Source organism: Vipera ursinii, assembly GCF_947247035.1.
Source record: "Vipera ursinii genome assembly, chromosome: 5".
In the NCBI taxonomy this organism is placed as follows: Eukaryota; Metazoa; Chordata; class Lepidosauria; order Squamata; family Viperidae; genus Vipera; species Vipera ursinii.
In genome coordinates this window covers 41,881,585-42,149,362 of record NC_139518.1, presented here as the reverse complement: position 1 = coordinate 42,149,362, position 267,778 = coordinate 41,881,585, and the positions used below count along the sequence as shown (strand labels likewise).

Here is a 267,778-nt window from a genome sequence, read left to right as displayed (position 1 = left end):
GGGCAGAAAAAGTTGGAGACAGATGGTTGTAGCAGAACAATTGAGGTATCTCAATACTGTTTAAAGGCAGCCTCTGTAGAATATATTGTAATAATCTAAATGGGAGGAAATTAATGTATGAATGACTATGTATAGGGTCTCCCTGTTTTAAAAAGTTGGTACCCAACATAGATTTATGTAAAAGCCCTTTTGGCCAAAGTAGCAATCTGCTTTTTGAGCAGAAGCTGTGAGTCCAAGAGGATATCCAAGTTGCAGACCTCAGACTTAAGAATGTAAAATCTCCAAATTCCAGATGGCTCAAAACCCACAGCTACATCTTCTGATCAGCAGCTACTTAAAAGAACAAGCCTGCCAAATTTTCTCACCTTCTTCCTATACTATATCAGCTCAGACATTTTGATGTAAACACTTGAACAACCTATAATATATTTTTTTTAAAAAATCCACGCTTTGGTGCTGTAATATAGAGAATGTGTGACAGTGGTTAAGAAATGTTGCTTAACCTGACAGAAAATGTACTGTTGCATTATGTGTGCATCCAACAGGGAAGTCTGATCCATCCTGACTTCCTTGCCACATATATTTGGCAGATATTCATGTTTGTCGAAGAACATCTGCTAGTTGCTCATTCACATTACAATTTTATATGAGCATATAAAATGATAAAGTTGCATTAGAATTTTTCCTTATATTTTCTTTTTCAAGTAAAAGGCATGATTAGGATAAACAAAAATTGTAATTCAGCAATACAGATATGCTGATTCCTATTCATGTTCCTTCAAACCAGTTCCTGCTTGAATGCTGTAGTTCAACTGTTATGTATAATCCCTCATTCAGCAGGAAGAGGGATGATAGTAGTTGAGATCCAATACAACTGGAATTCACAAAATTGAAGAAAACTGCTTATAAATTTCCTGGCTAAGTAAAAACAGTTTATAATTTTATAACCGAATGGAATCTACTTACCCTACTGTAGCTAAATATAATGGTTTTTACTTTATCTCCAGGGCTCAGTGAACTTCTTTCAAAGATGATAGGGGAACTAAATGATATTGTGTGAAACCCTTATGTATTATTTTTGACAAATTCTGGGGAAATGTACCAGGTGGCTGGAAGTGTGCAAATGTTGATTCTGTGTTCAAATGGGAAATTCCACCAAATTGCAAACCAAGCAGTTTGTTATCAATATCTGGAAAGATTTTAGAACAGGTCATTAAGCAAACCTTAAAAGTAAACTGGTGCTTATGAGAAATTTGTAAGAACAAATCTTCCTTAATTTAATCTTATTTGTTTATTGGATAAATTCTTTAATAATTGGAAGATATAGGCAGGGAGATATCTTAATTGGTAGTGATACTTGTGAAGATGATAGTAGATTGCTAACCATATACAGTCCAACATATGTAATTCCATTGCAGAAAAAGCAAATACAATTAGTGGCTGATCTACAAAAATATAATTTCCAAATCAAGAAAATTAATTGTGCCACTTTTTCAGACCCACCTCAGGTATAATGTTGTGATATGGAGCATGCTCAGAGAAGAGCAACAAAGATGATCAGGTAACTAGAGATTAGGTCCTATGAACATAAATGGGAAAAGCTAGATATATTTATCCTTGAGAAAAAAATGATTGAGAGGAGAAAATAATTAGCCTTTTCAAAGTGAACATTAGAAAAATAGAGCAGTTTGACAGTGGAACACCTGTCTGGAGAAGAGGCAGATTCACCATAATTGGATGGACTCACTGCTAAATAACCATTCTGGAATTCTACATCTGTAGTGAGGCAACAAGTTTAAGTAAAAAGACAAGAGCCACATATCAACTCAATTTAACTATTCTGTTTCTTAACAAATACAAAAGTTATTGCCTCTGCTAATTTTGTCCCCTTTTCCTCTTTCATTCAGTATCTGGACACTCCATTTTGATGTCTTCTGCAGAGGCTTCATCTTTCAGTTGCTGCCGAGCAAACTCCTCAAACATCAGGTCATCTTTGCCACTAAGGAAAAGATAAGGACTCTTTGAATATCACAGTTTCCTAATATTTGATATCAGGAAGATCACTCTTTTCTTTTGCCATGTTTAAATGTATAATTTGTCTACTCCAGGAAGTGGGAAATGGATTGCAGAATTGTGGGCACATCCATATTACCATCAGAAGAATGGACTGAGAAGTTCTTCAAAAGGGGGAGGGAGGGAGGGAGGGAGGGAGGGAGAGAGAGAGAGAGAGAGAGAGAGAGAGAGAGAGAGAGAGAGATTCTGCTTTTGCCTGGATTGACTTAGATGCCCAGAAAGACCAAAACCTTGTTTGTCTATTCAAAGAAACATAACAACTAAAGTTTTTCAAAATAAATTTACCCAAAGTTGTAGGCAATGGTTATCAAGCTATAAGTTCAATTTTATGTGTATGGTTTATGCAGTAGGTCAGGCGTGTTAAACTGCCGGCCCGCGGGCTGGATGCATCACACTGAAACTGCGCCCACCCCATTGCCGGCAATGGAGAAAAAGTTCTGATACATTGCGTGACGTCACGTGACATCGTGGGTTTGACATGCCTGCACTAGGTTCTTTGAGGTGCTCTTTGAAACTGTTGAGTACATAGATGTTTTGACATCCTATTCAGTGAAGCAATAGAGCTACCGATTGTCCTTGGCTTATGGCCACAACTGGGACCACAGGTTTTGTTGCTAAGCAAAGCACTTGTTAAATGATCCACACCCAATTTTATGACCTTTTTTGTTACATTTGTTAAGCAAACTGCAGCCATAGTTGCAATTGTTAAGTGAATCACCTGCTTCCCCCACTGAGTTTGCTTGTCAGTGCTGCCTGAGAAGGTTGCAAATGGCTATCATATGACCCGGGATGTTGCAACTGTGACAAATACATGCTGGTTGTTGAAGGCCACAATTTATCTTATGTCATGTTATATTATGTTATTTGGGAAGTTCCACTAAACTAAAATTTCACTCTGCTGTATCTGAAAAATTTAAGTTCCCACTATTCATCACAGATAATTCAGAAAGTTCTGTCCTTCGTGATATTGAATCAATCTTATTAGCTTCATTCCCAACTTCATGTAAATACTTAAGAGCAGAAAAGGAAGAGAAAACTAATGAAATAATTCTTACCTTTCCTTTTCTGTAATCATAATTATATATTGAAAAAAGAGAGAGAAAGGCTTATATAAATATGCTTCCACAAATATCTGAAGTTAAGAACAAAAAACTAAAGAATCCAAGTGCCAATGTGGGTGAAAAGGAGGTTACAATACAACAAAAGACAGACACTAGCAATTTACTCTGAGTCCCAGAGATACCTGGTGGTTTCATATTGCGTGACTGATATATTACCATGATGGTCTCACAGTAACAGCCCGAAGTCAACATTACCGGAACATGGAGTTCTTTTTAGTTAGTCATCACTGTTGATTTAAACAGGCTCTCTTTGGAGCAAATCAACTGCCAGGTAAAGATAGGCAGGAGGTAAAAAGCATTGTACATCGTTTTGTGTGTTTTTGACTCAGTAAATTGTCTTTAAAACATCCAGAAACTGACATTTTGCATGGACTTAGTACATTCAACCATCTGTCACAGTCAAAATGTTTCTGTCTTGGAGTTGGGGACCATTAACAAGTCTCAGATCACCAGGCAGTTGCTGTCACTCTTTGGCTTAGTTTAGAGATGTCCTAATAATAAGGTTAAAGCAAAAGGAAGTGTGGCTAAAAATGCAAATAGTGTTTGCCTTTTCAGTAATTTCTGTGGAAGATTCTGTGAAAGAGCATGCTTGCTTAAAAAATAATAATCTTGCAGCCGGTTAATTTTATAATAATGTTATTTTTAACTTCTATAACTTTAATTAGAGTATAACATAAACATTTGCTTGTCCTTTTCTGTTTAATCTAACTATGATCTCTCCTCCAGTTGCCAAAGAAATTGTTCACTTTCAGGCCCATCTAGCTATTTTTTCATTTTTTTTTCTTGTCAAAGGGAAAATCTTCTAAATTTTCACAGAACAAGAAGGCTATCACATCACCAAAGTATCACTAGCAATAAGAGGAAAATAAAACAAGGGAAGAAGAAACCATTTGTATGCTACCGACCTGCTGTACTGGGCTCTTCTCGCATGGGGTGCATCAGTCGGAAGGGCAACTCAATGCTCACATCACTTTGGGAACAGGAAAAAAGAGAGGTGATTCAGGATTCCACAGTTCCAAAGCAAAGTCTGATCATTTCTTAGACACCACTCCTAAATCTTTTCTCTTAATTTTTCACCAGTGTTTGAAAATGTAAACTGGATTACAGTACTATAGATTGGAAGTAAATAAATAAGCAAACTTATATTTTTACCCACTATCACAACTGCCTAAGATTTTAAGTTAGATTTGTGATAATTGTAGCCTAGAATATGTGAAATAGGCCCTTTTTGAATCTATTTTTAATTTTTTTAAAATCAAAGATAACATCCTGAAGCTGAAAAATGAAAAACATCAAAATTATTATGTAAAACTCCAGGTGTGTGACCCATAAAATTTAGCAATAAGTCTGAATGGCTTGCTTTTAAATATCCTGGTATGGAAATATCAGTTTTTAAATATCGTGATATGGAATTCCAAATAGCAAAATCCAGTATCAAAATCTGTCAGGAAGTGTGCCTCACATTTTGTAGATGCCTTTTAAATGGTATGCCTTGTCAGTTATCTAGTTAACTAGTTAGCTTAAAAAAATAAAAAATAGAAATAGCAAACTTAAGAATGAGTACGCACTACACATCAGGGAGGGGGAAGTAAACTCTGACATATTTCAAACAAAAAAACCTCCATCAGAGAACAGGTTTTAGAGACTTAGCAGTGGGAGGGAGAGGAAGTTTCATTCTACAGAAAATATGAAAATTGAATAGATGTTTCAGGAGAGAAGTTTACAAAGAGAAAATCTCAAAGATTTACCTAGAAGTGAAATCTCCCAGCAGGCTAAAATATAAACAACATTAACTGAACAATGAAATTTATAATATTCCATAGCACATATTCTTAAGAGCATCAAGAACTCCACAGTTCAACCCTGAACTACACATTTTCTCTTCTATCGGTACACATTCCTAAACTAATCAGGCATTAAAAGCTGTATATGCAGTCCCCAATAGTGAATTGCTTTTTGGATCAGTCCAATATTTCCACCATTCAGGTGTTCTTCAGTTATATTTAGATGCATATTCTGTCCTCTGTTTTGCAAGGCAAGACACATACAAAGTACATTTTCCACTTAATCTCCAAATTTTGTTTTAATGAGTAGTCTATAAAGAAATACTGAATGACCCCAATCATCTAGCTGCTAAATGTTGATGATTCTGTGTCTCTTTGGTCTTACTTCAATACCTGATCTACCATGTATTGGCCACCATATTTGAAATACCTAAACTCACAATTCAATCACACCTGGGTGCCACTCTACAAACTGCAGATTTGTGTAGTACCTCTTTCTAATAAATAATCATGCAAGTATACTAAAGCTATTTGATCTGGCTTCATAATACATTTTGCTTTAAATAATAATATCCAGACAAATTTAGAGCAATAAATGATATACATTGGTACCTTGGTACTCAATTGCTTCAAAACTCATCAAATTTGGTACTCAACACATTTTGATGCGAAAATGTTGTTACAGTACTCATTGTTTGTTTGGTCTTGACATATTATGATAGGAAAAGGGAGACAGCTGTGGAGAATGGACAGGAAGTTGGCCATGCTGGGAAGGTCACTGCAAAAGGAAGAGGGGGACGACCACAGAGGATGGACAGGAAGTCAACCATGTTGGGAAGGTCTCTGATGTAAGAAGAGAGACAGATATGAAGTGGTTCTTGGCTAAAAACAAAGGGTCATGTGATATGTCACATGGTTTGTTTGGCACTCATTATTTTAAGTACACGTTATGAGTTCCCAAACCAATTAACAAGTACCAAAATACCACTAATTTATTGAACTTGAAAAGGCTGTTTAAAATTGCTAATGCAATCTACTACATATTAACTCCCCCTTTTATCTTCATTTCATAACAATAACATCCAAAACACTTGTAATTATAGCATACAAACTCTGATTGCTCTTACCCTGAGGCAGTAAGCTTCACCTTGATCTTGTAAGCAACCAGGATCCCTAGAACTGTCCGGTCTATTCCATCTTTTATACTGTTGGGATTTTTTTAAAAAAAATATTGTGTCATTGCACATTTGCTAAAAAATACTATACTTCCTTAGTATAGCTGTCTCAATTAGGATAACATATTCTCATATTCCATGTTAATATTTCTACATTTTTAAGAACTCATTCTGGAAAGATCCAGGCTCAGTTCACTTAAGTATATTAGATCCATCTACAGTTGCATTTACTGCATTTACCACTGTGCTGCTTTTGGATTTGAAATAAAAATTTATTTATAATTCATATGTCTATAAAACTACTCACATTGTAAATATTAACAGGAAATTCTGACAGTTAAAATACTAAAATATTTGAAGGATGCAATAAGTGGGTGAAGGGAAAATGGCTGAATACAAAATTAAACAAAAGTGTTTTTCTATACTTCCTCTTCAGTTCCAGTTAGTGTTCCATTTTGGACTTACATAGTAGTAGAAGCCAGGTTAGTGTCTTCATCCTTTAGTTTCCCATCTAATGCTATGCCTTTCTTCACTCGATTGTTTGCCAACAAAGGAAGAACAGTTATTGTCTTTGTAAGCTTGCTGTTTGGTTGGACCTTTTCCCTGAAGAAGAAATAATGCAATTTTAGATCTATTCTGGAAGAATGAATTTTGGCCGTTCTTTCCCAGCCAATCTTGGCCAAGCCAGACATAGCTTCAAAGCTACTGTTGAGGGAGGACAAAGCAGACCTTTTAATTCTGAGGAACAAAATCTTAGTAGATCCAGAAAAAAAAACATCCAATGCTGTATTCACACATTTTGTAGTTCGTTCTGCTCTGGTTTGGTATAATGAATGGATTCAGCCACTGCTTTGTAGCTAATGTATAACTTAGCATTATATATGTAAGCATATATGTATGAATCAGTGCATTTTGGCTTATTCAGTATAATGGTCAAAACAAACCATGGGAAGAGATAATGTAGTTAGAGCCATCATATCTAGGCTGCAAAAATCCAGATAACCATGAAATGGCAGCAAAGAGTTAGAGCTTTCTGTATTCTTTGCTGCTATCCCTTGTTCATCTGAGGATTTACAGCCCAGTTATAGTAGCCCTAGATATGTGAAGTCAGTTAATATGAAGTTTTTAATCTCTACATTCCAGAGTGAAACAGTTAACAGAGTGCAACAGAAAACAATAATGATAACAACAAACCAAAGGAGCCTAAAGCACAATGCACTTACTCTGACTCTTCAAGAGCCACTGTCTTGGTATAGAAGTCACTGGAGTATAATATCACATTGGCAACTTGTTCCACTGAAGAGGAAATGAAAAAGCAAATTATCAAATAATAGAAAGAAAAATGGGATCTGGGATATTTTTAAGCATTGCCTGAATAAGGATAGTTATTCAGGATCAGAGCGCCAAAGAATTGAGGCCTTTGAACTATGGTGCTGGAGAAGACTCCTGCGAGTCCCTTGGACTGCAAGGTGATCAAACCGGTCAGTCCTAGAGGAGATCAACCCTGACTGCTCTTTAGAAGGCCAGATCCTGAAGTTGAAACTCAAATACTTTGGCCACCTGATGAGAAGGAAGGACTCACTGGAGAAGAGCCTAATGCTGGGAAAGATTGAGGGCAATAGAAGAAGGGGACGACAGAGAATGAGGTGGCTGGATGGAGTCACTGAAGCAGTAGGCGTGAGCCTAAATGGATTCCAGAAAACGGTAGAGGACAGGAAGGCCTGGAGGAACGTTGTCCATGGGGTCGCGATGGGTCAGACACAACTTCGCAACTAACAACAACAATTCAGGATCAATGATATTATGTACCCATTGCTTCTTTTTGTGATTCAAAAACACCTTTCTTACAGAATGTAGGTATGTAGGAAACACATCACAATAGTAATGGGGGACTTTAATTACCCTGACATCAACTAGGAGACAAACTCTGCACCAAGTGGAAGATCAAACAGATTCCTGACAAACCTAGCAGACACCTTTGTCTCCCAAAAAGTACAGAAGGGAACTAGGAGATTAGCCACATTGGACCTAATTCTCACTAACAGGGATGAAATCACTGAAGGTTTTGAAGCCACAGGAACCTTCTGGGGGAGTGATCATGTAATATTGGAATTCAACATTATGCAAGCACAAGCAATAGAACACAGACAAACCAGAGTCTTGGACTTCAAGAGAGCTAATTTCAATAAACTTAGAGACAGCTTGGGAAGGATTCCATGGGTGAGAATCCTCAAGGGGAAAACAACTCAAGAAGCTTGGGAAACTTTGAAAAGTGCGATAATAAAAGCCCAGTCTAGCACAATACCAACAAAGAAGAAACATAACAAAAGAAACCAGCATGGCTGCATAAAGAACTCTCTGATAAATTGAAAGACAAAAAGGACAAGTATAACAAGTGGAAAGAGGGGCACATAACTAAGGCAGAATATCAGCAAATAGCCTGAGCTTGCAAAGATGAAGTGAGGGAAGCTAAGGCTCAAAATGAACTAAAGCTTGTGACAAAAGTCAAAAAATAACAAAAAAAGCTTCTTTCAACATGTAAAAAACAAGAAAAAAGTTAAGGAAATGATTGGCCCATTAGTGGGAGAAAGTAGAAATAAGGTGACAAGCAACAGGGAGTAAGCAGAACAATTTAACTCGTATTTTGGATCCGTCTGTACACAAAGGGAAAAAACAGCCCAATCTTTCAAAAACAGTACCATAAAAAAATAGATTAGAAACACAAGTTAAGATAGGAAAGAAAATGTTAAGTGAGCACCTGTCCAGCCTAGACGAGTTCAAATCACCAGGACCAGATGGATTACACCCCAAGGTTCTCAAGGAACTGGCAGATGTGATCTCAGAACCACTAAACTATATCTTTCAAAGATCCTGGAGCACTGGGGAACTACCAGAGGACTGGAAAAGAGCTGATGTAGTTCCCATCTTCAAAAAAGGGGAAAAAATGGATCCAGTAAATTACAGACCTATCAGCCTGACCTCAATACCTGAGAAGATTCTGGAAAAGATAATCAAACAATGAATCAGCGAACACCTAGAGGCATAGATGGGATAGATAGGGAACTCATCACATCTGCAGATGACATCAAGCTGGCAGGAATAGCCAACATTCCAAAAGACAGGCTTAAGATACAGAAGGATCTTGACAGACTTGAACATTGGATGCTATTTAACAAAATGAAATTCAATGGTGAACAAAGTTAGGTCCTACATTTAGGCAAGAAAAACCAAATCCATAGGTATAGTATAGGAGGTACCTTGCTCAATAGTAGTAACTGTGAGAGGGATCTTGGAGTCCTAGTGGACAATCACTTAAATATGAGCCAGCAGTGTGCTGCAGCTGCTAAAAAAGCCAACACAGTGCTAGGCTGCATTAATAAAGGGATAGAATCAAGATCACATGAAGTGTTAATACCACTTTACAATGGCTTGGTAAGGTCACAGTTGGAATACTGCATCCAGTTTTGGTCACCACGATGTAAAGAAGATGTTGAGACTCTAGAAAGAGTACAGAGAAGATCAACAAAGATGATCAGGGGATTGGAGGGGACTGGAGGCTAAAACAAGGAACCGTTGCTAGAATTGGGTATGTCTAGTTTAATGAAGAGGAGGACAAGGGGTGACATGATAGCAGTGTTCCAATATCTCAGGGGTTGCCACAAAGAAGAGGGAGTCAAGCTATTCTCCAAAGCACCTGAAGGCAGGACTAGAAGCAATGGATGGAAACTAACCAAAGAGAGAAGCAACCTAGAACTAAGGAGAAACTTCCTGACAGTTAGAACAATTACCGGTAATCAGTGGAACAACCTGCCTCCAGAAGTTGTGAATGTTCCAACACTGGAAGTCTTTAAGAAGAGATTGGACAGCCATTTGTCTGAAATAGTATAGGGTTTCCTGCCTGAGCAGGGATTGGACTAGATGACCTCAAAGGTCCTTCCATTGTTATCATCATCATCATCATCATCATCATCATTATTATTATTATTATTATTATTATTATTATTATTATTATTATCATCATCATCATCATCATCATCATCATCATCATCATCATCATTTTGCTTTGCAGAATGGGCATAACATCTAGCATTTAGATGACACTGGCTGATCTTTAAAAAAAAATCAGGATAAGAAATCACCAGGAAAACCCAGGTCATCTTCACCAGGATGGAGGCAGAGAGAAACTATTTTCATATTATTACTAAATACTCTACAGAGTTGGGCTCAACTCAGGGGAATTTTTTATCTTTTTAAATGCAATGGAAATATCAGAATAGGAAACCAAAGTTATAAATGCTAACACTTTTATAATACACTAACAGAATCCTCACCCCTTCATGGATTACTGCCTTGTCGTGGCGAAGGGGCTTGCGTAATTCAATGAAGCTATGAGCTATGCCGTGCAGGGCCACCCAAGACGGACAGGTCATAGCTGAGAGTTCTGACAAAACGTGATCCACTGGAGAAGGAAATGGCAACCCACTCCAGTATCTTTGCCATGAAAACCCTATGGACAGTACCAAAAGGCAAAACGATATGATGCTGGAAGATGAGCCCCTCAGGTCGGAAGGCGTCCAATATGCTACTGGGGAAGAGCAGAGGGCTAGTACTAGTAGCGCCAGAAAGAATGAAGCGACTGGGCCAAAGCCGAAAGGACGCTCAGCTGTGGATGTGTCTGGTGGTGAAAGGAAAGTCCGATGCTGTAAAGATTTTTTCTCCATAGGAACCTGGAATGTAAGATCCATGAATCAAGGCAAGCTGGACGTGGTCAAACAAGAGATGACAAGACTGAACATCGACATCTTAGGTATCAGCGAACTAAAATGGACAGGAATGGGTGAATTTAATTCAGATGACCATCAGGTATACTACTGCGGACAAGAATCCCTCAGAAGAAATGGAGTAGCCTTCATAGTCAATAAAAGAGTAGGAAAAGCAATACTGGGATACAATCCTCAAAATGACAGAATGATCTCAGTTCGAATCCAAGGCAAACCATTCAATATCACAGTAGTCCAAGTCTATGCCCCAACCACCAGTGCTGAAGAGGATGAAATTGACCAGTTCTATGAAGCCCTACAGCACCTTATAGAACTAACACCAAAAAATGATGTCCTTATCATCATGGGGGATTGGAATGCTAAAGTAGGAAGCCAAAAGATAACTGGAATAACAGGCAAGTTTGGCCTTGGAGTACAAAATGAAGCAGGGCACAGGCTGATAGAATTTTGTCAAGAGAATACGATGGTCATAGCAAACACTCTTTTCCAACAACCCAAGAGACGGCTCTACACATGGACATCACCAGACGGTCAACACAGAAATCAGATTGACTATATGCTCTGCAGCCAAAGATGGAGAAGCTCTATACAGTCGGTAAAAACAAGACCAGGAGCTGACTGTGGCTCAGACCATGAGCTTCTCCTTGCAAAGTTTAGGCTTAAACTGAAGAAAGTAGGGAAAAGCACTAGGCCACTCAGGTATGAATTAAATCATATCCCTATTGAATATACAGTAGAGGTGACAAATAGATTTAAGGAATTAGATCTGATAGACAGAGTGCCTGAAGAACTATGGACAGAGGTTCGCGACATTGTACAACAGGTAGCAACCAAAACCATCCCAAAGAAAAAGAAATGCAAGAAAGCAAAATGGCTGTCTGAGGAAGCTTTGCAAATAGCTGAGGAAAGGAGGAAAGCGAAAGGCAAGGGAGAAAAACATAGATATGCCCAATTGAATGCAGAATTCCAGAGAATAGCTAGAAGAGATAAGAATGCCTTCTTAAATGAACAGTGCAAAGAAATAGAAGAAAACAATAGAATAGGGAGGACCAGAGATCTTTTCAAGAAAATTGGAGAGATGAAGGGAACATTCCATGCAAAAATGGGCATGATAAAGGACCAAAATGGCAGGGACCTAACAGAGGCAGAAGAGATTAAGAAGAGGTGGCAAAATTACACAGAAGAACTATACAAGAATGAGCTTAACGTCCCTGATAATCACAATGAGGTGGTCACTGACCTCGAGCCAGACATCCTAGAATGTGAAGTGAAGTGGGCCTTAGAAAAGCTGAGCAACAACAAAGCTAGTGGAGGTGACAGTATTCCAGCTGAGCTATTCAAAATCTTAAAAGACAGTGCAGTAAAAGTGCTACACTCAATTTGCCAGCAAATTTGGAAAACTCAGCAGTGGCCACAGGATTGGAAAAGATCAGTTTACATTCCAATTCCAAAGAAAGGCAGTGCCAAAGAATGTTCAAACTATCGCACCATTGCACTCATTTCTCATGCTAGTAAAGTCATGCTTAAAATCCTACAAGCTAGACTTCAGCAGTATGTGGATCGAGAACTACCAGAAGTACAGGCAGGATTTCGAAGAGGCAGAGGAACTAGAGATCAAATTGCCAACATACGCTGGATCATGGAGAAAGCTAGGGAGTTCCAGAAAAACATCTACTTCTGCTTCATTGACTATGCTAAAGCCTTTGATTGTGTGGATCATAACAAACTGTGGCAAGTTCTTAAAGAGATGGGAGTACCAGACCATCTTATTTGTCTCTTGAGAAACCTATATGCGGGTCAAGAAGCAACAGTGAGAACTGGACACGGAACCACTGATTGGTTCAAAATTGGGAAAGGAGTCCGGCAAGGCTGTATACTGTCGCCCTGCCTATTTAACTTATATGCAGAGCACATCATGAGAAAGGCAGGGCTAGATGAATCAATAGTTGGAATTAAGATTGCTGGAAGAAATATCAACAACCTAAGATACGCAGATGATACCACTCTAATGGCAGAAAGTGAAGAAGAACTAAAGAGCCTCTTGTTGCGGGTGAAAAAGGAGAGTGCAAAAGTTGGGTTGAAACTTAACATTAAGAAAACCAAGATCATGGCATCTGGCCCTCTCAATTCCTGGCGAATAGATGGGGAAGAAATGGAGGTAGTGACAGATTTTGTTTTCCTGGGCTCCAAGATCACTGCAGATGGGGACTGTAGCCAAGAAATTAAAAGACGCTTGCTCCTGGGAAGGAAAGCCATGGCAAATCTAGACAGCACACTAAAAAGCAGAGACATCACCCTGTCGACAAAAGTGCGTATAGTCAAGGCTATGGTCTTCCCAGTTGCAATGTATGGCAGTGAAAGTTGGACCATAAGAAAGGCTGAGCGCCAAAGAATTGAGGCCTTTGAACTCTGGTGCTGGAGAAGACTCCTGCGAGTCCCTTGGACTGCAAGGCGATCAAACCGGTCAGTCCTAGAGGAGATCAATCCTGACTGCTCTTTAGAAGGCCAGATCTTGAAGCTAAAACTCAAATACTTTGGCCACCTAATGAGAAAGAAGGACTCACTGGAGAAGAGCCTAATGCTGGGAAAGATCGAGGGCAATAGAAGAAGGGGACGACAGAGAATGAGGTGGCTGGATGGAGTCACTGAAGCAGTAGGCGTGAGCTTAAATGGACTCCAGAAGATGGTGGAAGACAGGAAGGCCTGGAGGAACGTTGTCCATAGGGTCGCGATGAGTCGGACACGACTTCGCAGCTAACAACAACAACAACAACAGAATCCTCAAGAGAATGAGGGAGGATCAAGTCTGAGATGCTTTCTCAAATTATATTTCTGCTGCAGACTTTGGTTGCAACTCTTCCTCCTGTTTCTCAGGATAACTCTTACTGTCCATTATAGAAATTATTTATATGGATAACATGTGGTTATTATAACTCTTTCAATCACGGTGCTTTATGAAGCCAATAATAAAGATGGGTACAGAATGTTAATTGCAATCTAACAGACCAGGAAAAAAAACAAGAGGGCCTACATCTGACCTGTTTGTCAAAATGAGTATTATACCTGACACGCTGATCTTCTTAACTGTTTTTTCTGTATCATTGATCACTGTCACTGTAACAGGGATTGGTTCACCATGATAAAACACCTGGAAGAATTGGATTAGTTTAGCAAAAACGTTCATTGCACAGTGTTGTCTACATCCAGTTTTGTGAAGTAGCATAGTCAGAAACAAAATGATTGTGTCTTGCCTATATCTCTTGAATTTACTAATTTATCATATTAGTAAGTCAAGAACACTTCACCTCTTTGCTGAGGCAAGCTTTCAAGTGCAATGGCTTCTTGGACAGGAAAAACTGCCAGGTGGTCTCTGCGTGAGGCTGGGGTCCTGCTACTTCTGGAGCATACTGGACTTTGCGTATAAGCAGGCGTACAGAATATCTAAGGTTAGAAATTGGGTTTAATTCAAAACATGAGTAATTAAACTCTAGACCATTGTTAGTAATTATGGAAGCCACAAAACCCCAAAAGATAAAGAAGACGGCATCTGAGTACCAGCACTGATTGACAGCTATTGTTGTAGGATCCCTAGTTACAGGACAGCACACTCTGAGTTGTGTGTGAAGTAACAGCAATGTTGCTGATCTTTCTGTTCAGCAGGCAATGGGGCATATTGACTTCCTTTTTGCTCATACATTTTGAAGGCTGTATCTTATACTGTACAATAAAGAAGTTAAGATGGAAAATGTATAGAAAAGAGTAAATTAAATAATAAGGGGGCTAGAACAAGGCATTTTAACCAGTATGTTTCCTTTTTTAGAAATGACATGTTTCATCTTTTTTATATTCATCTCCGGATTCTGATAGTTGAATATAAAATAAGATTTATCTTTTCTATGTTTCTCAACTTTTCCAGTTTCAGTCAAAAATTTTTTCAAAGAAACAAGATATTACCTCTTGAGAATCTTTTCTTCTGGATCCTCTGTAGAGAAAGCTTTGACCTCAAAGTCCACTCCGCAGGACTATAAGGAAAAGGAGGGAAAGCAGTTGAAATTCTTGTTGCTGAATGTATTAAAGAACATTGTATGAAAGAATGTATGAAAGAACTCACCTTTTGAAATTCAAAATCTGCCCATCCGAAATTTCAACATAAAACTCATTCTTAATGTTTTCTTGTTTATATGTATGTATATATGTATGTATATATGTATGTATGTTATTTTTCTAATTCTATTTTTTGTTTTAAAAAACCCAAAAAACTTTTGATGGCAGTCCACTACTTTCCATGCAAACCTTATCAGTCTGTGATACAGTTGGGAAAAACTATTTGAGGATTATTTTCTTATTTTATTCCACTATCATTGTTCAGGAGAACAAGGAAAGGCATAGTTCTCTCATACATACAAACATATTTGCTCACTCACAGCAATATTATTTATTTCTATGGTTTTGAACTATTTTAATAAATATTGGTGTTTGCAATGTCTTTTGAATAGCAGCACAAAGAACTGTGTATTTAAAAGCACCTCTTGCTCTTTGTATTTTATTCCATATGACCACATCTTACTTAGTTTGTTAATACAAAATAATGCGATGCGTGCCCTCTGTTCTCACCTTTTCAACTTCATGGGGAGCTGGCTGCAGACACACTGAGCAAGGCAGATAGTCTGGAAACTGTAAGGGAACAAAAAATAAAGCACGTAAAGCATTCTGATTGCAATGGCTTTCACTGCCACAGCAGTGCTAGATAAGATGGAGCAGGAGGAGGAGGAGGAGGAGGAGGAGGAGGAGGAGGAGGAGGAGGAGGAGGACAAGTCCCCTTCATATAACTTTCCAAAAATGGGATTTATCATCAGTCAGACATCACTGTGGTGATAGATCACTAATGAAGACAAGTTTTACTTTGCTTGAATGAGACCTGGGTGACACTATAAATCAAGAAACACCCTTCAATGTTCTGTTTTTTGAAAAGCTGCTTAAAAATCTAGGTGCTCTTAAACTCAGGTGTTATTCTTAAATATTTGGAAACTACTAATCTCATTCACGGAGCAATTCTAAGTGGTGTTCAATTGAAACATAAAATTATACTTTTATTTGCAATAGCTCAGTATTATTAGACATATAATTTATTAAATAATGGATAGCCTTCCCCAATACTTGCTGGGATATACTGTAATAGGAAGAATGGTTCAACTCATTTGGAAGGCATCAGGCTAGGGAAGGCTGCTATGGGAAGAAATTACTTTTTAAATTAGGGATGAATAGATATCTCTGAACCTAGGTTGCATATCTGCCAGCATCAGTCCTGTGCGCTCCCACAGGGAGGGCCTCCTTAGGGTGCCGCCGGTCAGTGAGTGCCGGCGGGTTATCCCTAGGGGGAGGGCGTTCTCTGTGGGCGCACCTGCCCTGTGGAGCGACCTGCCTGTGGAACTCCGGACCGCCCCCGACCTTAGTTCGTTTCACCGGGACCTAAAAACCTGGTTGTTTGATTTAGCTGGCCTGGACTGAGGGGTTTTAAAATTAAATTTTAAATTTGAGCTGTTATTTAATTCTATTTTAATTTTAACTGTATTTTAACTTTTGTACTGTTTTAACTGTTTTTAACTTTGCCCTGTAAATCGCCCTGAGTCCTTCGGGAATAGGGCGGTATAGAAATCTAATAAATAAATAATAAATAAATAAATATACACAGAAATCCTCTAAGCACCCATATAATAATTGCAAATTGGGAAATGAACCAAAAATGAATAATGATACAGAGTACTCACAGTTAACACAAAGGGGTATGCATTTTTCCCCAGTTTATTTATCAGGCTTTCCTGCAAAGTAGTGAGGGGTCCTGGTTTGTCTAGTGATGGATAAATCTGTACTCTGTGAAAGTAAAGATCCTTTCTAAAAGTCAGACCTATTATGTCAATATCTTCTTGCCCATATCGAAAGGCACATGTGAGTGTCACATATACTAGAAAAAGCATACAGAAAGTATTATGAATACCGAATGTTGAAATCATCTATAAACAACATTAGTTGTGTAGAAAAGTCTCTACTCATCAGTTTAAAATAACAATTTCCAAGCTAAGTCCTTTCAGTAAGAAAAACTAGACTGTGTTTGCCCATATCAACAAAAGCTGGTTAGAAAAAGTCAGTTTCATTTTCTGGCTGCAGTTTCTGGTTGCTTTTTCTTAAGCCAAACCTCAGGATGAGGAAAAGGCAAGGGAGAAGAAAGGATATAATTTGTAATTAGCAGCTCAGTGATAGAGCTTATACTTTGCTAGATAATATCTCCAGAAAAGCTTTGAAAGGCCCTTTTGCAACCACAGAGGGTAGCTGCTATTTTATGCCAAATAAAAGATGAATTGACCAGTTGGTCTTATCAACAAGAAAACAACATAATTGTATATAAGTGTGTCCATTGTGAAAATTATCTGTGTTTTCCCCAAAATAAGACCTATCCCTAAAATACGCCCTAGCTATGTGTGCCTAATCTAAACCCTACCCAAAACACAAGTCCTAGTTAAGAATCTGCCCACTCTGTCCCATCATCTGGTTGTATGAGGTGGGGCGAGGCGCAAGTGTAAAAATCAAATTAGGTTGGGGGTGGAGGATGGAGCTGCCCCACACACCCCGCTTACCTCAGGGTCCCTGTAGCTCCCCAAGTCCCGACACCTGTCTTGCCTCACAATGGTGGCACCACCAGTAGCAGCCCCATCCAGTAGGAAACTGCGTGGCTGCTGGCCCCCTACGTGTGGTTGCTGGTGGCCAGTCGTGGCAGGAGGCCATATGGCACATTGCACCGGTGCTGCTGCTCATGGCAGGAGGCCCCATGGCATGTTGCGTTGGTGCCACTGCTCATGGCAGGAGACCATGTGACACATTACGCAAGTGCTACTGCTTGCAGCAGGATACCACGTACACGTCATGCCGGTACCACTGGTCGGGCATTCCACAGCACAATGTACCACATGGTGTCCTGCTATGAGTGGCAGCACTGATGCACTATGCACATGGCCTCCTGCCACAAGGAGCCACGAGTGGCCTCAGAAGACATCGGGCAGCGGCACAACAGGTGTCAGGGCGTGGGGTAAGACATCCTTCCAAAATAAGACCTAGTGCCAGTTTTGGAGCTAAAAAAAATATAAGACCAGGTGTTATTTTCGGGGAAACATAGGTAGTTAGAAGCTGGAATGAGTTGCAGGCCATCTACCTCAGTGTGACAGTGAGTGGCAGAAAGGGTTTAGTGGCTGTATTTCATTTAATTAGGATCTATCTAGCTAGCATCTATCACTATTGTCATTTAAATCACTTTATTAAATATTGACCTATTTTATACCATGTTTCCCTGAAAGTAAGACCTACCCCCAAAATAAGCCGTAGCTTGGGCCTAATATAAGCCCTACCCCAAAAATAAGCCCTAGATTTGGGATGAAGCACACACCTATAAATCAAGCTAGGAGGATGGGGGGGTGGAGCTGCCCCAAATGCCCAGCACCCGTTACCATTGCAACCAGGCCTCACATGAATCGACACCTGCCTCGTTGGCCCACTTCTTCTGTGGCATCCCTGGCCTGCATTTTGCCATCAGAGGCCTTTAGGAAATGCCTCTGCAGCTGAGAATAGCACTCTGGATTCCACCCGGCCTGCATTTCGCCATCAGAGGCCTTCTGCAAAGGCCTCTGCAGATGATAACCAAGCTACAGATTCAATCCGATAACCAAGCTACAGATTCAATCTGTAGCTCGGTTCTTAGTTGCAGAGGCCTTTCCAGAAGGCCTCTGATGGTGAAATGCAGGCCAGGGGTGCTGCGCACATCGGTTGGTGAGCTATTACCCCCCGTAGATAGGGCTCGCATCTTGGGAGTCCTCCTAGATTCACAGCTTTCTTTAGAAGATCATATAGTAGCTGTGACTAGGGGGGCCTTCGCCCAGGTTCGCCTGGTGCGCCAGTTGCGGCCCTATCTAGACCGGGATGCCTTGGGTACGGTCACTAATGCGCTCGTGACCTCTTGTTTAGACTACTGCAACGCTCTCTACATGGGGCTGCCCTTGAGGACCACTTGGAGGCTCCAACTGGTGCAGAATGCAGCCACGAGAGTTGTGTTGGGAGTCTCCCGATACTCCCATGTTACACCTTTGCTCCGTGAGCTGCATTGGCTGCCAGTTGTCTTCCGGGTGAGATTCAAGGTGCTGGTAATGACCTTTAAAGCCCTACATGGCATGGGTCCGGAGTACCTTAGGGAGCACCTGCTGCCGGCATCAACTTCCCTCCGCCCAGTGCGCTCCCACAGAGAGGGCCTCCTCAGGGTGCCACCGGTCAGAGAATGTCGTCTGGTGGCCCCCAGGGGGAAGTCCTTCTCTGTGGGTGCGCCGGATTTGTGGAACCGTTTACCGGTTGAGCTCCGGATGGCGCCCGACCTTCGCTCCTTCCGACGGGATCTAAAGACCTACTTGCTTGAACAAGCCGGCCTGGCCTGATGGGTTTGGATTTTATTATTGTTTTAATGTTTTAAATGTATTTTAACTTATTGTTCTGTAGTATTGGGCACTTGTTTAATCCATTCTTAATTTTTGTATTCTGTATTTTACTATTTATTGCCCTGTTCACCGCCCTGGGTCCTTCGGGAGAAGGGCGGTATACAAATAAAATTAATAATAATAATAATAATAATAATAATAATAATAATAATAATAATAATAATAATAATAATAATAATAATAATAATTCAGAGCTCCATTCTCAGATGCAGAGGCATTTCCTTTGACCGCAGAAGAAGTGGGCTGGCTGGGCGGGGCTGTTGGTGTCGCCGCTGTGAGGTGAGACCGTGGAAAAGACAGCCCCGAAAATAAGACCTCTTTTGGAGGCCAAAAAAAAAAAAAGACCTGGTCTTATTTTGGGGAAACACGGTATATTAAGTTAAATCATGATAAATGAATAAAAAATTGCTGTATCAGCCATAGTTGTCTGGTTCGCTGATAATGCTGACAATAAATGTTATAAACTACAATATTGGAACAAAATGGATAACTCTGGCAGTCTTATTATCATTATCAGTAATATGAAACTTCCAGATCTGTGGGTAAATTCCGGATGAACATTAGATGACAGCATAGAGTTTACAAACATGTTCTAACTCTTCACTGCCAACTAGGGGCGGTCTGATGTTTGGTAAGAGGAAATCTAATTTATTTACTGTCTAACAAATGATTGATTAAAATAACATTTGAGGCTAGAATGGTCATACATATTTGTCATAGCATATTTCTTATGCACCTTCAGAAATACAAGTCATCATCAGCTTTGGCTGACAGTCAATTGACACAAATCCAAAGTCATTCTAATTTTAAATCATATTAATAATACTTTAAGCACTTTAAGAAGTGATTAAGTGTTCTGACCTTTTTTCTCCTTCACAATATCAGGATCCACCAATACAACACCATCTACATTGAAGAAGAGATAATAATAAACCACTCAAATTACTAAAAAGATCGAAGTAGAAACTTGCAACTTGGACTCACCCACAGGTTCCACATATTCCACATGATCAATGAAATCTCGCTTTCCTAAGTAGATTGTAACCTAAAGGATGGAATGATTGAACAAAACCACAGTTTAATAAATCAGTTTAAGGATGCTACACCATTGCTGTTGGTATAAAAGAAAAAGTAAAAATGGTCTTTCTTTATTTGATACATTTGTAGTGGGAGTTTGCTCTACAAACTCAGTATGGCTAATTGTGTGAATCAAAATAGTAACTTAACCAGTTGAAGAAGACTCCTTAATAAGTTGCCAGTTGATTTGAATAAAATTTTGGTTATCCAGATGTGAAACTGGAAGGGAAGGGAACTCTTATATTTAAAACAGCTATACATAAAAACATTTTGATAGTTGAGTTTGTCTAGCTCAGAATGGTTATATCTTGTAAATCATTTGTTTTACTTTTGCATCAGAAGTATTTTCCTTTAAAGTACAAAGAACGCACAATGGAGTTTGATTATGCATTTGACAAGACAAAAGAAGTAGCTTGAGTGGATTGACTGGAACACATTTTTATTTATTTTTATTTTTTTATTTTAATTCCATTTATATCCCGCCCTTCTCCGAAGACTCAGGGTGGCTTACAAGCTTAGCAGTAGCCTTCATTCTATGTATATGCCTGCTTATTAGGGCTTTCACACACACCCCAAGCGGCATTATTACAAAGTCAGCTTAATTGCCCCCAACAATCTGGGTCCTCATTTTACCTACCTCGGAATCAACCTTGAGCCTGGTGGGACTCGAACCTGCACTAATTGCAGGCAGCTGGTGTTACTTAAGGAGGCATTAGCCCACTGCTCCACCAAGGCTCATTTTACTTTTTACTTGGGGCCAAGCTGCATGGTAGATTAAATTAATATTTATTATATTAATGTATCAATACATTTCAGAATTGCTGTTGATAGTCACTGCAACTACAACATTATGGGAAAGTTTAATATTTCTCTTCCTGGACAAAACTGAGATGAGGATAGATAGCCTATGCCTGTATTCCTACTAACAAGCTTTAATTGACTCCAATTGTTATGATAATAGCTCCCTTCTACATCTACTCAGTGTTTTCAAACTTTATAATTTTAAGATGTGTAAATTTCAGTTCTAGGAATTTGCCAGCCAGCATGCTACTTACTTTCTACTGCAATTTAAAAGAGTGTTTCTCAGCTTCAGCAATTTTAAGGTGTGGATTTCAATTTCCACAATTTTCCCATACTGGGTGGGGGCGGTGGGAAAGTCTGGGAGTTCAAATCTATACAATCTATACAGTTCTGAGGCTGAGAAACACTGCTGTAAAATATTATTTGCTGTTATACGATTTCGTGTTGTCCTGTCAGTTTGGACTGCTGCATTTTATTTCATTACCTGACTGAAGAAGTTCACTGATTACTTTGCAAAAGAAAGATTGTCTCCTCACATCATTTCAAAAATATTTCTTCAAGAAAATTTTTTGCTGTTATAATGTTATATTAATGGTGTGGTGTTAAAATGCTGGGCTGTATTTAAGATGCTGATTATTCCATTTAAATCTTAATTATTCTTCATTATTATTTTTCTTTCTCTGACCTTATTTTTCCTTGGACTTTAAAAAATTAAATCATGGCACACCATTTTATTTTTTTCTTCAGTCACTTGGGGTACAGGAGTTACTTTTTTTAAAAAAAATATATGCCAGGAAAAATAGGGAGGTAAGGGAAATGAATGTAGCTCAGAGAACACTGCAGGAAAATTATTTAGTGGGAGGACACAGTAGCTATAGTGCACACTGAATCCTTTTCAGGATATTGACAAACAGTCTGGACAGGTTTTTTAAAAAAAAACTGGTTTGGACTTAAACTGCCTGAGCAGCTTAATAATGCAATGCAGATACAGTATGTCCTTATTATCACTACAGTTTGATCTTTAAAGAGGCAAGTAGATATCAAGACCTTTTCTGGTTTCAGTCTCATATTCTTACAGCTACATCATAATTTAATGCTTAATACTTACAGCTTTATCATGTGATATCTTCCTGTAGATAACATGCTTTTTAGTGGGTCTGACATGCTTCAAGATGTCAGAAACTGAATGATGCCTTGAAGCATCAGTGCAGTTCATCTTTCAACTTATGTCACCTGGTAAGGATCAAATGGTCCTACATCAAAAAAAATTTAGACCAGCACCAGTTAATGAATCGTCAAACTGTAAGATCTACAAACAATGAATTTGAATTTAAATATTTTAAATAATATTGTCTGAGGCATCATACAATAACCTACTAATCCCAGATTTAGGAAGTTGCCCATTGTATTACCCCTCTAAAGCAGGGGTCCCCAACCCCTGATCCGTGGACTGGCACCAGTCCACGGCATGCCAGAAACTCGGCTGCATAAACAAGCAAAGCTCCATCTGCACATGTGCGGGATGCAGGCAGCATGAGAAACCACACACACCCTCCAGTCCACGGAAAAGCCTCTCCCCACGGAACCGGTCCCTGGAGCCCAAAAGGTTGGGGACCGCTGCTCTAAAGGTCTGGACTTTAACTATTTTCTTTCAGAATTGTTCATTTCCGTGGATCTTGTCAGTCAAGGAATTCCAGCTGGAACTCTGATGAGACCCCTGCCCTTCAGAACATCTCACCCCCTAGGGTGATATTGGCTCCCACCCTCTTGACTTTCTGCAAGAGCTTGAAGACCAGGCTCTGCCAGGTGGTTTGGGGCCCCAGTGGGGGAATATCATACTGGAGGTGGTTGATCAATAGCAATTCCCACCTCCTTTCCACCGCCCCATATGTTTCATTCCCTCCTTCTCCATCTTTAGTAATAACTGTTGTTATGTATTGGGCTTGTGGTGTTACACCACGTGTGTTGCTGAAGGAGCTAAGGGCTCTCCAGGAACGCAGACAGGCCGTCTCCGGTCCTGCAATTGGTCAGCCCCAGGTGGCAACCTATTGGCTGCCACCTAGGGGCTAGGCTATATATTGTGGCTGGTTGCAGCCCAAGCCCCAGTACGGTTCCAGCAAGAATAAAAAAATGAGTTTTACTGTACTCAGCTTCGTGTCATCATTCCTGCTCACCAGAGCCCACGACTTAACAACTGGTATTTTATTTCAATTTTAATCTAATTTTACACACATACATATATAAAATTGTGTTTATATTGTAAGCTGCCCAAAGTTGCTTTGTGGCAAGATGGATAGCAAACAAATTTAATAAATAATAAATAAAAAAATTGCATTTGAAAAGCAACAGAATGAGGAAGAGCTGTCAGGAAGAACCTGGTACATAAACACTTCCTTTCTGTTCCTTCCATTTTTACTTTCAGAAAATTGTGTTCTTGATATCAATATAAATAAACTATGTCATATACTGTGAAGATTCCATAGTTATTTAATACTCTACTTATTTAATTTAATTTAATTTAATAACATTTATATACCGCCCTTCTCCCTGAGGACTCAGGGCGGTTCACAGGGCAGAATAAAATACCAAATACAAACATTAAAAAAAGATTAAACGGTTGCCCTAGTTAAAACAATAGGAGTACAATTTAATGGAGTACAATTTATGATCACAATTGAGCCCAAAATTTCCATAGCTGAGCAAGGCAGTTGTTATGTGAGTTTTGCCCCATTTTATGATGTTTTATGCCACAGTTGTTAAGTGAATCACTGCAGTGAATCATGAGTTCATTAAACAAATCAGGCTTCTTCCATTGACTTTGCTTGTCAGAAGCTGGCTGGGAAGGTTACAAAATGTTGATCACATGATCCTGGGATAGTGCAACTGTCATAAATACATAAATACAGTTGCCAAGCATCGAATTTTGATCATGTGACCATGGGGATGCTCGTGTGAAAAACACTCATAAATCACTTTTTTCAATGCCATAGTAACCAAATGAATGGTTGTAAATTGAGGACTACCTGTATATTGATTTGCAATTCTTTAATCTTTTTTTCCCCAATGCAAAGTTTTTACAAAGGTCATTATAATGTTTTAGCTTCCTCCGTAAGGAGAAGCCATTGGAGTCTTGCAACATGTTATAACTGTCATTTCTTTTACTAATACATAACAGGACATAGCTAATAAACAGTATCCCAGTTCAGTTCCTCCTAGAAAGATTCCCAATTTATTTTTTATTTATTTGTATCCCAGCTTTACTTTTTTGCAAATAACTCAAAGCATCAAGCATATCCAACACAACTTCTGCCTTCTATTTTCCCCACAACAACAACCCTGTGAGGTGAGTTGGGCTGAGAGAAAGACAGAACAAGAATTCACAGTCTCCCTCCTTCTACTCTGGTGCCTTAATCTTTAGATCAAACTATATGCTTGCCACAATTTTTCAAACAATTGTTAGGGGGGGAAAAATCAAAGAACCATGAAATTTCTCCTCAGTGTCTTTTCTGTTTAAAAGTTAGTGTCCGTTTGATTTGCCCTGTCAAACTCCAATTAATTCAGATGCAGTCCTATATGAGACAATATATATTTTCATTTCTAAATTACTTCACTTCAAACCAAATCATAATGATTTAAATTATATATTTGGGGATTTACTGCAGGCTAGGTAGTTGTGTAGCATCCCCTATTTCTGCTTATTTCCCTTACCTTACAAAAAGTTCTATATGAGAAATACAAAACTCAAAGCAACAATTTTCATCACACTGTATTTCAATAATAGCCAATTATATATGGATAAAGTAATAATACACTGTTACCATACTTTACTGTTTTAGGTTGTTTAAAAAAACAACTTATCTCACCTTTTTCCTATAGTGTAGAAGCTATTACCAAAATTTATTTTTCAATTATTAATATTATTTTTCCATGACTACGTACAATTCAGTTCATTGTTATGCTGATAAAAATGGATTCCTGCTGTTCACCTTAGTCTTGAGAATGCAGATCAAGGATTAACCATCAATGCATTTTCAAAATGCTTTCTGCAGTTAGAATGACATGTTAGCTCTCATTTTCCCAAGGTGGAAGCAATATTGTTGAATAAATGATAAGATTTCTTGTGCAATTCTGAAATATGTTCCATTCTATATGCTTAGCATTAAGATTGATGCACTGGATAAAGTAGGAATGAGAAAGGTATAGAGTAACCATATGCACATTCTCTTAGGAATTATGTTTCTCTTCATTCAACAAGTCATAGTGATACATAAGGTGCCTAGGGCTGCAGTCTTTAAGTGGCCAAATCTGCAAGAAAAAAGAAATGTACCTGTAAATGTTCCAAATTCCCCAGCAATTCCAGAAAAAAGAAAGTTTCAGAAGCTGTAAAATAAGAATCTATTCCAAATAACAATTTTTTATCACCCAAACAGGGGGAAAAGCTTGATCTTGCTGCTGCAGATGAAGTATTACTTCTTTTAGAACCTAGGCTGGCAATTTGTAGGTGCACTGAAAATCAGATTTGGTGCTTAGGCGGAGCCAAGTTTCCATCATTGAACCCAAGGCCAAAATATTTTATGTGGATTATCAGCTTGTGCTAGGTATTATAAGGGTCCTAAATTTCTCAGTGTCAACATTTCCAATTTCATAAAGTACAAAGGCAACGCAGAAGATTTAATGAGGTTATTGAAAGCAGCTTTATTTTAAACCTCTTCCTCATCTTGTCCTTATTAGGGCTGAGACTCATCCTAGTCTATTAAGGAGCTAAAGCACTGTTCATTATGCTTGTGTAACACAATATATCCTTTTGTGCACGTTCTTCAGACTTGCGTAGAAATCACTTCTCTAGTTGAAAAATCCTACATTTTTTCTACGAATAGGATTTTAAACATCCAGTTGTCCAATTATAACAAAGTCCATCCCGACAGACTGGTGTATCATTCCAGATCTAGTCCTGTGCATGTTACCTTTTCACAGGACACTGTGAACACATACTAATTTTCAAGCTGAGTCTAAAAATGACCCAGGTTTTATGGAATTAGAAAGGACAAGATTGTAATCCCTTTGAAAGAAAACCTGATTTAGTGAGGCTCTTGTTAGAGTATACCAGCTACAAACCTACCTGGACAGATACTTTCTGTGATCCTATTTTAGTAATCTCACATTTAGGTTATTGCAATGTATTCTACAAAGAATTATCTTCAATGTGATCTCTAAGCTGCAACTGGTGGTACAGAATGAACCAAGATTGTTAAGTGGAGCAATTAAATAGGACTGGATACTTATTATGAAAGAGCAGCACTGCTTGCCTTTGAGCTCCTAAGCCTTATTTAAAGTGACGATATGTAATATGTCCATCCCTATAAAGCCTTAAATGACTCAGGACCCAGCCTTTTGGCAAATATTTTTAAAGGACTTCAAATATCAATAACTTGGTGGGTTCTGCAGAGTATTTGGGTCCTTAGTTTCTTCTAAACAAGTAATGGCTGTTGGGCACAAAACATCCAGGTCCACATGTGAAGATTCAACTGCCTATGCACAGTGATATTTTCAACTAAGGGTTAATACCTGCTAGGAGTTAGATAAGTAAGGTAAGGTAAGGTTCCCCCGCACATGCGTGCTAGTCATTTCCGACTCTAGGGGCCGGTGCTCATCTCCGTTTCAAAGCCAAAGAGCCAGCGCTTGTCCGAGGACATCTCCGTGGTCATGTGGCCAGCATGACTAGACGCCAAAGGCGCACGGAACGCTGTTACCTTCCCACCGGAGTGGTCCCTATTTTTCTACTTGCATTTTTACGTGCTTTCGAACTGCTAGGTTGGCAGAAGCTGGGACGAGTAACAGGCGCTCACTCTGTTACGCGGCACTCGGGATTCGACCCGCCAAACTGCCGACCTTCAGATCGACAGGCTCAGCGTCCTAAACCACTGAGCCACCGCGTCCCTTTCTTTTTTAGTTAGATAAAGATAAGTTAGATAAGTTAGATAAGTTAGATAAGTCAATAGAATTCGAGGAGCGGGGTGGTGGACTTGGTTTGTTTGTGGCTATGTAGAGATTCTAGGGTGACCCCTCTTTTAACTGCACTCCCAGATTCTGCTACTTCTTCCCTTGCATCTGTTTACAATATAGCTATTTCGCTATATTTGTTGTTGCTCCCTTTTGCATCTCCCCCCATTTATATTTATTTTCTTTTATGTGCTGCTTCAGTGCCTTACCATTCTCCCTTGGAAGGTTAGTAATCATCTGAATGACTAACGATACCATTTACTCAAAATTCCACCATATTCATGGCTCTTTATATACAGAGAAACATGTTTAAAATTACAGAATACAAAACCACATACATATACCTACACAATGAATAATGAAACAATAAAATAATAAACCATCAATCCAAACTGCAGTAACACCATCATCCAACTGGGGACTCCAGTACCCCAAAGGCCCAGACAAACAGCCTAGTCTGGACAAGGTTAACCAGCAACTCGGAGAAACAAGGAGGGTCAGGGCCAATTATATGACAAAAGGAAGGTCAGTCTATCAGTCCTTAACAGAGACAACCAGCACCCAGAAATGCACATGGAAGCCCATTTGGAGTCAGTGCAGCTGGTATATTCAGTTACTATTTGGAGGCAAATATGTGTATGTTTTTACTTTTGTTCTCACCATTTACCTAAGAGAAGACAAACTGAGTTATAGAGTCAAAGTTCCATATCTATAGATAATAATAATAATAATAATAATAATAATAATAATAATAATAATAATAATAATAATAATAATAATAAGTTGGAAGGGACCTTGGAGGTCATCTAGTCCAACCCCCTGCTAAGGCAGGAAACCCTATACCATTTCAGACAAATGGCTGTCCAGTCTCTTCTTAAAAACTTCCAGTGTTGGAGCATTCACCGCTTCTGGAGGCAGGTTGTTCCACTGATTAGTTTTTCTAACTGTCAGGAAGTTTCTCCTTAGTTCTAGGTTGCTTCTCTCCTTGACTAGTTTCCATCCATTGCTTCTTGTCCTGCTTTCAGGTGCTTTGGAGAATAGCTTGACTCCCTCTTCTTTGTGGCAGCCCCTGAGATATTGGAACACTGCTATCATGTCACCCCTCGTCCTTCTCTTCATTCTTCAATGTTTCTTTTCCTTACGATTTAAGGTAAGTTGAATTTTTTTTAATGTTTAATTTGACAGTGAAGTTAAATTGTATTAATGAAGAAAAGTTTAAAAATGAAGAAAACATGCTTTCTTCATTAGTTTTGCACCACCTAGCCTGAGGACAAATCTTGGGGAAGAAGCTTGCACCCTTTTTTATAGCACTTTCATTGCTCTGGAAAATAATGCCGATGTCAATGCTTTAAAGATTGGATGTTCCCACTCTGACAACTGATGAAAATGTAGCCATTTCCTCTTTGCTTTTAACATGCTTTTTCTTCTATTTAGAAATCAGGTGCAGAAGGCGTGGTTGGGATGAATGCTTGAGCTCAGCTAGCCACAATAATAACGCTGCTTTGTGGGAAATCAAGGACGAACTGATAACGGTTTGGCGGGCTGAGGAGCTGGAGCGAAAGCCCACATTTCAGGCTAATTGGAGAGCGTGATTTATGACTGCTTATGGGGGTGGGAATTGCAATTTGTTACTTTGTATCCGGGGAAGGGATTTTAGTTTTAGATTCAACTATGTAGTGCCGATACTTTGTTTCCTGAATAAAATGTTCTTTAAGGAAGAATTCTTGCCTTGAAGTTCTTTTGATGGGTTTCATCTATCAAAACCATGACAGCCACATTGTGGATTTTCTATTTCATGGAGAGCACTTGTATTGTTTTGTATCATTCAGGGTATCTGACTAAACATACTTAATGTGTTACATAAGACCTACAGCATTCTTCTACAGAACCTAAGCATAATCTTGGATAAGCCTTCATCTCACTGATTCAGCATTAGAATCTGTCATGAGTATATATCCTTGAGGTGTCAGAAGATACCTTTGTCAGATGGACAGGTGAAAACATTTTTACATACAGGGCATTAAATTGTTTCAAACAGATGCAAAGGTTTGACTAGTACTAAAATCTTATCAGTTACCTTGTTTATGAATAGACTCAAGGCATAATTTCCTGAATTTCATTCTGTAGCGAGTTGCTGCAATTCTTATGACTAAAGCATGGTCCAGAGCAGTGATGGTGAACCTGGTACAAATGTGAAAGGTGACAAGCCACAATGTTTTAGGTGACACACCAGCATTCACCAAAACCCAGCAACTATTTTAGAAAGCACATCCTTTTCTTGCTTGATTTTGGGAGGCTGCAGAAACTGTATGAGAATAGGGTGTGGCCTTGCACAGCCTCTGGATCCTCTGAAGATTGCATGGGAATGAAGCGTTTTCATCTGGCTTTCAGAGGCTGCCGAAGAACATTCTCTGAAGCTGCTTCAAGAATGAAAGCCTTGTGTGAACCAGAGCAGCCTCGGGTAGGCACCAGGGGTGTCAACAGAAAAAGAACACTGCCTGAAGGTAAGCAATGTTATGAAACACCCAGCCAGGCAGGAAAAGGTCTCAAGCAAGGAATTAGCTTTGAATCAATGCGCAGAAACAAAAGATCCTGAACTGATCCCCCCAAGGTCCATAGAGCCTTTTCTATCTGATCCCAAGAGAGGGCAAGCAGTCTAGAAAGATTCCTGTATATTAGGCGAAATATAATATAGTCGGCTTAAACTCTATACATTTGGATCTGATTGCTTGTGCATGACAGATCCTGGGAAGCACTGTATCACAAAGGACTTTTTAACACAATCAGTTATGTTTACTATTGGATCTGCTGTGCTCAAATTCATTCATATTCAGTATGTGGAAATATCCAGTTTGCCTTTCATCAGGAAAGCATCATCAGATTTAGAAAGGCTCAGGGTTACCCAAGTTGAAGGTAATGTTAAGGCTGTAGTAAACCACCAGAGAAAATAAAATTAAATATTTAGTAACATGCACGTTTATAATCTCGCCCCACCGCCCCGTTAGCCCAAGGAGCTGGAGATACAGTTCTACAAAGGAATTAAGTCTGTCATTTGCACCTGTATAAACATCTGGTTTGGCACAGCAACGAAACAAGGCAGACCTAGCCTTAACTGAGTTAGAACTGCAGAAAAAACAATTGCTACCAGCCTGCCTTCCACTGAGGACTTGTGTACTGCACGAGCAACAAAGAGGGCTGTGAAAATATCACAGACCCACTCATATCCTGGATATAAACTATTTCAACTTTTCCCCTCAAGACGATGCTATAGGGCATTGCAAACCAGAACAACTAGACACAAGGAGTTTTTTCCCCCATGGCGTCATTCTGCTTAACAACTAATTCCTACAACACTGTCAAACTACTTAGTAAAACTGTATTATTATGATACTCATCTTTCCTACCTATCATCTTCTTATGACTATCTTTGTTGCTTGTATCTTACAATTTAGTTTTTAGTATCCTAGTATGATTTATGTTGTTTGCTTAGCTAGTATTCTGACTATCACTAAGTGTTACATCTTATGATTTACGATGAAGTGTTGTATTTTATGATTTATGATAACTTATTTCATGTTATTTATGATCATGAATATCACTATTACTTGTATCTAAACCGAGAGCTTATGCACCGGAGACAAATTCCTTGTTTGTAAAATCACACTTGGCCAATAAAAAATTCTAATTCTAATATGAAGTATTTAGTTGATGATCTGTCTTATTCACAAATACATTTTATGATGTGATGCTGGTATCAGAGGTGAACTGCAAGCAGTAGCAATGGCTTAATGATGGTAAAGAAACTATAGTAGAATGTGAATTTTGTTGCTGATATGAATGTCCTAGGATATTCCTAGCACACAAGAACATAAGCAATAGCCTGCTGAATCACAACCCAGGTTCAGCAGCCTGTTCTTGCAATGGTCAACAATCCCACTAGTCTCCCAGCAGATGGCCTTCAGAGGCAGTCACCCTGCCATCAAGGCTAACAGCTATTGATCCCCACAACTACTATGAATTGGTCCAACCCTTTGTTTGAAGCCAGTCAAGCTGTTAGTTAGCACCATTTCTTGTGGTAGCAATATCCAAAGTTCAAATAGATAGTCCTCGACTTACAATAGTTCATATAGTGACCAAAGTTACAACTGCACTAAAAGAAGTGACTTATGACCATTTTTCACATGATGGTTGCAGCATCCCCATGGTCACATGATCAAAATTCAGATGCTTGGCAACTGTTTCACGTTTATGACACTTGCAGCATCCTGGGGGTCATATCATCACCTTTTGTGACCTCCTGACAAGCAAAGTCAATGGGGACACCGGATTCATTTAACAACCGTATTACTAACTTAGCAATTGCAATGATTCACTTAACTGTGGCAAGAAAGGTTGCAAAATGGGGCAAAATTCACTTAACAAGTGTCTCACTTAGCAACATAAATTTGGGGTTCAATTGTGGTCGTAACTCAAGGACTACCTGTATGTATTATGTAAAAATCACACTTGTTGTCTGTTCTATTTTTTTCAGGATTCCATTGAGTGTCATCTGGTTCTAGTGTTTTTGGAAGGGAAAACAGCTTCTCTTTGTCCACTTTATCTATATTATGCACAATTTTGTATGCCTCAATCATATTGCCTCTCTTTTGCCTCCTTTCTAGACTAAAAAGGCCCAAATGGTGCAACCTTTCCTTATAGGGAAGCAGTTCGAGTCCCATGATCATCTTAGTTGCCCTTCTCTGAATGACCTTTAATTCCATTATATCCTTTTTGAGGTTGCGGCAACCAGAATATATTCCTGATATGGTCACACAACTGATTTACATTACAATGTTGGCATTCTATTTCCAAAACTGTTTCTGATTATCCCTACTGTGCTGTTGGCCTTTTTTCAAAGTCAATGCATTATTCCTTCTGCCCCAGCATCTCATTGTAGGTTTTGCAAATATATTTGCTGCTGAAACTTTATAGAGAGCTTTTAGTATTCTCTTCAAACTGCTTTTCATTCCTGTATCCAAAGCAGATAAAAAATGAAGAAAAAGCAACGCAAATTTAGAAGCAGGATATAGGTTTATTTATAATCAGTCAAGTACTAGTGGACAGATTAGTACAATAAATAAAGTTTGTCCCATGTACTTTCCATTTTCCTCTGCATAAGTTGTCAACATGAAGGGATCTAATGAAAACCCCAGACCCAAAAGAATCCTGTACACCTGCCCTCCAATACAAGCAATACAAAATAAGTTGTGGAAGGAAGAAAAATTAAAGTGCAAATTAAAAGGCAATATAATGCTGGTGGCTTGTATCACAGCCCACTGAATGTGGAAAAGTATTTGGCTGATAAATGTTCGATGCCACAAGTTCTCCTCAAACATATTGTGCATTTAACCACCGAAGGATACAGACTCCCAAGCCTCCTCCATGGCAGGGAGAGAGAGCTCCGACAAAGAAAGAATATTGCACATTTAAGTCAGAGGCAAATGATACGGATTTGCCAGCACCAGGACATTCAGCTTCAGGTGTTTTGTTTTCTTTCATGTCCTTTACCCTCAATATAAAACTGCAAGATAGCAGAGGTTGCTGTGGATTTGGTTTTTGTGCGGAAGTCATGCTATCATACATTCTTCGTTACAGCAGAACATCTTGTTGTATCCCACAATTAAAACCCCAAATGCACTGGGTTAAATTAAAATGCTTCTGTATCACTGCTACCTGGATAACCTTTGGAGCATACAATGTCTGTTTTTTTCAGTCGATTCTGCCTGGCACAAATCAAGCTGGTACAAGAAGCTGTGATTTGCTAAGTACTAGAAGTCCCATAGATGCAACTGCCAAATTCATGGCTTACTCAAATAAGATTATACTTCAGATCCCACCATTCCATGTCTTAGGATCCTTTACCTCGTCTCTTAGCTAGCTCAGAGAAGACGACACATGTATGAATACATGCATAAAGTTAGGACATACAGGAACTTTTGCTACAGCACTCAACAGTGAAATGCCATAGAATATTGTTTCAGGAGTGTTGCTATCTTGTATAAGAAACTTTTCAGTGTGAAAATGGTACATTTTAAAATGACCGGTTCCACACCCAAACCTTTATGAAAGTTAGATAGCAGCAACAACGTACTGTAATCAGGATCTGCTTTTCTTCCTGATGGATGCATCAATAATTCTTTGCTAAAGGCAAGCTGATGCACTTGGCAAATAAACTCTTGGGTGAGAGCCAGATATGGGACTTCTCTCCTCTCTAGGCAGACACAGATCACTGCCTTCCCATGCATTTTTTGGCAAGCTAGTATTTTGCACTTTTAGGTCAAAATTCAGACCACAGCACAGCCTTGTTTCCTTTGTCCACACTGACCACATGGGCTCCAGATGGTGACCATGCTACAGCGTTGATGGGGGTGCTGAAACAAAAAAAGATGACATAAATGTTATTAGATCCCTGAAAGGTACAAAATTTGAATTAAGGATGCAATGCTGCTCAGTCTCCGCTATTTTTGAAGATTACTGCTATTTACTACAGTAAGTAGAACGAGAAACATTTGGCTCAAAGATCTGTTGGCATGGACCTCTTCATATTCTCCAGTAATGTTCTGAGCACTTAACATTAGCCTTGTAGTCTGGGAATAATAGCTCCCAATACATGTAGGGAGCATCCGCTTCAGGAAGGCTCCCATGTAGGCTAGTTTCTGCTCCAAAATATAGAAGGCTCAGATTTTAACAGCATTATCTTGACTCACCTGTGATGCTTGGAAAGTGTCCTTTCTACTTTTCCAGTGAGCACACTCCATATATAAAGTGATCCATCTGCTGAGCCAGCCACAACATAATTTCCATCAGGGCTGAAAAATCACAAATTTGGAGCAGAGAAAAAATGTGTTACTGCTGTTTGTAGTACAATGCGTCATTAGTTGATGGAAATCTCCCAAAAGTCTAGAAGAGACTTTTGACCAAATGGAATGTATATATTTAACTATAATATACTGCACATGTGACACTAAATTAGTTTCCCTCCTACCTAAAACACTAAAAATAAGTGCAAAATGAATACCTACAACCACAACAATTAGAAGCTCTGAATTCCCTTTTCTTCTGATCAGTGGGAACAGAATGTAATTCTGTTCTTGAAGTTTCATATAAATGCAAAATAACTTCATCTAATCTAATATGCTAAGCAAGTACCTCAATATACTGTATACTGTATACAAATAATAATAAAAAGAACAGACCCAAGTTTTGCTAGTTCAGCTTCTTACCTGAATACAACTCTAGTCCAATCCGACCCACATTTAAATCCTGGAGCACTGGAAGAAAAAGCCCACCACAAATGTTAAATGTATCTTTCCAATTCATTTTATAGGCAGCTACAAAAAGACATCCTAGCCACACAAACCTGAAAATTAACAATCAAACCAATCATGCCTTTTTCTTTATTAAGCACAAACATCTACATTAGGATGTCATGGACAGTCATCAAAGATATTTTTCAAGAAAAGGCTGATTATTACCATTAAATGTCAACAGGACCAGCTTTGAATTCCTGGCTTTTGACAAAGATAAGAAATCTACAACTCGCTTGCAGAGCCATATTCACCTGAATGTCTGTTTGACAGCACTGATTCTGAGATCAATAATTTTCAACAGATCATCACGCGAACAAGTAAGAAGCTCTGTTCTCTCAGGGTTGAGATCTAGAGCCGTAATTCTTCCCAGCAATTCCACTTCCTGTACCACACTTTCAGTTCTAAAAACAAAATATAACACAACATTAAAATCTTAACAGTGGATAAAGGAAGTAATCAGTAGCATAATTTATGTGCTAATTAGGTTAAGTGATATACTGCTTTGAAGCTTAGAACAAAGAGTAAATCTAGCCCTTTTAAAACAGCAATAGGTAAATTTACTTTAGAACACTAGCATTCTTGTGGCAGTCACTGAAGAAAAGTATTTTCCCCCGTTGGCCCTAAGTGCATTATATTCTTCACCAGAGTACTGAATCCTACTCAGCTTCCTAAAAGCTGAATGTGAAGGTATTCGTCCTTAAACTACCTGTATTGTTGAGATTTCCTAAGTTTGGAAGCAGGACCATTCTCTGACCAGGTTCTTTGAGCCAGGTGAACCAAAAGTCAAATAGTGTGGCTTTCGTTGTTCTTTATGTATCTCTCCTCAGGTCTGACTAATACATGGCTTTTCAAAGTGTATGAGTTCACATTGGAAGACTATCACTCTTCATTAGAAACATGTAAAATCTTTTGCAGTCAAAAGGTTCTGAATCTGAACCTGGTTCTGATCTTACTGGAATCATTCTGATATCAAAATGGTCTCTCCCAATTTCAAAAGGAAGTTGCACTCACCTAATATCCCAAAAGCGAATTTTCTTATCAAAGTGTCCACTCATTACACACTGTTCTGTGCAGACAAGATCATTGCAGCTGGAGCCAGCGAATACCGTCTTTATACCTTTAAAAAGATGAAGTTACTAATCATGTAATTGAATCCACAATCTTTCTTCCATAAAAGCCTGCTAAAATTGTTTATTTACACTAATGTTGGCAAAAGAGATTTTACTGTATATTCCTTCTTACTAGATCTTATTGAATTTTACGGAAGATTTTGAAGAAATTGCAATCAGAGCAAAATTCTGGAGAAATTCTTATGGAGGAGTATACTTTTGTAGTTTGAGTTAAATAAGGGATGGAGAAGATGCTTTCACCGTATTATATTTCCACGAAAAGATTCCTTGGCTTTGTATGCTTACATTCAATTTCAAATCCCGAGAAAAGCATATTCTGTTAAGATATTGGTGCAGAATTGCTTCTTCAATTGCAGAATTCAGGAAAAACACCCATAAAAAACTTCTGTCTATATTTAGAAGATAATTTTGAAAGCTATTTCTCTAATTTATACATCAAAAACTACCCTATGTCTTTATTTGGCTTACTTTGAAAGAACTAAAATAACTATGAATATGAACATAAGCAAGCTACGTATTCATCCCCATCTATTTTTTGAAGCACAAGGTGGGGGGGAGGAGGAAAAGAAAGGACAGACATAAAGAGCAATTTGCTCATTTTTTAAGAATGACTGGCAACGTATTAGATTGGTCTATCCCTTCTGATATTCTGAAAGGCCCTTAAGATCATGTGACCGGGCCTGAGGCTCCCACGGAACTGGATACTTTAGATACCTCCATTGCTCAGGGGGTCCTTTGTATGCTTCCTTCACTTATGCTTGCATCTTGAATTTTTAAGATATTCATTCATTAACTATGGTTTTTATATTTGTATTTGCTGTTCTGGTTCTTGTACTTTTTGTTTTATCTATTGTTATGCATGACCTAGAATCAGTTTTGCAGCTATATCAATTAGATTAATAAATAAAAATATATTTGTTCTTTTAGGGCGGTATATAAATGCAATAAAATAAATAAATAAAAATAAATAAATACTTGGTAGCACTGGCTAGCTGGTAGCTAATGGGTCCTCTGGGTGTGGAGAAAATGGGTGCCATTCAGAGCAAAAAAAAATTAGATTTTTTTCCTGTCTTTATTATTTTTATAAGTAGCTCCAGGCAACTAACATATCTAATATATAAATTAAATTAAATTAAATAAATAAATAAATAAATAATACTTTCTTCTCTTATTTTTCCCACAACAACCAACCTATGAAGTGAACTGGGCTGAAAGAGAATGACTATTTGATTGAATAAATGTGTAAAATTTCAATTTTATATAGGGTTTAAAAGTTAAAAAGTCCTTAATCTACATCCTTCCAGATTGTAAGGAAGCCCAGAGAAATAGCAGTAGATGGACCCCCTTGAGCTAGTTGGAAGCTGCACAACGACTTTATCTGTTTATCAAACTTAAATGCCACCCATCTCACCAGAACAACTCTAGGCAGCTTACAGACATTGAATAAGATATAGAATAAACTATTAAAATACTATTTTAAATTTAAAAATTCAATTAAAATAAAATTAAGCAGGGTAGAGAGGGAGGGCACAAAGTGCACCTAGAGACGAGGTGGGGTGTTCTCTACTCCAATCTTTCTCATAACATGGGTGGACTTCAGAATTCCCCTGCTCTACTCCATTAGCCACCTCCCTGGGTCTTCCGATCTAGGCTAAGATTCAGGGTCCCTGGGGGCTTTTGCCATCCATTTATATTTTTCTTACAGGACAGGAAGTATAAACAATCACACCTAAAGATAGCTTGATGTCACAACTTCAGACAATTGGTCCACTGCTAGGGATATTTTTAAGTAACACACACACTCCTAACACATAACATCTGGGATAGTCTGATGATTTACTTTATAAACAACCCAGATAAATGTCCCTTTGCTAAAAATATCTGTACATGCTGTCCTCTTTATTTTAATTATTACAAGTAGCAATCTAGATAAAAGGTCACAGTGATTTATAATGAAGCAATCTACAAAGCTTGCTAAGCTGTTTCTTCCATGAACGTGCAAGGAATTTGCAATACAAAGCTTGCAAGTTATACACAAGTTATACACTTATATGTTCAGAAGGAAAAAGGGGCTCACACCACTAACTCCTCACCAATATTTTGCGATGCCACTATATCAAATAATTAAAAATATGAACACTATTATAAACACAATTTAGAAACTTCTACAAAACCTGAAGTCGCAAAATCTGGGGGGGGGGGGAAAGCATCAACGGGTGAGCCCACTTCCTCAACTGCTTAAAGGTTTAGCAGCTCTTGCAGTATGTTATATAGTATAAGGTTAGTCTTTGCTGACAGCAGTACTGTTTAATATAAATCTTTGTTAGGAGCATCTATTTCAAAAGGAAGAAGTCAATCTCAGCCCAATAGGAGGAAATATATTTTTTCTCAAAACCAGCAAACTTTTCTGGTTGTGAAAGCACTTAATACAGAACTGTGGATCGCAGAAATATTTGCACACAGAGACGTACAAAGAAACATACCTGCACACTTTATGCATGGATAGCATTTGGATCAATGTTATATTAGCAGAATGGTAAATAGAAATGAGCTGAGCTAGATTCTGCCTATCTGCGTTATGAGGAGGAAAATTACTAACCAAATGGGAGAATGCCAATTGCTGTAACAGCAAAATTACCCTAGATCTACAATGGCATAGAGAATCCGTGTTATGTGCAAGAAGAAGAAATCAACTTATCACTTAAAATATTTTAATAAGATCATATCAATACTAAGAGAAGAAATTTATTAAGAATTATTCTGGGTAAAAGTAATAGGCCATCAAACAATATAAGATCTTTTAAATGCTGGTATCTGGTTGTGTCTTTTTATAGCAGCAGATTAGCCATTTTTCTCCAATGACTGATATGGCTTCAAAGTCAAGAAAATTTAGAAATCAAAACCTATTTCACTTATTCGAAATTCATTTTCTTAACATCAGTCAGTGGTGACTACCCAGATGACTCTTGGGGCAACAGTAAAATGTTTAGTTCCACTGATCAATGGAATGAGTCTTTAGTAACATTCCTCATTTTCAGTGTCCTACCCCAAGGGAAGAAGCCAGCTTTGAATCCATATACATATCAGAAGATTAACAGAACAGCAATTTTGAATGCTTTGAGAGGTAATCAGTCAATGAGTGTTCTTCTTGTCCCTTTGATGCATACTGTGGGAAACTGTGAAACGGCTTCCTTACAGACTTTGCTGCGCAGGTCCCATAGCTTGAGTGTTCTGTCATGACTCCCAGATACAATGCGAGCTTTGTCCAGAAGGAATTTGGCTGATAAAACCTTTCCACTATGCCCCGTGAGCGTGTGCTAGAGAAATTGACATTAGGCAAGAAAACAAATTTTTACACTCACTATTCAATAGTTTAACAAAAATAGAATTTTAAACAATTACTTAGCCTTCATTCTACACTGAGAACTAAGAAATGGCCTTTCTACTGTATACAAGTATGAGCACTAGTTTTGGCATCTGAAATAGATATCCAAAAGGTTGCATATACAGGTAGTCCTTGACTTAGTAACAATTCATTGAGTAATTGTTGAAAGGCACAATGGCACTGAAAAAAGTGACTTATGACTGTTTTTCACACTTATATGACTGTTGCAGCATCCCCGTGGTTACATGATCAAAATTCAGATGCTTGGCAACTGATTCATATTTATGAGGGTTGCAGCGACCTGGCTCATGGGATCACCTTTTGTGACCGTCTGACAAGCAAAGTCAATGGGGAAGCTAGATTCATTAACAGTCGTGTTACTAATTTAGCAACTGCAATGATTAACTGAACAACAGTATCAAAAAAGTTCGCAAAATAGGGCAAAACTCACTTAAAAATGTCTCACTTAGCAAAATAAATTTGCAGCTCAAATGTGGTCGTAAGTCAAAACTGCCTGTATTTTTATTTTCATTAATGTTATACTTAACAATGGAGCACAGGTATGGTTGGCAAATGAAACCTACAATTATCTATGCTGGGAATATACAGCAAGATATGGCTCATTGTTATATCCTGTTTCCATTTGTTTCCTAGGAATATTTGGTTGACCATCTTCAGAAAAGCATTATCTGGTCTCTGACCAAATCAGTGAAGTTCTACAATTTTAAACAGCGAAGTCCTTTCCAAGTTCCTATAATTTAATACAGGTAGTCCCTGACTTACAAGCATTTATTCAGTGCCCATTCAAAATTAAAATGACACTGAACAAAGGGACTTACAATCTCTGCTCTAAGTTACACCCTTTACAGTCCCCCCTCCCCCCATCACATGAACAAAATTTGGGCATTTGACAACCCAACTGTCCCAGGATGCTGCAGCAGTCTCCCAACTATCTCACCCCATTGGGTCCCTGCAGTCCCAAACCCTTCTTCCCACCCCCAAAATGACATCCACTTCCGGAATGGTACTGCGTGGTCGCCACTGTGTAGGAAGGCTGTGTGGTAGAGAAGCTGCTTGCCGAAGGAGATCTATCAAAAAGCTAAGTGGCCAAGCTGTGATTGGCGATGGGAAGCAGGGTGTTGGAAACAGTGTGGTGGGAAAGCTGGCCCAAGGCCAGTGCAGATCCAGTGGGGCAGGAAAGAAAGCCTAAGGCCTGCAGGAATCCAAGGTAGGAAGCGGAGAATGGGCTGCCTGAGGGGATATGGGAGTCCCTGAAAGGCTTGGGAAGTTGGGGGAGGTGCTGCAGTGTAGGCTTGGGCCTGCACCAGATCAGAGGCAGAGAAAAGATTGGGGTCGTTAAGTGAGGTGATCATGTGCGTGCTTTTCTTAATAACTATCAGAATGTGATGAAATGGGCAGGCTCCATTATGGTCCTAAGTCAAGGACTATCTGTATTTACTATGAAATGAAGTTCAATATACAGAAGATCACTAGCAAATCTAGTAACAGTTCATAATCTATGGCAGAGCAGTTCATGCAGTTTGCTAATGTTTAATGCAGGGTTCTCAGGGATTGAAACTAAAGCTGTCTGCGTGTAAAACATGCTCCTACCTTCTTAGCTATGATAAAAAAAAGAGTGGATTAGAGAAGGAAAGTAATGAATATGGAATATACTCTTATGTTTACCAAACCAGTTTCAAAAGTTTGGCAACCTAGTGCTGTTACTATCCATTTTTATAGTGTTTAGTTAAAATATATGCCAAGTTATTAAATTATATAATTCTTTCAGAATCATATAAAAATACTTAATATCTGTTTCCAAATATCATGTTCAAATCACTTTGTGTTGGAAATATCAAACAAGTTATACAAATAAAAACAGGTAAAAGACGATTAAAGGACAACTCAAATTTTAATATATTGAGTGTTAACATCTACTATCACACTCAATTTATAACGTCTTTTTTATAGCTACAGTATAAACCTTGTCAGAATGTGCCATGTCTTGGAAGAAATACTCACCCGTAACCGATGATCATCCATTGTCCAGATCCTACTGGCATAGTCATTTGAAGCCGCTAATAAGCAGGAACCCTATGGAAATGATTTTTAAAATGTTTTCTACAATAACCATTTTTACAATCTACAATTTCTAAGTAATTTTGTTTCACATTATTTTATGCTCTTATCTCAATCTATGCCATTGTCTAATCTTATCACTTCATTTGGGGTTTATTTACAAGTTTTTAAAGCTTCATTACCTTTACATATTCTCCCCTTATTGTCTACCCTGATTCCATTTTCCCCCCTCCATTATCTTCCCATTTATTTCCCTCATCCATTCTTTCTCCCATTTCTAATTCTTCTTTCTGTTGCTAGTATCCTGTGCAGATGTTTTGCTTCATTAAGAGGTCTCAGTTTAAAAAGCTGAGATCACATACCCATTTACTTGCCTCCAACACTTAAAACTCCTTTATTGTTTTATGTTGGATAACAATTTCAGCCGTGTCTACTCAATACTCTACAAAGACACAAGCTGAATATATCACATTGTATCAGCAAATACTCTCCCACACATAGCATTTCTATAGCTAGATGGAAGAGTAACTGCTGGGAGTTAGATTGTTAGGGAAGCAATATTCTGGGCAAATCAGACCTTTTACTATTCATCACTGACCTCAGCAAAACATTGTTGCCCTGTCTTGTAGAAGTAGTACAGACTTAAGTTATAGGCTTCGGCATTATTAAAGATATAACCTGCTCAGGGTTTTTACCGTATATACTTGAGTATAAGCCGACTCGAGTATAAGCCGAGACCCCCAATTTCACCCCCAAAAACTGGAAAAAGTTATTGACTCGAGTATAAGCCGATCCGCCGTTCTGCAAGCCTCTGCCGCCAGCAGAGGCTCGATCCGCCATTTTGCAAGCCTGAATACACAGGAATACCCTGTGTAGCCGCGGCTCGTCGGCAGGTCTCCGTTCCTCCTGCCGACCTTTGGGGAGGTTTGGGCGCCTCCCCAAACCTCCCCAAACCTCGGCAGGTCTCCGTTCCTCCTGCCGACCTTTGGGGAGGTTTGGGCGCCTCCCCAAACCTCCCCAAACCTCGGCAGGTCTCCGTTCCTCCGCGCAGACCTGCCGACCTTTGGGGAGGTTTGGGCGCCTCCCCAAACGTCCCCAAACCTCGGCAGGTCTCCGTTCCTGTTTGGGGAGGTTTGGGCGCCTCCCCAAACGTCCCCAAACCTCGGCAGGTCTCCGTTCCTCCGCGCAGACCTGCCGACCTTTGGGGAGGTTTGGGCGCCTCCCCAAACGTCCCCAAACCTCGGCAGGTCTCCGTTCCTGTTTGGGGAGGTTTGGGCGCCTCCCCAAACCTCCCCAAACCTCGGCAGGTCTCCGTTCCTGTTTGGGGAGGTTTGGGCGCCTCCCCAAACCTCCCCAAGCCTCGGCAGGTCTCCGTTCCTCCGCACAGACCTGCCGACCTTTGGGGAGGTTTGGGCGCCTCCCCAAACGTCCCCAAACCTCGGCAGGTCTCCGTTCCTGTTTGGGGAGGTTTGGGCGCCTCCCCAAACGTCCCCAAACCTCGGCAGGTCTCCGTTCCTGTTTGGGGAGGTTTGGGCGCCTCCCCAAACGTCCCCAAACCTCGGCAGGTCTCCGTTCCTCCGCGCAGACCTGCCGACCTTTGGGGAGGTTTGGGCGCCTCCCCAAACGTCCCCAAACCTCGGCAGGTCTCCGTTCCTGTTTGGGGAGGTTTGGGCGCCTCCCCAAACGTCCCCAAACCTCGGCAGGTCTCCGTTCCTCCGCGCAGACCTGCCGACCTTTGGGGAGGTTTGGGCGCCTCCCCAAACGTCCCCAAACCTCGGCAGGTCTCCGTTCCTGTTTGGGGAGGTTTGGGCGCCTCCCCAAACCTCCCCAAACCTCGGCAGGTCTCCGTTCCTCCGTGCAGACCTGCCGACCTTTGGGGAGGTTTGGGCGCCTCCCCAAACGTCCCCAAACCTCGGCAGGTCTCCGTTCCTGTTTGGGGAGGTTTGGGCGCCTCCCCAAACCTCCCCAAACCTCGGCAGGTCTCCGTTCCTGTTTGGGGAGGTTTGGGCGCCTCCCCAAACGTCCCCAAACCTCGGCAGGTCTCCGTTCCTCCGCGCAGACCTGCCGACCTTTGGGGAGGTTTGGGCGCCTCCCCAAACGTCCCCAAACCTCGGCAGGTCTCCGTTCCTGTTTGGGGAGGTTTGGGCGCCTCCCCAAACGTCCCCAAACCTCGGCAGGTCTCCGTTCCTCCGCGCAGACCTGCCGAGGTTTGGGGACGTTTGGGGAGGCGCCCAAACCTCCCCAAACAGGAACGGAGACCTGCCGAGGTTTGGGGACGTTTGGGGAGGCGCCCAAACCTCCCCAAAGGTCGGCAGGTCTGCGCGGAGGAACGGAGACCTGCCGAGGTTTGGGGACGTTTGGGGAGGCGCCCAAACCTCCCCAAACAGGAACGGAGACCTGCCGAGGTTTGGGGACGTTTGGGGAGGCGCCCAAACCTCCCCAAAGGTCGGCAGGTCTGCGCGGAGGAACGGAGACCTGCCGAGGTTTGGGGACGTTTGGGGAGGCGCCCAAACCTCCCCAAACAGGAACGGAGACCTGCCGAGGTTTGGGGACGTTTGGGGAGGCGCCCAAACCTCCCCAAAGGTCGGCAGGTCTGCGCGGAGGAACGGAGACCTGCCGAGGTTTGGGGACGTTTGGGGAGGCGCCCAAACCTCCCCAAACAGGAACGGAGACCTGCCGAGGTTTGGGGACGTTTGGGGAGGCGCCCAAACCTCCCCAAAGGTCGGCAGGTCTGCGCGGAGGAACGGAGACCTGCCGAGGTTTGGGGACGTTTGGGGAGGCGCCCAAACCTCCCCAAACAGGAACGGAGACCTGCCGAGGTTTGGGGACGTTTGGGGAGGCGCCCAAACCTCCCCAAAGGTCGGCAGGTCTGCGCGGAGGAACGGAGACCTGCCGAGGTTTGGGGACGTTTGGGGAGGCGCCCAAACCTCCCCAAACGTCGGCAGGTCTGCGCGGAGGAACGGAGACCTGCCGAGGTTTGGGGAGGTTTGGGGAGGCGCCCAAACCTCCCCAAACAGGAACGGAGACCTGCCGAGGTTTGGGGACGTTTGGGGAGGCGCCCAAACCTCCCCAAAGGTCGGCAGGTCTGCGCGGAGGAACGGAGACCTGCCGAGGTTTGGGGAGGTTTGGGGAGGCGCCCAAACCTCCCCAAACAGGAACGGAGACCTGCCGAGGTTTGGGGAGGTTTGGGGAGGCGCCCAAACCTCCCCAAAGGTCGGCAGGTCTGCACGGAGGAACGGAGACCTGCCGAGGTTTGGGGAGGCGCCCAAACCTCCCCAAACAGGAACGGAGACCTGCCGAGGTTTGGGGACGTTTGGGGAGGCGCCCAAACCTCCCCAAAGGTCGGCAGGTCTGCGCGGAGGAACGGAGACCTGCCGAGGTTTGGGGAGGTTTGGGGAGGCGCACAAACCTCCCCAAACAGGAACGGAGACCTGCCGAGGTTTGGGGACGTTTGGGGAGGCGCCCAAACCTCCCCAAAGGTCGGCAGGTCTGCGCGGAGGAACGGAGACCTGCCGAGGTTTGGGGACGTTTGGGGAGGCGCCCAAACCTCCCCAAACAGGAACGGAGACCTGCCGAGGTTTGGGGACGTTTGGGGAGGCGCCCAAACCTCCCCAAAGGTCGGCAGGTCTGCGCGGAGGAACGGAGACCTGCCGAGGTTTGGGGAGGTTTGGGGAGGCGCCCAAAGCTCCCCAAACAGGAACGGAGACCTGCCGAGGTTTGGGGACGTTTGGGGAGGCGCCCAAACCTCCCCAAAGGTCGGCAGGTCTGCGCGGAGGAACGGAGACCTGCCGAGGTTTGGGGACGTTTGGGGAGGCGCCCAAACCTCCCCAAACAGGAACGGAGACCTGCCGAGGTTTGGGGACGTTTGGGGAGGCGCCCAAACCTCCCCAAAGGTCGGCAGGTCTGCGCGGAGGAACGGAGACCTGCCGAGGTTTGGGGACGTTTGGGGAGGCGCCCAAACCTCCCCAAACGTCGGCAGGTCTGCGCGGAGGAACGGAGACCTGCCGAGGTTTGGGGAGGTTTGGGGAGGCGCCCAAACCTCCCCAAACAGGAACGGAGACCTGCCGAGGTTTGGGGACGTTTGGGGAGGCGCCCAAACCTCCCCAAAGGTCGGCAGGTCTGCGCGGAGGAACGGAGACCTGCCGAGGTTTGGGGAGGTTTGGGGAGGCGCCCAAACCTCCCCAAACAGGAACGGAGACCTGCCGAGGTTTGAGGAGGTTTGGGGAGGCGCCCAAACCTCCCCAAACAGGAACGGAGACCTGGGGAGGTTTGGGGAGGCGCCCAAACCTTCCCAAACGTCGGCAGGTCTGCGCGGAGGAACGGAGACCTGCCGAGGTTTGGGGAGGCGCCCAAACCTCCCCAAAGGTCGGCAGGAGGAACGGAGACCTGCCGAGGTTTGGGGAGGTTTGGGGAGGCGCCCAAACCTCCCCAAAGGTCGGCAGGAGGAACGGAGACCTGCCGAGGTTTGGGGAGGTTTGGGGAGGCGCCCAAACCTCCCCAAAGGTCGGCAGGAGGAACGGAGACCTACCGAGGTTTGGGGAGGTTTGGGGAGGCGCCCAAACCTCCCCAAACAGGAACGGAGACCTGCCGAGGTTTGGGGACGTTTGGGGAGGCGCCCAAACCTCCCCAAAGGTCGGCAGGTCTGCGCGGAGGAACGGAGACCTGCCGAGGTTTGGGGACGTTTGGGGAGGCGCCCAAACCTCCCCAAACAGGAACGGAGACCTGCCGAGGTTTGGGGACGTTTGGGGAGGCGCCCAAACCTCCCCAAAGGTCGGCAGGTCTGCGCGGAGGAACGGAGACCTGCCGAGGTTTGGGGAGGTTTGGGGAGGCGCCCAAAGCTCCCCAAACAGGAACGGAGACCTGCCGAGGTTTGGGGACGTTTGGGGAGGCGCCCAAACCTCCCCAAAGGTCGGCAGGTCTGCGCGGAGGAACGGAGACCTGCCGAGGTTTGGGGACGTTTGGGGAGGCGCCCAAACCTCCCCAAACAGGAACGGAGACCTGCCGAGGTTTGGGGACGTTTGGGGAGGCGCCCAAACCTCCCCAAAGGTCGGCAGGTCTGCGCGGAGGAACGGAGACCTGCCGAGGTTTGGGGACGTTTGGGGAGGCGCCCAAACCTCCCCAAACGTCGGCAGGTCTGCGCGGAGGAACGGAGACCTGCCGAGGTTTGGGGAGGTTTGGGGAGGCGCCCAAACCTCCCCAAACAGGAACGGAGACCTGCCGAGGTTTGGGGACGTTTGGGGAGGCGCCCAAACCTCCCCAAAGGTCGGCAGGTCTGCGCGGAGGAACGGAGACCTGCCGAGGTTTGGGGAGGTTTGGGGAGGCGCCCAAACCTCCCCAAACAGGAACGGAGACCTGCCGAGGTTTGAGGAGGTTTGGGGAGGCGCCCAAACCTCCCCAAACAGGAACGGAGACCTGGGGAGGTTTGGGGAGGCGCCCAAACCTTCCCAAACGTCGGCAGGTCTGCGCGGAGGAACGGAGACCTGCCGAGGTTTGGGGAGGCGCCCAAACCTCCCCAAAGGTCGGCAGGAGGAACGGAGACCTGCCGAGGTTTGGGGAGGTTTGGGGAGGCGCCCAAACCTCCCCAAAGGTCGGCAGGAGGAACGGAGACCTGCCGAGGTTTGGGGAGGTTTGGGGAGGCGCCCAAACCTCCCCAAAGGTCGGCAGGAGGAACGGAGACCTACCGAGGTTTGGGGAGGTTTGGGGAGGCGCCCAAACCTCCCCAAACGTCGGCAGGTCTGCGCGGAGGAACGGAGACCTGCCGAGGTTTGGGGAGACGCCCAAACCTCCCCAAACGTCGGCAAGTCTCCGTTCCTCCGCGCCCTGCCTGCCTGCTTCTTTCCGCTGCGGAAAGAAGCAGGCAGGCAAGGCGCGGAGTTTGGGGAGGTGCGCGCGCACCTCCCCAAACCTCCCCAAACTTCGGCAGGTCTCGGACGGCGGTGGCTTGGGAGAGGTGCGGGCGATCCCGGAAGCACCAAAGCCTCGGCCGCGCACAAGTCCTCGGTAAGTTTTTTTTGTTGACTGGAGTATAAGCCGAAGTGGAATTTTTCAGCCCAAAAAGTGGGCTGAAAAATTCGGCTTATACTCAAGTATATACGGTATTTATTTTTACACACACACACACACACACACACACACACACACACACACACACAGAGGCAACAGGTCTAAAAAAGAATAATAAAATAGTACTAAAAAGATGACAATTTTATACCACTTCTCAGCAATTGCTTAATTTTCCAGATGATCTGTCTTTTAATGTGCATTGGTATTACTCAAGGAAGAGGATGGGCATATTGGAAACTATGGGTTTAGAAAATTTTGAAATCAGACATAAAATTAAAACCCAAGGCTTTTCTTTTAGGCAAGGCAAATAAGCAATTGGGGGGGGGGGGGAAGCATGAAATTTTGTTTCTATATGTGACATCAGTGGCAAGGTTACTATCTGTCCAAAAATGGAAAGAAGAAAATATGCCCACAATGGAAGAATTTTACTTATTTATTTGTATTGCACTTTTCTTATTTTTACAAATAACTCAAGGTGACAAACATATGCAACAACATTCCTCTTCCTATTTTCCCACAAATAACCACCCTGTCAGGTAAGTTGGATTCAGAAGATGTGGTTGGCCCAAGATCACCCAACTGGCTTTCATGGCTATGGAGGGATTAGAAGTCTGCTTTCAAGCCTGTTGCCTTAACCACTAAACCAAACTGGCTTTTGAAAGTAATGGAAGCCAGTTGAGATGGTGAAATCGACTGCTTTGCTTAGAGACAATAATTTGATGAAATTTCTTTTGACTTGGAGACCACTGTTAGCTTACAAATCAAGGGAGGAAAAATCAACTGTTGACTTTGGAATTTGAGGATTGGATTGAATTCGAGATATATTGTAGCTTTTTAAATATAGAATTATTCATATTTTAAAATTCATTTATCTTTTGGATTAAAATCAAGAGAAGAATATTTTATGAATATGGTTATTTAAAAAAATTGATTATTGGTGTTTTAAGGTATCTCTTTTGATATTTCCAGAAGAACAGTCAATATATACTGATACCAAGCAAACTGCACTATGCAGCAATTCAATCCTATTTCTTTATTTTTATATTGACTGTTCTTCTGGAAATGCCATAAATGATGTGCTAGTGAAGCAGGGCAGAATGTATTTGAAAAAAAGAAATACATCCATACTCACAGCGTTATCAAACTCTACACTAGTAATCCCTGCATTACTGCCAGATAGGGCGGCTTTAAATTCACACTTATCTGTAATACAAAAAAAAAAAAGAGTTAGGAGGCAAGAAAAAGCATGAATTCGCGTCAATGTCATTTAATCTAGCTAAGAAACATATCTCAAAGATATAAACCACAGAACTGATCATTTAGAATTAGTAATACGTCATTTCTATTTCTTGATTCATAAAACTGATTTATAGGTAAGGCAGGCTGTAAGTCTCAGTTCTGATTACTCTATCTTATGATGCTACTCTTCAGAATTTGGGCACAGAATATTCTTTTTTCCAACCTAGGTATTTCACTACATCCTTTTAATGGAAATGGTAGGGATTATCAAACCAAGATTGTGCTGCATCAGTAAGCCCATATATCTTCTATTGCAGGGGTGTCAAACGGCCGGCCTGCGGGCCAGATGCGTCATGGCGAAACCATGCGCACCCCATTGCCGGCAATAGAAAAAAAGTTGTGATATGTCGCAAGACGTCACATGACATTGCGAGTTTGACTTCCCTGTTCTATTGTCTGAACAGTTTTGGAAAAGCTATTTTATCCCTCCAATGCATTAGGGATTTATTTGGGGATTCCTACATTAATTTCTTAGTTCAGAATTGTAGCTACCTTTTAAAGATATCAACTATAGAATCAAAGTTGTAAGCAAAAAAGCATGTGTCCATGAATTAAAACCTCTTGTCTTTTTTATCTATATTTCTTTAAAGGACTTACCACCAAAAACTTCCCAAATTTTGACTCTCCGGTCCATGCCTCCTGTTGCTAACAAATGAGATCCGGGGCTGAACTGGACTGCATTAACCTCCCCATCATGTGCATCCTAAGAAGATGAAAAACAACAGACAACAATTATTGATGATTTCAGGACCCAGATCTGTCAGCTTCTAACAGCATATATTAAAAAAAACTGAATGAGACTCTAATAAAGTAACAAAAAAAGTCTATCAACTCTTGAGTTTTTAAGTATACATTTTCTGTTTAAAGCTATGTATAATAAACTTTATGACACCCAGTTTGGTTTAGTAGTAAGACATCTGGTTAGAAATCAGGGTACTGTGAGTTCAATCCTGCCTTCGGTATGAAGCCAGTGGGGTGATTTGGAGCCAATCACTTTCTCTCAGTTCTAGGCAGAAAACAATGACAAACCACTTCTAAAAATGTTGCCAAGAAGACTGCAAGGACCCGTCTAGGCAAGTTGGAAATGATTGAATGAAAGAAAAAAAAAAGAAACTAAATACATGTACAACCAAATCTTTTTTCTTTTCTTTTTTTTAAATCCAGAACAAAGGCCTAGGAACTATTTTTTGGCATCAACGAGTTCTACTCCTAAAATGCTGCATTCAGCTAAATACTGAAGAAATGATAAAAACTACATGTTGAAAAGCAGTCAAGGAAAGAATGGGGGATTAGTGAAACAGTAAATCTGACTATTAATATATCTGAATGAAAAGAAAAATAATTTTGCATTTATAAGGTTAAAAGGTAAAGTTTTCCCCTGTCCAGTCGTGTCTGACTCTAGGGGGCAGTGTTCATCTCCGTTTCTTAGCCAAGGGAGGCAGTGTTGTTCAAAGACTTTTCTATTGTCATCATGTGACCAGCACGATTATACACCGAACAGAATGCTGTTACTTCCCTCCAAAGGGGCACCTATTTACTACCTACTCGCATTTGCATGCTTTCAAACTGCTAGGTGGGCAGGAGCTGGGGAAGTAACGGGAGCTCACCCTGTCGCACAGCACTCGGGTCTTGAACGCAGGCTATCAGCTTTCCAGATGACAAGCTCAGCGTCTTTAGTGGCTGAGCCACTGCGTCCCTTTTATAAGGTAAAACAATTACTAAATTTGTAATTATGCCTTTATGTTTGTGTGTATTTTTGCTAGATTATGTTTAGTACTTGTACATTATGAAGTGATTTTACACTGTTTAGGATTAAATGCTTACATTATAGAAATGTATTTGTTGTGTGTTTATTCCATGTCATTTCTAAATCTATTCCATATATATGGTCATTTTATTTAAATAACTTTATGCATTTAATTAAAAAAATATACTACAGAGGTTAGTAGAAAAGTGATACTGAGTCAGAAAAATATATATGCAGGAAATAAAGAGGTCTCAGCTTGAAAACTAAAGATCATGCACGTTAAGAACACATTCCAGAACTGCCAGCTCCTTGACTGGTTTTGTTGGGGGAGAGTCAACTCTAGGTGCTTTCGACTGCAAAGCAACATGAACTGACGATACCCACATAATGTCAGCAGCTTCATAACATCTGTTAGCATTACTGGAGCATGGATGGAAGAAAGAAAACTGTTGGGAGCTCTAGAAGTTGTGGATGTGCAATTTAACTAGTGCAATCAGACCTTTCTGTAATCATCATTGACCTCAGTATTTCTTAGAATTTCTTTCTCAGGTTCTGGCTGGTTTAGAAGGACCCCATTTCTTGTTGCAAAAGCCACACTACAATTCTTTCCAAAGTCACAAAAGCCCCTTGGGCTTGCTATGTCAGGAACATATAGCATCTGATCAGAAAGACAAAGAAATGGTTGACTGAACACGAAGTAAAACTTGAAGCACTTTACATGTTTACACGGCAAAGTATCACACAAAAGTAAATAGGAAAACTACTCAGTAAAAAATATTAATTTTTTAAGATAATACATCCTAGACATACTTACAAAGACACACACTGCTATGTTGGGTAGTCGGACCTCTCTGCTTGCAGTAGGATGTACATCAGTATTATCTTGAGGGATAGGACATGAGGATAAAGAACGCCTCCTGAGAAAGGTTACATCAGTATGCAAATAAGTATACAGAGGAAATTAGCTATGTCTTCAGATTATAGGCAGGGGGATGACCTCAACTACACAATAGGTAAGATTGGAAAGAAAGGCAAGGAGTCTTAAAACAAATTCAAGTATTCAACAAAAACAGGGAATCAATACCCAGAATTGGTTGTGCATATTAGGGACTCCTCTATAGCCTTTGCATCTAGTTTCTCATGTGAATCCAATCAATATAGTGGGAAAATTTTTTATCACCGTTACAGCTGTTGCACTGAATCCCAAATTGGAAATGTTTGGGTTGAGGAACACCAATATTTATTTATTTGTTAAATATCTGCTACTATTTTAAATGTTTTTTCCTATACAAGGTCAATCCTATTTAGTTGCAAAGATACATAACCTATGATTAATGCCTAATTTAAAACTCATATTTCATTATTAACAGAGAGCTTCTACATAACACACACACACACACACAAATAACTAAAATGACTGGGCACAGGAATCATGTAGATTATGTCCAGCATTTCTTCCCTAAGTTGTTATACCTCAAGCATCCACGATATCTATGTATTATTTAACTAGAATGTGTTTTCAATGCTACAGAAACAACATGAGACAATTATTCAGCAACCCTCATCACATGCTAAATTAAGTGTGAATAATTTCAAGCAAATTTTCACCTGGCAGTATCAGAAGAGTGATGTCCCAAAAGGGGAGACTCAGACAGACTGGAGGGAAAGATCAGAGGTCAGCACACAGCAGAAGTGAGGAATTGAACACAAAAGAAAAGGAGAGATAGGAGCTAGAAGAAGGCTTGACATAAGAAAAATTGTTTGCATGCCTAGTATCACTGAAGTGCTGCTATATATTGAACTAATATGTAATGAAAAGGTAAATGCATAACAACCTACCCAAAGATATTAGTGATAGAATCCAGAAGGCCTCCAGTGGGCTGGGAGAGCCGCTTACTAAAGAGAAGGGGAGGACAGTTTTCAAGGAGATCAAAACACACAAGCCCATAACCCTCAATTTTCAAGCCCCACATTCAGCAAGGAAAGCAAATGATAACAGGACAGCAGAAAAAGCCACCAACTTGGTTCTAAGTCAAAAGCTTGCATAAACAACTACGAACTGAATACTATTGTTATATGAGCAGGAAGAAAAAGGTTCCCAAAAAGATATAATTCACTGGAAGTTTGAGAATAAAATTAAAGGTGTACTTATATGAAGGCAGAGCATATTCCCAAGCATTCTGGTGACTAATGTGATGGTTAGCCCATAATGGCCTTTAACAGGAAAAGTAAACATTTTTGCTGTTAAGCCAGTTTAAATGGAAAGACTTTTAAGTTCTGCATGTTTTGTTTGCAGATTCAATTACAATGCAAAGTTGGAAAAAAATTTGTCTAAGAATCTATTATTTGCAGATGTCACCAACATTAGATGAGCCAACTATCCAAAAAGGAAACTTTATATAAAGCCTAAAGCGTTAACTAGCATAGCTCTTAACATTTGCAACCTTTGTAATTTTGATCTTGTTAATATTTACACAGAGGATTTGTTTCCCTTTACTATTACTATGACATGGCTCTGCCATAAACAAACTGAGAATGTTGGTATAAACCCAGCTCTTGAAAGCTGAGGGGCCATTTCTAACTGAGAGCACATTTAAATTCAAGGCCGCAAAAGCTTTATTTACATTGCTCTTTCCAGTGTCAGGAATAAACACTATGATAAAAAGCAGATGTGGAGAGAAAAGGAGAGACTCCTTCCCTATATTTATTTGTGAGTCCTACCGTTTCAAAACATTCCTAGCTAATGATACTGAAAAATAGACATTTCCACAAAAAATCAGTAGAAATAAGATCACAAAACTATTAACTATTGGAGTGTTTCCTATAGGCATAATTGACTAGCTAATTTTCCCATTCGTATCCCATGGTAGCTAAAAACATCAGCTGTGCAATTTTCATTTTATTACAATAGGGCATATAGCTGATAAATTATTTTCATACTGGCATCTGTTATCAATGAATTTATCATTCATCTATCCAGGGAATAATTTTCTCAATACGTTTGCTTCTCGAATGAACTTCCTGAATAAATCAAGAATACCTATGGATTTTATCCAACCTGAAAATATTTCATGAAACTCTTTGAAAAACATGTTTTCAAACTTCTCTGCTCAAATACTACCTTGATGTCCGTGAGACAGCACGAACTGGAGATGTGTCCTCAGCTGGATCGGAGGTTTCATCAGCAAGGACTTCAATATCATCATCTCTGAAGAATGACAGATCATTCCTTGAATGTTCAAGAAGATCAGGCATTTCATATTAAACAGCCCTCTTCCCCTACTATTTCAAATGCAGAATTTCACTACCATTTTTAATAGCACAATAACTGAACAACAGAATTAGCTATGCCATGGCTATATTTTATTTGCCTTTTACGATTTTTAATCCTATTTAACAGTTTGTAAAATGAAATTATTTAATTTGTTTGAATGTGACTTGTTTGCACAGTTAAAATATAACTATTTCTAAACAATTTGACAAAGGAAAATAGGATTTTATTTTTACCCATGGAATTCCAGCAAAGGTTGCATTCATGCTATTGTATAGTACTTGTGATTTCAGCATTTTCCTCCCTTACTATTCCCTGGGATGGGATGCAATTTAACTCTCAGCTCTTCAACAGAGAAAATCAAAAAGCCAAAAAGGAAACAAAAAGACCAAAGCACCTCCTCACTAGCAATCAAGACCCAGATGAGCAGAGATTAATGCCGAGATTAGCATTAGACCAAGAAGCACACAATAATACCTCAACCAACTCAGACAAACAAGCAGTAAATGACAGCCAAAGGAACCATCAAGACCACTCCCACAAATACTGACAGGGAAGCCATTGGTATATGAAATGAGATCAAACCCCACTCCCTGCTAGCATTGATGATGTTACCTAGTTTGATAATGAACTGTCTGGAAGAAAACAACAAAGCTCAGAGACACCAAGGACTCCACAGTCTCAGCTGTAAGGCTGGTGAAGTTCATGGTCATTTTTAAGACTGCCAAAGTAACAAGGTGGGCTTGGATCCAAGCAGTGGTGGGATTCGAATACGTGAACAACCGGTTCTCTGTGCGGATGCCACTTTTGGAAGTCCATTCTGGGCCTGGACAACAAAAAATTAGCTACCGGTTACGCCGAACTGGTGCGAACTGGCTGAATCCCACCACTGGATCCAAGGTAATAACAACAAGCCCCCTCAAAGCATTATCTGGCTGCAGATACATAGAATGCTCATTCAGCAGCAAATATTTTTAAGTTATTACCAAATATTTGTATAGTTATTCTTTACATTGTAAATTCTTTACTTGTAAAATCAATCATAATAAATTCATGAAATTAAGTTAGGGTCAAGTGCAAAGAATCAGTATTTATTTATTTATTTATTTTATTTTAATTCCATTTATATCCCGCCCTTCTCCGAAGACTCACGGCGGCTTACAAGCTTAGCATCACGTTAAATATTGCTTAATCCTACACTAATGGCCAGCACTAAATTGGCTCTAGATAAGAATTAACAGAATTCAGGGGCGGGGAGTGGACTTGGATCGTTGAGGGAAAGTAATGATTCCACACTGATTCCTAGGCTCTGCCTTTTCTTCTTCTATAGATAGGCAGGAATAAACTTGCTGTACTTTGAAATTATTTTAGAACTGTATCAATACACTTAAAAAAATAAACTTAACAATAAAAATAAACTTAAAAATAAACTCCAATAATTAATTCTTAGCCCAAACAAATTCACTTAGTAAACAAAGCAATAAGCTCAAGTGAAGCAAAGCAAGATAAGTTCTAAATAGAGTAATTTCTAAACTAAACAGTCAGATGCCTACACAATTATTTAAAGGAAAATGTTCATGGCTGGTTAATTGGATATATTGCTAATCAGTTCTTAATTCCCAGATCCTTTCACTTGATGTAGCCATTGAATTTGTAAGGAGCATATTAAGCTCAGAAGGCCAAGATAAGACAGCAAAATAAAGAAAAACAATCTTAGTCAACAGAGAAACAATAAAACTGTTTCAAATTGTAAATCTAAAGTTAGTAAATATCAAATGTTACAAAAATTAAGTTATATAAAAATAATAATTCAAGTATTGCTGAAAAGATATGACTTTTTTTAAATCAGAATTTTAGTTTGGCAGAAAAAAATATAATCCTATTAGGGTTCTGTTAAAAAAGAAGATGAAAGCATTCATGAAGGTGAAGGTATAAAATCCAGGCTTGCCCATCCAAAGCTGCTGCTAATAAATAAATGTGCTCTTCTACTTCTGATTCTTAACAATTTTCTAAGAACACATACTATCACAGTTGGGAAAGGGGAAGATAATTCCTCTCACCCATCTAAAAAAATAATCACCATGTTTACCCCCATTATCCAGTTTTGTTGCTAGTAAAATTAGGATTCTGACCACACGATTTATATCAGAATGCCAATGAATAGTAAGACGACAAAAAAGCATGCAGCTTGGATAACTAATTTTGATATGTTCAGCCTGGAAATGGAAATAATGTAGTCATTAGGAAGTAGTTAGACTGACAAATGCTTACTGTTCAATTGGCAGTGGTTCTTTAGCAGCTTCTGCTAGTTCTTTCTGAAGCCGAGCCTGCCTTCTCCTAACAGAGAAGAAAATATTAGGAAATATCTGTCAACTATGTAACATTTATCAATATTTGAACAGTTGTATTCAAAGTATGAAGGAACTGATAATTAGGAGAAATTATTGCCTTAAGCTCCTTGGCAAAGAAATCTCAGTGGTTAGACTTTTTGCCTCAGAAAATGTTATCTGTATCTTCACACTAGTAAAATGTAAAGTTCATCAGAATATACTGGATCTCGTGTCTCTAGGCCCAAGTGAAAACTTAAATAGCCAGAAATGTTTATCTTAAGTAGGTTGTTTTAAGATGCCTTGAAATCATTCTGTAATTCTTAAATAAAATAGCTCTAATTCAGGCTCCCCAACCCCTGGTACGCGGCATGCCAACAACCGGTCTGCAAAAACAAGCAAAACCTCATCCATGGGATGCAGGCAGCACACGTAACCGGTCCCTGGTGCCCTGGGACCTCTGCTCTAATCAGTGCATCATATGTTAAAAGCTGTCCCTATACCAACATATTGTGAATCATCAGATATTATTTCCATCACAGAAACGTATGCTAATTCTTGATTGAGTTTACTAATTTAGATATAATAGCTACTCCATATTATGAAAAAACACACCAGGAAAAAATGAGGCTATTTCAATGGGCACAATCAAGAGTATTAGGAGCTAACATTTAACTATTTTATAGTCAAACCAAGTCTAAACCTTATGTCAAAATTTTAAGAACATAAGGATTTAAAGACTAGACCTCAGAAGCTGGCTTAGCTCAAAATCCAAGCCAAGTCAAAGCCTGGTTAATAACTGGATAAATTATCAAGAAATATCAGACTAGGAAATTAAAAAACATTCCCAGAAAGGCAACAGAAAACCATTTTTATACTGTATGGATGAGTGTTCAGCACAACTTGAAGAAACCTCTACCATTAGTTTAAAGGATTCAAAACCACATCCAAAAGCTCTATTAATTAAAAGAAAAAGAAATACAAGGCATATGCATGGGGAGAAAGAAAAAAGAAACGTTGAGGATGGGTTCTAATACAGATTTAGTTTGAATTCACATGGTTACATGGAAAAATACTACCATACCTTACATCTTTCTCATTTTCTGCATTGAGCCGATTAGCTTCTTGGGCTTTTTCTGCCATCCAGCGGGTTACCAGTTCTTGGTTATCTTCAGTGGTTTTTCTTAATTTTTCTTCAAGAGCAGTAAAGGTGATTTGGAGAGCATCATATTCATCCTTAAGAGTCTGATTAGCTCGTTCGAGATCTTGAAGCTTGTTGCATAAATCATGACACTCTGTCTCCAGCTCAGATATCTTCTGTAAATATTCTGCAATTCTTCAATAGAAGCAACTAATATAATGAAAATCTGAAGCTAGCTAGGACTAAGATAAAGTTCTATTAGCAATAAATGGATTTTACTCACTTGACATTATTTATTTGTATTTCTTTGTCCTTCTGTTGTATTTGATTGTTTAGGTCAATCACAGATTGAGCCAACTACAAAAAAAGGAGAAAAATGATCAATATCAATGAATAATATTAACATTGATTAACAATGTTAACTATGTTAAACAAAAACCACAATTCTTAACACAGACAATAGTTTCTGTGTCTCTTTCAGTGCATGCATTTTATTAAGAATGTATCTTATATCTCTCAATCATAAGCAAGATATGCTATATTCATTTGGCAGATTCTCAGACCCATATGGAACCAATTTAACAATCAATATATACAAAAATGAAAAAACAATCATGACTACATAATGTAGCTGAAGGGTACCATAAGTTGTACCTTAATTTCTAAACACAGAATCTTAAAAGAAGTAGGCATCATAATTCATTTGCCAGGTTTCTAGCAACAGATGAAGAAAGACATCACAAAAGCAAAGTATCTTAATTAAAAATGGAATACATGCTGCATTGTCTACAATAATAAATATTGATTTTTTTACTACAGTAAAAGCATCAGAAAAGCTGAAAGGCTGACTGCTTACTATAAAAAGTTATTTTGGACATATATTTTTATTGTTGTGAAACTTATGGAATAGAGAAATAAATAACAGCATGCACATTGTACTGCTGCAAGTAAGCACAATTTTTTCCTAACCTCGCCCCGTTTCTTGTGCAGCTCTGTCAATTCCTCTTGATGTTTAATCCTTAATTGAGCTACTTCTTGAAGATGAGCATCATTTCTTGCACCATCATGTCCTGGGCTGAATTTTCCAAAGGAACAGTAGGTAAGATGCTGAGTATGTCTATTTAATCATACAGATGTTCAACCTACAGATACTCTTCAGGTTAAAATGGCAATTGTGGGAAGCCACAACAAATGTTGGCAATTGCAATCACATGACAACAGGGACACTGCAATGGCTGGAATTCTCAGGGCTGGTTGTAAGTACCATTTGTTCAATGCCAGTGTAACTTTGAACTGTCGCAGAATGGTCGTTAAACAAGGACCTATACTACACAAGTATCTCCGTATATTGATATTTTAATTACATTAAAAAAATTCCCATTCCTCTTGATACTGTATGCAACTGATCTCTATGTAAAAGAATGAAGTCTCTTTTTAAGGACCATTCGGATGTTTGGCGGAAGGAGGGCTTATTTTATCATTCCAAATGTCCCCAAAATATGAAATTATTCAATACGCTATTAACATTTTATTAATAATTTGTATGAATGTATATATTCACATGACATTACATAATTTGATGTAATCTGCACCATTTGCATAACTTATCACCATGTAGTCCTTGACCTATGGCCACAATTTGGACCAGAATTTCCACTGTTAACAAGGTAGTTGTTAAGTGAGTCACTGTACTTTTTAAGTGAATCATGTGGTCATTAAATGAATCCGGCTTCCCCATTGACTTTGCTTGTTGGAAGCCTGCTAGGAAGGTTACAAATAGTAATCACATGACTTCAAAATGCTGCAATGATTGTAAATATATACTGGTTGCCAAGTACTTGAATTTTGATCACAACAATGGGACACGATAATGGGACAATGTGAAGACTGATCATAAGTCGCTTATTTTAGTGCCATTGTAGCTTCAAACAGTCACTAAATGAATAGTTGTAACACGAGTATTACTTGTATGAATTGTATGTATGTTATAAAATTAAGGTTACGTTAACATAATAAAGCATGTACAACATGTACAGCACCAAACAAAAAGTTCTGCAGTAGCTACTGATAGTAAAAAAATATGTGATGAATATTACACAGGAGAGCAAAATGCTCTGTTATATTATTGGTTTTAAAGCAGCCACAATAACTGTCACTAGAATTGATACAAGTACCTGATCTCATGCCGGCTTGGCAAATCATACTTTTCCACCTGAAGCTTGTCAGCCAGCACTGAATGGAAATCTGACTTCTCCAAGAGCTTGTTATCTAACAGGCCAAAATATTTAATTTTTTTAAAAAGGGAAAAGTACGTTATTAATTGTGCAGTCTATTAATAAGTTTGCTATGCTATTATACTCTTTGAACTGAGGCAAACATTTTCACATAAATTATACCTATTTCAGACAAGCTCTTGTATTGCAGTGAAAACATGCCTAACCAAGACTACATTCTCTCACAGCACACAATAATAGGATTATGAGTTCAGATTTATTCTGTAAATGAATGAGTCATTTAATAAGACATTGTTCTATTTTATAATCTGGTATTTTGAATAACAGAATCGGGAAGGGGGTTCTCTGATGTAGTGATGACCAGGACTTACGGGACAGTATCAACTGTGAATACGTGCAGATGACCCCTCTCTCTCTGGTCACTTGCAGGCCTATGAATGCAGGCTTTTCTGTTATTTGAAGCTTTTGGTCTTTTTTGTACAGAAGCCCATCTTTGTTCAGCTGAATAAACAGGTAAGCTTGAAGGCAACTTCTGGTTTCCTATATTTTTTATCAAGTAAAACCTCAAAACCTGCACATCAGTAGTCACAAAAGATTGTTTGAGGTTGCAAAACCTCTTTCTCACCAAATGGGTGCTGGCCTGACAGCAAATATCTTAAGCAATCAGGTAATTCTCCTTATGCTACTGAACTAATAAGAAGATTCCTTGCCACTGAGCAGAACATAAACAAGAAGTATTCAAAGTTCAGGGTTGGAATCTATATTTTATTACAATCCCAAATCCATAAAAATGGGCCACTTTGGTGTAGTGCTTAAAGCATTGGGCCAGAATCCAGGAGACCACATGTTCTAGTTATGTTTTAGCAAGAAGCTAGCTGAGTAACTCTCTCAGTCCTAGGAAGGAGGCAATGACAAATCACTTCTGAAAATCTTGCCAAACTCTTCAGTCAAATGAACACATACACAAACAAATATGAAATATAATATGCAAATAGCATTATGCCTTATTGGAGTGGATACTTTCTAATCTTTGTTTATATAATACATTAGTTCACAGGTTTGTTTGAGTGTCTATAACCAATTGTTTGAGTGTCTATAACAAGAGTGCCAAAAAAGCCCAAATAACTCTGTTTGCACAACACACACAATCACAAGCCAATGAACAAATTTTAGCCTAATGTATTATGTGAACCTGGCCTAAAAAACAATAGTATTTATAAATTTATGTTCAGTTCATTAAGATGAAATTAGTAACACACAACTCCTTTTTTTCATACAATATATCATTCCTGCTTTTTTCTTTGAGGTTTATTTTCTGGAATCTATTGAAGAATTAGGAAATGTTGCTAGTTTACTGAAACTTTATTGAAGTTTATTGAAACTTTACTGAAACTGGCCCAAAGACTCATCAATCAAACTAATTAAACTTCAGTAGCAACAACACAGCATCCCTTATCTAGTCGAGCAATCACAATATTTATAATTGAATTGATTGGCAATTCTGGCCTGCTAGTTAAAGTGAGGATTTTCAGATGATTCTTCCGAAAGCTCTTACATTGCAAGATTATCTCTTCAAAGGCCTGTCTTTGTAACCGGTCTCGACGCTTCAATTCATCCAGGATATGTCGCTTCCAGGTGGGGAAGCTCGATGTCTTAAGCCCAGCAGACATGTTGCCGGAGATCTGGGACGTTAAACCCTGCCCCAAAGCCAAGTCATCTGGCTGCGGGTTTTCCCTATGACAGAGTTGGTCTGGATCCAGGACTCTAAAGAATATGATAATGATAACAATGCAGTAGCAGACAAGTCAGGAAGCCCGATCGGGGTTGAGAAAGAAACAGGAATTCGAGAAGACCAGGAGAATGAAAAGGGACCAGAAAATTGAGAGGCGTCCAGTCATCCTGGCTGCCGGGCCCACCCAGGAACAGACCCAAGACCCACGGGTACAACTCACCGCTGAGCGTCAAGGAGAAAGAGGGTGGCAGTTGGATGCCGCCTTCACCTGGAAGGCCCCTCCGCGCACCCCTCGATCGGGCCGCAGCCCCCATCCATTTCCGCGACAGTCTTTCACAGAGTTCCCCTTGGTCCGAGAGAGATGGCGTCACTAGCGGGCTTCCTCTTCCTGCGTCGCAGGCTAATCACATTAGGCTCCAACCTCAGTGCCTGATTCACAAGACCGCCCTTTCCTGCAGAATGTGGATTACGCGTTTAGCGATCGCGCGTCGCTAAATCAGTGACAGGTCTATCCTTGCGAGTGCCCTTCTTGTTAAATGCGGGCTGCACGGCAATCGTAAAGGCAAAAGCGGGGTAGAAAATGGCTGCAGACGAGGCTAGTCAGGGCTCCCTGGACATACGCCATTTTAGGCAAGGATGCTGAGAAGAGGCGCTTTAGCTGCGCGCCGCTTTGGGCGGGGAATTATGGCATAGTTGCTCTCCGCTACACCGATCGCTCATTGGGACAGGATAGAGCTGGAAGGGACCTTGGAGGTCTTCTAGTCCAGCCCCCTGCTCGAGCAGGAGAACCTGTATTGTTTCAGACAAGTAACTGTCTAGTCCAGGGGTAGGGAACCTTGGCTCTTTTATGACTTGTGGACTTCAATACCCAGAATTCCTGAACCAGCCATGCTGACTCAGGAATTCTGGGAGTTGAAGTCCACAAGTCATAAAAGAGCTAAGGTTCCCTACCCCTGATCTAGTCTCTTCTTAAAAACCTCCTCTTTGGAATTCATACTCTAGGCCAGGGGTAGGCAACCTGGCTCTTTTATGACTCATGGACTTCAACTCCCAGAATTCCTGAGCCTGCTGGCTCAGGAATTCTGAGAGTTGAAGTCCATGAGTCATAAAAGAGCCGTGGTTGCCTACCCCTGCTCTAGGCTGAGCTTCAATTCAAGTGAGGCGGGGGTGACTTTCCCTTTCCCTTCCCCTCCCACGCTGTACTCAGTCCAACTTCTCTGCCAACAGACACCGTAGATCGATATGTCTCAACCTTGGCGACTTTAAAGATGCGCTGGCTGAAGAATTCTGGGAGTTGAAATACGCACAACTTAAAGCCGTCAAGGTTAAGAAATAGTGAAGTAAACTAGAGTGCTACAAATCTTAGTTCTGTGTTATAATTGGGCCAAGCTTGTTTTTCTCCTTCATCTCCGGTCGGCATTTATCCAGTGCGAACGATGATAACAGATCGCGCAACTTGGCTTTGGGGAAAGAGGTGCTGACCATCATTTCAGTTTATTTGGTTTTCCTCTTATGGCAGTGGAAGATAATTTGTTTACATTCAAAATGGGGTGATTTTAACAAAGCCTGCTCCAGGACTCAAGCAAAAAAAAGTGTTAGTTGTAATTTTATGTCGGCTTTACAGAATGAAGTAGAAATAGGTGGTAGAAAACAATATGCTCCAATTATCTTTATTGCCGTGATCTTTATTTTCCAGTAGCTATTTTAGAAAATTTCATTAAATATTTTATGTTTTGAAGACTTTTGACTTATGACCATTGCAGCATCCCCATGGTCATGTGATTTACATTTGTATGCTTTATGACGGTTGAGTGTCCTGGAGTGATGTGATCCCCTTTTGCGACCTTCTGACAGGCAAAGTCAATGGGGAAACCAGATTCACTTAACAACTGTGTTAAGTGAAGAATTGCAGTGGTTCACTTAACAGATGTGGCAAGAAATATCGTAAAATAGGGCAAAACTCAGTTAAAAATTTCTCAGCAACATAAATTTTGGGCTCAGTTGTGGTCGTACATTGAGGACTATCTGTATAGAATTTCACATGTGTGTACATAGGTGAATCTTGTTTGTGATAAATAACTTTCCTGTGCAGGCCAGTTCCTTACATCCATCCACCTAATCTCTGCACAGTTTCTTCAGTAGTCATTTACAGCATTCTCACAAACAGGCTAGGGATTACTAGGCAGGAAATTTTCATGTTGTATTCATGTGAAACTTTATTGGACTAAACTGTAATGTTCATATTAAGCAAACATACACTGTACATAACGTTTACACTCATCTTTATATTTTCCAGGTCTGGACCTCAGATGAACACCATTCTGAAGATTTAGAAATTTGGCTTTGTTACCTAGGTTTATCATTGGTTACAAGGTCATTTTCTAATTTTTCAAGATAAAACCGTCTTGGTCCTAGGTAATGAGTAAATGACTTATTTGTTTGCATGTTTATACCATTTATATCACTCCGTTTTCTAAAGCTCTTAGTAACTTGCATTATTAATACAATAAGATTAAAATAAATCATTGCAATTATAATTAAACAATTTGATGTGCAACCATTTGGGGGTAGCATAATCTTATTCATCTCCAAATGCCTTTCTGAAGAGACATGACTTTACAGCTCTTTAAAAAAGGAGAGGGTGATTCAGATATTCAGGAATAAGCTCTTCTAAAGTAGGGCCATCACTAAGAAGGCTTGAATCTGGAGTCCCTGAGGATGGTATTCCAGAGGTGATGAGAACCTCAGCAAATCTTTTCTCCTCAGCAAATCTGTTCTCCCATATCTAACTGGACTGGCAAATTCAACTTGGAAAAAGCTATCATAAACATATCCTACAGCATGTTTAGTAGAGCTTCACAAGTAATAAGTAACATCTTGACTTATACCTGGAAGCAACCTGGTGGTTTCAAGTAGTGCGTGTTGCAGTAATTCAGTTGTGAGGTTACAAGGTCATGAGTACCCGTACCAATCGGGTTTCAGGCCCGGGCACAGCACGGAGACGGCATTAGTCATGCTGGTGAATGATCTCTGGCGGGCTCGGGACGGGTTGTTCCTCTGTCCTAGTCCTATTAGATCTCTCAGCAGGTTTTGATACCATCGACCATGGTATCCTACTGTGGCGTCTCGGGGCTGGGAGTGGGAGGCACCGTTTTACGGTGGTTCTCCTATCTCCTGGGCCGGTGTTGACGGGAGTGGTTCTCCTATCTCCTCCCGGTGTTGACGGGAGGGCAGAGATCCGCCCCAAGGCCTCTCGTTTGTGGAGTTCCTCAGGGGTCGGTTCTCTCTCCCCTCCTGTTCAACATCTATATGAAGCCGCTGGGTAAGATCATTCGTGGTTTTGGGGTGGGTTAACATCAGTATGCTGATGATACCCAACTTTTTTTCTCCACCCCGAACCAACCCAGTGATGCCCTCGCCGTGATGTCCTGTTGGTCTGGATGGGGAGAAACAGGCTTCGTCTCAATCCTGCCAAGACTGAGTGGCTGTGCATACCGGCATCTCGGGTTAACCAGACTATTCCATCTTTAACGATGGGGGGTGAGGTGTTACTCCCCTGTTGATAGGGCTCGCAACTTGGGCATCCTCCTGGATTCATGGCTCAATTTTGAAGATCACATAGGAGCCGTGACCAGAGGGGCTTTTGCCCAGGTTCGCCTGGTGCACCAGTTGCGACCCTATCTGGACCGATATGCCCTACGCACAGTCACCCATGCGCTTGTGACCTCCCGTTTAGACTACTGCAACACTCTCTACATGGGGCTGCCCTTGAGGACCACTCGGAGGCTTCAACTGGTGCAGAATGCGGCCGCGCGAGTTGTGATGGGGGTTTCCCATCAGCCCTCCATGGCATGGGACCGGAGTACCTTAGGGAACATCTGCTGCCGGCATCAAGCTCCCTGCGCCCTGTGCGTTCCCACAGAGAGGGCCTCCTCAGGGTGCCACCGATCAGAGAATGTCGATTGGTGGCCCCCAGGGGGAGATCCTTCTCTGTGGGCGCTCCGGAGCTGTGGAATCAGCTACCGGTAGAGCTCCGGATGGCGCCCGATCTTCGCTCCTTTCGTCGCGATCTCAAGACGTTTCTGTTTGTACAAGCCGGCCTAGCCTGATGGGGATTGGTGGGGTTGTTTTATTTTTGGTGTCTTAATTTTATCTTGGGGTTTTTAGAATTGTATTCCAATTGTTTTAACTTGGGCAATCATTTAATCTCTTTTTAATGTTTGTATTTAGTATTTTATTCTGCCCTGTGAACCGCCCTGAGTCCTCAGGGAGAAGGGCGGTATATAAATATTATTAAATTAAATTAAATTAAATTAAATTTCCCGATACTCCCATGTAACACCTCTACTCCACTAGCTGCATTGGCTTCCTATAAAGCCCTAAATGGCTTGGGTCCGGGATATTTGAGGGAACACCTGCTGCCGGCATCAAGTTCCCTTCGTCCTGTGCGCTCCCACAGGGAGGGTCTTCTGAGGGTGCCGCCGGTAAAAGACTGCCGGTGGATAACACCCAGGGGGAGGGCCTTCTCAGTGGTTGCGCCTGCCCTTTGGAACCAGCTGCCCGTGGAGCTTAGGACTGCCCCCGACCTTCGTTCATTCCGCCGGGACCTGAAGACTTGGCTCTTTGAGCTCTCCGGCCCAGGCTTTTAATTGGGGTTTTATATTTTTAAGGGATCAAATTTAATTATTTTTAATTGTTTTTAACTTTTGCATTGTATTGACATTTTTAAATACCTTGTAAACCGCCCTGAGTCCTACGGGAAAAGGGCGGTATATAAATTCAATAAACAACTCAAAACTCAAACTCAAAGCCTCCTGAGTTATAAAAGGATGTAACTAGTGCACAAGATGTAGTATTCAATGGCCCAATTGTAATGGCTTCCATCGGTTTTCATGCAGCTTCAGGTATCAGCCCTGTTAGGTAGGTCAGGTCAGCAAACACATTCCACAAAAAATACTAAAGCATTCTCAGCCTCAGGTACTATCAAACAACAGAAAAGTCCAGGCAGTAGTCCATAATGGAGTGACCCAAGGTTCAACTCACCAGAATTGGAAAAAGTTAAAGAGCCATTTATAAAGGAGAGTAATAAAGTAATAAATATGTCTGCTTCTTCATACATTACAACTTAGCTAGTCATGTGAAACAGACTAATAATAATTTGTTTATTTAAAATTTATAAAACAACAAGTTTCATTGTGAGAGGAAAGGATGACTTTAAGCCCTCAGTCGTATATGGTGCTGAAAAATCAGGTGCACTGAGCATTAGACTATACAGTTATCATAAAAGGATCTACTGTATTGATTTCAGTATCTTTGAGTATTGAAAACCGAAGCAAAAGATCTGCTTGAAGTAGAACAATTGGTGTGGTAGCTTTTGTAGGAACTAATGGTGCTTCTAATTTTTAATAGGCAGGGAAAGAGCCAAGAAACATGACTCAGAGTTAAAAATAGCTCTCCTGAGAGCACAACAAAAGTTTTGTCACTGTCTTGCACGGTAGAGCCAGAGTAAGTGACAGTATAATGAGTATTTAGTGCAATAAACAGCTAATATATGAATACCACTGAGCATAGTGTATACTGCTTTACTGGAGTTTCGACTACCACTGGCTTTTAACTACTTTTAGTCTGAAATGTAAAAAAAAACAAAACCTCAAGCCTCCTTCCTGTAATTCTGCAACTAAAACAGTACAAATTGTCTCTGATGGTTAACGAGTTATGAGGAGATAAGCCCAACCTATAATATAAGTCATATAGTAGGATGAGAATGAAGAGAACCTAAATGACTATTAAATTTGACCAGAGCCATCTAGTTCCAAAATGTAGTGTAATGCTGAAACAAATGATTTGTTTCTCATTCCTTCCTGAGAGGCATGCAACCTTCTGGCTAAAGGCTGCACTTTTAAAAGTGGTTAGGGAAAGAAAGATAATTTTGATTAAATTAATAGTAATTCACTGTGATAGCATCTAGCTAACACCTTGAAAAATAAACATTATTGTACCTAATAAGTTCTTGGATTGGAAATCACCAGGAAATATCAATAAATACCAGTGGTAGGCTAAACTGGAAAATTAAAATACAGTGCCCAAAAAAACAGTGTAAAAAAATGAAATGGTTTCTAGGACTCTAGAACCTCTACTCAAGAGACATTTTACTTTTATATAATTATGTCCTGTCCAAACTTTCTCTTCTGTCCCATTAACAATCAAAATTGGGAAAGAACTTTTGAAGGATCCTGGTGATTACAGTTATGATGTGGGAGAAGTTGTATACTCCTGGCCTATACTTTTCTGGACTGTTTAAATGCAATCACAGCTATCAACTGCTTTCAATTTAATTTATCCAATTAGTAAGGCTACCCAGATCAAAATAATTGTTAGGTCTTAAAAGAGATTGGTTCAAGAAACATATACTGACAATTCTTAAAACTTAAAAGTCAAGACCTATTGAAATAAAAGATTCTACCATTATTCTGGTGAAGGAATTCACGGAGTAATTGTGGAACCTTACACCTTAATGTTGTTGAGGTTGAGAAATAACTGCTCTAAACCCATACAATTTAATAACACTGTGTATCTGAATTAGAATAGCAAATTTTTAATTCTGCAGTGTGTACTTTTAAATATTCTGTTTATCTTTGCTGGAAAAAGAAAGTTTAAATATATATATCAGGCCATGTTAAAAGTAGCTGGGAGCAATTCTGCTACTGTTACCACCAGCAGCTTTTGGCAGATTTTCAGGAAAAGGAATTGTTGGATATGAAGAAAATAACTTACAAATTACTCAATCTTAACTGAATTCTTAGATATTTGTTGTTAGTTGTGAAGTCATGTCCGACCCATCGCGACCCCATGGACAACGTTCCTCCAGGCCTTCCTGTCCTCTACCATCTTCTGGAGTCCATTTATGCTCACGCCTACTGCTTCAGTGACTCCATCCAGCCACCTCATTCTTCGTCGTTCCATTCTTCTCTTGCCCTCAACCTTTCCCAGCATTAGGCTCTTCTCCAGTGAGTCCTTCCTTTTCATTAGGTGGCCAAAGTATTTGAGTTTCAACTTCAGGATCTGGTCTTCTAAAGAGCAGTCAGGGTTGATCTCCTCTAGGACTGACTGATTTGATCGCCTTGCAGTCCAAGGGACTCGCAGGAGTCTTCTCCAGCACCATAGTTCAAAGGCCTCAATTCTTTGGCGCTCAGCTTTCTTATGGTCCAACTTTCACAGCCATACATTGCAACTGGGAAGACCATAGCCTTGACTATACGCACTTTTGTTGGCAGGGTGACGTCTCTGCTTTTTAGTGTGCTGTCTAGATTTGCCATGGCTTTCCTCCCAAGCAGCAAGCGTCTTTTAATTTCTTGGCTGCAGTCCCCGTCTGCGGTGATCTTGGAAAATAATATAAAAAGGAAAATAAAATCTGTCACTACTTCTACTTCTTCCCCATCTATTTGCCAGGAATTGAGAGGGTCGGATGCCATGATCTTGGTTTTCTTAACGTTTAATTTCAACCCAACTTTTGCACTCTCCTTCTTCACTCGCAACAAGAGGCTCTTTAGTTCCTCTTCACTTTCTGCCATTAGAGTGGTATCATCTGCATATCTTATATATATCTGCATATATCTTAAATATACTGTATGTTAAAAGATGGGGAGAGTGTTATGGCTGAAATAAAAGCATCTCCCTGTGAACTTGCAGAGACCAGGTTCAGATTCCCTGTTTGCATACACCCACCATACTGAAGGAACTATTCCGTTCATAGAACAAAGTCCCCTTGCTTGCTTGCTGAAAAGGAAGAAATTTTTAACAGAATGAAATTTACTAGAGGCAGTAGAGATGGCGCCCCCTGTCATTCTCTAATGCAGTTTTTTCAACTCTGGCTAATGCCTGGAGAATTCTGAGAATTGAAGTCCAGACATCTTAAAATTGCCAAGGCTGAGATTTAGTGGTCAAAGGCAAACCTAATAAGGAAGAGGCAACAATATACAATACCTGTGCAAAACTGCAGACGTTATTTAACTGCAGATGCTAGTCAATTAAGAACTTGTGCCTAATCCCATCAGCATTCCTCCCCTCATTAACCAGAGACAAGGCTATTTCCATCCAGCATTGCTGCTCCTTCTAAAAAAAACATATAACAAAGCAACAGCTCTTGTTACACAATCAAACTTGTCTGGCTTTCTCTATATGGACACAAGGTCTTGACTGAAAATTGGAGGCCTAGAATTTCCAGCTCTACAATTCAAATTCTTATAAAATATTTTATCTTTTTGTTGTTTGCTGTTCCCCTCTATACTTGCTTTATATATACAAGCTAAAATGTTTATTTTCTTTCTTTTTAAGTACATGAATGCTGCATTTGTTTCTGTTATCCAATCAGATCACAATAAATAATTTAATTAAAGATACCAAGTCTGTACTCTTAATTAAAATATTGAGGATGAGACTGATTTGGGTTGTTAGCCACAACAAAAAATAAAAGAACAAGGAAAATTAAAATTAAGCATAATTGTATGAGACTTTATCATAAAGTTGCAGATAATTTTGGATGAGTGAATATATCACAGCTGTTGCAATATGAATTGTAAATGTGCAAAAAAGGATAAATTAGCAAGAAATATTTTTTTTTGCAATTTAGCAAAGTACATCTGTTCACAGCAATTTATAGCACAGATTCATCTGTTGTCTTCTGTCCTGTGTTGTATATTGTCAAATATGCAATTATATGGCTGAAATCCTAACTATTTACAGGATAATTTATTCCTCTAAAGTCCATCTAGCACTCTTAAATCTTCAACATATTTTTAATATGTCTTCCTGCCATGGATAAGTTTAACACCAACAATCAGTTTGGTTTTCTCTGTGGCAGGATCCATTGCATAGAAACAATTACCACTGAAGTTACAGTCGATTTCTTCTGCATTAAACTTCAGGTACATCTTAAAATTTATTTATTTTCATAAAGCTCTTAATATTACTGTTTTAACATTCATGTTTGATATCAGTCCTATTTAATTTGTTTTTACAGTGTTTTTAATGTTTCCTATATGCTGCCTGGCAACATTAAGGGAGCAAGGTGGTATACTATAGTCTATATAATTTATAAATGGGTAAAATCTCACTCTTCTTCAAGTTCATAATGGTATTTCTAAATCATTCATCGCTAGAAGCAAAAGGAAAGTTGTAATTGTGGTTCCTCGGATGTTGCCAAGTGCAAGTCCTAATATCCCTCACTACTTGCTATACCAAGCATTCAGAAGTACTTCACAAAATGCCTCTCTTCAAAACAACTACCTTGCAATACTTGCAGAGATGCACACAAGGTCAAAAAAGTCATGGCAGTGCTTAAGGCAGAGTGAAAGAAGCTCCGCAACTTATGTGGTTTGATTGCGCCATTGTGGCTGCCATCTTGAGTTTCTGACTACAATCTGTGAACATCCCTGAAAATGTGTGTGGAGCTGCTTTGAAGGCTATCTCCAGTTGTTTTTTTCATGTGCACTCCCAAGAAAGTAACAAGCTAGCAACTGCATTGTATATGTTGCATAGGTCAGGGCTTTTCAACCTTTTCACCCATTGTACCACTTTTAGGATATGGCAACATCCGAGTACCACCAGTTGCCTAGCAAGGTGTCAAAAACTTGATGACCCCCCCCCCCAAAAAGGAAAAAAGTGATGAAGTACAGGTAGTCCTCGGTTTACAACAGTTTGCTTAGTGATTGTTCGAAGTTACAGTGGCACTGGAAAAAGTGCCGCCCAAGCCACAGCCGAGCAAGACACCTGCCTGCCCGCCTGGCGACACTGTTCCTCCTGTCCGAGGTTTTCATTGTTGTGAGCATTTCTGTTGAGGATTGGCAGCGGGGGTGGGGTAGGGGGTGTTTGGGTTTTATTCCCCCAGTCTGCTGGGTGGTTGTAGCAGGTTTTGGTCACTTCACGTGACCCTAGGGCACTGTGACCATCATAAATATGAATCAGTTGCCAAGCATCTGAATGTAAATCACAAGAGCCTGGAGATGCTGCAACATTCCAGCTGATTGGCGCTTCTTCTGGGCTCAGAAGCACCAGGATCAGCGCCAAGCTCCAGCTGGAGCCTGGTGCTTATCCTGGTGTTTACGCTGAGCCCTGACAGTCCAGAAGAAGCGCTGATCCTGGCGCTTCCGCTGAGCCCTGACAGCCCTGCAGCTCTAGCCGTCTCTCGCTCAGGCTTGTGCGGTGCTGCCACCGGTTCAGCTCATTCCCTTCCCCCGCTACTACTTTTCTAGGATGGTCGTGTAACACCTGCCAGGTGCCAGTGTACCACAGGTGGTACCTGTACCACTGGTTGAAAAGCCCTGGCCTAGGTGTACTCATGTAAACCAGTTGGCACAGACATAAAAGACACCGCTGATTTAAGTTCCAAAGAGAAATGCTTCATTTGCATTAATGCACCCTCAGAAGTATTAATCACTGAATCTCAGAAACATGTAGAGAGCCACAGAATTCATTCTTGCAAGAAAGGCTGTTTGCATCAAACATGAATAAGTTGGAATGGGGCTGTGCAGTATACATAATCAGAATTCTTATTGTATAATTTCTACTTTTCCACAATTACCTATGATGGGTGTTTGTCCCTGAATGCAGAGCTGTATGGGAAGCTATCATATTTCCACCTATATTCAAAATCCCTTCTATGTTTCTAAATCTGCACTACAGAGCTAGCTACAAGAACCCTTAGTGCAGACATGTCAAACACAAGGCCCGGGGGCCAGATCCGGCCCACGAAGTGGTTTCATGTGGCCCGCGAAGCCATCCTGGAAACAGTGAGGGAACGGCCCCCACTGCCCAGAGACCCTCCTTCTGCCAGAGACCCTCAGATCTGTCCCACTCCTGCCCAGGTCCCCATAGGCACCCTTGATGCAAACGATGTAGAGCTGGCCACGCCCACCCAGGCCATATGCACTCTAACCACGCCCACCCAGTAGGCCACGCCCACCCGGCCCCCTGAGGGCAACCGCAATGCTGATGTGGCCCTCAATGAAATTGAGTTTGACACCCCTGCCTTAGTGGGTAAGTCTGGATGGAACACTTATTTTAGGAAAGAGGTATAGTCAGTTCTACAGTTCATCCTTGTTTTCCAATTGTTTAGAATTCATAGTAAAACCATGACTGTAAAATCATATTGGACTTCAAAAAAGATGGTGAAACTCTCTTAATGTGATTTAAAATCAGGTACAGTATAGGTAGACTCACTGGAGAAGAGCCTAATGCTGGGAAAGATTGAGGGCAATAGAAGAAGGGGACGACAGAGAATGAGGTGGCTGGATGGAGTCACTGAAGCAGTAGGTGCAAGCCTAAATGGACTCCAGAAGATGGTAGAGGACAGGAAGGCCTGGAGGAACGTTGTCCATAGGGTCGCGATGGGTCGGACACGACTTTGCAGCTAACAACAACAACAGTATAGGTGGTACCTTGCTCAATAGTATTGTGAGAGGAATCTTGGAGTCATAGTAGACAGTCACTTAAATATGAGCCGCAGTGTGCTACAGCTGCCAAAAAAGCCAGCACAGTGCTAGGCTGCATTAACAGGGATGGAAGCAAGTTCACGTGAAGTGTTAATACCACTTTATAATGCCTTGGTAAGGCCATATTTGGAATACTACATCCAGTTTTGGTCACCATGAAATCAAAGATGTTGAGACTCTTGAAAAAGTACAGAGAAGAACAACAAAGATAATTAGGGGACTAGAGACTAAAACATAAAGAATGATTGCTGGAATTGGGTATGTCTAGTTTAATGAAGAGACAGACTAGGGGTAACATGATAGCTGTGTTCCAATATCTCAGGGGTTACCACAAAGAAGAGGGAGTCAAGCTATTCTCCAAAGCACCTGAAGGCAGGACAAGAAGCAATGGATGGAAACTAACCAAAGAGAGAAGCAACCTAGAACTAAGAAGAAATTTTCTGACAGAATAATTAACCAGTGGAACAACCTGCCTCCAGAAGTTGTGAATGCTCCAACACTGCAAGTTTTTAAGAAGAGACTGGACAACCTTTTGTCTGAAATGGTATAGGGTTTCTGCCTGTGCAGGGGGTTGAACTAGAAGACCTCCAAGGTCCCTTTCAGCTCTTATTATTATTGTTGTTATTATTATATCGATCCATGTTCTAGTTAAATCTTAGATTGTCATTCTATAGGGCTAATGGGAATGGCAAGGTAGGCTCTACAGTTAGAAATGTGGTAGTGGTAGAGAGAAGCAACCATGCTTTTAAAACATTGTATTCTGTATGTTACAAACTAGCTAAAATCATTAAGCATTCATGACAGCTGGATCTCCATGGAAATTTAACACACTAAAAGAACATGGCTATTTTTAGAACTGAGAAGTTGGGAAATCTATCTGGGAAACAAGCTGCTTTTCAGTCCTCACAGTAACTCAATGGGAAGTGGCTAGGATAAATTAATTAGGTGACCAAAGTAACATATCTGATTCTCAGAAAGAATTTGCTCTTAGTTGAAGATAATCTTTCTAAATCAAGAATTGCACTGGTTCTTATGTTCTCTGTCCTTGTATACAATTTCAGTATATGCTGATCCTTGATTCAGATAAATGAAATTATGTAAAACAAAACATGATGTTACTCTTAGTATGTAATTCACATAGGGAGTTGTAAAACTCAACTGACAATTGCAGCCCTGTGGAATCAGACCAAAGTTCTATTTAAAATCAATCACCTTTTTCTGTAATTGTCAGGTCATATTCTGATTGCTGCCAGCTCACTGGTGTCACACTCTGAGGGGCATAGGGCCATTTGATTGGAGTCCTTCAAGTAACCAGCAAACCCAACGGATTTCCAGAGGATCTGGTGGGTGGCTTAGCTGAAGCTTTAGTCATTGTTAGGAATAGATTTCATTTTCATTTCATTTATTATATTTGTATACCGCCCTTCTCCCGAAGAACTCAGGACGGTGAACAGGGCACATATAAAAATACAGAATACAAAAATTTAAAAAAGAATTAAATAAGAGCCCGAGCTAAAAACAGTAGAATAATATAAAAATCCACAATAAAAACCCCAGCACATCCCCCATCAGGCCAGATGGATGGATAGAGCCTTGGACTGCATCTCTCCCATGCAGACTTTGTCCCAATCCCAGGGCAGCTCTTGGTTACTGAGGCGCTTTGGGCAATGAAGCCCAAGAACAGATGCCTGGAGCACTACTAGAGGAAAACGTGGGGTATCAAATCCAGGTAAGAGCATTGGTACTCCATTATACTGGCATCTACACTTTTTTTTCCTTTTTACTCTTTTCCTTTCAAACCATGGCTCATTAAGTACAGTATTTAGAAATACTGAATCCCAAATCTTAACTATAATGAAAAAGGATGAAATAGCATCTAAAAGCAACAAATATTATTTGCACTGAAACACTGAAAAACATAAAACATAGTAAAACGTTGCTTGGATCGTTTCAACGTGCAATGGACATTTCATTGTTTAGGATGAAGTCCATTATTGCCTGAAATCCAAATTTTTGTTATTTCCAATATTTACTGGATGAAATTCCATAGAACTGAGAGTTTGTAAAATCAGGCATTGCCAGATCCAAGCTGCTTTGTTTCAGTAAAACGGTGGCATGAAGTGATCTTAAAAATTTCTGAGGGCCAGTACTGCTACTTTCTCTGTGAATGGGGCCTTTAAAAAAATATCTGCACAGCCTTTCCCCCATTTACTCTTTTTTAATTCTGTTCTGGGGCACTGTGTGAAATAGATTGACCCTATTACTACAGCCTGCTGCACTTGCTACTTTCCACCACAGTTACGTTTCACCAGGCACTTTGTTTACAGCTCCATTCAGCTTCAGCAGCATAAAATGTCTCCTTCAAATTTCTTGGGAGTCAGGGAAACATGACAGACAGCAGAAGGCAAACGGATCTTAGTTCATGTAAATCTATTGAATAGTAACAATCAGAGATGACAATGTCAACACATTATTTAATAACCTTAAACAATCTGCAGTGGCCAATCATAATAATTTGCTTCCTTTGGATAAGAATGGCTGCATTTCTAAATTAGCAATGAGCACAGAAAATCAAAGACATGATACACTGCACAATTTTATTGCAAAGCTTTTTACATAAAGTCTCAGATTGATAAAAAAATAAAAAGTAATAGGCATTGTGGGCAATAAGAAATAATTTTAGAATTAATGTTAATTATATTGTTGAAGTTTAAAATATATACAAAACAAATTAAGAGGAAGACAGTAATGTACACACATCCAACAATTAATTATTAAGTTATAATACTAAAATAAAAGGAAACATTAACATACTAATTTGATATAAATCACCTAAATAGATGACATATTCATTTAATAACAATATATCAAATTACACATAGAAATGTGTCTACTTTTGTAAAATATTATGAAATCTGTAACAAGGAAACATTGTGTTTTAATTAGTATAAAACAATCTTTAAAAATGTAATACATTTCTTGAATCCAATCTTTGATATCTGGATAATAGGACTTTTACTGTCTCTGTATAAATCTGGGCTATTCCTCACATTTGATATAACCTATGTTTCTCGGTTTCACGATTTTTAAATATAATTCAAACTAATATTGACATCTTTAACTTGAAACTATTTTAAACTTGGAAATATTTACTCATCCATCTACTAATACATATTATTACTCCCAAAGGAAACCAGAACTTGCCACAGCTAAATGCATTACATTGCCAATAGAGATACAGTCCATTCTTTCGATACATTATTGAGGAGGCTAAAATACTTGGAATAAACTCGTGAATTAATTTTAACTTCGAGTTTAAGACTTGCATGCATTGATATTCCATGACCAGAAATTCCAATATTTTTTCTGTAAGCCAGAAATATCAGTAATTTCTACTTCAAAGATATTTTTGAACTTCTGATATATTTCCAATTAATTTAAAATAATTCCATAAAAATAATATTTCAGCCTTCCTTCTTTGAAGAGGTTAAGGTATATGGTCCTGAGTAATTACAATATGCCGAAATTTACTAGATTGCCACTATTGTGCATGAGACAAAAATAATTCTACTATGTGTAGTTATTGAAATTCCTTAAAATAAACATTACCAAGCAATTAATTTAGAAACTATTCCAGTTTCTACCACACTTTCCAACAGAATGGAAAACTATTTTTAAAAGAAGAATAAATTATTCATGAGACTCACCATCAAAATCTAATTGTAATTAGGCCCAAATATGGCTAGCTGCTTATAAATCAGGATAAGAGAGATAGTTTTTATTATATTTTGAATCAAGTAATTGCCAATGTGATATTACAATGAAGTCAGTATAAATTGAATACTGTGTGTATACTATACAAAGCAAACCACAAGACCTTTTTTGTATATATAAGGGCTGAATAAAAACTGCTAGACTGCTTAGTTATAGTGATTATTTTAATTTGACCCACAATTGTACCCACAAAACTAACCCTTATTACTAACCTAATATATATTAATATATATTAATTTTAATATGCCTGGGATTCGCATTTTTAATCTTATCAAGGAATATATATGTGTATGTGTATATGTATGTATGTATGTATGTATGTATGTATGTATGTATATCAGTTCCTCAAGTGTACTGTTCTTTATTCACATTATAAATAAAAAATAGGAATTATGTGGAAAATAAGGCAATTATTACTGATAGATTTATGATCCAAAACAAATTTTATAGTTGCTGAAAATTCATATCTGTTCTCTTAAAGAACCAAGTTATCACTTTGTGCATGCTCAAAAATTATACACTTTTGGTTTTTATTCTCCCTCAGTAAACCACTAGGTAAAAATATTTAGGAAACTAAAATACATTTTGTTTTAATCTGTAATATAGTAATACCTTCCATGTGCAGTGTACTTTTCAAATGTATCCAATCCATATCATTTTCATTTCCCATAATTATTCACAACTTTCTTGCCCTTGAAGTAATTGGCAAAGTTTTAAGCTTTATAGCACTTGTTCATCTCAGTCTTTTAAAATCAATTTTGGTCTAAATTAATTTTACCTTATGTTTCATAATGTGTACTAAGAGAGAGCGAGACAGAAAGATTTATTCTTGTTTAAACATGGCATGCGTACCAAGTCGAAGAATATTAAGATGATTTCTGAGAAATGTTAATGCTGTTTCTTTTCAGGATTTGTCTGGGTTTTTCATCAGTGATGCTTCCTTTCACTGGAAAGACAAAAATAACATCCATCCTTATGACAGAATAACCAATGAAAAGCTACATTGCTCAGGAACCGGCAAGACACATTTAACTTCTGATCTCAGACAGGTCAAGACAGTCCCTCCAAATATAGTGTGTCAAAACAAATCTCTCATCTTGTATGTGACAATGTATGCATCTCACAGTGAACGAAACTATAGCATCAAATATATCTCCTTTGATGTCTAGTATGCAACATGGTTCTCTTTATTATTTTAGGGAAAATACCTTTAAGTATTCGAATGTTCTGTTGTGGCCCTTTCTCCTTTGGAACAATATTCCCCTGGATACTGGCCTCTCCCCTCTTTGTGTTTTATCTATAAAAACTATTCTAAGAAGCCCTGGGAGGCTGAATGACATTTTTGTTCTTCTACCAATTGATATGATTTGAAAGGAGGAGTGGGTGGATGAGGTGGGTTGCAGCTATGCGCAAGACCTTATATTGCATGGTTTGGTTTTGTTGATTGCATTTTGCTTTGCTTTACTCTGCATGAGTAAGTGGGAATCATAGAACACTTGTGATGTGCAGCCTATAGATCTTGTAAAATAAATAAATAAAGGGCACAAACACTTTCAAATGGTACACAATTAACAAAGACTGCTTAGTTGTCTCTTGATCTGCTTAAAAGTACACTCGCGGTCTACATTACAAAAGACAGTAGTAGCTCCATTTATCTCAGAGATATTTAAAAATTATGAAGTATTGTTATGATCACCTGGTTTAGCATATTAGTTTGCAAGTTTTAATGAAATGGGTCAAATGATGACCAGCAGAAAACTGAGTACTATTTGCTCAGTTTACAAAAAGAAACAAAAATATCCCATAGTAAATTGCCCTACTACTCATACTGTTTCAAATATCTCCTCAAATATTTATGCCAACTTTTTCCTTGATTGGATTCAAGATTGAAGATTCATTCAATTATTATTGGAATAGTTGTATGATTCCAGAAAAATCTATGGTACCATCTATGGATTCTTTAATCTGTCTTCTATTTCATATAAAAATCATATATAATTATAAATATATAACAAAACTGAAATAGACTCAGTTACCACATACCTACCTATGCAAAAGCTTCCATATTTAATCATTAGCATTTCCAGACTGGGCTGAGAAAGGACCTAGCCCATTTCTGAAATTCTGAAGAACTATTTCCTGTTTAAAAAATATACATGCTATGTACAATATTAAACTTACCGGCACAGCTGCTCTGCCAATAGTCCCATCCTCATTTTGGTGTTTCCTTTGAGATGGAAGTTCTGAGCTTTCTCGATAATCTCGGCCCTTGATGTTCTGCATATCAAGTACTACCTGGCTTTTAGATGGAAGAGGTGGTTTATTCTGCCCTATTTCAGTCCTTGTTAATTTAATGGGATTCTTGAAAGTTGGCAGAGAAGGATCTAAATTGGAACAAGGTTTCTGCTTGTTTTGAATCTTTTCCTTCACTGTACTGTTTTCCTCAGATTGATTAGAACAGGTATAAGAATGAAATCTGTGTGTGGGGACAAGGAAAGGTGGGGAGGATTGTTGCTTACAAAGTTTGTTGCCATCGGTCTCTTGTAGCTTGGTGAAAGGAAAGTTTTGATCAGGAATAGTTGGGGGTTCTTTTCGGGAGACCTTAAACAACTCCTGTTCTCTCTTAAATAGATGCTTGTCCTTGGATTTTGTGAAGTCATACAGTGGATTATCAATCATCTCTAGTTTTGAATATGCTTCATCTTGCAGCAATGGTTCTACCATGCTTTTCCTCACCTCACTGTACCTGCCGAGGTTAGTAAATTAAGAGAAAAAGGAAGGTTATGAAACCATTATACAAAGTTTGGGAATGTTTTGAAAATGTTACACTAATTAATTAATTTCTCTATTAATTATTGTTCTATAGTTGTCCTGTTATATAGTCCTGTTGCCTGAATTCTTGAAATAATGTGATCTATTGAATGGTCTGCTAAAGGACAAGCAGAATATGGGAAATTTAGACGAAGTGGTATAAAACTTACAGTTGATCTTTTCGATTAGTTGCAAAAGGAGCAGTAGCTCTTGGAGATCCAGGAGACAGAGTGGAAGGCGTAGTAGGAGATTCTAATTCCAATAGTGGAATATTATCTTTTGGCTGTGGATCATAATTCCAAAGGGTAGGTTGTTGATCTGGTGAAGGGATTTGCTTAAACTGGGTTGTTGCAGTGGATGGTTGAGTGGCAACAGTCATCCGTAAGTAGCTAGCATTATTGATCTCTGTGGGCACTGTGTTCCTGAGGAAAAAAATAAGAGTGAGAGAAATGAATAACTATGTTAAAACATATAGTTATTCTGGAGAAATTTGGAGGAGTTAAGGCAAAGTAAATTTGTGCTTCTTTTTAATGCTTTCTTCATTTCCTAGGCCATGGTATCCTGCTGCGGCGTCTCAGGGGGTTGGGAGTGGGAGGCACAGTTTTTCAGTGGTTCTCCTCCTACCTTCTGGGACGTTCGCAGTCGGTGTTGGCAGGGGGGCAGAGGTTGACCTTGAGGCCTTTCATTTGTGGAGTTCCCCAGGGATCGGTCCTCTCACCTCTCCTGTTCAACATCTATATGAAGCCTCTGGGTGAGATCATTCGTGGTTTTGGAGTTGGGTATCATCAGTATGCAGATGATACCCAGCTTTTCATTTCAACCCCAAACCACCCCAGTGATGCCCTTGACGTGATGTCCCGTTGCCTGGAAGCGGTCCGGGTCTGGATGGGGAGGAACAGGCTTCGTCTCAACCCTGACAAGACTGAGTGGCTGTTCGTGCCAGCATCCTGGATAATTGAGATCACTCCATCTCTTGCTATGGGGGGTGAGCTATTCCCCCCCGTAGATAGGGTGCGCAACTTGGGGGTCCTCCTAGATTCACAGCTCTCTTTAGAAGATCATATAGGAGCTGTGACTAGGGGGGCCTTTGCCCAGGTCCGCCTGGTGCGCCAGTTGCGGCCCTATCTGAACCGTGATGCCTTGCGTGCAGTCACTCATGCGCTCGTGACCTCTCATTTGGACTATTGTAATGCTCTCTACATGGGGCTGCCCTTGAAGACCACTCGGAGGCTCCAACTGGTGCAGAATGCAGCCACGCGAGTTGTGTTGGGGGTCTCCCGATACTCCCACCTTACACCTTTGCTCCGCGAGCTGCATTGGCTGCCGGTTGCCCTCTGGGTGAGATTCAAGGTGCTGGTAATGACCTACAAAGCCCTACATGGCATGGGTCCGGATTACCTACGGCAGCACCTGCGGCCGGTGTCAACCTCCCTCCGTCCAGTCCGCTCCCACAGAGAGGGCCTCCTCAGGGTGACTCCGATCAGAGAATGTCGACTGGTGGCCCCCAGGGGGAGGGCGTTATCTGTGGGCGTGCCAGACCTGTGGAACCGCTTGCCGGTTGAGCTCCGGATGGCCCCCGACCTTCGCTCCTTCCGGCGTGATCTAAAAACCTATTTATTTGAGCAGTCTGGCCTGGTCTGATGGGTTTGGGATTGGGTTTTTTAATATGGTTTTATTATTGTATATATCGGGCATAAATTATTTAATTGTTTTTTTAACTTTTGTACTTTGTTTTTTAATATTTATTGCCCTGTACACTGCCCTGAGTCCTTCGGGAGAAGGGCGGTATAAAAATTTAATAAATAAAATAAATAAATAAAATAAAAATATGTTTTATAGGCAGTTACTACATAGTTTCTCTAAGGTCATCTCTGTGGGTCTCAACACAAGAATTCTAGAACAGGATTATTGGATTCCTTTGATTAAGTTCTCAGGCCCAGACATGGGACAGAAAATCAATGGTCACAAAAGCAGATGACCATCAGAATCTGAATTGGAGAGTACACCTTTCATGGAAACCTCCTAGCACCCACCTACTGTGGTATTTTGTTGGAGGCACAACTCTGCAATGGTTCTGCTCTACCTTTGGTGGTGTTTCCAGTCAGTAATTAAAAAGGTGATCAAGCCCATAGTTGCTCCAGTGTAGGTGTCATTTGTAGAAACCACACAGGTCATTTGTGTCCCCCGTACTTTTAACATCTATATGAAACCTAGTTTGGGTTCTGTAATCCAGCAAGATGGAAATGATGTTTGCTTATAAACATCAAGGCTTTTCAAAATATCACTTACAGTAACTGTAACAGTAGGAGTAGCATACCTATGTTTAGATGATCCTCTTGCACTTGCAGCTCCTGCCTAGCTTTGGCTGGTATACAGGTTGCAGTCTTAATAGCAACTAATTTCTTACCACCACATAGTTGGACTATTGCAAAATGCTTTACACATGACTTCCTTTGAAGACAATATGGAAGCTAGAATTGTCATAGAAAGTAGAAGATAGACTGCTAGTGAATAAAACCTGCTATTGTCAGCATCTTCTTTCACTTTTTTTATATTGTGCCCAAAGATGTTTATTGGGATATACACTAGGGATGTGCACTTTTTCCTGGCTAAAAATCTTTACCGGCTACTTGTACTTGATGACATTCTGGGGACTGTCCTCCAAAATGTACTGGCTGAGGCAAAAACAAAATGACTTCATTTCATGTACACCTCTTTTTAATTAACATTAAATAGTGTAAAATATTTCCAGTCATGTTTTTCTCATTTCATTTTCTATCCCATTGAAAGTTATCTCCAGAAATTGATAGTCATATATGGAGCTGCACCTAAAGCTTTTGGAAGCCACAAATGGTCTCAGGCTTCAAGTTCTGCAGGTAATCCTCGACTTACACACATTTGTTTAGTGACCATTTAGTTACAACGGCACTGATTTATGACTGTTGCACTGAACAAGCATTGATCAAAATTTGGACGCTTGGCAACTTGCATGTATTTAGGACAGTCGCAGTGTCCCGGGATCATGTGATCACCTTTTGCAATCTTCTGACAAGCAAAGTCAATAGGGAAGCCTTATTCACTTAACAAACATGTTACTAATTTAATAGCAGTGGCGTAACAACTGTGGCAAGAAAGGTGGCAAAACTCACTTAACAACTGACCTGCTTAGCAATGGAACTTTTGGGACTCAGTTATGGTAGTAAGTCGTGGACTACCAGTATGCAATTTTTTCACTTGAAGAGCAAAAATAAATTCATATTATAAATTTGAACTTTTGCTGTCAGTTCATCCATAAAGTGGATAAGATGAAAACTAGGAGCAACTTTATGTCTTATTCAAGTATTATGCTATCTATTCATTTAGTTAATGTCCTTCCATTTTAAAATAACCATATATTTTTATACTCTTATTTTTTAATGGAATAAGATCTCATATATATGCTTTCAGATGTGTCCTGTATTATATAATTGTCCTGCCTAAGTCATAGAATTGTACCAAGAATCCAGATGACAATATCTTCTATTTTTAACCATCCTGTATTTTCCCACTTTTTCTTCCATTATTCTTCTTACTACAAAAAAGGAATCATTCAGGAGGCAAATATTTTTGATTGGTAATGATAGAAGCCATTTGAAAGCGCATTGGATTATAAACTACTGACCTCCCTGCTAAAAATAACTCATATAGAATATGTAAAATGTTACAGTACCAGCAAATTAAATTTTGAGACTGAAGTCACCAAAAGAAAAAAATAAAGTCAGTAGTCAAAAATTATGTCTTACTACATATGTTCACAAGTAATTTAGTACGGCTTTCAAGTTTATTTTTTTTTAAATACTGTTCTCTCTTCAATAGTGGAGCAAAATCCCTCATTATTTTAGAGTCCTCAGGCTATTGGTCATACAGTAAATTCTGTACATCCAATCTATAAAGGAAAACATTTCCTTGCATTTTTGCTTGAAGAAGTAAGAGAAGCATGTTTTATAACATGTTGTTGTGCATTATGGGATCACATCTGGAGAGAGGGGAGCTAAGCCTTCCTTCCTTGGGCATTATACCTCAAACATAAATCTTATGATTAAGATAACAAAAAATGAAGAATCCCATCATATGAGAAGCCACACAAGTATAAATGTACCATGAGGCTTCCTCAAAGGTGAAGTTCTGTGCTTACCGCCCTATATCATCTCTGCAAGGCTCATCAAGAGATACTGCAGTTCCACGAACCCGAGCAATGGCAGCTGCTTCTTTGGCTACCAAATGAGTGGATCTCCTGCTGGAAACAGTAACCCTTTCAGGGAAAATACAGGTTACCAAATTTTGAAATCTTCTGAAAGAATATTTTCATATCACATTTTTTTTAACATCAGTGAACACTGAAACAATTAGAAGTCTTACAACCTTGACAACATAGGAGGATGGCCTCAAGTATGTGTATGTACACACACACACATAATATATACTTCCTAGATGGGAGTGAATCTGAACATGGATAACTCCAGTCTTTTCTAACATTTAAAACCATCATGCAAACACTGTTCTTGAAAACTGGATTGAGTGGTACACTAAACATAGCAAAGATTTAGAAAGAGAAGGAGAATAAGACACTATTTGGGAATTAAATACTTTCATTAAAAATGTGAGAGTTATTTATTTATTTTATTTATTTTAATCCCATTTATATCCCGCCCTTCTCCGAAGACTCCGGGCGGCTTACAATCTAAGCACAAATCAATGTGCTTAGCAATAGCCTTCATTCTATGTATATGCCTGCATTATTACAAAGTCAGTTTATTGCCCCCAACAATCTGGGTCCTATTTATGTTAAAACTAATAACTAATGCTATGATTATAAGCTATATTTACAAAGAGATCAATCTCACAGGTTCTATAATATCTGGTGAGAACGTGAAGTCAATAGATATCTGTAGTACTATGTTTTTAAGGAATACATCATGATTACAGAACAAAAAATTATGCTCTGTCTTATAATTAGTGTTAAATGAGGTGAGAATGAAAAAATATGTAAAGAAATACTACTATTCCTGTTAACAGCTGTGAGACAAACAACTGCTAAAAACTGGGAAGATGAACATTGAAATTGCTGAATTGAGGTCACAGAGATGTGGGATATAGCAGTTACAAAAACACTATGATTAAAGATGATTAGTGTTCTAGGATCAACAGGAAAAAATCCATGTTGTACCGTCTATACCAACAGTCAAAATGGTCCTAGATTATTGGTAAGCCATGGATCACACTAAAATGTATTAAAATATTATTTTGGGTATAATTTTTCCAAATATTAGTATCTCACTTTATCTCCAATCATAACCTTAGGTTTCCTGATAACTTTCCTAGTTTTTAACTTGCCTATTTTGCACTTTGGATGTAATCTGTAGTGCAATATACTATCAATGTAGTGCAATATAGGCAAGTAAAGAACTAGGAAAGTTGGTTCCATGGATTCTTAACTGGCAAATAATAAAGATACAATGAAAAATGTCATATTTTTTCCAAAGAAAGCCAATGTTATGATTGGAGAAAGACTGATATGTGCAGTCTGTAGTGCAACTATAGGCTGTAGTCAATATAGGTGTAGTGTGTCACACTAGTCAACATATCAATCATGTTTGCATATAGACAATTAGTTGCTTTCAACCTACTTGTTAATTTGTTCCCATTCTTTTGCATGGTCTATACAGCTCAATCCTCTGATTGATTTTTGTCCAGCCATTTCATCTCGTTCAATTTTCACAAAATCTGAAGGCAAACAAATCCAAATGAAATATCAGTGCTTCTTTATCTCACAGGCTCTTCTATATTAGCAACATCATGCCCAGTGCAGAACAAAAAAAGTAGTGAGCAAATGAAATTAAAGGCAGGAGATAAAAGAAAATAAATGGAAATCTACCGTAACTAAATCTAGTTTGTATCAATTCCAATCTCAATGCTTTCTACATCTTTCTATCTTTGCAAATCCTACTTCCTTCTACCTCATCTGCACACCAATGCTGGCTTACCGTATAATTTTTCTCTCTGTTTCCCTTGGGATGTTTGTAGCTTGAATTGACCTTGGAAGATCCCTGTCTTTTCTCCATGGTGTGTTAACACAGTTTGAATAGGGACTTGGGATTCTGCAGCTCCACTTCGAAGGGCAATGCAGCCTTCACCTAGAGTACAGTAAGGCACTTGATTTTTATTGGATAGCAAGGGGCAATTTTTTTTTGCTCACACATAACTAATCAATCAGGAATAGATCTGCAATCATATGTATTCTTCCTTAAGACTCGGAGAGTAGACTTGCATAGAATTTCACTGAGTGCAAAACAATATGCAATGGCACATAGAAGCATATGGAGTAATGATGGTTGTGATTAATTCCCAGAGGTATTTTGCTGACCAGTGTTAGAAGATAGATAGATAGATAGATAGATAGATAGATAGATAGATAGATAGATAGATAGATAGATAGATAGAGATAGATAGATAGATAGATAGATAGATAGATAGATAGATAGATAGATAGATACTGGGACTAAATATATTATTGGTGAGATTTAGAGTGATTCCACAAAGAAGAGGGGGTCAACTTATTTTCCTAAGCACCAGAAGGCAAGATAAGAAACAATGGATGGAAACTAATCAAGGAGAGAAGCAACCTGGAATTAAGGAGAAACTTCCTGAGGACAATTAACCAGTAGCACAGCTTGCCTTCAAACGTTGTAGGTGCTTCCTCACTAGAGATTTTTAAGAAAAGACTGGACAGCCATCTGTCTGAAATGGTATAGGGTCTCCTGCTTGAGTAGAGGGTTGGACTAGAAAACCTCTAAGGTCCCTTCCAGTTTTATTCTGATTGAATGATTTAAATGTTCAGATTATATTATGGTCACCACATGATCCTAATGATCATTCTACTGGTTCATGTCCCTTTCCAAGTGAGGGAGGTCTTGTGAGTTGGTTCCTCTGTGGACTGTTATATTAGGTCCTGTCTTCTTACCATTCTTGTTTTGATAATGCAGTAATCAAAGCAATGGGGAACAGGTTGTTCTTTCTTCCCAATTCTTCTGAAAATGTATGGACACTTTCTAGTAAGAACTGCCCATTCAGGCTTAATTTTAAAACAACGTTTCTAACCACTCAATTTAAAAATATTTTAAAAAATAGAGACAAGGAAAGGAAGTTTTGCAATTTTGTCGGCAGAGAATGGGGCAAAGGGGCAAAGGAAAAATAGAAAGGACGTATGCTGAATGTACTGTATGTAAATGATTATCACCTTTGACTTAATGAGCCATTGTTGAGTCCTCTACAAATATTTTTTTTTAAAAAAACAGCATTTGTTCTTTAACAGAAAACATGATAAATTGGCATCCCAGGATCAAATTGCTGCATGGGGCAGCAACCCGTTGCTGGGATCTGATGTGAGATAGGCTAAGCGCTACAGCCAATAGGAGCTGGAGCTGTCCTAGAAAAGAATGAAGTGTTGGAGACCATCTGTTGTAAAGCATATAAAAGCAGCTTAGATAGAAAATAGCAGTTCTGAGTGAAAGTTATAAAACATAGGGTGCATTTGCAGCAGTCTGAGAGTGTGAGGAGAATCTTATCTGCTCTTATATTCAGGTAGTGTGAGTGAACAATATTGCTGTTGGCTAAGCAGAAAATATAGGTATGTCCTTAGAAGGACGTTTCACACTTTTCCATTACTTTTAGTAGACATGATACAACACAATTTATCACTGGAATATGGTCCAATACATTCAATTTAGAATATACTAGCTGGTAAGGTTTTAAACAATTTTGGGAACTAGCTGTCCTCCACGTCAGATGGAACTACAATTCCCTTGCTGACCAGGCCAGCAATTTTAGAAATTGCACTCCCAATACATCCAGAGAGTGGCTAGTTGGAAAAGCTACTATAAATATTAGAAATTCAAATACTGCTTGCTCTCTTAAGACAAAAGAAGCAACAAATTATAATGAATGTCAACTTCAGAAGTCTAAGTATGTGGTGTAGAGTGTTATTCTAATTTCAGTTTAGAGTTATGTAAGGTATAGAAGGAATCGACCCTAACTAAGAGAAACACACAGGTATGGGGAGATTTAAATGTTTCCTACCTCCCCAACATCAGTTACCTGCTTTTACAAAGTATCTATCATATTTCTCATGAACATGCAAAAACTATGATAGTATAATGAAATTATTTTTCTTTTTAACAATAATTTTACTGCTGTGCAAGAGGTTTATGCTCCCCACACTGGTATTGTTTCTCCTTATATAACTGTATAATTATATGTTTATTGTAAATAAATATTATTATAAACAATAATTTGCAATGACATAGAGTATTTAATATAAGCTGTAATTTAGCCACAAACCACATCATGATAGATATTAATTCCTGAAGAATATATTTCCATTCAGAAATTGTTCATTTTGGGGATGATAAATTTCCATAGATTATGTATGCTGTGCAAATATAATAAATTTCTGTCCTTTTGTATGTAAGATTGCATTTTATTTATAGAAACTACTGTAATATATTTCTGAGCAAAAAAGAAAAAAGAAATCTTAGAAATCAACTCTCTCTTTAATGCTCCAACTTGAACAAGTTACAATGATTGATTTGTGAAAACTTAGTGTAAGTTTGTTTAAATCTTACCATAGGATTCATCACTGTCTGAAGATTTAATGCAAATCAAAATGTGTTGGTCTAGCAGATATTCTCGATCTGAAATAATTGGAGTTAGCTGCAAAGAAAACTCAAGAATTCAGTAAAACTAGAGGAAGAAATATATTTATGAAATCTAATATCAGTAAGCAATATGGTATGAAGTGTCTACACTTACGTTGGTATCTTACATGCATTGTACATAAATTGAGGTAAATTCTGAATTTCAAGGTATTTTTTTCCTGGTCAAATATGTGCAAAATATGCACCTTTGCTCTTGATTTTTTGTCTTATTTTCTGTTAGTGCATCATAAATTATATTGGCAGAAGGACATACATATTTGACAACTAATCTTGAATCCTATACGTGCAGGGACATATTTCTCCAAATTTAGTTAGTTGCACTTACTTTATATAGTTTGCCTAAAATAAAAGAATTACTGAATGCTGGGAATTTAAAAGTGTAGACTACAGCATGCAGACTTAGTTCATGTCACAGTTAAAAAAGACTGAGATAGAAATGGGCGTCCATCACTCAGAACATCTTGTTGAACCTAAGGAGAAAAAACTTATCAGGCTTCTTCCAAATTTTAATGTTGGAATCTGGAATATAACACAAAGGAAGTTAACTAGAGTTCCTAGATTTGCTTGGCAATGCTTAACTGGAAAGACACCAGCTTGAATTTCAATTCAGCATGCTCTTCTAAGCATTTTAATCACCCATGTGTTCATTTAGTCTGAGGATTTGAAGCAAGACTCCAAAAAAAAAGCTTTCTGTACTCTATTTTACTTCTTTCCAAACAGATGCCCTTCAGATACAGTCTCAAGGGATAGTAATTCTGGTCTAAAGTATTTAAAGAAGTTCAAACTGGGAAAGCTGGCTTATCTGAAACATGGAATTGTGATTGGTCTAAATGTTATAACAATCATTATCATCATGGTATGACATTAGCATGCAGTCAAAGAGAGAATGGAGTAGGTAAAATCAGGGCTTTTTTTCTCATAGAACGCTCAGAACGGAGTTCCGGCACCTTTTTTGGATGGAACCTTGTAGGGTAGGCAAGGTGGTTTGTATGACATGTGTGAGTTCCGGCACCTTTTTCTTTTACAAAAAAAGCACTGGGTAAAATGATGCCCCCCCTCAATAAAAGGACCATGATATCTTGCACAAACAGTCATGAAAACAGCAGTATGCTGAATCCAGCTCTCTTTCCCAGTTTAAATTCATTTTCTGTGTAGCTGGTAAGCCTGTGCTCAAAAAATGAAGTGTTCTTCAAAGAAGTACCATCTGACAGACATTATGAAAAACCCTGTTCAAGTATCGAAGTGCAAATGCTTCTGCAGAAGCCAAGCATCTTCAGCCCAAGCCAAAATGACTCTGGAGAGTAATATACGGTAGCTATAGGGCCTAACATTGCCAATAGGAGCTGAACAGATCTCAATCCCTATCTATACCAGCAATTATTTGATTAGTGAATCAGTGAATGGCAAAAATTGTGCCATTTTGGTATCAGGATAAGAAGGGAAACTCATCAGAAAAGCCAGAATGACTTTAAGATGGGCTGGGAATGGGACAGAGGTGTAGGGAATACCAGAAATCATTTTTTAAAAAGCTGACCATATGACAGAAAAAAATGTCATGGTGTGTTCGTAGGATGGCAAGTGAGAGAAAGTTCTTATTGAAGGAGTCTATGTGGTGTGGCTCACATCTTTATGTGCAGACTTCCATAACCCAGAATGGCCTTGCATTATGATGTAAACATTTCAAGGTGGTCCAGATATTTTTTTATGCAGGCTAATTACTTGCAGATTAAGACTTTAAAATTACATGACAAGTAGCAACAATTCTGTTTGATAGGTTGCTGAGTTTGGTGCTGTCTCATGGAGAAGCAGAAAGTATATGAAGAAGAAAATCAGCACTTTTCCCTTATAATAAGAGAATACTGTTATATTTTATATTGATTTTATATGTTTATGTAACATGTACATATTTTCTCTTTTATTATGGACTATCTGAAGGACTACAATGAATCTGAAAGTGGTCTGAGATGGTAATAAAATCCACTGCATCATTATTTGTATATGAATTAATCAATTATTATGTAAGCTATATTCAAACAAAACCTATCAACCAACCTTAGGAAGGGCTTCGACAAACTTTACCACCAGTTCCCCTTCGTTTCCTTCCTCATTTTCTCCCTCTTGGCTCTTTACAAAGCCTGTAAAAGTGTTAGAAAAGAAATTAGATGCCAGCTGAAAAAGCACAAGCAATAACACAGACATTGGGAAAACTAAAAAAAAATATATGTAATAACAAAACTTGGCAGCAAAGGGAAACTGATAATTATTCCTGTCTCTGGACAGCAGAACGGAAAGCACTTCTGACTTTCGGTTTATAATCCTAAATGAGTGCTTACAAATTGCATTTGCACATGAAGTTATTAGTTGTATCCTTAATATTTTATTCCAGTTAAGAAAATCATTAGGAAGCTCAGTACTTGCATGGGCAAGAAGAGAAGGAAAATATGACAAGTCTTCCTACGCCACTCAGAATAGCATAGTTGAAATTCTAATTTAAGATTCTTAACACATGGTTTCCATAGAAATATATGCAAATCTCTGTACAGCCTTTTTTGTATGGAACGTGGTTAACAGAACTATAAGAAATATAAATAATGGAAACAGGATAACAGAGATATATATCCCCTCACCCTCCAATGCAGTTTGGCCCTTTGACAAAGCACAACAAAAATAACCCATTGTGGATATATAGTTTCATACACAAAAAGCTTAGAATTAGGAATCCAGAACTATAATCTTAAGCACAAATGTATATTTATGGAATCATTGCAGATTCTTGTGTGTACATATTAATTCTTGATCTTGCAAAGTCAATTACTTTTAGGATGCTGATGTATGACATTAAGCTTCAGTCCTTTAATTTGGATTTCAAAGACATAAAAGATACTTATAAACAGTGACTTTTATAGCCATTGTAGAGTATATGTGATATTATTTATGCACAAATCTCAAATAGTAACCACTTAAAATGAATCATTTTTTCTCATAGCTCAGACCAGTACACATGGCTTCTTATACGTTACTCTCACAACAGTTCTGCATATGTTCTAGGACATGTTAATCTGAAGATCTAATGTGAAAACTAGTGGACACAAAGGTTTGGTCAATATATGAATAGGAAAAGGCCTTTTAGAAGGTTTATGTAATATGGAAGAAAAGTAGGATGAAATAGGTCACAAGTACACTCAAAAGCCAGGGACCTGTGACTATGGTCAACTTTATGCATTTATATCATATATAGCTGAGGTTTGTACCTTGTCCTTGGGAGAAGTTCAACATGAATGATAATTTCTTTGAATAGAAACTGTGTATAGGATTGCATCCTCTCTCTCCCCCTCTCCCTCTCTCTCTCTCTGTGTATGCGTGTGTATGCTTGTACATCACTTGTTCAGATGTTTATATCAAATCTTACATCACTGGATCTGTATTATAAGCAAAGTTGTATTCTAATATCCTTTTGGGGAAAGTATTTTAGCATTTGGGTCTGAAAATATAAAAGTGTTTGTAAAAAAATAAAAGCATTTTTATAGAATTTCAGGTGAAAAGAAATAAGGATATATTGTTTAAAAACAGTAATGAAGATCAGAGATATTCTGCAACAAAGATTCTTGGCCTTCAAGTGATAATATAAACAAGATACACTGAGAAGCTTTTAAGTAGCTTATTATTTCATACTTAATATAAATATTCTGTAAAACAGTGAATGGGGTATCAACTAGAACAACCTTATTTGTCCCATTAATCTCTCCAAGCAATTTATAAATAAGATAACAACCACATGAAAAACAGCATTTACTTTCTAGGCAGCTGGAGTAAAATTCAATGTAGAATTTAGTCTGTGACTTTGTCTTGAGAACAGCACTGCAATGGAGAAATTCAATCTGTCCTAGAGAGTCTGTGTACTTAGCATCTGGGGAAAAGAGGGCATATGTTAAGGTTGGCAATAACAGCATTCTGCAAAATTGTTAAAGACATTGGAACAATGGTGTAAAGATTTACATCTTTACTTAGAAAGGAAAAAAATGCTCACCATTCTTAGAAACAAACTGAGATGTGACAGCAACTTCAAATGTAGCAAAAACAGGACTATGATCGCTTGTCATAATGTCAGTTGTGCATCCTATGATAGGAAAGACAGTTAAGGGTCTCTATTCTTAACTTTCTAAGGGAGGAAAGAATATACTAATATTGGCCCAACTGATGCTTAAGAGAACAAAGCTTTTATTTTCAAGTGAAAGAAAGCAGAAATAACTCAATAGCTAGCACACAACTCCCATGACATGTCCCTTAGCCACTGGAACTAGGTTACCTGAAAAATAATAATATGTATTGTCTTTCCTAGGATTTTCCCACTTGCTGTAAAGCGTCAAAGGTACAGCATATGCTCTTTCGCATTATCTTCCTAAAGTTGTCTTTTTTTGTTCTTTCAGTACTAAAGTATTAAAATATTAAATTAATTTGTCCTCTTTGTACTATTTTTTAAATTTTATATAAGCATTTCATGTCCTACTGGTTTAATTTTATATGTATGTATATATATATATATATATATATATATATATATATATATATATATATACATATAAAATTATATATATATATATATATATATATATATATATATATACATATAAAATTATATATATATATATATATATATATATATATATATATATATACATATAAAATTATATATATATATATATATATATATATATATATATATATATATATATATATATATATATATATATAGGGGACGCGGTGGCTCAGTGGGTTAGGACGCTAAGCTTGTCGATCAGAAGGTCGGCAGTTTGGCGGGTCAAATCCCGAGTGCCGCGTAACAGAGTGAGCGCCTGTTACTCGTCCCAGCTTCTGCCAACCTAGCAGTTCGAAAGCACGTAAAAATGCAAGTAGAAAAATAGGGACCGCTACGGTGGTAAGGTAACAGCGTTCTGTGCGCCTTTGGCGTCTAGTCATGCCGGCCACATGACCACGGAGACGTCCTCGGACAAGCGCTGGCTCTTCGGCTTTGAAACGGAGATGAGCACCGGCCCCTAGAGTCGGAAACAACTAGCATGCATGTGCGGGGGAACCTTTACCTTTATATATATATATATATATATATATATATATATATATATATATATATATATATATGTGTGTGTGTGTGTGTGTGTGTGTGTAAATTACTAACAAAGAATTAAAGGGAAACTGAGATGCATTTCTGACTCCTTAGTCGTCCTCAGTCAGCTATACCCTTCTGAGATTCGAACCTGACTGAGGACGACTAAGGAGTCAGAAATGCATCTCAGTTTCCCTTTAATTCTTTGTTAGTAATTTACACAAATATATGAATTGTCCGGTGTGACTACTGCCTGTTTGATAGCCTTCAAGATAGCCTGAAAACAGGAAATAAAGATTTGCCCCATGTTTGGGGCCTAGCAAGGTAATCTAAATAGTTAACATTTGAAACATATATATATATATATATATATATATATATATATATATATATATATATATATATATATATATATATATATATATATATATATATTTGTGTGTGTGTGTGTGTTATGAAGAGCTGATGAGAAATAACCTATAAACTTCCTAATTTCAGATCTGACCAGGAACCAAAATTCCAAAAGAAATAATTACACACACACACACACACACACACACACTAAACTGTGCTTTGAATGTAATTTCATTTGACATCAGACCACAGCTACTTCACAATTTTAACTGAGGAAAACAGAATATCCTAGAAATAATTGCTACAACTGAGAATCTTTTCTGGCTTAGTTTCGGTGGGGGGAAAAAGCATGCAAGGTGTATTTCTCTCACAATTATTCACAGCCCATTCTGTTTCCCCCACACATCTTAATTTAAGGAGAAAGCATTTCTCAAAGATAGTATGTCTCTTGTTGAGAACTTGGCAATGAAAGACAGTGCTACAGATTCTGCTCTGAATCATTTCCGCTTAAGCCAGCTTTGCTGCTATTTTCAATCTGTTATCTACCCACCATAAGACTGGCACACCACATGCACCAAGGGATATGATTTCCAGAGTACTCGATCACACCAGGATGGCAAATTGTACTTCATCTGCAAACAAAAGACGATTCAATATCAAGAACACATCACTCTGCCAGGAGGTTGCCAAAAAGCCATTGATTTTATTTTCTTCACTGCAATGTCTATCGAAAGAGAAAATGGTCCTGGCAACAGTTATCAATTGAAATGCTACAATATGCTAGAAGTTATGGCATACCCCTGTGGCTTTCTGCTTGGTGTAGACATAATTCTCCCGGGTGTTTCTTTCAAAGCGGTAGGTTGGGGCAAATGTTATTTCTTCCTCCTCTGAAACAGAGAGATGGCTGATTATTGTTTTAACTCAGTATCAAAAATCACTACAGCAACCTCATGCATATCATTCTAATCATCTCCTATAGCAGTTTCAAGCACATGTTTGGTTATTTGTATGCAGTCTCTCACCATATGGAACCATTTTCTTTATGCCATTGCATGGGCAAGGGGAGAAAATGAGAAAGACAGAAAGGTTGGGTTCATATATCACATAAAGCATAATTCGGTTTACATTTCTGTAATGGTTCATCTAATTTGGTTCAGAAGGGAAACTATGGCTTAATATAAATCATAAATCAGTCAGATATATGTGGAAGGTTACATCACAAGATGGCATTTTATATCAAGTAATTACTCGGACAATAATGGATGAATTAGTTCTTCAATTATCTCTCTCTTATCAGCTACTTTTTCCAGGGTATTTGACTCTAGGTTTAATGAGTGAACCTAGTAACAATCTTACCAAGCTGCAGAAACACTTTCTGATCCTTCTTTTCAATGAGGAGCTGATCAAAATTAAGCAGTTCTGTATACTGCTGCTGTTTGATTTTCTGAATGATATTTTCTGCTTCCTGAGAAGAGGGGAAGTGTTATAATTAACAATCAGCCCATATTTCTTACATGTTTTGTTTAATAAATGCTCAGTTATATATAATTAAGTACAAAGTATGTTCAGGGTCCAAACAAAATTTTATATATGATTAACTCTTTACACTTGAATTCTGAAAATGTTTTAGTGCTATTTAATACCATTATTTCTTTCCTTTGAAGGCACTAAACCAATTTATTGTTAAGAAGACATTAGGGCAGAATGAAAGGAAAGGTTTTTTTTAAAATAACAAAACAAAACTCTATTTCAAAGCATTGTGGCTCTTATCTCTACTGAAGTCCTCTGTATCTGCTTATAACTAAAGCCAAAAGTCATATGATTTATAGGGCAGAGTCTCACGCCATTGCTAAATCAGAGTAAACTCTACTGTACACCAAGGGGAAATATCTGGGTGGTTCTGATGCTCATAAATTCTCCATGATTTAGGGGCAGGGATGGCCATGTCATTAATGGAAACAGCAATGCGGTACAAATCCTCACTAACATGAATGGTGTAAGCAGCTCAACAAATAAAAATTTTTAGTGACTTTCCTTCTGAACAATGTGTCCTGTTTATATTAACAGCTCAAAATCCCAGCAAAGGAAGATAGATTGGGGCTTTTTTTGTCTATGGAATGACTAAGTTGCACAGACGTGGCTATAGTCAACATTTGCACTCCTGTGTTTTCAATTCACCTTGGGTAAGGGGTGATTAAAGGTCATCCTTTTTTCATTGTTTCTATCTATGGAATTTCTATCATCTTTATTCTTTTTGCTTTTGTTGTTTCCTTGTTTTTAAATGTGTTTAATAGATTGTAAACCACCCAAGTCACTAAGAATCAAGCAGCATGCACAGTCTAATATTATTAATAATAATAACAGCAGCAGCAGCAGCTTGGGCACAATCTCCTCTTTTGAATTGATAGGATACTATCCTTGTATGTATCTATACAGTAGTTTGTTTGAAGTGAACGCCATGTCGGAAGGTAATGCACACTTCTTTCTTGAATATGCCCAAATAGGGCTGGATAACATCTGGATTTCTGCACTAAGGAACTTTTCCCTGTTTTTACACTTGAAAATGTAGAACATGAAATCACGAGACCTCATGACTTACATGATATCTTTTTTCTTTTCTTTTAACATTTTTAATTCTTATTTTTCTTTCTTCTTTATTTTTCTAACATTTGTTTAATATTCTGTATTTTATCAGGTTTTTAAAACTCAATAGTCATTTTTTTAATAAAAGAAACTGCAAATTAATATAGTGCAAATTTAACTTTTGCTGAAAACCAAAACTGATGTACCCTAACTACTATGCAGGAAAGTTTTAATTTTGCACAAAAAGATTTTATGTGAAAAACAAGGTAGGAATAATTTAGTTACAGGATTTACAATTACAAGCATGCATCCCCATATGATTCATAAGAGTACATTTGTGAACAAGGAAAATTCTAATTCAAATCTCATTTTGACCATGAATTTTCTTAGTCTGAGATTTTTATTTGCAATATCTGAGAAGTTAATAGAAACTTAATTTGCAGTTCAGCTATATAGTAAGGATTACCAACATAATGCAAGTGATGTAAATGTAAATAAATAACCACATAAATGCTAAGTATGATCAATTAGCATGGAATTTAAATGGTTCTCCCACCATTGGAGATAACTCTAAGCGGTAATTCAGATCTCCCAGCCAGAAGAAATGAGTAAAACGATGAGTGATGTTAAATGGATTCAAATTCTTGCCTCCCAGGGACATAAAGCGAAGAATATTCATGTAGTTCTGATTTCGTCTGATAAAATAAGAAAAGTTTACTCAATATACATTAAATTGTGTAGATCCTGGCCACCACTACCAATAAAGACAATTAACTCAAACAGTGTTAAGCTAGATAAGTATTTTAAAATATATACTCAAATTATACCAAGGCAATACCAAGATTATTATTTTTATGCAGCAATTTTCTCTAAACTGGTACTCCCTATATCTATAATCGTATGGTAGGATTGTTGTCCAACACATCTGGAGAGCATCATATATAGGAAAGCCTGCTATGGGAAAAGCTGCTTTTAATTGAGATAGCTATTAGCATTTCTGTGCTAACTGAACTCAGCATTATTCAATGTACAATTTTCAATAGAGGAAACTGCCACCTTTCTGCAAAAAAGGTGCTAATTTGTTAGTTTTTAATAGCCATCATTTTCCCTATGAACCACAATGCAGATCAATGGACTAGTGAGATGTACTACGGTTAAATGAGTCATGGGGTTCATCTTCACACCAGCTATGTATGGCATTAAGACACCCAGCTATGTCCTCATGAAGCAGTCATCCCCAAACCACCATGGAGGCAGCTTAAATTCATCATTAATTGTTCCAGCTGTCTACTAAAGTAATCTAAGCATCATTGTGCTGATATAACTGTGTATGTCATCATTTCCACAATTCAACAAATACCTGAAATACTATGTTTACACAATGTACTGAAATTACTGTGTTATTGTTAATTTTCCTTTCTTCCTCCAGGTATAATGTGAAAAAAACTCCTTGCAACTCAGCTTAATTAGAAACTATAGGGAGTTCCAAACAATCAGCTTTTCCATCTCCTATCCCTTCTTAATCCAGTTAAAAGGCTGATTTATGTGCTTTTGCAAATTTATTTGGCATAGCATCAGAAAGTTATAAACCTGCATAATCAACTGCTGGAAAGAAAGTGGAGAAAATTATGAAATGTGTATCACAATATCATCACGCAAATGCCACATCTTATGTATTTGAATCAGATGTCAGGATGGAAGTACATAAAGGTGGTACGTGTTTAATGTCACCACATGTTATTTTGATATCATTGTGGATTACTGTGGAAGCCACTGTAAATACAGACATATCTGGATGTTTAGGAGCATAGAACTCAGAGAGACGAATAGTGCTTATAGATAGTTTTAGCCAATCACTCATTGCTTGATATATAGGTAGTCCTCAGCTTAGGACCACAATAGAGCCCAAAATTTATATTGTTAAGTGAGACGTTTGTTAAGTGAATTTCCCCCCATTTTACAACCTTTCTTGCCACAGTTGTTAAATGAATCACTGCAGTTGTTAAGTAAGTGTGATGGTTGTTAAGTGAATCTGGCTTCCCCATTGACTTTGCTGATCAGAAGGTTGCAAAAGGTGATCACAAGACCCCAGGACACTGCAACTGTCATAAATATGAGCCAGTTGCCAAGCATCCAGATTTTGATCAAGTGTACACAGGGATGCTGCAACAGTCGTGTGAAAAATGGTCATAAGTCACTTTTTTTCAGTGCAGTTGTAACCACCCTTGTAACAGTCACTAAATCGAGGACTACCTGTAATTTCAAGCTCTCCAATAACTGAATTCTTCTCTCTCTCGCCCCCCCCCCAGTTCTTTCAGGTTTGTCCAATACAAACACGTCACAGACATATACACAAGATATTAAATTGCTAGAATTTTCCCTCTCCAAGTTTCTACGTGTTTGTGAAAATTTGATTGCTGTTTTGCAATAAAATAATACATTCTCAAAAGCATTTTGACAAAAAGTTGGTTGTTAAAAATATACAACAATTGAGAACTCTCAGAACATGATTTCAAATGGAGGAAGAGCAAGTAATGTATGGTAAAATGGGCAAAAATGTTTGTTATAATATTGAAATGGATTAATGGGAGACTTGCTTAAAAAGACAATAATTCCTATTGTCTTACCATTTAAAAGAAAACTTTTTAAAGAATAATGTACCATTGATATAGGACACAGCAGAAAATGTCTAAGTTGTATAAAGGTATTTATAATTACTGTTGATGTGAAAAACATGAAGGGACATTTTATCAAACATTTTATCAAACCTTCCGTCGCGGGTTGAAGACCCATTTATTTGAACTAGCGGGTCTGGCCTGATGGGGGTATATGGGTTTTTATAGGCTTGTTATTTTTTATCATTCTTGTTTTAACTTGGGCAGTGATTTAATTGTTTTTTAATTTTTGTATTGTTATTTATACATGCCCTGTGAACCGCCCTGAGTCCCTTTGGGAGAAGGGCGGTATAGAAATCTCAATAAATTAAATTAAATTAAATTAAATGTAGACTTGTGAAAAAGCAAAAAGATACTGGACACAAATGCACAGAGTTTTAAAAATTAACATTCAGATGGAACTGGAACTTTTCTTATTAGGATTTATGAACACTATGTTTGTAATTGCTAAAAGGGTGGAAGTCACTTCTTTAAATATCTTTCTTTTTCTTCCTTTTATAATCTTTTTCTATTTTTTCTTCTGTTTCTTGGTTTCTTAAAAAGTGTGTAAATTTTTCTTTTTACAAGAAAGAGAGAAATCTCTCTGACCCATTTGTCAGTATCATGTGATGAACAGGAGGCTCAACTATCCTGCTCAACTACCAAAATGGCTCTTTTGCTAGAAGACCTGCACATTTGAACACAAAAAGGATTGTATATCCATTTGTCAACCATTCTTCTCTACTTCCAAATCTCTAAATAGTTGAATCAGTAAAAATCAGAATAGCAAATTCTGACTGTAGATCATTGCTTGTGTGAACAAGTAATAAAATATCATGTTACTTCATTCTCTGCGAAAAGGAACATAGACAGTTACTTTCGGTCATCAGAGTAGCTATGCTAAAACAAGTTCAAGGACAAATTTCATTTCTTCCTTTTAAGACAGAACCAGCCCCCAGTGCAGGCCACCCTTTAAGCAATGAACATGCCAAGTGGACAGAAGGAAGGACCTGCAGTTTGTGTTGTCATGGGAATGTGGAAGTGTGAAAGGAAGCTGGGCCATAGAGAGGAAGGAACTTATGGTGATTTAACACAGCTCATCTGCTTTGCTTTATATAGGCACATGAGTTGAATTTCTAGATCTAATTCTAGTTCCAATTCCACAGAGCCAAAGAATTATAGATGTAACATACAAATCTAAATAACTAAGACATGCAGTGGTCCTGGAATAGAAATGTTTCCTGTTGACCTTTAGCAAAAGGAAACACAAACAAAACAAAACAAAACAATCACCACTTAATCATCTAGCATTTTCTTTGATGAAGAGACTATAATTTCAATGATCTATGTTTTTTTTCTGGTAATAGTATGATGCTTAATAACATACTGACTTTCTTAGTCCTGAAAAAAACAGCATAATGGACTGCATACAGATTGCCTATATTAGCCAACATTTGAGAGCTTTATTTACATCTTTATTTTGACTATGGCTTTTGAACAGTTACTGAATTCAGCGAAGTTAAGAGGTGTATTTTTATAGTGTTTAATTCCTGTCATATACATCTTTTATATTATTTTATTCTTTTTAACATTATAAACCGCCTAGAATCACTTCATGGTGAGAGGAGCAACAAAGAGATTTAATAAATAATAATAATAAAAAAATCACTTTCTCTGTGGATAAGAAAAATAAACCTGTTGCAATGCCTTCTGTATGTTCCATGTTTAAAGATTGCTTCTTGAATCTATATATGTAGCACATACTCTAATTTTGTATTATATTAAAAACATATCTTGGAAAGTGCTCAAGAAAAATAAAGAAAGAGGAAGAACTATTACACTGTGCTCATGTCCTGATGAGGACACCACAGTGCATGGAAGTGATTTTCCTCCTCCATATGTTTGTGACTTTGCATCTTTTTACTGTTTTTGGTAAATGTTGCTCTAAACTGTTATTTATTTCCAAGGGTACTAATTGAATAAAGTTCTGTTTTGAAAAAAAAAATTAGCAGCATGATGGTATAATGTAATGCAGCATCTCCTAAAGTTTGCTTCAGATATGTTTCTTTACAAATGCCAGGCTTTGGTCAGCACATCCTAACCAAAGTAACACATTTGGGTCCAGATCAAGAAATCTGACATAATTATGTGCTTGTATGTAGCATGATCCCACATTATTTGTCGCACATTAAAATTGCCTCATTACTGAGGCAGAATAGAGATTGGTGGCAATAGGGGCAAGGCAATTGATGCAGCATACTGTCTATCAACTCATGTATTGGATTATACCTTAACACAATGATCTGTCTGTATCCATAGTAAGTATATTAAACATGTTCAGTCTTGCAACTGTAGAGAATAAATGTAGCTCAGGTTTAGATATTGGATTCTAGGAGTTTTCTGACCATGATTTTCATTTGCAGACTTTTTTTTAACTCCTGAGGTAACATCTTCAGTGCTGTGATCTTGGAGAAATAACTTTTGTTGCCTATCTGTGGAATTTATAGTTGCCTATCCTATGAACCTTGCATATGATGGTTGAAGGATGTGTCAGTCACATAGCAACAACATCTAACATCACAGCTGAGATACCTTTAATAACCCAACATGCTCAGATTTCATCAACTTAGTTTGGCCATATTCCCCTTACATGGCATTTCCCCCTGAAGACATTTTAATAAATCTGCAATCTTGGAATCTTCCTGAGCTTTCTAATGCAAAAATCATGCTATTTTATTTATCATGTTTCTACACTGCCCATCTCACCTAAGTGACTCTGAGAGGCTTGACATTCTAAGGATATTTATTTAAAAACTGAACATTGTTCAGTGTGCTGAATTAATATTTCAAAAAATACTAGGTGCTGAGAAGTAAAAAACAAAACAGGAGAAAACTGTTTCTCAGCACCAGCTGCAGCGGAGATGCACAAACAATGAAAGGATGTAGGCAGCCGCCACTATAAAACTGATATAAAATTAAAATTAAGTATCAGTTTTTATAGGTTTTTGATGACTGCCTCCAAAGCTTTGACTAATTGTGACAGATGGGGGGAGATATTAAACATTTGGCTGCAGTGTACTGTAATCATTAACGATGTTAGATTTTCATGTAAGTAACATAAACAGGTATTACATCCCCATCTACTATTTTTTGTAGTGGGATCCATAGCATGCTGCTCTAAATCCTTCTGTTCTGAGTAAACGATATTAGTAGCCACTGGGAAAACACAATGATGGATTAGATCTGGATTCTGGGACTCTGATTCTCAGCATATCTATACCACTGATCATATTGGTTAAGGCAACATCTGAAAGATTCCATATTTCTCATGCCTAGAGATGAATCCTCTAGTATCTTTTCTGAAAAATGGCTTCAGCAATTCATCATCAGGAGTAAAGAGGAGGCTCCAGTGTGCTGGTCTTCATAGTGATAAACTTCACAATTCTAGCTTTTTGAATCTGATTATCCACTTGCACTCTGTGGAAATTCTGTACTAGCAACCAGCTAGAATGTACCTCTGTTTCTTCTCACTTCCTGAAGTCAAATGGCTGTTCACAAATCCAAAGGAGGTTCCATTAAACATGAATGACACCCCCACAGCTCCTTTGTTGCCTGTCGGAAAAAGAAAACGAAAGAAGAAACAGAACAGTTTTAAAAATAAATTGTTCCTCTTGCTATTTAAGCTGAAACACTTTTTTGAGGATGCAGAACTGAGGAACAGAAACGTCCTGAAGGTTTTCTCAAAAACTTTTTTAAAATCAAAAATTGAATTTCTCTTTACCACTCAACAAAATTCTATCAATCTATTCGTGTTTTGAAAATAGGCTAAGAATCCCTTATAACGTTAATTTTAATTGAATACAGAGTTCCTGCAAAGTTATTTCTGAAAGTAAACTGTAACATAAAGATAAATATACCTACAAAGATACTAAGCTTCCCTGGATTCCCATCATATCTGTACAGGCATAAACGATATAATTTATCATTCAACTTAAAGACAGTTATTGATTGTAATAATTTGTGGAAGCACTTCTATGAAGCAAACCTTAAAATGACAAGTAGTGTTGACCTCTATGAGGTTTTTGGTTGGTTGCTTCATTCCCCCCCACCCCCCACCCCCAATTATGTCTTGGCTCACACATATATTATACATTATCTACTGTCCTTCCAAAGTCCTGTTTTTCTTATAATTAGAATATTATGTAATATGTATATATGTATGTACTGTATATATATAGCATACCATTTATAAACATTGGGTAGATGTATTTCATTAAAAAAAAATGCATCTAAAAAAATCTACCAGAGTGGCATCAACAGAGTTCCATGGGAAATTGTAATTAGGGTAACAATTGCACATCTCACCAATTGCTATGGGAACCATAAACAGATTTTTAAATTATTTTATTATTGTATCCCAAATAGTATCTTCATAGGCACTTATTTCCTATTTTAGTTGCATTCATTTTTACATAGAGGTGAATAGTTGTAAAAAGGTATATATGGGAAACTTGCAAATTAATTAATTAATTAATTTTATATTGATGTTGTAGAGAGCCTGATTTAGTATTTACCCTTGTAGTTAACATTTAGCTTGCTATTTAAGGATTGAGTTTTTTGTTTTATATCTCTTTCTTCTATTATGCTTGTTTATTTCATTTTTTTAACTTTTTCTACTTTCTTTTAATTTCTGCATCTGGTTAATATTTTTTTTTATTAAAATAAGACATTTTAAAATGAAGCACATCATGTTTTTTTTAGATTTTCAGAAGCAAAGAATTAAAGTTATGATCATAACTTAGCTCAGGTTATATGAAGAACCAACGTGGTGGATAGATCATGAGGACGGGTCAAGAACTGGGAAGACTTAGATTGAAGTGTACAGACAGAACAGCTCAATTGCCTGATTTAGGGCCATCTTCACAATTTAGAGCAGTTAGTGAGTCTTAAAATCAGCCCCAAATCCTGATGTGATGGAATGGACTCTCAGAAAGGAGGGGCTCCATTCCAGAAGGCAAAGAGCAAAACTTAAATAGCTTGTTGGGAGAGAGTTAAGAAGGTTCTGCCCTAGCAATTCTCAGTATATATCTTTAATTATGCAAATATTTGCTTAGTTTTGCAAGATTTCTGTCTGTAGATGACAGATAATAAAAGAAACTGTTCAGAAGTAATTCTACATACCTTTCTTTGCTCTTGGATTTGTGTTTTTATTTTTTTAATGAACTGTTAGCCACTCAGTGAGAGTAAAATGGGTCACCATATAAATTGAATGAATGAATAAACATTTATTTGTTTGCAGTTTCATAAGTAAATAACTAGAGACCTATGTATAAAAAAGACAACTTTGTTCTATTTTATAGCATAGGAGAGCCAACATCTGAAAAATAGCAATTTAATTTAATTTAATTTAATTTAATTTATTGAGATTTTTATACCGCCCTTCTCCCAAGGGGACTCAGGGCGGTTCACAGGGCATAAATATAAATAACAATACAAACATTAAAAACAATTAAATCAATGCCCAAGTTAAAACCAATAATAAAACAAGCCTATATAAAAAAAACCCATGTACCCCCATCAGGCCAGACCCGCTAGTTCAAATAAATGGGTCTTCAACCCGCGAAGGAAGGATCGGAGGTCTGATGCCATCCGGAGCTCTACCGGCAGTTGGTTCCATAACGCCGGAGCACCCACAGAGAAGGCCCTCCCCCTGGGGGCCACCAGTCGACATTCCTTGACAGGAGGCACCCTGAGGAGGCCCTCTCTGTGGGCGCGCACAGGGTGGAGGGGAGTCGACGCCGGCAGCAGGTGGTCCTCGAGGTATCGCGGACCCATGCCATGTAGGGACTTAAAGATCATAACCAAAACCTTGAACCTTACCCGGAAGACAACTGGCAACCAATGCAGCTCACGGAGCAAAGGTGTAACATGGGAGTACCGGGAAACTCCCAAGACAACTCTCGCGGCCGCATTCTGTACCAGTTGGAGCCTCCGAGTAGTCTTCAAGGGAAGTCCCATGTAGAGAGCGTTACAGTAGTCTAGGCGAGAGGTCACGAGCGCATGAGTGACCGTACATAAGGCCTCCCGGTCCAGATAGGGTCGCAACTGGCGCACCAGGCGAACCTGGGCGAAAGCCCCCCTAGTCATTTAAAATGCCTTTTTGGGTGTCCGCCCAAATCTTACCCAGCCTGTTTGCAATTCCAGTCTTCACAGTATCAATGCAGAGGTGGCTTATGCGATTTTCATGTTCAGGTTTTGCCAGTACAACAGTCCTGATGTTCCAGAGAGTATGGGTTGCTATCTAATTTTTTTAAAAAAGTAAAAATCAGCTGCCGTACATCTCCACTTAAATCTAGGTATCTGAATTACAATAACTAGGGATCTATACATAACCGTTCTCCAATAACTTATACTGAGTTTTTACAATATTCTCATGATCAGAATTCTAATGAGAACCAATTATGTACAGAAACAATATACTGAACAGAAGCAAAGTGCTAAAGAGGTATTAACACTATACATTCTATAAATATTTTTCATTTAAGAGTTGTGGAATGAATCCCAGTACATAGTCCCACTATTATAATGGAGCCATGTTTTAACTAAAATTTTAGCTGAATGATAAAAGCAATTTTATCATATTACTGCATACTATTTTGCTATTTATGTATAGGTAATCCTTGATTTACCATATTTCATTTAGTGTCCATTCAAAGTTATAACTGTACTGAGTGACTTATTACCATTGCATGTGATCAAAATTCAAAGGCTCAGTAATTGGCTCATACTTATGATTGTTGCAGTGTCCCAGGGCCACCTTTTGCAGCCTTTTGACAAGCAAAGTCAATGGGGAAGCCAGATTCACTTAACAACCGTGTTACTAACTTAACAAATGCAGTGACAGGACATAAAAAGGGGCAAAAATAATTTAACAACTGTTTCACTTAGCAACATAAATTTTGGGCTCAATTGTGATTGTAAGTCAAGGTCTACCTGTATTAAAAACAGGCAGTATTGGTTAGGTGCTGTTATATAACTAGGCAATTTGAGGTATATGAAGTTGAAAAAATTAATTTGTTGTTAGTTGCAAAGTCGTGTCCGACCCACTGCAACCTCATGGACAATGTTCCTCCAGGTCTTCCTGTCCTCTACCATCTTCTCGAGTACATTTAAGCTCACACCTACTGCTTCAGTGACTCCATCCAGCCACCTCATTCTCTGTTGTTCCCTTCTCTTGCCCTCAATCTTTCCCAGCATTAGGCTCTTCTCCAGTGAGTCCTTCCTTCTCATTAGGTGGCCAAAGTATTTGAGTTTCAACTTCAGGATCTGGTCTTCTAAAGAGCCAGGGTTGATCTCCTCTAGGACTGACTGGTTTGATCGCCTTGCAGTCCAAGGGACTTGCAGGAGTCTTCTCCAGCACCATAGTTCAAAGGCTTCAATTCTTTGGCGCTCAGCCTTTCTTATGGTCCAACTTTCACAGCCATACATTGCAACTGGGAAAACCATGGCCTTGACTATTCACACTTTTGTAATTTTGTAATTTTTTTGTAATTAGGCACTTTATTAATCTTGAAAAACAAAGCATACTGTATATATTTAGTAAAGTCAGTTTTTGATTCCTGGTGACTGCCTGGACAGGTCCCTGAAGTTTTCTTAGCAAGATTTTTCAGAAGTGATTTGCCATAGCCTTCTCCCTAGGACTAAGTGAGAATGATTGGTTCAAGGTCATCCAGATGGCTTTGTGCATAAGATGAGCCTAGAATTCAGTCTCCTGGTTTCTAGTCTGGTGCCGGAACCACTACAAAAATTGGCTCTCTATTTTTAGATGTATTTCAACTGAAATTTCTTTTAGTTAAAATTATTTTATAATTGCCTTCTATGATTTCTTTTAACCTTAGTTTCATCTGTAGATCTACTCTTATACTTACTTTGTGTGGTTAATGATCAAAATAGATTGAGATAGTTGTGATCGAAAGAACTAAGCAACCCAGAAGCAACAATGGGAATTTTCTTCCATATTGTTTGTTTATTGGTTGCCTTAGTCCAGGGGTTGGCAACCTTGGCTCTTTTATGACTTGTGGACTTCAACTCCCAGAATTCCTGAGCCAGCCATGCTGACCTTAGTCCATATGGTCTTTGGGTACTGAATAATAGTTCTCAAATCAAATTACTCAAGACAATCAGTAATAGCAATGACAATTGCTAAGTTCTCTTTTAATCAGTGAGCATATTAAGGGAAGTCATCTTTAATGCCTTTGATTCTCTTGATTTAATGGGGGCTGGCTATCTGTTTATAAGATAGATTTCTAATTCCTAGACTTGGGGAATTACATTTCAATAGTGATAAATCTTAATGATAACCACCCAAACACAACAAAATACAAAGTCTGATATAATAGAATACTTTTCACTTCCTTCTGAAAGCCAAGGAGAATTGGAACCATCAAATCCAGGGATAAATATGTGTTTCAGAAAGTGGGGGCCACACTGAAAAGGCCTGACACCTGTTCCATACCCTATACAAGGTACTTCACAACAACAGAGGACTTTAATAGGCTCTCTGTCTCTATCCATACCAGATAAATGGGCTCTAAGCAAGTTATTACCTGATGTAATCCAGGGCTACTCTAAAAAGGGTTTTAAAGAACATTGAGTAAGGGTTAGAAATCTATTGGTAATCAGTTCAGTGACTTAGAAATCCTGTCATTCTACACTTGTTAAGGTTAACCTGGTAGCAATCTTGCAACTACATTTTACACCAGTTGCAGCTTTGGAATCATTTCCACAGGTAACTCCACAGAATGTTACATATCTTAGAGATGATGGTCATGAATTACTGTGACCAGATCATGTTGATTCAAGTGATTTTTAACTGGTGCTCCAGCTGAAGCTAGCCAAAGGACTCCCTGGCCATGACTTTCACCTGCTCTTTTAGCATGACCCAAGAGTCAGCAGGATCCTAGATCATGAATTAAGTCTTTCAACGGATTACAACTCCATCCTTAGTAACTATCAGGACTAATGTTACTGGATTGCCCAAATATTTGCTGATGAATAGTGACTCCATTTTGGAACTAGCTCAGATGGAGCTTATTTTGCTCCATCCAGATCCTTTACAGTTTCCTTGGCAAGGAAACTATGTCCATGAAGTCAAACATTGAGCTTGATTTGAGGATTTTTCACTATATCTAATGGTCTTTAGGAACATCTAATGTATCATTTCTAAAGAGCAAATACAGATGCATTTTGGAGGTGACGATTGTTGTCTGCATGGAACAATCTACTCCCCAACCACAATTTCAAACATTAATAAAAATTCTTACCACTTTGAAGCTGATACTGGTAATCTCCTGTAAGGAATGCCTTAGAATCTCTTGCCAATCTTTTTCCCCCAAGGAGTCCTCCTGTGTTCCAATCACATAGATGTCATGTGGAATATAGTCAGCTGTCTCATCACGGGTCTTACCCTGTCCCTTGGAGAGAAACCAGGAACTGATCTTCTTTGGTGGAGAAGCATCACCTTGATTAGCAAATCCCAAACCAAAATGAGCATAAGAAACTACTATAATAATGAATCTAGCTCAGTCTTTACTAGGGTTGGACAATCTTCTTTGATGCTAGTACTGGTTCACTTTTAAGCCATATGTTTTTTTTCCTCTGAAGATCACAGAATGCATGATAGACTATGGAGGGAGATGAATGAAAAATCTATGAAACTGGGACATCCAGTTTATTATATTTAATAAAGTGAGTTGCATTAAAGCTATCTAAACCTGCTAAGGTTGTAAGCCGCCCTGAGTCTTCGGAGAAGGGCGGGATATAAATGAAATTAAAATAAATAAAATAAAATAAATAAATAAACCTCAGCCAGTTTGGGGCCTTTAAAAAGTAACTAAAAATAGAACTACAAAAAACATCAATTTGTCACTAGTGAATTAGTAGTGCTCAGTAGCTGCAAAATGAGGCAAGTGGACCATAAATTATATTCCCCAACTTTCCTCTAAAAAGACTTATTATAGTCCTATTTGATAATATTCAGGTATTAAAACTAGAAAAAACACTGCATTATGAGCTGTGGTGGTACAGTGGTTACAATGTTCAATTCTCCCCAGCCCAAAATTAACTCAGCCTTCCATCCTTCCGAGGTCAGTAAAATGAGGACCCAGATTGCTGGGGATAATATGCTGACTCTATAAACTGCTTAGAGAGGGCTGTAAAGCACTGTGAAGCAGTATATAAGTCTAAGTGCTCTTGCTATTGCTTTTTTCCTATCCACCTAAAGAAATATATGGTATGTAAAATCCCATTTGATTATGGACATAACCATATATGGAAGTATTCATTTATTGCCTTATTCTACCTTTATTGCTGTTGAACAGGGTACCCTTGCATTTCTCATTAAATAATTTCATAATTAAATAAATGGCAAAGGGAGGAGAATCAATCAGATTTTATAAAATTTGTAGTTTGTTTTATTTTGCTATCCAATTTTAAAACAAATCAAGAACAAATAGGAGGAAAGAAGCCCACAAGGCTATAAATAAGCTCTGATTATTCTGCCATGCAAAAGAAGAGTAAGGGATCATCTATATGTTACAGTACATTAATCTTAAAACAGTTGGGCAATATAACAGTGAGAGTAGCTGGAAAATCTGTGATAGGGTTGTAGAAAATAATTTTATCAATAATTTTATAAGCAGATTTGAGCATTCTGCTTTCAGCAGATTCCACACCAGCACAAATGTTAACGACAACCAAAGTCTAGATAGCATTCGTCCCTTCCCATTCAAAAATATCTACAAACATGCATAGGCACACACTTCTGAAAAGAAAATATGCTATTCTCTAAAGAAGAGCACAGTAATTGTGTTACTGACACTGGGAAAAGAAGCTGCATTAGGGAATAGTACATTATCAGAGGAGTGCAATGTGAATTACAGAGAATATTTTGTGGCAATTTATATTAATATCTACATAAAATAGGAGAAGATGAATAGAAAGGCTCAGTTATGTTAGGAACCATTATACATATAAATAGAAAATTTTCAGTTTTTTGTAAAAAAAATCTCTAATAAGCTTGCCATATCAAAATATTGTTGTACTAAGGCAGACAATAAAGTGGACCAGATTTTTTTTACACATCTCATGTTTTCACAAGTTGCTAGTTATAATGTGCAGGAAATTTGACAGAGACCTGTCCTATCTCTGATTTTCCTCTTTTCTGATAGGACAGTAGTTTGTATAGCAGAGACTAGGATGTAAATTTGAAATGAAATTTATACCCATATTCCAGGTCCCAATGAAGATGGTGATCATGTCAGGTTCTGCTTGTTCAGAATGCTTGTTCTTCATTTGCTGTAGAAGTTGGCAGAAGCCTTCTCTTTTCTGAAAAATAGAAGAGTAAAAAAAAACAAAAGAAAAAAGAAATATAACTAACTCAGTGTTATTGATCAAGAGTCCCTTCATTTGTTACATGTAAGATGGAAAAAAATGTTTTCATAATGACATGTGTCAAGAAGAGTAGCAACTTGTAAGTGATCTCTTTGACTTGGTAACATTTCAATGGATAGTTAAGACTATTTTTAATTATTTAGAAGCTGGAGAAAATGCTAAACCCAGAAATGTTTAGATCAGTTCAAATCCTTCCTTTATAGTTAGTTTTATGGTATGATAGCTGTTCAAAGAATTTTAGTAAACTGCTGAGATAAAACATTTGATTTTGTTGTCTTTAATCTATTAGAATTTGAATCCAAATTAGTTTCTTGCATTCATGAACAGAACAGGTATTGAGATGGTATTATTTTTATGGTATTATTCTATTGATGAAATATTCTCTGGATGTACTTGGAGTTTCTCTCCATGGATAACAAAATAAGGAAAAAATTAAAAATTATGTGTTCAGATTCTCTGTTTTGAGTGGCATAAACACAGAAAGAGAGAGAGAGAGAGAGAGAGAGAGATGAAATATATTATGAGCAATCACTTTAAGTACCGCCCAATCAGAAATCTATGATGTCAGTCATACTGGGATACAATAAAGTTAGATTACATTAAACCTGTTCAGGTGATAAGCACACCCATAGATCTCCATACCCAATGAGTATGAATAGTTCCTTTCCTAAGACAGTATAGAGAGCTGATCCTGATGGATAAAATATCTGCAATAGGAAGCTTTTAAGACATGCAAATGCTTCCATATGAGCTGATGTTCTGGTAAAATACTGTACAGCCCCAGCACAAATGCAGCAACCTTATGATATATGTGCAAAGGGACATGTTACAGATAAGATTGCCAATTCACTGACATCACAGTTTGACTGCAAAGAGAGAAGGGCTCCTGTTACCTTATCTTGGGCTATATAAGAAAATATAGTGCCTGCTTATAGTGCTTGTGAAAATAGGAATCTGCGCTTCCATTTCTGAAGAAAAGAGTCAGTCGATGGGGGTATCCAGAGGAAGGTAAGGAAGTGACCTTCTCAGTTTCAGGATTCATGGAATGAGCTCCACAGGAAGACAGGCCTTGAATCCAATGAAATGTCCACAGTGCAAGCAAATAGATTCTTCTTTTTCCCAGGCATTTATTGTATATTGTTTTAAGCAGTCATGTGATATCATAATGACAGCATTTATTTATTGATTCAATTTATATCCTATCTTTTCTTCGGGGGCAAAAAATGACAAAATCATTTTTTGTCTGTGACCTTTTAATATATGTGCTTGTCCTAATTGGTTTTAAAAAGTTTTATAAACCACCCAGAGAGCTATAGCTGTGGGAAGATAGTTATTGATGCCTTGGTGGAACAGTGGGCTGATGCCTTCTTAAGTAACACCAGCTGCCTGCAATTAGTGCAGGTTCGCATCCCACCAGGCTCAAGGTTGACTCAGCCTTCCATCCTTCCGAGGTAGGTAAAATGAGGACCCAGATTGTTGGGGGCAATAAGCTGACTTTGTAATAATGCCGCTTGGGGGTGTGTGAAAGCCCTAATAAGCAGGCATATACATAGAATGAAGGCTACTTCTAAGCTTGTAAGCCGCCCTGAGTCTTCGGAGAAGGGCGGGATATAAATGTAATAAAAATAAAAAATAAATAAAATAAATAATAATAATAACAGTTCAGTGCATTGTGGATAAATACACAAGCAATGCTTGCTTGTGGTGAGGAATTAGAGATATACAGTACGGTTAAAGAAGAGAAAATATGCATACTTTTAATGCAAATTACACCATGTTGTTAACTGAAATCCTTAATGATTTGTAGTGGATGTTTGTATTCCAATAGGAATAAGTATCGGAATTAATGAATCAATAATAATAATAATAATAATAATAATAATAATAATAATAATAATAATAATAACGATGATGATGATTATGATGATTATGATTATGATTATGATTATGATGTTGGAAGGGACCATAGAGGTCATCTAGTCCAACCCCTTGCTCAGGCAGGAAACTCTATACCATTTCAGACAAATGGCTATCCAGTCTCTTCTTAACAACCTCCAGTGTTGGAGCATTCACAACTTCTGGAGGCAGATTGTTCCACTGGTTAATTGTTCTAACTGTCAGGAAGTTTTTCTTTAGTTCTAAGTTGCTTCTCTCCTTATTAGTTTCCATCTGTTGCTTCTTGTCCTGCCTTCAGGCACTTTGGAGAATAGCTTGACTCCCTCTTCTTTGTGGCAGCCCCTGAGATATTGGAACACTGCTATCATGTCCTCCCTCGTCCTTCTCTTCATTAAACCAGACATACCCAATTCCAGCAACCATTCTTTATATGTTTTAGCCTCCAGTCCCTTAATCATCTTTGTTGCTGTTCTCTGTACTCTTTCTAGAGTCTCAACATCTTTTTCGTGGTGACCAAAACTGGATGCAGTATTCCAAGTGTGGCCTTACCAAGCCATTGTAAAGTGGTATTAATACTTCACGTGATCTTGATTCTATCCCTCTGTTAATGTAGCCTAGTGCTGTGTTGGCTTTTTTGGCAGCTGCAGCACACTGCTGGCTCATATTTAAGTTATATTGTTTATTGTTCATTATTTTTATTGAGCATCCATTTTACTTTTGTGCTTCCTGAATACATCTCCCATAGTCCTCTGATCTAGCTTGGGGTTTATTTGTGTATTTATGTGTACATACACTGTAATATGCAGTTGCAATACCATCCTATCTAATGTACACAGAGATGTCAGAGTTAAACTGCCTGGATGTCTTGAACAATTAAACTGAATATTCTCTTCTGATTCATAGTTTATTTTCTTTGTTTTTAATGATCCAAGCTGGACAGTTAGAGATAATATTTATTTATCCTCAAATACATCGCTTGAAAACCTCTATAAATTGTTTCAGTACCAATTTCTCTAACACACACATGTCGAACACAAGGCCCGGGGGCCGGATCCGGCCCGCAAAGTGGTTTCATGTGGCCCGCGAAGCCATCCTGAAAACAGTGAGGGAACGGCCCCCGCTGCCTTGGCCCTGGCCCAGAGACCCTCCTTCTGCCAGAGACCCTCAGATCTGTCCCACTCCTGCCCAGGCTCCCATAGGCACCCTTGATGCGAATGATGTAGAGTTGGCCATGGCCACCCAGTAGGCTATACGCACTCTAGCCACGCCCACCCAGTAGGCCATGCCCACCCTGGCCACACCCACCCGGCCCCCTGAGGGCAACCGCAATGCTGATGCGGCCCTCAATGAAATTGAGTTTGACACCCCTGCTCTAACAGAAAAAAGAGATAGGTTTTAAATAAATAAATAAGTGAATCATTTTGCATTTTTAATTAATGAAAATAATGCTACAAAATAAATAGTAATATTTCTGCTCTGCTAAAACACTCAAAAGGGAGCCTTTTACCTTAGAGTCAACAAAGACATATTCTTTCCTTTGTGCTTTTTCTTTTTCTGTCTCCAGTACAATGACCAGCTTGTTTGGAAACTTCTGAGACTTGATGAGCTGTAGGACTAAAAAGGAGTAAAAAAATAAGTCAATCTTAGAAATTTTGAAACTGAAAGAGCCCATGCTAATAATATGTTTTCTCTCTTAGAACTTGAGTTGCACAATCCAATCCTACTGCATTATGATAGGCATTTTAAAAATTGACAGTGATTCAGAACTAAGCATCAGGTGCAAATCTATTGTGGTTTTGAAGCCTCATTTGAATGCTGGAATAATTTCTGCTCATTAAACTGTGCGATTGCCTAATTAGGAGAACTCTTGAGTGAGTTGTATATCTTACACAAACCGTATCAATTCACCATTTCATACAAAGATATGAGATTGTCACAGAAGTCAGCACTGATGAATAGGAAAGTTACCGATATGCATTTTTTTACAACCAGCAGAAACTAAACTCAAATCTGAACTCCAATTAAAGGAACAATTCACATTAGAAGAGAACCATGCTACTAGGGACGTAGCAAAACTGCTATTTGACAACTTTACTATTTCTCAACAGCTGCTGCTGTGACTTCACTGACTTGGAAAATAACTTGCATGCAATAATTCTCCATTTCGCACCCCAAAATAAATGTTAAACATAGCAAGATACTGTATTTGTAGAGCTTAATATGTTGCTGATTTAAAAATGGGTAGAGAGGACGTAATCAGTGACAGAGCTCAGAGTGGTTGACTTAGATTTGGGTACATTGAGACAGCTGGTTTAAAGTGCTTTTCTACAGTTTAGGAAGCAACAGAAAATATGCCAGCATAAATATGCTATATTCCTACTTCCAGTTTCTGATCTGCCTCTTTAACAGTTTAGTGTGGACCAACTTAAGATGCCCAGGCAACTGTCCCTTCATCCCTGTGGATCTGGTGCTGGGGATTTTGTTGTTGTTGTTAGTTGCGAAGTCATGTCTGACCCATCGCGACCCCATGGACAACGTTCCTCCAGGCCTTCCTGTCCTCTACCATCTTCTGGAGTCCATTTAAGCTCACGCCTACTGCTTCAGTGACTCCATCCAGCCACCTCATTCTCTGTCGTCCCTTTCTTCTATTGCCCTCAATCTTTCCCAGCATTAGGCTCTTCTCCAGTGAGTCCTTCCTTCTCATTAGGTGGCCAAAGTATTTGAGTTTTAGCTTCAGGATCTGGCCTTCTAAAGAGCAGTCAGGGTTGATCTCCTCTAGGACTGACCGGTTTGATCGCCTTGCAGTCCAAGAAACTCGCAGGATTTACACTAAATCAAAAGAGACTTGCCCGCATCTGGCTCAACCTGTCCCTGCCAAACAATCCACTTATCAGTATTTTTTCCTACACAGGTTACCATGTAACAGGCAAGTGTAACTGAGTGGGGACTTTCTGTACACAGACCCCAACCCCCAATGCATCATCACACAGTTGCTGCTGAAGTACCACGCATAGTCTGTATATTACATAGGTGGGGAAAATCGTTTTGATGGAAAAGTGGAAAAGGTGGAAAGGAAGAGTGTAAAGTTAGACAGCCTTAGATATAGACAACAGCATTCTTATCCTTTGTAGATGACTAGACAACTGACAAGTTGCCAGGGCAGCTTATCACTTTGAAAGAAATAAAAGTTTACAAACTTTAATAAAACAGCAATTCTAGTTGTAGGATTGCTACAGCAATCATGATTGCTAAAATAGATTTTCAAAAAGACTGAACCAAACCTATTACACTATTACCCAGATCAGATAAAAAGAAGTTACAGGCAGGGGAACGCTACCTTATATTACTTTCTGATTGTAATAATATTAATTATTGTATGTTAGCTTCTTAGTTATACTCCAGAATACTTTATGCAAAGTAGATTGTCCATTTGTGTACTAAAAGTGCCTATTATCTTCCCTCATCAAAAGATATGTAGTATGCTACAATGCTGAAATGCTACTGTTCTAAAAGAATATCATTATGTACAAGGCCTGAAGTTTTCGATTTTTCCTCCTGTTGTATGATTCATATTTTAATTAATGAATCTATATTGAGTAAGAGTTGTAAAACATAGCAGATATAAAGCATATGTGTAGTGAAGATTGATAATGTTACATCCTACATAAATTAGAAGATAATGTAAAACCCAGATCTGGGTTTCATCCAATTTCTGTTCAGCTTCCTAAGGAAATCTCTGGAATTTCTTCTCCTTAAGCAGCTGCGAAGATGAAAGATGTGCAGATACTGAAAATGAACCTCTTTTCTGGCTAGGCCAGGGATAGGCAACCTCGGCTCTTTTATGACTCATGGACTTCAACTCCCAGAATTCCTCAGTCAGCTGACTGAGGAATTCTGGGAGTTGAAGTCCATGAGTCATAAAAGAGCCGAGGTTGCCTACCCCTAGGCTAGGCCATCCTGTATAAAAATGTAAACGGTTTCAGAATTTATTATTCTGAATCGTAATTCAGTGGTTTTGGTGACCATATAAAATCTCAGTTGACATGTATTTTAATTCTTATATTATTTTAATTGTTTTCACTTTTTAAAATTTTGTTCACTGCCTAAGGTCATGTGTGGCCATACAAATCACTCGATCAATACAGCAACAAACTTGTATTGCAGCTCTCCTCTGGAAGAAAGGCTTTTGGTATTGAGGAAGGAAGAGTAGCATCTTAAGTCCCAAGAGTGAGAAAAGCTGCTTTAAAGCATCTTTTGCTCTGGGAAGCAACACACGGGCAGTGGCGTAGCGTGGGTTGTCAGCACCCGGGGCAAGGCAAGTGACGTCACGGCACCGCCGAAAAGATGCACCCCGCAGCGGCGTAGACTTTCCAAGAAGAGTCGTGCGCATGCGGGATGCTTCCGGGTCCCTCTCGAGGGCGGCTGGGCGGGGCTCTGACCTGCAAGAGCCGCTGCATTCAAGCTCGCACGTGAGCCCCGCTAAATAAAGCCACGCATGCGCACGAAGCTAGGCCGGCCGGCCGGCGGGTCCGTCTTCGCTCAGCTAAGCCTGCCGGGGCGCCTGCGGTGCGCTTGCGGTTGGCCTGAGCCTGGGCGGAGAGTTGGGCGCTTCTATTTATTTTATTCAGTTTATGTGGCCGCCCATCTCACCTGCCGGACTCGTTTCGCTTTGCAAGAAAGAGCAGCTCGAGAGCGGAGCCAACCCGACTCTGTGCAGCCCTTGGGGCTCCCTGAGCAGCTCAGTGCAAGCGCGCCCCCCCAGATGTTGCGCCCGGTGCGGCCGGCCCCCCCCTGCACCCCCCACGCTACGCCACTGCACACGGGAATATTGTAAATAAAGTATAAAATGGTAATGTTCAGTGTTGAAATGCATATGAATTAAAAGGAATCAAATTGAGAACAATAAAATGAAGTATCATTTATGGAAACACTAAGGGAACCTATATATATTCTTGATTTGGTTTTTCTGCTGGCAGACCCTAGTATGAATTAATGGTAAAAATGGAATCAATATATTAATGAAATATCTCAAAACTGCATATTTGCCTCCCTTCAAAAATGCCTTAAGGATAGTAACACTTCTACTTTGTGCTTTATTATCTAGACCAATTCAGTGTTTTGTTTAAACAACCTTGGCACATGATCGCTTTTCAACTATCAGTTGAGAGAAAACTGATTCTCAATTACTTACCGTATTTCAACTTTCCAATTTTTTATTTTATTTTAAAAAGTCCATATGCACCCTCAGTAAGCTTTGGATCACTCCAAATGTTCTATTTATGTAAGTCCTCTCACTGCCTAAGGTCATGTGTGGCCATGCAAATCACTCGATCAATACAGCAACAAATTAACTTGTGGAGTTAGTATACTGAATGCTAACAAGTTCTTAGCTATTGGTTTTATAACTGAGAACTCCAGTAGTTTTGCTAACTCTGTTTATTCCATTTATAATTTGTGCAATAATCAATGTTTTGGAAAGATTAGATAGTTAGTAAAATCAATCTAAAACTTCAGAAAAATAACAATTAAAACATAAAATGCAAACAAAACTGGAAAATAAAAATAAAAGGTGATCCAAAATAACTCATATGCTTATTAATGGCAATACAATCCTGGGTCATTATCTCAAGAGGTTCCATGTAAAATATAAAGTAACAATGGGACGAAAATTGAGTTCTGAGCAAATACCACAAAGCAGAACTATAATCTGCCATTATCATCTTCTGGAAACACCTTTTTTTTTACTCTGTGTCAATTACTCTGATACTATACTACCTACTGCAGAAAGCCACTGGGGAGAGCAGAATGGTTCAGCTTTTACATGACCAGTGAAAAACAGTCACCTAACTCAGTCCAGAGTGATAGAGTTAAGCAGCACTAATTTGGTGTTACTTTGGAATTTTTATTTCATCTTATATTGCTTATAAATCTCCTTTCAATTTTCTTTTTTATTATTTGCCTTTTTTCTGCTTTTTCTTTTGTTTCTGTTCTTTTTGAACAGTTACTCAAATAAATAAAATGAGATCATGATTGATAGTATTAGGCTGAAAGATCTCAACCAAAAGGCATGTACGCTTTCTATTTTTTTTCTTATCAAAGGTCATTTCACAGGGCAATCAAAGCACTTTCTGTCTCAAAGCCAAGCCAAAACCAGACTGAAGAGGATCTATAAGTGCCAAACACCAGGGTAGAAAAGGCTGTTCTTATCACTGCCAGCTGTAGTGTTCATGCTTCTATAGTGCTCATTCAGTTCAAAAATCTTTTTCTTTATAATCACAACTACAGAATAAAATTTAACCATGATTAAAAATGTACATCCCAACTTTGGCCATTATGATGACCAAGTGTTCTCTCTGGACTGCAGTAACACAGTCCCTGGTTGGGGGATCCCCCATCCTCTTTTCCCTTTTTAGCCAAATCAGGAAAGCAAGTGTCACCATTTCCCCCTTCTCTGGGCATAACTTTTGTGGAGGCTATAAAGAAATGGCCTTTCTCTGCTGAACCTGCTAAACAAAGAAATGGCTTTTCATTATTTTACTATTTGCACTGATGGGAGGAGGACATAAGGTCGTTTCTCAGTAGGCAGCTCATTACACCAGCAGAAAATAGCCAAGGCATGAGCAAGGCATACTTGCCAGAATACACACCACCATTTGCAATTGAGGCATTTGTATAAGATAGAACGAAATACAGCAGCCCTAATGGACTGCCTTGCTTGCACCAGCAAAAAGGGAAAATCTACATTTGACACAGAGTAGCAAAATGCTGGGTGATCACTTTCAAAGCATGCTAATTCCCCATTTGATCCCTCCTACTGACTGGGACAGTTGCTCTCCAACACCTACTAGGAAAATTTTAAAACTCCATAATATATATATATATGCTTCTCCCAGAAGAAGGAAGCTGAAGCCACCAGCCTGATGATGACGGATGGGATTCCGTCGAAACGTTGCTCCTACACCAATTCTACGCGGGAAAAACCCCGAATGAACAAAGATCCATATATATATATATATATACATATACATATATACATATATATACATACACACACACACACACACACACACACACACACACACACACACACACACACACACACACATATTATATATATATATATATATATATATATATATATATATATATATATATATATATATATATATATATATATATATATCAAACCGAGAATAAAATGAACAGCTAAACATAAAATAAGAATTTAGATACTGCTTTGGTTGTTAGAGCACTCTAAACTATATGTTCACGTCACAAACTGATTGCTCCATATCAGTTCCTCTAAAGTTCTTCATAGTTCACAATACTTATTTAGAAAATCCATATTATTCTCATGTTTCATTTCAACCTTTAAATAAAATAGAGAAGCAGGAACTAGGAACTAACTTCAGTCTCCCTGTTGTACCATATTATTTCTTTTTACCAAGGTTTAAAATACTGTAAGTTCTACCTCCTTCCTACGCTTCTATGATGGAACAGCAATCAGAAGTAAGAAGTACCCTACATTTCTCTTTAAAGCTAGTTCTTAGATAATGCCACAATAAGTTTATTTCTTTATCACCTGCAGTTTTAGTCTGATTACTGAATGAAAATTATCATCACCAGTCAAAATCACCAATCTTCTCTCTTTGAAGGCACAAAATGTAACAACCATTTATAATGAAAGCAGACTACTTTTTAAACTGCTAAGGCACTTCGTGTATAAAATTTCACTTTCAAGTTTTATGCCTGTGTCCATTGCTCAATCAAAACACTATCTGAATGTGTTCACTATAAAAGTATTAGGAAGTTACAGTGTAATCTCTGCAGTCATATATTTGCACATTCAAAATTTATGTCTGAAGCAAACCTGAAAAAATGTAATTCCTCAAATAGTATTGTTGTTCCTAGGTCAGCAAAAGTGCTGAGTAAATACAAATAAGGCAAATGATCCACCCACTTACTTTTTTTGTGGTTATAGAACTTATCTTCAGGACCATCCTTAGCTTTCTTAATAATAAGTTTTCCCATCTCAACATCAACTTTAAGATTAATCTTGGAAGAAATCCCAAGACAATCTGCTTTCACCTATAACAGAAGAAATGTTATTTATACATACTTTTCATATTATATGGCTAACTTGCAGAGACATAACATAGAACATAGAATAATAGAATTAAAAGGGACCTTGGAAGTCTTTTAGTTCAACCCTCTGCTCAAGCAGCAGGCCCTATACCAGGAGTGTCAAACTGCCGGCCCATGGGCCGGTTTCATCATACCGAGGCCGTGCCCACCCCATTGCTGGCAATGCAAAAAGAGTCGTAATACATTGCGATACGTCACATGATGTGGCGAGTTTGACACCCTTGCCCTACATCAGGGGTAGGTAACCTTGGCTCTTTTATGGAAGTCCATGAGTCATAAAAGAGCCAAGGTTGCCTACTCCTGCCCTATACCATTTGAGATAAATGGTTGTCCAGTTTCTTTTTGAAAACCTCCAGTTATAGAGCACGCATAACTTCTGAAAGCAAGCTGTTCCATTGATTGATTGCTCTCACCATAAGGAAATTTCTCCTTATTTCTAGGTTGCTTCACTCCTTGGTTAGTTTCCATCCGTTGCTTCTTATCTTGCCTTTTGGTGCTTGGAAAAAGAGTTTGGCCCTCCCCTCATCTTTGTAGGAGCCCCTCAAATATCGGAACACTGCTATCATGTCTCCCTTAGTTCTTCTTTTCTTTAGACTAGATATAACCAATTCCTATAAACTTTCTTCATATGTTTTAGCCTCCAGCCCCGGATCATTCTTGTTGCTGTTTTTACACTCTTTCCAGAGTCTTAACATTCTTTTTTTATATTGTGATGACCAGAACTGGATGCAGTATTCCAAGTGTGGTCTTACTAAGGCTTTGTAAAGCAGTACTAGAATTTCACGTGATCATGATGTTATCCCTCTAATACTATCATTATATTAATTATATATTAATTACATTAACATTATGTTAAATATTTCTTCAATGAGTAAGTGTTGCCTTAGCACTGTATCACTTTCAGTATGAACATGGTTTATTTTTTTTTAATAGGTGAGAGCATTGAGAGTATCAAGAATTATAAATAATTCTGTGTGACCAGATAATACTTAAAATTCACCTCAAAGGTAACAGGAGGGATAAGTGAACGTCGATGTGTTGAATCTAACCCTTCAATCAATACTCTTTTCACCTGTAAAAATATAAGAATGAATAGTTCTACCTGACAATCTCAAACTTCAACACAAGGAGACTTTAGGAGATTTTGTACAGGTTACTTTACTGTAACCTATACAATAGATTAAGGGACGCGGTGGCTCAGTGGGTTAGGACGCTGAGCTTGTCGATCAGAAGATCGGCAGTTTGGCGGGTTGAATCCCGAGTGCCGCGTAGCAGAGTGAGCGCCTGTTACTCGTCCCAGCTTCTGCCAACCTAGCAGTTCGAAAGCACGTAAAAATGCAAGTAGAAAAATAGGGACCACTATGGTGGGAAGGTAACAGCGTTCCGTGCGCCTTTGGCGTCTAGTCATGCCGGCCACATGACCACGGAGACGTCCTCGGACAAGCGCTGGCTCTTTGGCTTTGAAACGGAGATGAGCACCGGCCCCTAGAGTTGGAAACGACTAGCACGCATGTGCGGGGGAACCTTTACCTTTACCTTTATACAATAGATTACACTAATTATAAATAAACTGACTGATTTAGCTATGACAATGGTCAATGAATTGAAAAGAAAAAAAACATTCTAACTTCTTCCAGCTGCAGGCTGTAACTGTATGAAGGTCAATTCTCATATAATAAAGTAATGAATGCTTATCCTCAATTTCCAGTCTCTAGCATCTCTAAGAGCCTTAAATGCATGTGACATCACCAGGTTATTTTCTGAGTTAATTTACACACAACAGAAAAAAAAAACTCCTAAATGAGTAACTGCTTTTTAAAATGCAGATTTGGCAATTTGGCATATGAGTTGTTAGGAAGATTACAGATCATATAAGAAACAGTGGGACATTTTTTAAAATAGATTATTTTTAAAAATAAAATAATAAAAAGTATTTAAATAAGGAGATATAGTACATCTGAAGATTAAGTGGCAGCCACAGAGATATCTAAAAGCCACTGTACCTTATCCTCTATCGAAGAAAGCAAATTTGTCAATTGAACCAATTTTGCACGATTGACATCAAAGGATGGCTGTTAAGAGTGACATAGAAAAAGAAAAGTATAAGAATAATGGAATACCATTTTACCAATAAAAGTCTGGCATTTTATCATCTGCGTATATATTTCAGAAAGCATTGTAACCTTATATTATCCCAGTGAGTATCAATAATCTGAATATCAGAACAGAATGAAACTGAATTTGCAGAAAGGTTAAGTGCAAAAGAACCCATTTCAAATCCAGTGCTTTAATGAGAAGAAGTTGCAAATGATGGAAAGTGATCTTGTAATTATGGGTCTAGAGCTAAGCCGTGCAGACAAAATAGTAACACTATACAGTTGCAAGTAAGATTTTCCAGGGCTTCAGGCACAAGACACAAAAGAACTTTAGATGCTTCATTTATCAGGGTGGGTGGAAAGAAAGTTTTTCTAGCAGAGCACAGGAAGAGGTGAGCATATGAAATGGTGAAGCTATTGCATATATATATATATATATATATATATATATATATATATATATATATATATATATATATATATATATATATATATATATATATATATATATATATATATATATACACACACACACACACACACACACACACATACATACATACATACATACATACATATATAGATATAGATATAGATATATAGATATAGATATAGATATAGATATAGATATAGATATAGATATAGATATAGATATAGATATAGATATATAGATATAGATATAGATATAGATATAGATATATATGGATCTTTGGTTATTCGGGTTTTTTCCCGCATAGAAATGAAGGTGTAGGCGTGACGTTTCGACGGAATCCCATCCGTCATCATCAGGCTGGTGGCTTCTGCTTCCTTCTTCTAGGAGAAGCATGTGGCTGTTTGTTCCTCTTTTTTAAACTGCCAGAGGGGGTGTGTTCTGTGGGTGGAGGTGTGCTCTGATTGGGTGGGGGATTAAGTGTGTTCTGATTGGGTGGGAGTGTGTTTTGAATGGTGGGTGTGTTCTGATTGGGTGGGGGGGTGTTTTGAGTGGATGGGCTGGTCTCAGCTGCCAGCCTTAGACCTGAGCTGGTGAGTTGTGCTGCTTTTGTTCGGCTTCGTGTTTGTGGTGGTGCCATGTTTTTATAGTGGGTGTCAGTTTGCTTATTGTGTGGTTTGGAGGGGTTTAAAGTGGCTGATGTTGCAGCTGTAGTTAGGTTTCTGTTTTGTGGTTGTGTGTCGTTATCGTTATGGGTTCGGATTTGCTTTTTGAATGGTTGTGTGGTGGTGATGTCATGTGATGTTATCATGAGTTTGGGTCTGGTATCATTCTTGGTGGTTGGGACTCGTCTGTCAATCAAGGCTGGTTTCAAAATGGCTGGTAGGCGAGAGGTATCATCTCGTTTGTTCATGCTGTGGGGGCGTTTTTCTATCTCAATGGCTTCTCTGATTATTTTGTTGTTAAAATGTTCAATTTTGGCGATAGTTTTGGTTTTTTAAAATCAATTTCATGTCCCGTGGCTTTAAAGTGTTGGAACAGGGATGAAGTTTGTTCTCCCTTTCTGAGTGAGTTCCTGTGCTCTTCAATGCATGCACGTATTCTTCTGTTGGTTTGTCCGATGTATATGGTGGGGCAGGTGGTGCATGGGATTTCGTATACTCCTTGGTTTTCTAACCCAATTATGTCTTTGGGGTTTCTTAGGATGGTGGATATTTTTTTGTCTGTGTAGAATGCTGTTTTGATGTTGTGTTTTTGGAGGATCTTGCTGATTCTGTCTGTGGTCCCTTTTAAGTATGGGAGTAGGGCTTTGCCATTTTCTTGTTCTCTGTCTTGGGTTTTTGTGGGTGTCTCTCTTTGGATTAAGTTGGTAATCATGTTTTTGTGTAAAGACAGATGCAAAAAACGAGTTAAATAGTTCTGCTTTCTCCCTGTTGCTTGTCACCCTCTTGCCACTTTCCCCCACTAATGGTCCAATCATTTCCTTAACTTTTTTCTTGTTTTTTACATGTTGAAAGAAGCTTTTTTTGTTATATTTGACTTTGGTCGCAAGCCTTAGTTCATTTTGAGTCTTAGCTTTCCTCACTTCATCTTTGCAGGCTCTGGCTATTTGCTGATATTCTGCCTTAGTTATGTGCCCCTCTTTCCACTTGTTATACTTGTCCTTTTATCTTTCGATTTATCAGAGAGTTCTTTATGCAGCCATGCTGGTTTCTTTTGAGAGTTGCTATTTTTCTTCTTTGTTGGTATCTTAATATTTTCTGTATATAAATGATTTGATATAGGCATTTTTATATTTATACAAATAGTAATAATCGCTATGTATGACATTTTTCCAGCTTATATTATTCTTATAACCATCATTTCATTAGTTCAGCATGCATCCTATTTTCGTCACTTTTATTTATGCTTAATTTCCCTTATATTCAATCCAATTCTTATCAGTCATAATTTCTTCATATGTTAGTCATCTAACTATCCAATTTTTTCCATTTAAGTACATCATCCCAATATTTTATCTCATGCATTATAAAAATACTATACTTATTATCTATCTTATAGTATCTAGATATAACATCCTTTTTAAGCAGTTTATATTTTACTTATATTAATAAAAGTTACACCAACCTGCTATTTTTACATTTCATATATTATGGAACATACTATATTACTTAAATCTCTTATCCCTCTTGTTATAGAGCCTCTTTATGTTCAAAGTTTTCTATTCTTTTAGCCATATTCAAACAATGTTTGTTCACATAATAGTTCATCTGGTAGGGTGAGTCAAATCTCTTGTATCTGGTCTTCTTCTTTTGCTGAGTAGTTTTCCAAGTTGATGTAATCCACTTACCCGGCAGTTCCTGTGTTTTTACAAAAGTTGTTGGTAATACAAAAGATGAAGTAAGTAAGATGAATACTTTCTGTGTCCCAAACTTTGTTGGTTCTCCTGGTAATTCTATAGTCTATTCCATTTTTCTTGTTGTATCAGAACCTTGTAGATTTTTTCCTGTTTGTGTTAAATTGTAATTCTTTTCATTTGTTATTTCATCAATTTGATCATATTCTTCTAATTTGTACTCTATTATCTGATTTATTTGTTCATTCATTGTTATTTCCTGGGTGTTTTTTAATTGAAGATTTAGATTGGAAATATGCTTATTTAAATCATCAGAGTTGTTTCGAATTTCCTCGTAGTTTGAGTCCATTGTCATTTGTATTTGTCCTAATGTTACATATAATTCCTCCTGGAAAGTAATTATCTTGCCTTGAAGTATTACTTCTGGATGCCCTTGATTTTTCAGGCTAAGTCCTTCAGGAGAAAATATTGAACGTGGCATCCTGTCATTTTTTGATATGTATGTGATAGCCATGTTGTCTCCTCCCTTCAAATAATCTTTCATCAAAGTTTTAATTCAAAAGTCAATTTATCAGTCAGTTAAAATTACAGTTCAGTGTGTTAAATCACTTTAAATCCTTCCTGTAGGTTCTCCTCTAAAAGATTAGCCAAAAGCCAAGGTTTTTCTTTTCCATAAACAGTTCTTAGATTTAAGCAACAGTCCAAGTATTTTTTTTCTTTCAGACACTTTTTAATCTTATAGCTGGCTCTTCCTTTGTTTCCAGCTGTCTTCAAGGTTATTTACAATTCAAAGGAACAGCTTTTTATTTTCTAGGCATTCTGCCAATTTTAGAGTCATTGTTATTATTCTATGCTCTGATTCTCCACTAGATGTCAGCAGTTATTTCTTTTTTCTGTTTTTTTCAATCAAAAAGTTATTTTTGTTATATATTTTTATAATTCCATCAAAAACTGTTTAGGGTATAATTTTGACAGTTTCTTAGTTCCTAGATTTGTCCAGACTGTAGTATTTTAAATCAAACTTTAGTATATCTCTTTCCTCCTTGATATTAATTCGCCCTTCCATCTGTAAGGGAATGGGGATATAATCCCCTCCCTTCACTTCTGGAGGTTTTCTTGCTTTGGGGATCTTTCTCAAGGATTCAATTAGTAGATAGAAGAAAGAAGATCAGTACTCTTACCAATTCCAAGCATACTGTTCACCGATGTTCAGGTTCATGCTCTGGGACTTCGACTGCAAGTAGCTTGGGCTAGACGCTGATCTCACACTAGCCTTTCTCCTGTCAGGTTCGGAGGGCTTTGTGATCAATGGGATGCCCCTTCACGGTCACCTCTTTGGGGCGACTTTGGACCCATCTAGGGTCCCTCTGGCAGGACGAAACTAGCCATGGGGAGCGGAGGTCTGCTCTCGCACGGCCATGCGCTATGGGTGCAGAACCGGAAGTCTTTAATATCAACATTTTAAAACTGGCTCAGTAGAAAACTGTAACCTAATCCAGGTCTTTTAATAATAGTGTTAGAGGACAGTGGCTAGGTACACATCCCTCACTATCCATAAGGGCAGCAGCACATGACAATAATAAAGATATGAGGTTACCAATCGATGACACCTTGTGATTAGGTTATCCATATCCAGGAAGCATTCTATCTGGCATTGCAATCTGATGTAGAAAAGAGTCTAATGACATTAAAAATACTGCACACTTTTCCAGACCATCAACTTGCTCCTGAAGAATGAATGCAGCTCCTACCTATTTCCAGAATACTTCTGGGTAGCCCATGTTAAACATAATACAACTAAGAAACAAATTAAGGAAAAAAAAGATTTCAATTAAGAAGAATGCTTTGCTAACTATTGCCGTATATCATGCAACCCCTCTTTAGTTGATATGAATTCTAAGACATATATTGCCAATTCCATAAAATCATACCTGAGAATGTCGATGGGTACCTGGGGAAAGCTGCTGATCAAACACCATCTGTATAGATTCCAGAGAAGGTAAAGTTCGAGACAACTCACTGAAATGCAAAAGCCGTGTATATAAACAACTTGGTTATGCAGTATTATATTCGCATTCTCCAATATTGTGTACTCTAGCCTAAATCCATTAGGAAGACAGCTTCCAGAATTCTCCAGACAGCTAGCAAATAGCTACGAAAGAGTATAAGATTCTTTACCAGTTTTCAAATAGCTTTAGACTTCTACATTCTAACAAATGTTCTGCATTTCTTTTTGGTTTTACGTGCAATTTGGTTGAAAGTAAGCAACATCGGCTTAATTAAGTGGAGGTTTAGTTTGGTTTGTAGACCCTATGGCAGGGGTGTCAAACTGCTAGCCTGTGGGCTGGATGCGTCATGCCAACACTGCGCCCACCCTATTGCCAGCAATGGGAAAAACGTTGTGATACGTCGTGACACGTCACGTGACATCGCGAGTTTGACACCCATGCCCTTTGGTCTTTGCTTCCCCATTGGGCAGAATTCCTCCCTCACCTTTACTCTTGGTTCTTAAGCTTTATTGCATGTGGAATGCTGGTTTAATGATTTTGAATCCACATCCTAAGAGCTCAAGCCAAAGGAGCAATGACGTTTAACTTAACTAATCAAGAATTTATATAAATAGTTATAAACAGAATTCCCAAATTTTTGATATTGAAATATGCCTACAAATGAACTTGTGATTACTTGAAGAGTCCTTTGCAGAGTCCTGTAAGTAGTTTCTTCAGCTGAGGGAGATTCCACGAGCCAAGCTGTACATTTTCAATATCATTAGTTATATGAACTTTCAAATAATCCTGGATAAGTTTGAGATGCTCTTCTGGAATACTGTGGAAGAAAGAAACAGCTTGAAAACCAAATCAAGCATTAAGTTTATGTACCTAAATTTGGGCAAATGGGAGAAAAAGTCCTTGGTGAGAGGGAATTACAACAGTTTGTATAGCTCCTATTTTGATTTCTTGCTAGTAAGGAATAAAGGTAGGAGAGAGACAAAATGAAACAATTGTGTCAGAAGGAGCTCTGCTCACCTGCTGACAAGAAGGGACAATATGTGGCCTTCCAGGTGTTGTAGATAGCCAACTGCTACTTTGTCAATAATGTAGGATGATAGGAGATTTAGTCCCATAACTTCTAGAAGAGCTGGATCAGATGCTGTCTACTAATGATTTAAAATCTAATTTTCAAAAGATTGATATGCTCAGGGAAAAACACAAGCTAACTATATAAATTTAAACAAATATATAATGTCTATCTTTTGCTTTCAAAGTGCTTCAGCAATATTTTTAAAGAGGATTAGTACAATTATTCCATTACTGAAGATGTTTTAAGAGGAGCTTGCCTAAGCCTCCTTATAAATTTACAGAAGGAACATGAACTGATTTGAACTCAGTGTGCACCATCGGAGTGTATTGTTTTGAACAATGTTTTGAACAATGTTGGAAGTGAAGGGATGGGGTGGAGGAGGGGTAGTGTCATCTAGGCTTCCTCCCAAGGAAGCTCATAAAAGCTTACGGCCCAAGTAATACATTCTCTTTCATCACTTTCTTGTTTGCTGATATAGTGTGCATGAATAGCTTTGTTTTACCAGTGGAGGAAGGCTTTCTTCCTGTCTACCACCCACACAAAACCAAACCTCCTAACCTTTTCTTGAGAGAACATCCAGCCAGCAAATTTGTTTCTATCTATAAGATAATTTTGCACCCCACCCTCTGATCAAGCCGGACCAGCCTTTTGAATTATCTGCTTCTAATATGTCACTAAAATTGCTGAATTCCTAATCATTTTAGAAATGAACAGAAAAGGGATCATTTACAGTTTCCATTACTGCTGTCATTGCAGCAGTACAAGCAGAAACATTTTTTTACCTAGTAAAAATTGGTCTATTTTTATAAAATACCACTTAGGAACAGAAAGGTTTAAGAAGAGGCTGGCTGTATCATCCAAGACCTGTTTTTGATTCTTACAACACACAACTAGATGCTCTGGGGTACTTCTAAGCCAAACTCTTCCTAAGCTGTTATTTCTCTGTATAGAGAGTATAGCCTTGATGGACAGAAGGAAGATCTGTTACCAAGGCAACAACCAGATAAACATAGGTTGAGTCCAGAGCAAGAAAGAGATTTATGAAAATGCCTCAGATGCCCCGTCTTCCCAGTTCACATGAAAATAAAAGAGTCAGGAGAGAAAGCACATTCATACTTGCAAGGTTCTGTGTTACTATAGCTTTTCTAATAAAAGTAGCTTTAGGCCCACATTGTATCTGCTTCTAAGTTTGATATATATGTAAGGCTGACATCCTGCATTCTGGAATTATGTTGCTCCCAACATTCGTTGATCAAGACCAAAATACCATAAAGACACGCTTTCTGTGAATTTATCCAAGTTTAAAATCATCTCTTTTAAAACCATCCAGATTTAGTGGCTGTCACCGTGTTATATAGTAATGAATTTCACTGATTAATTATACACTGTGTGAAGAACTGATATCTTCTTTCTGGCTAAAATCTCCTTCCAAACAACTTTTTTGATGGCCCTGGTCTTCGAGCATTTTTCTTGTCTATTTTTTTCAATGCCATGCATGATTTTACATCTCCTCTCAAGGGCTTTTTTTTTCTCAGCTAAAGAGTCACAAGAATGCTGACCTTTTTCATATGGAAAGTGTTTTGCACTCCCGCTCCTCTATTATATCTATTATATATTTTTAAGTGCCCAACCAGACTTGGGCATAGTACTCTGGATGAAGATGTAGCATAGATTTTTGTAAGGAGATTATGATGTTGGCGTTTTTAGTTTAAACCCTTTCCCTTATTACCATAGCATTTGTGGGAAGTCAGCCCCCCCCCCGAGAAGGAAATATTAAAGAGGCAGAAAAGAATGCCCAGATTTCCTTAATAACCCCAAGTCTCCCTCCCCCAAGCAGAAACCAGCTCTGTAGAAATGCAGATGTAAATAATCCAGGAAGGTTGGAGGGCCCCAGCTAGAAGCTTAGGAAGACAAAGACACCTAAAATCTACATACCCCACCCAAACTCTAATACAGGACATAATAGGATTAACCCACAGATACCAAAGGGCACACTCAGACTCAGGTCAAAGTTCATGCCACAGGAACAACTCCAAACAAAAGGCTCCAGAGGGTATAAAAACCCACTCCCTACATGTGCTCTCTCTCTTTTTCTTCCAGAGCCATCTTCCTGTCTGGCTGTTCTCTTCAATAAACTGTAACATTTCTAAAGCGGTCACCATGTTGTTTATTCTCAGCTTGGACTGAACCATGATGAAGACTCTTCATTCAACACATGACATTTGGCTTTTCCACAGCTGTCACAGAATGAGCTGACATCTTCATTGAGCTATATCCTAATTTGTTTCAAACAACTTGAACTTCATCAATGTATATGTAAAATTAAAAGTTTTGCCTCAAAGTGTATTATTTTTCACTTATAAATTGACTTCCATCTGCCACTTCATGCTTTTTAAAATGATGCTTATGAAATTACCTACAATTACTTTTGGTTTTTATCACTCTGCACAGTATCATGTGCATACTGACACAATTTTCTGCTTAAATTATCTTCTGTCAATATAATTTATGAACAATTTTAAAGCTTATATTTTAGGCACTCAATTTCTTACTTTTTCCACAAACAAAATTGTCCACTTATTCCTACCCATTGCTTTCTGCTTTTTAACCAGCTAGCAATCCATAAAAAGATAGTATATCTTATCTCACAATAAGTTTAGACTTAAACTTAAGTTTAGACACTTGTACCCATGTTGATGAGCCACAAAAACAAAACTTTGTAAAGCAACATCTAGATGTTTCTTCAGCATGACTTTTTCCTCTCTGTGCATAGTTATTCATTCTTTGATTACTAATTGTACTAATTTGTCTGGAACAGATGTTAAGCTCACTTGTCTGATCTCCCAGATCTCCCTTTTTAAAAAAACTGGTGTCCCATGGAGTATCTTCTGGTCTTTTGCATTGAGTTTGATTTGAGTGATCAGTTACAATTTTAAGAACTCTTGGTGGGGTACCAGGAGTAAGTTATTACAAAAAATGTCCTAGAATAGTGGTTTTCAAACTGTTTCAGACCATGGGAACATCATTGTTAAAAACAAAAATCCTGGAATACCCATTCAAGAGATATGGGACTTCTCAATGTCAACTGATAAGCACTGCCATTTCTGCTGTACCTTAGCTACTAAGTGTGTGTGTGGGGGAGGAGTTCTCTGCAAGAGACTAAGAAGGGAAAAGAAAACTCTCTCCAAGAGTCTTTTTTCTTGCCTTGGTCCTGCAGAACCTATTCAAGACCTTGAGTTCATGGAACCCTATTAAAAAAAACCTAATTCCTAGAATATCTTGTTATCTTCCTGCCTGAGAAAATCATACTGTAATATTTTAGTAGATCAATTATTACTCCTGAATGTCCATTACAGTGTAAATTATATCATTTGTGTCAATTTACATCATTTGCACATTACACAATAATTCAATTTGTGTAATGAAGTTACTATGTAAATGATGTAAATTACCACAAAAGACATAAAATAAAAGTAAATTTAACTCCATGATCTGGATACTTTGGTTGAAACAAATAACTCATGCATTATTTGGAGAGGATATTTACATGGAAATTTGATCTATTGCATCTGTAGTCTGCTAAGAAAGAAGTTAATTGAAGTTTTATTGTACATAATTCTCCAGTAAAAAGGACAGAGGCAAAGAATTTATTCCATTTCTCTGCATGTTCCTCATCCTCCCTGAGGAAACATTCAACAACTTTGTCATCAGAAAACTCAACTTTTAGAAACTCTTATTGTTCTCTTTCATTTTTGTTTGCCTCTAAGTTTTTTTGTTTTGTTTTTTGACATTCCATATTACCACTATATACTTTTTTGCCAGATTTCCCCCCCCCCCTCATTAGGACAGGCTTTTCATTTCGTGAAGGAAGGCCTTCTTAGCTTTCACAATTTCCTGGACACTTTTACAAAGAAATGCTCTGGCCTGTTCCCAGATTTGTCTGGAAATCTTTTTTCAAGAGAACTGTGAAAGGAAATGAGGTTAATTCCAGACTTTTTCATTCTTGAGAGAAATGGTGAAAGATCTTACTTGCTGGTATCCTGGTGCTGTAATCGCTGGAGCAAGGTTTCAGAAAGAGGTGGTTTGCTAACTCCTGTCATCTGGACATTATCATTGAGTGAAAGCTCTTCCTTTGTTTCACTTAATGGAACTGAAATGGTGCGTGGAGGTAATACAGGTGGAATAGGCAAAGAATCTGTCGCCAAAACAAGATATGCACACACTATGACTTAGGGACTCAAAATGCTACTTTGTTTAAAACATTCTACTTTTCAGTGGGATACTATTCTTACCGGAGAATAATTCTCTATAAGGGTAACTTCTGTGTATATTGATATGGTACAATGACAGCTCCATAAAGATTTTGGTGAATTAAGTGTAAATCGTCACATAGGTATGAAACTAGCTGAATGACTATGGTATAATCTATTTGGGGGGGGGAACTATTGCACTTTATCAGATAATGGAAAAAGAAACAGCAAAATAAAACTTAGAATGATGTGTGTATATTTAAAAGGCAAACAGGAAAAAAGGGAGAAGAAGGAAAGCAAGGGAAAAAAAAGAAAATGCATTAAGTTATGAAAGGTTAACTAAGACTTAACAAGACCTCATCTGGAGAAGGAGTTTATGTTTAGACACCTTTCAGCCTGCCTGGGTATTGTGATATATATGGGGAAATATACATTTCTCACAGATTTCTATTAAAAAGGTAGAACGGCAACAGAGGAACCACAATTTCATTTTTTCCCCATCACAAAATCAGAGCCATAACTCTTTTGGTATGTTATAGTCCAAGAGAGCGGAGGGAAGGACATTACAATGAGCAAGAGTAAAATTCAACAGATTCCCCTATCTCCAGCATACAGTGTGCCCAAGGATGGGACTGGTCACATTCTTTAGAGGCAAGACTTTAGTTTCTAATAGCTGTAGTATTTTCTCTGCATTGTGGTTAAAGGTTTCTTTCTGTTTTAATCACTTGTATTTCCACCCAGCTGTTGGAATAATAATAGAAGCATCGCTATTATTTTAATTGGGATTTCCCTAGGAGAGAGAGAGAGGGTAGTCTCCCCTCTGGTAGGAGAGAGAGAGAGGGAAGTCTCCCCTCTGGATGAAGCCGTGGCACCAGCATGTTTAAAGGAAAAGATGTAAGAACCAGAGGTGATTCTACATAGGATTCACATGGAAACCACTTCTCCAAGTCAGGATTAGTGTCTGATTTAGGTTGATGGTACAGCTGTGCCAAATGTATAATCATGTGAGCTTCTGAAAGAGAGTTAAAGCCTTTCTCCTCTGAAAGGTTGTGTACACTGTAATTAGAATTATAGATAGGGTTTTCATCTGTTTGCTTTTAATGGGAATTTAATTGGAATGAGTTTTAACTTTGTAAACCATTACAAGAGTATATTGCCAAATTTATTAATACTGATATGTCAGAAGAAGCAAGACAGACAGAATGAAACTTCAAGTGGCATTTTGTGCTTGCATACATCTAAAATGTACTGCCAGAGAAACTTTTAAAATCTAACAAAAGCAGCATTAAGTAGGTATCAGTTTGACAGTATGATCGGTGAAGACAATCATCTATACACACAGTACAATTCAAAACTAAAAGCAAATATTTTAAAGAGAATTATGGTTTAGCTTGGTATTTATGACTAAAAGGAAGACAATACTTCAAAAACTATAGAGCAATAGATCTTCTTGCATTATTTTATTATATTTTTTTGACATACAACAGGGAAATACCTCAAGGTATATGACTAGGAGACTGATAAAATGCTTTGCATTTTTCCAGGGCATTTTCTACCCTTTGAAGGACAGGATGGGATAATATTCTTGAATGATATTCGTTATGGCTGACTGACAGGCAGTGTTCAGTTTCAAAGAATTGTTAGAGAGGTGTATAGTGAGGGATAAATGTATTTATTCAACAGTCCTTAATTCAACAGGTCAACTCAATTCCACTGTAATACTGACTACTGCCTGCAAATTGACAACTTTGGATTGATCAGTAATAATGTAAATTACTATATTTTGAACTTCTTACCCAGATCTTCTTCTAGATCATCTGTTGTCTCCTCTTCTTCGTGGGGAACTGGGAATTTAAGGCTCCGGACCAGCCCCCTGTTCTCTTTCTTGTAAAATTCTATCACTTCATCTAAGGTGTTGAAATATTGCACTGGAACACCTTCACATGCCTAAAGGCACCACAAATATATAGGGAGATATATACATGTATCAAATAGTGCTGGAGATTTTCAACCAAATAGGCATGTTGAAGAAGTTAATAATACACTTAGCAATACAGTGAAAGTACAGCAAACACAATTCTTAACACTTTTTAAATACACCCTTTACCATATTTTCAGCTAGGGTTAGGTTTTGGTAACAATGTAAGCCTAAGCAGGTATTCTTATTAAATGCCTGTTTTGGATCCTCAAGCCCATTCTTCATATTTTATCTCTGTTTTTTCCTCTGCCTACATTTCCCTTTCATTACTTGTAGATTGATCCACAAAAGAACTTTAAACAATGGATAACTCAAACAGTGTGAAGAGCGGCATATACATTTAATAAATAATAATAAGTAATTTGGTTTAATTTATTAATCACAGATATTACTTTAAGATATGTATGCCATTCCAGTAAGGTGACTCATTTTATTTCCTGGTCTCCTTCATCCAGACCAGTGTCAAATACCATGCTAAAAACCACAGAAGCAGAACATGCTGAATTCCAATCTGGGGGGGGGGGGGAATCCTCTTTGCCTTGAAAAATGAATGGCAATTAAACAGGACTATCTTATAGGTTAAGGGACGCAGTGGCTCAGTGGGTTAGGACACTGAGCTTGTCGATCAGAAGGTCGGCAGTTTGGCGGGTCGAATCCCAAGTGCCGCGTAACAGATTGAGCGCCTGTTACTCGTCCCAGCTTCTGCCAACCTAGCAGTTCGAAAGCACGTAAAAATGCAAGTAGAAAAATAGGTACCATTACGGTGGGAAGGTAACAGTGTTCCGTGCGCCTTTAGCGTCTAGTCATGCCGGCCACATGACCACGGAGACGTCCTCAGACAAGCGCTGGCTCTTCGGCTTTGAAACGGAGATGAGCACCAGCCCCTAGAGTCGGAAACGACTAACACGCATGTGTGGGGAAACCTTTACCTTTACCTTTTATCTTATAGGTACCCGTAGCAAGATCACAGGCACATCTAGTCTATACATGTGCTTTGCTTCATCAGTGCAAATTCTGCATTTTCTCTCAGCCTCAAGGCTTCAAGCCAACTGCTTTTTTCTAGCCATTTAAAGAAAGGAAAGGTGATTACTCTGTGTTCTTTCTAAACTGGAGAATAACACAACTAGTTCTTTTCTGACATAAGTGTCAGTCAATCTTTTTATGCATCTTAATCTGTTTGGCTGTTCAGGACCTCAGAAGATAGCAGTGACATGGGATGAGCCTGGAGAGAAGAGAAATGAACCTTTAGCTCTCCCACCCCCACCCCATGCTTCTTTGGTTTGAGATTTTAAAAAAATAAGATGGACAAAAGACGCTTAACAAGTTGTACTGCATTTTAATAAAAAGTGGAAATTTGGATAGCATAATTTGGCAGCATGACCTTTGAGCATTTAGGATGCAAAAAAAGATGCTGGGGTGCAGGTGTATCATGTGCATGTGTGCAGTGTGTCTGTTGCTTCTTCTGGCCTAGATTAGGTAAAGCATCTCATCTACTGTACCTCTTTAGATTTTAACTGGTTGGAAATAACATGTGAAGCTATTGCATTGCCTTGGTGTTCTAGGAAGAGTAAACCATGCACAGTTTTCCATTTTAGCTAAACTTTAATTTATATCTGCAAATGCAGCTATTTACTGTTTCACAGTCCCCCTTCCTCCATTGTCCCTTCCTCGCTATTTTCATTTTCCATTTTCACATACTAACTGCTTCAGTTCTTTGTAATTATGATTCAGATAGAAACAACTTCCTCATTTTTTCTTCACTTTTTTTAAAGATTCAAAATGATCTAAGATAATGGAAACTGATGATAAAAAAGACCACTGGCTTTTGGACCTAGAGATGACAAATTTACCAATTAAAGTTTATTTCGGGTTTATTATTTATTTATTTATTTATTTATTTCAGACATTTTGTATAACATGTTAAACTATATGACTTTTAATTTTTTCCCACCTTCACTGTTAGGCTTCACACAGACCATTCAATGAAGTCAAAGGCTATCATGCAAATAATCTTAGTCACAGATGCTTGGTGGTGGACAGCTTTTTAAAGAAAATAAAACTTCCTCAAGTTTCTTATGTTTATTCAAAAGATTTAGCCCCACCTCTAATGTTGCAACTGAACTGATAGACTCAGTGAACTAGAAGAGTTTAGAGTTTATAAACATCAAAGGAGATTCACTCCTCCATTGTTAGAGATACATTTTTTTTAAAAAAAAATGTATCTCTAACATTTTAAAAAAAATGTTCTTCCTTTTTCATTCTATATGGTTACTTTGGAAAAAAAGGAAAGACCATACAAATTATCATTCTATATCATTGCTAAATATTTAAATATAAATTACTGCAATTCTACAATTTTGCCAGTGAACATAAATAGAAAAATGCACCATACCATTAAATATGTAAAAATATAGCTGTAATAATTCTGACTGCAGAATAGGTTTCATCAATAATCTATTCTGCACAATTTGCTTTAATTAAAGACCGTCATGTTTCTGATAATCTTAAATTATTAGTAGATTTTGAAAATGAAGAAATGGCTGTAGTAGCTTATTTGGATGCAAATATGTACAGGTTAAATTTTTGGAAAATTTATCGCCATAGTTTATTTTTAATAATATATATTTATTATTTAATAATTTAAGAGCTCTCTTGTGGAGGTTGTAAAGCAATAGGGCAAATATTTTGGATATAAAAGAAATAGTAATAAATAAAGCACTTTCCCAATAGGCAAGAGAATACCTTTTAGTCTTTTGCTGTGATTTAATTAAACATTTAAGGATCATTATTCCTAGGAAAATATTCTTTTTGGGAGATTTAAATACTTCTGATTGTAAAATGTAGATACAGTAATGGTGACATTAATAGATGGTTAAAAATATCTATGGTGCTATGGGAAAGTAAAAAGACTATAAATATGAATATAATAACTGATATGTATTCTGAGAAGGATGTTAATTCTACCTAGTTATAAACCAGTTGGTAAATTATAGATTGTGTATGGAATGGTCAAATTCCAAGGATCTCCCTTTTAAATTTATAACTTTCTTATGAAAGTGTAATTTTAAATTATATCATTATCCAATGATATAATTTAAAATTAAACCTTCATAAGAAGTGATTTTTAAAGTAATAGTACTCCCTTAGTTATGACATCCCCATCATGGATTACTGCCTTGTCGTGGCAAAGGGGCTTGCGTAATTCAATGAAGCTATGAGCTATGCCGTGCAGGGCCACCCAAGATGGACAAGTCATAGCAGAGAGTTCTGACAAAACGTGATCCACTGGAGAAGGAAATGGCAACCCACTCCAGTATCTTTGCCATGAAAACCCTATGGACAGTACCAAAAGGCAAAACGATATGACACTGGAAGATGAGCCCCTCAGGTCGGAAGGCATCCAATATGCTACTGGGGAAGAGCAGAGGACTAGTACTAGTAGTGCTAGAAAGAATGAAGCGACTGGGCCAAAGCCGAAAGGATGCTCAGCTGTGGATGTGTCTGGTGGTGAAAGGAAAGTCTGATGCTGTAAAGATTTTTTCTCCATAGGAACCTGGAATGTAAGATCCATGAATCAAGGAAAGCTGGACGTGGTCAAACAAGAGATGACAAGACTGAACATCGACATCTTAGGTATCAGCGAACTAAAATGGACAGGAATGGGTGAATTTAATTCAGATGACCATCAGGTATACTACTGTGGGCAAGAATCCCTCAGAATAAATGGAGTAGCCTTCATAGTCAATAAAAGAGTAGGAAAAGCAATACTGGGATACAATCCTCAAAATGACAGAATGATCTCAGTTTGAATCCAAGGCAAACCATTCAATATCACAGTAGTCCAAGTCTATGCCCCAACCACCAGTGCTGAAGAGGATGAAATTGACCAGTTCTATGAAGCCATACAGCACCTTATAGAACTAACACCAAAAAATGATGTCCTTATCATCATGGGGGATTAAAATGCTAAAGTAGGAAGCCAAAAGATAACCGGAATAACAGGCAAGTTTGGTCTTGGAGTACAAAATGAAGCAGGGCACAGGCTGATAGAATTTTGTCAAGAAAATACGATGGTCATAGCAAACACTCTTTTCCAACAACCCAAGAGACGGCTCTACACATGGACATCACCAGACAGTCAACACAGAAATCAGATTAACTATATGCTCTGCAGCCAAAGATGGAGAAGCTCTATACAGTCAGTAAAAACAAGACCAGGAGCTGACTGTGGCTCAGACCATGAGCTTCTCATTGCAAAGTTTAGGCTTAAACTGAAGAAAGTAGGAAAAAGTACTAGGCCACTCAGGTATGAATTAAATCATATCCCTGTTGAATATACAGTAGAGGTGACAAATAGATTTAAGGAATTAGATCTGATAGACAGAGTGCCTGAAGAACTATGGACAGAGGTTCGCAACATTGTACAACAGGTAGCAACTAAAACCATCCCAAAGAAAAAGAAATGCAAGAAAGCAAAATGGCTGTCTGAGGAAGCTTTGCAAATAGCTGAGGAAAGGAGGGAAGTGAAAGGCAAGGGAGAAAAAGAAAGATACGCCCAGTTGAATGCAGAATTCCAGAGAATAGCTAGAAGAGATAAGAATGCCTTCTTAAATGAACAGTGCAAAGAAATAGAAGAAAACAATAGAATAGGGAGGACCAGAGATCTTTTCAAGAAAATTGGAGAGATGAAGGGAACATTTCATGCAAAAATGGGCATGATAAAGGACCAAAATGGCAGGGACCTAACAGAGGCAGAAGAGATTAAGAAGAGGGGGCAAAATTACACAGAACTATACAAGAATGAGAATGTCCCTGATAATCACAATGAGGTGGTCACTGATCTCGAGCCAGACATCCTAGACCTAGAATATGAAGTGAAGTGGGCCTTAGAAAAGCTGAGCAACAACAAAGCTAGTGGAGGTGCCAGTATTCCAGCTGAGCTATTCAAAATCTTAAAAGACAATGCAGTAAAAGTGCTACACTCAATTTGCCAGCAAATTTGGAAAACTTAACAGTGGCCACAGGATTGGAAAAGATCAGTTTACATTCCAATTCCAAAGAAAGGCAGTGCCAAAGAATGTTCAAACTATCGCACCATTGCACTCATTTCTTATGCTAGTAAAGTTATGCTTAAAATCCTACAAGCTAGACTCCAGCAGTATGTGGATCGAGAACTACCAGAAGTACAGGCAGGATTTCGAAGAGGCAGAGGAAATAGAGATCAAATTGCCAACATACGCTGGATCATGGAGAAAGCTAGGGAGTTCCAGAAAAACATCTACTTCTGCTTCATTGACTATGCTAAAGCCTTTGATTGTGTGGATCATAACAAACTGTGGCAAGTTCTTAAAGAGATGGGCGTACCAGACCATCTTATTTGTCTCTTGAGAAACCTATATGTGGGCCAAGAAGCAACAGTGAGAACTGGACACGGAACCACTGATTGGTTCAAAATTGGGAAAGGAGTCCGGCAAGGCTGTACACTGTCACCCTGCCTATTTAACTTATATGCAGAGCACATCATGAGAAAGGCAGGGTTAGAGGAATCAAAAGTTGAATTAAGGTTGCCGGAAGAAATATCAACAACCTAAGATATGCAGATGATACCACTCTAATGGCAGAAAGTGAAGAAGAACTAAAGAGCCTCTTGTTGCGGGTGAAGAAGAAGAGTGTAAAACTTGGGTTGAAACTTAACATTAAGAAAACCAAGATCATGGCATCCGGCCCTCTCAATTCCTGGCAAATAGATGGGGAAGAAATGGAGGTAGTGACAGATTTTATTTTCCTGGGCTCCAAGATCACTGCAGATGGGAACTGTAGCCAAGAAATTAAAAGACGCTTGCTCCTGGGGAGGAAAGCCATGGCAAATCTAGACAGCACACTAAAAAGCAGAGACATCACCCTGTCAACAAAAGTGTGTATAGTCAAGGCTATGGTCTTCCCAGTTGCAATGTATGGCAGTGAAAGCTGGACCATAAAAAAGGCTGAGCACCAAAGAATTGAGGCCTTTGAACTATGGTGTTGGAGAAGACTCCTGCGAGCCCCTTGGACTGCAAGGCGATCAAACCGGTCAGTCCTAGAGGAGATCAACCCTGACTGCTCTTTAGAAGGCCAGATCCTGAAGCTAAAACTCAAATACTTTGGCCACCTAATGAGAAGGAAGGACTCACTGGAGAAGAGCCTAATGCTGGGAAAGATTGAGGGCAAGAGAAGAAAGGGACGACAGAGAATGAGGTGGCTGGATGGAGTCACTGAAGCAGTAGGCGTGAGCTTAAATGGACTCCAGAAGATGGTAGAGGACAGGAAGGCCTGGAGGAACGTTGTCCATAGGGTTGTGATGAGTCGGACACGACTTTGCAGCTAACAACAAGAAGATATGACACGCCTTTCAAATCTGGACATAATTTAATAATAGAGGCTTTTAAAAATAATTATAAATAGGATGTTATTGTATCTTTTACAATTATGTAATAGTTGTGATTTCAAGTTTATGTGATATTTCTTATATTTTACTGAGTGGTGATTAAAACTGTTTGTTTTACTAAGTGGATTTGTTTTGTATTATTTTTCTGGTGATAACTTTGTCCCCAAAGCAATTCTGCAATAGAATAATAAACAAATAATTTATTTAACAATAGTTGGTGGAATCCAATGGAAAATCTCCTTTTGTTGGTAGAGATTTCTTTAATAAAAAAAAGAGAGATAACACCTTAAACCTGTGTTCTTTCTATTATACTGCACTCTTCTGTGTAACTTTGAATGATAGCACTTTGACTCATCATGTCAATGACATTTCAGATAGACCTGTCACTCCATCCAAGTCTATTGTTGCAATTTTCAGCAATTAAAATTCATCACAGGAAAGTAACCTTGCCAGTAGAATATAGAAAGAAGCACAATCTACTGATAGAGTTTCAAGTATGTCTTTTATCTGTTTCTTGAGAAATCAGCCATCATCACTGTATAAAAAGCAACACTGGAAATAATATAAAACATGCAACATATAAGAAATTGCGATGAGAAATGCAATTAACCCTCCTGTTCTAATACTTCCACCCTTGCTATTTGTTGGCCTCTGGACAAAGTGGGTTTGGGCTTATGGATTTCCTAAGCCCAAACAATAGAATCTGAGGAAGGCTGCACAGTCCTGAGATTAAAACCAGGTCTCAAGGCAGGGATGTTATGAATCTTGAAAAAAAAATACATTTATAGAAAAATGTGTTAATGAATGTGGCAACGTCCAATCCATCTATACATACATATAGATATACACTTATACATACTTGGTTTTGTTTTGTGAAATGGTTTTGTGAAAAAAGGAACAAAAATAGAAACAGGTTTGCACAGAAGTGAGAAATAACCACAGAAAACAGTCTGGGATGCCAGGTGAAGTCCATAAAAGTCACCATCAGAAGATGAAAGTCCCTGGCGTAGTCAGCTTCTTCTTTTGTTTCTGTTAGTGACTTGGCACATAAATGGTTCAGTAATGCTAAGTTTAAGAACAAGTCTTTTGAGTTTCAAAATAACCAGATTTTCCAAAATAAAAATCTGTTAACTATTCTCCCGAGCTCCTTTAGGTCAAATAGATCCAAGACTTTAAAGATGCACATTTATCACTTTACAACTGCTAAGGGAACAACTGCATAAACCATGAAGAGAGTGGGGAAAAGTGCCAGGGACAAGAGAGATTCGATGGGAGGTGGAGCAGGTAGATAAGTGATTTAAGTGCCTTTCATCAGTTAAAGCTGGTGGTGCATAATTAATTGCCCAATAAGATATCCTGCCTATTTTTTTTAATCCTATTTATATCCCGCCCTTCTCCGAAGACTCAGGGCGGCTTACAATTTAAGCACAAACCAATGTGCTTAGCAATAGCCTTCATTCTATGTATATGCCTGCTTATTAGGGCTTTCGCTCCCCCCAAGCGGCATTTTTACAAAGTCAGCTTATTGCCCCCAACAATCTGGGTCCTCATTTTACCTACCTCGGAAGGATGGAAGGCTGAGTCAACCTTGAGCCTGGTGGGATGCGAACCTGTACTAATTGCAGGCAGCTGGTGCTACTTAAGGAGGCATTAGCCCACTGCTCCACCAAGGCCCTTATTTTATTTAATGCTACAGTGGATGAGGCTACTGCAATGCAGGGTTTATATCAGGAAGCTGTGAATTCGATCCTAGGTAGTGGCTGATATTTCTCTCTGGGCTCAAAGAGAAAATATCTGCTATGAGCTGTGCAAAGGTGTCAGAAAGGGCATCTGGCCATAAATGGTCAGCTCCATTCAGTTGCCCCAACTCCACCCCATGCAAGGGATTACAGGGTTGTTAAAAGAAGAAAAAAAATGCAGAGTTAGCTAAAGAATTACGTAGGTAAAAAGCAGCAGCTAAAAGTTAAAGAGCTAGGCACAAGAAAACATGTATCTATATATTGCTTCCTTCTTCATTTCTTTAAAATATATAATTCAAAGTATAATTTTTCTCTCTTTCACATCTGTAACCTAGGACTAGGATAACCAACAGATACCTTGTGTGCTCTTCTGATAGTGTTACTTTTATGGGGCAATAAAAGAAGCCAAATGTAGCATTTCGGATGTTTATTTTTTTAATGTTGATTCTGTGTTTCTACTGGCGTGGAATGTTAGATGAGGAGGCTTAGGATCTGGGGAACCAGAGCAACTTCAACACAGATTATTTGGATTGCCATTCCTGGCAGAACACACATGTTTGGTTTGTGGCAGTAGTAAAACTTTCTGTTCACATACTGGGGGTGGAAAATTACCATCCCACCAGCAGTTTCACTTTCTGCAAAGCAGAGAACGCCAAGGAGGTAAGTTCTCCACCTGAAGCTTGACTGTTGATTACATGAACACTTTAATGCTGCAAGTATTTTAACATCTTAAAGATGTGTTTCATTCTGTACAAGCATTTAGATCTCAGAATAAAGCAGGTGCTTAAAAACTTTTCTTTGGCTAAGAGCCTTACATCAACCTTATCTGAAACTCTTCTACAAACATATTGTTGTAATCCTATAACCTTAGAAAGACTTGTGACCTGAGAAAAAGAGCTGCTTTCCAAAATATAAGCCAACCATAAATTAGACTATTTAAATGACATCTATTCAGAGAAAAGGAAAACAGAATGGGGATGACAAGGAGCATGATGCAGGCTGGAATGTCTGGCAGCAAACTCTTCATAACTTGTCTCAAGTTTAGCTATTCCTGAAAAACATATATTTAAAAAACTGCTATTCACATTATATAAAGGAAGTCAACATGAAACATTGACATTCTAAAGGTATTTTATCTGTGGAAATAAAAGAAAATTATGAATGGATGGTGGGAAAAAAGAATGGATTATGATTTCAAAACGGAACTGTTCCTCAACACACTTCAAACTGTATGTTATCCAGACAGGTAAACTCATATTCAGTTCCTAATTCCATGAATTTATTCATTAATACATGAATCAATGGATTTTATTTACTTATTTACCCTGCAGAAGTATAACTGGAAATTTGAAATAGGTTGAAAAATAAATAAATTATATGGATGAAATTCAGGATGATAGGCAACCATATCAGAGGGAATATTATCTACCAGTGTAAATACTACAGTATTGTAATTAGGCGATATTACACAATATTGTGTAAACACATTCATTTCCCTGTGAGAGTTTTTTTTTAACCTGATTTAATCCTCTGTATTTAAAGTTCTGGACTATCAAACAGATTCTGTATCCAATGAGGTGAGCCATGGCTCACAAAATTTCTTCCCCAACAGAACTGGTTAGTCTTGAAAATGCTAATCCAAAGCTGCCCCTTACTGACATGATAACAACAGTTATCCATCAGTGTTGGCATTTTTGTGTTTTTTTCAATTATTATCATCATTTTCATGATGGTTTATAAAATTCATCACCTGTTATAATCATTTGTATTTTTGAATTGCCCATGAAATCGGCATTACAAACAATATAGAATCTCTTAAACCTTTGAAAAAGAATTTTAAATTGCTTCCCACTGTGATATCTACTCTCCGACATGCACAAAGCATTTGAGATATCCAAGGGAGACAACTTTAGGTAGCTACAGGTAGCTATAGCTTAGGATAACAGTGCATTGTTCTTATTAAAATTACTTCAGCAACTGCAAAGACCAGATATTTGCTTTTAAAGCAAATGCTTAGTATGATAATATTTTAAATAGCATTCACTTGTCTCTGAAAATCTTCTAGTTTCCCAGGGTTACCAGGAAAAAATACGTCTGTCCTGTATATGTCTGTGGTAATCACCTAAAATGTGTTAAAAACAGACTATAATTAAATATCACATAGTACTTTCTCTTTCCAACAACTATTGACAAAAGGTCAGCTCTAGCCCTCTTTGTATTTCTTATGTTCAATTCTGTAACTGGAAAGACCATTGAGTTAAATATTTTCTCCCAGGAATTCTGGGAGTTGAAGTCCATGAGTCATAAAAGAGCCGAGGTTGCCTACCCCTGCACTAGAGGAACTCATTAATTCTGCAAAGTTACAAAAAGCCAGTTACATTATTTCTGCAAAGAAAAAAAAAGAGTCAGATAGTTGCTATTGGCTAATTTTTGTTTGCACAGGATAAATTTTATAGATACTTTGTAGTTCTTGTCTTGTATTTTGTATATTTTAAATTTCACATAATTTAAATCTTACATAACTAAAATACACTGCTTTGCTTATTCCCACAGATTTGCAGGTCTTATTTCTTACTTTAGAACTTATCAGATTGTTTAGTGGGATAACTTATTATGCAGCATTTCCACCCCACCCCCCTCATATTAGAGGGCAATCCAACATCATGTCATGACATTATCCTTTTAGTAAGGTTCACTGAAAGTAATACTACTAAGTAATATTTATTGGAAGCAGTAACCCAACTACTTCCTGTGTGATAAGAAAGCGTAATCACACCACTCGAGCTTCATAAGGTCAACAAGGATCCTGGTTATTGGGCTGCTTCTTCTTTATCCTCAGAAGAATAATTCAGCAAGAAAATTGGGCCATCTGGACGTTTTTCCAGAAGAGAAGGAAATTTCATCTTGGAATTAACATCCAAATTGAATAAATGATCTCCACTGTCCTAGGCTAGTAAGTAAGTCAGTCCTGCTCAGAGTACCACAGCAAGATAACAAGTTTTTTTGGAAACCCAACATTTTGGCCCCAGATATAGGTAATCCTTGATTTACTACAATTTATTTTGTGATCATTTGAAGTTACAATAGCACTGAAAAAAGTGACTTCTCACCATTTTTCACACTTAACGACTGTTGCAACAGGATCAAAATTCAGGACTTGGCAACTAACCTGCAATGTGATCAACATTTGTAGCCTTCCCAGTTGCTTCCAACAATTAAAATCAATGAGGGAAACCAGATTCACTTAACAACTGCAGCAATTTGCTTAATAACTGTGACCAAAACATGATGTGCAACTTAATAACTGCCCTGCTTAACAATGGAATTTTTTTTAACAAAAGTTCTGTTTGTAAGTTGGGGACTACCTGTCAAGGATTTAAGATTAGTTTCCTGAATAAAGGAGAATTCAGTGCAAAGATCATATATCACTATAGTAATCAAACATATACAGAGAGATGAGCTGCAAAGATTTTCTATATATTTAAAACTATTGACATCACAAGTCCATCTCCGTAAGAATTTTTAGTATTATCAAACCACTGTTTTGATATTTTGGGTATTTTTTTCCAAATGCATTTCTGCTTGGTGGGTATATAAAGATGAACACCATGCAGTAACTTTCTAATCCTATAAGCATTACATCTTAGTGTGTTCCTCTGACATAAGCAGGATGACTATGAAAAGTCACTTGTGTGCTATCATTTGCATTTAGGACTTACAGTAGATGCTCCAAGCCTTGTATAATGCTGCAGCAGTATAAGGAATGAGAGTTTTCACTGCTTACAATCTAACAACTCTGCAGTTTTGCAGAAATAAATGTTTTAAATTGTTGTATGGTTATTCAGAGTTGCTCACCTGTTTAGGTGCAAATTGAAAAACAGTCTCAGGCAAGGAAAAAACACTAACATATTTTTTGCTCCACAAGGCTTGCTCCTGGCTGAGAGCAAAAGAAAATGTGAAGAAAATAATGCAAAGTTTTGCTACTGCTAATGTTGCTACTTTACAACCCTTTTAGTGGGATATCACTGGACTGAGATAAACATGTAACTGTTTTAATTGTCTTACGGAAATACAGTTGGGGGTGGAACCCCAAAACAAAAGATATGTAGAGTATCAAGAACAGGATCGGTAGGGTGCTATAAGATGTACAATTAAGCTAGATGTTATAATATTAGAAAAAAAATTGATGGGAACACAGCAACAGTTGTAAATGACACCTGAGGACAATTAATGACACCTGAGACAAATGTTTTAGAAACTGTTTCACTTACTCTTTTTATGAAAATATTGGAAGATTTTAATAAAATTGTTCACCAGATAATTGCCAAACAGCAGCATCTATGGGACGGAGAAGGGAGATAAAAGTAGCATACCGCTAATACAAAGGAAGTGCCACCCTTTTTGTTTATGCATTGTGGACTTTGTGCAGATATGAAAAAAGTGGAGCTTCCATCCCAACAATGTGACATAGCTTTCATCGGTCTGACAATAGCAATGGATTGTGCAGACTACTCTGCAGTACTGCCAATGCCCCCCTCTTCAAAAATAGTTGAGGCCTAGGTGGGATAAACAGTTGGGCATCAACTGTCATTCAAGGTAATGAGCAACTACGTGGACAAAATATTTAGCCTTTTAAAAATATCTGGAGCCCATCCACTCCCTGAGATTGTGTGTAATACAACAGCACATACCTTAGCATAGGGTCTGTACTGAGCTGGAAAAATATAAAGGAAAGGAGACCCACACCATCCATGCCTAGACCTTGACTGAAAGTTAACTGAGAGGATAAGACACTACACCTTTCTATGTGGTCTACATTCAAAACAGAACCTCAAGATGCTTTCAGCCATCCAAACAAGAGTCCAGAGAAGGAGGCAGAGTCTGATTAGCTTGAAGAAGGCAGACACTTATCCTTGTGCTGCTCTAAGCAGACTTCCAGTGTCAGAACCAGTGCTTGTAAGTGATATGGAACAGGTGACTGTGTGGAATACAAGCCTTTATAGTGCTGAAAGAACGTTATGTTTCTTTCCTGGCTTCCTATAAGAGAGCAGACATAGGAAAAGAGATTTCCATATTTAGCATTCAACTTGGGCTTACCTGGATCACTAGTTTATTTTCTTTATTTGGTAGAATCCTGTAAGTATATACGCAGTTCTCATTCCTGGAATGCATGAGGAGAAAACATTAAAATAGTTCAGAAAGGAAAAAAATAATCATCTTGGGAAACCATCCAATATTCCCAACAGTCCCCAGAATTGTTTATAAGGTATGCATCCACTCTCGTTTTCCCTATAGAAAGCGTTTCTGTCAGTTCTCAAACACTATACTTTTAGTTCTATCTTGCCAATAGCAATCTACTGCTAAAGGCTTTTGTCCTTTAAAAACCCCTCTTTTTGTTTAAAAAAAAGTCTTGTCAGCCTTCCTTTTTCCATGATGTAAGAATAGCTAGAGTATTTCAGTAGAGTATTGTAGGATTTTGATCTGAAAAGATTTCAATCTTGATATCTATTTCCATTTTTCCTCACATATTTGTAAAAATAAATCTGAAGATTCATGTTAATATTTTGTCCCCAAGAACATTGTTTTTAAAGAGCAGAAATTCCCAAAGCTTTGATTCATGTAATGAATTTCAAGCTTTTTTAAAAAAGATTTTTAAAATAAAAATATTTTAGTATCAGAAAGTACACACAAAGCAATAAACAAAGCATCTCTTGTCATCTGCATGCTGCTTTTTCGTTTTTGACCATGAAACAATTTCCAATCTTTTTAAGAGCAGTTGTCAAATTAAAGTCGAAGGGTTGCACCTGAAAATCAGCTGACAAAGCTATTTTTCACTCAGCTATAAAGGAAGAGAAAGTAGCTGCTGGTTGTTCTACGTAAGCAGCCTGAATCACAGAATCAGTCATCTGTATATCATTGTGGCTCCTGAATGTGCATAATTATTGCACATGCATTCAAATCCTTCCATTCCAAATGGAATGGAAGAGGGCTGTTGACACAAAATGGCTTGGCTTCCTCTGGCTGGATTGGATTCACACTTTTCTCCAATTAGGAACTTTCTCCAGTTGGTGTGCTGATGCTTCAGCTGCTGAAACAAATTGTGCACTGAATAAATGCCAAAAGTGCACTGAATAAATGGCAAAAATATATATTGGGTTTCAAATTGCCAGATGTGTAATCTGCATTTTTAGTTTAAGTTGCTGAAGATTCATTGACTGCACTTCCACCAGTGGTTACTACTGTTATTAAATGCAAATGTATGCCTTCAAAGGTAATAATACTATGGAATTTCTCACAAAAAGCTGCTTTTGGCTTGTTTCTTTGAGACCTATTATGCCAATGATTTACACCTATCATTATCTACAAAAAAAACCCCTCATGGATTGATTTAGGTTTGTTTTTCTGATCAATATGTTAATAGAATATATCCTTAACAATATTGTCCAGATAACTTTTAAAATTTTCCTAATATGTGAATAATACTACTTTTCCATTGCATTCATTAACATTTTATATTCTATTCCTCTTTATTTTTACTTATAAATCTGAGTTAACTGTTCTTTATCTTAAATAATGCTTTTCATTTGTGAGTGAAATAACCTTTCTACAGTAGAAAAAGATTTGTGTTTGCATGGTATTCTGATAACAATATTCATAGTGTGGCTAACAACCTTATAGGACCTTGTGCCTTGTATCAGAATAGTTAAGATGTTTAACAGAAATGATGTTTAAGCAGAAAAAGTAGGAAGCTTCCTGTTTGAGAAGAATGAAATTAGCAGAGAGCAGCATTGCCTTGTACACATTTCATTAAATTTTAATATAATTCCAGCACATTCATAACTTAAAAAAATGCTGGTAAATATTTACTGATTGGCCTGGCTTCACGAAAAATATTTCAAGTCACAATTTTAGGAAAAGTTGCAATTTCAAAGTAAATTTCTCAGAGGGGAAAAATAAAAATTGGGAAATGACAGAGGAATAGAAATAAGAGATAATGTAGTCTCTTTCGTTAAACTCTGAATGAGGGAAGGTAATCACACAAGGCAATCTAGAAGGCTCTTCTGAAACAACAAAAGGAGAGAAAACTGGATTTGTTTTTCATCAGAGTTGTTAGTGAAATTCAAATTTAGTTTTAAAAAAGATGTTCAATATATCACTCTAAGAAATATCATTTTGTTCCAAGCTCAACTATACTTTTATAGCCACTTAAAAAAATATCTGCAGAATCTTTGGAGGCAACTTCTGCTAATTTCAGATCAACAGTTTGCTTCTGTATCAGAAAGAGTGAAGGGACAGGAGAACCACTTTCTTGAAACGAGGCAAGACTGAAATAAATACCGCATGTGCAGATTCCTCCTCCAAAGTGAAGACTTTGGCCACAAGAGAGTTATGCAGCTCTGAATTTGATACTAGTATAGTGTAGTTTGCAGCAAGATTAGGACTAAACAAATTCTAAAACTGGGAGGGCAGGACTATAAAGTTTCCAGTAGTGGGGGATTAGACATTTTTCCCTTCTTTTTTCTAACTGTGAAATTGACAGAAATAGTCTTTTCCACAATGCAATTAGGGGCATGGAAAATGGTTTCTGCTTCATGCCAGTGGAAGTTTTCATCCTATTGCTAATTGTGATCTGTACCATCTTCATTAGGAGGAAAAAAAGGTGGAGCACTTTCCAGAAAGTGGAATTTTTCTGCCAAGCACTTAGAATTGGTGAGAGAAGAAGTTGGTTTACTTGCAAGCCATCTTTTTAGAGGCAGGACTTTATAGTGTGATATTTTTAGTGAAGAGGAAAGGTCCAACTTTCCATAAAAAGGTTAAAATTTATATTTATTTATTTTAATTTATTTATTAGTTATAATAATTATAATTATTATATGAAGAGTCAGAGGGTTTATAATAAAAAAACAGACTTTCTTCCATCTTCTGTAAGACTGCCATACAGTCTTAAGATTTTGTATAGCACTAACCAGAGGACCTAATTCTCACCAAATTTAGGCTTGTTGGGTTGACACTGCAGCAACCGGAATAGGCTGAAGCGTGCAGCTTCTCTGCTGTTCAGTGGAGAAAGTTATGGATCTGCCCAGTGACAGAAAGACAGAAAGAGGCAGGGATTAGCCACTGCTGTCCAGAGGAGCAAGTCTACTCAGGTGTATGTATGTATGTATGTATGTATGTATGTATCAGACCCTAACACCTCACCCAAACTCAGGGCTCTGAGGAGAACCAAACCAAAAACCCAGGCATTGGAATAAGATTAAAGGATTAAGTTTGGGATTTGGGTTTGGGTTTGGGTTGTTCTCAGAGCCCTGAGTTTGAGTGATGTGTTAGGTTCTGATGGGGTTGAGCAGGAGTGCCTAGAAATAAGGGAAAAGACTCATCTCCCAAATGCCAACTGCACAGTTTGCAAAACAGAAATTTGTACCATTGGTTTGAGATGGAGTTTTTGTTTAATCAAATAGTATTCCACATGAGAGTTGTATCATATCATAATCATGTCTCATTCACAAAATTGCTTCTCACTGCCTAAAAAGCCTCTTAAGCAAGAAGAGGGAAGATGCTTGCACAATGCCTTTTAATCGTAAGGCTATCATATATGTTTCATAATCACATACACAAAGTTTGCTTTTCAGCTTTTTGGCTCATATCTTCACAGACTATGACCTGAAGGCCAGACAAGGAATAATGGATAGAAACTGATCAAGGAGAGATTCAACCTAGAAATAAGGAGAAATTTTCTGACAGTGAAAACAATCAACCAATGGAACAGCTTGCCTTCAGAAGTTTTGGGTGCTTCACCACTGGAAGCTTTCAAGAAGAGATTGGATAGCCACTTGTCAGAAATGGTATAAGGTATCCTGTTTGAGCAGGGGCTTGGACTACATTACCTACAAGGTCCCTTTCAACTCTGTTAGTCTATATTCTGTATTTTTCAGCCACTAGCACTAATGATAAAAATTACTACAGTAAAAACAATGGAGTAGAAGTTTCAGAAAATGTAGCATATGCAACTGAAATAAAGTACAAAATTATCCCAAAATACAATCATACTTTGAATGACTTCATTAGTTTAAGTAAACATTTATAGCCTTGGATTTTAATATTTGACCAGATAATGTGCTCCTTCAATAAAAGGCATAGTAACCTGCTCTGTATATTTTTAAGTGACAGAGCTTTTTCTTCATGATAAAATTTCACAACAGTACACTATTATATATTCCACCAAACAAAGGAAATAATACAGAATAAAATATTAAAACACAAAACATTTCCTTGTTTTAAATCACGATAAATCACTAAATTGATGGAAAAGTTTAATCATTTTATAAGAGAATACCTTTTAAATATTTGCTGTTAAATAAAGAAGATAATGAGCAAATATTTCTTTTATATATGATAATGGAATGTATAGCTTTTGTAATTTTTCATCTGTGAAACTGTCTGAGAATAGAGTATTAAGAATAGTGATGGGATCCATGAATACCTTGAAAAAGTGGAACTGAAATGTAGATAAAATGTTCCTTTCAGCCTCTAGTAAAGCTGAGGAGGCATTTCCTGCTGTGTTTAAAACTGAATTTAGGACATTATTTAGACTTCATATGGTTTTAGTTTAAAAAAAAGACCGTCAAAAATTTAGATGATACAAATATATATAATCTGTAACTTTTAGTTTAGTTTTTTTTTAAGTCTAATACCTTTTTCCCCATGGTAAATTGTTTTTTATGGGGGATACCCAACTTTAAAAATTGGATCAAAGTTGGTGATATGGAAAAATTGGATGGAAATGGGGAAATTGACTTTGGACCAACTATTACATTGTGTTAAAAAATCATTATCTATCAGGTGGTCCAAAGTACACATCAGATATTGAAATATTTACAGCTACAATATTTGTTAACATTATTTGGACTAGCAGCATTTTCAGTTTCTGAGACATCTGAGATAATAGAACAATTTGTTAATTCCTTTAAACTGAAAAAATATTATTAGATATTTGTTATCAATAACTCAATTTGATATATAAGTGCTAAGAAAAGAGTGGAATAAAGAATTGGGGTTCCTATATTGTCTACTCTAGACAATGGGAAAGTGTCTTCTGTAGCAGGGGTGTCAAACTGGCGGCCCGTCGGCCAGAAACATCACGCACAGGCCACGCCCACCCTGCCTCTGCAAAGGCAAAAAGTGTTGGGATACGTCATGATACGTCACATGATGCAATCGAGTTTGACACCCATGTTCTATAGCAAGGGAGTGAATGGATCTCAAACTTACATAACAAAATATTAGACTTTATTGGATTCCTTTACATTTGTATAGAAAAGAAATGTGAAAAACAGCATTTTATTGGAGATGTAATAAGGATAATACTTCTTTAAAATGCAGGGTTTTTTTTACAATGCCCCATACTTACTTAATTTGGGATTTAAGTAGTGCATTATATAAACATGATTGTGTGATAAAAGCTAAAATGTTCAGAGTATAATATTCTCTTGAACTACATACCTAGTACATGGAATTTGACAGCTGGCCAACTAAGATTCCCCATGCCTATATTTTAACTAAAACACTGATACTGCAGCATTGAAAAAATAAATATAGGGTTCCTTTCACTCAATGGATTAAAGAGCTGACCGTCACCCTATGAGTGGATTGCCTATATAGACTTTGTATGAGCAATGAAATATAAGACTCATTTATTCAAAATCCAGCGAATTAAAAACATTATAGTTATATAAATGATTATATCACACACACGCACAAACTTAAATAATATTGTAGCTACTGCTAAAATGATATATCAAAATTTCCCTTTTTTCTTTGTTGCAGTTTTCACTTTTTAAAAATAATTTCTATTGATTTTTTCTTTGACAATGAATATATTTTTATTATTATCATAATGTATTGTTCTTTTATTTTTTATTATTTTAAAAACAATTTTGCTATTATTTTAAAAGTAACAAAAATATTTTTTTTAAAAAAAAGCTGGAAGAATTAAAATTTCAAGATCCAGTAATATAATATCATATAAAGGTTTCCCCAGGTTTTAAATATTAAATAATTTAATACCTATTTTATTGTTAATTTTAAATGAGGTTTAAACCTTTTTTATTTAATGAGACAAGAATATTCATCAGAGTAGAAAAGCAGTGTATCAATCAAATAAGAATGACACCAGGTAATTTACTAAAGTGTATATTTAGTACTAGAAACTGGATTTATATTCATTTAGGGCATTTTAAAAATAACTTGATTGGGGAAAATTGTTTCAATGGATGGCTATAATCCTGATGTAAAAGGTATGGAACTGCTTAAGATATTACTGAAAATTTCTCACTCTCCATTCAGGGAGGGTTTCAGTGTTTCATATTTTTTTTTTTTGCATGAAAGAAACCTTACGGCAAGAAGTGAGACACCTTGAGCAGATCAACACTTGCCTAAACCAAGGAACTAAATACTGAATTATCCTATATTTTTAAATTAGATTTCCTTGCTCAGAATGCTACCATGACTTTAAACTATTGTGTTTCCTTCTAACAGTCTAGAACTATTACCTGGAGGTAATTTTATAGAGATTACAAATGGATTTCAGAATATTATTTAATATTGCCCGTGCCTGCCAAGATGAAGTGAGGAAAGCTAAGGCTCAAAATAAATTAAGGCTTGTGACCAAAGTCAAAAATAACAAAAAAAAGCTTCTTTCAACATGTAAAAAACAAGAAAAAAGTTAAGGAAATGATTGGTCCATTAGTAAGGGAAAGTGGCAAGAGGGTGACAAGCAACAGGGAGAAAGCAGAACTATTTAACTCGTTTTTTGCATCTGTCTTTACACAAAGGGAAAAAACAGTGGAACCTATCAAAAACAGTACCATAAAAAACAGATTAGAAACACAAATTAAGATAGGCAAGAAAATGGTAAGTGAACACCTGTCCAGCCTAGACAGGTTCAGATCACCAGGACCAGATGGATTACACTCCAAGGTTCTCAAGGAACTGGCAGATGTGATCTCAGAACCACTGAACTATTTACTTGGACTTCAGTAAGGCATTTGATAAAGTAGATCACAGCCTACTACTTGATAAGATAGAAAAATGTAGGTTAGACAGCATCACTACCAGATGGATTCATAGCTGGCTGACAGGCCGTACTCAGCGTGTGGTCCTCAATGGAACTGCATCTACATGGAGGGAAGTGTGTAGAGGGGTGCCCCAGGGCTCTGTTCTGGGCCCAGTGCTCTTCAACATCTTCATCAACAATTTGGATGAGGGTATAGATGGGGAAGTCATCAAATTTGCAAACGACACCAAGCTGGCAGGAATAGCCAATACTCCAGAAGTTAGGTTTAAGATACAGGAGTATCTGGACAGACTTGAACACTGGGTACTATCTAACATACTGAAATTCAATGGTGAAAAAGTAAGGTTCTACATTTAGGCAAGAAAAACCAAATGCACAGGTATAGTATAGGTGCTACCTTGCTCAATAGTAGTTACTGTGAGAGGGATCTTGGAGTCCTAGTGGATATGAGCCAGCAGTGTGCTGCAGCTGCCAAAAAAGCCAACACAGTGCTAGGCTGCATTAACAGAGGGATAGAATCAAGATCACATGAAGGATTAATACCAGTTTACAATGCCTTGGTAAGGCCACACCTGGAATACTGCATCCACTTTTGTTGACCACGATGTAAAAAAAGATGTTGAGACTCTAGAAAGTGTACAGAGAAGAGCAACAAAGATGATTAGGGGACTGGAGACTAAAACATCTAGGTAACGGTTGCTGGAATTGGGTATGTGTAGTTTAATGAAGAGAAGGGTGAGGGGTGACATGATAGCAGTGTTCCAATATCTCAGGGGCTGCCACAAAGAAGAGGGAGTCAAGCTATTCTCCAAAGCACCTGAAAGCATAACAAGAAGCAATGGATGGAAACTTGTCAAGGAGAGAAGCAACCTAGAACTAAGGAGAAACTTCCTGACAGTTATAACAATTAACCAGTGGAACAACCTGCCTCCAGAAGTGGTGAATGCTCCAACACTGGAAGTTTTTAAGAAGAGACTGGACAGCCATTTGCCTGAAATGGTATAGGGTTTCCTTCCTGAGCAGGGGGTTGGACTAGATGACCTCCAAGGTTCCTTTCTTCCTTCTTCTTCTTCTTCTTCTTCTTCTTCTTCTTCTTCTTCTTCTTCTTCTTCTTCTTCTTCTTCTTCTTCTTCTTCTTCTTCTTCTTCTTCTTCTTCTTCTTCTTATTATTATTATTATTATTATTATTATTATTATTATTATTATTATTATTATTATTATTATTATTATTATTATTATTATTATTATTGAGGCATTAACTACAGGTGTAGTCAAAAAACTCAAAATAGTAGCCATGACTATGCAATTGAAGCTATGGCTATTTTTGTATACATTAACCATACTCTGCGGACACCCTTATTTGTTTACTTAAATATTACCTCTACTCTTTGTCTACTCAGGAATTCAACCTGGTATACCAAGTATCAATTAACTTGCTGATAACATATTTAACAATTATAAACTTTATTTAATTATCAAATTAAAATGTCAGAACAAATCACATTGTGGTCTAGCACTAGGAAGACCATAATCTAGGCACCAGACAACCATTTATACTATATCTCTACTTGATGACAGCATCAAGTAGAGATATAGTATATGTCAAAACACAAAGAACTTAGCAAACAATACCAGTATTTCTTTAGTAATCAGACTATATTCTCCTGTAGCCGTACAGTAAACTGGACAGAAAAATTCAGAATACTAATATTAATTGTCCTTTTGATTTCTTATACCGTCTTTACAAACTTTTTCTTATTCATCAAGTAAAATCAAAGATTATTTGATCATAATAAGCTATAATGTATATATTTGTATGAGTGAATGCTTACTTTTTGATAAAACATAATGTTTAAACATTTTGTTTCATTTAGTGTAACATTTGAACCAGCCATCATAATAAAACCATCACCAACTCCAGTAAAAATATGAGTTTATCTCACTCATAATTCGGAGGTTTTATTTGGATTTAATCAGCTGCTCACTGAAAAAAAGTACTTTTAAGGGCTACAGTACTGAGGATCCACAACATCTTTCAGTCACCTATTATTGGATTTCTGCTGTAGAGTGCAGTGGAAAAGGAAACATTCCTGGCAAAAATGCAAATTTTCTGCATAATTTTCTGCATAATTTTTTTCAATAACTTGTGTGTGAGGGTCTCTGTGTATGAACAACTTAGAACTAATAATTTTTTATTATTCCTAGTTCTTCTCCTGTAGAACAAAAATTGTACAACTACAAGAAGAAGGCACTTGTGCCCCTTAGATTTTGCTGAACTTCTGTATCTAGGAAATCTTGAAGGATATCATTTGCCTATCCTTCCACTGCTGAATTACAACATTTACATTAACTGACTTTCCAGTGGCGTAGCGTGGGGGGTGCAGGGGGGGCCGGCCGCACCGGGTGCAACATCTGGGGGGGCACGCTCGCACTCGCAGCTCTCTGCCCCTGCCTGGCTCACTCACTCTCTCTCACTGCAGTGCTGGCTGTGCGAATCCGATCCGAGCCACCGGGTCACCGCCCACTGTGGAGGGGGGGTGCCAGGTGTGCGGTGCGGTGCAGAGAGAGAGCGAGGGACTATCTGGGGGAGGGACAGTGCAGCGGCTGCCCAGCACAGCTAAAATTCATGGGTTAGGGGGCGCAAATTACTTGCCTTGCCCCGGGTGCTGACAACCCACACTACGCCACTGTGACTTTCTATATAATTAAATAGTCTGGATAGAAAAGAGCGATTTTCTTCAGATATCTTCCATATATTCCCATGTATACACTCCACCAGCATAACACACACACCCCAAGCAATATCTCATTGATCTAAGTAAGGTAAATCAGGTCAACATCCTTTATCAAGTCTTTGCATACACAGTATGTATAATTACATCCATCATGCCTCAGTTCCTAAGAAAATTTGGTTCCTGGGTGCTAAATCTGGTGGTTAGTCTGACCTCAGTTTGCTAAAAATGAAAACAAAAGATGAGATCTTATGGCTAACTCCATAAATGTTCTAAAAATTATCTTTTGTCCAACGCCTACCTTTAAATATGTTTATTTATTATGAAAATTATTTTATCACATTTCTGATAAACATGTTACCATTTTTTTCCAGATAATTTATTCTATCATGATACTTAATTGGCCAAGTACTTTTAATGCTTTTTCGACACTCTTAACTGAACTCAAGTGTCATCACCCATCATGCAGAGACAAGACCCTTCTTCCAATTCTCTGTGAATTAAATTAGCGAAAGAGCAGGTGAACTGAGGCAAAAGCCATAGCTGTACTCACAGTAAACAGAGGGCGTAAGCTGAAGAGACAGACTCACTGGCCCGGACGAGAAAACTTCCATCCTTGCCTACTTTAGAAAGTAAATCCTCCGCTTTTGAACGAGTGATGCTTCCGTGGTACCAGCACTGATCCATGCCTTGGATTTAAAAAAGAAAAACACCCAAAATATAAAATAAAACTTGAAGAAACATTAACTACTCAGACAGCAGTTAAGAAAAGATCTCGAAGTTATCTGTTCACAGAGCTCAGCTTCCTGTTTAATGGTAGAGAGAGAGAGAAAGGAAACAGAGCAGAGAACTTCCTCATACAAATTAAGCCAAATGAAATGGGCCAACCACACACACCTCCCCATTCACTATACAGTACTGCCTTCACCAAGTAGTTGGGATTTCATCTTAGTTCTTCCTTTCGGCTTTGCAGAAATTTGAAAGGATTAGCTTATTCTTAGAACATTGCCCCTAAATTAAATTGTCATTATAAAATATGACAGTCTAATTTCTTCATGTACTCTGCTTCTGTTTTCCTTGCTCCTCGTCTATTATATCTGACTTACTGTGTGAGTTTTCATACAGTGAGAGGAGAGAAAAATGAATAAGTTTCCAGGGATATCAATAGGAGCTAATTGTGGCTAGTGATTCTTGATTGTGCTGGAAGAGTTTAATCTGCTGGTAAAGAACAGACCATCTCTGAATATCTTAGGACATTCTGGCTTCTGCACTAACTTTAGGTTATCCCAAATAATGGATCAATACTTGGATAATCTGGAAAAAAACCCTGACCCTGCACTTGTGGGACATGCCAGCAAGAGAAAATAAGTGTCCTAGTATTTGTGACAGAATGAATGTAGTCTCTGATATGAATCAGTTAGACTGAAACACTTGCTCTGGTGTTCAGTATCCACGAATCTCTTCCTTTAATAATTGTGCTGGTTCCTACTCCCTTTGTCTCTATGCAGCAAACATACATGTCCTTTAAAGATTTTTTATTAGTAGCTGATTTTTGTATAGATTTTTCCTTATGCTGCTGAACTTGCCATAAGTTCAGGTTTGTTTTGTACTTCTCATTTACGTAATGTTAGCTGCCTTGAGAGTTCAAATGAAGTAGGAAGATAGGATAAAATAATATTTTAAAAGCATGTTATTTTTTTTACTGGGTTTCTGGTAGTATTCATATCTCCACATCTCCAAATGTATGGTCTAAAATTTCCTGTAAAACCTTTTCTCTCTAATCTAGAGGAAGAAGCCATGGTGTTGTCCTCAGCAATTCACAAGGCAGGTTGGGCTCTATAATCTGCCATGGCCTCTGGTTTTGCTGACATGTGAAGAATAGCAGGCGGACCAAAGCTCTTGCTCCAGTCTTTCTCTTCCACTTAATTTTTCCAGTTGGTTGTTCATTGCAGCATCCCTTTGTTTCACAAAGGACCTCAAAGGGATTTAGCAGTAGGCCAGATTATTTAGGTGCCAAGATAACTACTATAGATTATTTTTGGAACATTGTGCGATGATGGAAGTCAGAAAGATATTTCCCTCCTGTTGCCATAGAGCTGGAAATGTGCCCTCCAGCAAAATTATTATTCTTTCCAACCCAGTGGAATGTTGGAAAGAAACTATAAAGCGGTGTTGGGATTCAGACTGTCTGCAGAATAATTTTCTGAAAACTGAACAGAATAGAACTAAATTTGGTATGGATGGAGAAACTGGCAAACAAAAGGTTGAGTTAATACATGGTTGGGTCAGGTCAGGAGCTACCCAAGGCAAAGGGTGCTAGGGGGTTGAAACATTCCTCCAATGCCATCCCTGGGACAGGCTCCAAATGTTGTGACTGCTCCATTCTAAGCTTCCCCTCATCCTTCCTTCCTGGTCATATGACTGAGAGCAGAGCAGCCCCTGCTTTGCAATGACTACATACAAACACAAACAGACAAAACATAAGAAAAAGAAGGAAGAAAGGCAGAGATGTATAATATATGCCCATTCTTGGTTAAAAAAAAATATGGAAAGATTCCCAGAAGCCACAACTGGTGATTTCCCCATCTTCTTCCAAATTATGCAAAATTTGGTGTATTTAATGGATCTCTTTTATGAGTACAATTTGGTTAAGATGGCTCAAAGTAAAGATGGAAACGGCAACCAACCGCTTACTGTATGTGTTGTGTATGCTGGGGATTGTCAATCACAGCAAGCCACTAGGACCAACAGGTGGCGCCAGTCAAGTGCTCAGATTGGCTGGCCAGCGTTCGGCGGGAATTCCAGATGTGGGGATTGGTTTTGGGAATGTACCTGGCTAGGTATTTAAGGGGGCTCCGGGGAGCTCCATTGTTCTTTGTTCCTGCTAACATACAATAAAGACTGTTGCTGTGAATCCTGTCTGTTACTTCCATGTGGACCTGAAATATACAATGCTGGTGACGAGGATGGGATACATTGTTGCACTCTTTTTATTTTACTTTACTTTAATTCCGTTTATATCCCGCCCTTCTCCGAAGACTCAGGGCGGCTTACAAGCTTAGCAGTAGCCTTCATTCTATGTATATGCCTGCTTATTAGGGCTTTCACACACACCCCCAAGCGGCATTATTACAAAGTCAGCTTATTGCCCCCAACAATCTGGGTCCTCATTTTACCTACCTCGGAAGGATGGAAGGCTGAGTCAACCTCAAGCCTGGTGGGATGTGAACCTGCAGGCAGCTGGTGTTACTTAAGGAGGCATTAGCCCACTGCGCCACCAAGGCTCCACACTCTGAGCGTTACAGAGTAATTCACTTCCAATGAGCAATTGGATACATTGTTGCACTCTGGACATTACAGAGTAAATTCCTCCCCTGCAAACGATTGCCAAGGACTGAGGCAGCATGTCTAAGCTCGGACACATCCGTGAATTCAATGTTCGTTACCCTGAAGACTGGGAGGCACACCTGGGCCAGGTGGAAGGCTATTTGCTGGTAAATCGCATCACTGAAGACCGCATGAAAGCTGCAGCATTGTTGTGTATCAGTGGTCCAGCCATCTATAAGATCGCCGTTGGGTTGTGCACGCCAACTCCTGTCGCGTCCGTTTCCTACGATGACCTTACAGCCAAATTGAACAGACATTTTTTGCCCAAGCGGTCTGAGCTGTATTGGCAGGTACAGTTTCACCAACGGAAACAGTTACCGAGAGAGTCGTCAACCGAATACATTGCTGCGGTACGTCAAGCCTCCCATTTATGTAAGTGTCCCGATCTAGAAGACCACTTGCGGGACCAGATAGTCATCGGTCTGCAGGATGAACGGCTGCAGGAAAAGATAATTGCAAAACCGACCATGAGTCTACAAGATGTAATAGATGATGTAATGGCTCATGAGGCTACCAGCCGGAAGAATGCTTCCAGACCCAGCAGCGGCTCTAGTGGGTCTGTTCACCATGAGAGCGTTGTGGACGGTGGGAGCGAAGACACTGGGGAGGAAGGAGAGATTGATGCAATACTTCAAAAATTGGAAAGGTCACAGCTTCGGCGCGGGAACAGTAGCAGAAGACAGAGTAGACCCCAAGGAAGCAACAAACAGCAGCACCACAGTCAAAGCTCCAGAGAGACCGAGTTCAAATGTGCCAGCTGCGGGGATAACCATCAGAGAACGGCGTGCAAGTTCAGAAACACGAAGTGCCATTTTTGCAGAAAAACTGGACACATTGTATCCGTCTGCCACAACCGGAAAAGGGAAAGTCTGAACGAGTTAGCAGGTACCAAAAATCTACCACCTCCAGGCACAGAGCCCCCTAGGGTTCCGCCCAAAGGTAGGGGGGATGATGGGGTGGAGGTGTCACACACGGCAATCCACCAGCTGCTCAAGCCAAAAATCAAAATTAATGTCCAGCTGCAGGGAATACCTTGTAGGATGGAAATTGATTCAGGTTCTTGTCGGTCTCAATAATCTCATTTGAGACATTCAAATCAATTTGTGGCCAGAGCAGGCGGTGGATTCCTTTAAAGCCCACACCCATACATTTAACAGATTTTCAATGGGCCCCAATTAAAATGAAGGGAAAGGCCACCTTATTAGTGGAGTACAAACACTTCTGGGGACCATTGGATGTACTGGTTACTGAAGGCAGGAGAACTAGCTTAGTGGGGCTGGATTGGTTTGATGCTCTGGGCGTTTGGTTGGGAGGAGTTAACAACACACAGATCACAAGCCTCGAAGCTGTCTGCAAAAAGTTTGCAGATGTCTTCGATGACAAGCTGGGCAAATATATGGGTCCCCCTATTAAGTTTAAATTTAAGCCCAATGTACTGCCGGTGCGGATTAAGGCTAGAAGAGTTCCATTCGCTCTCAAGCATAAGACTGAGAGAGAATTGGAAAAAATAGTGGAACAGGGAGTCCTGGAACCAGTGGAAGGGGGAGATTGGGAAAACCCCGTTGTAACTCCACTTAACATGAACGGTGAGGTTAGAATATGCACAGATTACAAGTCTACTGTCAATCGAGCATTAAACCCAGATGCGTACCCAGTTCCGTCAGTGAAGCACGTCCTCTCTGCTGTTCAGTCTGGCACAGTTTTTGCTAAATTGGATTTAGTCCAAGCTTACCAACAGCTGCCAGTTACCCGGGAAACGGCAGATGCTCAAATGATAGTGACTCACAAAGGAGCTTTCAGAGTGAATCACCTACAATTTGGCGTTTCTGTAGCCCTGGGAATTTTCCAGGAGGTGATGGAACGGACATTGAAGGGTATTCCTGGGGTATGCTTGTATTTTGATGATGTCCTAATTGCAGGGGAGTCAGAAGAGGAGTTAGCTGACAGGCTGCAGGAGGTGTTGAGTAGATTCCGTTCTGCTGGGCTTAAATTAAAGAGAGAAAAGTGCAGTATTGGAGTGGCTTCCACAGAGTTCTTAGGGTTTAGGATTGATGCACAAGGTATTCACCCCACAGACTCTAAGGTAAAAGCCATTAAAATGGCTCCTACCCCAAAGAACAAGGCAGAGCTGCAAGCTTTTTTGGGGTTGCTGAATTTTTATCATGTATTCTTGCCTCATAAGGCAGCAATTGCTGAGCCTTTACATAGGTTGTTGGACAATAAAACTCCATGGCATTGGTCCACAGTCCATGACAAGAGTTTTAAAAACCTCAAACAATTACTGTCCAGTAGTTCAACAATCACACATTTCATTGAGAACAAGCCCCTATGCATAGCCTGTGATGCATCTCCTTATGGGGTGGGTGCTGTGCTAAGTCATTTGGAAGAGAATGGTGAACAGAGGCCAATTGCTTATTACTCTAGAACATTGTCAAGAGCAGAAAGGAATTACGCTCAGATTGACAAAGAAGCATTGGCAATAGTCTCTGGGGTGAAGAACTTTCATGACTACATAACTACCTGTATGATAGAGAATTCACTAGTTTCACTGACCATGAGCCCTTGCTGGGACTTTTCACAACAGATAAACAAACACCACAAATATTGTCACCCAGAATGCTAAGGTGGTCCATATTTCTTTCTGCATATACATGCAAATTGATATACAAACCAGGTAAGGATATGGGCCATGCTGATGGGTTAAGTAGATTACCCTTTGTGGTGGCTGAACCAGATCCAGCACCAGCAGGCCAAATCTTATCCATACAGGAACTCCCTGAATGCCCTCTACAAGCCAGAGACATTGCTGCTGGCACATCGTCAGACAAAATAATGAGCAGGGTATTGGCATGGGTAGTTTCACGATGGCAAGATAGGAGCCCTGGCACAGAGTTCCAGGCGTATTTCACAAGGAGATACGAGCTGTCTTCGCACAAAGGGTGTCTATTGTGGGGTAGCAGGGTTGTGATTCCTGAGAAGCTTAGGAATAAGATCTTGCAGGCTCTGCATGAAGGACACCCAGGGGTTGTGAGGATGAAGGCTTTAGCCCAGAGTTATGTGTGGTGGCCCGGCCTGGATAAAGCAATAGAAGAACAAGTAGTGGGTTGCTACCAATGTCAAAGGTCCAGGCCTGAACAACCACACACCCCAGTGCACAAGAGGGAGGTGACACACACCCTGTAGTTGAGAATTCATGTGGATTATGTGGGACCCTTTCAGGGGCAACTTTTCCTAGTGGTGGCAGACAGTTATTCAAAATGGTTAGAGGTAGTCCCTGTTATAAGTATGACCACAGCAAAAACTGTGCAGGTGCTGAGGGCGCTCTTTGCCACACATGGTATTCCTGATGTCATAGTCTCTGATAATGGCCCACAATTCACATCTGCTGATTTTCAGGCTTTCACCAAGGCCAACTTGATTAGGCACACCACATCCGCTCCCTTCCACCCGGCTACCAATGGCCTTGCAGAACAAAATGTAGGACGACCAAAGAAGCATTGAGACGCATCATCTGTGGGGACTGGCACCAAAGGTTGGCACAATTCTTACTGGCACAACACACTACACTCTGCATGACCACTGGCAAGAGTCCAGCGGAACTTCATTGGGGCAGGCGGCTCATCACAAAATTGGACAGATTGCACCCAGATAGAGTAGCTGCAGAGGTGGTTCAACCCACCCCCATGAGGGAATTTAATTTGGGAGAGCCGGTTTGGGCCAGGAACTATGGGGCTGGAGACTTGTGGGTTCAGGGGGTGGTAGTTGACAAAACTGGGCCTGTATCATACATTGTGGAAGGGGAAGGGGGCCGGCTGGTCAGAAGGCACATTGACCAATTGAAGAAGAGGGCCCCTGAGAAACAGCAACGTGATCAGGCCCTTCAAACACCACCCACGGGCTCTGCTGGTTTTACCATGGCCCTTCAAACACCACCCAGGGGCTCTGCTGGTTTTACCACGGTCGGTCAAGAGAGACAGGTGCCAGCATAGAACAAGAGCCAGGCGCCAGCACAGAACAAGAACCAGGGTCTATGGACCAGACCAACCAGCAGTTTAGCCAGGCCTACGATGACCGTGTGGGAGAGGAGTTTCAAAGCCAACTGTCAACCCAGGAGTCGGTCACCCAGGCAGATGATCAACCATTGAGATGTTCTGTGAGGACCCATAAGTCACCAGTACATCTTGAGGATTATGTGAGGCCATGAATGTTATGGTGGTGAGGAATGTTGACGCAGCATAGAAGCTGGATATACCATTGTTAGTTGTTGTAGAGTGTTTATTGTTCTTATTATGGGGGAAGGGGTGTTGTGTATGCTGGGGATTGTCAATCACAGCAAGCCACTAGGACTAATAGGTGGTGCCAGTCAAGTGCTTGGATTGGCTGGCCAGCGTTTGGCGGGAATTCCAGATGTGGGGATTGGTTTTGGGAATGTACCGGGCTAGGTATTTAAGGGGGCTCCAGGGAGTTCCATTGTTCTTTGTTCCTGCTAACATACAATAAAGATTGTTGCTCTGAATCCTGTCTGTTACTTCCACATGGACCTGAAATATACAACAGTATGTTTCCTAGCTTGAGTAAAGAATGCATTTCTCACAGTGAGTTAAATGCTATGACAAATCCAAATGAAGGCTTTTTAATTTTTTTGAGCGAGCAGGTGCATCATAGATTTTGGATTAGGTTCAAGCAGAGATTGAGTTGGTAACATGAACTTTGGCTGATGCTTATCTAAAGGCTAAGATCAAAGGCTGAACCTTATTAATTCTCTTGCATTTGTTCTGAGACCTTCAGTGCTACAAACTACAAATAAGATTTGGGTGAGATTTTTTACAAATGAGTTCCAGAGTGTACAGTGGGGGGGGAAAAACTTGTGCTATATTTGGTAAGAAAGCTGACAGGTCAGTAATATTTGCATAACTGTAAAATCTGTGGTTTCCTGTCTCCAGTGGATAGCAACTGTACTAAAGAAACTGTCCCAAGTGTTTCAAGCAGGGGTTGCAAGGCATGGAGTAAAACTAATTTTAAAAACATTGAATGACTGGATTTTGCATCACCATTATATATTCAAGAAACTGTACGTTCTATAAAATGTTTTCTAAACATCTGTTCAGGCACAACAATAAGGAACCTTATTATTATTCCGTATTTTGAGAATAAGAAAAGATATGTCACCTGAAGAGGTCTTGAGGTTGCTGTTGCTAGAGATTCAGAATTATAAAGCTGCATAAGGTAGCAGCATAGGCCAGTGAGACAAAGTTCCATAAGGCTTCCATGGAGTGAGAATATATAAAGAGCTAAATAGTAGAGCTCTGAAACAAACAGGTATATTGTTCAAGATCTACAATCTTCTACCATAGAGTAGTCATGTCCATAATCACATAAAGGAATTTTGCAAACTAATGTCAAAGATATAACTGGCTTATTTGTTCAGCCTTTTGAGTTGGAATTTTGTTGAGCTTTATGCTGTCCTTAAAAGCAGCATTGCTGCTTGCTAAGCTGGCAAATATGATTTCAGCATATGATATTGTGACACTTTCATGAGGCTTTACATAACCACATACTATGATTCTATTCCATCTCATTTTCATATTAATGCTCTTATTCTCAAATAACTTCTTGCTTTATAGAGGACTTATGGCCGGTGTTTATATTATCATGCAATCAGTAAAATACATGTAATATTTCAAACACTTCCTATAATTAAACAACTCTCCATTGGCCCGTTGTAGAATGGATATGAGGTTATATTAACTAGCATATGTTCAGTGGGACACTAGCAAACAAGGTAGACTTCAAATTATTTCCTTAACACAGGGGTCTTCAAACTTGGCCCTTTTATGACTTGTGGACTTCAACTCCCAGAATTCCTCAGCCAGGCATGCTGGCTGAGCAATTCTGGGAGTTGAAGTCCACAAGTCATAAAAGGGCCAAGTTTGAAAACCTCTGCCTTAACATGTATGGACTTTTTATGCTGTAATGCTGAGAAGTTGCATTTCAAGAAAAATAGATGTAATTATGTAAATTAGGACAGATTTCTTAAGAAACCATGTGTTGCCAAACCTACCAATTTTCTAAGAACTGATTCCCTTACTTTAGAAGATAATACAAAACTATACTCAAATAAAAACAAACAAACATCTAACTTTAGATACTTTCTTCCTGAGACTTCTACTAATAATTTCTATTTTTTTGCAGTGGTTCCTAAGTTGAGTCCTACAAAAAGAGGCAAATCTGATGGCCCAATAGAATAATATAAAATATCCAAAAGCTTGCAAATGGAAAGCAAATGGGACTGTCCCATCAAGAAATTCATACAAATTCATATCTAGGAGTTCATGTCTCTATGGAGCAATCCTTTCCATCATATATTTTAGATGATAAACCCGGTATCAGCATTTACTGTCTGTCTGTCTGTCTATCTATCTATCTTTCTACACAACCCATCTTACTTAAGTGACTCTGAATGGATTGCAGCAACATAATAAAACAATTTAATGAATAAAAGTACAGATTAAAAACAGAGTTTAAGAACAAACTTAAAAGTTAGAAGACAAAAGTGAAATTCAAAGTTAAAAATTCAGAAGGCGAAAAGGTTGACAAGGGTAGAGGGAGTACCTTCAAGCCACCATTCATCACCAGCCTCATAGTCCTAGATCCATTTCCCCCATGTTAATTGGCAGAGTCAGGTCTCTACACTATTCTGGAAAACCAGAAGGGTGGGTGGATTGTCTCCCCTTGAGAGTAAGATGTTCCAAACAGTGGGGCAACAGCAGAAAGAGCCCTTCCTAGATCCTGCCATTGAAATTCCTTGACCAGTGGAATGAAATTATGTATCATGAGGCCTCTCTCTGCTGGCAGTTTCATGGTTGAAGTAAGCAAGTGAAAATGTAAATCTGAAAAGAAAATATTACTGTTAGTGCAATCATTATATGAAGGACGAATGGGCTATATATAAAAACATCTAGTAACAATGTTTACACATCAAAGTCACTCTGTCATTCCGTGTGATACATGAACCCAAACATTCTGGTTTGTAAACCATGACTTATTTATTTTATTATTTATTTTAATTCCATTTATATCCCGCCCTTCTCCGAAGACTCAGGGCGGCTTACAAGCTTAGCAGTAGCCTTCATTCTATGTATATGCCTGCTTATTAGGGCTTTCATACACCCCCCAAGCGGCATTATTACAAAGTCAGCTTATTGCCCCCAACAATCTGTAGTATAGTTCCTATTGCTATAGTTTTTTGATTCTTAACAAACCATGATCTATAAATGCTCTCTATAGTTAGACATAGTAATTCAATTTTATTCCCATTTATTCCTATTGTGTGAGATGGGTAGCCATATAAATTTCTTAAATAAATAAAATATTCAGTTTTCATTGCCCTTATTCAACTCAAAGCTATTAATAGCTTCTTTTTGTAAATGACACCATCTGGGCTATATAAGAAGCCACCTATATATCTGAATGAAGATCACACAACTGCTCTTAAAATATTGTGCTATTTTTCTTATAATTTAACCATTATCCTATAGTATCTGAATTTTATTTTTTATTCTGCATCTTCCCCCAATTTCCTTACCTATATGGCATTCTTTTTGATGCCATAGAAACTGAGGGTGGTCCTCTGACCCATCATTTAGCATGGACAACTTTACATGAAAAGTATAAAGTTGTACATTCAAAATGCAGTAAGAGCACTATTTTAAGAGCTTCGTTTTCTGTTCACAGTTCAAACATTTTCAGATATATTTGTAATGGAATAGAATAGAATAGAATAGAATAGAATAGAATAGAATAGAATAGAATAGAATAGAATAGAATAGAATAGAATAGAATAGAATAGAATAGAATAACAGAGTTGGATGGGACCCTGGAGGTCTTCTAGTCCAACCCCCTGCTCAAGCAGGGAACCCTATACCATTTCAGACAAATGGTTTCCAATCTTTTCTTAAAAACGTCCAGTGTTCTTCCACTGATTAATTGTTCTGTCAGAAAAAAATCTTCTTAGTTCTAGGTTGCTTCCCTCCTTGATTAGTTTCCATCCATTGTTTCTTGTCCTAATTTTTTTATTTAAAAATGATATGATTCATTTCTCCCAACAAAGCCTGTTCTCTTAGCATCCCATGAATGATTATTCCTCCTTTTATGCACATTTCATAGATATATCTAATTATCTCAATAATCAGGGCTTTTTTTGTCATAGAACGCTCAGAACGGAGTTCCGGAACCTTTTTTGAATGGAACCTTGTAGGGTAGGCAAGGAGGGTTGTATGATATGTGTGAGTTCTGGCACCTTTTTCTTTTACAAAAAAAGCACTGTCAATAATAATCCTTCTCCCACTTTTATTGTTTTTGACTATGATTCAAGTTTAGAAAGTACAAAGCAAACTACAGAAAACAATAATAACTAAAGTCAGATAGACCAATATTTTGATTTTCTGCGACAAATAAATTAGAGAAAAAAATGGAAAAATCCAGGATTTGAATATGATCATGATAATGTGTTCTTCCCAATAATGTATTTTTCCCAAAGCAATAATTGGTGAAAAAGACAGGAATTCTTGGGATATTTTTTTTTGCTTCAGATTTAATTTTATATCAAATTCTTAATATTTCAGTGTTTATTATTATCCTATCTCTTACTGTGTTTCTTCCCCTATTCTTAGGAAACTACAGTTGCAGGGAAGTTATTAAGCTGACTGGAGCAATCACTTGATAGCAGAGAATGGAAAATAAGAATAGGCTAATTGATGTACAGAAAATTAGGGCTGCTATACAAAATTAGGACTGCTATTTTTGAAATATGCAATTGGATATATTCATACTGATTAAGGATATTTATGTTAAGGGCTTAAATATTTTTTGCTGAAAAAATGGGAAGCAGACTGGCACAGAGAATAATGTTGTGGTTATTAAGATACATGCCACAATAATGTTGTCTTCATATTCTTCTTGCTTTTTCAATAATTTAATACTGAATTTCTCCAAGCATAGGCATTTAGATTTTGACTGCTGCAACCAAACATCTGAAATATCAGGGATATTCTTACATCAAAGGTAGTATAAAGATTTACAGTTTTAAAAAAACCTGGTCAATGATTAATAAAGTTTAATCTATATTCATGATTTTGTTAGATCTGGACAGGTTTTTTTCTGTTTGCTACCAATTCATCATATAAATAAAGTTAATTTTCCTGACAGTTTCATTTTATACCATTTGCCTTTTGATATTATGCTTACGGTATGTCAGACACACCTGTAACTGATAATCCTGGGTCCATAGCTCATATCTGGGTATGCCTGTTTCATAAACTTCACTGTGAGTTGTGAATCCCCCAACTCAAAACATGCACTCCTACATAGAGACTCCGATATATAATATATTCAGACAGCAACAAATAAAATGTTGCTTCTATAAATAACTTGTTTTAGACATGTTTAGTTTTAGAGCAAAGAAGACACTTAAATACTCTGTTTTTAGCTGAGTACAATAATTCTGCAAAATTTACATAAGACTGCAACTTATAACAAATAAGTAACAGTAAGAAAAGTTAAAGCATGAAAATAAATACAGATACAAGTGTCACATGGCCAGCTCTGCTTATAAACAATCTTGCAAATAGTTTGTTTCCATTTCATAAAATTGCTATATAACACCAGTCAATCAGTGTCACATATCATGACTAATCAATCCAAATCAAATTCTATTTACCAAACCGGAACAAAAAAGAAATATGTACCAAGTAACATTCAGATAAAATTAGGGTTACCAAATATCTAGTTATATAGTAGGCAAACATGCAACAATTGACCCCTTTTTTTCCTAAAAAGGCAATGTGAAAAGTTTGATTCTGTATTTCAGTCAATTTATATACATATAATTGCCAACTATTTTTTTTAATGTTGGTTAATTAATCTCAATTTAAAAAATAAATCCTTTCCTCATGTATATTGAAGTAAGAAGCTGAAATTGGCTTAATAGCTTCCTGTTCTGGCCAATCTGCAATCTGATCAGATGCAATTCTGTTTAAATTATTCCTAATTTTGCAGTTATGAATTTAAATATGCATTCCTAGTTTATAATTTAACATAATGTGCTGGATGGGGAATTCTGGGAATTGAACTGCACACAGCTTGAAGTTGCCAAATATGAAAAATATGGACTAGAACATTGATTTGCTATAAATATTAATTTAATTTATTAAAATATCTCAATCCCATGTCTGATTTAGGTTTGTATAATATACATAACCTGCTAGATGAGTGACTCTTAGTATGATGATAGAATAAAAGTTCTCTTGACTTTATGTTTATAATAAAGCTACCAGATCTGAGCTGCAGAAATCTATATACAGTATAGGTAATCCTCGACTTATGACCACAATTGAGCCCAAAATTTATGTTGCTAAGTGATAAATTTGATAAGTGAGTTTCGCCCCATTTTACAACTTTTCTTGCCACATTTGTCAAATGAATCACTGCAATCGTTAAGTTAGTGACATGGCTGTTAAGTGAATCTGGCCTCCCCATTGACTTCACTTGTCAGAAGGTCGCAAAAGGGGATCACATGACTCCAGGACACTGCAAGAGTTGTAAATGTGAGTCAGTTGCCAAGCATTTGAATTTTGATCACATGATCCTGGGGATGCTGCAACAGTCATAAGTGTGAAAAATGGTCATAAGTCACTTTTTTTCAATACTGTTGTAACTTTGAATGGTCACTAAACAAACTGTTGTAAGTCGAGGACTACCTGTATCTCTAAAATATGAATGGAAAGTTTCTGTATAGCTTTCCTGCCTTTTCGTGCTCGTTTAGATTTTTGCAGCCTAGATCTGATAAACCTATGTAGGAACTAAGGACCAGGCTTGTGAGGCTTTTTTTTTCCCTTTTGAATTTGTGTGTGTGTGTGTGTGTCTGTGTGTGTCTGCGTGGTGCCTCTGAGTGTGTCTTGACTCCTGGTGTCTTCACTGACAAATTCATTCAGGTTTTTTGGTGACTTTTTTCAGAAGTGGTTTGTCTTGGTCGTCTTCCTAGAGCAGGGGTGTCAAACTCAATTTCATTGAGGGCCGCATCAGCATTGCGGTTGCCCTCAAGGGGCCAGGTGGGTGTGGCCAGGTGGGTGTGGCCAGGGTGGGCGTGGCCTACTGGGTGGGCGTGGCTAGAGTGCGTATGGCCTACTGGGTGGGCGTGGCCAGCTCTACATCGTTCACATCAAGGGTGCCTATGGGGGCCTGGGCAGGAGTGGGACAGATCTGAGGGTCTCTGGAAGAAGGAGGGTCTCTGGGCCAGGGCCAAGGCAGTGGGGGCCGTTCCCTCACTGTTTCCAGGATGGCTTCGCGGGCCACATGAAACCATTTCGTGGGCCACATCCGGCCCCCGGGCCTTGTGTTTGACATGTCTGTCCTAGAGCTTACAGAGAATGACTAGCCCAAAGTCACCCATCTGGCTTTGTGTCTAAAGCAGAACCAGAATTATCCTCATTTTTAGCTCAGTGCTTTTAGCTACGATACCAAATTGGCTGTCAAAGAACAAGTTACTCCAAAAAATTAATATATAGTCCTCGATATACGACCACAAATGAGCCCCAAAATATCTGTTGCTAAGCAAGATAGTTACGTGAATTTTGCCCCATTTTATGATCTTTCCTTGCCACAATTGTTAAGTTAGTAACCCAGTTGTTAAGTGAATATTCGTTAAGTTTTGTTAAGTAACACAGTTAAGTGAATTTTGTCCCATTTTATGACTTCTCCTGCCATAGTTGTTGTTGGGGTTTTTTTGTATGAATTTTATTAGTTTTTATAGGGTTAGGAATAAGGTGGGGTCGGCGTCTGGGTTGGGATTTGGGTTAGGGTTAGGGTAGGGGTTTTTCCAAATAACATTCTCAATATTTAGCAAACAGCATAATGTCTGGGCTCATGTGTTTAACAAACAATAATAGATAATAGTTAATTATTGTAAACAATATGTTAATTAATCGCTCAATAGCCTTCTTCTTACTCATATATATTCAAAGTTACATATCACATTCCTTTCTCTCTAACTTGTTTTTCTAGCCATTGATAGAAATTATCCCATGTTCTAAAATACACTGAGGCTTCTTTCTCTTTTATCTTTAAAGTCAATCTATCCATTTCTGCACACTCTAAAATTTTCTTACTTAGTACTTCTTCAGTTGGTAAATTTTCATTTTTCCAATGTTGGGCAAATACAATTCTTGCTGTCGTTAGTACGTGTAGTATTAATTATCTGCAATCTTTCTCATAATTTGCTCCTATTATTCTTAACAAAAATAATTCTGGCTTAAAGTCTATTTATGGTTATCTGCAACCATAAATGTATTTTAACCCCAAATCTTTTTGCTTTAAGGCATGTCCACCAGATATGATAATAAGTACCTGGTCTTTGTTTGCATTTCTAACAGTTTGAAGTATTTTTAAACATTTTTGCTAATCTCACTGGTGTCATATGCCATCCGTAAAACATTTTATATAAGTTTTCGTTATATGCCACTGCTTTAGTTAATTTAATATTTCTTTCGCATAACTTTTGCCAGTCTTCTGATTCTATATTATATCCAAAGTTCTATGCCCATGTTATCATTGTTTCTTTTACTTGTTCTTCCTCCATCTTTAAGTTTAACAGAAAACCTTAGAGTTTCTTAATCAACTTTTCATCTGTTTTTAACAGTGTCTGATCAAATTCTGATGTTCTTTATAAAATTCCATTGTTTTAACATCTTTTTCATATCTCATTTCAATTTGCAGATATGGCCATCATGCTGGATCAATACTTTGTTCTTGTAAATCTTGTCTGTCTTTCAATTTTCCTTCATTGTCCAAAATATCTTTTTAAGTCACAACTTTATTGTAATTAATTAAATTTGGATAAGCAAAAACTTCCACTGTTGAAAGCCATCCAGGTATCTTAATATAATTTTTTTCTTTTATTTTTTCCCATTCTGAAAGAGGTGCATTCCTTATAAAATGGTTTTGAAAGTATCTATGTATTTTATTCTTCCCATACCACAGAAAGGCATGCCAACCAATTTGTAAGTCATGCCCCTGTAGGTACAATAGTCTTTTTTTTTGTCTCTAAGCATTATCCATTCTTTAAGCCATGTTAAAATAGTTGCTTTGTAGTATAACCTCCAGTCCGGCAGTCCAAATCCTCCACTTTCTCACGCTTCTTGTAGCATTTTCAATCTAATTCTAGCTTTCTCCTGCTATAGTTGTTAAGTGAATCACTGAAGTTAAGTTAGTAATAATGTGGTTAAGTGAATATGTCTCCCCCATTGATGTTGCTTGTCAGAAGTTCTCCAAAGGTGATCACATGACCCTGGGACACTGCAACTGTCATAAATATAAGTCAGTTGCCAAGCATCTGAATTTTGATTACATTATCGGTGCCATTGTTAATTTAAATGAACTGTAGTAAGTGGAGGACTTATATATTTTAACATACAATTCATAAAAATTAAATTCAACATTATTCTGTAAGGGAAGACTTTGCTAGTGTTTAAACAGCCCTTGTGCATTTAAGGTATGGGCAGGTCTTGGCAATAATGTATTGACCGCCAGAGGGCATTCTGGTCTTTGCCCATATATAAAAACAACCAAAATTAATCTAGCAATCTCACCTAGCTTAGTTTATTAGTGATAAAGTAATTCTAGACTTTTAACATTTGCAGTGTATCTGTAGGAGATGACAATGGGTTGAGGGAATGAGAAACTAGTTGTGGTTTATTGGGATTTTATTTATTATAAATCAATTTCTCCAGTATATTTAGTTTGATTTTTTTGTATGATCTGTTGATATTGATGGAAATGGCAACACACGACTGAGACAATGTCAATATAATATTAGAAGGTGTACTTCTCAGGTTAGAAGTTATCTACATTAATGAATTACTGAAGAAAACCAGAAGTATGAATTAATTTTTTTCTTATGCAATGGCTGCATTAAAAACTGTGATGATGTCTAATTGTTGATCAAAAGCAAAGTGTTAAAAATGATGCAAAGACTTTTTGTACATGGAATGTTAGAACTATGAACTAGCACAAACTTAATATTGTCGTAGCAGAAATGTCAAAATGAGTGTTGATATTCTGAAAATCAATGCTGAAATAGACTTTTCACTTTACATCAGAGGAACATCAAAGCTTCTACTGCAGAGAAGAAAACCATAGAAGAAATGAAACAGCCATCTTTATTAACAAAATAACAAAATGATTTCTCTTTGAGTTCAAGCCAAAGTAATCAATATTACAATATCTGTTTTCACTTCAAAATTAGAAGAAGCTTTATATCTGCAGCCACCTCAAAATGCCTTGGAAGGTTTCTTGCTGAGAAATGTTCTTCTCATCTTTCTTCCCCCATTATTCTGATGCACGAGCAAATCAGCCTAGATTCAACACATGAGAAGTCTCTTCCGCTGACATGTGTACATGAGATAAGTATTTTAAAAGCATTGATGAACTTTGTTATATTTCACTATATCAGCATGGCTGCAAAGAAAATTGAGCAATAACTACTGTATAGGACATTGAAGTCATTTTATCATTCAAAAGGCTCTACTTTGCCAAGGTATCATTTCTACCTATAAGTTACAACCTGGACACAAAATTTAAAGGTGCTCTGGCCAACATACACAAAGCTCTGGACCAAAACTCTTCCTGACATAAGCCCATATTCTGATGGAGGTAAAAAATATCGACAAATTAAGCACATTACTCACACTGTTTATGTGAACTCATATATTATGTAATTGACTAAAAAAGTGGAACATAGCCATACGTTATCTCATTTCTTTTGAAGTAGATATATTATCCTACTCTTGATCTTTTGTACAATTGGCTGATGCATTTTTTGAGAGCTAATCTGAACAAATCTGAGTTAAATGCTACATCTTTATTTTTTATGCACAAGGAAAAATTCCATTGGGTTTAAGTAACTCTGAAAACAGGCCAGGCATTGTAAATCATACTGAGACATTTAAATCATACTGAGATTAAGAGCTCTAAAATGATCCATGATGGATATTTTGAATAAGACAATGGAAAGTATTGATAAATATTAACTATTCCAATTATCTTTTAAAGTATTGTCTTGTATCTTTGTATAATGCTTGCTTTAATTGATTGTGCTCATCTTTACCTACCTCTAAACAATTTCATTACTTTCTTTTACTGATATAGTTTAAATTATACCCTTACTGTAGTATTAAATCTTATGCCATTAACAATGAGTGTTCCCTAATATTAATAATGATAGTAATAATAATATTCTAACATCACATAAAAAGTAATACAGGTAGTCCTTATTTTTCAGCTGTCTCATTTAGGATCCATTTGCAGTTGTGACAGTAATGAAAAAGTAACTTTGTGACAAATCATTGCATTTACAATCTTTGTAATTCTATAAAACAAATGAAAAACCAAAATAAACACAGCCATGATTTCACTCAATGACCACTTCACTTAATGACCAAGCTGCTGGTCTCAATTGTGGTTGTTAAATGAGGTCTAGATCTAGAAGATAATAAAAGATAAAGAATCCTGAGAAAATGTGTGAACATCCTATCAGAGATAATATAAAAATGTCAAATTGGGATAACAATGTGATGAGATTTTTTTCCATTTAGTCCACAAAAATGAAGATATATAATAGCATTTCTATTTGTGTTAATACACCTTATACAGATTTTGTACTCTGGGATTTCAGTTGGAAAACCCCCATTTATGACCATGGTGGCTATGGGTGATTTATACTTGTACTTGTGTATTCATATACAATCATTCATTTAGTTGCTGTTCAAAATCACAATGGCACTGAAAAATTGACTTATGACCATTTTATATAAGTAGTCTTAGAATTACAACAGTAGCGTTTCGAAGTTACAGTGGCATTGAAAAAAATGACTTATGAGTGTCACACTTACAACCATTGCAACACCCCTATGACCATGTGATCAAAATTCAGACATTTGGCAACTATCATGTATTTATGACGGTTGCAGCATCCCAGGGTCATGTAATCACCTTTTGCAGCTTTCTGACAAGCAAAATCAATGGGGAAGCCAGATTCACTTAAAAACTGTGGCAAGAAAGATAATACAATGGGGGCAAAGCTGACTTAACAACTGTGTCCATTAGCAACAGAAATTTTGGGCTCAGTTGTGATCATAAGTCATGACTACCTGTACACTTATGACTGTTGCAGCATCCCTGTAGTCATATGATCAAAATTTGGACACTTGGCAACTGGCAGGTATTTATGATTATTGCACTGTCTGGGGTCATGTGATCACCTTTGGCAAACTTCTGACAAGCAGTCAATGGGAAAGCTAAATTCATAACAACCATATTACTTACTTAACTTCAGCAATTCATTTAACAACTGTGGCAAGAGAAGTCATAAAATGGGGCAAAATTCACTTAACAACTGTCTTGCTTAGCAATGGAAATTTTAGGTTCAATTTTTGTCATAAGCCGATGACTATCTGTAGGCACATGTGAGGAGAGACCCTTCAACAGAACTGCATGTATCAAAGACTCCATTAATGACTTATGCTGCATGTCATCCCTTATAGACAAAAAATAATAAGCCACAGGAGGATTATGTACAACAAATGTTAATCTCTTTCCTTCCAAACTGTTACCTTTTCAGCAAAAAAGCAAATTGCCAAATGTATAATTAACTAGGAATTCTTTTTAAGCTAATGAAAAGATTTCTGCTATAGACTTGATTCCACACTTGCTTTATTGAGATAAACTAAGAATGAGTCATTTGGAGATGGAATGATATGAAATCCAACAAGTGAGGTCAAAATCAAGCTCTTCAACATCCATTGATTTTTATTTGTTACTTTACTGATATTAAATTAAGGTGGTTGCAGTGATTCTCTTTTAGTTATAAAATGCAAATTAGATGTGTGGGTGCACTAATAAAAGGATTCAGAAATAATCTGAACAAGAACGTAATGACAGCATATTGAACAATGGAGCACTCATTTGGAAAAATTGTATTCCACTTGTAGTGTCATTTGTTATGAAAGAGGCATCAGTAGTTCCCTTTTTTTTAAAAAAAACTAACTAACTGATGAGTGGGTTATGAATATAAAGTATTGGTAAGTAAATCCTGAAATGGAGCGATAATGGACCAAAACTTTAAAAAGGTATTTTGATTTATAACACAGGCTATCTTAGTGTATATTCCTATGATTAGTTTTTTTTCTTTCAAAAGTATTTGCTTTCATATTTGATAAAGTATGTTTTTTTTCTGAATCGACCATACATCTAGTTTTTGCTCTGATATGTCATTGTAGTGAATATATTGTCAATACATTGGAAAAGGCATCCCAGCAATCCAGCCGCTCTTTTAAAACATTCTACATCTTATGATTTTGAGTGAATTTGTCAGTTCCATTCATCCCTGCCCAGTTGATGAATATTTATTTATTTATTAATTAGATTTCTATACCACCCTATTCCCGAAGGACTCAGGGTGGTTTACAGGGCAAAGTTAAAAACAGTTAAAACAGTACAAAAGTTAGAATACAGTTAAAATTAAAATAGAATTAAATAACGTTAGCCCAAATTTAAAATTTAATTTAAAATTTAAAAATTTAAAACCCCTCAGTCCAGGCCAGCTAAATCAAACAACCAGGTTTTTAGGTTGTTTAGTTAGCTTCTTGATTTTAGAACATCGGCTCATCTGGCCCCTTCATTTTATGTAATTCTTAAAAACTTGAACTGAAAATTCTAATACTATGTCAGTCCCAACATTTACAAAATAAATATCAACAGTAGGGAGTAGCAGTAAAGCTCTATAGATAGTTCTTGTTTAGCGATCATGGTTGGGACCTGCAAATTATCAATAAGCAAAGCATTTGCTAAATGAAACCATGACTGTGCTTATGATCTTTTCAGCGTTCCTTTGCTTTACAGACCTGAAAAGGTCATCAATGCAAGGATTGGTTGCAAAGTTATTTTTCATCATCGTCATAACTGCAAATGATCACTATGCAAGGCAATTGCTAAGCAAGGTCTACCTGTATTTGAAAAGCAGTCAAATTTCATTACATTTAATAGCTATATCTTCACTTTGCCTTCATTATATATAGTCACTTTGTGAGGAAGATGTTATTTCAAAATACGTTAGATAGATAGATAGATAGATAGATAGATAGATAGATAGATAGATAGATAGAAGAATCCCTTTATTATTTAATTCAGTCACTTTTCAGTCTTCACATGTCAGTACAGTGGCTTTAGGTGCTCACTTAGACATTATTTCAATGGCTTGACAAAGCCTGATGACTAAACCCTTAAGCAGCACAAATGACGCTTGGCATTGTGTTTGTATTCAAATGAATAAAAGAAACCTGTTGCTTTAAATCAAGCTTGCTGTGACTCTGGAAACAAAGTAAACAGTGTCTTGGTAAAACCTTGTTCCAACCACATAGAGTCTGATGACAGGTGCTCTGACTGAAGGTCATTGCTGTTCTCAAAAAAGGATTTTCCCAGTCCAGGCCTCAGAACTTCACTGTAAGCTCTTTAAATCACTTTAAAGAGCGAATAGAATTTGCAACTGTAGGTGAAAAGCTGTTGGTAGAAGATTTGGGCTGAAAGAGGAAGCGGCTTAAACAGCAACACTAGGTAAGTGAAAATGTTCTGTCTCTATTGTGGAGAAATGAGAATGGAATCTCAGACAGCCAAGAAGAATACAAGTCTAGAAATTCAGACTGTGTCAGGGAAAAGAAGCCAGTTATATTCTAGTTTTTAGTCTTTTTAATACTTACCCTTTCAAATTCTCTGTTACCATAGAATATTGGTTACAGCAGAGAAGGTGAAATGGTTGTGTGGTAGCTATTGATTATTGATTAATCTAGTCATCCATCTAGAATAGTGTTTCTCGATCTTGGCAACTTTAAGTTGTGTAGAATTGGAGCCCACATATGTTAAAGTTGATGAGATTGAGAAGTACTGACCTGGAAGTTCTTTTAAAAAGACCCCCCCCACCCTCCCAAAAGAAAGTTTTCCCCAATGTGGAGCTTTGGATTGCCCAGAAACAAACAACAACAAAAAAGTACCCCCTGTTCCTAAATCATCTGGCATGCTCTGACATCATTTATAAGAATATACTAAAATGAGAATTGTGATTTTTTTTAAAAGAGTCAGTTTGCATGTGCATGTGTTCACACACGCATGCTCGTATGCAAAAGAAATAAAAGTTGCTCCTTTGTTAGAAAAGCAGTGTTTTTACTGTATGAGAGAAGAAGACTGCATTCATGAAGGAAAAATAATTTTTGAAATTGCATATAAGGCAATGGTAAACACAAATGTGATGGTTAAAAGGTCAAAAATCAAAACCTCTTAAACTTATAGTGTAATTGTATATTTTCATTGAACTTGGAAAAACCACCCTGAATTCATCAGTCCTGTAAGTCAGCATCTTACTTTGACTAAGCATGTATTCCTGTTATTAAAATATTATTCACTTTAAATTTGATAGGTATGGATGTACACATATGTAAATACTGAAACTTTACTGAGTTAACAGGTTGGGATAAAGGCATACCAAGAATTTATTGTTCTGACAACTCTATGAATAATTTCAGTCCACACCCATTAATGTTCACATTTAAATAATCCTAAGTAATGCAAAAGAAATCCACAAGTTTAAAGGTACTCTGTTTGAAACCAAAACAGAAATGTTAACAGATGTATCCATCTGCACAAGATTAGTTGACAATATTCTGGACTGGGAGGCCTAGCTTATGGCCACTCATGCTTCCCAGTTAGACTACTGCCACACTCGCTATATGGAGCTGTCCTTGAAAACCCTCCATACATTATAATGCATAACTCATGCAGTGTCAAACCCCCTGGTTTGTGCACATTGCCTACCGTAGCTGTTGCACAAATCTTAGTTTCTTTCCAGGTGCAATTTAGGGTGCTGGCTATCACCTTTAAAGCCCTGCATGGCATGGGTCCAGGTTATTTGTGGAATCATCCCTGAAGGTGTCTGCCTGTTCCCCCAGGTTGCATAGGGCAGGCCTGCTCCAGGTCCCTCAAATGTTGCCTTCTAATGAGACCAAGCAAGTGTGTCTTTTCTGCAGCAGTCAGTGCCCCATGGAATACCCTTCCTTCTGGTCCAGAGACCCTCCAAACTTTCACTCTTCTGGAACTCTGGGAAAAACTAGCTCTTCCCCCAAGCATTGGAAACACTTAGGTTAAGTCCAGGGATTATATACTGTATATTGATATACTGAAAAGGTTTGCTTGAGGCACAAGGTTCCTCTTTTACTTTACTTTTCTTTTTTTCTTTTTTCTTTTTGAGAGGGGGATTATTGTTGTGAACATACCAAAGTTGTGGCAATGAAGATGGATGGCCGTATCAAAAATATCCTATTAGTTACAGTACATATTATAAATGAAATTCAGATAGAGCGTTTTAAATAATCTGTTTTTCCTTGGAGCTCAGCCAACCCTGTGTTTTCATGTTTGCCAGAATACTTTTAAAATGAACATGTTTAGACTTGCTTTTAAGGGGCACAATTACGCTATCATGCAGAAATCTAAACAAGTAGGTAACATTGCCAGCTATCTTTTTCTCCTGTTTCTCACCCATGCTTTTCCATCTTACATAGCAACACTCAAAACAAATTGTAATGATGTCAACATGATGAAACATGCACATCATGCAAAAGCTGCAATTATGTACTTGCTTCACATCTGATGCAAATACACAAATCACACTCTCTGAATAATGATGTCATCATGCACATGTCATCAGTTGCCCCTACCATGTCCTCTGCAGATGCTCATGGTCTTACATATTTTATTATGTTTGCAGCATCTTCTGCTTCGTTCACCACTATTTTTGTCCCTTTCTTTCACACCACTTTCTCCTACATATCTTTCTGTCTGCCCAATTTCATCCATGCTTCATATTTGTGAGCCTAGTTCACTGCTACAGGTCATCATAAGATAGTAGATCCTTTCAGATGTTACAGTAAAACAACCTGCTTCAGAGAATGGGGAAGTCTCCTTGGCTGAAGGTGTTGAAACAAAAGCTGGATGACTATCTGTCAGAGATGTTGTAGTAATGTATTTCTCTTCTGCACAGAAGATTGAACTAATTTCCAGTATCCCTAGCAATCCTGCACTCAACATTTTGAATAGCAAGTAGCCCTGCCCTCTCCAAGTTGCACTAGTGACATCACTGAGGTTCTGATCTCCGTGCTTATAGGAGAACTATCCAAACAAGAGGGCTTTTGTATATATTAAAAGGTTTCCACATGAGCTGGTCTTTGATAGTTCAATTAAAGTTTTATTACATTACCTGGGCATGTGAACTAGTGTTCAGTTTCATAGAATAGGGAGAGCAAAGCATTCAGTGTTATTTCTGATTACTGCTTTTAACATTTTAAATGGCTTACAACTTAGCTACAGAGGTTGTGCCTCTGAGTCAGACTGCTATAAGATCACTTGAGGAAGTACTATTATGAAAACCGCTGGCTTCAGGTGAATAATAAACTTCTGACTTTTTCCCCAAGGACTTCCTGTTGAAAAATGCACCCTCTGGAACTCAGTTGCCCAAGGATCAAAACCCTCCCTCCCTCCCTCCCTCCTTCCTTCCTTCCTTCCTTCCTTCCTTCCTTCCTTCCTTCCTTCCTTCCTTCCTTCCTTCCTTCCTTCCTTCTAAAAACAAAGGTGTTTCTCATAGGTTTTCTATACAGTTTTTTATAAATAGGCTTTTGCTGCTTTTACCAATGAGTTAAAGAATAATGGAATTAAAAACAAGACAGAATTCAGATATGAACTTTTTTATGCCGAAGTTGGGCTCTATACATTTTGACTTTAAGAAAAATGTTAGTCTGCTACTGACATATTCATTTTATTTATATAATAGATAAAGCTTTGGCAGATCTCTGACCTATAACTGGATAATGCAGGAGGAATTGTTTGACGTATGGAGGATATACCGTATATACTTGAGTATAAGCCAACTCGAGTATAAGCCGAGACCCCCAATTTCACCCCCAAAAACTGGAAAAAGTTATTGACTCAAGTATAAGCCGATCCGCTGTTCTGCAAGCCTCCGCCGCTGGCGGAGGCTGGATCCGCGCTCTGCAAGCCTCCGCCGCCGGTGGAGGCTGGATCCGCGCTCTGCAAGCCTCTGCCGCCAGCAGAGGCTCGATCCGCCATTTTGCAAGCCTGAATACACAGGAATACCCTGTGTGGCCGCGGCTCTCGGGGAAGCCCTGGCTGTCCGCTTCCTCGCTCCACGCTGCCATTCGGGGCCCGCACGTTCCCCGGGCAAATCGCGGCGCCCAGCAGGCGAGGAAACACGCCCGCTCCAGTCGCCCCCCCTTCCCTCAGGAGACGCGAAGCAAGTGACCGCCCGGAGCTTACCGAGGACTTGCGCGCGGCCGAGGCTTTGGTGCTTCCAGGATCGCGCGCACCTCTCCCAAGCCGCCACCGTCCGGAGACCTGCCGATGTTTGGGGAGGTTTGGGCACCTCCCCAAACCTCCCCAAACGTCGGCAGGTCTCCGGATCTCCGTGCCCTGCCTGCCTGCTTCTTTCCGCTGCGGAAAGAAGCAGGCAGGCAAGGCGCGGAGGTCGGGAGACCTGCCGACGTTTGGGGAGGTTTGGGCACCTCCCCAAACCTCCCCAAACGTCGGCAGGTCTCCGGATCTCCACGCCCTGCCTGCCTGCTTCTTTCCGCAGCGGAAAGAAGCAGGCAGGCAGGGCACGGAGGTCCGGAGACCTGCCGAAGTTTGGGGAGGTTTGGGGAGGTGCGCGCGCACCTCCCCAAACCTCCCCAAACTTCGGCAGGTCTCCGGACGGCGGTGGCTTGGGAGAGGTGCGCGCGATCCCGGAAGCACCAAAGCCTCGGCCGCGCACAAGTCCTCGGTAAGTTTTTTTGTTGACTGGAGTATAAGCCGAAGTGGAATTTTTCAGCCCAAAAAGTGGGCTGAAAAATTCGGCTTATACTCAAGTATATACGGTAATTAAATTTAGTAGATGGAAAAGAAAGAAAAATGTACTTTATTTCATCTAAGTCCCAACTTGTTTCACTGGTTGCTGCAACTGGCTCTTGAGTCTTAAGCAAAACATTCTGACGTGTTGTTCTGACATCTGCTGACTGGACAGGGAAAGAAGTATCACTTCATAGCCTGAAGCAGTGTTCTTCACCTAGTGTGGAATAATACACCAAATTTCATTTTTTTGATATTGCTAAATCTGTTTCATGTTGCCAATCAGGTATTTGTAGTAATTTAGAAGTAAACAGATTCACTTAAAATGATTGCCTAAAAATATATGCCATTCGAGAGAAGAAAACTTCTAAAGAAAACAAAATACATACAGGAGCTAAGTTGCACTAAACCAGTCTTCCCTAAACTTGGTTGCAGAAATCAAATCCCCAAATGTTTACACATAGTGTTGCTGACTGAGGAATTTTGAGAGTTAAGGCTAAGTTAAGTCTTGAGGGTACTTAAATTGGGTAGGATTCGCCTAGAATCTCTTTGAATGCCACTATCATGCAATAATGATGTCATGAGTCTGCATTGCCCTAGAGTAGGCGTGTCCAACCCATGGCCCATGGGCCACATGTGGCCCTGGTGAGGTAGTAATGCAGTCCCACAAGACTGTATAAAAAAAATTAAGGATGTTTGTTAGTTTATATGCAGTCCAAGACAATTCCTCTTCACTGAATGCGACCCAGGCAAGCCAAAAGGCTGGACACCCATGCCCTCGAGCAGCGGTGGGGAACTATGGCCCTTTTATGATCCGTGAACTTCAACTCCCAGACCCATACTGGCTCAGGAATTCTGAGAGTTAAAGTTCACAGATGGTAAAAGAGCCATACCTCCCCACCCCTGCCCTAGAGGATACCATGAGAATGGTAGAAGGGATTTGGTCCTCACCAAACCATTGCTTGGGGACTAAACTGAGTACATAAAGTTGGTGGTGTGCCAGGCTCTAGAAATACAGGGAAGGCATATAGGTCAAGATCAGATGATATCAAAGTTACCAGATTCAGTAGTAAAGCCATGTAAAATATATTTCTCTTTTGATTCATTAATTTGACTTTTTAATCAATCACATTGCTAATCTCAGAACTCCTCTGAAAAGGATCACTGAACACGTTTTCAGAATTCTTTTATTACCTTCTAGTGTTTTCCCAAAGTTCTACAACCCTCGTCTGGCAGCCCTACTGTACATTGTGTCTCTAATTATATTTGCCCCGTGTGTCCACCTGCAGGAACTTGATATTACTAGTCATTGATATTTGCTATGAGATTGGTAACTGTATATACACCAATCCAGCTATGAACATGGCAGCCTTGAACGTTAGTAGAGCATTTGGAAAGAACAAAACAAACAAACAAACAGAAATTAGATGGGCAGTTTTAAGCTAACAGCAGTGAGCAATTAGTTCCTTATTGTAAGTAAGAGGAAGGAACCTGAAATTGCCAGTACATGTTTTATGCAACTGAAAACCTAGCTGTGTTTTTTTTCTCCTGTCATCAGGGTGTGGACAGGGTGATAGGTAACATAACAATTCATACTTTGAATTCTTGTAGACAGTTCCTGAAATCCTGAAGAAAAAATATGCACAGGTGTAGCTTGAGGAATAATGACAAATACAATTAAAGCAATCAGAAATACTTTTTAAATTTGAAAACATACATGTGCCCTGTCTCTTTTAGAAAATAATACTATATTTATTGAACTATTGAACTGAGAAAAGATATGGACATGAAAAAGGGGGATTTTTTGCTTCTTATTTTAATGCAAATCAAGTAAATTCATACTTTTTAAATTGTTTTTTTATTTTTTTTATTTTAATTCCATTTATATCCCGCCCTTCTCCGAAGACTCAGGGTGGCTTACAAGCTTAGCAGTAGCCTTCATTCTATGTATATGCCTGCTTATTAGGGCTTTCACACAAACCCCAAGCGGCATCATTACAAAGTCAGCTTATTGCCCCCAACAATCTGGGTCCTCATTTTACCTACCTCGGAAGGATGGAAGGCTGAGTCAACCTTGAGCCTGGTGGGATGCGAACCTGCACTAATTGCAGGCAGCTGGTGTTACTTAAGGAGGCATTAGCCCACTGCTCCACCAAGGCATTTCATTTTTCCAGATTATGAGAGGTAATTAATTGATCCAAGTATTAATACAAAAAAGTATGAAGTAGGAAAAAATGGTGTAAAGTGCAATTTCATAAATAAGTATATGAAAATGTACTTATGTACATTTATGTAAATAGATTATCTAAATTTTTTGCACTTTTTATTTTGTTTTGATTTACTATAAACATTTAGAAAAGAACACTGCTAGTAATAGGAACCAGCATGGGATAATCAAGAATAATTCCTTATCTCTTTTTACACCAGAGTGATTAGTTTAATAGTCCAAGGAATGCTGAAGATGCATCAAAATTTGCTCAATAAATTTATGATAAATTATGATATGACAACTGTATTGACAAGATGGATAAGTATAAGCTAAATGGCATTACAGTTCAGAGCATTTGCAACTGATTAAACTTCCGTAACCAAAAGTAGCTTAAGCATGGTGTTTCAGCAGCTTGGAGCAAAGTATGGAGAAGGAATCCCCCCAGGGCTTAATCCTTCATCCTGTGCTATTTAGCATCTTTATAAAGAATTTATGGAGTGGAAGGAATGTAGGAATGTTTACCAGATTTCCAAGTGACAGCAAGCTAAGGGAATAATTTAGAGGACAAAAATCATAATTCAAAATTACCTTAATAGGTTTGAACATTGGGCCAAACCCAACAGTATGAGGTCTGTGACAAGAATAAGGACCTCAATAGGAAAAATCAAATCATAAGCATGGGGAGATTTACCTTGGAGATCGGTGTGAAATCTACATGTACTAATTGTCAGGCACAAACAACCAGGTTCGCATGTGAAGGTTCAAAATTACTGATTTATTGCTCAAGCCTTTGCTCAGAATCTAATAGTTTGCACCTGTGTAAAACTAGATAAGGGTCAATAGCATTCAAGGGGGGGTTGGACTTTGTCCTTTTGTGACTATGTAGAGATTCTAAACTGATGCCTTGCTTGATTCCTCCCCTGACTCTGCCAGTTCTCTCCTACACAAATGGGCCTGTAAGTAGCAAGGGAGCAAGTGTGTTACAATGCTATGATACAGACTCTATCCTTTATGTATATCCATGTGACATTGCAACACAATGGCACTACAATGTACATTTCATCATTTTGTTGTCATAAAAAATAAGTGTGGATATCTAGGCATGTATAGTGCAACAACTTAACAAGTCAGTGTAATCTTGGCCTGCAATAACTGAACCACAAAATTTCTCTATGCAGAATTTGAGATAGACCATGCTTGCTTCCTCCAGAGCTGATGCCTGAAAAATATCCTTAAACCATTTGAAAGACTGTATTTAACTGTACTATTACCAGGCATTAATCATTTATGTTTATGCCTAACATATATCTCAGTAAAGACTGTCACCCTCATTTTTGTACAACTAGTAGTTAGATTTTTCCCCCCTAAACAGTAAGAGATTCCACAAGAGTTGCTGAGAAGGCAGAAAATGCATCAGTACATAAATGCATGGCTATTGGTTTGCATTTAGTTTTGGAGGATGAAACTCCATTTACTTCACTGCTAGCACCATGGAGACCATGTAGATTATAAATAGAATGGGAGCCAGAATATACTGATGCTTAACATTTTGCTGGATGAGAATATGAACTAACAAACTATTTTGGCTGTAACATCTAGCTTGTATCAAAATCAGGTCTGACTCGCTTAATAACCATGTTATATAGCAATGGAATTTCTGGTCTCAGTTGTGGTTGTAAATCAAGGACTACTTGCATGGGAACCACCAATCAGTATTTACTTTCAATGACTTAGCAACTGTAAGTTTTATATAATAATTTCTTAGGGGCAGATAATGTCATGGCTCTGCTGGACATGTCATTTGATGAGGCAGGGGCACCTATGGAAAACAGTCTTGGTGTGAGTGATTCAAGTAATGGTGCAACCAATGACTCTACTGCAATTGAGGAAATTCCTACAAGCCCCCAGGGTGCTTTCCTACCCCATGACAGCCTCTCCAAGTGTAAAATTCAGCAACTCAGTCATAAACAGAGGCATGTGATGAAGATTTAATAGCAGAAAGCAGGTGAAGCAAGCCTACAGCAAAGCCAATGTTGAAGAATAAGCTGTCCCAGTTATGTATTGGGCAGAGATACAGCATGGCTGATTTCTTAGCCTTACTCCCTAAGAATGTTTCAGGCCTCAGCTGTCATGTTGGTGAGCCACCCAAAGTTAGTTAGAACATGGGGATGGGGATGATATAAATATTTTAAATAGATAAATAGGTTTTTTGCTTTTATTGTTGTGCTGGGTATTCTATCTCACTTTATTGGATTCTTGGCTTTGATCTATGCCACGTTTTAAAATATTGGTAAAATATTGGTAAAAAGGATTATTTTCTTCTTAAAGTTCAATCTGAGTTTGCTTGTCACTGGACTGTGGCAGGCATCCAGCTTGCAATCTTGTTGGCTGGCAGTCAATACTCCCAGCACATAAAAGATAAGGAGTGGCTCTAGAGCATAGTCTGCAGATAGCCCTCAACTTATGACTGATTGTTTAACCAGTCAAAGTTATCATGGACTTAAAAAAAAGAGAGAGAACCTTCCTCACAGTTACTATTGCCGCCCTCCCTCCATTGATCATATTTCAGCCCTTGGTAACCAGCTTGCATTTACGATGAGTTACAGCATTCTGTGGTCGCATGGCCAAGATTTGCAATGCTTTTTTGCCATTTTCTGGCAGCAAAAAAGCAAAAAAAAAAAAACCATTAAAATCTGCAGTGACTCACTTTATCACTGTCAAAAAAAAAAGTTGTAAAATTGAGTCTAATCATGTGGTCATTTTCCCCTTCTCTCAACCCTTCCTTCATATATTAGTTTTGTAAATCATTTTCAGCGTGTGATCAAACTACCCCAATGACTTATTGCATATTACTTTTATATTCACTCCAATTCATTTGGTGCCCATGCATTCCTGGTCCTATCTCTTCTTGTTTTATTACACACAATTTTTAAACATTTACCACAAACCATAAATTTAACTAACTCTGCATTCAGTCTCTCCTAATAAAGTGGGAAGAAGCAAAAGATTATACATAGCTGTTTTTATTTCTTTTGACAAACATTCTTTCCTTGAAACAGATTACACGCTTACAGAAGCATTCTATTAACCTTTGGACATCTGAAAATGTTTATAGCTAGTCCCCACTTAATAACAGCAAAAATCTCCTCTTCAATTATGTAGCCCTTGAGTAGACTCTGAATTAAAGTACTTAACAATGCCCCTCTCTGGTGTTCCTGTCCATCTAACTTAGCTATTCCAAAATCAAATAATTTTTACATGGAATTCATTTAGAATTTATGTGTCGGTGACACAAACTGTCAGAACGGCACAAATACTTTCAGAAAAATATAACACTGATGCAAAATATAACACTGATGCGATTTCCCATTGCCTGTGCAATTTGCTATGAGACTATATTTGCATACCTATTGAGTATTGTGGATTTTCTGAAACTGCCAAAGACTGACCCTTTAGGAAAACCCTTCTCAATAAAAACAGAAACAAAAACAGTAAACTTAATTTGAATTGCTTAATGTTGTTTCTACCAGGTTCTATTTGTTTTTTTTTCTTTTATTTCTCCTCTAAGTGGCTTCTTCTGCATGTGGTCACTTGATATTCATGTTATCCATTTTATTTGTTGGGCTGCCAGTTAAGGTCAAAGGCCAAATTACAGTTAAACCACAGTTTAATAATCATAGCTACTTGTCTCCCATCTGAAATTCTGGATTGTTATAGACAAGAACTCGGATGTTTGTTCTTTGCTTGAGCTAGGAATATAATAAAGAAATTGGTGAGCAAGCCCAGCTACTTTTGGTAAAGCATGATACTGAGGAACAAGGAAAGTGAAGATGAAGGATACAACATTTTTTTTCATAAGCTGTGAAAAAGTTGTCTGATTCTATTTGTTTTCTTTAATTCAGTTTAAGAAGATTGCAGCTCTACTTCCATCTTCCTTGAGCAAAAGCCTCCCTGAATTCAAGTTTACGTTTACGTTTTATTTAATTTGTATACCGCCCTTCTCCCTAGGGACTCAGGGCGGTTCACAGGGCATATAAATAACAATACAATACTATACAAAAGTTAAAACAAAGATTAAATCAGTGCCCAGTTAAAAACAATAATACTATTCTAAAACAACAATTTAAAACCCAACTCCCCCGTCAGGCCAGACCGGCTAATTCAAATAAATGGGTCTTCAGGCCACGACGGAAAGTTCGGAGGTCTGATGCCGTCCGGAGCTCCACCGGCAGTTGGTTCCACAAAGCCGGGGCACCCACAGAGAAGGCTCTCCCCCTGGGGGCCGCCAGTCGGCATTCCCTGACCGGAGGCACCCTGAGGAGGCCCTCTCTGTGGGAACGCACAGGGCGGAGGGGAGTTGACGCCGGCAGCAGGTGGTCCCCGAGGTAACCCGGACCCATGCCATGTAGGGACTTAAAGATCATAACCAAGACCTTGATTCACATCTGAGTAGGTGTTTATAGGACTGCAAGGAACAATTTAGCTAAACATTTTATATAGTTTATGTTGGCTAGAAAAAAAGGAAGGCGGGATTTGTGGCTATCTGCTACATTCTTTGAATAGATGTTTTCTTGTTTAAGTCTCTGTGCTGTAATATAGGCTTACCTGGAATTAAGTCACATTCTGAGCTCTTCCTATTCGCTAGTTCTTTAGGTGGTATAAAGGATACCAGCATAATATACTGCCTGAAATGATTGGTGAAGCGCATCACCTTGTATACATGGTAAAACTGCTGTTAATTGAAGGGGAAAGCATTATTGTAAGAACTGACTAGCAATGTTTGACTTAGGACTGCCTGAAATATTTGCTGGGGAACAATGGAATGCAAGAAAAAAGTAGTTTCTATGGCATCTTTGTGTTGTGGTTATGTGCAAGTCAGGAAAGACCATGGATTGTTAATAGGCACATAAAATGCAGCTTTTTTTGACTCACTTTCATGAAGAGGCATGTGGAGCCAATGTGAATAGAAGTGTTGCACCTAATTGATATCTATCTTATCAAATGTACAAATATTATTTCTTTAGGGCTTCAGGGACCAAATGTGTATCTTGGGGGAGGGAAGAGCAAAACAAACAGTGCATATTATGCTACTCTGGAAATCATAATGAAATAACCAGGAGCCTGTGCTTGATTTTGAAAATGTTGGCAAGCTTGACTTATTCCTTAGTAGTCTTATCAATAAGTAGTGAGAAAGGCCACCCAGATTACATTTCTAACTACTCCTCTTGGGAAAAAAGAACATTTATTTATAAATGAAATATCCACAAAATTCCAGAGAAATCCCATAGGATTCTTACACTGTATGTAAGATATTGGTTTGTTTTTTCATGTTTTTTTAAATCTGCATTTGTGTTTAACTGCTTATGTATCTGTGTTTAATTGTTTAAGATTAAAAACAGTTAAGCAAATATTGTTGTTTTACTTATTTGCCACCCAGAAACACATTTTTGAGATGGGCAACTACATAAACATGATCAAACAATGTTCTACCAAGTAGAGTCCGATTCTCTCCTTCACCTTCCCTTCCACCATGCATAATTCACTTGAGGCTGAATATACAGGTAGTCCTCAACTTACAACAGTTTGTTTAGTGACCTTTTGAAGTTACAACAGCACTGAAAAAAGTGACTTGTGACCGTTTTTCACACCTATGACCGTTGCAACATCCCCACAGTCTTGTAATCAAAATTCAGATGCTTGGCAACTCACTCATATTTCTGACTCTTGCAGTGTCCTGGGGTCAGGTGATCCCCTTTTGCAACCTTCTGACCAGCAAAGTCAATGGGGAGGCCAGATTCATTTAACAATGGTGCTACTGACTTATCAACTGCAGTGATTCACCTAATAACAGTGGCAAGAAAGATCATAAAATGGGGCAAACCTCACTTAACAAGGTGAAGATGCTGCAACAGAAATTATGGTTGAAAGTTGAGGAATACCTACACTGTAGAGGTCTTTGGTTGGCATTTTGAGGCTCTCTCCCTCCCCAGCTTTCAACTATTTATTTGAAGAAATTGAGAGAGAGAGACTCAAAAGTTTTCATCTTTGTTTTACTAATGGTTAAATCATACCACTGATAACTTTTGTGCATTCAGTCTGAAGAAATATTTAGCATTGAAGCAAGAGATGAACAATCCAGACTTCTTTTTCTATATTCATTCTAAACATTTAATACGTTATTTTAATTGAGTGATCTCTGTAGAGGTTTTTGGGAATAGCCTTGAAAGACAGGAGGAATTGCTGCTACCAAGGCAATGATCAGACAGGCACAGGATGAGTCCATGCCAAGAAACAAAAACAAAACAGGCTCAGGGAGACCTCTGGCTGATTCAGTGAGGGAGGAGGAAAGTTCATCCAGATTTGCAAGATCCTGGTAAAACTGCTGTTTCAATAAAATTAGTATATAAACATTGGCTTCTTAGTCTGATCTATCTTAAGGACTGACAGGCATAGTATAGCCCCATTCTAGATGTACATTGAGGGCACTGTGTGTGGGGGGGAGTGTTAGCCCAATTTAGGTCAGCATGATTTCTTTTGACTCCAGAATGGGAAGAAATATAGCAAAGTATTACTGAAGATGAAACCTTTATTTGCAAAGTATTAATAAATATGATAACAGACATATAAACATTAGATGAAATAATAAAATCTCCTTGGTTTGTGATCAGGCAGCAAAATTAACCTTAATTTGAAGTGAGTTTGGAAGTTACAGTTTGTGCTAGCTATGGTTTGGCATAGTATGTGCTTTGATAAATTGTGTTTAGCTCGCTGCTTCCCGAAGCAGAACCACTATAGCAGCCGGAAGGACCTTATGAGTTCTGAGAGGATGGGGGTGGGGGGGTGGGGGAATAGCATCTTCATATATTTGCAATCTGAAACCATATTTTCAATTAATTAACTATAATTAATTCAATTAGTATTTGATGTAACATCTGAAAGTATTTATATTAATGCATAATATTGTGAGATGGACGGCAAAAAAATTAATAAACAAGGCATTAACGGTTAATGCATACTGTAAAGATATTAAGTGCATCTGGAAGTAAAGGCTTTTTTCTAATCCTTGATATTGGGATTTTACAATTATTGCTACTCATGATTTTGGTTAAGTAGAAAAAGGTAGGGTTACCAGGTATCTGAACAGGACATCTGAAGGGGACACTGACAGTTGGAAAGGAAGAGAAACTGAGATGGGGGAGGAAGACACATGGTTTAACTTTCTTGGCATCTGTGATAAAAATTACAGCACAAAACTGCTCCAAAAGATCTATATGCATGTGAGATTATATTTTCCAACATCAGAAAGACTGGTTTTTTAACGGCAGGAATGTGCTGGAGGGTTAGCCAGTAACTGATTAAGGTTTAGTCAATTTCAGGTAGTAGAACAGGCTGGGAAAGGAAGGGTAGAAATCATCTAATTAAGGTCACAAAAGGGAGCTTGTTAACTTGCCTTAGCCCTTATTACAGAAGTGCTGTTGTGAAGAAAAGCTGCTCATGAAGAGAAAGCTTGGACAATATTTGATTTTAAGACTATGCCTATTGGACAGAGGACATAAAAAGGAGGATATGCTCTCTTTTGCTGGACTTCTGGTAACCCTAGTCAAAACAAACTTCCCTATTGCTTAGGCTGACTTATTGTACCAGTACATTGTATATCACCTAACTTTGCTGAAGGAAGAGAGGGACATGGCATAAGGGACGAACTCTGGGAAACAAAGTTTTGGTTTAGGATTTTAATCTGCCTACCTATTTTTAAAAATCTATTTCCAGCCTCTCTTTAGCATATTGTTAAAAGATAATCCTAGATCAGAAATGTGTTTCCTCAAGGACCTTGTGCTTGAATATTTTAAAATATTATTTGTAGTGTTTTCCATTTTAAAAACTAAATTCTATTGAAAGCCAAGCTAAATTGCAGTGTTAATACATAACTTTTCCATGTAAATGCAGTTCGTAGTAGTGCAGATTGTTGGATTAAGATAGCTGTGAATCATATCCAGATGAATGTTTTGAAAGTATTATGAATGAGCCTTCTTTCAATCAATGTGTCAAACTGTTTAATGATCTTAAAGGGGTATAGAATTAAGAAGAGTATCAATTTCTAAATTGTTATCAAGCAAAAATTTATTCTTCATATAAAATATTGTACTCTCTTTTTTTTAATTCTCAAGCTGAGAGATCTGATGGAATGTACAAAACTTGCTCGAGTGCTTCCTTGTTATTAAAGAATAAAAATTGTTGCTATGGAGAAAGAAAAACTGGAAGAGGTACAACGACACCATCGTGGGAGATCAGCCAATGGTATTCAGAAAGATAGTCCTCCACAGGCAATATCAAGTCTGGACTTGATCTCTGATGATGATTCTGAAGCATCTGACAGTAAGACCGAGAAAGAACCAAAGACACATTACATTCCTATTAGAAGAAATTCCATATATTACCGTTCTATCAGACTTCGAAACAAAAAGAAAGCAAGGAGTAGTAAAGAAGTTCAAACAGAACGTCTTGAAGGTAAGTAGCTACCTAAGTGGATAGCCTTACTTCTTTTCCCATTGAGATTAAAAATTATGGGTACTAATAGGAAAAGCAGGGGAAACAAGACAATGTCAGTCTACATGGACTCTAGAATATGGGTGCTCCCTTCAGACATCTGTTGGGTATCAAGTTACAGTTAAGTCTGAAAGGGCAACCAAAAAAAAGAGGTTTGAAAAGAGAAAGCCAACCATGGCAAAATCTGATAATTTTTATTTAAGTCTTAATTTACTTTGCCAAACCTGCCACAAATGAAGGAAAAGAAATTACCACAATATTTAATACAAATGAGGAAGCCTATATCTTTACTCCAAAGTAGAAATGGTATCACACAAATTAATCTTCAAAAGCGTAATAGATAATTTTAAAAACTTGGGTGATAAGTAACTCAAATCCATATGGATTTCTGCTTCTCAACACCACAAATAAATTATTGTATTTAACATTTATGTACACAATTCAGTGATTCAAAGCGATTTACTTATTCTTTCATTCATTTATTTATATCTTGACTTTATTATTTTTATAAACAACTCAGGGTGGTGACTATATCAAATACACTCTCCTTCTCTTATTTTCCCCCTAACAACAACCCTGCGAGGTGGGTTGGGCTGAGAGAATGACTGGCCCAAAGTCATCCAGCTGGCTTTCATGCTTAAAGCAGGACTTGAATCCACAGTTTTCTAGTTTCTAGCCTGGTGCCTTCATGACTAGATCAAACTAATGCTTTCGTTCCTGCCAAGAAGTGTTGCTCTGATGCCCACTTAATGTCCATTATTTTTCCAAAAGAGGGAGGAGGCCCCCTAAGAAGTGACAAGTGTTTTTTCCTTCCTTGGTACAGAGGTTCATCTTCTTGCTCCATATGACAATATAGGTAGTCCTCATTGGTTTATGGACCATTCAGATTTACAACGGGATTGAAAAAAGGGAGTTGGGACCAGTTCTTGGGCTTACCACTGTCACTGTAGTCTCACAGTCATGTGAATCAAAATCTGGGCTCTTGCAAACTGGCATGTATTTACGATGGTTGCAGTGTCTCAGAATCATCGCTATTTGTAATCTTCCCAGCTAGTTTCAACAAGCCAAATCAACAGGCAAAACTGGATTTGTTTAATGACCAATTAATTCACTAAACAACTGCAGTGATTCATTTAACAACTGTAGCAAAAAAGATTGTAAAAACCCACTTAGCAGCTACAACAGAAATTGTGGTCCCAGTGGTGGTCATAAGCTGAAGACTTCCTCTATCATTTGTGATAAATGACCAGGCCCTTATTTCATTTTATTCCTATGGCAGATCTCTGTGTAGATCTCTCTTTCACTGCAATACAGCAAGCAGACAGCCTAAAACTAAACTCTACTACTTAATATTCTATTCCTGTCCTGAATATAGTCTCTTTGGATGAAATAAGCTTTTCTGTGTGCAAGGCAGACATGTCAAGGCAGTAGGCTGACAGGAAACCATGCAGTTTTCCTCACTGAATCACCTGGATTCCAGAGACTCACTGCATCAAGCCTCTGACCTGCATTCAGCAGAGTCATTGCAATTGAAAACAACACAACCGTTTTGGAGTCTGGTACCGTAGAAGAATCTATTTGGGGAAAAAGCCTGCTCTCCAGTGGATGGAGGGTGTAGCCTTCAAGTTGTGCTGTCCTGCATACTCTCTGTTTCTTTGTTGAACTAGTGTTTGTTCACCTAAAAAGCTGAAGAGGAATCCCTACGTTCTCCAGAACTCCTGGCTTCATTAGGAGGCAGTGAGTCTCTCTGTCACTCTCTCTCTCTCTCTGTTAATATTTATTCAAACTAGGAAAGAGTAAATTTCAACCTTCCAATCTCAGTGGATTACTGCCCGCCCCCATAAAACCTAAATCATTGACCAATGGGGAATTACTTCTTGCAGCGTTGGCTAAAATGGACAGACAGTAAGAATGGGTGAGCTTTTTATCTTTTAGCTAATATTTTGAGTATGTTGAAATATTGTTTGTTTACAAAATTGAATTAGGCTCTGTTACTATACCATCAAAAGTGGGCATTTGCTTTCTTTGGAAAGGAGTTCTGATCTTATTTTTTTAGATTTATTATTTATGATTTATATTCACCTTTCCTGCCAGTAGGAAGCCATTACTCTTTTCGGGGGGGGGGGGAAAGAATGTTAGTAGGAGAAATAATGTTGTTTACTGCCGAGAGTAAATCCAAATGAAGAATTATTGTCTTCTACAAGAAAAAATAACGAGTTTGGCACAGGGAGGGTGGAGGCTAGCTGGAATCGCATAGTTAATTGGCCACAGGATCAACTGTGTCCTAGTATCAAGGTCAAAGGGGTAGCTGATTTTGGATTTACACTTTTGCTGGTCAAAAATAAGGACAGACAGAACACATACAGTAAAGTGAAAATGTATTCTAGACTTACAGAATGAGATGTTATGTGTAAAGAAAGCAGGTTTAACAGTAAATAAATTATGCAAATGCTAAACTGAACATACATGTGTATATTTTAAAAATAGCTGAGAAAAAAACAAGTTTCTTTTTACTAGTTTCATTTTAAAAGTTCATTTGAGTCTTATTACCTTATGTAGCATATTCAGTGCTGCAGTCATAAGAAGGAAGACACATCTCAAGAGAATCTACTACATTTTTAAGGCACCAAATCTTGCTTGCAGAATATTGTATTCCTGTTAGAAAGGCATCAAAGAAGGCAAAAAAGTGATGTGCAACAAATGACCAACAAATGTATATTTAATTGCAAAATTAACTATGTTAATAAAGGGCCCTAAAATGCAAAGTATCACGGTGCATTTACTCCATGAATCAGATTAGTTAACATTTAGTGCTTTAGTGCTCATTTTAACAAGGACAGAATTTTTGAATAATATTGTCCTGCCTACATTAAGGCTGCCAGGCTGCCAGTAGCCAGATGAAAAAGGTATGAAATCAGTAACTAACAGGAGGCTTGTGCATAAGATTCAAAGAAGAAGGTAGGAAAAGGCATCCAGTTCCAAAGGGAATTTCTGTGGTCAGTTCAAGAACTGGAGTATCAGTGGACAGGGAAGATAGGAGCATGACAAAAGATAATAAAGAAGCGATTCAGAACTGAGTTTTTGTTAAGTTAGAATTGTCCCAGACATATTCCAGTTGTCAGCTGTTAAGGAAGTGTCAGCTTCTTTGTTTGTGAGAAGCCAGAGGAGGATTTATCTGGCTTTTGAGGAGCTGCTTATCTTCAGCTTTTGGTATGGGATGGCAGCGGGAACGAGAGCAGTAGGATTTGCCTGAGTTCTGCAGCTGCCATTGAAGCAACCACATGGACCAGGGGCCATTTTGCCAGTTTCTTCCATCTTGATATAATAATAATAAGTTGGAAGGGACCTTGGAGGTCATCTAGTCCAACCCCCTGCTCAGGCAGGAAACCCTATACCATTTCAGGAAAATGGCTGTCCAGTCTCTTCTTTAAAACCTCCAGTGTTGGAGCATTCACCACTTCTGGAGGCAGGATGTTCCACTGGTTAATTGTTCTAACTGTCAGGAAGTTTCTCCTTAGTTCTAGGTTGCTTCTCTCTTTGGTTAGTTTCCATCCATTGCTTCTTGTTCTGCTTTCAGGTGCTTTGGAGAATAGCTTGACTCCCTCTTCTTTGTGGCAGCCCCTGAGATATTGAAACACTGCTATCATGTCACCCCTCACCCTTCTCTTCGTTAAACTACACATACCCAATTTCAGCAACCGTTCCCTATATGTTTTGGCCTCCAGTCCCCCAATCATCTTTGTTGCTCTTCTCTGTACCCTTTCTAGAGTCTCAACATCTTTTTTACATCGTGGTGACCAAAACTGGATGCAGTATTCCAGGTGTGGCCTTACCAAGGCATTGTAAAGTGGTATTAGTACTTCACGTGATCTTGATTCTATCCCTCTGTTAATGCAATCTTGGTGGATTGCAGCTCTTGTAGATTTGGTGGGGCTCTTCCCCTCCCAGCTGAAAACAGAATGGTCTAGGGTGAGTTGGGTTGGGTAGAGTGGGTAGCATTGACACGAGGTTTTGCAAGTTGGTGGTGAATTGGTTCCTGAGTAAAGGAATGTTGGGTGTGAGGCAGAAGCATCCCTGAGGCTGGTACAAGTCACTGTTAGTATCATTGATATATTGGGTACTATGTTGGTGCTCTTTGGCATAAGAGTAGAGCAGCTAGGCTCAGAGAAGATTGGTTGGGTGGGCAAGGAGGGACAGGCAAGGGTAATGATTAGAAGAGGGAGATGGGCTGCTCTTTGGGAAAATGGCCTCAATATTTTGAATCAGAGCATCTTCCAGCCCTTGTAGTCTGCCCTAAGGCCTGGTAATCAAGGCTGCAGAGACACTGGCTCCTGACTGCTATTATTTAATACACAGCCTGTAATAAAATTAGCCTCACCCATGATTTAATTGTGGGTCAGATATCTGACGTTGTTTGCATCATCAAAACCTGCCTGAGTCTAGAGGAAGGGTTTACCTGTCTGAGATGTGCCCTGCCGAGTTTTGTGTGTAGCATTAGCTGCAAAGCCAGAGTTAGGATGGAGGTATGGCAATTGTTACCTGAGAATTCATAACAGCTGTCAGGGCCCCTACTCCACAGATTGTCTAATGTAAGATCCTCTTGGTAACATTGTACTACAGGGATCAGAAGTCACTGTTTCTAGCACTGATGATGTTACCTAGGTTGGGTATTGAAACATCTGCAAGAAAACAACTAAGCACAGAGAGCACTAAGGATTCCTCATTTCAACCCTGTGCTACAAATATTCTCCTTTATTGGTATTGCTTGTATAACAGCCTTCCTGTTACATAGCAAGCACCTTATTGAAGCTGCTAGAGTCTGTGGCTTGGTTGACACTGGAGTTCCCCAATCTTAAATTTCCAGGGGATTTCAGTCAACTATTTGCCCTCCTTGTGTATAGCTTGGAAGTGGCTTAGCAATTCATGGTTACCATGGCAACTGTGGACCTAACCCAAATTAGCCTGGGCCTGACTACAACAAAGGCCATACAGCAGAACTGGTTTTTAACTAAGGGCACTTGGAATGGGATCTGGAACCGGTGATATCTCTTGCCATGAACAGATCACTCCCCACTGGGTCTAGAGTCCTGTGGTATCATTCCTGCCCATAGGGAAGCAGGACCTATCAAATAGTTTACCCTGGCATGTGATGGACCCTACTGACTTCCACAGGAGATTGTTTTTGTTCCTGGGGCTCTGGTAGGGTATGACTGAAGCTTTAGCTGCTGCTTGAAATGCAGATAGTCCTCAACTTACATTGTTCATTCAGAGCCGGGGATCCAGCTGTACGAGTCTATGGAGTTGCCTGAGGCATAGTCTTCTCAGTCATCTTGGAGGCATTTAAACCTATTGGCCCTAATGAGGTATATAGGATTTTTTTATCTGTGACTTTAGCCAACTGTGTATTAGATCCCTTTCCCTCCCGATTGATTAAATTATCCCGGTAAAAAACAACCATCTGGATCCAAGAGGTGAGGAATGCTTCTCATTCCTGCACAAGGAAGCCTTAATCACCTCTTGTTTGGATTACTGTAACAAACTTTACATGGGGCTCTCCCTGAAGAGCATTTGAAAGCTGCAGATGATCCTCAAGGCTACAGCACAAGTAGTTTATGGTGCTCTCGATACACTAATATAACACCTCTGCTCTGTGAGCTGCAGTAGTTCTCAATAGGCTTCTAGAAACAATTCATAGTGCTAAATACTACCTAGAAAGTTCTATAAGGCACAGGACCAGGCTATTTGTGAGATTGCCTGTCCCCAACTGAAACAGTTGCCTGCTCCCTAATTCTAGCATGGAGGGAATACACCGGGTCCCTTTGATCAATCAATGCCATCTTGTTGGACCTGAAGCTGTGCTTTCTCCATGGCTGCATCTCCAGAGAACAGCATCTCCTCACTGAGATCCACATGGCGCCAAGCCTGTTAGCACTGAAGATCTGATTATTCCTCCAGGCATTTGGGTTAGTAAGCTAAGTGAGTTATCTTGGTGATGTGGCTTTTTGTTTTGAGTGTTATTGTTTAAACCAGGGGATCATAGGTATTGTGCTCATGGTTTAAATGTTTGTATGTCACTCAGAATCACTGTTGTGACATAGGCAGTTCTATAAATCATATAATATTTTTTAAAAAAAAAAAAACCTGATGTCCCTACTTTTGCATTTGAGCAAATTTGACCATGACTGTCCTGACTCCTTTCTGCTTCTGTTTTTAGGACTGCTGAGGTCTATAGTACATCCAATTGTTAGCTTTTTCTTCTGAAAGCATCACAACTCACATTATTTTCATCATTCTGTTCCATAAAGCAAAAAATATTGAAAACTTAAATCAGAGGAAGCCTTTCAAACAATATAATTTTTTCTGTGAAAAGAATGTGATTTTAAAGCTTGGGATAGGAATAAAGGTAAAGGTAAAGGTTCCCCCGCACATGTGTGCTAGTCGTTTCCGACTCTAGGGGCCGGTGCTCATCTCCGTTTTAAAGCCGAAGAGCCAGCGCTTGTCCGAGGATGTCTCCGTGGTCATGTGGCTGGCATGATTAGACGCCAAAGGCGCACGGAATGCTGTTACCTTCCCACCGTAGTGGTCCCTATTTTTCTACTTGCATTTTTACGTGCTTTTGAACTGCTAGGTTGGCAGAAGCTGGGATGAGTAACAGGTGCTCACTCTGTTACGCGGCACTCAGGATTCGACCCGCCAAACTGCCGACCTTCTGATTAACAAGCTGAGCATCCTAACACACTGAACCACCGCATCCCTTGGGATAGGAATATACCCAGCTAAATATACTATGTTTTCTTCAGTATTTTGGGAAATGTATAAAAATATGCATCAGCCTTCCCCAGTGAGCGTAACTATGATCTCTTTCTTGTTTCTCTTAATTGCAAATACTTACTTATAAACACTTTTTTCTAGAACGCAAAGACTCACTCAAAAATGGTAATACCAAAAATGAGCTTTTGAACAAAGAGGAACTGTTGCGTATATTTCACAAGAGTCTGTCTCTACACGTAAAACCGAATATGACAGCCACAGAAGAACAATGGTTTCAAAGGTAAGGAAAATAATATCTTATTTCTCTGAAAATACAGAAATAAAATAGAAAGGGTGAAATTATATTTTATTAAAATTAAAATTGGTTAGTCAATATTGTCCTCACATTTTGATTTCTCTGTTCCTTTAAAAAATTTTTTATCTGTCCTCTATCCTCTTAGTTCGGTTCAATTCAGTTTTACTTTTATTTATTTAATCTCTTTAGCCAAATTGTTTGACTCCTCCCGGGAGTGAAGACTGGCCTATTGTCTAGCAGTTCAGATTTTCAGATGGCATTATAATAAAGAACAAATGAAAGCCAGAATAGCAACCATAATGGTATAGGAATACTTTTAAAAGTACTCCTTTGGTTGGCTAGGTGGACCTACAACAAATTAGCAAAGATGACAGGATTTTTCTCACACCTTAGTCACAAATAGGGTTGCCTATTGCACCAACCGAACCTTCTCCACTGCCTGTCAACCAACCAATCTGCCTGCTTCCCCATCCCTGTACAAGATAAGAAGATAAAATTTGATTGTGCCTGCTGGCTGTTTATGGGAATGACACAAGTGGGCAATCCAAGGTGGTTTCCAAAGTGTGCAGGGCCAAAATATTTGTCCCAATTCTGAAACGGTGTGGAGAAGGACCCAAAGAATATTATAGATGTCTTAATTTCTACAAAAAGTTTAAAAGGGCTGATTTTCCTCCATTTGAAGAAGTTTAAAGAGAATATAATCTTTTTAAAAATCCACCCCTTCCCCCCGCTTAAAAAGGCACTTTTTTGATTCTGACCACTCCAATAATTCCTGAATTCACTCAATGGATTTTTTTAAGGGCAAAAAGAATTGCTCATTGTTGGCTTAGGGGTCCCAAAACCTATTTCAACTTCTGTTCTGTACCAGCCTGCTACTGTGGCCTCTCTCTGCCTCCTTCCGAGGTGCCCCATTGCCTTCCTCTGTTTACTCCTGATTGACTGCCTCCTGCATCGGGCGTCCTTGAACAGGCCACGCCCTGAACTGTATTTAAGGGGAATGTGTGGGAGGGCTGGTTTGCTGAAGGCAACCGCTTGGATAGTTCCTGTTTCATAGCTCCTGTTTCATGGTTGGTGTCTTGTATTGCTCTGTTTTATGTTAATAAATTTGGCAGGCTTTATTCCAGCCTCTTGCCGTTTGTAAAGGGGTTGTCCCTGCTTTTGCTGCAGGGCCGGTAGCAGGCTGGTACAGAACAGTTTGCCTTCAGCCAACCAGCCCTCCCACACATTCCCCTTAAATACAGTTCAGGGCGTGGCCTCTCTCTGCCTCCTTCCAAGGTGCCCCATTGCCTTCCTCTGTTTACTCCTGATTGACTGCCTCCTGCGTCGGGCGTCCTTGAACAAGGCCAGCTGTGGGTCATCTTCGTCCACGCTGTCAGGCTCACACAGCTGGGTCTCCGTCGTGACCAAGTGGGAGGGGTCCGGCTGAGGGCTCTGCAGAGCCTCAAGGCCATCATCAGCAAGCTCTTCAACACCCCCCTCCTCCTCCTCTGAGTCGTCCGACCCAACTGCCGAACCCATAGGCTGACCCTGAATCACAACAACTTCAGTCACTTAATATTGAAATTCAGATATTGCTTCAAATTTTCACAGAGAATCAGAATCCTCACTTTCCTCACAGAAAGCCTTCCACTGATCTCAAACCTAACCACTAAAGCGGGAAGAACTGTGACAGAAAATGCTGAGTGATTCCAGCAAACTAAGGTGTCAGGGTAAAGCAGTCATGCACTGGTAGAAAAGGTGAGGAAAATATGGTGAGGAGGAGGAGGAGGAGGGGTAGGGGTAGGAGTAGTTATAGAGCAGTTTAGAACATAACACATAGCCAAGGGTTAAAAGGTTGTATAGGGCGAGCTGCTGGAGAAGAGAAAGCATTCAGGTAGTCCTCGATTTACAACAGTTTGTTTAGTGACCATTTGAAATTACTGACAAAAGTGACGTATTACCATTTTTTCACAGTTACCACCATTGGAACATCCCCACGGTCACATGATTAAAATTCAGATGCTTGGCAACTGGTTCATATTTATGACGGTTGCATTATCCCGGGATCATGTGATCACTTTTTGCAAACTTCTGACAAGCAAATAGTATAAGACAGACATGTCAAACACAAGGCCCGGGGGCCGAATGCGGCCCACGAAGTGGTTCCAAGTGGCCCGCGAAGCCATCCTGGAAAGAGTGAGGGAATGGCCCCCACTCTGGCCCAGAGACCCTCCTTCTGCCAGAGACCCTCAGATCTGTCCCACTCCTGCCCAGGCCCCCATAGGCACCCTTGATGCGAACGATGTACAGCTGGCCACGCCCACCCAGTAGGCCATACGCACTCTAGCCATGCCCACCTAGTAGGCCATGCCCACCCAGGCCACACCCACCCGGCCCCCTGAGGGCAACCGCAATGCTGATGCGGCCCTCAGTGAAATTGAGTTTGACACCCCTGGTATAAGACTTCTGCTTTGAGCAGGGAGGTGGACTAGAAAACCTCTGAGTCTCTTCCAGCCTATGATTTTATGACTTTATGATTCAGGTTCTGAGAATTTGAATTCTCACATTTTCTAGACGTTCAGCTTAGCTTTTTACTCTTTCCTGCTAGGTGTTAGTGTAAAAGTAGCAGTATTTCTAGAAACAAAAGCTGACCCCGTTATTTTTATTTCCATAGTTCCATATTTGCCCGTAAAATATGCATGAAATTAAGAATATGCATATTTTTATATCTGCGTAAATCTACAAACCTGCTTAAATATTTCATTTGACTAGGAAGCTTCTAAATTTTATTGTAACCTTGATATAATAATTACCACGACATAGATAAAAATGGAAAGAGAGATATGCATGACATTAGACTTATTTTGCATCTGGATCATAATAAGATTTCATATGGGAAAATTGAAGACCTAGAAAGGTGACCATTTAGTTATTTATTTTTGCCTTCCATTGGTTACATTACAATAGAGAGAGATAAATGGTTTGACCTCATCTGGTATGGCAAGATAAATTAAATTGTGAAAGTCTATATAAGAGTTTAAAATGGAACTAAAGGTTTGAAAGAAAAATTCTGGATACAGGGAATGTACTGAAACCAGTCACCGAAGTAACCACATTGAGGATAAATTTGAACCCATTGTTTGTGATCTAAAGCAATTTTTAGACAATTCTTTCAAAAACATTCATAAGACACAATTATATTGTCTCTGGAAGAGTGTAGAGCCTGCATACCCTTTGACATGAAAGGAAGGAGTATCAATAGAAGTTCCAGTGAAGGTAGGCTATAGAGGAGAATTCTCGGGTAGATTATGAGAGGCTTTAGATTTCATGCACTGCAAATATCAGGGTGACACCCATTCCTTTTTCATGAATATAGCCGAGGCTGGCAGTCTTTTAGACTAGTGCCTAAGCAGAGTAATGGATTGGATTTTGGACAATAAAGAAAGATTTAGGGCTTGTCTTCAAGTCCCATTAACTGTGACATAAATATGCCCTGGTAATGGTTTATTTATGCCATGTCCTGAAGGCACTGACTTCCACAGAGGCATCTGCTTGTTCGATTCCTTACTGCCATTTTCTAAACATCTTTGTCAGGTCTTAGATGGGCTTCATGTTCATGCAGTTTTGATTTTTTTTAAAGTGCTAATCAGGGATCCCTGCCAAGGAATAGGGGAAGGCAAATGACAAAATTCTGTGTTTTGACACACAGTGCACATCCTGCCCAATTTTTACATACATCATCACATCATCTTTGAAAAGGGTGGAGTTTTTGATGACAGTATGATGCTGCTTTCATTAAAATGAGAAAACTAGTACAAGGGGCATTTAGGGAAAGAGAACAGAGCATGCTGCCAGCTGTTTGTTGCTCGTTAAGTCACCACCGAATGAATTACAACTTTTGCACTGCTTCTGCCAAAAGGGACACAGTCCTTCTTACCATTTTTATTGCTTTGGTTGATGGAATGCCATTTTGCCTACTCTTCTCCAGCTTCATGGTCCTCCATGGAATACTTATGGATCACCAACTACAGGGATAGAACTAGATTCACTGAATAGTTCTATCACCTCCTTGCAACAGTGTTTGAAAATGGAGCACACTCATTATTGATCTCTTCCTGCGACATCACTTCCATGCCAGCAGCTTCTTAGATGAGCAACCTCTGGACATGAATTTAGAGCTAGACCTGTATTATAGCTTGATTAACAGGTCTGGCTAAAATTTCAGGTTTTTCAAGTATTATATAGCTAAAGAAGCTGACCATTGTTTGAATAGGAATATCCCCTTTTCTCCAAATGAATTTTATGTAAAACAATGCAAGCAAGTTTAATTGTTGAGTTGTAAAACATAGAACCATATTCAGAAATTATATTTTGCAACTTCATTTAATTTTTTTCCAAATAGACATACCATTATTTTCATCTGTAAGAAATATGATTACAGCATTAGTTAACCAAATGCCAAACTAGTGATATCATCTCGCTCTTCTCTCTGAAATCCTTTTATGCATTGCCAGAATTTTTAAGAAAAAAAGACTTTTCACATTATGCATTCTCTCACAAATGTATGTATAAAATGGTTTCAATTCAATTTTATACTGCACCTGTTTAACTCAGGTTTGTGCCAAATGAAGTGTAATAGAATAATTTTAATGTAAAATTTCTAACATGGAACATATTTAAACCCTTCAACCTACGGTAATTTAAATAGTCATGGAAGAAGAATTATAAGCGTCTATTTGAAAAATAAATCCACAAAAGGAAAGCGATGCTTGAAAAATATCTCTGAAGCAAAATGGATATTAAAGTGGTTCACCCTTTCTCCCAACTCTCTGAAGAAGAGAAGGGCATAGAATCTATCTCAACTCCAAATATGTATGCAATAATCACATATAACTATAAACTCAGGCAGAAATTATTCTAATATGTTTAGATAGCATGATGAAATAGTTTGTCTATAAACATTAATATTTATCAAGAATTCCACATGTTGTGGAAGAAGTTGGCCAAATCAGAATTCTCTCTCATACAAGGATATATGTATGTATGTATCAGTATATGTGTTGACTAAAGGAACACATGGTATAACATGTTTCTGTCACAATAATATATGTGCAGCCATGATATGCTTCAGTACTGGAAAGGGTTAGCTGTATAATTCCACAACTCCACTCCTATGTTCTCTAAAGTTCTATTGGCAAAAGGAGATGTCATCTCCATCTCTCTTTTACCTAAATCCAATTCCAGAAGGATTTGAAATGTTAATGCATCTGCATCCACTCTTTTCTAGGGGAACTATCTCTACAGAACTGATAAATCTATGGAAGCAGATTTAAGAAGATGGGAGTAATTACTAGAATTCTAAAATCCCAGTAATAATATGTAGTTTATATCTGGATGTTCCAGTTCAATTTAGAGGAAAGACTCAGAAGACAGTGTTACTAATGAAAGATGTATTCCCAACTTCCTGACCATTGCTTTGTGGATCATTCCTCAAAGCTTCCATTTTGTTCCTGCCTGTGGTTTAATTATCTGCAGGCAAGATTGTCTATTCATGGATGAGGTATCACCAATATTTGTATTGTAATAACCTGTTCAGTAAGATAGTAAAAGGCTTAAGCTATGATGAATATTTCTGCTATCTTCCCTCTAAATTCATTTTCTCTTTCATTCTATTTACTAAAGGTCTCCTGCACAGTGGGGTTCCATAAGGTTCCGTCTTAGGCCCAGTACTCTTCAATATCTTCATAAATGACTTAGATGAGGGAATAGAAGGGGAATTCATCAAATTTGCAGATAACACTAAACTGGCAGGAGTAGCCAACACCGTGGAACACAAACTCAGGATCCAAAAAGGGCCCTATCCAACAAAATAAGTTTAAATGTGGAGAAAAGCAAAGTTTAACATTTAGGCAGGAAAAATCAAAGGTACAAATACAAATTAGGCAAGACCTGCCTCAAAAACAGTAACTGTGAGAGGAACCCTAGGAGTCTAGTGGATGATTGCTTGACTATGAGCCAGCAGTATGTAGCAGCAACAAAAAAAGCTAATACAATCCTGGGTTGTATAAACAGAGGTATAGAATCAAGATCACGCAAAGTATTAGTACTGCTTTATAAAATCCTAGTAAGACCACACCTGCAGCCAATTTTGGTCACCATATCACCAAAAAGATGTTGAGAGTTTGGAAAAAATTCAGAGAAGACCAACTAAGATGATCAAAGGCCTGGAGTCTAAACCATACGAAGAACAGCTGCAGGACTTGGGTTTGGCTATACCACAGGTCTGCAACCCGCGGCTCCTACGGCTCCCAGTCCTCTGCCATGTGCAGTCCAAAAAAAAAGTGGGACTAAAAAAGTTCAACCAATCAATTCAAATATGCAGGGTAGGTGCCTATCTCTCCTTGGCTCCACTCTTCAGTCAAACGCATGTATGCGCATGTGCACACATTTTTTTGCGGCTCCCAGTTTTTCCTTTTGTGAGGGAACCGGTTCCGAGTGGCTCTTTCACTGTTTCAGGTTGCTGACCCCTGGGCTAGACTAAAGAAAAGAAGAAATACATGATAGCAGTATTCCAGTATTTGAGGGGCTGCCACAAAGAAGAGGGGGGCCACATTATTCTCCAAAGCACCAGAGGGCAGGACAAGAAACAATGGTTGGAAACTGATCAAAGAGAGAAGCAACCTGGAATTAAGGAGAAACTTCCTGACGGAGGACAATTATCCAGTGGAACAGCTTGCCTTCAGAAATTGTAGGCGTTCCATCACGGGAGATTTTTAAGAAGAGGCTACACCAGGGATAGGCACCCTTGGCTATTTTATGACTCGTGGACTTCAACTCCCAGAATTCCTGAGCCAGCATGGAATTCTGGGAGTTGAGTCCACAAGTCATAAAAGAGCCAAGGTTGCCTACCCCTGGGCTAGACAATTACTTGTCGTATAAGTTCTCCTGCTTGAGCAGGGGGCTGGACTAGAAGACCTGCAAGGTTCTATTCTATTCTATTCTATTCTATTCTATTCTATTCTATTCTATTCTATTCTATTCTATTCTATTCTATTCTATTCTATTCTATTCTATTCTATTCTATTCTATTCTATTCTATTCTATTCTATTCTATTCTATTCTTTTCTATTCTAATTCTAATTCTAATTCTATTCTATTTTTGTTTAATTTTTGTTTACTGCCAAATTCAATGTGTTGCAAAATTGTGACACTTGTAGGAAGTATATGTGGGGAAAATTCTAATAGCATGGTGAAATTGGTTATCAAATAAGTTAAACCGGGTTCTCTGATAAAATATTTTGAGATTGATTAGAGGTGTTACAGAATATGCAGCTTAGTTTTCTTCCAACTAACTGACTCTATTTAGCACAGCTGGGTGATCCTGAAAATTAAGTAGGATCAGAACTAGTATTTGGGTAAAAAAAAATAACTACAGGAAATACTGAATAATTCTCTACATTGTAGAAAATGTAAAACTATTTGTTAAAATTATATTTGGAATAATAGAGTAATGACGCTATGCATTAAAGAATTCCTATTATTGAGCAGTATAAAAATATAATAAGTAACCATTAAGCATTGTTTAGTGCAGACATGTCAAACTCGTGACGTCACGTGACATCAGAGCTTTTCCCCCTTTGCCAGCAATAGGGTGGGTGCAGTTTCATTGTGACACGTCCAGCCCACGGGCCGGCAGTTTGACACCCCTGCTTTAGTGCACAGTTGAAGAGAACAATAAGCATATGCACAGTGGATGGTAAACTCATACAAAGACAGATGTATGCTATTCAGTGGCGTAGCGTGGGTTGTCAGCACCCGGGGCAAGGCAAGTAATTTGCGCCCCCTAACCCGTGCCTGGTCTGGTCTGGTGTGGTTCTCTCCCACGCTCAGCGCTGCACTGGGCGGCCTCTGCACTGTCCCTCCCCCAGATAGTCCCTCGCTCTCTCTCCGCACCGCACCGCATGCCTGGCACCCCCCCCTCCACAGTGGGTGGCGACCCGGCGGCTCGGATCAGATTCGCACAGCCAGCACTGCAGTGAGAGAGAGTGAGTGAGCCAGGCAGGGGCAGAGAGCTGTGAGTGCAAGCGCGCCCCCCCAGATGTTGCACCCGGTGCAGCTGGCCCCCCCTGCACCCCCCACGCTACGCCACTGATGCTATTGCCCAGATCACCTAGATCAGGGGTGTCAAACTCAATTTCATTGAGAGCTGCATCAGCATTGCGGTTGCCCTCAGGGGGCCGGGTGGGTATGGCCAGGGTGGGCGTGGCCTACTGAGTGGGTGTGGCTAGAGTGCATATGGCCTACTGGGTGGGCGTGGCCAGCTCTACATCGTTCGCATCAAGGGTGCCTATGGGGGCCTGGCCAGGAGTGGGACAGATCTGAGGGTCTCTGGCAGGAGGAGGGTCTCTGGGCCAGGTCCAAGGCAGTGGGGGCCGTTCCCTCACTGTTTCCAGGATGGCTTCGTGGGCCGCATGAAACCGCTTCGCGGGCTGGATCCGGCCCCCGGGCCTTGTGTTTGACATGTCTGACCTAGATCCTAGACCTTGTTCAACAAAGCACATTTCAGCTTATGTGTCATTCATCTCCATAAAAGTTACCATCAGACAATTCTGCATGATTGGTGCTGAAACACCTTTTGTGTTTCAGGCATCAGCTTGTATTTTATAAACCAAATTGCTGCCCAGGAAATACACAATATTGAATATAGTAGAGTATTTTTCATGTTTGAAATGTGAGCACAAGGTACTAGAACATATAAAGTTGATTTTGCACAACATATTTACTTTGGTTAAGGATAGAACATATTTGATTTGGTTATGAAAATAATCTATTTTCTGTATTTGCACAATACATTGAATAATAAGCTAAATTGGTCTGGTTGCACAAAATGGTGAGCCACAAATAACTACAGTAAGGTTAAAAGTTTTCAAACTAAACATATTGTGTAAATCCAGCCATTGAGAAAAATCTCTCTTTCCCCCCCCCCACCACCTTCTTTCTATACATTCTACAGCAGTGCAGTAATAGGCTCTAATTGCTATGTTACCTTTTTTTCACAATATCATTTGTCTGCAGCATGTAGATCTGCACAGAAACAATATTTTAAAATTAATTATGTTGGTTCAGAAGTGCATTCCTGCTGCAAACAGCTTGGCTGGCTGTGAGTTTGACTTCCCTTCTTTCCAGAACAAATTATTCTGTCAAGTCCACTTAAATTCCCAAATAAATTTCCATTTACTAGTGAATTTCACCTGTGAATACTCATTCTGTATTCATTTTATAAACTTCTAGCAAATCCGAGTTTTATCCCTTTTAGTCAGTTTCACAGCAGGGAAAGAAAACTTCTAGATTTATAGAAGTAGTGCAGGTAGTCCTCGACTTACAAACACAATTTGAGTCCAAAATTTCCATTGCTAAGGCAATTGTTAAGTGAGCTTTGCCCCATTTTATGACCTTTGTTGCCGGAGTTGTTAAGTGAGTCACTGCAGTTAAGTTAGTAATATGCTTAAGTGAATCTGGCTTCCCCATTTTTTTTGCTTGTCAAAAGGTTACAAAAGGATATCACATGACCCTGGGACACTGCAGCCCCCACAAATAGCCTTTCCCCAAGGGAGATGGGCAGGTAAGAAATATGAAATATAAATAAAATAAATACATACCAGTGGCCAATTGTCACATTTTTCAGTGCCATTGTAACTTAGAATGGTCAGTAAATGAATGGTTGTAAGTTGACGATTATCTGTACGCATCTTCCAGCATTTTCCTGCGCATTTTTGAGGAAGAATGAACAATATCAGAAAGATGGGTTGGCGTATGCAACTTTTTTATTTTATTAGCTCTTTTATTCTTGACAGAATATAGCAAAAGCTATTTTGGCAAGTACTGCTTTGCTTTGTTTGCCAAGCACTACTTTCAGTTCCAGGTCCAGTTCTGGCACTGCAGTCTATGATGGACTAGGTCTAGGAACAAGTTCAGAGGATGCCTACTAAGATCAGAGGACTGGAAATTAAGTCCTAGGAGGAATAGTTAAATGAACTGGGTACATTTAGTCTATCTAAGTTGCAATCTTTAGCTATCCAAAGTGTTTTTGACTAGAGCAGACAGAAGTCTTTTTCTTATTCTTATTCTTTGTCATTCTGAAGGACCAGACCAGAACCAATGATTTGAAACCATAAGGAAATAGATTTGGAATGTCCTCAACCAGTGGAATGGCATATTGTTAAATTTATGTGCTGTCCATCTCACAGCTCAAGGCAACTCTGAGCATTTGCCCCATAAAGTGCATAGTAGCATGTTCTTTTCCAGTGGGCATCTTCAAAGAAAGGTTGAAAAGCCAACATTCTGTAGTGAATTAAGGAGGCTGGACTTGAAAGGACTCTGAGGTCCTTTCAAGGTGGATGAATATTCCCCTACTATCTCTCATCCCTGTTACATTGGCTGTCCTTCTTGCTAATTCTTACTTTGATCTCCTATCTCTGTTGGCTAGTTCCTAGTCACAAAGCTAACATTTTGTACACTTTGAGGGTGCAAGGTACAACTATAGATGACTTAAGCTGTGTCTTACTTATTGCCTAGAAAGATGGGATAAGAGAAAAAATAAGTCTTACCATTGCATGATTGTGCCATGGCTAGGTGCAAATGGGGCATTGGTTATGATTTGTAGTTGTTTTGGTGAATCCCAGTCCTATAAAATTGTCAGGATCTGTGGCATCAGATTCAGGGTTTTGTGCTAGTTCTGCACGTGGATGATCAGATGTTATCTGTAGTTTGACAATAGGTTCAAGTGGTTCATTAAAAAAAAACCTGAGCAAATCTGTTAGAACTGATGTCTTGGATTCACTTTTTGTCCTCTGACCGCTCCAGATTTAATGAGCTTTTGGATTCTTGTGGTTCTTTCCATGCTGGATTCCATGTAAAATAGACAAATCTATTTTGATTCCATGTTTTCCCACGATGTGATGCCAACAACGATAAGGAATCCCAAACCATTATGGCCCATTCTTTATAGATAAATGCATTCTGTACTTTGAAAGTAGCTGGGGATGGATTCATGCTGGGAAATGACAATACAGTACCATAATGTTGGAGGAAGCTAGCAATTTGCTTCCGATATTTTTATTGTATTGAAAATAAACATCAATTCAGTTCGGGGAGGAAAACTGGCGGGGCTGAGAAAGCTCTCCGACGAGCTAACCCGCGAGCAACCTCTGAGGAGACCTTTGGATCTCTCCCGATTGTTTCGAAAAGCAGCTAGCTATTCCGGGAAAGAGTTCCAACTTCCACTTCGGCGGAAGAAGTGGGTGCCTGGGAGCTGTACAAGTACAAGCCGAGGAAAAGTGTGAGGGGGCGGCGGCTGCCTCTTTTCTCCCTCCACCGATCTCTCTCTCTCTCTCTCTCTCCCTCCGCCCCCCATTTTTCCCCTCCTGCGCAGGCTGCTCCCTTCCTACCCCGGTTACCGTGGCAACCGCCCGGACTTCCCCGGTCCCGCGTCTGCTGCGGAATCGTTCGGCGGCGGCGGCAGCAGCAGCAGCAGCAGCAGCAGCAGCGACCGCCGCCCGCTGCCGGAATCGCTCCTGCTGCCGCTGCCCTCCTCACCGCCTGGCATGGAGCTGCTGGCTGCCGCGCTCAGCGCCGCCTGCGCCTTGGACCACGAAGGATCCGCCGAGAGCGCGGCCGCAGCCCGCCCGGCTGACAGGTGAGGGATTAAATTTACAGGGGTCTTCAAACTTGGCCCTTTTATGACTTGTGGACTTCAACTCCCAGAATTCCTCAGCCAGCTTTGCTGGCTGAGGAATTCTGGGAGTTGAAGTCCACAAGTCATAAAAGGGCCAAGTTTGAAGACCCCTGCGGGGACGAGTTCGCGCGTCCTCCGCGGGGGCGCCCCTTCCAGCTCGCTGCTTCCCCTCAGGAGCGCCAACTCCGGCCGCTGCGCCTTTGCCGGGAGAAGCGGCCGAAGTTCCGTTAGCTTTCGGCCCCGGCTGACTCCCGCCGGGAAAAGGGGAGGCTCTGCAGCCCCGAGCCAGCTGGCCGACTCCGGCTCTCCTCCTTTCGGCTCTCCCCGACCCCCGCTTCTCTCGCTAAAGCCCCCCAAAAGGGCGCGCAAGAGTTAAAAGTCCGCCGTCGACGGAGCCTCGCCCCCGCTTGGCTACCTTCCCTCCTTTTTCGCTCGGCCCGAGCGCCTAACGCGCTTGTTTCCTCCGCCAACGAATCCCCGAGTCCTCCTCCCGCCCCGGGGACTTCTAGTTAAGCCTCTTCACAGGTAGAGAGTCAAGGAAGGGCAGCCGGGAGGGGAATGGCTGAAGCGCCGCTTCGCTCACTCTGATTTGCTCTAAATTCCGTAAGGACTTACAGCGCGGCTAGTTTTTATAAAATAGTTTTTCATTGTCACGTGTATGAATTTTAAGGGCATAATGTTTCATGGCTTTTTTTTTTAATTTTTGTATTCTATTTTTTTTATTGTGTATTTGCCCTGTTCGCCGCCCTGAGTCCTTCGGGAGAAGGGCGGTAGAGAAATCAAATTATTAAATGAAATTAAATGAGTCCCTGCCGTGGGAAAGCGGGGGGATCCGGGCAAAGGCTGGGAAGGGCTGGAAAGAAGGTCCTGACGTTCAAACGGCCTTGCTCACCCTCCCCTCCCTCTCTCTCTCTCTCTCTCTCTCTGTCTACCGAAGCGAATCCCCTTCCATGGCGGGGCCAACTTCTTTTCCGGAAGAGACCCCCGAGCAGACTGACTGCCCGGCTGCTTTCCCCGAAGCTCTGCAGATGATTCACCCCATGACCGCAGACTCTTGGAAGAACTTCATTGAGCAAATAGGTAAAACATTTTTCTTCGAACAAGCTGGCCTGGTCTGACGGGATGGGGTTGGGTTTTTATAACTAGTTTTGACTTTAATATGGATTGGTTTTATGGGCATGATGTTTAATGGCTTTTGAATTTTTGTATTCGATTTTTTATTGTGTATTGCCCTGTTCACCGCCCTGAGTCCTTCGGGAGAAGGGCGGTATACAAATCAAATTATTACATTAAATTAAATTATTATTAAGGGGACTCTTCCGATGCAGTCCTGAGGGCTGCGAGCTGGGTCGGAGCGGGCAGGCGCGTTTAGAGACCTCCCTGCTTGTCCGGTTTGAGAAAAGCGGTTTAAGGGAAAATACCGTTGAGAACGACGAAGTAGCCATGGATAACGTTTGGTTCCAAGGGTGTCCACCGGGGAGGGCTTCTATTTATTTGCTTGCTTGTTTAGATTGAGCATGTGGCATCTAGGGAAGTCGTGCAGTGTTTGTTGGACGCAAAACCTGCATACACTACAATGTTAATTTATATCCAAAACTAATTTTATTTATTTATTTTTTTATTTTAATTCCATTTATATCCCGCCCTTCTCCGAAGACTCAGGGCGGCTTACAAGCTTAATAAGGGAAGGGTTCCAAAAAAGTCGAGTCGCTGGCCACCACAAAAAAGGGGTGGGGCTAGGATTGCATGATTGCAGCTGCCATCTTGCCTTTTTTGACCCCTGTCCCTGCAGCTCTCCCTCCCCCCCACACCCACACACGCTTTGAATTGTTCCAGTTTTGTGCTGTCACAAATTTGTGCATTTAAAAGTTTGGATGCCTTCTTATATGGGGATGAGGGGAAGCTGATGCTGAATGACTGTTTTGGAGCAGAACACATGCAGAGAAAAGAAGCCCAGAATTAAATTTTGAATGGCTGAAGATAATTAATTTGTATTATTAATATGCAGCAGAAACACATCGATAATAATATAAAACACTTTAAATATATGCTTCCCTTTACACCAAAGTATATTAACTTCATATCTAACTTCACCTTCAAGCACAAAATAATTTTCCTATCTCCCATCTTTCACTATTCAGTGCCCACTTTAGTGCTAAGCAAAATCTGAATCATTGAGTCGATTTTCAGCAAGTATTGAAAATACGTTTTTTTTACAATGTAGTTCAAGGGACATTATGTTTCACTCCATATCATAAGATGTCTAAAAGCAATTTCTCTTTCTCAGTTACGTGTGGGAAGCTACCATGGTCTCCAGGATACAGTTCTCCTGCTGCTATTTTAATCTCACTTTGACTAGTGTTCCAAAAACAAAGTGATTGCGGCATATACTTTGAAAGAAAGTATAGTTGGAAAGAAAACCATTTTTATGGTGACTTTCCCGTGACAAACTATGCATGTTTCTAAATATAGTTATGTTGTATGTACAGTATTAGTGCTATGCATTGAACCATACAAGTACAGTAACTTCTGAATGAATGCTTACAACTTCAAATAAAATATAAAGCCTTGTTAAAATATGTATTTAAATATACAATGTTAATTCAACACTATAAAATAAAAAAAAATTATTTAAGCATTGCTAAACTTTAAAATGGAAGGAACTTCACAAAAACCTAGCACAAAATTCAAATGACTTCAAAATGAGTGCATTTAGACTTTTGTAACTGACATTCTGATTTGTTTGTGAGGGACATAATTTCTGCAATTTCTAAGAAAAATGATAATCGATGACCATGATGCATGTTTTATTTGCATTTGATGTTTTCAGTGATCTTTGATGTTAATTGTGAAGGGATTCTGATATTTCTGCTGTATTTCATAACATACACAAGACTAGTCCTCTATTAATTTTTTTAATCTTTTTAACTTTTGTATTTCTTGTTTTAATTACCCTGTAAACCGCCCTGAGTCCTTCGGGAAACGGCGGTATACAAATCTAATTAAATAAATAAATAAATAAATATTATAGCTTAAATTTGAAGGCATGCAGTAAAATCTGTATGGATTGCCTGCGATAGATTTTTATGTAGTTTTGGCTTATTTAAATAGTAATGTTTCATTTTGGCTTTTCAATGTAGTGATTTTGTTGCACTTTTTTCATATTTTCCTCTTATAAGCAGAAAAACAAATAATATTAATGAATTTCTTTATACCTTTGGAATTGTGGGATCTTAAAACATATTCACTACTGTATATAATTTTTCTTCAGAGCCATGTGATTGTGTAATTCTAGGTCAGATTACATGTGAATTTGATGGGAACAAAATACTGTTGTGTTTTTCCTATTACATTATTTACATAATTCCATTAACCACTTTATGGAGAGTGGAAGTCTCATTCCTAGTCCTATTCTGTGCCAGGAAAATAAGTTTTCTTTTATGTAAAAGTAAGAATGGCGCAATTAGAGATTTAATTACAAAGAATAAAATTGTAATTTTATTGGAAATCAAACAGAAGTAAAGTAGTTTTGGATGTTAGTGTGTATTGCTTGGTTACTGTTACAAATCCTTTGAATGTGAAGAGAGAGGAGGACTGTTTGGAGATATTCTAATCCTAATTCAAAATACCTAATAGAAAATAGTGCACCAAATTCCATTCCTCAAATCAAATGTTATAAGCTTATTTCTGTTTTATCTGCTGTCTTTCACTCATGCACATACTGAAATGGGGTTCATATAATATTTCAAGCTGTAATTTTTATTCCTTTTCTCTCTGTGTTTCTTGCAAACCCAACCATGTTTTATTCAATAAAGCATGGTAACAGGATATTAATTCCAGACCATTTATGGAGATTCTCAGTCATCCAGATCATAGTTGTCCCAAAGATGTTTTTTCACAAGGCAATGGGGCTTTCTTACTTTTCTTTGAAGACGTTTCGCTTCTCATCCAAGAAGCTTCTTCAGCTCTGACTAGATACTGGGGAATGGAAGGATGCATACTCCTTGCAGACAGCTGGTCATTTGCATTCTTTTAGAGAGGCGTTGAGGCCACCTGGAGGTTTATCTGTGTGTCAGAGTCACCTGAGTAGTGCAAATGAGTGTGGAGCCTTCTTGGAACTGTTGAAAGGACTGTGTTGAAAGGACTCAAAGAGGCCATCAATGTCAAAATTGAACAGCCCATCTCAGCAGAGTGGGGTGGATACAACATCATCTGTCTCCAGTCTACAACACAGTCTTTTCAATAGCCATCAATACCTTGGTCATGTCTGTGATGTGACACACTGCTGGAATTATTAACTGGACAGTTTGGATCAAAAAACAAGAAAACTTACTATGCATTACAACTTCGTAGTAATAGTGATAGATTATACCTGCCTTGCAGAAATGGAGGCAAAGATTTACTTCAAGTCAAACATACAGTTAAAGAAGAACAGCATGCATTGGCTGATTATGTAAAAAAACAAAAGATGAATATTGAAATAATATAACAAAGAACAGAATGCTGGCAAGGAAAAGCATTACACAGTCAATTTCTGCAAAAGATTGAGGGGAAAGTGGATAAAGATAACACCTAGTAAGTGGAACATTAAGAAAGAAGAAACGGAAGACTTGATTTTGGCTGTTCAAGAGCAAGTTATTCAAAATAATTGAATCAAAGCCAAATTCAAAGTGCAGATTGTCCAAAGAAGCAGAAGATCTCACAAACTGATTATAAATAACAACATAACAAACACAGTCCCCAAAATGATTCACTGGAACGTCTGTAAAAATTATCATGTGTCAATAAAGAAAAACTGGTGGCAACATAGAGTTGAAAAAGTAGCCCAAACTGAGCAAGTTAAAATATCATGTGATTTCTGAATACAAACCGATAAACTCTTGGCTCGTAACACACCAGATTTAACTGTGGTTGAAAATCAGAAAGTGCAGGTAATCAATGTGGCAATACCAAGGGATAGTACAATAGAAATTAAGAACTGGACAAGATCACAAAGTATTAAGATCGGGAAAATGGAAGTTGAAAGATTATGGCATAAATTGGCTGTAGAGGTTCCAGTGGTTATCACCACACTGGATGCCATACCAAAAATTTTGGATGGCACTTAAAAAATTTGCAAATTGACAAAATTTCTCTCTGTCGATTACAAAAAGCCACACTGCTTGGATTTGCACATATACAAACTAATATATTATGATATCCAAGGTTCTTGAGAAGAACTCAATGTGTGTGAAGACCAACACCAACCAAAGAAGTGGCAGCTGTAATTTCACATTGTGTATATAATAACAGTTTATTAGATTTATATGCCACCTGTATAGTCAAGGCTATAGTCAAGGCTATGGTCTTCCCAGTTGCAATATATGGCAGTGAAAGCTGGACCATAAAAAAAGCTGAGCGCCAAAGAATTGAGGCCTTTGAACTCTGGTGCTGGAGAAGACTCCTGCGAGTCCCTTGGACTGCAAGGTGATCAAACCGGTCAGTCCTAGAGGAGATCAATCCTGACTGCTCTTTAGAAGGCCAGATCCTGAAGCTAAAACTCAAATAATTTGGCCACCTAATGAGAAGGAAGGACTCAGTGGAGAAGAGCCTAATGCTGGGAAAGATTGAGGGCAATAGAAGAAGGGGACGACAGAGAATGAGGTGGCTGGATGGAGTCACTGAAGCAGTAGGCGTGAGCTTAAATGGACTCCAGAAGATGGTAGAGGACAGGAAGGCCTGGAAGAACGTTGTCCATAGGGTCGCAATGGGTCGGACACGACTTCGCAGCTAACAACAACAACATGCCACCTGACTGCCAATGGCCCTGGCCAGTCTACAAATTGTTAAAAACAGTTAAAAACAAGGAGCAGTTAAGAAACAAAAACAACACAAACCAAAGGAAAAGAGATGGCAGAAAAAACAAATCCAGATGAATAAGAGAGTTGGAAGGGACCTTAGAGGTCTTCTAATCTACCCCCCTGCTCAGGCAGGAAACTATACCATTTCAGACAAATGGCTGTCCAATCCCTTCTTAAAAACCTCCAGTGTTGGAGCATTCGCAAACTCTGGAGATAAACCATTCCACTGATTAATTGTTCTGTCAGGAAATTTCTTTTTAGTTCTATGCTGCTGCTTCCTTGATTAGTTTCCATCCATTGCTTCTTGTTCTGCCTTCAGGTGTTTTGGAGAATATCTTAATTCCCTCTTCTTTGTTGATACCCCTGAGATATTGGAACACAGCTATCATGTCACCCTGGTTCTTCTTTTCATTAAATTAAAGGTAAAGGTAAAGGTTCCCCTGCACATTCGTACTAGTCGTTTCCAACTCTAGGGGCCGGTGCTCATCTCCGTTTCAAAGCCAAAGAGCCAGCGCTTGTCCGAGGACGTCTCCGTGGTCATGTGGCCGGCATGACTAGACACCAAAGGCGCATGGAACACCGTTACCTTCCCACCGTAGTGGTCCCTATTTTTCTACTTGCATTTTTACGTGCTTTCAAACCGCTAGGTTGGCAGAAGCTGGGATGAGTAACAGGCGCTCACTCTGTTACGCGGCACTCGGGATTCGACCCGCCAAACTGCCGACCTTCTGATTGACAAGCTCAGCGTCCTAACCCACTGAGCCACCACGTCCCTTCATTAAATTAGACATACCCAATTCTAGCAACCATTCTTTATATGTTTTAGCCTCCAGTCCCCTAATTATCTTTGTTGCTCTTCTCTGCACTCTTTTTAGAGTCTCAACAATTTTTTTATATCATGGTGACCAAAACTGGATGAAGCATTCCAAGTGTGGCCTTACCAAAACATTATAAAGTGGTATTAACACTTCATGTGATCTTGATTCTATCCCTCTGTTAATGCAGGCTAGGATGCTGTTGGCTTTTTTTGGCAGCTGCAGCACACTGCTAGCTCATTTTTAAGTGATTGTCTACTAGGACTCTAAGATCCTTCTTGCAGTTATTACTAGGTACCACCTACTATACCTATGCATTTGGTTTTTCTTGCCTAAATGTAGAACTTTACTTTTCTCACAACTGAATTTCATTTTGTTAGATAGCACCCAATGTCTGTCAAGATCCTTCTGTATCTTAAGCCTGTCTTCTGGAGTGTTGGCTATTGCTGCCAGCTTGGTGTCGTCTGCAGATTTGATGAGTTCCCCATCTATTCCCTCATCCAGATAATTGATGAAGATGTTGAAGAGTATTGGGCCTTGGGGTACCCCACTGCATATTTCCCTCCATGTAGATAAAAACAAGGTTACAAAGAGTTAAAAAGTTAAAATAAAAATAGAAGAAAAGAAAAGAGAACTTTTACTTTTGTAGGAGCTCTTTATAGCCTTTGCTGCCTCTGCACTATCTTGGCTCCCCCTACATGTAGATGTAGTTCCATTGGGGACTACATGTTGACGGCGGTTGGTCAACCAGTTACGATTCCATCTGGTGGTTGTGCTGTCTAACCCACGTTTTTCTATCTTATCAAGTAGTAGGTTGTGATCTACTTTATCAAATGCCTTACTGAAGTCCAAGTAAATTATATCCACAGCATTCCTCTGGTCCACTAATTTTATCACTTTGTCAAAGAATGCAATAAGATTTGTCTGGCACGATCTGTTTTTGACAAACCCATGTTGGCTTTTGGTTATGACTTTGTTTGCCTCTAGCAGTGTTCGCTGAGTTGTTGCTTAATTATTTTTCCCAGAATCTTCCCAGGCTGATAGTTCTTTAGTTTCCTGGATCTATTTTTTTTCTTTTTTGAAGAATAAAGAAAAAAGCTTATCTGTTGCTCCCAGCTAAAGATGGCTTTACCCACCCCCAAGCAGACACATTTCAGAGAGCAGTTAATGATTTTCTTGCCTTGGTGAAATTGTTGGAGGAAGAGGGAAAACGGAAATTTACAAAGAGGAAACCTGTAATCACTGCTCTGAAACTATCTCACACATTAAATTGCCTAAGAATCAGTACCCAGTCTTGTAGCTGAGACATATTAAAGGCTGACCATGAGTGTATCATTTTCCTCCAGTCTCAGAGAAGAGCAAATTGATAAGGCCATAAGGATGAGCCCATACTCAAGAGTCCATAGAAGTACTCAGTAGTACACTACCCTACAATTATCTCAAATTGCATTGTCTTTTTATATGGTAAGGGACGCGGTGGCTCAGTGGGTTAGGACGCTGAGCTTGTCGATCAGAAGGTCGGCAGTTTGGCGGGTCGAATCCTGAGTGCCGCGTAACAGAGTGAGCGCCTGTTACTCGTCCCAGCTTCTGACAACCTAGCAGTTCGAAAGCACGTAAAAATGCAAGTAGAAAAATAGGGACCACTACGGTGGGAAGGTAACAGCGTTCTGTGCGCCTTTGGCATCTAGTCATGCCGGCCACATGACCATGGAGACGTCCTCGGACAAGCGCTGGCTCTTCGGCTTTGAAACGGATATGAGCACCGACCCCTTGAGTTGGAAACGACTAGCACACATGTGCGGGGGAACCTTTACCTTTACCTTTTTTTTATATGGTGCCTACAATCTGATTAGCTCCAATTCTGGATTTGTCTCAGGAGGGAATATTCTGAAACATTTTCATTTCACATGCAACATGGGGCTAATTAAGTAACACATTATGCATTCTGTGACTTTCTAGGTTTGTTGTATCAAGAATATCGAGATAAATCCACACGTCATGAGATTGAAACCAGGCGGCTGCAGGACTCCCAGACAGATACCGAAGAAGACGCAGCTACTGAAGAGTCGCCCACAGAAACTGAAACTGCAAATGTGTTAGAAAACAAAACTGTCCCCCAGATTAACTTGCTCAGGAATTCCACATCAAGGTTCAATTTATGGCAAGATCTTCCAGAAATCAGAAGCAGCGGTGTTTTGAATATTCTCCAACCAGATGAAATCAAGCTTCAAGAGGTAATATCAACTCAAGGGGAGGAGATAGAAAAGGGAAACACTCTTGATATTTCATGGAAATAACTATTGGTTGACTGATTTATGCCAGTTACAAATATTTAAGATTACTGTATGTTTACCAGTGGCGTAGCGTGGGTTGTCAGCACCCGGGGCAAGGCAAGTAATTTGCACCCCCTAACCCGTGGATTTTAGCACTCAAGTCTCTTCCACTAGATTAGTTAAAGAAACGCGAGCGTGCACCCCCCCAGATGTTGTGCCCGGTGCGGCCGGCACCCCCTGGACCCCCCACGCTACGCCACTGATGTTTACTGCTTTATGTCATTTTGAACTAATTTCATCTTAGTTTTTGCTTAACTGAAGAACATTCTGATCCTACTCAGCTTTGGCTCTAGCTGTTCCATCAAGAGTGAGCTGCTAGTGAATAAGTAACATCAGTGTGTAGAGGTCATAATCTAGGCTCAGGTTGTTTAAAAGAGAAAAATATGCTAATAAAAGAAGGGCTTATTGGAATGGATTGACAAATTCAGAGCCTTGGTGGAGCAGTGGGCTAATGCCTCCTTAAGTAACACCAGCTGCCTGCAATTAGTGCAGGTTCGAGTCCCACCAGGCTCAAGGTTGACTTAGCCTTCCATCCTTCCGAGGTAGGTAAAATGAGGACCCAGATTGTTGGGGGCAATAAGCTGACTTTGTAATAATGCCGCTTGGGGTGTGTGCGTGTGAAAGCCCTAATAAGCAGGCATATACATAGAATGAAGGCTACTGCTAAGCTTGTAAGCCGCCCTGAGTCTTCGGAGAAGGGCGGGATATAAATGGGATTAAAATAAAAATAAATAAAAATAAAAATAAATAAATAAAAAATTCAGTAGTAGATGTCATTGAAGGTCATTCTCCCCAAAGCATTTTAAAATCTTGAATGTTATATTGTTGATCTTTCAACTAAAATATATAACTTATTACTAAAATGCTGATCCATTGGCATTACTTTCCTATTTTGCAAAGAAGGTTTAGGAAATCCAAAAAAATGTAGCAATCAGAACCTGAGTAGATTGATAGAAAGCAACATTATGATTGACTGATTTATAAAAATAACAAAGGCGGGATAAAAAAACAAACACTTTAGGAATTGTTGATTCCAGTAGAGCAGGAATCCATGGCACATTATCGCGTCATGGCCTATTCGTAACCAGGCCATGTGAGCGGTGAGCCAGGGCACATGCACATTCACTCGCATGCATGTGCACTCTGGCACACCATTCACACAACCCAGTTCTCTTCTTCCCCCCCCCCCCCGCAAGCTGGGCCGTCAAGCCGCAAAGGTTGGGGACTAATGCAGTAGAGAAATTAGGGACACCGATGTTAGAAAACCATTGAATATAATATAATATATTCTAAAATCATTGATTGTTGTACAGTGGATTTTATGAATCATTGTTCTTCCTTAGCATGATCTTTTTATTTTCTTGCACAGTCTTGGAATATGATTATTGGGCTCTGAATTGCACATCTTGAGAATCTCTACCATCGTGATTAATATATATCAGCACATTTCTATCCTGTAAAAAAGTTGAAAAATTATTCATTATTTCTGGATATAGAATTTAGGTCACTCTTATGCAGTTTTTCAAATTATGTTATGATTGAGAAGAGACTTGTTATAGCTTTAATTTATTGCAGAAGCCAAGATTTCTGTTATAAATAAATACTCTTGCTGATTTATGTATAATATGTAAGGTTTAACTATTGACTATTCCTTTCCCACAGCCCATAAAATTAATCCCAGATAGCCTCCTTTCCATAAGCCATAAGTGAGCTTTTTAACTCCACTTGATTTTAGTGGACCTTACTGCCAGACATATTATCAATTTCAGCCATAATCTTCAAATCCACTACACATCAGTCAACAACATTTCAGAGTTATGCTGATTAAATAACTTCTACAGGTAGTTGAAGAGCTGTAGGAATAAAGAGAAGCCTTTGGTCAGTGCTGGCTTTGTGCTTCAGTACAGGTAGTCCTTGACTTACAACAGTTCATTTAGTGACTGAAGTTACAATGAAAAAAGTGAGTTATGTTTGTTTTTCACATTTACAACCGTTGCAGCATCCCATGGTCACGTGATCAGAATTCAGATGCTTGTCAACTGACTCATACTTATGACAGTTGCAGTGTCCCAGGGTTGTGTAATCACTTTTTGTGACCTTCTGCAAGCAAAGTCAATGGGGAAGCCAAATTCACTTAACAACAGTGTTAGTGTAATAGCACCTGCAGTGATTCACTTAACAACTGTGGCAACAAAGATCATAAAATGGGGCAAAATTCACTTAACAAATATCTTACTTAGCAACAGAAATTTTGAGGTCTGTTCTTGGCTTTATATTTTGCGTTAAATGTAATATTCTGGTTAGCAATGTTCAGCTATTTCAAGTTCAAAATCTGGGAGATATAAAAAACATTTGTTGTGCTTGCATAAAAGAGTCAGTCCCAAATATTTTTTGCAAGTGTTTGCTATTGCCTTTCTGCCTAGACCTCAAAGAGATTGACTGGTCTAAATTCATCCAGTGGTGTCTAAGTTAGGAATAAAACTCATGGTCTCTTGCTTTTTACTCTGGTGACTTAAGCCACTGCGCAAACTGGCTTTCATTAAAAAATGAAGCATGCTACTTTTTTTTTTTTTACAATCACAGATTGTAACCAGGTCTGAACTAAAATATAATTTAATTTACATAGCTTGAGCCTAATGCTCAGTTATTGTTTATCCTATTGGAGTTTCTTTCTGTTTTCAAACAGTGTTAAAATATTGTATGCCATTCTGAAATTAAGTTGAACTAATACAGGTAAAGAAAATGGTACATCAAATCTTGTAAAAAGAGTATGTAATACATGTAAGAACTACAAAGATAGTATAGAAAATACAAGGATGTTGTTTTCATTAGTATTGCCCATTATATGTGTTATTCCAGTCTTCATCAGATAAGATATGACTGGACTGGGACAATGGTACTTTTAAGTGTCCATCATTTAAAGGCATGGGAAACCATATCTGTGTTATTGCAAAGACAACTCATAAACGTGCCACAAAGTCACCAAGATTGGGATTTGAAGAACCCTATTCTCTTTAAATAGTAACTCTACATAATCTGCAAATAGAAACAGGAGAGATTATGGCAATTCTGAAATGAGTCAAGAAGACAATTTAACACAGAGCACAGAACTGTGATTATATACTCAGGGAAGAATAAGAAACGAACCAGTAAAGAAGCTTTACTGCGGTGGCAGCTAAAATGTAGTGGTGAAAGCTTTCTCAGAGGATATCGGTGAGAAGGAATTAAATTGTCTTCTGGATGTTTCCTAGGCTTGCTAGATTGGGAATTATGGGAAGGGCCCTGGGCCTTGCTTATAAGCATGATAGGTGGAGATCTGTGTTTGCTTTGCCCAGGATGGTCTCTTAACCATTACAGGAAAGTCTTTGCTGTTGTTGTTTTACAAGAAAGACGGAGGAACAAATAGTAGTTTGTAATACCATTTAGATACACATTGGAAAGAAGCACCTAACTATCCTTAATTATGAATCTGAACAGGAACTGCCAGTGATTCAGGACAAGCAGGATGGGGACTTTCTGTTTCTTGCCCTCAATCAGATCCCATTACTGTCTTTTCCCTATGATCCAGACTGTCCCGGACTGCTTACAAGAACCTGCACATTTGCAGAGGTTTCAATATTTGCCCTGCTTTAATCCTACTTTTTGTTGTTACTTTTTCTGCTGTTGTCTTAATTTATTTCTACAAATACGGAGACATACATGATAGATGTTGGTTCCAGTCAAGCTGTAATCAATGATTTGCAATACATATTTTCACTTTTCATTATTTTTAAACTGGCAGTGAGAGACAGGAAGTGAGAAATGGAGTGAGAGGTTTTTTCTTCATTAAAGCTCCATTTTGTCTTTTTTAAACTGCTGTAAATGATTTAATAAGTAAATGTAGGTTTAAAGATCTGCTTTGAGGTAGTTGAATGAATCAAGAACCCCACCTCAAGCAAATGGTCCTTGGCTTAGGACCATTCATTCAGGAAATGTTTGAAGGCACAGCGATGCTGAAAAAATAGATACAGGACCAGTCCTCAAAGTTCCAGACATCATAGCATTCCTGAGGTTGTGTGATTGCAGTCCAGGTGCTGGTGTGCCTGGCTCACAACTATAGTGTTGGAGATAGCCATGGTCATGTGATCTCCAGGTTTTCCCTGCTCCCTTCTCACAATCAAATTCAGTGGGGAAGCTGACAGGGAAAGTTGCAGGTCACCCCAATAAATTACTCCCGTTTCCCCCCCCCTGTTTCTGCTGGGTCTTTCCTGGCCTCCTGTGATTCTCACTCATGACTTATGCCAGCTTTCCCAGACCCTCTCCTGGCCTCCTGTGGCTTCTGTATAGCCTGCCCCAGCCCTCTCAGACACTCCCCTGGCCTCTCCCCACTATTGTTATCCCTGCCTCACCCCCAAGTTCCATACCTGTGTAACTTGCACCCCTTTCCACTTAAAAAGTCTTGAGTTATGACGCCAACCAGGACAGCCTGAGATTGCTATCACTAAGTGATGTGGTCATGTGATGTTGCCCTTTACAACTACATTGATTAGTGATGGCAATCCTGGTCCCAATTACTGTTATAACTCAAGGACTACATGTACAACATTTTTGCATCCACATTTTAATGTTTCTTGACTCTTCTTTGCCTAGTGCAGGGGTAGGCAACCTCGGCTCTTTTATGACTCATGGACTTCAACTCTCAGAATTCCTCAGTCAGCCTAGTGTGATCCTTGGGCCCACCTGCATGTAGCACTGTTTCCAGTAAGTCAGCCCTTATTGAATTCATTTAATTCTAAAAGAGTCCACAAGTGAAGAGAGTTGGAAAGTATATTGTGTTTTGAATCATGGAAGAGGAAATTGCTTAGAAAACGAATATGTTCCTTTGGAATTAGGGATGACAGGGTTTAATCTATCAGCATCAGACATAACTAGACAAACACCTGTTAACATATTTTCTGAAAACTGCATTTTATTTTATTTTATTTTTCGCTTTTTTGGGACTTGCCAAACAGGTTGGGCATAAGACCAAAGTATATGAGGAAGCTATTATTATTTATTATTAATTTAATTTCTATACCGCCCTTCTCCCGAAGGACTCAGTGCGGTATACAGGGCAATAAAATGCAATAAAAAAATACAATATACAAAAGTTAAGAATTAAATAGAGTAGCCCAATTGCAGTGAAAATTAATTAAAATTACGATTAAAGTACCCCAAACCCATCAGACCAGGCCAGATTGTTCAAATAGGTGAGTTTTCAGGTCACGGCGGAAGGAGCGAAGGTCAGGAGCCATCCGGAGCTCAACCGGTAAATGATTCCAAAGGTCTGGCGCGCCCACAGAGAACGCCCTCCCCCTGGGGGCCGCCAGCTGACACTCTGACCGACGGCACCCTGAGAAGGCCCTCTCTGTGGGAGCGCACTGGACGAAGGGAAGTTGATGCCGGCAGCAGGTGTTCCCGTAAGTAATCCGGACCCATGCCATTTAGGGCTTTATAGGTCATCACCAGCTATGACTTTACCTTTTCAGTAAACCTTGAAATTAGGCTAACTCCCAGTGACAATTAGTGCACACTGTTAGGTTGAATTATTTTAAATCAACATAAATAAGGAGAGAAACATTATGAAATAATGATAAAAATGACTATATCACTGATGGATAGGTTTAATTATCTAGACATCTGTTGAGTATCAAGTACAGGAAAAAAACATGAATCACCAGGAGTTCCTTCTGCTAAACAAGAGTAATTTAAGGATGCAAAAAATAGGAAGACAAGCTAAAAGAAATATTACTCAGGTTCTTGTACCATGTTGACAAGGAGGAAATGACCAAGAATGTGACTATAATGGAGATGGTTTGAAAAAAACATCTAACAATTACATGAATTTATAATTTAATTACTAGCATGTGAAAATACTTTTGCAATAATTCTAGACAATTACATTTAAATTTCTTATCAGTATTCTGCTCTGGAGGCTATGCTAGGAGGGTATATTTAATCTTCTTCTGAAAATCTGAATAAATTTTATTAAATCCTACTTAAGAACATACCTGTCATACTCTAGCCTCATATATTGACTTTTTATCCTAGTTTTAATCCTTACTTCAAGGGAGGTGATGGATTTCTTTTACCTCACTGGAATATTTTTAGAGGCATATATATTGCTAACATTGAAATTAAAAGTTCTACAGATTGTTTCTTAACTATGCAATTATGTAAGAAGTTATCCATAGTCAAGCGTGAATTTTTTTAAAAAAAAAATCCAATGTTTTGGTTTGCACAAGATGCTGTGCAATGCTCCTAAACCAGACATGTCAAACACAAGGCCCGCGGGCCATTAACGGCCCGCCACATGATTGAATCCAGCCCGCACAACTTTCCTGGAAATTACAAAGGTCCGGGCCCCACCACCTTGGCGCCGGCCTGGCTGAGCACTTGCTCAGTAGGAGGCAAGTGCACGAGGGCTGGTGGAGCCCAGCACCATGTGCAGCTCATTAGTCTCCTGCCAACCAGACGCAGAGGAGGCAGGTAGGAGGGAGTGAGGTAGGATGGGGGGGGAGGGAGCAACACCCAGCCGGTGAGGGGGAGAGGTGCCCAGACAGGAAGACAGACTTGAGGTGGCCAGAGAAAGAGCCGCAGATGGCTCCTCTACCGGGCTGGCTGGAAAAGCTGGAGCAGATCTCCCATTTGGTCTGCGCAGTGAAAGCAGGACCAATTGGAGGAGAAGCTCCAGCCGGAGGCAGAGTGTGATTTTTTACAGGCTGGGGTCTGGGTGTCTTTCCTTCTAAAGTTGAAGAGCAGCTGCAGTCTATCCCAACTTGAAAGGCAGGCGGGAACGCAGTAGCCAGAGCAGCTCCTTAGCTCTAAGGATGCCTTGGACTCAGGAACTGGGTGGACTGGCTGGAAAACCTGGAGCGGATCTCCCATTTGGTCTGTGCAGGGAAAGCGGGACCAATTGGAGAAGAAGCTGCAGCTGGATTTTTTACAGGCTGGGGTCTGGGCGGTATAGTAGAGCTGAGCACTAAAAACTGTTTTTGCCACCCTGCCTGCCCCTCAGGGACACTGCTGCCAACTTTCTTTCAGCAGGAGTCATACTGGGGCATCCCCAGATGCTCCTTTGTGCCCCAACTGTTCCAGAGTAGGTGCCACCTTTGGCTCTGTGAACACCACAGCCCTGGGCCTTGGTGGCCTGGGAATGTCTCCAGATTTGTGTGGAGGAGAAAATGTGCTGTCAATTTCAAAGTCTCCTTGTGCCCTTCAGTGCAAGCGGGCGTGGGGCTGCGGAGAGTTGGGAGGGGGTGAGGCAGAATGCTGGGCAGCCCTTTGGGGCCACAAGAGTGAGGCAGCAGCCACACTCCTGCAATTTTGGGCAGTGCCCAGACTGGCTCCATCCCTCTGTCCTGGAGTTGCTCCCCCTCCCCCCGCATGTTCCCAGCCTGGATCACATGCCGCTGGCCTCCTTTTCCACGGGCCATCCCTGCCAGTGCCCCCATGAGCCCCATCCCCTTGCCCCCTGGGTCCCCAAACCACATTATGCTCAGTCTGATTCTTGGTGGAAAATATGTTGAAATCAATGGAGGGATGCTTTGGGTCTCCCCCAAAGGACAGACTGACAGACCTTGAAAGAACTAACCAGCATTGCTTGTAAAAGCTAAATTTTGGATGGATATTTCAGGGATTTTGAACTCTATTTCTGGGCTTCATGGACATAGAAGAGTTGTTGGGAAAAAATGGAGCAAGTGGTTCCTTGTTTCCTATTTGGGAAAGCTTGATTCCCACCCCCCTTGCAATGAGAGACTGGAAGGCAGCCCTGAAAATATCAGAATCTGATCAGAAATGGAGGCTGAGTAGTCCTTGTGGCTGCTAGACCAGCTTCTGAGTGATGGTGGATTGCTGATTTTTTTCCTCCATCCACGCATGAGTGGAAATGGGGATTCCCTTTCAAGAAGGGCCAGCCTCCCTCATGCAGGACTGGGAAGTGCTGCTCTCTGCCTCCTCTTGCTCTCCAGAGATCTGTCAAGGCAGAAGAAGGAACACACACACACTCTCTCTCTTTCTCTCTCCCTCTCTCTCTCAGCTTGGAGACTAGCAGGCTATCTACATCTGAGCTAACAAACTAGCAATCATGCCTGGGCTTGGGAAGAAGGCCCTTTCCATCCTCTGCACATGCTTGGCTGCAGATGTTTGGGGAGGTGAAGAGCTTGTGGGGCAATGAGATTTCCCCACATGAAATTAGCTGGTGCAACTTGTTCTCTCCTGACCCAGGCATTTCGAGTAAACTGTGCTGAGTGAACAGTATTGAGCTGGCCACGCCCACCCAGCCACGCCCACTTGGTCACGCCCATCCGGCCACGCCCACCCGGCCCCCCAAGGGCAACCATAATGCTGATGTGGCCCTCAATGAAATTGAGTTTGACACCCCTGTCCTAAACCATATGATTAAGTTCACACATTTACCTACATTAAAAAGTGGTTAGTTAGTTTATGATTCAGTGCAGCTGATGATTGTTAACATTTTTAAATGTTATAGTTGTTCTGAGAGGCTTACAAAACTGCATTTGTAATATATAAAATTCTGTAATCACTTATAATTCTAGAGTAGCTTCTAGACAAGATGAGCAGCACACACATCTAGTAAATAAATAATAATACAACATTGAAATGGTGGTATCCTTGGTACTCGTTGAGCTTGATAGTTTTCTTGCAGACATTTCATTACCCAATGAGGTAACATCATCAGTGCACTAAAACTTAAAAATCATAATAGCAAACTAGATCGACATGACTGAAATTTTTAGATTAAGTTGATAATTGCAATTTAAAACCTTTTTGAAATATTGTTAGTTTTGTGCCAGTTTTGGCATTCCAACATTTTTTCAATGTATGGTTATACATAGTACATTTCTCAACTACAGAATATAATGATAACAAGTGTCATATAGGAAATTATATTTAGCTGTTTGACAGTGTCATTGAATGTTAACAAAGATTTTGAGTTGTTTTCTGTGTGATTGGAGGGGAAAGAAGAAATGTATCCCTGTTGCCATAGAAACTAGGTCATTATTTCTTGCTTTGCCATCCTGTACTGGTAGCTTCATTGCTGGGAGCAAGACTTTTTTTTTATTCAGTTCTAGTTGTTGACTACTTGCAATAGAATGAAGATGTTTCTTCATGTTTGGATATGCAACCCATGAGCAGCAGTGCAATGTAAATAGATAATTTTTCCCTTTGAATAGGTAACTATATTCACCCTTGATCTGAATCAAATATGATTATTTATTTGTAGTAAGACAGTGTAATATAATAACATGTCTAAAAAGGTTATATGAAAATATGAGCATGTATGTGCACATGAGGCTGCTATGTGAGCTTATTCATTGCCATGAGGTGAAGTATCATCAGTACGCTGATGATACCCAACTATGCATCTTGGCCCCTGTAAATTAAGCAGTACTGTGAATGTCTTATCCAGGTATCTGGAGGCTCTGAGGATCTGGATGGGAAGAACATGCTTAAGCTGAATTCTGATAAAATTTAGTGGCTCTGGGTTTAGGACCTTACTGATTCAAAGACTGTGCCAACTTTGGTGCTGCATGCCCCAGACAAATTCAGTGAGCAATCATGACTTCTGCTTGAGGACCAGGTGGCTGTCATGCCTAGGAAGATCTTTGCACAGCTTCAGCTCATGCCTCAGTCACCTCCAGATTAGGACAATTGTAACTACTGCATGGGACAGTTGTTGAAGAGTATTCAGAAACTTCAGCCAGTGCAGAATGCAGCATGCAGAGAGTAATGTGTGCTGCTAGGACAGCATATATAAACCTCTGCTCTGCAATTTGCATTGGTTGCCAGTTTGCTTTTCGGTCCAATTCAAGGAGCACTTTTTCACTTTTAAAGACCTTCATGGCATAGAACTGGGTTGGGACTGCCTCTTCTCAATTACATTAGCCAATCTCATTGGGCAGAAAGGGCGTGCTGCTGATACCATCAGCCAGGAATGGTTCCCAGGCAATAGGCCTTCTGTGCTGTGGTACCTGCTTTACGGAACATCCCTCCTCCACCAACATTAGATTAGCTCTACCTCTTTTGATGTTCTGGTAGTCCCTCAAGACCTGGTTATACCATCAGGACTGGAGGTCCTAGGGAACTAGAGACTTATTTAGATGGTTCCACTATTGAGGTTGATGTACTTATTTTTCTGTTTGGGGCTTGTATATAATTTTACTTTTAATCTCCATTTCTAATGCTGATTTTTCTATTTTAAATGTTATTTTTATGCATGTATTGCTTTTTCTTCATCATTGTACACTCCTGTTGTGATTCAGGGTCAGCCTGTGGGTTCGGCAGTTGGGTCGGACGACTCAGAGGAGGAGGGGGGTGTTGAAGAGCTTGCTGAGGGGGTTGGAGAGCTTGCTGAGGGGGTTGGAGAGCTTGCTGATGAGAGCCCTCAGCCAGGCCCCTCCCACCTGGTCACGACGGAGACCCAGCTGTGTGAGCCTGACAGCGTGGATGAAGATGACCCACAGCTGGCCCTGTTCAAGGACACCCGATGCAGGAGGCAGTCAATCAGGAGTAAACAGAGGAAGGCAATGGGGCACCTCGGAAGGAGGCAGAGAGAAGCCACGCCCTGAACTGTATAAAAGGGGTATGCGTGGGAGGGCTGGTTTGCTGAAGGCAACCGCTTGAATAGTTCCTGTTTCATAGCTCCTGTTTCATGGTTGGTGTCTTGTTTTGCTCTGTTTTATGTTAATAAATTTGGCAGGCTTAATTCCAGCCTCTTGCTGTTTGTAAAGGGGTTGTCCCTGCCTTTTCTGCAGGGCCGGTAGCAGGCTGGTACAGAACAACTCCCCAGAGTCACTTCTCATGATATGGGCAGCTATGAATTAGAGATAGATAGATAGATAGATAGATAGATAGATAGATAGATAGATAGATAGATAGATAGATGGATGGATGGATGGATGGATGGATGGATGGATGGATGGATGGATGGATGGATGGATGGATGGATGGAGCTACCTATGTTCAGCTATATAGGCAAATACGATTCCCATCAATGTATAACTAACACAATGAGATAGTTAAATAAAGGAATATGTTAATGGTATTCAGAAAGAGAGAACAGCTCATGTTTCAGTTCAGTACTGGTTATTTAGGATGGTTGTACTGGAGTAAATCAAGATACCTTTCATTCTTGCTATCCATTTCAGAATTTTACCAATATGTATTTGAAGTGTTAAAGAAATGTGATGTATATATTTAAATAATTTTCTGAAAAGGTAGCTTGGGGAAACTTCCTGAATTATGAGCAATCTTCTTTGCTTTGTCTCTCAGATGTTTTGCTGTTTCATTTTGTCTATTCTGTTATAAAACAGTATTCCCATACTAGGTAATTAAGGAACTATCTGCTTTATGTGAATCCATGATAATTAAAATCTGGCAATAATGCTGAAATGGAATGTTTATCTTCAGTCTCTTTCATACAGCTTCTTTTCATAAGCTGTGTTTTTTCACTTTTACAACACTGTTATCACTCCCCTTTCCTTCCAATTAAAACCCATGTAATTCTTATTAGTTCACACAGTGACAATTTTTCTATTTAAAGTGTGATGAAAAATATTAAACAATGGAAGCTTTGTATCCTAAGACTATAATATCTGATTTAGAAAATATTTTCAGGTTGTAACCCATAAGAAAAAGTATATTGCTCTTTTAAAACTACAGACTTTGATTCAACTGCTTAAAAGCTCCCAACAAGGTGTTATGTTTCATCTGCATAGATGAACATCTACAGAGGTCTGTAGGACTGGCTGTAAGTGTAGATACTAATCACTGGACCAGAATAGCAGTCTTCAGAATCTACATACCGGTATTTATTCCAGTGTGCATAAACCATTCTAGAAAGCTTTCATTTCTTCAGCCATTATTTATATGGCTTTTTCATATATGTATTTTCAATTGCTTTTTATTCTTTTGAAGCAGCTGATGTGGTAGCCAATGAAATATACTCTGTATTCATCCTGTCCCTCTGATGAAACTAAGTTAACTAACAATAATGGAGGGTTTCAGAACCATGGCTTCATAATCTGACTGGGCGGAGTCTGACGTGGAGGTCTTGAGCATGTTATCTGGACTGAGTTCGATCCTGTTTCCCCTGATGATGTGGACAGGATGATGAGGAGGCTGAGCTCCACCACCTGTTTGTTGGACCCGTGCCCCTCCTGGCTGGTTTATGCGGCTCGGGAGGAGACACGAGTCTGGTTCCAGGCAGTAATAGCTGCTTCCTTGAAGGAGGGTGTCTTCCCCACCTCCCTGAAGGAGGCAGTGGTGAGACCCCTCCTCAAGAAGCCTGTCCTGGACCCGGCTGTTTTAAATAACTATCGTCCGGTCTCCAACCTTCGCTTTCTGGCAAAGGTTGTTGAGAGTGTGGTGGCACATCAGCTTCCTCTGTTCCTGGATGAAACTGATTATCTGGACCCGTACCAATCGGGTTTCAGGCCTGGGCACAGCACGGAGACGGCATTGGTCACGCTGGTGAATGATCTCTGGCGGGCTCGGGACAGGGGTTGTTCCTCTGTCTAGTCCTATTAGATCTCTCAGCGGCTTTCGATACCATCGACCATGGTATCCTACTGCAGTGTCTCAGGGGGTTGGGAGTGGGAGGCACTGTTTTGCGGTGGTTCTCCTCCTATCTCCTGGGCCGCTCACAGTCGGTGTTGACGGGAGGGCAGAGGTCCACCCCGAGGCCTCTCGTTTGTGGAGTTCCTCAGGGGTCGGTTCTCTCGCCCCTCCTGTTGAACATCTATATGAAGCCACTGGGCGAGATCATTCGTGGTTTCAGGGTGGGGTATCATCAGTACGCTGATGATACCCAACTTTTTTTCTCTACCCCGAACCAACCCAGCGATCCCTTCGCTGTGATGTCCCGTTGCCTGGGAGCGGTCCGGGTCTGGATGGGGAGAAACAGGCTTCGTCTCAATCCTGCCAAGACTGAGTGGCTGTGCATACCGGCATCTCGGGTCAACCAGACTATTCCATCTCTAACGATGGGGGGTGAGGTGTTACCCCCCTCCCGTTGATAGGGCTCGCAACTTGGGCATCCTCCTGGATTCACGGCTCAATTTTGAAGATCATATAGGAGCCGTGACCAGGGGGGCTTTTGCCCAGGTTCGCCTGGTGCGCCAGTTGCTACACACAGTCACTCATGCACTCGTGACCTCCCGTTTAGACTACTACAACGCTCTCTACATGGGGCTGCCCTTGAGGACCACCCGGAGGCTTCAGCTGGTGCAGAATGCGGCTGCGCGAGTCGTGATGGGGGTCTCCCGATACTCCCATGTAACACCTCTACTCCACGAGCTGCATTGGCTTCCGGTTGCCCTTCGGGTGAGATTCAAGGTGCTGGTGATGACCTATAAAGCCCTAAATGGCGAGGGTCCAGGATATCTGAGGGAACACCTGCTGCCAGCATCAAGCTCCCTTGGTCCAGTGCACTCCCACAGGGAGGGTCTTCTCAGGGTGCCGCCGGCTAAAGATTGCCGGCGGGTAACACCCAGGGGTAGGACCTTCTCAGTGGGCGCGCCTGCCCTTTGGAACCAGCTGCCCGCGGAGCTTAGGACTGCCCCCGACCTCCGTTCATTCCGCCGGGACCTGAAGACCTGGCTCTTCGAGCTCTCTGGCCCAGGCTGATAATTTTTAATTTTAATTTTAACTGGGGGTTTTATTTTCTCTCAGGGTTTCATTTAATCTTTTTTAATTGTTTTAACTTTTGTATTGATTTTCTTTTAAATATCCTGTAAACCGCCCTGAGTCCTTTGGGAAAGGGCGGTATATAAATCTAAATAATAATAAATATAATTTTGGAATTGTCCTACAGGCTATGTTTGAACTGGTCACTTCAGAAGCCTCATACTACAAAAGTTTGAATTTATTGATATGTCATTTCATGGAAAATGATCGACTGAAAATGATTTTGCATCCTTCAGAAGCTCACATCCTTTTCTCCAATGTCCTGGATGTCATAGCAGTCAGCGAACGGTAAATCCTTAAATGATTGTTATGAGTAGAAAAGAAACTTCCTCATCTTTTCACTGAAAGGGACAGATAGTGATTATTAATAACAGTAGTAAAATGTATAGTGTTGTTCAAAATTGCTTCTCTGAAATGGTAAGGTTGCTAAATCCTATATCTTTTACATTAGAAGCAGCCACATTAGAAAACTGCATCAGACGAGTCCAATTTCTTCCTGCTGTAGACTGAGGGAATTATGGATGGCACCATGATGGTTGATATCTCACTGCTGATTTTCACAGTCCTGTTCTTTTTTGGACTCCTCCTGCAGAGAGGGCAATGTGTTTAAGAACAGTCCTGTTAATCCCATATATTATCTCTAGAATTAAAGAAAGTGTGTCTTTTTAATTGAACATTATGGAAAAACAATGTTGGGTTGGACAGGTTTCTCATTTGTCAAGAATTAGAGTCATATGACATAAATAATTCCAGAGTGGCAATGTTTCAGAGTGAACTCAAACTAGAAAAAGCTATAAATATTCTGGCTTTCTCTCTATGTATTTACCAGATTTTTACTGCAGTTGTTATGTGAATATCAGTCATCATATTTATTCCTGCACCTATGCATCTCTTAGGATTATATACTCCTCATTATATAGCTGCATCTCTCCTTGGGAATCAGAGGTCTAGCCACTGGTATGTGGTCATGTATACATGCTGCTTTCCCTACCCATGAAATGAGGGCAAAAAATTTTAATTTACAGAGAACAGTGCCAAGAATTGGTTATTAATTAAAAAAATAAAACCAAGAATCCTTCACTAAATTCTTGGTCACAATCTGTCTAGAGTTTAGGTTATCTCATCTTAAAAATTGTACCATCAGTATATTTTGCTCACATTTTGTAATAAATTACTTAAACTTATTTATCAGATAAAATGAAAATGACTAGACAGTCATGTTTTGGTTTACACTGGGTATTTTTTAAAAATAATGAACTTTGAAATATAATACATGGCTCAAATGTAGTATAAAACAAATAAAGAGAGATCTCCTTCAGCAATGCAAATAAAAGTCTATATTTTACAACTTTCCATGCTTCTTCTTGCTGGAAAGAATTGAAGCAAAATACAAATTGAAGCTTCTGTTGCAATCCTTGCTTTCCCTCTTTGTTGACTTTCTTTTTATATTTATTTGAATGACTAATTCTTGATTTCTCATTTAGATTTCTCTTAGATCTTGAGAAGCGAGTTGAAGAGAACATTGTAATCTCTGATGTCTGTGACATTGTCCACCAGCATACTATTAGCCACTTCTCAGTATATGTCACTTATGTGTCCAACCAAACCTACCAGGACAGAGCTTACAAGCAACTTCTGTGAGTGTAATTTCTCAAGCATGGCTTTGCTAATGAAACAATTTAACTCCAGCACAGCAACTGGATAACTTTCAGGATCTTAATAGATAGTTCACTGGGGAAACTTACTTTCCCCAGGTTTTAGGAAATCAGGTCTTTGTTCTGTGTATAATTAAGTGCTAATTTTGATGGAAGGACAGAGTCTCTTTTAAGTGGTAGGCCCACGAAACTGTGAGATCCTTTTCATTGTGAGCCTTTTTGTGACTGATAACACATCTGATTTTAATGAAGAGTGGTTCAGAAAATGGGAACAGACCATAAATATTGCAGATAACGCTAGTCTTTTAGAAAAAAAATTGTCATTACAATAAGAAGTGAACTAAATTGTGAGCGCACACATAAAAACAACAATATAATTTGATCATAATAAGCAGAGTTAAATTCAGCTTGTAGGTTCCCTAATAATTACAGCACCTTGCTCTCTCTCCTTGAACAAGATGTATCCTGATAAAGTCAGGAACATTCTTACCAAAGTCATTTAAGAAAAGCTAGGCAGAATCATATTTAACAGTTAACGTTTACAGTTAAACATTGAGCTAGTGATTCATAGTGATTCATGCTGAAGTCCTCAGTACCAAATATATTCAGTAAAGGTTTCAGAAACTAAATCAAACTGAGGTCCAGAGGAGGGTTTTGGCCACTCAAAAATTGTGCCTGCTTCCGGGTCGTGGCCCAGGGAGGCAGAGGGGCAGAATAGCCTGCTCTCCTTCCTCAACACCTCTGCAGCCCAAGGTCTGCGGGGACCCAGCAGGGTGTGATGGGGGAAGATAGGTGAGGTGTCCCTGCAGGTTGGTCATTAGGGAAGATGAATCCCTGATAGCCTGGGATGCAGCTTTCAGAGATGTCCAAATTGTTATCAAACTGTAATTTTAAATGTGAATGAAGAAGGAAATAAGTGAATATATGACTGAGGAATAAATGCTTACCTGTACTTAGTTTTATTTACATTTAAATATGAATTAGATTAAATGTAGTTTTTCTCCTAGTCCACCTGCTAGTTTTTGGATTCTGGTATACCATTCAAAGGCCAAGTGCAGCCCTAGCTGGAAAGAGCTGTTTGGCACTTTGGCCTTAAACCAATAATTTAGATTTAATTTTTTATTCCAGAGGCTTCCCTCTATTGTAGTTCATTATGAACACAAAGTTCCCTTACAATGCTGCCTTTTTTGGCTGTGAGGAATCCAATAACATAAGCTTCCTTGCAACATTAACAAAAATTGTGAGCTTCTTTTCTGTATTACTGAATGCAGTGGCCATATCACTGACAGACTGTGCCTGTCAGCGTGAGCTTCCCATCTGGGTCAGGTGAATTCTTCATCTCAATATTTCCAGCAAGGTTTCCCTTGGTCAGAAAGGGACCTTATATTATATCTTCTATTTCCTTTATAGAAAGCTGCTTTCTATGTCTATATGCACTTCACCATACCACAATAATCTGACTGTGTAAAAATGTATAATTAAGTTTCTGACTCAACTGCTTGGACACACTCTCCATTCACATACACCCCCACACAAAACATAGGCAGCTAAGTCTGTATATGTTACACAAGGGAAGCTATTACTTTTGCTTGCACATAAAAAGTCTATTTTTCCATTCCCCAATGCTATAAATAAACTCAACCATAAACCAACATTCAGAGTGCTAATATTTTGCACCACAATTTTCAAAACAAGATCCAAGGACCAAAGGCCAGGAATATTGAGAAAGATAGTGTCATGGTTTAAAAGAATAACAGAGCAGGTCAGTTATTCCTACATATTTAAAACAAAAGGAAATAACAAATAGATCTCTTAATCTTTCTGTTTTGTCAGTCAAGACAAGCCAGCATTCCGGGAGGTGATCTTACAATTGGAACTGGATCCAAAATGCAAAGGCCTGCCTTTCTCATCTTTCTTGATTTTGCCTTTTCAAAGAATCACTAGGCTGAAGCTGCTGGTACAGGTACAACAAATTTATATTTTTCTTTTCATTCTTATTTGGGCGTCAGCTATGAAGGAGATGACAACATTGAAATGGGAAATGAAAGCCAATAACGAACATTTACGGGTATTAAGCTGAATAGAAGATCTGTAAAATCTCTTTTTAGTGTTGATATAGATGATACTACTAAATTAGCACCATCCTCTTATACATGTATTCACGTAGAACTGTTTCAACAATAATATCAACTTACCAATACCTACAATATATTCATATATACAGACAGACAGACAATATTTGATCTGGAATTGGAATACATAGAGAAAATCCCTATTAAAAATATCATACTGTTATGAGAAAAAGGTACATGATTTCTATAAAGCAAGTTAATAACATTTTTCCTGCTCTATGTGCAGAATATCCTGAAGAAAGTGGAAGAAAAATCTGAACGTGAAATCACTGCTCTTGAGGCTCACAAGGAACTGGAAATAGTAAGCTTATTTAGATTTTTCACTTTCTCTTTTAGGCCAATGCAGTTTTAGTGAACTGAAAGCCAGGAAAATGACTGATACAATATTTTTGTATAAAATTCACTTCCTTTAGATGGCCTTAAAAAAAAACAACCATTCAAGCAAGTGTCGAAGTAGGGGTTGATAATTTGACACATCTGTATCTTTACAGAAAATACGTTTTCTGATGAAAATGGATTCAGACTTTTGGATCCAAACCTTTGGTCAGACATTTGAAGGTGATAAAAATCCATGGAGAGTAGTTAATTTAATTAGCTGTCACCATTCAAAGACTGTTAATAGGTCAGATTTGCATCTAGAAGTGCAGAATTACTTTTATGATCCCAAAATTGTTGAGTCATGGCATATATTTTTAAAAGTGTTTCATTTCATTTGAACTCCATTTTAGGAATCCCCTGAGCATGTGTCCTTTCTGCCTAAAGGCATATTTCTGGGCTAGGCCAAATTACAAATTTTACTCTTAAACTGAAGCAGTGTCTGATAAGAAGTGAAATGTGATGGTATCTAGCCTCCCTTGGCCATGCAGGATGACGACTCTGTCTCTGGTCTAGTCCATCCATGTTAAGACCAAAGGTATATGTATGGCCTACACATATAGGCAGCCAGTTTGGTCAAATGGTGAAAGTGCTGTCCTAGAAACTAGGAGAACTTGAATTCCAGTCCTGCCTTAAGCAAGAAAGCCAGCGAGGTTACTTTGAGCCAGTCACACACTTTCAGCCCAATCCACCTAACAAGGTGGTGGTTGTGGGAAAAATAGGAAGAAGATGGAGTACAGTTGTTGTTGTTGTTGTTGTTGTTGTTATTATTATTATTATTATTATTAGTGCTTTTTTTGTACAAGAAAAAGGTGCCGGCACTCACACATGTCATACAACCCGCCTTGCCTACCCTACAAGGTTCCATCCAAAAAAGGTGCCGGAACTCCGTTCTGAGCGTTCTATGAGAAAAAAAGCCCTGATTATTATTATTATTATTATTATTAACAACAACAACAAAGTTGGAAGGGGCCTTGGAGGTCAACTAGTCCAACCCCTGATCAGGCAGGAAACCCTATACCAGACATGTCAAACACAAGGCCCGGGGCCCAGATCTGGCCCGCGAAGTGGTTTCATGTGGCCCGCGAAGCCATCCTGGAAACAGTGAGGGAACGGCCCCCACTGCCTTGGCCCTGGCCCAGAGACCCTCCTCCTGCCAGAGACCCTCAGATCTGTCCCACTCCTGCCCGGGCCCCCATAGGCACCCTTGATGCGAACGGTGTAGAGCTGGCCACACCCACCCAGTAGGCCATACGCACTCTAGCCATGCCCACCCAGTAGGCCATACGCACTCTAGCCACGCCCACCCTGGCCATACCCACCCGGCCCCTTGAAGGCAACCGCAATGCTGATGCGGCCCTCAATGAAATTGAGTTTGACACCCCTGCCCTATACCATTTCAAAAAAATGGCTGTCCAGTCTCTTCTTAAAAACTTCCAGTGTTGGAGCATTCACTGCTTCTGGAGGCAGATTGTTCCACTGATTAATTGTTCTGTCAGGAAATTTCTCCTTAGTTCTAGGTTGCTTCTGTCTTTGATCAGTTGCCATCCTTTGCTTCTTGTCCTGTATTCAGGTGCTTTGGAGAATAGCTTAACTCCCTCTTTGTGACAACCCCTGAGATAGTGGAGCACAGCTATCATGTCCCCACTCGTCCTTCTCTTCATTAAATTAGACATACCCAATTCCAGCAACCGTTCCTTAGATGTTTTAGCCTCCAGTCCCTTAATCACCTTTGTTGCTCTTCTCTGTGCTCTTTCTGTACATTTGCTCTGTACATTTGCTGCCTTGAGTTTCTTATAAAGTAATAAAGGTGGGATAAAAATCTAATAATAAATACAAATAAATAAAAAGGTAAACACTTATTTCTATCTAAAATATACTATAAGCTACTGTGTGATTTTTACCACACACAAAAGCCAATTATGACCTTACCTGGAGTGGGAGTACCTTATGACAGTGACTCATGTGCTTATCACCATTTGATTGAAATGCTGCAATTTACTCTACATGAGCTGCTTTCAGAAACCATTCGGAAACTGCTTGGTTCAAAACCCAGCAACCCATCCATTAGCTAAAATGCTAGGACCACATTCCCCTTATATTGCTGGCATTATTTTGATTGTCAATAAATTCCACAGTGCAATTAAATAACTGGCTTTGACTTATAGAACTCTATATTGTATCACTTGGTTTCTCCAGAATTGCCTTCTTTAACTAGAATTAACTTAGTTAAATCCCCATTACTAGCCCGAGACCAGAAGAAGATCAATCTTGAGAGCATTATGAAAGCAAGTTAAAATGAAGCTCTTTTGATTAGTTGGATACATCGTGCATTTTTTATAACTGCATTCTCTATTTCGAATTTGGTTGAATTATTTTATATTTTGTTTACATTGGGTGTACACATACACTAATGCATACAACTGACAGTTGTATGATTGGGTCACTATAAAAGCTGAATATTTATTTAACAAATTTATCTGGCCACCCTATTCATATATTCTGGCTTTGGCATGGTTTAATAATGAGAACTGAATTGCAACTTGACAGAATCTTAGTATGTTGAACAGTTCATAACATATTGGCAAGTACATAGCAAAAGTTATGTAGCAAGTAGAAATATATCTTTGAAACCATTCAAAAATGATTCTTTTGATTAGCCCACAATATCTCTGGGGCCAGGATTTTAATGGCATATTAGAATATGCACTAAGTCTTACAGCCAAATATTTTGGTGCAATTTGCCCATCCTGTCTGAATGTAACATTAAATTTTAAAGGCATTATAGCTTTTTATGTTTTTGCCCAAACATTAAAGACATATTGTCAGAGAATATTTTTAAATGTGTCCATTTACACAGTGAAAAAGAGTGAACTAATCTAGATTAGAACATTTCTTAAATAAAAATATCAAAAATGAACAAGAGAACAACAAAGTTTCCCTTGAATTGAGCTTAACGTCTGGTGAGTTATGAACTTATCCATGGTATTTGTTTAGCAATAATATGGAAGATTTTGCTATTGCCTTCACCCAGTGAATGAAATTATGACAATGGGAAGAATTTGAGTGCCAGGAAGTCTTTAGAAGATCTTAGGGAATTTCGATATCACTCCACACCTGCATGTTGAATAGGCTGGCAGTTGCACCTACAATTATAGTTAAGGCAAGTAGACAAGGACTTGCCTAACCATAAATTAATCTAAGTATTGCCTTGCTTATATTCCCGTGTTGTTTGTTTATTGCTGTTATAAAGAGTTAGAATGACACCTTCATTTTAACTGTCATGTAAGCCCCAAGACAGGACCTTAGGACAAGAAATGCTATTTCTGAAGTTTCCTTATCCTTCTCTTTTAGGTAGTGAAGGCATGTAATGAAGGAGTTAGAAAGATGAGTCGCACAGAACAGATGATCAGCATCCAAAAGAAATTGGAATTTAAGATCAAGGTATAAATACAAGCTGCTAAATCATGATGAGAAGACAATTGGGTTTTAAAGAACATGCAGAATTTTATGAAAGCAGGTTATCTGAAAAATAGGATTTGGGATTGTGGAGAAAAGTTTCTTTGCTTGATGAAGATAAACTGTGATCTGATGAATTTTGAGAAAAAAAATATGAATATGTGTTCTAATTTTGACTGAGCAGAACATTATTTAGACCAGAGCTTTTCGACCTTTTCACCCATTGTACCACTTTTAGGATATGGCAACATCCAAGTACCACCAGTCGCCTAGCAAGGTGTCAAAAATTTGATAATCAAAAAAAAAAAGGAAAAAAGTGATGGAGTACAGGTAGTCCTCGACTTACAACAGTTCTCTTACTGACTGTTTGAAGTTACAATGGCACTGAAAAAAAGTGCTCCCCAAGCCACAGCTGAGCAAGACACCTGCCTGCCCGCCTGGCAGCACTCTTCCTCCTGTCCGAGGTTTTCATTGTTGTGAGCATTTCTATTGAGGATTGGCAGCGGGGGTGGAGTGGGGCTTGCTTTTTATTCCCCCCCCCCGTCTGCTGGGTGGTTGCAGCAGGTTTTGGTCACTTCACATAACCCTGGGACACTGTGACTGTCATAAATATGAATCAGTTGCCAAGCATCTGAATGTAAATCACAAGACCCTGGGGATGCTGCAACATTCCAGCTGATTGGCACTTCTTCTGGGCTCAGCAGAAGCTCCAGGATCAGCATTGAGCTCCAGCTGGAGCCTGGAGCTGATCCTGGCGCTTCCACTGAGCCCTGACAGCCCCGAAGAAGCACTGATCCTGGCACTTCTGCTGAGCCCTGACAGCCCTGCAGCTCCAGCCGTCTCTCGCTCAGGTTTGTACGGTGATGCCACCACTTCAGCTCATTCCCCTCCCCCACTACCACTTTTCTAGGATGGTCGTGTACCACTTGCCAGGTGCCAATGTACCAGAGGTTGAAAAACCCTGATTTAGACCCCCTTTTCTTGGGTTATGTTAACAGAAGCTGACATGGCTGACATTTATACTGAATAATGGATTCAATATTCTGCCATAAAAAGAAGTCCCCTTTTTTATTTTTTATTTTGTTGTGAGGAAATATTGCAGAAAGTAATGCCGCTCATGCTGCCTTGAATTCCTGAAAGAATTAGAGAATATAAAACAAACAAATAGATTCAGGATGTATTTTGAGGAATTAAAAATCTTGTTGCTTGTTCAGATCTATACTGCCATCCCTGCTAGTTAGCTACATCCCGTATAACTTATATCCTATAACATTATTTCACATTTACAATGAACATCTTTTATAAAGGGTAATAGGAATAGTAGCAGGGTTAAAAACTGACACCACATTCCACCTCTTCAAAGAATGTAACTCTTGTTAATATAGGTTGCATCCATTCTAGGGCAGAGGTGAGTAATAGTCCTTCAGCATCATTTTGTAACCATGAAGACCACAGTCATGGTATTAAAATTCGGAAGCAAACTGATTTTTAATACAAATTTCCAGATCACACTTTCAGTCCTTCTGATTATGTTATTATCCTGCTGTAATACCTTATTGTTATTATGCCCCTATTATATCTATGATTTTCTTCAAGGATCATACTGCCCAAAAGGTCCTAACCCTTGTTTTAAGGGGGCAACTTTCCTTTCTTAGCAGTAAATTCTGATTAATTATGATCTCTGTTTTTTCCCCCCCATAATTAGTCTGTGCCCATCATCTCTCATTCCCGCTGGCTACTAAAGCAGGGAGAACTCCAGCAGATGAATGGCCCTAAAACATCCCGTACACTACGTACAAAGAAACTCTTTAGAGAAATCTACTTGTTCCTTTTCAACGACTTACTAGTACTGTGCAGACAAATTAATGGGTAAGTCTGAATTAGACAAATTTAACAATTCTGAGAGAAATTATTAATGTTTATTAATATATTGTTTATTTACAACAATAATATTTTATAGCCTGTCTATCATCCAGGGGATCTCATGTTACTACAGCCCTAGCTGTAGGCATAAGTATTAGACAAATCTTTTTAGCTGTTGTTATTGTTTTAGCCAAATTTGGTCTCTAGAATGATATCCCCCCCTTGGAGATTGGGACTGCTCTTAGTTTCCTGATTCTCTGCAAATTGTTAAAAACCTGATTGTTCTTCCAGGCCTTGGGTTATGATGGTGATCAAGCCACTTTGTGTTTGGGAGGGGCTTCTTTGGTATCGTTCGTGTGTGTGTGTGTGTGTGTGTGTGTTATGGGGTTGATTCGTCTGGTGAATTGTGTTCCCTTTTCCTAGATATATTTTATTTTCTTTTTTAATTGTTTTTTATTGCCCACACTCATTATGCAATCAGGTGGCTTTAGAATTGAAACATTAAATTAAATTAAAAATAAATAAATGTCTAGGAGATTCTCAGTCATCTAGTTGTCCCAAAGATGCTTTTCCACGAGGCAATAGGTCTATCTTGTTTTTCTTCAATTCCGCACCATCCAGTCACAGCTGAAGAAGCTTCTTGGATGAGAAGCAAAACGTCTTCAAAGAAAAACAAGGAAGTTCATTTGCCTCGTGAAAAAGAATCTTCGAGATGAATACATACATGTTTAGAATTTTGGATTTTTTAAATTAAGAATTGTTACCTTTCATTTCCTAAATTGTGTGGCAAAGTGACCTTAAGAAATGGAGATTTGAAACTGAGAAAGAATGGTTAACCCTCTCCTGTTGGTCCTGTTACTTCTAAATCCCACTTCTCAAGGCAATATTGTTAGGGCTTAATTAATTTAATCTTATTTTAACTTTTGTATGTAATGCTTTTATTGCCCTGTACACCGCCCTGAGTCCTTCGGGAGAAGGGCGGTATTGAAATTCAATAAATAAATAAATAAATAAATAAATAAATAAATAAATAAATAAAATGGAAATGATGGATTTCTCTTATCTCCTACTCAAAATTGTTAGTGAATTTTCACATCAGTTATGTAGTTTTAGAACTTAATATAAAGAAAGGGGGGAATACTAAACAATGGGAAATTTTTACAGTATTACTTTTTGCTCATTGAATACCTGCCTTAAGTCTGGCCTAGTCATTCTTTCTCAGCCTCATAGGGTTTATTTATTTTATTTTATTTTTTTAATTTTAATTCCATTTATATCCCGCCCTTCTCCAAAGACTCAGGGCGCCTTACAAGCTTAGCAGTAGCCTTCATTCTATGTATATGCCTGCTTATTAGGGCTTTCACACACACCCCAAGCGGCATTATTATAAAGTCAGCTTAATTGCCCCCAACAATCTGGGTCCTCATTTTACCTACCTCGGAAGGATGGAAGGCTGAAGAGGGAGAAAGAAAAAGATTGATATAATTTTATCTCACTGATTGTGTGTTTGTGTGTGTGTGTGTGTGTGTGTGTGTATTCTTTCTTGATGAACAATCAAATGGTCCTTATTATTGTTGCCATCTGAGCCTTTTGCAGTTGGGTTTCTTACTCTATTTTTCATTCTTCTGGTCTCATGCCTTCTCTCTTCCTTTAATAAAATACTGTATTATTTTGTTTCTAAAAAACAATGTTACAAATATATTAATCACTTTTGAAATTTATATATTGCTTCTTGTTAATTTTTATTTCTCTTTATGTAAATGTATTTTAAACAATATGTTGTTACCAATACATGTCTTATGTCTTTCATTCTTTTAAACAGTATTCTTTTTACCAGTCCTGGTTTAGTCTTTGTATAGATGTTAATGTATAAACTAGTGTCATTTGAGTATCATTGGAGATGCTGAAAATGAGCCAGGGGTTAAAAATAGAGTATAGGTAGTCTTCTACTTAAAACTGGTCACTTAGCAACTATTGGAAGTTACAACAGACTGCTTATGACCCTGTTTCAAAGTTATAGCCTCTGTAGTGCCTCCACAGTCATTCCGCTTCATGACCAATTGCAAAAACGCTGCAACACCTCCTGTATATCCAGACTATAATAATAAACATTTATTATTTGCCTCAGTGACAAGTACCAAGTATTTGATTCTGCTTCTCGAGGCCTTCTTCGAGTGGAAGAGTTGGAGGACCAAGGACAGAGCTTGGCCAATGTGTTTATTCTGAGGCTGCTAGAAAATGCAGATGACCGTGAAGTCAGCTATATGTTGAAGGCGTTATCCCAGTAAGTACAACAAGTGATACGCATGCAAGTGTGTGGATTCTGTGAGGGAACCCATTCATTTTGTTCCAGCTTAATGGATTATGTGGACTTCTATCTTTTCCAGGCTAATCAGTGAGCAAGCGGCTTGTAGGCAACTCATCTATATTCCATTTTTTCATTTGCATGCATGCATTCACAGAAATCGGTTCAGAAATTGCTCTGTGTGTAAATCTTAGCAGAAACTACCTTGTAATTTATTTTTATCACTAAAATTAGCTCCCCCTTAATGTAATTGCCTGTTTGACAACCATCATTATTAAGCATAGAAAATTTTAGTCTCTAATTCTTGGGCAGAACTAGAATGGTTTTTGTTCCTCCCCCGCCCCTTGTTGCCCTCCAATAATGAATTAAGGATAGGGTCATGATTTTTTTTTCCATACTGAAATTAGAAAACCAAACCAAATTGGTTTTTTCCTCTTTTCTGGGAGCATTTCATTCTCATTCTTGAATAATGGTCCCAGAACATTCCTAAAATGAATATAAGATGTGCTAAGGAGCTAAATTCTTTTTCTCCTTTTGGCTACAAAACTATTGTTTGAAGGTAAATTAGTTTATGGATATTCTGTTTTGCAAACAAAGCTAATTCCACTCATGATCTCTGAATTTCACAAGAAGAGGTTTTTCGGGGTCACTCCTTTTTAAATTTGTTACTGCTTTTTGCTTATATATATAAACAAACAAATTCAGCCGTGTTCCTGAAAACATAATTAAGTTGACTATATGGAAGAATATTGATTAGAGTTTCCACTGCATCAGTAGGTAATCAGAAAGTGAATACACAGAATCAGTCATATGTTTGGACAAGGGATTGGACTAGAAGATCTCCAAATTCACTTCTAACCCTCTGATTACTATGTGTAATCAGTCATACTGTCCTTCCAGTGTTGCAGTGTCATCTTTTTTGCAACATCCCTCCGTGCTTGGTAATTCCATGTCTCTTTGGGAAGTGATATATGCTAAACTACATTCATATATGGATGTTGATCTTCATATTACCATATTAACAAGTAATCAATATTAAACCAAATGGGCAGTAGTGGCTGGCTCAGATTCTTTTATGCATTTTACCCTTACAGAATAATGAGACAGCCAGGTTTTCTTCTGAGTTGTTTAAACATGGACAAAACTCTTTTGTGTAACTAAGCCCATCTTAAAGTCACCATTTATTTGTTGTTAGGCAATATTGCAACTCTTTATTTCAGATTTTTGGCAAATAAGTCATATCCAAAACAAATTTCAATGCTGACAGTAAATCAGGGGTTTTGGAGGCTGATAAAACACATGGATCAGTTTTTCCCCAGGCTAATTTGACCATTTTATTTGCTGATGTCTGCTTCAAAAGGCAGATGGAACATATTATGAGAGGTTTGGACAGCCTATAGATTTAGTCTCATAAACATGATTATGACTGTTTATGCAATTCTGTAGAACTCTTTATATAATTGAGTATGTTCTTCTTTAAACCTTGTTGCTTTATGTACAGATTACTTTTAAGTACTAAAACCATTAGCATTCAAGTACTTGCATTTTATTGTTCTGTTTTATTTTATTCCTGCTTTAGTTAGTATTTACAGTATTTCTATCCAAGCCATATAAATTCAGGCTAGAGACTATAGTAAATACTGTATGTTCTGGTCTGAAATCAAAGTACATGCTCTTCATGGTTAGTCCTTGTTTTTCTTTATATATGAATTACAGGTTTATTGTATCCTATCTAAATTGAAACTAGGAAAGGGAGATGACTGCTTTATTTTTAGAAAACAATGCATGCTTTAAAAAGCAAGAATTGAAAAATAAGAGGACGATTTTGGGTTTTACTGATTTGCCGATACAGAAATGGCTAGTGCATACTACTATAGAAATGTAAAAAGTTGAGATTCGATTTTAATGTCTGATTTTACTGCAACAGAGAGAGACGGAAGTCAATGCCTTTTGTTTCTTCCTCTCACTTTCTTCACACCTTTTTTGTTTCCCCTTTTTCTACTGTTGTCACCTACTATTTGCTTTTGTACTTTCACATTTTATGTTATAAATGAATAAAAAAGGGGGGCAAGGAAAAAATAGGAGTATTTAGTGGAATTTACATTTTTGTAGTCTACCAAACATTTCTGAAATACGCTCTGTTTTCACAGATATTTGTAGATTTGCACCAATGCTTAGTGTATTACATTCTGCAAGGCATCCTAACAAATTGTTGGTTGTTGTGAGCCACCCAGAGTTCCTTAAGATGGGTGGCCATATATATCTTTTAAATACATAACTGCAGATCAGTCATTTTGCAGATGCATGGCAAAACAAGGGGAGTGATAAAATGCCTATAGATTTACATATATGTTTACATATGCTGAAGGATTCAGTATTAAAATGAAGACCTAATGCATTATATGCAGCAAGGAAAAATATTTTAAATGAAGGAGATTAATAACAATAGAGTAAATGCATTCTTGTATATCGTATGGTTGCTGGACTTATAGAAAAGAAGTGTTATCAACTTTCTGATTCCTCCATAGATGGAATAAAATATATTTTATCTAAACAGAAGAAATAATGTGCAGGAAAACAATTGGCAGGAACAATTAATTGTAAGAGTTGCACGATTTGTAACCATTCTAAAAGCACACGGAAAATTCTGATTGCTTTGATCTCTTCCTGTACATGTCACATAGAAGTGAAATGAAACGCTGGATGATTTTGCTGGCTCCAAATCGACGAACAAAGTTTGTTTCCTTCACATCCAGACTTATGGGTAAGTGAAGGAGAAGGCATGACAGGTGTTATCCAAACAGGTTTGAAAAGTATGCTATACCTTTCTTCTTTTATTGGGTTTTAGCAATGTCAGTTCTTCTACACTTTAAATCAGGATGGCTATTATCAGTGCTTTTTTTTGTAAAAGAAAAAGGTGCCAGAACTGACACATGTCATACAACCTGCCTTGCCTACCCTACAAGGTTCCATCCAGAAAAGGTGCCGGAACTCCGTTCTGAGCATTCTATGAGGAAAAAAGCTCTGGCTATTATTAATTGGGAAAGCCAGTTGGGTGTAATGGTTAAGGCACCAGGCTAGAAACCGGGAGAGGCTGAGTTCTAGTCGCCCCTGAGGTACAAAGCCAGCTGGTTGATTCCGGATCAGTCATTCTCTGGAAAGGAGTCAGTGGCAGCTTCTGGAAACGCTGAGAGATTCCTGCATACTATATTTTGCAGCAGGTTTTTCATATAAACCAGGATTTAATTAGCTCCTAATTCTGTTAAAAATGCCCATGCAGTTCCCTCTCATAAATGATTAGTAAGCTAAATTAATTTCCTTTCCTTTAACAGATTGCCCTCAAGTACAATGTGTCCATCCTTACGTGGCCCAGCAACCAGATGAACTTTCATTGGAATTGGCTGATGTCCTCAACATTCTGGAAAAGACAGATGATGGTAAGATTAACAACACTTACTCAGAGTCGTATTGGAAGTCAACACCTTTTCTTCCCCTCCCCTTCTTTTCTACACTGTTCCCTTTTCCCTCCTTTTTTCCTACTATTTGTTTTTGTACTTTTGTATTTTATAATATAAACTAATAAAAAAATTAAAAAGACTTATACAGGTTCTTGTACCAGTTCCATTACAATGGAACACTATTTTATCTGCATCATTAAGGTTGGGAGACTGGAGTATATTTGAGCATTCCAGCAGTAGGGGGTATGGCCCAAGGAAATGAATATGTATTTTTCATACTGTTATTTAAAACTGCAGTAATATTAAGTTATTTTGGTGCCAATGGAGCTGCATCTTTACATTTCCTTTAGTTGTAACATCTGCTTCATACTTAAGATGGTATAATCAACATCACAATACATTCTAATTAAAAAATGCTTTCTGCATATTGAATTATTCAGCCAATATTAATTTGATCTCTATTAGTACATTTCTTCCACCATCACTATCTTTTCTTTTACTCTAGGCTGGATATTTGGGGAACGTTTGCATGATCAAGAAAGAGGTTGGTTCCCCAGTTCTATGGGTGAAGAGATTATGAATCCCAAGATTCGATCTCAAAATTTAAAGGAATGTTTCCGTGTGCACAAAACTGATGACAGTCAGCGGAGGAAGATGGGCAGTAGGAATAGACAATGATCATTGCTTAGTCATCTGTTTTTCAGAAGCTATTTATGGCAGAGCCCGAGACAGTGAAATGTAGTGCTTGAGAGAATGCACATGAATCATCTCTTGGCGAGCAGATCCTTTCACCTATGAACTATTGGGCTTCCTTGCATTCTCATTACAAGTTGGATAGTCTTTCTGAACACAGACTGAAAAGAAGAGAGGCTGTCATTCACCTGTACAGATGTAGAAGCTGTAAATGTCTTTCCTAATGTACTGTATACTCTGAAGATTGTAAATTTATTAACTCTGCATGATGAGGAAACTAATCACTTGAGCAACTGGGAAAATTATGTCAAAGTCCATAAATCCAGCAATTTGGTTCTTTAGCATCTAGCCAATGGTACAAAAAAGTGCAGCATTTGATTTTCTTACGGAAAGATAATGAAGTTGTGGACAATACTACTTTGAAAGCTTATACCATAAATTGTCAACTTCCATATTTCTATACTCAGGAAGTTTCTCCTAGGAACTGTTTGAACTGATCATGTGATAAACTAGTTTCTTCCTGTGTTTTGGAAGAAAGGTGGAGGTAACAAAATGATTAGGAAGTGCAATGTTATGTAGTTAAAATGCACTACAATATTTATTTACCTGGGTCTCTTGGTTATGAACTTCCAAGTTCTAGAAGGTTATATTGAAGCATGCAAAGTATATTTTCTAAAATAAGAGTCAGTTGGTTGCAGTGGCCCAATTGGGAACTCAGATTATCATCCTTCTGTTTTTTTGACCTGTGTAGTCTACGCTTCTCAGAATGATGTATGCCAAACCACATTATTCAGGGACGATGCAATCAATTATTCTGTTTTATAAGAAATACTATTCCCTGTCTAAGCAATCACTAACTGCACTTACTTATCCAAAGTTAGTTATCTCATACACTTACCACTGGCAACCAGACAGAGTATAGTTGTGTTGGAGCTAGTGCCAGAATAGGGAGTATATTAAGACAGGGATCCCCTACCTCTGGGCTGCAGATTACTACTGGGCCATGGCCTATTTGGAATTGGGTCACATGAGCAGCTGAGATGCGGCTCAACTTGTATGAGTGATGGATCAGCAGGCAATTGTGCACACGCCTGCCAGCCTTCCGCTTGTACAAGTCTAGCTGTGTGCATGCGCGTGCATCGGCTCACCACTCATACAGCCCAGTTCCCCTCTCCCCTGCCCGCCAGCCAAGCCACTAAACCACAAAAGTTGGGGACCACTGTATTAAGGGTTTTGTCCTAAGCAAATGCTGCACTAAACTGTACAGGAGATTGCAATATTTGAGGTAATATCCCTTGAAGAGATTTCTCTGCTTGAGCCTCTTGCATACACTGAAGCATTTGCATATGTTGAAAAAGAAGTAAAAGAAAAGCAGAGAACATGTTTTCACAGCCAAATAAGCTATTCATAACATTCCGCATGGGTGCTACATATAGTAAGCATCAGTAACTCAGAGTCAGAACAATAAAGTCCTGTCTTTGGCTCTTTTGTTCTGTGGTTGTACACCCATCACAGCCAATGATCATGCAAAGAAATTCAGCGGGCCGGAGACAAAAGGTGGATGTTTGTATTAAATGTCTCCAAAGTTGTATCAAAGTAATAGAAATGTGGTTTTACTCATTTGTTGTGCACCCTTAGCCAAGTGCATGAAGTCTGTACTTTAAACATGTGTACAGGAAAGCCTTGAGCCAAAAGAACAAGAAATATCTCAGCATTTAATAGAGAGCCATGAACAGCATCAAGATCCTTCTAACTTTGGAAAAGCCACAGGGTCAGCTATGGGCCCGAGCCTATTAGATTAAAAGTCTGTAAAACACTTTGCATATTAAAAATGTTACAGAAGCAATTATCGAGAAGCATTTATTTATATATTCCAAAAATAATTTATTAAATGCCCTTTCTACAAGGCACAAATATAACAAACTGTTAATTTGTCCAAAAATGAGAGACTGTTAGTTATACTGTTGTATAATATGAAAGGCCATCGGTCTAAATGATTCTGTTCTATCATTATCAGTAATGCCAATTTCCAGAAGTAAGACTTTTCAGCTTGAAAGGATAGAGCGTGAATATGTGACAACATTTGTAATCATTATATTAGGAAAAAACCTCACTCATATGTTCCTAGGCAATGTAGTTGTGGCCAGTATTATTAAAATATGATCCTAGAGTTTCTTTGCTACTGAAATTAGAGTTTTCCAAATTGCATTAAGATTTTTTTTCTCTTGAGCTATACTGATACATGTCTAAAAACACCAATGTGGCTGAGTTTTGGAGGGAAAGTGTCCATTCTCATCTCACAATGGTAATCTAATCATGTTTTGCTTGTACCATTGCTGTGCCTTTGAGTAATTTACTTGCAAAATAATAAAAAAGTAGATAAGATTGTATAAAAACATGAAAATATTATCTGAAAATTGTAGCAATGTGCAAATCACTTCCTATAATATGTTGAGCAAATGTGTCTTTATAAAAGGATGACCTGGTAATGTTAGCTGGACTATATGGAAGTTTACCCCCACAGACATTAGTAGGGGGTCAGGTTTGTGAAGAATCCTGTAAGCAGTAGCCATCTTTCAAAGGCTCTCTTGTTATATACTAATAAATATGAGATATATTAATATCTGTGATATATTAATATTTTAGAGAAGGAATGAGGAACCTGTCATTCTCTGGATGTTTAGCTGTAAATCCCAGAATCCATGACAATTCATCAGGCTGGAACTGGGGAAAATTGGGAGCCCAACAGTTGCTATCCAAATCAACATACTTTAAGAACAATTTAAGATTGAATACTCTGAGAAGGTATTCCAGTGTCTAAGGAAGCATGGATAAGTCCTGGCAGAGAAAGCTCTTTGTAAATAGAAAGAACAACTCACTTTAGGATGTGATACATGGTATACTAAGGTTCTTCAAACTTGGCCCTTTTATGACTTGTGGACTTCAACTCCCAGAATTCCTCAGCCAGCATGCAGTATACTGCAGTATACACCTAAACTCCAGTATACAGTTTAAGAAGATAATCTGCCAAATCTACCATTGGAAAGTTTCAACCTCCTTTTAAAAACTACTAAATATATAACACAACTGCACAAAAGCTTTGAGAGATGTGAGTAGAGTTTCACACTGATGTTTATAGTAGTCGCAGCACTCTGGCACATATTATTGGTCAAATAAATAGAAGTGCATGTTTATAAGGGTATGCAATAAGTGATGCTGTTGTTCTACACACAAAAAAGAAAAAGTTTATATACTTTTTTTTTAACCTTAAGTGTTTCTCATCTCTCCCCAAAATAATATCCAAAGTTAAGAAAACTAATTTAGCTGCTTTAAAAAAAGCCAGGGCAAACATAGTATTTAGGGGGGGGAAGGCTTGTTTAATTATAACAGAACAGTATATAAAATCAGGCCATCTGAAAATAAATACAGAACAGCTTGATCTTACTCCCCAGCACCAGTATTTCAGGAATCAAAAGCTAAGCTGCTGGTTATGGTTTTATTTTTGCTATAGCAATTAAGTCTTCATAGTCATTTTTAATATGTGCCTTTAAATGCATGCATGAATGTAATGTGACCTTTCAGTAATGCATGTGCTTCATGATATTTGGTAGTGCAAGCGTCTTCTTGTCAGGAACTTGATGCTTGTAGCAGCTTCTTGGTCAGTTGGATATTGGGTGGGAGGTACAGCTAGACTCTAGCTCAGGGGTCGGCAACCTAAAAAAGAAAAAGAGCCACTGGGAACCGGTTCCATCACAAATTAAAAAAAGAGGGAGCCGCGTGCGTGTGTCCATGCACGCGCATGCGCAAAAAGGTTTTTTGCGCATGCGCGGACGCACGCGGCTGCCATTTTTTAAAAAATGAGATGGAACCGGTTCCCGGTTGCCCGATGGCGACGGCCCGTCTGCAAAGAGCGGCGCCCCTGCCCATTCCGAGAGGTGCGCGCGCACCTCTCCGAACGACCGGAGGTGCGCGCGTACCTCCGCGCGAATGGGCAGCGGTGCCGCTCTTTCAGGAAGCCCGCCGCGGCCCGTCTGTGAAGCTGCCGAAAGCGGCAGCTTAGCAGACGGGCCGCGGCAGCTTCCGCAAAGAGCGGCGCCCCTGCCCATTCCGAGAGGTGCGCGCGCACCTCTCCGAACGACCGGAGTTGCGCGCGCACCTCCCCAAACCTTTGGGGAGGTGCGCGCGTACCTCCGTGCGAAGGGGCAGCGGCGCCGCTCTTTAAGGAAGCTGCCGAAAGCGTGGAGTTGTCGTTGTTGTTGTTTTCCCAGCAGTTACGTCCCCCAACTGTTGCAGCAGTACAAAGCCTGCCTTCCCGACCGACGACACGCGGCCGACGCCCCAAGGGACTTTAGCGAGGAAACTGAGGAAAGTTCGTTGCGCGGCTGCCCCTCCCCCCACCCCCCGCCGGCCTCCTCTCCTCTCCTGCCGCTCGAGACGGGACGGGAAGCCCCGCCCGTTCAGCTTCTCAAACTTAATTTCCAACGGGCAACTTCGACTTCCGCTTCGGGGGGGGGAAGCGCCCGGCCGAGTTTGCGCAGGGAGCCCGCCAGCGCGCGCTGCTGCGCACGAGTCTTTCCTCCCCCCTCCCCCCCCCCCACCACTCCCAACTCCCGCCCGTCTCGAGAGTCTATAGGCGGGGGAGTTTTCCAAGCGCCGGAAACTTGTCCGAAAGTTCCGAGAAGCAAAAAAAAAAAAAAAAACACAACCTCCCCCGCCCCACCCCGTTGCCAGCGGCGGCGTTTTTACGGGTTCGGCGTCGCTCGGAGTGAAGTGGCGTGAGGGAGGGAGGGAGGGGGCCATGTCCGGCGCCTCCAACGTAGCCGCTATGAAGAAAGTGGTGCAACAGCTGCGGCTCGAGGCCAGCGTGAGCCGCGTGAAGGTGAGCCCCGGAGTGGGGCGGAGACCCAAGGCCGCCCGCTCGCTCGCTCGCTCGCCGGCCCGTCGGAGCGCCTCGGCCGCCATTTGCGCACCTCAGGGGAGAAGGCTGCGTGGGCGCTCAGTTTACGGCAGTTTACGAAAGCGGCAGCTTCCTGAAAGAGCGGCACCGCTGCCCGTTCGCGCGGAGGTACGCGCGCACCTCCCCAAAGGTTTGGGGAGGTGCGCGCGCACCTCCGGTCGTTCGGAGAGGTGCGCGCGCACCTCTCGGAATGGGCAGGGGCGCCGCTCTTTGCGGAAGCTGCCGCGGCCCGTCTGCTAAGCTGCCGCTTTCGGCAGCTTCACAGACGGGCCGCGGCAGCTTCCTCAAAGAGCGGCACCGCTGCCCATTCGCGCGGAGGTACGCGCGCACCTCTCCAAAGGTTTGGGGAGGTGCGCGCGCACCTCCGCCCATTCGGGGAGGTGCGCGTGCACCTCTCCAAACGGGCGGTGCCACTCTCCATTTGGAGAGGTGCGCGCGCACCACTGCCCGTTGGAAGAGGTGCGCGCGCACCGGGCGGCTGGGAGCCGCAAGAGACGGCTCAAAGAGCCGCATGCGGCTCCGGAGCCGCAGGTTGCCGACCTGTGCTCTAGCTGTACCTCCCACCCAATATCCAACTCTGCAATCATTAGACTGAATTTTCAAGGCCTTTTGTCTGAAAGTGAAGAAGCACCCTGGCTGTGATCCAAGGTGGCTTGAGGACAGGTTGCCCTCTGAAATGCAGGCATACCTTTGTTCTTCCTAGTCTCTCCCAAAATATGCAAGCATGGAGGAAAGGGGAAGATTCAACAAGAGTATACTTGGGGAGGAAAACACTTTTTATTAATTTTAGGAAGCAGAACATTTTCGTAGAGTGATAACAATCAAGGCCACAATCACAGACGTGCCCAGCAGAGCAGCAATCACTATGGCACCGATAGCCCCAGGACCCAGAGACCCTGCAGATGAGATGAAAGAGAACAGAAGAGTACTTGGTTTTGGCATATACAATAAACAATGCAATAGTAAATTAGTTAAAAATGAGATACAAATACTAAAATAAATAATTTAGTAGATTATGCCTAAAACTGCAGTTGCAGGAAGAGAATACAATACCCCCACAATTGCTCACCTATATTGGCTCTATAATGATTCTACCATATTTGCTAAATGAGTGACTAATACCTACATTTAAGGATGGGGGTAAAGAGCTATGGCTCTTCCCCTCCATTTTTTATACTGCTTAAGAGTACAGTAGTGGAAATAGAAAGCTCCACGGTAGTATGTTGCACTCCCAATCTTTGGTCACCACCAGGTAATCCTCAGTAGAGCTTAAAAACTAAGCAGCTGCTGTCAAAGATAGGGAATCATTGCTTCCTGTGTAAAGGATGCACATGATGCATATTAAAAAAGAGATCACATGGTTATGGTCATCCTTTTGATCCCCTCTGCAAATATCATCTGGGAAGGCCAGTACTTTAAAATAGATCACAAAGTTGAGAGGATATTACAGAAGATTACAATAGCAAGCCACTTTTCCATCATGCCAAGATAACTGCAAATATTCAGGTGTTTTATTATTTTAAAATATACGTTATACTCCAGTGCAACTATTGCCTTCTAAGTCCTTGAATTCAAATTGGCAAAATTTAATTTTTGTAATATTAAACTAGAGATGAAATAACATAAAATTGGTATATAGAGGAAATATGAAAAATAAACATAATTGGATAAACTTTGGTGTGTGTGTGCATGTGTATTTGCTTAAAGCTGAGTAGAGCTGAAATTCATGAGCAGAGCCTAATTATAATCTGGATGGCTCAAGTCTAGTTTGTATTAAATGTGATAGCCTCCAGTTTTCAATTTTCCATGGCTACTTATTATGATTAGAACTAAATACATTGCAATTTATGATAATGAACTTTAAAAAGCAAGTCAAAATAGAGGATTGTATTCTGTATTTGTTGGTCCATACTGGGATACATAAATTTTGCTGTAAATTTATATACAATGGGCATACATTTATGTACACATAGTATACTATTCACTACTCTTTACTGTGCTAGGCAGCATTATTTAAAAAAAATAACTAGTTGTAAGTATAATAAAGGCAGAAGGTAAGAGAAAAGGAGTAAAACATCAAAATACAGTTATACTTGCTCCCAACTATTCAGAACAGAGATGAGCTGAGATTCAAATGGAAATTGTATTGCAGCTGTTAATAATAACTTTTGTTAAACACATAGAACTTATGGAGATGTGCTCAGGTGCTATACACCCCCCCATGCACACTCAATCAACTTTCCTCCTTCAAATTAGCATCATGTACAGTATAGCACTAATCCACTCTACCTCCCTATCTTTCTGATACTGTATTCCCTGTTTCCAGGCACTGATTTATGTACTGCCTTTTATTCTTTAAACTTCTTGTCTAATTTTCCTATGAAGGTTATATTCTGGGGGGTGATCCCTCAAAGACTTTCTTTGTCCAGAACACCATATTCAGAATAACTTTAATCACTTTTAGTCTGAAGAATTTACTCCTGGAAAATTAACAACTGACCACTAAACAGCCTGGTCTAGAGGAGAGGCAGCATAGTCTGAGCAAAGAACTCTCTTGTTCTTCAGAACTTTCTATGCCCAAACTTCTCAAGTTTTGCACGTGCCTACTAGGGTATCAGGTGCACATTTGCCACAAGCAGCACTCCTTGCTGATGGGAAGGGTACACAACTAGTTTGGGTACCCTCTGGCCAGCATTCCACAAGCACAACTAAAGTCCAGCTTTAGCCTAGGTCTGGTTCCATTGTCCTATGCAAGCTAGGATATCTTAAGACTGGGTTGCAGACAAACATATTGCTTCCTGAATCCCACCAACTAAAAGTTACATGCAACGGACTAATTATACCTAGCACAGAAATGCCTGGAAAGAGTTTGCCCCCTTTAACCCTTTCCCTTAAACTACTGTAAACTTAATTGTAACAGAGGAAGAAAAATGATCCTAAAAGCTCCCATGGGATTGATATAGACAGCCAGGCTTCTTTATGTAGCCAATCAATGGAAAAGAAAAGTGCTAGGTGTATATTCAGAACCAACTTAACAATAACACATAGCTTCATTCTTTCTTTGATGGGCACATGGCCTGAGGGAGATGTGCAAGTTCTGCAACCCTTCATTAGAAGGCCTGACAAGAGGTCACTAGAACCCTCCCAATAATCAGCCCTGCTGCCAAGCACGGATACCATTGTCATTATCCAGCTGGTGGAGATGGGTGGTGTCCTCTAGTTCATAATCAGATGTGTATGATGGGAATCCTGTAGACTCTGAGAAGCGGGCAGGAGGGGTGGTTTCTAAAGGCCCTCCACCTGACTGCAGCTCTGGTGGATCATTCCACAAAGTTGGGATAGGTCCTTGTGAGTATTCTGCTGGGAAAAACATACAAGCCATTTAGTCTTTTGGCAATCCAGAGCAGGCCAAAACCTGTGCTTAAATTGCCAGTACGGTTAAGCATAAACAAGCAGAGAAAGTGGGTAGACAGTTTTCCTGAATTTCTCCAAAGGAATAAGGTCTTCTCTATAAGAATACTTTCTTTATATATATATATATATATATATATATATATATATATATATATATATATATATATATATATATATATATATATATATATATATATATATATATATATATATATTCAATTTTATTTTCCCATTTCTTCCACAAACAAGTCAACAAATATATCGCCATACATAAATACATACACGTAAGTTTGGGTGCTGCTCGCCCATTTCCCCTTTCACTGTATCCACCCTCCTTCTCTCTCTTCCCTCTTCTCTTTCTTTCTCCCTTTCTCCTTTCTTTCCTACTTCCCTCTTCTTCCTCTCCTCTCCTCTTTCCCTCACCACTCCCCTGCCGTTCCTCCTCTTTCCCTCCAACCTTCCATAAAATTTTCCCCAAATTTCAAAATACTCTGACTCTGTCTTATCTTTAATTATCATTGTTAATCTATTCATAGGTCTTCTCTATAAGAATACTTTCTTAAGGTAGGTCTCTCCTTTAGCAGCCTAGTAACACAGCTGCAGAAAAAGGCCCATGGGAGGAATCTCCTAATGATGCTTTCACTGGATTAAAAAAAAAGCTGGAAAATTTGCTCTGCCTATCATTAATCTAAGGCACAATCAGCAGTGTTGTACTTCAAAAACATCTTCCAATAGGAACCTGCTGCAAAAGATAGAAAGCGTCCTCTGTCCTCGGCTGGTTAAAGTCTGAAAGGCTCTAAGTAACTCAGTAGCTGCAGCTAAGGCTCTTCTTTGAAAGCTCAGCTCTCTATTGCCAATCTCTGTCCTGGGCCCTTAGTCACCCCTTGTTTCCTGAAAGCTATTTGCACCCATACAAGGCTATAAAAGGGTGTGTAGATGATTTTTTTCATAGGCAAGATAGATGATCGATATAGACAGACAGATGCCTAAAAAGGTTGTTTTGAAGGGGAAAACGTGGCTGATGCTCAGATCTGCTTGATTTGAAATGGACTTTTGAACAATCTGATTATATTTTCTGGAATTTTTATGTCCTTTAAATTTTCATATATTTTTCTTTTATTTTAATTTTGTGGGCAGTCGTGTGATTCAAATATGTGAACAACCGGTTCTCTGTGTGGATGCCGCTTCTGGAAGTCCATTCTCGGCCTGGGGAACAAAAAATTAGCTACCGGTTCTGCCAAACTAGTGTGAACTGGTTGAATCCTATCACTGTGCGTGGGCTATTTCAGGAGATTAGAGTTAGCAAAAATGTATTTATTTTTAATAATTAAATAGTAATCTTATGTAACAACACCTTGCAATTTTATAAAAGAAACCATTGTTAACTGGAAAGCAATAATGAAAAATATCAATTTTTAAATCCTTTTTTTAAAATAGGAAGGATAATTTGTTAACTTTTTAGAGTGACCAACAGAATGGGAGCAAATTCCAGGTTTTCCGCTTTGCTTCATTTTGGTTTCCCCAAGCAGAGGAGTGAATTCTGGTTATTGTTCTGTTTTGCATGCACAAGCTCCCCAAAATGTAGACCTTCTCAAACTTGCTTGTCTGTCTCAAAAGCAGTGCAACCAGGGTAATTTTTAAAAGCCACAACTGCATTTAGTTAAAAATTTAGATAGGAGTGGAAGAAAACCAAAGATATATAAACTGGAAGCCATCAAATGTAAATATCAGATCAGACTGAGGCATCTGATTCAAATAATTTTGAAAATATCTTCCCCATCCCAACAAACAAAGGGTGATGAAAATAGGCATCACATCAAGGAATTTTTTTTCTTTTTTTGTGTGTGTGAGCACAGGCTGCATTTAATAGCAAATTTGAGCATAATTCTTATACTGGAATGATTGTTGTTGTTAGCTGCGAAGTCGTGTCCGACCCATCGCGACCCTATGGACAACATTCCTCCAGGCCTTCCTGTCCTCTACCATCTTCTGGAGTCCATTTAAGCTCACGCCTACTGCTTCAGTGACTCCATCCAGCCACCTCATTCTCTGTCGTCCCCTTCTTCTATTGCCCTCGATCTTCCCCAGCATTAGGCTCTTCTCCAGGGAGTCCTTCCTTCTCATTAGGTGGCCAAAGTACTTGAGTTTTAGCTTCAGGATCTGGCCTTCTAAAGAGCAGTCAGGATTGATCTCCTCTAGGACTGACCGGTTTGATCGCCTTGCAGTCCAAGGGACTCGCAGGATTCTTCTCCAGCACCACAGTTCAAAGGCCTCAATTCTTTGGCGCTCAGCCTTTCTTATGGTCCAACTTTCACTACCATACATTGCAACTGGAAAGACCATAGCCTTGACTATACGCACTTTTGTTGACAGGGTGATGTCTCTGCTTTTTAGTGTGCTGTCTAGATTTGCCATGGCTTTCCTCCCCAGGAGCAAGCGTCTTTTAATTTCTTGGCTACAGTCCCCATCTGCAGTGATCTTGGAGCCCAGGAAAATAAAATCTGTCACTACCTCCATTTCTTCCCCATTTATTTGCCAGGAATTGAGAGGGCCAGATGCCATGATCTTGGTTTTCTTAATGTTAAGTTTCAACCCAACTTTTGCACTCTCCTTCTTCACCTGCAACAAGAGGCTCTTTAGTTCTTCTTCACTTTCTGCCATTAGAGTGGTATCATCTGCGTATCTTAGGTTGTTGATATTTCTTCCGGCAATCTTAATTCCAACTTTTGATTCATCTAGCCCTGCCTTTCTCATGATGTGCTCTGCATATAAGTTAAATAGGCAGGGCGACAGTATACAGCCTTGCCGGACTCCCTTCCCAATTTTGAACCAATCAGTGGTTCCGTGTCCAGTTCTCACTGTTGCTTCTTGACCCGCATATAGGTTTCTCAAGAGACCAATAAGATGGTCTGGTACTCCCATCTCTTTAAGGACTTGCCACAGTTTGTTATGATCCACACAATCAAAGGCTTTAGCATAGTCAATGAAGCAGAAGTAGATGTTTTTCTGGAACTCTGGAATGATTAAGAACGCCTAAAAAGAGGCCTTTAACTTTAAAATTTTGAAACAAATATATATAAAAGCTCAAAGATATTATGGCTATGGGTATGTAACATTTGCTGCTTGAGTGTGTTAGTTTTATGCACAGTTTGCTAGACAGTCTATTGGCTATCCTCCTGAGGTATCTATGTTTCTAAGAAAAAAGCATCAAATAGAGACATAAGGTTTTGCATAGCTTCATTACAAGTAACAATTGATTACATGACATATACATGGCAGGGAAAGTGATAATCCCAGTTACAAATGAAATTGACATATATGCTGGTAAGACAGGGGAAAGAAGGCTCTGTAGAGAGGCAGATTTAATGGGCAAAATGCAATCTGTAGCATCAGACACTTCTGGGAACCTTAAATAAAATAGCTTTCTTGCTGGGATCTGTGTAAGCTGTGGAAGGCATTAGCACAAGCTCAGGAAAAGCCAGAGTTACTATAAGGTGCTCCAAACAGGCACCCTAAGCACATCTCTGAGCACTCTGCATCACATATTGCCCTTTGAATCTGGATCTCTCCCTGGCCCTGTTAAAATCCTTCAATATATAGGTAGTCCTCAACTTATCATTCATTTAGCATTTATCAACAGTTCAGGTACAACGCCACTGAAGAGTGACTTTCAACTGTCCTCACACTTATGAGCATTGCAGCATCCCTGTGGTTATGTGATCAAAATTCAGGTGGCTAGCAGCTGGAATGTGGCCATTAACTAAAGGACTACTTCTATTTTGAGGCTAAACATTGTTTTTATTGTGTTTTGCACAATGAAAGACAAAAGGCAATGCTTATATTAGCCCTTCTGGCTGGGAACTAGAATCAAACGTTTTGGAGGGTATCAGGCTGTGGACAGTTGACATAAGAGGAAGCAACTTTTTTCAGGAATGGGCATCGTACGTAAAAACTTCAATCTCAATTCAGACAATTGCAGTGGGAAGTAGGGAAGACTGGGGGCAGAGTCTCCTCCCCCTTTGCAATTATGAGGTGAGATTCCAAGAAAACTACATTTCCTTTGATGCTGCAGTTCATTTTTCCCCTAAGCATCTCAGGAGAAACTGAAATGCCATTTATGTTTATTTATGGGTAGACCCAGAAGGCAGGAATCAAAGCTCATTTTGTTAGGTAGCTTGAAACAGAGACCCTAACAAGAACTGGAGACATTCTACAGGGCCCTGTTGAAGCACTGGAAATATCACACCCAGCTGAAAACTGGAACCACCCTTAAGAACTACCTAATTGTGTAACAAAACATGTGTAAAAATAAGTCCCGGACCAAAGGACTGCAGGAGTAACCAAAGAACATGAACAAAGCAGAAAGACAGCAGCAATCTGTGTGTGGGTGCCCATTTATATGGACAAACCGATCCTTCCAAAAGGTTATGTTAGTCCATCAACAGAATTGCACCAAACAAGAGGAAGGAAGGAAGGCCAAATCATTAACCTGTTTTTTAAGGACTTGCTTAATATGATGCGGAAAGACAATCCACTTTCATTTGTTAAGATATAATAGTTCTCTAGCAAAAAGTCTGCTTTGATGATACAAGTAGCTGTTGGGAAAGAAGGCTCCCCGCCCCCGCCCCTCTGAAAGCCACATGGCAGTACTTTGATCTACCTTAGCAAGATGGCCCATAGGCAGGACTTTGCCCTGGCCAGAATTTACAGACATATATGGACATGGCAAAAAGGTTTCTTGAAAATTATGCAGCCCTTCCAGGTACACTAGTCACTGGAGTACATTTGATGGTCAGGAGAGACCTGTTTCTCTGTGCCATTGCCTATGAATGGCCACTTGGAGGTAGTACGAAGGAATTGTGGCCGTGTGTGCCTATCCTCTGCAGTGTACCAAGTTCCAATTTGGCATATTTTAGACACGTTTTGGGACGCGGTGGCTCAGTGGGTTAGGACGCTGAGCTTGTCGATCAGAAGGTCGGCAGTTTGGCGGGTCAAATCCCGAGTGCCGCGTAACAGAGTGAGCACCTGTTTCTCGTCCCAGCTTCTGCCAACCTAGCAGTTCGAAAGCACGTAAAAATGCAAGTAGAAAAATAGGGACCGCTACGGTGGGAAGGTAACAGCGTTCCGTGCGCCTTTGGCGTCTAGTCATGCCGGCCACATGACCACGGAGACGTCCTCGGACAAGCGCTGGCTCTTCGGCTTTGAAACGGAGATGAGCACCGGCCCCTAGAGTCGGAAACGACTAGCACGCATGTGCGGGGGAACCTTTACCTTTACTTTTTTAGACACGTTTTAAAAAGCTACCTTCTTATGTTGGTCTTCCCATGCCTCTGCCACTGACTACGCCAGCAGTTCTGTTCTAATGAATGTTTTTCATTTCATTTGGTTTTGCTTTGCAATTTTTATAACATACTTTATATATTTCTTAGGGGTTTTCCTCTTACACTTAAGGGCAAATGCAGTCATGTAATTGTAAAAGTGATAAAATAGTAACTGCAATCATTTACAGCCCTTGACCCACCCCCCATATTTTAGGGCAGGAGATTCCTTTTGCATCTAGGACCTCAGAAGTTTATTATTTGCTTAAATAATACAGAGCAGACCAGAACAACTTCATATGTGCAAAAGCCTAGCTATGTTGATGCATGCAACATGAAGCACAAAGTATAAGTATGTTTTTCCAGATGGCAGTTTGTTTCTATATTGTGAGCCAATGATTATTATTGGGGAGAGAGAGAGAAGGGAGGGAATTCTTCCTTTGCTGATTAATAAAGCTGCAGTTTTATTACTTTCTTACTTAGGAAGAAGCCTAATAGAATTCAGATTGGAACAGTCACATGTAAGATTACATTAAGTTAACAATAATTTAGCCAAACATTTCATAGAAAAGCTTGCTTCTGAGAATGGTTTTATTGAGCAAAAGGGGGGGGGGGTAGAGTGTGTTTGTGGTTGGCCATTGTGTAATATTTTTTTTTACTGAATTTGGAATTACTGTATATACACGCTAGCCTAGGAATATACTACAGTCCATCTAGTACATATGCTGACAAGTTGTTTTTTTTTAAAAAAAACCTAATGTTCTTGCTTACTTCTAAGCAAATAAACAAGGGTCAGTATGATAACTTTCCTTATTATCTGCTCTACCCACTTAATCAAAATTGATACATGGCCCTTGAAATATTTGCAGAATTGGACAGTAAAAGCTACACTTCAAAGTGCAAACTTTAAAGAAAGAACATAAGAAACTATCATTTGAATGTCTTGTTTGATTAGACCTGCACAAAGTTGAAAGGTCTACTGGTTGGTGTACTGGTTAAAGCAGCAGGATTAGAAACTGGAAGGCTATGCGTTCTAATCCTTCTTGAGGCACAACTGGATGACCTTGGGACATTTTTTCTCTCTCAATCCTCAGAAGGAGGAAAGGGCAAAACTGTTTTTGAGAAGTTTACCAAGAAAATGGCATGGACTTGTCCACGCAGCCACCAAGAGTCAATAATAACTGGAGGGCACAACAAACAAACTGTGAAACAAAACCCAGCCAAAATAGATTATCTCATTAGAATCTGAGACAGACAGGAATCTGGACGAAAAGACAGGAAGAAAACAATTTTGTTGTGCTATGCAGAGCACCTTGAAATTACCAGGTCCTTTCTGAGTTTGAAATATTGGCAGCTATGAAATTTATGATACAGAATTGGTCATCTCCATCCCACTAAACATTCCAAATATGACAAATAAGTTATAAATTCTGATATAGGATTGTCTCCTTACTTGAGCGTTAGGCAGGAATTTGAAGTAACCTTCACAGCAATATTGTTTTAATGCAGAGTACCTTGAATTATTTTTAGCTTTCTTCAGATTTATTGATACAGGAAAAAAGTGGCTATGGTAAGTTAGGAAAAAGGTCTACTGTTTTTGGAAAAAAAATAGGTCAGCTGAATTTAAATATACAAAATATCAACAGTGGGCTTTTGCTTAGAAGGGCACAATGGGATTTGGGGTTGTGTCTTCTCAGAATCAAGATTACAACTCTCTGCACACATTAAGCTCACTTATTTTTAGGCAACACTAAGCCATTTTACTTCAAGCTAGCCTTTATTAGCCTCAAGAAAGTGGATAATTCAACTTTATTTTATTATTTGCTTTCTCTTTATACAATTGTGACTGAGCAAGGGAAAAACTGCACAGACATTTGACTCAACTGCTTCCATGTCTCCTTTGGGGCTGACTGGACTATCTCCTTGCTCAGCTTGGATGACTCTGCTTCAGAAAGCCGAGCAATCAACACAGAAAAGCAGGGACCAAAATGCTCTTGGAAACCAACAGTGGACTGTCTGGATCCAGGTAGCCACCATGGGCATGTGGCCAGTGTGTGGATGAATGAAGCCCTTCTTCAGAGGCACAAGGGAAGACTGTGGTGCAGTTCTCTGTCCTGGATCGGTAGAGGCTGAACGTTAAACAAAACTTGTTTACAAGAAGTCGGTCTATACTGCCCATGCTGGCGCTACCCTTTTCATCATTCTGTTTTTGCTTGAAGCATTTCCCC

At 39.1% G+C, this 267,778-nt stretch overlaps 5 protein-coding genes across 10 annotated transcripts in view; 1 reads left to right on the top strand and 4 right to left on the bottom strand.

The window, feature by feature from the left end:
* Nucleotides 1-1,952: 1,952 nt before the first annotated feature.
* SAG (S-antigen visual arrestin) lies at nucleotides 1,953-22,579 on the bottom strand (the record flags this gene model as incomplete). Its single annotated transcript, XM_083363287.1, is given in 14 exon segments — nucleotides 1,953-1,982; nucleotides 1,986-1,999; nucleotides 4,100-4,164; nucleotides 6,106-6,183; nucleotides 6,619-6,756; nucleotides 7,377-7,449; nucleotides 13,998-14,082; nucleotides 14,240-14,375; nucleotides 14,889-14,956; nucleotides 15,549-15,608; nucleotides 16,703-16,896; nucleotides 20,327-20,371; nucleotides 20,450-20,510; nucleotides 22,452-22,579. Coding segments are annotated over 14 exon segments (1,155 nt in total). The 5' UTR covers nucleotides 22,560-22,579.
* Nucleotides 22,580-32,400: 9,821 nt separating this feature from the next.
* ATG16L1 (autophagy related 16 like 1) lies at nucleotides 32,401-61,461 on the bottom strand. Of its 4 annotated transcripts, XM_083364463.1 has the most exons (20): nucleotides 61,321-61,461; nucleotides 60,924-61,132; nucleotides 59,309-59,402; nucleotides 58,104-58,209; nucleotides 57,418-57,491; nucleotides 57,078-57,329; nucleotides 55,938-56,003; nucleotides 53,517-53,603; nucleotides 52,235-52,291; nucleotides 52,004-52,051; nucleotides 51,210-51,312; nucleotides 49,246-49,351; nucleotides 48,482-48,552; nucleotides 41,230-41,301; nucleotides 39,019-39,139; nucleotides 35,704-35,809; nucleotides 34,944-35,093; nucleotides 34,606-34,653; nucleotides 34,090-34,191; nucleotides 32,401-33,753 (listed from the first exon to the last, which is right to left on the bottom strand). In XM_083364463.1, the coding sequence occupies exons 2-20, from the start codon at nucleotides 61,036-61,038 to the stop codon at nucleotides 33,660-33,662; spliced, it is 1,872 nt and encodes a 623-aa protein (XP_083220589.1). In that variant the 5' UTR covers nucleotides 61,039-61,132; nucleotides 61,321-61,461; the 3' UTR covers nucleotides 32,401-33,659. The 4 variants fall into 4 exon arrangements, with proteins under 4 accessions (XP_083220589.1, XP_083220590.1, XP_083220591.1 ...); XM_083364464.1 differs by lacking the exon at nucleotides 52,004-52,051; XM_083364465.1 differs by lacking the exons at nucleotides 52,004-52,051; nucleotides 52,235-52,291.
* A 14,133-nt stretch (nucleotides 61,462-75,594) lies between these two features.
* On the bottom strand, nucleotides 75,595-158,195 carry INPP5D (inositol polyphosphate-5-phosphatase D). Its single transcript, XM_083364727.1, has 28 exons — nucleotides 157,845-158,195; nucleotides 147,584-147,647; nucleotides 134,142-134,292; nucleotides 132,125-132,290; nucleotides 127,700-127,840; nucleotides 126,946-127,033; nucleotides 122,136-122,204; nucleotides 121,133-121,204; nucleotides 119,952-120,075; nucleotides 113,495-113,601; nucleotides 109,923-110,025; nucleotides 107,964-108,160; nucleotides 104,824-104,941; nucleotides 102,156-102,252; nucleotides 96,543-96,681; nucleotides 94,760-94,868; nucleotides 94,202-94,290; nucleotides 93,954-94,035; nucleotides 91,955-92,044; nucleotides 91,721-91,834; nucleotides 89,980-90,062; nucleotides 87,835-87,922; nucleotides 85,198-85,347; nucleotides 84,841-84,937; nucleotides 83,349-83,465; nucleotides 79,345-79,596; nucleotides 78,545-79,109; nucleotides 75,595-77,309 (listed from the first exon to the last, which is right to left on the bottom strand). The coding sequence occupies exons 1-28, from the start codon at nucleotides 157,976-157,978 to the stop codon at nucleotides 77,307-77,309; spliced, it is 3,609 nt and encodes a 1,202-aa protein (XP_083220853.1). The 5' UTR covers nucleotides 157,979-158,195; the 3' UTR covers nucleotides 75,595-77,306.
* A 20,934-nt stretch (nucleotides 158,196-179,129) lies between these two features.
* NGEF (neuronal guanine nucleotide exchange factor) lies at nucleotides 179,130-255,237 on the top strand. Its single transcript, XM_083364469.1, has 16 exons — nucleotides 179,130-179,341; nucleotides 194,048-194,387; nucleotides 201,339-201,477; nucleotides 212,903-213,166; nucleotides 214,143-214,285; nucleotides 221,820-222,094; nucleotides 236,049-236,209; nucleotides 237,406-237,558; nucleotides 239,410-239,539; nucleotides 239,935-240,009; nucleotides 243,438-243,527; nucleotides 245,248-245,411; nucleotides 247,534-247,689; nucleotides 250,395-250,474; nucleotides 251,043-251,147; nucleotides 251,674-255,237. The coding sequence occupies exons 2-16, from the start codon at nucleotides 194,120-194,122 to the stop codon at nucleotides 251,844-251,846; spliced, it is 2,376 nt and encodes a 791-aa protein (XP_083220595.1). The 5' UTR covers nucleotides 179,130-179,341; nucleotides 194,048-194,119; the 3' UTR covers nucleotides 251,847-255,237.
* Nucleotides 255,238-257,389: 2,152 nt separating this feature from the next.
* SNORC (secondary ossification center associated regulator of chondrocyte maturation) overlaps nucleotides 257,390-267,778 on the bottom strand; it is a 19,367-nt gene continuing 8,978 nt past the window's right edge. The window contains exons 3-5 of one of the 3 annotated variants that reach the window (XM_083365005.1): nucleotides 259,996-260,178; nucleotides 258,912-258,970; nucleotides 257,390-257,714 (exon numbers count right to left, since the gene is read on the bottom strand). In XM_083365005.1, coding sequence (XP_083221131.1) covers nucleotides 257,682-257,714; nucleotides 258,912-258,970; nucleotides 259,996-260,178 — 275 coding nt within the window. In that variant the 3' untranslated portion in view covers nucleotides 257,390-257,681. The remainder of the gene's footprint in view (nucleotides 257,715-258,911; nucleotides 258,971-259,995; nucleotides 260,179-267,778) is intronic. The other 2 variants (XM_083365003.1, XM_083365004.1) reach the window with 2 other exon arrangements.

What these genes read in the sequence shown, in the direction of transcription:
- ATG16L1 (XM_083364463.1), bottom strand. Translation starts at nt 61,038, where the DNA reads ATGTCTGCTGGGCTTAAGACATCGAGCTTCCCCACCTGGAAGCGACAT. An exon ending in ATACAAATAAATAATGTCAA is followed by an intron (nt 57,330 to 57,417) that starts GTGAGTAAAATC and finishes CTTCTATTGAAG; the next exon opens with AATTGCAGAATATTTACAGA. An exon ending in TCTATCACTAATATCTTTGG is followed by an intron (nt 52,052 to 52,234) that starts GTAGGTTGTTAT and finishes CTTTCCCTCCAG; the next exon opens with TCTGTCTGAGTCTCCCCTTT.
- INPP5D (XM_083364727.1), bottom strand. Translation starts at nt 157,978, where the DNA reads ATGGATCAGTGCTGGTACCACGGAAGCATCACTCGTTCAAAAGCGGAG. An exon ending in TTGTCGAAGCCCTTCCTAAG is followed by an intron (nt 87,923 to 89,979) that starts GTTGGTTGATAG and finishes TTTTCTTTGCAG; the next exon opens with CTAACTCCAATTATTTCAGA. An exon ending in ACTAATCGAAAAGATCAACT is followed by an intron (nt 79,110 to 79,344) that starts GTAAGTTTTATA and finishes TAACCTCGGCAG; the next exon opens with GTACAGTGAGGTGAGGAAAA.
- NGEF (XM_083364469.1), top strand. Translation starts at nt 194,120, where the DNA reads ATGGAGAAAGAAAAACTGGAAGAGGTACAACGACACCATCGTGGGAGA. An exon ending in GGCTGAAGCTGCTGGTACAG is followed by an intron (nt 239,540 to 239,934) that starts GTACAACAAATT and finishes CTCTATGTGCAG; the next exon opens with AATATCCTGAAGAAAGTGGA. An exon ending in CTTCACATCCAGACTTATGG is followed by an intron (nt 250,475 to 251,042) that starts GTAAGTGAAGGA and finishes TTCCTTTAACAG; the next exon opens with ATTGCCCTCAAGTACAATGT.